General features: G+C 37.3%; 1 pseudogene; it reads right to left on the reverse strand.

The window, feature by feature from the left end:
- Nucleotides 1-7738: 7738 nt before the first annotated feature.
- Nucleotides 7739-190474, reverse strand: LOC149226778 (helicase-like transcription factor CHR28 pseudogene; annotated as a pseudogene).
- Between the last annotated feature and the right edge of the window lie 97884 nt (nucleotides 190475-288358).

The following is a 288358-nucleotide window of genomic DNA, read 5'->3' on the forward strand; positions in this document are numbered from 1 at the left end:
TAGAGTGCAGTTACCTGCACCCCTCAAACCCCATGTGACTCCCTGCGGTATGAAATCGGAGCAACAAATGGGGGGCTTTGCCCCCCTTCTAACCCCCTGGTTAATTACATGGGCTAGTCGTGGAAAGAATATAACACAACCCAACACCGCTAACACTCCTTGGAAGACACTCTTATTCATTCATTTCTAATCATTTTGACTTAGTTCTCCATTGTGATCCCTTGACATTCATTAGCATAACCTTTCACTCCCCCCTTAACACACCTAGAACTCGTTGACACTTCATTTCCATTCATTTGAAATGAGTGCTCCCTTGTGTTTCCCTACCGCTTGGCCCTCACACTCTCTAGCATGCACTCATGCCACACCTTGGCACTTGATACATCCTCGCATGCCTCTCATACTTTGGAACTATATATGATGTGTTAGCACTTCCTAGCATTCCTTGGGACACCTTTGTACTTCCTAGTTGTCATACCCTCGTAGACAGGCTTACTTTTTTTGCGACTTGGCAACCCAACCAAGTCATTGGAAAAACAATGTTGCGCCCAATATAAAGTTTCCCTTTGTTTGAAATTTCCTTTTCCAACCCCTTATTGTAACCATAGGATTGCATCCTACAAGTCTTATTATGACCTTCTCCTAACAAACTTTATCCTTGAGACACCTGGAATTTTTTGGCACTCCTTCACTCACACTCTTATTCATCCATTTCCATGCATTTTGACCTAGTTCTCCCTTGTGATGTTCTACCACTCCTTGACACTCCTCAACATGCATTGACACTATCTAGAATGTGTTAACATGCCTTTTCATTCCTTGGCATGCCCTAGCACTCCTTAGCTATCATGCCTTGACAACTACCCTTACTTATTTTGGGACTTAGCACAAGTATAGACAACCTTTTACAAAAATACTTTACAAATATGTACAACCCCAATCTTCATTATATTAAACCAATCTAAAAAATACAACAGTTAATGGAATACAACATACAATGACAATCATGCTAGAGTCTCTTTGTCACATCTTATCCTATCGGTCCTTTTCTCTTTTTCTACTCTCTAGCTCCCCCTTAGTCCATCAAAGGACAACACATAGAGTCTCGAGGAGGGCTTCCACCTATCACTAATGCAAGTCACTTCTGCTTCAATGAACATGGGTTGATCGAATATTCTCTTCTAGGTTGGCCAATCCTTGAGATCCAATATGCCTTCTAGGAGCCTCTTTCATCTATCAAAGAACTACACATAGGATCCCCAATATTTAGTGGTAAAAATCTATTTATGACTACAAGTCATGGGTAACTTTGGGTAGCCAACATGTTTACCTCCACCAGCTCAATGGCACCCAATCCAATCGCTGTAAGATCTCCTCCTAGGAGGGACTTTCAAGCATCAAGAAAATTCCTCCAAATGGCTCCCACAAGCTTCTAGTCAAACTGATCCCAAACCAATCCAATAAAAAGGATCCAATGCCTATAAGAACATACTAAAGTAAATATATTTTCTTGTTGTTTAAGGGTTTGTTTCTCTGTTGTTAACTTTGCCCTAGTTAGGGCAAGACCACAGTGACATCGAACCCTTGTTTTCTGCCCAAACTTGCTCTCTACAACTGCAATAGTCCTTTCTTGAGAGGTTGTGCTATTATGCTACAATTATCAGCTGTTTTAGCCTTCATACATACCTCGGTCCTCCTTCTAATCACTACAACATGCTTCAGAATGGCTCCACAGCCCTGTGACAACCCTGTTTTAGGAAATTCCACCCATAAACAAGCCCTAAATCACTCCAGACCTTGACACCTTCTCCTTGGCCCTCCTGCACTCCATTTCAATCACTAAAACAACCCTAACATGCTCTCAAATCCTTGTTGGTTTCCATCATTGTCCCTTGGCCATTACGTAATAGGTCTCCTTCCTTCAACTACCTCTTCTTATGTTGTGTTGCGTTGCTCACTTTGGATGAGAGAAATGATAACCTAATCACCTGATATTTATATCCAATATGAGGGCTCCAACAAAACATCATGATAGGGTTTGACAAGTTGTCATAAGGCTTATTAACATGAAGTTGACCTTGACCTTGTGCCACCATGCCCAAACATAACTTTCAAAAATTAATAACTCCATTTCTACAACTCGGAATCAAATGATTTTTGATGCGTCAGATTCGTCTCAATGAGTACTATCATCCTCATCCATCTAATGTTGAAATGTGTCCATGTTTTTTGCCCAAAAAAGGATGGGTGAAAAACACCAACCTTGGGTTCCAAGCCCATAAGTGACTCTTGTGGTGATCCCCCCTCCAAAACCTAAACCCTAGGGCTTAGACTACCTCCCAAGCTACTAAAAAGACAACACTCCCTCTTAGCGAGGAAGGTACTTCCAAGACTAGGAAGTAACTCATCATTATCATCAAAACTCACGGCATTCACACAACTCTTGGCACTCACCACTGCAACAATTCCTGTAGCATGAACTACGCCTCTCTCGAAAGTGTTGTTGTCACTAGAGGAATCTTACTTCTTCTTCTTCTCCTGTTTCATTTTCAAATCCCGCCATGATTCCTTCTTGGTAGATGTGGAAGCACCCTTTCTCCCCACTAACCACGCACTCTTCTTGGGCTACAAAGTGTCCCTCTAAATTTGTAAGCTTCCACTAGAACTCGACTCCATCTAAGCCTATAGAACCTAGACCTTCTTCTCTGGAACCTGTACATGTAACTATGAAGCCTGCACCTACACCTGCTTCTCTGGAACCTGCACTTGCTTTGCCTGCTTCTTCTTCCTATGATCCATAGGCTTACCCATCAGCCTGCATAGACCATTCTCTCTAGCTACAAGCACAATACCAGTAGAGCTAGAGCCTCTATATCTGAGTCTTGGTACAAACAATACATCCTAGACCTACATCACCCATCTTGTATCCATCCTACATGGTACAACTCCCGATCCTTGTATCTCCTTCTGACTCTTGTCATCCAACACCATCTACAACTTCGAGTCCCATTCAGATAGAGTCTCGAAAACCTCTTGTAAGGCTGTCATATGTTTCGACATACCAGTTTCCATGTACCAACCATCCTCATCGATAATACCTTGCGAGAAATGGTACATCATAACAATGACACCCTCCTCCAATCTCTTGGTGAGAGCATCTATCTCAATAGAAGTGGCAACACTAATGATTTTCTTCCCTTTCTTCTTCTCGTCATCTCCCTTCTTCTTCATTGGACATCTCGATGAAAAATGACCCATCTCTCCATAGTTGAAACACTTGGCTTCACTCAAGTCCTTTCTTCTTACCCTTAATTCATGTTGCAAGTGTGATGTCATCATTTGAAGCCCTCTTCTTTGGATGAAGATCCTCGTCTCGCAACTCCTCTGGAATGAAGTCGTCCCACATCTTATTCCTCTCTGTAAACCTCTCTCTAGCAACAATCCCTTTGATGAAGGGCTTCCATTCCTATGTTAACCCTTTGAAAGCAATCCTCACCATACAAGAATCTAAAATAATCACACTGATGACACCAAACTCATCTTGGACCTTAGACGATCTCGTCAGATATGAAGTCACTCCATCACCTTGTATCATTTCTGTGTACTTCAACTTATTCTCCAATACCAATACTCGTTTCTCATTCTTAACCTGGAACAAATTCTGAATATCCATCCACATCTCATGTGTAGTGTTCTTCCTAGACATTTCCAACTCTTTTAGATCAGTTCTCTTCTTGATGGCTTTCTCAGTGAACTCCCACATCTTGCTAACCTACAAGACCAACTTGATCCTTTCCTTCCATGGACTATAGTTGGAAAAGCCCTCCAACTTGTCCTCATGTTGTAGACTAGCCTGCAATTTCGACATTGTCACTTACAATGTGACCAACTGCCTCTAAAGTTGTACTTCACTATGGACACTCTAATTCAATGTATTCCAAAGTAGCTCAAACACCCTCTGATACCATATTAAATTTCCACGATATCGGATCTAGGATAGAATCTTAGAATCCTTGATGCTACCAAACCAAGAATCTCAACAAAAGCTGCTTTGCACGTCGGAAAATGAATAGCAGTAAATCACACATGCACAAGTATAGACAGTGTTTTAACAAAAATATCGTACAAATATGTACAACCCAATATTCATTATATTAAAACAATCTGAATAATACAACAATCTATGGAATCAATCCTACGCTAAATCACACCTACCTTCTCATTTTTAAAATCTTTGTGAGCTTTCACCTATGAACCTTAAATTTAGTTCCCTTTAGCACCTCAAATGGTGGAATATAAGGCATTGTGATAGGAGGTAAACTCCATCCCCCTTCACCTTTGTCAAGACCTCTAGAGACACCTACAAATTATGCCCCTCCTTTTACTCAACATGATTTTTTTTTCCACTTCCTTTACAAACCTCCCTTCAAGGGAATCCTCATAGGAAGAGATTGTGGTTGAAATATTATGACAAAAAAATGGGGCACATCATCTCTTTACAGGGTTTCAAGGCAAGGGTATTGGAAAATAAGTGTCTTATCGTCTATAGCCCTTAATACCTTCTAAACGCATAAGTGAAACAACATAGTGATAACTGGACCCAAAGATAGATCTCAACATTCAAGGCCAAACTCAAATATAAATAATCACGCCATGCATTAAGCATTTCCATTTGGTTTTGGTAAAATCAAGGACCTCCTTTCAAGATCATGACCTTGATTTTAGCATTCTCAAAAGGAAGGTTTAAAACCCACTATAAAAATGGGATATTTGCACCTTAACCTTTGCAACCTTTTTCCAGGAAAAATCTATCTAATGGACTATTCTGGATATGTTAGGTTTTGGAATTCTAGATTACCCAATCAATGCTTTTGAGAGGCCAACTCACTATCTCAAGCTAAAATTTAGTCCTATTGAAGAGGCAACTTGAAAAATCCTGCTAATAGGAGACATTTTTCCTTTCTCTTGATTGATTTACAACAAACTTCAATGCCTCTTCTTTCTTATCTCCCTCTTCCATTCCCCAACAAAAAATCATTAATATTATATCATAAACACCCTATATAGATAAGCATTGGAATCATTTTCCTGAACTCATGGGGTACCTTTACACCTTGACCCAGGCAAGTGGACCAAATTCCATGGTACAACCCATCACACTCTAAGATGGTTCTAATTATCTCCTCAAAACTAGGGCATAAGACACCTTACAATGCAAAATGGTCAAGGCATCTGAAACTTGTGGGATTTTTGCCTTCACGGAACACATTCTAGCTAGTGCTCATCAAACATAATACACTAACACCACTAACACACATCAAAAGTCCAAGATACTCGTAATATTTGGCCCACACCCAACGTGCTTAGATTACACCTCCATAAAATGCACCTTCAACTTCGGATGTCCAAAAACAGTAATATCCTAACCCAATATGGCCTATTTTTAATATTTGTGTACTTCAATCCTTATCAAATCCTTGCACCTCCTTAACACTCCATGAGAAATCTACTCTAGTGGTCACCTTCCAAGTTCCAACACCTTTCGCAACACAAAAAACCACCTATATATGTTGCAACAACTGTGTCAACTTATTTAGTGGGTTGCACATATATTTCACATTTCTTCTTTGCCTTACAAAGTGGTAGTGCAAGGAGGGGGTATCAACCTCAATCAAGGAATGTTCACTTAGTACCACTTCCAAGTTTCCTTCCCAAAACTTGTCATGGTACATAACTTTCTTGTCTACTCCTCTAAGTGAGACCACAACCCCCCAACTGCTCTAACTATTCCACTTCTTCAACCCGTGTTAGAGACCTTTTGGACATGCACCCATGCCTCAAGTAGAACCTAACACTAGCATCCCAAATGTGCATGCTCATTCCATCTTTCAATGCCTCGTTGAAGCCACATTATCACACTGTTTAAAATGAAATGTTTACATCTTAAGGAAAAAAACCTACTTTTCTTATGACAAACTAAACTATGCGAGTGACTTTGAGAGGACTCCATTTTCTCAAGATAAAAACGTACAGTCTTACAAACCCATTCACACAACAATTTGAATATATTTAACCTAAAGAAGGGTACATACCCTACTCCTTCCAAATTTGTCATATGACTTTTAAGAAACTAACACTTGTTTTTAACTATTAAATCCTTACTATAGACTTGCTTTTGTTGGCACCCACCTAATAGGCAAGAACACTCAAATATTTTCAATTCAAAAAAGTTGAAAACAAATATTTACTTCTTACAATTAAATTTTTATAATACAACAAATGTAATTCCTTCTAATAACATTCAAATTCCAAAAATACAATATATCTACCTCCATAAACTTTAACAACAAAATAACATTAAAATTCCAAAAATACATGTCTACCTCCATAAAATTTAACAACAAAATTATTACATAAAAATGCTAATCCTAAAATTATATTCTAAAAATATAATATATTTACCTCCATAGACTTTAACAACAAAATTATTACATAAAAATACTAATCTTAAAATTAGATAAAAATTATGATGATAAAAACACCAAATATACCAGAAATGCTTTCAAACCCCACAAAAAACATGCATGAGGGTGCAAGTTTCTCAAATGAAACTAAAAACATAGTATGAAATTGAAAATAAAATATTTTATTTGTAAAAATTAAGCATTAATATTTCTTTACAAAACCCCTCCCGCCCCCATCCTCGTCTACGTAATATAACAAGTAGTGTATGTTCACTTTTCACAGGTGGGAGTGAAAATGAGATTTTAGAGAGTTGCGAATGAGAGTTTTACCAGTAGAAAACCTAGTATCGAACCCCCATCCGATCTTCAGCCCATTGAAGGTGCCAAGGTATGTTTCATTTTTAACTTCATTTCATTTTCTCTACTTTTCAGAGTTCTACACAGAGAGGAGTACACACAACTCGGGTTTCTAGTTCAATATCCACTGTTTTTTTGCATCACACTTGTATGTTTAGGTTTTAATCTTTGTGTTTCATTTTATTACTGTTTGTAGGCATGGCATTGGAATTTGATGAGTTTGAGACGCCATTTATCATACGAAAGGACCAAGAACAGAAAACCCAAATGAAAGACTTAAATGCCCATAAGGCTAACATTGTGCCTGCTAGAGCCATCGCGAGAATCCTCTACACTTTACCCAGCTCCAAGGTAATAGGAAAGATACTCTAGAACCTGACAGTGATGTCACCATTAGTAAGCTCCTTTTCCATTTAATCGTTCTCTATTTTTGGATCGGTGAAACACATTAAATTATGAAAATAAGTAGACTTTACTTCAAAAACTTATGATTTATAAATAGAAATTACTTTAAAAAACTATGTAGATATTTTGTAAGGAATGAAATAACAAAATATTCTATGATATGCTCACTCTTTCTCATACAGTGTGACGCCTGTGAGGCCCATTGAGTTCCTACAAGAAGAAAAACAATTTTGATAGTTAAAAGCCAATGTAAGATATTGTCACAATCCATGATGTTATTTCCAAGTTCTTCTGTGGGAAGTTGTCTAATAGACAATATTTTTTTTATCATGAAAACAAGTGTTGTGTTAAGCACCTCTGAGCAACCTTCGAGAGGAGTAATGCAATGGAGATTCACTTTCATATATAACTTGCTCCCACGAAATCTCAAAACTATCTCAAAACTTGTAGCTTTGCTTCTTTTTCTGTAACTCCTTAGTCACTTTTCCTTTCCTGAACTAAGACTGATGTTCTCAAACCATAAATAGATATATCATGTCCTCCTCTGTAAGGCATCTTTGACAAACACCAACTCCATCCTCCCTAGATGTTGATGCCAGCATTTCTCGCTTTCATTACTAGAGTGCTAAAATACGATCATCCACAGTATGTTTAACTGTACATCGAGAAACAATTACATGACACATTTGTACAATTCAATTTGATCTATAAATAGGTTGGTCTTCACTTGTTGGATTCCACTAATGATCAAGTAGAAGAACATAACACACAACAACCATGTTGAGACCAAGACTTGCAACTTTCAGGGACATTGTCATAACAATTACCTTTGGGAGTGTCTTGAAATCATTCACAACTTTATCCTGTGCTATTATAGACATAGTTCCAATGAAACTTCTATGTTGTATGCACAATTTTTTATTGGAACCTCAAACAAGTCTAGCATACTCGACCACAGGGAGAAAACTATGACTTTCTCCAATGTCTCTATAATCTATTTCTTTAGACTTGGCTTTGCATGTTGATTACTATTACCACTATCAGACGTTTAGCGAAATCTTCATTGATATTATTGACATAACTCTTGTTAGAGGCACTTGTACATAATTTCGGGAGGGCTTGGAGAGTTTCTATCACAACTTTGATCTTTGAAGAATGAAAGTCTAGATTTTCAAGTTACGAATCCATTTCACTGACTCCTTCTAGACTTACTAGTATCATCAAAAGTCCAATGCTTTAAAGTAGTTATAGAAAACATTAAATGTTTCTTCGGATGCCTTTTGTAGCTTTCAGTAGAGAGAATGCCATTGGCTAACTGAGTAAGGCCATCTAATATGCATTGATTTCAAAATATGACCACAAATGGTGACAATGGCTTCTTCTGGGGCATCATTACAGAGGCCAAAATGAGCCAATGAACCTTCCAAACAATTTATCAAATCAATTTGTTTTTCCCTAGGTAGCTTCCTTACTGCTTCTACAGAAGATCTCCAAGTAGACATGGATAAGTAACTTTTAACAAGAAGAGGATGATCACATGCTTGACAAAGATATAACAACATCATAACATATTCACATAGTTCTTTTTCATATTTCTTGCAGCAACATAGACCTTAAATTGAAGTTTTGAATGAGCTTCAAGAAAGTGATTAAAGTCACATTCTTCTGAAGAGAATTCAACCCTCTGCAAGGTAACTATTTAAGGAGGTAACATAATAATAGGCATCCCATAAATGGTAGTACCTATTTTACACTGAAGCATTACTATTTTTAGGACAACATGGAGCTTCTGGTATACTGAAATTGGATTTTTGGAAAGTGGCAACTTTATTTTGGAAGTGAAAGACTTATAAACAAAATATGGATGATCTTTAAGAAACCTAAAGTACGTGAAAATATCATCAATAGAATTTTGGATTGGTTTCCCAGAGAGACACCACCTTTGTTTAGCCTGTAAACCCCAATCCAAACATGCTCTAGCAACTTGGGTCCTATGATTCATAATACTATCAGCTTCATCTAGAACCACCCTAAACCAACCCACTCTTGCAAGAGGGCGAGGAATAGGTTCACTTGAGGAGTCTTTTTCCTCCTTTCTACTCTTTGTCTTCTTAACAATCTCTGACGTCTTCTTTTTAAGAATAAAAAGTCAATTATACCATAATCATTAGGATTTATTTCAACTTCTTCATAATTGTCTCCAAGATCCTATTTTGGAACCTCAATACTTACGATGGAATAAGTAGTCAAAACAATTTCATGCTTTGCCAGCTTATTAGGGTCCTTTGTCTTGTTGCTCCCATGATAGAAATGGAGAAACAAATTGGTTTTCTTCGTAACCTTGTCACAGGTTTCTTGTTCCCATTGCTTAAGAACACTTGTTGGACACACAACCAAAGTACTGGTAAATGGTCAGCCTTTCTTCATAGAAAATGTGTTTTCTTTCCACTTAATATATTCCTCCAAAGCAATATCATTTGCACCATTATTTGATATATTTCTTTGAAAACATGTTGATACTACATCATCTTCAACTAGATTTACAACAGATGTTTCAACCCTTACTTGATTTGAATCTTCCTGAAGAGATTTGTTAGGAGGCCTCTCCTTCAAAATTAAAGAAATCACTTAGATAGTCTTCCCAAGCCCCTGATCATCTACAAGAATACCACCAACACAATTTATGTTGGTTGTCCCTTGTAAAACCACCCAAGCCAATGCAATCCTCTGGTACTTTAGAAAAGGTACTAACAAAAGACCATGATTAGGACTATCTTCTACTGATGCCAAATATTGTTACTGCGATACTAATCTGAATGTCATTGCTTCATCATCCTTCGGCCAGGATGGCACATGTGGACCAACTACATTTATGGATATTGCACAACCTATAATAGAAGGCAAGGGCCTTCCTGTATTGTAGTAATCAGGGTTGAATTTTATATCTAAATCACTATTCTAGTATGTAATATCATTTAGGTTAGGTTTCTTAATCACTTCCTCATCAAGTTTTATTTAACCATATTTCTAGGTAAAAGGAAACCTCACACCTCTTCACTCCTTGATTTGTGGTTTCTTGTCAAAACTACCATTGTTCCACTCCTCCTTGATTTGAGGATTGTGTTCAATACTCCCACACATCCACTCCTCCTTTTCTTATGGATTCTACTCAAAAACTTTACCCATCCACTCCTCCATGACTTGTGGTTTCTTCTCAACACTAAATTCTGAGTACTAGTAAGCATTCCCTCTTTCTGCTTCATTTTTGTAAATTTTCCTCCCAATGCAGTTACATATGATCCCTATAATTGCAACCCAACTATTCATCTTTCATCAACATTGGTGCACATTCTTTTAGAATTCCAATAAGAAAGGTTAGAGTTCTTCTATGGTATCTTCCATGAACTTTTCCTTAGAGTTTTTATTTTATGGTTTACCCCAGACAGGAGGTTTTCTATGAGCATCAACATTCACACTATCTGGTTTAGAAGTGTTTCCAAACTAGTTAAGGGTGATTTTGGCATATTCATCATTGTTTTCTATTTGAGTGAGGTCTACCAACTCCCTTGTAGCTAAAACCTGGAAACCCCATCCTGAAATAGATTCTTTGACATTGTTTTTACTTAAATTTGTATTCACAGTAAGAAGATAATCATCAATAAAACCATATTTTTTATGACTCCTCTCAACATACAATGAATACACAGTGGAAATATGTGTGACAACATTATTTCCAAACTTTTTTGGGGGCATCCAGTTTGATGAAAAAACTGAGCCATCTCTCTATTGGGGCCTTTCAGAGTCAACAAGGTACATAGTTCCCAAGTCATCAAGGCTTGACACACTTTCCAACTCCCGAAAAATATCTAATGATGAAATTGGGGTAGTTCTGCCCAGTTGTTCTGATTGTAAGCCCTCACATGAATTTAGATTCATGCTCTCTCATAGGAAGACATATGGCATTTTAGATAGAAGAATCTGATCAGTCCCTTGGAAATAGTGCTCTTTGTGCAAATATGGATGATAATTGATATGGAAGTTGGATGAGTCTAAACCCATTGAAGGTGTGCCAATGTTTAGTTTTTTTTGCTCGTTAGTATGTTCTTGCAAAGCCCTTTCCTTGGCTGACTAAAGCTAGGGGGCTTTGCCAAGATCTGATAGAATTCATTGACTTCCATGTCTAAGTCCATTAGAGGTCTTGTATCACCAATAATCTTTTAGAATAAACTTGTGTGAATAATCTTTTAGAAACACTTCAGAACAATTCTAAAACATACTCGATCTAGCCTTGAAATGACACTTGATTAAGCCTTGAAATGACACTTGAGAGAGTCTTACTTTGGTCTTGGTTCAAGTGATGCTCAGTCTCAAGGATGTAGGAGTATTATGAGATCAAAAGCCCACATTTATGTCACAGTGATCTCTCATAGAAGGACCAAGATGGGCCTTAGGAAGAAGTGCGAGCAACCTTATAAAAATTCGACAGAGGTCAATAATTAGCCATTCAGATAGAGAAAAATACTCGAGTGAAGAATGTAGATGAGTTCAGCCACAAAAAAATCATGGTTTATGCCTCAGGTGATTTGAATACCCTCCTATTCTAGGGCTAAAATAATCTTAGACAAAGGTTGGTCTTGTGTCTCAAATAACCCAAAGAATAGCCCTAGGGCCAAGGCTCAAATAGCCACAATTCTTAAGTGAATAGTGCCAAAGAATGTCCAAATGAATCCTTAGTCAACAATCATCAAATCTACATGTAGTAGATGTTAGAAAATTATATATTACGGAGCAATGGAACACATAAAATATTGCAGAAATATAAACACAAAAAACGCACAAAACAAGAGAGACACAGATATACGTGGTTCACCTAGTTTGGGCTACATCCACCCCGAACAGCCAGTCCTTCCTTTTTATTATCCAACAAAATGAAGAGACACAACCTACAGCAAATCCACTGTAATATCCTCTGTTTTCTCTCACAGTCTCACTTCTCTGTTTCTCGCTCACAGAATACACATCTATATCACAGCCTCAAATACAATACCCTCATACAAAGAGAGGGGTTTCCTTCTAGGGCAAAAAACCCTAAACTAAACATAAGTTCTACCGTCAGATCATCCGCCTAATGAACGACCCAGATTGACTAGAAATTACTATACTTTTACAAGGCAATTTTACAGCTGTTTTTAGCTTCGGGGGCGATGCCCCCGAAACCCCCCGCAGCCGCCCCCCCTGGACCCCCCCTGCAGCGAATATTTTACGGGCGGCGTTGCCGCCCCCATTTCAAACTGGGGTCCTATGTGGCGATACCTTTGAATATAGAATATAATCAGGCTCCACACCCAACAATCTCCCACTTGGAGACTGATTGTAGCAACTCCACCGCTGCTCCATTTGCTGGACAATGACTCCTCTTTGGACCTGGCTATTTCTCATCTTCATCGTCATCCTTGAAGACCAACTGAAACTGAGCATATTCTCAGTTTCTCCCTGGTTACAACTTTTGTTAGCATATTTACAGGATTCTGGCTGGTGTGTATCTTTTCCAGCTTCAACTCTCCATCTTCCAACACTTATCATATGAAATGGTACTTGAGCTGTATGTGTTTAGTCCTGGAATGAAATGCTGAGTTCTTTGCAAGATGAATGGCACTTTGGCTACCACTGTATAACGTGCCCATATCATGCTCCTTACCCAACTCACCCATAAACCTTTGTAACCAAATCATTTCTTTACTAGCCTTTGTAGCAGCAACATACTCTGCTTCTGTTGTTGAAAGTGCAACAACACTTTGGATTTTTGAAACCCAACTGCCAGTTGTTCCTCCAACAGTAAATACATATCCTGTAGTGATCCTCCTGTTATCTCCGTCACCTGCCATATCTGTATCAACATATCCTTGTAGGGAGATGTTTGAACCACCAAAGCATAATGCTTGATTTGTGGTACCTTTCAAATATCTGAGAATCCATTTCACTTCCATCCAATGTTCCTTTCCTCGATTGTTCATGTACCTGCTTACAACTCCCACTGCATGTGCAATATCAGGCCTTGTGCAGACCATTGCATACATTAAGCTTCCAACTACTGATGCATATGGAACTTTAGACATATAATCCATGTCTTCTTGGGCCTTTGGGCACATTTCCTTGCTAAGTTTGAAATGGCTAGCAAAAGGTGTACTAACTAGTTTTGCATTGTGCATGTTAAATCTTTTCAACACCTTTTGTATGTACTCATTCTGAGACAATGTTAATTTACGATTTTTCCTGTCTCTAGTTATTCTCATACCAAGGATTTGTTTCGCAGCTCCCAAATCCTTCATTGCAAATGAATTTGTCAATTTTCTTTTGAGCACATTTATTTCCTGCATGTTAGATCCTGCAACAAGGATGTCATCTACATACAGTAACAATATAATATAGCTGCCATCATTTTGCTTTTTTAAAATAAACACAATGATCAGAGTGACATCTAGTATAACCTTGTTCAGATATAAACTTGTCAAATTTTAGATACCACTGCCTTGGAGCCTGTTTTAAGCCATACAAACTCTTCTTCAACCTGCACACTAGTTTCTCCTTCCCTTTCACCTCATATCCTTGTGGCTGCTGCATATATATCTCTTCCTCCAAATCCCCATGGAGAAAGGCTGTCTTTACATCTAACTGCTCAAGATGCAAATCTTCAGCTGCTACAAGACTTAAAATAGTTCTGATTGAAGTCATTTTAACAACAGGAGAAAATATTTCATCAAAATCAATACCTTTCTTCTGTCCAAACCCCTTCACCACAAGTCTAGCTTTATACCTCTGTTTTCCTCCATCTTCTTCCTTCAGCCTGTAAACCCATTTATTCTTCAATGTAGTTTTCCCTACAGGCAACCTGACTAAATCCCAAGTCTAGTTATGCATTAAGGAGTCCATCTCTTCTTCCATGGCTAGCTCCCACTTCTTCTTGCTTTCAACCTGCATTGCTTCTTCATAACATTCGGGTACACCGGAATCAGTCAACAATAAATAATATAATGAAGGAGAGTATCGTTCAGGGGGTCTACCTATCCTGGTAGATCTTCTAACACCAATTTCAGGTGTTTGGGGCGCCTGTTGTTGTTTTGGTGGTTGCTGTTGTTGTGGTTGTTGATTATTATTATTTTCAGGCACCTTTACTTTTTCAGTGATTTCATCAAGGACTGCGTATTCCTTGTTTTCCTTTTCCTGTTTCTTTTCCTGCAACTGATTCTTATACAAGACCTTTTCATTGAATATTACATCTCTGCTCCTAATGATTTTTTGATTTTCGTAATCATATAAGCGATAACCAAAATCATTAACAACATATCCAATAAAGGTACATTTCTTTGACTTTTCCTCAAGCTTTGTTCTATTTTCTTTATCAATATGGACAAAGGCCTCACAACCAAAAGGCTTTAAAATAGAGTAGTTTACCTTTTTACATATCCATGCTTCCTCTGGAACACCACCATCCAAGGAACTTGAAGGCCCTCTGTTTATTAGATAAACAGCAGTATCTACAACATCTGCCCAAAACTGTAAAGGCAATCCTGCATGCAATCTCATGCACCTTGCACGCTCCATGATTATTCTGTTCACCCTTTCTGACACACCATTTTCTTGTGGTGTTCTTGGAACTGTCTTCTCTCTACGAATTCCATGCTCTAAACAATACCTATCAAACTCTTTGCTGCATTATTCACCTCCATTGTCTGATCTAAGACACTTCAATTTCTTTCCTGTCTCAATCTCAACCAAAGCTTTCCATTTCTTGAAAGTATCAAATACATCAGATTTATTCTTAATAAAATAAATCCAAATTTTTCTAGTTGCATCATCAATAAAAGTAACATAATAACGAGAGCCACCGAGAGATGATACCTGAGCAGGTCCCCATACGTCTGTATGCACAAGCTCTAATTTTTCGTTCTTCTTTTCTTTCTTTAACTCTGAGAAATATGACTCTCTTCTGTTTTCCATAAATGTAGTTCTCACAGAAGTCCAAATCAACATTCTTCAAACCCGCCAACAAATTCCTTTAGTGAAGAATCTTCATCCCCTTTTCACTCATGTGTCCGAGCCTATGATGCCATAATGCTGCATCTGCTCCTCTGGAAGTTAAAGCATTAACAGAGTTAGAAATACCATTACATAAATACAATGTACCAACCTTTTCACCTTTTGCTATTACCAGGGCTCCTTTAGTGACCTTCCAAGCTTTATCTGTGAAAGTTGTCACACAACCTTCACCGCCTAACTGCCCCGTTGAAATCATATTTTTCTTTAGATCTGGAACATGCCTTACCTCCTTTAATAGCCATTGGTTTCCATTTTGCTGTTTTACAAGAACCTTACCCATTCCAACGATTTTACAGGGTTTATCATCATCTAGACAAACTTGTCCAAAATCTCCTTGAACATAGTCATGAAAGTATTTCTTATCAGGTGTGGCATTGAAAGAAGCCCCTGAATCTACCACCCAGGAATCAGTAATATTTTCGAAAGAAAGAATCAAAGCATCTTGTAACACCTCACCTGTCACATTTGCTTCATGATTGTTTTCTTGTTGTGCATCTCGTTCTTTTCCCTTACGAGATCTACAGTCTTTCTTTAGGTGTCCTTTCTTTGCACATTTCCAGCGCAGTATCCCCTATCTGGACTTGGATCTGCCTTTCCTTGATTTACCGCGATATCCTGAGCTCTTTCCTCTTTCCATTTTTCTTCCTCTAGACTTTGCACTCAAAGCATTTCCCGATGTCTCACCGGAGCTTTTCCGTCGCATTTCCTCGCTAAGGATAGCACCGACAACATCATCAAACTTTAAAGTACTAGATCCAGAAACAGAGTTACTAATGGTCATTACCAAACCATTCCAACTTTCTGGTAATGAGCACAAGAATAACAGAGCTCTAACTTCATCATCAAAGTTTACCCCTACAGAACTTAACTGACTTGTAACTATATTAAAATCATTTATATGGTTTGCAACAGATCCACCTTCCGACATATTCATATTAAATAACCGTTTCATAAGAAATACCTTGTTTGAGGCCGAGGGATTTTCATATAGTTTCGACAACATTTGCATCAAACCCTCTGTCGTGGTTTCCTTCGAAATGTTGAAGGCGACTGACGCAGCAAGGCACAACCGTATTGTTCCGAGTGCCTTTCTATCGAGAAGGTTCCATTCTTCGTCTTTCATACCCGTCGGCATCTTTGTTTTTCCGCCCAATGGTAGGTATAGATCTTTCTGATACAGATAATCTTCCATCTGCATCTTCCACAGCGAGAAGTTTTGGCCGTTAAATTTCTCGACCCTAAACTTACCATCTTCCGCCGTTGCTCCCACTCGAACCAGGAACCCTTCTTTCCTGCGAGTTTATCAGCCAAATAGACCTTCGGCTCTGATACCAGTTATTAGAAAATTATATATTACGAAGCAATGGAACACATAAAATATTGCAGAAATATAAACACAGAAAACGGACAAAACAAGAGAGACACAGATATATGTGGTTCACCCAGTTTGGGCTACGTCCACCCCGAACAGCCAACCCTTCCTTTTTATTATCCAGCAAAATGAAGAGACACAACCTACAGCAAATCCACTGTAATATCCTCTGTTATCTCTCACAGCCTCACTTCTCTGTTTCTCGCTCATAGAATACACATCTATCTCACAACCTCAAATACAATACCCTCATACAAAGAGAGGGGTTGCCTTCTAGGGCAAAAAACCCTAAACTAAACATAAGTTCTACCGTCAGATCATCCGCCTAATGAACGGCCCAGATTGACTAGAAATTACTATACTTTTACAAGGCAATTTTACAGTTGTTTTTAGCTTCGGGGGCGCTGCCCCCGAAACCCCCCGCAGTCGCCCCCCTTGGACCCCCTGTAGCGAATATTTTACGGGCGGCGTTGCCGCCCCTATTTCGAACTGGGGTCCTATGTGGCAATACCTTTGAATATAGAAGATAATCAGGCTCCACACCCAACAGTAGACCTTGGAACAATGTGTTACCGTCCTCAAATTATCCTAATAAGGGTTTCCAACCAGTGAAATCTTCATATACCGTCGACCCTTTTTCTTTGACCGACCAGTGAAATATTCTTTTTTGGTCTCATACCAAGTCAAAAATTAGGATAAATATAAATAATTGAGACAATTTTAGCTTCAGCTGAACTAATGCTACCATTGACTTAGCATTAATTTTGAAACATTTTATGTTAAGAAAACACTTTCCATAATATAGTATACTCCTTTGTAAAAATGTAAACACCTTTGGCATATCTAAATAAATGTCTGGCATATGTGTCAAAAATTTTGCATGGTCCAATGTGTTATCCATTGGATGCTAACCTATCTTTAGTTCTACACATTGTTCTTTAAGCTTTCACCTACTCAGATATTGCCTTTGTTTCGTTCAGTTTAGGGAAGGTGCACAGATATGGGACTATTGTCCTTAGTGCCTGGGCTTTCCTGTCTCAACATCAAAGAAATTCAATGTTGATTTCATGGACTTGATCTATGCTAAAAAATCGCACCAACATCTAAAAACAAAGAGGAATTCTGGTCATGGCCATGGCTTTCCTCGAGCCTTCTAAGGGTTTTCATGTAATGAACATGTTTCAGGGCAACACCTATTCCAGAAAACCAATTGGTAAGGAGGATTTAAAAGTCCACTTGTCATATTATTGCATATTTTATTTCAAATTTAAAACCAAAAACATCACTGTAATTTGCTAGAGATACAAAATTGTAATATTCTTTAACTATGTTCCTGCATAAAGGGAATCAATGGGATTACGTTTAGGTAATTATTACAATGGGATTACTTCTAGGTAGTTATTACAATGAGATTACTTCTAGGTAGTTATTACAATGGGATTACTTCTAAGTAGTTATTACATTTACTTGGCTAGTATTGGTTAAGTCATTAAATTGAATGCACCTCTTACTACAAGATTTCATTAGGTTGTGACAAGCAACATTTGCAGGCCTCTTTTGTGATGTGCTAAGGAATATATCTATCTTTGGCACCTGTGGTGCATTACCTTAGGTATTTTGTTGCACCTCATGCCTCAGCCTACATTATGTGATTTTAAGTCCCAATTACTTGGAAAAAAAGGTTTACCATGAAAGGAAAAACATAAAGAATTCTCATTGTGGCACCTTGTGCCTCCACATATCACCTAATGCAACTAGATTCAGACCTAGAATGAATAAAATAGTGCATAGGATACACCTACTCAAAATTAAATTCTTTGCACAGAGAACACTCAAGGGTATTTATTCCCAAATATTTAATCAACAAATTTCTCTAAAATAGTACCAATGCTTCTAATTTTAAGTTAGATTAATCAGAATTATGAGAGTTTATATGAACCAATCAACAAAAATGTATATTTTTCTTAAGCGTTCACATGTCAACAACACAAATGTGCGTACATGTACGTTTCTTCATTTATTTACAGTAGAGTTATTACCTTGATCAGGAAGTTAAACATCTGATGTGCCCTTTCCACTTTTAAAGCTCCACTTATATAGCTCAAAATTGTATCAATCGAAGTTCTAATTCCAAACATTTGATGAAAAACAGAAGACTTTTCAATTTAGTATTCTTTTATTCCATGCATCCATGAAATTGGTTTCTAGTGGGTCTAGAGCGCATTTCTAGAAACTAGAAACCAACCTGGAAACATTTCTAGGATGTTTTGTATCTGTTACATTCAAAAAAGATATTTTAAAAATGTCCCAAAAATTTCCCACTAACCCTAACATATCAAAACAAAATCCTTGATGGTGAAAAAACTATCACAAAAGAGAGGGCAGACTCGTGCCCTTACAAAATAGAGAAGAAAACCAACCAAATAAAGAACTTTAACAGGGTTTATTGGGAAACCTTTCCACAACAGGAGGAAAAAAGTCACATTCCCACAATTCAAGCTTTTGCTAATAATTATCTTCTTTTTCTCATATACCCTCCAATAATGTGGGTGAGTGGGAAACATATCATATCTCTGCTTCAATAATATAGCGTAGTATTAACACCAAGTCAACTAGCCTATACCATCTTTTTAATGTTTCGACCATTACATGACATTAAGGACACCATCGGGTCCCTTGTCACTCAAACATTTAAGATGCATAACTTATGCAGAAGCTTAGACCTATAAAAAAGGGCCAAAATTGTTGGGTTCTGTTATATTCTTTCCATGTAGTTAACAGGGGGTTTGTGGGGCACCCGTAACCCAACTTTATGGGGTCCGGGGCAGCGCCCCAGAAAATTTTGGCTTTGGACCCTATGTTAGGCTGGGCGGACCCACCTATGGTTTTGTGCATGATTTTATCACATGTTTTTTGGAAGCGATGGTTTTTGGTCCATGGCATTGGACATGATTGTTAGAAAATTATATATTATGGAGCAATGGAACACATAAAATATTGCATAAATATAAACACAAAAAATGCATAAAACAAGAGAGACACAGATATACATGGTTCACCCAATTTGGGCTACGTCCACCCCAAACAGCTAGTCCTTCCTTTCTATTATCTAGCAAAATGAAGAGACACAACCTACAGCCGATCCACTGTAATATCCTCTATTTTCTCTCATAGTCTCACCTATCTATTTCTCGGTCGGAGAATACACATATATTACAAAGACTCAATACAATGCCCTCATACAAAGAGAGGGGTTGCCTTCTAGGGAAAAAAACCCTAAACTAAACATAAGTTCTACCGCCAGATCATCCGCCTAATGAACAACCCAAATTGACTAGAAATTACTATACTTTTACAAGGCAATTTTACATCTGTTTTTAGCTTCAGGGACGCTGCCCCCGAAACCCCCGCCCGGGGACCGCTGGCCCTTGGATCCCCCAGCCGGGGGGGCATCGGCCCCCCCAAACTCCCACGGGGGGGACAAGTCCCCCCCCTCGCACCCGCCCACGTGGAGAGGTGTACAAACTTCCTGGGGTATACATCCGGCTGAAACAAAGACCTCTAAATAATCATGCTCCATACTCAACAATCCACCACTGCTTCATTTGCTGTACAATGAATCCTCTTTGGAGTTGGTTGTTTCTCATCTTCATCGTCATCCTTAAAGGCCAATTAAAACTGAGCATATTCTCAGTTTCTCCCTAGTTACAACTTTTGTTAGCATATCTATAGGATTCTGGCTAGTGTGTATATTTTCTAGCTTCAACTCTCCATCTTCCAACACTGATCGTATGAAATGGTACTTGAGATGTATGTGTTTAGTCCTGGAATGAAATGTTGAGTTCTTTGCAAGATGAATGGCACTTTGGATATCACTGTATAACGTGCCCATATTATGCTCCTTACCCAATTCACCCATAAACCTTTGTAACCAAATCATTTCTTTACTAGCCTCTGTAGCAACAACATACTCTATTTCTGTTGTTGAAAATGCGACAACACTTTGGATTTTTGAAACCCAATTGACAGTTGTACCACCTACAGTAAATACATATCCTGTAGTGCTCCTTCTGTTATCTCTATCACCTGCCATATATGCAACAACATATCCCTGTAGAGAAATGTTTGATCCACCAAAGCATAATGCTTGATTTGTGGTACCTTTCAAATATCTGAGAATCCATTTCATTGCCATCCAATGTTCCTTTCCTGGATTGCTCATGTACCTGCTTACAACTCCCACTGCATGTGGAATATTCGGCCTTGTGTAGACAATTGCATACATTAAGCTTCCAACTGTTGATGCATATGGAACTTTAGACATATAATCCATGTCTTCTTGGGTCTTTGGGCACATTTCCTTACTAAGTTTGAAATGGCTAGCAAAAGGTGTACTAATTGGTTTTTCATTGTTCATATTAAATATTTTCAACACCTTTTGTATGTACTCATTCTGAGACAATGTTAATTTGCGATTTTTCTTGTATCTAGTGATTCTCATACCAAGGATTTGTTTTGCAGCTTCCAAATTCTTCATTGCAAATGAATTTGCTAAATTTCTTTTGAGCACATTTATTTCCTGTATGTTAGACCCTGCAACAAGCATGTCATCTACATACAAGAACAATATAATATAGCTACCACATTTCGCTTTTTCAGATAAACACAATGATCAGAGTGACATCTAGTATAACCTTATTCTGACATAAACTTGTCAAATTTTAGATACCACTGCATTGGAGCTTGTTTTAAGCCATACAAGCTCTTCTTTAACCTGCACACTAGTTTCTCCTTCCCGTTCACCTCATATCCTTGTGGCTACTACATATATATCTCTTCCTCCAAATCCCCATGGAGAAAGGCTATCTTTACATCTAACTGCTCAAGATGCAAATCTTCAACTGCTACTAGACTTAAAATAGTTATGATTGAAGTCATTTTAACAACAGGAGAAAATATTTCATCAAAATCAATACCTTTCTTCTGTGCAAACCCCTTCACCACAAGTCTAGCTTTGTACCTTTGTTTTCCTCCATCTTCTTCCTTCAGCCTGTAAACCCATTTATTCTTCAATGTAGTTTTTCCTGCAGGCAACCTGACTAAGTCCCAAGTCTAGTTATGCATTAAGGATTCCATCTCTTCTTCCATGGCTACCTCCCACTTCTTCCTGTTTTCAACCTACATTGCTTCTTCATAACATTCGGGTTCACCAGAATCAGTCAATAATAAATAATATAATGAAGGAGAGTATTGTTTAGGGGGTCTACTTATCTTGGTAGATCTTCTAACACCACTTTCAGGTGTTTGGGGTGCCTGTTGTTGTTGTGGTGGTTGCTGTTGTTGTGGTTGTTGATTATTATTATTTTCAGGCACCCTTACTTTTTCAGTGATTTCATCAAGAACTGTGTATTCCTTGTTTTCTTTTTCCTGTTTCTTTTCCTGCAACTGATTCTTATACAAGACATTTTCATTGAATATTACATCTCTGCTCCTAAGAATTTTGTGATTTTTGTAATCATATAAGCGATAACCAAAATCATTAACACCATATCCAATAAAGGTACATTTCTTTGACTTTGCCTCAAGCTCTGTTCTATTTTCTTTATCAATATGGACAAAGGCCTCACAACCAACAGGCTTTAAAAAAGAGTAGTTTACCTTTTTACCTGTCCATGCTTCCTCTGAAACACCACCATCCAAGGAAGTTGAAGGCCCTCTATTTATTAGATAAACAACAATATCTACAGCATCTACCCAAAACTATAAAGGAAATCCTGCATGCAATCTCATGCACCTTGCATGCTCCATGATTGTTCTATTCATCCTTCCTGACACACCATTTCCTTGTGGTGTTCTTCGAACTGTCTTCTCTTTGCAAATTCCATGCTCTGAATAGTACTTATGAAACTCTTTGCTGCAGTATTCACCTCCATTGTCTGATCTAAGACACTTCAATTTCTTTCCTGTCTCAAACTCAACCAAAGCTTTCCATTTCTTGAAAGTATCAAATACATAAGATTTATTATTAATACAATAAATCCAAGTTTTTCTAGTTGCATCATCAACAAAAGTAACATAATAATGAGAGCCACCGAGAGATGATACCTGAGCAGGTCCCCATACATCTATATGCACAAACTCTATTTTTTTGCTCTTCTTTTCTTTCCAAACTTTGAGAAATTTGGATTTCTTCTGTTTTCCATAAATGCAATTCTCACAGAAGTCCAAATCAACATTCTTCACACTTCAAATTCCTTGAGTGAATAATCTTCATCCCCTTTTCACTCATGTGTCCAAGCTTGTGATGCCATAATGCTGCATCTCCTCCTTTGGAAGTTAAATCATTAACAGAGTTAGAAATACCATTGCATGAATACAATGTACCAACCTTTTCACCTTTTGCTATTACCATGGCTCCTTTGGTGACCTTCCAAGCTTTATCTGTGAAAGTTGTCATGTAACCTTCACTGCTTAATTGCCCCATTGAAATCAGATTTTTCTTTAGATCTGGAACATGCCTTACGTCCTTTAGTAGCCATTGGTTTCCGTTCTGCTGTTTTACAAGAACCTTACCCATTCCAACAATTTTACGGTGTTTATCATCACCCAAATGAACTTGTCGAAAATCTCCTTGAACATAGTCATGAAAGTATTTCTTATCAGGTGAGGCATGGAATGAGGCCCCTGAATCTACCACCCAGGAATCAGTGATATTTTCGAAAGAAAGAATCAAAGCATATTGTAACACCTCACCTGTCACATTTGCTTCATGATTGTTTTCTTACTATGTATCTCCTTCTTTTCCCTTCCGAGATCTACAGTATTTCTTTAGATGTCCTTTCTTTCAACATTTTCAGCACACTATCCCCGATCTAGACTTGGATCTGCCTTTCCTTGATTTACTGCGATATCCTGAGCTCTTTCCTCTTTCCATTTTTCTTCCCCTAGACTCTGCACTCAAAGCATTACCCAATGTCTCACCGGAGCTTTTCTGTCACATTTCCTCGCTAAGGATAGCACCGAAAACATCATCAAACTTTAAAGTACTAGATCCAGAAACAGAGTTACTAATGGCCATTACTAAACCATTCCAACTTTCTGGTAATGAGCACAAGAATAACGGAGATCCAACTTCATCATCAAAGTTTACCCCTACAAAACATAACTAACTTGTAATAGTATTAAAATCATTTAAATGGTCTGCAGCAGATCCACCTTCCAACATCTTCATATTAAATAATCGTTTCATAAGAAATACCTTGTTTGAGGCTGAGGGTTTTTCATATAGTTTCTCCAACACCTTAATCAAACCCTCTATTGTTGTTTCCTTCGAAATGTTGAAGGTGATCGATGTTATGGGGCACAACCGTACTATTCCGAGTGCCTTTCTATCGAGAAGGTTCCATTATTCATCTGTCATACCCGTCGGCATCTTTGTTCTTCTGCCCAATGGTAGGTACAGATCTTTCTGATATAGATAGTCTTCCATCTGCATCTTCCACAGCTAGAAGTTTTGGCCATTAAATTTCTCAACCCTAAACTTACCATCTTCCACCATTGCTCCCACTTGAATGTGGAACCCTTCTTTCTTGTGAGTTTATCAGCCAAATAGACCTTTGGCTCTAATACCGGTTGTTAGAAAATTATATATTGCAGAGCTATGGAACACATAAAATATTGTAGAATATATAAAAATAGAAAACGCATAAAACAAGAGAGACATAGATATATGTGGTTCAACCAGTTTGGGCTATGTTCACCCCGAACAGCCAGTCCTTCCTTTCTATTATCCAACAAAATGAAGAGACACAACCTACAACAGATCCACTGTAATATCCTCAGTTTTCTCTCACAATCTCACCTTTCGGTTTCTCGCTCGTAGAATACACATATATTTCACAGAATCAATACAATGCCCTCATACAAAGAGAAGGGGTTGCCTTATATGGCAAAAAACCCTAAAATAAACATAAGTTCTACTGTCATATCATCCACCTAATGAATAGCCCAGATTGACTAGAAATTACTATACTTTTACAAGGAAATTTTACATCAGAACCCCTGAACCCCCATGAGGGGGACAAGTCCCCCCTCGTACCGCCCTACATGGAGGGGTGTACAAACTTCTTGGGGTATACATCCAGCTGAAACAAAGACCTCTAAACAATCATGCTCCATACTCAACAATGATGGTTTTCGGTCCATGGTATTGGATGCTTCGACATGTATAAATATGTACTATAACATTGAAAGGAACATGATGAAAAATCAAGCTGGTAGTCCCGGTTTTGGGATCCAGGGAAATTTATGTGTATATGTGTTTTATGTGTTCTTCTCTTTCATTATTTATTTTCTGTGTTTTAGAATTCGTATGCAGGTAATTTCTGTACGGGGTTAAAACCTACATTTGGTATCAGAGAAAAGTTGGCTTCAAGGGGATGCCTTTGTTGCTGAGGGGTTTTGCTCGAGCCTGTGGTAGACCCTATTCAGTGGGAGATGTACGAGATCAATTTTGGTGGTGAAAGAATATGGCAAGCAGTGGAAAGATAGAGATCGAGAAATTTAATGGTCAGAGTTTTGAGTTGTGGAAACTCAAGATGGAGGATCTGTTCGTGGATAAATATCAGTGGATCGTGGTAGATCTGGGTACTAAACCAACAGGAGTGTTCGATAAAGAATGGAAGAATTTGGATCAGAAGGCAAAGAGCATAATACGATTGTGTGTCTCAGATTCAGTATTGCTGAATGTATGAGGGGAAGTTACAGCAAAGGCTTTGTGGGACAAGTTAGGGATTTTGTACCAGTCTAAGTCTCTGGTGAATAAACTGTTCCTGTAGAAAAAGCTATATAACCTGAGGATGAAAGATGGAGACTTGGTGAGATAGCATCTGAATGCATTTAATACTGTGGTAAGTCAGTGAGCATCTGTTGATATTAAAATTTCATATGAAGATAAGTGCATCAGTTTATTGTGTTCTCTACCAGATTCATGGGATAGTCTAGTTATTACAATAGGTAGCAATGCAACTTCCTTTTAGTTTGATGAAATAGTCTCAGCCTTGCTTACGGAGGAGATGAGACAGAAAAATATGGAGAGCCAAAATGGTGATGCCCTGTCTGTATGAGGACGGTCCTAGAATAGAAACAAAAATAAGTCATCAAGTGGGAGATCTAAATCTAGAGGGAGATGTAAATCTCCAGGAAAACCTGTAAAGGTGGTGTGCTGGAAATGTAGAAAGGAAGGCCACTTCGAAAGGGACTGTAAATCTAAAGCTCCTGACAAAGGAAAGGGATCTGATGAGGGTCCTTCTGCAGAGGCGAAAACCACCTCAGATGAAGGTGGGGATGTGTACTTGGGTTCTTCAAGTACACATGTAGATCATGAGGCATGGTTGATTGACTCAGGTGCATCCTTTCACTTCACTCCCCATAGAGAGTGGTTCTATGAGTATGAGAAATATGATGGTGGTGATGTCTTCTTGGGGGATGACAGGAAGGCTAGAATGATTGGTCGTCGAAAATTAAAGTTGAAGCTGCAAGGTGGAAGGGTTAGAACACTTCCGGGTGTTCTGCATATTCCTGCATTAGCCAAAAATCTGATTTCTATTAGTAAGCTGGATGACGCAGGTGTAAGAACAGTGTTCGAGAAGGATACCTGCAAGATGTTTCAGGTAGCACTGGTATTGATGCGGGGAGTTCGGATTGGAACTATGTACAAGCTGCAAGCTAGCACTGTTGTTGATGGGTGCAACAGTTCCATCATTCCTGAAAGTGGAGCAGAAAATGTAGTAGTCTTTGGAGAAAAGACCATGCTGTGGCATCAAAGGCTTGGGCATATTGGAGAGAAGGGCCTTCGAATATTTCATGGTAAAGGTATGGTAGAAGGTATGAGTAATAGCTCTCTGGATTTTGATTTTTGTGAAAACTGTGTATACGGGAAGCAGAATCAGGTGAGTTTCCCCTCTGGTGGTAAGAGGGCAAAACATATATTAGAGCTTGTGCACAGTGATGTGTTTGGACTTGTGAAGGTTCCATCGTTGTGTAAGTCTTTGTACTATGTATCATTTATAGATGACTTCTCAAGGAATACATGGATATATTTCCTTAAGAGGAAATCTAAAGTCTTTGATAGGTTTAAAGAATTTAAGGCTCTAGTGGAAAACCAAATAGAGAAGAAGATAAAGGTGCTGAGGACAGATAATGGTGGAGAGTTTTGTAGTAAGGAATTTGAAGAATTCTACAAGAAGTGTGGTATAGCACGAAAGAAGACTACTCCATATACACCTTAGCAAAATGGAGTCTCAGAAAGAATGAACAAGATGTTGATGGAAAGGGCAAGAAGCATGCTATGTGGTGCCGGGTTAGGACAGGAAATCTGGGTAGAGGTAGTGGGTACTACATGTTACCTCGTCAATAGGTCACCTTCATCAGCGTTGGAGGATAAGACTCCACAAGAGGTATGGACTGGTAAGAAACCCTCTCTTTCACATCTGAGGGTCTTTGGATGTGATACATATATACATGTTCCAAAGGAGAAAAGAACAAAGATGGATAGTAAATCTGAAAAAATGCATCTTTATTGGGTATAAGGATGGTTTAAAGGGTTATAAGCTTTGGAACCCAGTAACAAGGAAGGTTATGTACAACTAAGATGTGGTGTTCAGAGAGGTGAAAGATGTTATTAAACATGAAGTCCAACCAAAGGAACCCAAGAAGATAGAGTTTGAGCTAAAGGAGGAAGAATCAGACTCTACAGTAGAGGAGGAACCAGAGGATGAAGAGCCACAAACTCCGGCTGTGAGAAGGTCAGTTCGAGAAAGAAGGCAGCTAGAAAGGTATAGTCCATCTACTTTCTGTTCAAATTTTGCTTTATCTATTACTGATGATGATCCCAGAACTATGAAGGAAGCAGTGGATTTAGAGGATGGAAAACTCTGGAAAGAAGCCATGGTTGATGAAATGGCATCTTTGCAGAAAAATGAAGCTTGGGATTTGGTGGAGTTTCCAATTGGAAGGAAACCCATTGGCAGCAAATGGGTGTTCAAAAAGAAGACAAATCCAAAACAAAAAGTGGAGAAATACAAAACTCGGTTGGTAGAAAAAGTTTTTCCCAGGTGCCGCAAATTTAGTTTGGTGATATTTTTTCTCCTGTTGCCAAGGTAGCTTCTATTAGATTACTTTTATTTGTTGCTGTTGCTTTTGATTTTGAGGTAGAACAGATGGATGTGAAGACAACATTTCTTCACTGGGATCTGGAAGAGGAGATCTACATGAAGCAACCTGAAGGCTTTGCAGGGAAGGGTAAGAAAGAACTGGTATGTAAGTTAAAGAAGTCTCTATATTGGTTAAAACAGTCACCAAGGATGTGGTATCAGAAATTTGATACATTTATATGGGGAGTTGGCTTCACCAGAAGAAAAGTAGATCATTGTGTGTATTTTAAATTAATTGGTGACCATGTTATTTATCTGGTCTTGTATGTGGATGATATGTTATTGGCTGGAAATGACAAAGAAGCTATCCAGGATTTGAAGACCCAATTGTCCTCCAAATTCGACATGAAAGATCTTGGTGCTGCAAACTATATTTTGGGCATGGAAATTAAAAGAGATCAGGCAAAGAGGAAGCTCTAGTTAAACCAGAGGAAGTATGTCAAGACAATATTGCAGAGGTTTAATATGTAGGATAGTAAACCAGTGAAGGCTCCTATTCCTGTAGGTGTGAGGTTATCTACCGGATAGTGTCGCAAGACACAAGAAGAGGAAGAGGACATGTCCCTTGTTCCATATGCAAGTGCAGTTGGTAGCCTAATGTATGCAATGGTCTGTACTAGACCAGACATTGGACATGCAGTGAGATCATTGAGCAGGTTTATGTCAAAACCAGGGAAGGAGCACTAGACAACAGTGAAGCGGGTTTTCAGGTATTTGTGTGGCACTAGTGATTAAGGTTTTTGCTACCAAGGAAGACCAATATTGGACAGAGTGTTGCATATTCATGGCTTTGTTGATGCAGACTGGGCTGGAGATATGGATCAGAGAAGATCTACATGTGGGTATGTGTTTAACCTATTTGGAGGTGCAGTCAGTTGGATGAGTAAGAAACAATCTGTAGTGGCACTGTCAACTACAGAGTCAGAATACATGCAACCACTCATGCAAGCAAGGAAGCAGTTTGGTTGCAAAGATTGTGTTCAAGTATGGGGTTAGTACAAGAAGCTATAAGGATAGACTGTGACAGCCAAAGTGCAATTTTCTTGGCAAAGAACCCGACATATCATTCAAAGACAAAGCACATTGATGTTTAGTATCACTTTGTGAGGGATATGATAGAAGACAAAAATGTGTTGCTGGTAAAGGTGGACACTTTGAAGAATACTACAGATGCATTGACAAAATCTGTGAGCTATGAGAATTTATCTTGGTGTAGAGAGACAGTGGGCATTTTAGGGCTGGAAAAATGACTAAGCTCTCTTGTGGCCCCCTGTGGAAAGACAACAACAAGTGGGAGAATGTTGGGTTGTGTTATATTCTTTCCATGTAGTTAATAGGGGGTTTGAGGGGCACCCCTAATCCCATGTTATGGGGTCCAGGTAGCGCCCAGGAAAATTTTGGTTTTGGACCGTATGTTAGGTTGGGCGGACCCACCTATGGTTTTGTGCATGATTTTCGCACATTTTTTTTGGACACGATCGTTTTTGGTCCATGGTATTGGACGCGATAGTTTTTGGTCCATGGTATTGGATGCTTCGACATGTATAAATATGTATTATAACATTGAAAGGAACATAATGAAAAATCAAGCTGGTACTCTGGGTTTTGGGATCTAGGGGAAAATCTCTGTGTATATGTGTTTTATGTGTTCTGCTCTCACATTATTTATTTTCTGTGTTTTAGAATTCATATGTAGGTAATTTCTATACGGGGTTAAAACCTACAAAAATTAGTATGTTCAGTCCCTTTAGTGTCAATACCCTAAGTTTCACTTGCCACTAACTACCAACAAGGTCATTGGTTTTACATCCAAAGCACTGTGTTCCACACTAGGTAAGCCTAAAAAAAAGATCACCTACCACCAACTGCCACCAAAGTCACTAGTTTTCCTTCCAAAATACTGTGACCCTAACTGGACAAGCATCAAAACTGACATGGAATCGTGTAGACAACCAAAGCAACAAATCACATACAAGGCTACCTTTCTTTCAAATTTTTTGGCAGAGGCAGCTTAGAAGGTTGCATGGAGGATGATGGGGCCTCCTAAGCTTCAAACTGTATAAAATCTACACTCAGGTAATCCATTAAACAACTTTTGGAGAGAGCAACATTTTGTTACTTGGTTGCAGAAAGAACCTTTAATTGCAAGGTTATGTGAAAAAATTGCTAAGAGAGCTTAAGTGATTGATCCTCTTTGACCCCTTCTAAAGGAAGGAATGTTGTTGGCTAAATGTTGTAGAAGACCTCTCTCTCTTTACCAATAGACTCTACTTTGCTCCCATTACTTTACGTATTTGGCTGCACCTCATCCCTCAGCCTACATGTAGTGATGTCAGGATTATTGAATTTTCATTTATAGACAATTCATTTACAGTTGAACCTGCTCATGATGGTTGTTGAATCTCATTAAAATTGAGGATCGGTTGTAGAGAACCTTATTTAAAATCAACACTTCTATTATCTATTACTGAGCTTGAGCATATTTTCATTTGAAGGTAGTTTCGTATAAACTCTTCCCCATGATGCCCCTATTGCAGTTTAACTTAGACTTCAAAAATTGATTTCGAAAGTTCCTTAGACTTTAAAAATGCATTTAGAAAGCTGAATGTCCAACCAATTTATTCAAAATTAGTCATTAATTCAACATAGTCAAGAAATGTTTGAAAATTAGGGAGAATCAAAGTCATGTAGATTGTTATTCTAAATTGTTGATTTAAATGCTAGAAAATGAATTATTGCTATTACAATTTTGATTTCAGTTTGTCTTTTTGAATTGACAGCTTTTGGAAATTCCTTTTTCTACCTTCAAAGGTACTTATCCTTCCTCGCAATTTTTTTTTCTCTAGACGACTTTATTTTCTTCCCAAGGATAAGTTATTATTTTCATGGTTTCCTACCTTCAAAAGGTGCCAAGATAAGAGGTTTGTTAAGATAGTTGACTACTTCTCTTTTTGAATTCTTGTTATGTATGTTGTAGATGCTTCAACGGGTCCTCTAACTATGATCCTTCTCTTTATTTAGGGACACTTATTTGCTAACTTAAAACTCCTGAGCTGAATGAGTTCAAAGGTATTTCAATTCCTTCAAGCAATCCATCACAGGATCCACAAACCTTCTTCAAGATGTTACTTAAACATGGAACTATGAGTACAAATTTCTTAGACTTGTGAACTTCTCCTATTGCAAGTTTGACTCTTTGAAATATCTTCGTACCTTCGACCTGTGGTCTATTGAGTATGCTTAGGATTAGAATTTACTACTCTTTCAGTTCTGAGTTCTCCTTTAAATTGTGACTGTTGGTTTAGGGCTTCTTGTAACAATGACCAAAATCATTTGCCTAGTATGGCCATTTCTATAATGCTAAGAGGACTACCTGATGTGTGCTTCTCAGAATTCTTTGAATATCTTAGAACCTTGGTCCTCTTGTATGGTATTGTGGTCTTATTTCCCTATTTATTTAGCTCTACAACAAGCCCTTAAACAATTCTCAAATTTTTTGTTTGATGGCTCCTGAGATTTATGTACTTCGAACCTGTCAAAAAATCTTAAATTTATGCATAAGTCTTTGATCTCATGTATAGGACTTTGATCTCATGTTTAGGTGACTGTGGTCACTATAATTTTCACAAAATTGATTTAGAGTAGGTATTTTTCTAGCTCGGCCTCCTTGGAAAATTCATCTCGTTCTCCAACGATATGGTAACCTTTAGATGCCTTATGACTGACCTTAAATCTGATGCCATGTTGAGAAATCAATATATGTATATATTATGGTTTTGATTCTTCTTTTTGGATAATTACCTATGATATGTGATTGTTTCGTCTACTTCTTTATTATATTGTCATTCATCAAGCAATTACCAAATCAAAAATACATGAAGATCACAAAAACAAGAGACAGAAGATGTAGGTAGTCAGCCAGGGAAAAACCCCTCTCCTAAGGGAAAACCTTGTCAAAACTTTCATCTCTAATAGAACCAAGTAAAAGTGATACAATCCAATCACTAAGTCAACCTTCTTTTCAAATAGATAAACTATGCCAAATTCAACAAGAGTCAACATCCTTCAAATTTGCTCCAACTGGAATTTTGGCCTCCTACAACTCAAAATTTCAGACATGTAGTCATTGCAGAAATTTCAGCCCCTGTAACTTGCCTAGAATCCATAGAAAATTCGCCTGTGTGAGAGAGAGATGCCCAAAACTTCAATTTTTGTTCTTCCTTTGATTTTTCCTTCTTGTCCTTGACTTCACACTTCTTTTTCTTATTACTTCATTGTAGATCAAACTTGTGGATGTATAGATGCCAAATAGGTTGAATTATCCTTCTATTTATATTGCTTCCATAGGCTCAAATTGCCCCAAACAAGGTAGAATTCATCAAGGCAGGGCCAACCTGGTGACGATGTGAAATACGACTGTTTTGACTAAAAATTATTGGATTCCTTGAAATCCAAGACATTTGGTGTGATAAGACAATGGTAAACACATTTCAAATACGAAAGTGATCAAATTTCATCAGATCCCTCACATTTTGGAAGATCCAATGATGGATATTTTATGAAAATGGATGGTGGTAAACATTTTTAATAAGGAAATATGCTTAGTGTATAATGGAGTGACTACTCAAAAAGTAAAATTTCATATGTTGACACATGTATATGGAAAACTATTTTGGATTTTTTTGAGTGTTGAAACTACTTTATAATACCACTAGTTTTGTCTAAAAAGGGCGATATCTAACTTGACCTTATCCATGGGTATTTCCTACTAATAATTGCATTTATGTTGCACATATTACTAAGTGTACTTTCCATGAATGAATATTTCATTGTTTGAATTAGGCATCATCAACTATGTTAGCACAAGTTTAAGTCATCAAACAATTCTCCATCATTATCCTTCAAGGCAAAGGGCATTGAGAGAAGCTCGGTGAAACGAAAGTTTGGTATATTGAATCCTTTCCAAACATGTAAGTAATTAGAAAGCTAGACTAATTTTTCAGAGGGTTTTAATGAAAAAAATCTTAATCTAAGGTTCATTTCATTTTAAAGAAAAAACTCTCAACCTTAGGTTCATCTTTTAAAATCTCATTGTTATAGACATTTTTGTGCCTTACAGCATAGAGCATGAAATGTCAATAATCTAAGCGATCCAAAGTCCCTAAAAATGTTGTTCTTACCCTTAGAGGAACAAGGTCAACAAACCACAGCACTACAAATCAGTTCTCCACTGAAGAACACTCAGAAACAGGTCAGTTTTGGATCATTCCAGCTGCTCCACTAGGCATCTGCGCTGCATAGCAGGTACAACAAAGGCTACCTGCGTTGCATAGAAGGTATAACAAAGGCTACCTGCGTTGGGCGTACTTGGACATGTGGAGGAATCTTTTTCTCGAAGTGCCAGTGTCCAGGAAGCTTCCAAAAAGACACTTGATCATAAGATTCGCCTAATGATGAGTTAAGAGCTTCTAAAACTCCAAGTGGAAGACAGAAACTCCAAGTGAAGAACTGAAGAACAACTGGAGATGAAGAGGACAACAAGTCACACACCAAGCTGGCTTATCTTCACTCCAAAAATCTATATAAGGATCTCATCCCATGGGATCTGGAAGGGCGGAATTTAGTGCAAAGAATCGTTGTTGGTTTGCAGTTGAGAGTATTGGGTGATTGCTTGAGGGAGGTGAAGAAGAGATTTATCTCCGTCGGGAAGGTGATGCTAGATTGGACCTCTCATGGTTGTATCACCGCCTGAACCTTACTTCCATATATTAATAAAGCATCTGAGGTTCTTCTATTCGCATGTGTTTCAATGGTGAATTGTCTTACTTGCGTTTTTGATTTATGCTAATCCTTGAATCATTTATGCATGCATGCTTCTTGTAGTCTCCTTTTCTTGTCTTGTTTGCAGGATCTCATGTAGCTGGGCCCGTGAAAATACTTGGAGCTGGGAGCAAGCGGCAAACAAAGGAGATTGGATCGACCATTTGCGCAAGACATCGGTAAGTGGATCTCTCCCTTTTATCTCTTGCATGTTATAAAGAAGAAACTTTAGATAGCTTTTCTTTCAGCTGTTGCTAAGGAACTGTCACCCTTAGAGTGGGTTAGGGTCATTCCGAGTTGGATACTTTCCCCCACAACAGACTGGCGACTCCACTGGGGAGCGTGTCTTGTTGGTAGCTTGTGTTTCTTGCTATTCATTTCTTAAACAAAAGAGTACCGAATCGAACTGCATTCGAGTCCTTCGAATGCAAAGTAGAGGGGCAGCTACTCTAGCCCAGTGCTGGGCATGTTTATGATTTGAAGAGCTGATCCACAAGGACTCTTTTTTGCTCTTTGTGATAGTGTTCATCTTCCTTTAATCATCCTCTAGTGTATACTTGACTGACAGCCTCTGATTTGGCCAAAAACCGTTCATTTTTTAGCAAACTGTGAGCCAGAATCTGAGAGAGACGAGAGTTGTCTCATCAGTGCAGCTGCAACAAAGGCTACCTGCACTGACAACGCAGGTCTCGAAGGGGCTACCTACACTGCATCTCAGATTGACAGTGCAACACTTGCGCTGATCCAGTTTTGCCTTGTGCAGCTGGGATTACCCACTGTCTGTTGCCCAGTTTTCAGTATTGTTTTTGCAGCCTGTTGTCAACCTGTATACCCAGCTGAAACCACTTCTCTTTGCCTTCATTCCCCCTCAGTTGTATGAAGAAACCGTGATTGTTCTTATTGTATTTCTTGCTGTCATTCACTGTTTCCCATAGAGAAAGCGAACTAGTCTTGCTATGACCTCTTGGATCTAGACCTGTGAGAAAGTGTCGTTGTGATTCTAAGAGCTAGTTTATTGCTGTTCATAGCTGCTTGAGCATTTGCTTTCGTTATATGGTTCGAATTTCATTATTTCTTGTGTTGAAACGAGTTGAAACGAGTGAATCTTAAGGTGTTCTTTTGATTATTGGACAAAACTTGTTTGCTTACGCTTGAAATCAAATTCGAAATTATACAACAACTTTCTTTTTGTGTACATCAACATTAAGGAAGAAGAAAAGAAATACTTGCATTGTGCATGTGCATTTTGACAGCTTGCATGTCGATTTAGGAAAAGTGCATTAGTGTGTGCTCTATGATCTGTTTGAAAAGATGATGTCTTTCTTTTCCTTCAGTAGTTAAGGTTTTCATAAGTTGAAAGAATTGAAAAAGCTTGCTTATCATTCTTAGACTGCATTTAGGAGTTGTCTCATACATCACGTGGTCATCCATAAAGGCAAACTGCTAAGCAAGATCAACCTAAAAAGAACTGAATTTATCTAACAACGCTTTGAAACATAACGAAACACAGTAGAGGTCTAGGTAGAGACGTGAACCGGCGTCGTTAAACATAGTGACTGTCGATCTCTACGAAGGTGGGTGATTCCTCTTGAGGGACGATAGCACTAATACGGACTTGTGCCCCCGCATACCATCGCGTATATTGGGGGACCCCTATAGGAACAAAGCCTTTATCCATAGGAAGCCGTGTCGGCCGCCCTACTGATCGCGAGGCAGTGAACACAGCATTCACGAAGATCGACCACTCGTACCATAAAACGTATTCTGTGGTTTCGCGAAAGGTTTGGCACACCCTTGCCTAGAACTCCAGAGTAGTTTCTTTTGGCCTTTTTCAAACTCTATAACTGAAAAGTCCATCCGAGCATTTGTCACTTCAAGCTCGTTAATACATCGAAGGAGACTAGAGTCATCTTTAGATTTTTCTCGACTCTTAAAACATGAAAAAGCAAGTTGTGTCTTAAAAGCGTCTAAAATTAATTCAATTCGAAAACACATTTTACCCTGTGCATTGTTGGTTGATCAAGTAATCCGCAATCATGGAAGAAAGTCAATCGATGAACCGTCGTTCGCGGAGGAATACGAGACAAATGTCTTTGTCCCCGGAATCAAAAACAACCCGGGCAAAGCGACCTCGTTCAACTGATTCCAAATCACCTGTCAAAGTTAGAACAAGTGTTCCAACGACATCTGAGGTTCCGGTTACTCCAAACATTTCTGGAAACCCTGCCCCTATTGAAGAAGTTCAACAGCCCCAGAAGGACAGTAACACTGATCCTAGTCTGAAAGAAAATACTTGTGTTACTGAATCAGTTCCATCAGTGATCGGTTCAGAGAGTCTTGCTCCTCAAACAATTGTCGCTGTCGAAACAACCCCTTCTTCGGCACCAGAAATATTCTACGGACCTAATGCTCTTCCTCTTCCACCCGGTCTGATCGCAATAGAAGAGATTGTAGAAGATCCGCAAGCAACTACTCCAACACATTTTGGAGCAGGGATCACTCTACTTCCTACTGCATCAGAAGCTAGCCTATCACCCAGAGAAGTTCCTGAAGAATCACTAGGAAATCTATTGGATAGACTAAAGATGTCTGAACAACCGTCGACATCCAGGACTGTGCCAAATGACACAGCGACAGCAGAACTCCCTGTAGTCATTCCGACAATGTTCGCCGGCATACCATCTGTCCCTAACTCTCAACAGATGGAGGGGGTCCCTTCGGGGGCCATGACGACAGTATGGTCTGTTCCTGTTTGTTCTCCCGGGATAATACCCGGTAACTCCTATGTTGGAACTCAACAGATTGATCCTTTTGGAAATCAGTTTGGGCAATCCGGTCCTCGAGGTGTAATAAATCCTCTTGGTTCCGGACCACCACCGTATGAGGGGCAATATGCCTTTTCATTACCCCCTCCGGGAGGTTACCCATACGGGAGTTCACAACCATACTCAGGTTATACTGGAATAACTACAAGTGGTTGGATACCTCTGCTACCCCAGCAACCAAGAGTTGTGTATTCTATGCAACAACAGATGTCTGTGACGAACATCCCGACGACACCAGCAATTGTGACTGTGTCGCAAGTTCAAACGATACCTGTTACATGTCAACCTCAGTTTTCTCAGGTTGTAATGCAACAACCCTTTGACCCTGCAACCCAACCACAATCGCCGACTAGCGAGGCGTCACAAACACAAACGGGTACCCTTACCCCTCATCTTGGCCCAACGGTAAGCATCGCACAACAACCAACGGTATCACAACCATGGTTGGTGCAGTATCAACAACCGCAGTTCCAGCAAGTGTACCAAGGTACCGAGCAGCAAATTTTTGCGAATAATGGACAACCGTACCTACAATACGGTCAAAACCAACCACTCTACGGTGGAGTAGTCCATCAACCGTATCAATCATATCAACATCAATTACATTATGCTGGTATGCAAAGACCAACTGCTCAGGCGATTCCGTCGTATCGTGGGTACGCTTCACCTAACTTGAGTCAGCAGCTGCCATTCGTGGAAACTCTGGAGTTACCCGATCTACATCGGTTGAAAAACGATCCTATCGCCTACGCCCCTTGGTGGCCCATGATTCCTCACAAACTTCCATCGGACATTCCTAAATTCAATGGAAATCCAGGTGAAGACCCGTCGAATCACGTCATGACCTTTCATCTGTGGTGTTCATCGAACACTCTGAACGATGATTCGATAACACTTCGCCTCTTCCAGAGGACATTGACAGGTCCGGCGGCTAAATGGTATATAGAATTGCCGAGAGCCTCTTTCGACAATTTCAGCTCCTTAGCCACAACTTTCTTAACCCATTTTCAATTACCTATTAGGTATGAAACAGGAACCGAGATACTGACCAACTTCAAACAGACGACAGCTACTCACATATCTGATCATATACATGAGTGGCGTTGTCGACGTAGGATGGTCAAAACATACGTTCCTGATCAGCTACTAGCTGAATGGTTTATAAAGTCATTACTTCTGGCTATAACAGAAGATGTGGCCAAGGGGGGAGTCGTAACAGAGGAGCAAGTCATTGCTCGTGCTCAATATTTAGACTTGGTATATACTCAGTCGGGCACGCTCTATGACAAAATACCTGATGCCCCCAGACCTGAATTTTCAATTCCTCCCCCTCCTAAATCGAATATTGACTCTCATGCCGGAGATGGCGTGATTGGCACTGCCAGCGCGAAGTCGAGAAAGGCTTCACCTCAGAAAGCCCGTAAGACTTCAGATCGAAATGCCCATGAAGAGATTCTTGCTTCGGAAGTAAATTCCATATCAGCAGATAAAGGCAAAGAAACCAATCAACCAGGAAGCAAGAAGAAGCAAAACAAAGGGAAGAAGAAGCAACTGGATGGTCCGTCACCTGAAAAAACTTCTTCTAACTCTCCTGAGAAAGGGAAAAAGAAATGGCCCTGTATGATATGTGACGAAGATCACAAGACACCAGATTGTCCATACAAAGCTGAGCTCAAGAGATTCTTTAAAAGTCCAAAGAACCCAGCTGTGTTGACGGATCCATTTCCCAATCCAGGTCAAAATATGGTTGACAGTGGAAATGCTTCCCCGTCGCAAGTGCTGATGTTGTCGATCTCTAAGCAAAATGATGCTTTGATTTCGACAAGGAGAAAAGATTATGGGAATCCGCAACTGTCAAACGAAAAAGGTAAAGATCAACCTAGTAGTTCGACAACAACTTCGACAGAAGTTGTCCCACCCATAATGCCAGAATTAATGATAAAACCACCTAAGGGTGTAGTACAGAAGTCGACGTTTAATCCTCGTGCCAGAGCGGCGCAGCATTATAACATAGTAGAAGATTTGGCTCAATCGCCATCCGCTATGTCGACTCTAGAAGTACTACAAAATTGTCCATCCCAAAGGCAGGCATTGTTATCGGCAATAGGGGGGGTTGATCCTAAGGATTCCAATCTTGTGTCCTTTGATCACAAAGGGTATGACCCTCAGTTACCAGCTCAACTAGCTTTCCTGATTCAAGTGAAGGCCCTCAACAAAACTGTTCACAGAACAATTATTGACGAGGGGGCATCGACATGTATTATGTCAATGAGCTGCTGGAAAACGCTAGGGTCACCAACCTTGTCGAGATCTTCGACAACACTAAAGGCTTTCGACAGTAGGACATATACCCCTTACGGTGTCCTAAGTAACTTGAAAGTTGAACTAGGAGGAAAAACAATAGAGATTGATGTTGAAGTCATAGATGGAAATCTAGATTACAACATCCTACTAGGAAGACCATGGATTTACGCCATGGCAGCTGTAGTGTCGACTTATTTTAGGAAGATCGCATTCCCGTTTGAAGGAGGGATTACGGTCGTCGACCAACAAAACTTCCTCCTTAATGGTTCACAAGTTACGGGAAGCATTCCCATGATCCATGAGAGCGACCATTCAATTCAAGATATAGGAGTAGGCCTGTTGAAAGACCCCACGATGATGGGGACTTTCTCGCTACCAAATCATATGTACATAGGAAATGTACCATTGGTGGCCACCTGCAACATGATATCTTCCACGAAGGTCGCAAAAGACAAAGTCGTCATGGATCGGGCAATGGTGTTGCACCCGAGCCCAATCGAAATATTGTAGCAATCAATGTTTCAGGCATGGGAGGTGAGCCCAAATCAATGCTCGTCAAGCGTTTGGGTAGATAGGTCAGGAGAATGTGGTACCCCTTTGGATCCTTGGTCACAAGTGCATGCAAGTGACGAAGGAATCCTGGAATCAATGTGGATTGAGGGGGCACCATGGGATGATAACCAACATCGTTCCCTTCCTAAGGAAGATACTCAAGGCGACCTGTATCACCCTTCAGTATTTGAATTCCTAACAAATACTGTAAATACGGTGGACTCTGAGAGAAACCTATCCAATATAGAAGAAATTATAGCCATAGATATCTCGACAAAAACAGACATTGTAGAGAATATTTATGTTGGCAAAGGTTGTTCCCCTTCAGAACAAGAAATATATAAAGCTCTTTTCCGCGAATTTAGAGATGTCTTTGCTTGGTCATATGATGAAATGCCAGGCATCGACTCGAGTATCGTTGAACATGAAATTAAGATGTATCCTGATGTCAAACCAGTGAGACAACGGCTTCGGCAGGTGCACCCGAAGAAAGCCATTGCCATCAAGGCGGAAGTTGAAAAGCTCCCCCATGCTGGTTTCATCTACCCGGTTCCTCTAACTGACTGGGTATCGAATATTGTCCCTGTTATGAAAAAACAAGGAACAATACGAGTGTGCGTCGATTATAGGGATGTAAATCAAGCCTGTCCAAAGGACAACTACCCTACACCCTTCATCGACCAGATAATTGATGAATGCGCCGGATGTGAAATCTTTTCGTTTATGGACGGATTCTCCGGGTATAATCAAATTAATATCCGCCCACAGGACCAGTCAAAGACTGCATTTATTTGTGCGTGGGGCACATTCGCTTATCGAAAATTACCCTTTGGTTTAAAGAATGCAGGGGCGACGTTTCAGAGAGCAATGAATTATGCTTTCCATGACATCAAGAACATCGTTCAACCTTATCTCGATGATCTTCCGGCTCATTCGCAAAAGCGGACTGATCATCCGCATCATTTAAGAGCAATATTTCTACATTGACGACACTACAAAATAAGACTCAATCCACACAAATGTGTGTTTTGCATCGGTTCTGGTCGTTTACTCGGCTTTATAGTCTCCAAGGATGGGATTCGTCTCGACCCTTGCAAGGTGCAGGGAATCATTAATTTGCCTCCACCTTCGAACTTGCTTCAGATTCAGAAACTCCAAGGGAAAGCAAACTTTCTGAGGAGGTTCATTCCAAATTACGCAGAACTTGCTAAAGGTTACACCCGTCTCCTGAAAAAGGATGTACCGTTCATCTGGGACCAGGTTGCACAAGCTTCCTTTGATGCTTTGAAAGAAGCACTAGTCAAAGCATCATTAATGTACGCCCCAGACTATCTAAGGGATTTTAACCTGTATCTGGCTGCAGCAGATACGACCATTGCGATGGTTTTAGTTCAAGAAGTCGACGGAATTGAACACCCTATATATTATTTAAGTAAAAACTTAAATGATATAGAAAGTAGATATTCTCATGTTGAAAAGCTGGCATTAGCAGCTGTTCAAGCGATCCAAAGATTTCGACATTATGTCCTCTTTAGGAAGACCACTTTATTGTCAGATTGCAACCCCATGACTTATATACTGTCGCGACAGTTGCTTGGGGGCAAATATTCAAAGTGGATAGCTATCCTTCAAGAGTTTGATCTGGAATTTGTGAAATCCAAATCAAAGAAAGCTTTAGTTTTCGCAGAATTATTATGCGATCTCCCGTCATCGTATAACGATGAAACGTCCAAAGAATCGATCGTGGACGAAAGTTTGTTTCTGATATCAGCAAGTGACGAGTGGTATGGGGATATAATAGTTTATCTCCAAACCCAAAAGTTTCGGCCAGACACCTCTCACTCAGAACAAAAACGCATTCGATACCAAGCAAAAGACTACATGATCGTCGGTGATACGCTTTACCGTCGTGGTGTCGATACGGTCCTGAGAAGGTGTCTAACCCATGAGGAGGCCGAAAAAGCCCTGAACGAATGTCATTCAGGCACCTGTGGGGGGCATCAATCTAGATATGCTATAACACAAAGAATCTTACGAGCAGGATACTTCTGGCCAACCATGTTCAAAGATTGCATAACCGCAGTTAGAAGTTGCCATGCATGTCAGATTTTTGATAGCAAAACCAGAAGACCCCCCGCTCCACTACAGCCAATAATAGCTGTGGGGCCTTTCGCCAAGTAGGGCATCGATTTCATTCAATGTAACCCCACCTCGACCGGGGGGCATGGGTATATTATAGTCGCAGTTGACTATTTTACCAAATGGGTCGAGGCGATGCCTACATTGGATAACACTGGTGAAACAGCAGCCCTATTCTTTTTTAATCATGTGGTCGCTAGATTCGGCGTGCCACAAGCCATAGTAACAGATCATGGATCGCATTTTCGCAATCACATGATGATTGAATTAACTGCCAAACTAGGATTGTCTCACGACAGCTCTACTTCGTACTATCCGCAAGCTAACGGACAAGTTGAAGTGATCAACAAAGTCCTGAAGCGCATGCTGCAAAGGATGGTGGGGGTTCACAAAAGGAGATGGCATTTGATCCTGTACTTGGCTTTGTGGGCCTACCGAACATCGGTAAGGAATGCCACTAGGTTCACACCGTTTCAACTGGTGTATGGCCTGGAAGCGATCCTACCAATCCAGTGCGAAATTTCGTCCCTTAAACTCGCAATTGATCTCCTCCCCGGAACCTCAGAAGAAGAAGCTTGTTTCTTGGAGTTAATCCAGTTGGATGAAACTCGTCGTGATGCCGCCTTGGCCAATGAAGCCCATAAGAAACGAGTCAAAGCGCAGTTCGACAAAAATGTCAAACCCCGTGTCTTCTTGGAAGGTGATTTGGTCTTGCTTTATGACCAAGAATCCGATAAATTGGGAGCTGGGAAATTCAAGTCCTTATGGATGGGCCCTTATATTGTTAAAAGTGTGTTAGCAAAAGGTGCCTACGAGTTGGTAGATTATGACGGAATTCCACTGGCGCAACCCCACAACGGGTTGTACCTTAAGCGTTACTATGCCTAATAGTAACCTGTATGCTTTTGTTACATTTTTGTTTTCGCTAAAGCGTTTGTTCCAGTTTAAGTAATCCGCTTTTTACACTTATTGCAGATGTCAAATCCATTGGAACCATGGGTTGGATATGCTGACGGAGCAAGTCGTAGTTCGAGGAACCTATCCTCAGCAGCATGGGCCATTTTTAACCCAAGCGGCGAGTTAATGAGTTTCAGAGGGGTATGTATTGGTCAATCAACAAATAATATCGTTGAGTATAGCACGTTGATAGAACTCCTCTCTGATGCCATCACACGTGGCATACGCCGGCTAGTCGTCAGGCTAGACTCACAGCTCGTGGTACTACAGCTCAAAGGTACCTACTCTGTCCGAAGTCCAGCTATTTATCGCAAGTTCCTAAGAGTTAAAATCTTGGAAAGACAGTTTGATTTTATCCAATATCAACACATTTCCAGAAACTTAAACACATTAACCGACTCATTAGCAAACTATGTGTTAGATAGACATTTGCAAATTTGATAAAAAGAGAAGCATCATCGATGTTTCATACATGGATCACATAAAAACTGGAATAAACCCCGAAAATAAAAAATATATATAACTGTTTACGGTTTACACATAATGTTCTGTAACCAAGACAAAATCGGTCACACGACCACAAAACTCAAAAATGGCTGGGGGGCACCCTAGCCTAGTGATGCTCATGATAACATGCCACGGCCTGTGCAATCATGCGCAGAAGACGAGACCACCGTCTAGGAACACCAGCAGTATGTCGCTGCAGTCGCAGAGGCAACTCGTCAATCCGTACATCCGGGATCCCGAAGGTAAGACCCTCGACCTATTCCTGCATAGCTGCAAGAGTCTCGGCCAAGTCAAGGTCACGGAGAATAGCTCTCCCTGGAGCCTCCCCTGCTGGGGCAGCGGCCGGAACTCCCGGACGAACTGTTGGACGGACGGGGCCCACATCTGCATGCACACATGAGTTTGATTAGAGTCTCGATAGAATAAAGCATAAGGAAATTATAAAGAAAAAACAGTAAACAGTGATAAGGTCAAAATATTTACCGAGATCACCCCACTGCTCGCCATCCGGTAGTACCAAATCCAGATCACCTCGGAAATCCATGCCAATATATGGATACTCGGAAGAAGCCATATCCTACCGCTCGAACCACCTAAAGAAGGCATCAGTGAAAGTAATCTTAGATTGACCTGCATGTCTAGCCATGTGGTCAACCCACCGCTGCATGCGTGGCTCAGTGGGAGATGGTAAGTCGAGGATAATGTACTGAGGTTGCATCAGGGGTATCTTCTCCAAAGCGAAGGCAGTCAAAACTGAACCAAAGCCAAAGCTCTTCAGTCTCTTGTCCTTTACTTTGGTCAACTGGTTTTTCATCTGAACCAGTACTGCATCACACCAGTTAAAAACTTTCGGCTCAAGACATTCCAGGGCGTGCTGCACGTATGACCTGTTGGCAACGTGAGGGGATGCACTACCGGTCATCCTACAAATCGTGTACAGAATAGACCTGAGAGACCTGTCAGTGACATCACAGATGGAGATCTTGTCGTCTCTGCTCGGCTGAGATCCCTCCCTGCAATACTGACGGATATAATCTTTCACGGAATCACTCCCTCAGGCCGAACCGGACAAGGAAATGGGGGCACCCCATCTTGACAAACCAGTCAAGAAGTAAATGTCCACTATGGTCAAAGGGATGGACTTGCCCCTAATCTGGAACAGTTGGTTAACAGGATCCCAAGCATCAAGCAGGTACTGCAGTAAACGTATCTGTGCCCTCATGCTAGATATGCAGAAGAATTTTAGCAAGACACAGTTCCGCAACGCGCTCACAGTAACAGGATCATGGAGGGAAATCATGTCCTCCTCTTCATGCTCTCGTTCTCGCCACGTAAGAGTCATTCTGCTCCAATAAACTCTGCAAAACAAACAAGAGGAGGAGTAAGATCCCTGACTCAGTAAAGAAAATGGCAAAATTCTCATGAAAAAACATGCAACCAAGAAGTTTTCTGCGCCCAACGTAGGTAGATAAGGGTCTACCTGCGTTGGGGAACAAACTGCCTTTGAAAAAGAGGAACCCCAACGCAGGTTTCGACATAGGGCACCTGCGCTGATGGCAGAGCGCCCTAGAGAAACCCCAGGGGCTCATGGGGGCAGGAAAACAAGCATGAAACTGAGAAATAAGACCATGAAAAGATAGAGCTAGGGTTTAGCTCCTACCTGGTGAAAACGGCGCTGAAAATCGTCCACAGAATCTCCCGAAATCAACTGGTGAAAAATCGAGAGGAAGAGGCACCTCCAAAGCTCCAACAAACCAAATTCACATGAAATGGTAAAACGAGAGGTAAAAACATATTTTAATTGCTTTTTACGTAGTTCAAAGTAAAATATTAGTATTTTTACTTCATGTTATCCGTTTCTAACAAAGTTTGTTGCAGAAATTGATGAAAACAGTACTATCTCTGAAAAGAAAAACTAGTCATGGTGAAATATGAATTTGACCTTATCAAACGAGCAGTTTTGGCAAGGTTCATGCTCGTTAAAAAATAAACGCAAGATCCGAGCAGTTTTAATGCGGAAATTCATGCTCGTTAAAAAATAAACGTAAGCTTGTGAGCAGGCTTTCCCCCAGAGTTCAAGCTCATTCAGAAAAAATGAACGGGTAAATAACCATTTGAGACCGTAAATTCATCAGCCATAAAAAGCCTTGGTCGTGTTTGTGCACCATCACCTCCACTTGTCATTTGGCCGATCATTCACATCCACTTGATTGTTTACCTATTTTGAGGAACAGCTGCGAAGAGTGATTTCACCTAGCCATCCTTGTAATACTGCCGTGATTGGAAAATTCCAACCTGTACCTGGAATCTGCTGCTATCCCTGTTTATCACTCGTTCCTCAAAAGACGAGTCTTCTTTGAGCTCTTTTCACTGACTCGTAAAATATGAAAAGTTTGCAGAGTTTTGGCCTTCCAGCTCGTTGAAAGGACCAGAAGAGCTATCCCTCCTCTAGATTTTAATCTTTTTGGACCTGAGGGATTATTGCACAAAAATATCGAGCGCTTGTCTAGTTCGGCTCGATAAAGATATCGAACATTCATCCCTTATGTATTGTTTTATACTTTTTCGGACTTAAGGGATTAGATGATGAAAAAGGACCCCTGGAGTCTACTTTATGTACACTTTTCAGACTCTCTAAAAATGAAAAGAACCGAGTTGTCTTTGTCACTGGGCTCGTTAAAAATATTAGATAGCGACAAACTTGTCTTTAGACAAGAACGAGTTTCCCTATCGCTAAGCTCGTTAAAACATAGCGATGGGCTTGCCCGAAGGGCAGGTTATAGATCAAGCATATGCAAGGAAAATTTTAAGGATGGAAAATTTTCTTGAAGTTTAAAACATTGGCGAATCTCACTAATCCCTAATATGCAAATTATAAATGTTTATTGATATATTTGTAAAATTAATCAAATTTATAATTATTTTATATATAGTCTCTCTATAATGTTGGCGATTTTTAAGGTAAAATAATTTTATATTCTAAAATTTGGGCGAATCGTCTTTTATAAAATTGGAAATTGGCGAATCTTTTTTTTGGAAAAATCATGGAAAATTAGCCCACTGGGCGAACATTAGCCCCTAAAATTTTCCATGAGCATATGTTATCCTCCTCAAGCTTGTCAAAAAATAAAGAGGTACTGGTCAGAAATGACTGGGGAAAAATTGGGAAGAACCTCAAAGCTTAATGGTAGCAAGTCGCTCTTGAACATGACACTTTTGCCTCCGTAAATATCGGGTTGGGTTATTATCATTCACCGGTCCCTTCACCATGGTCTCGCCATACCATCCATACATGGGGTAATGCTACCGATCCATCTCATCAGTGTCGTTATATGTTCAAGATATGTCATTCAGAAAGTGTCAACCGGGTCCCATCCACTACCGTACATCATCTTTCATCCTTCCATGACTGCCACCCTGAATCATATTTCGCAGATCGTTTTCACCAATCATCACTAGCTCCGTTCCGTGTCACTGATGTAGGATTCATTAAGGCCCTCCTTTGATGGATCACTTCTGGTCGACATCAGCTCATTATCCAAGAAGTTGGTCTAGGAACACCCCCTCAGTACTTTGAAGCTTGCATGCCTCAATGGCAAGTTTCTCACTCCCGGCGATAGGTATACATTAATGACCTTCGACCAGGAGACTTTGCATGGTGTTCGACGTCAGATCCTATATTCACACCACGTGAATTGTGCTGCAGTACCTTGAGGGTCATCATCATTATCGGTGATTCCTCTCGCGCTTGTTAACAGTTTACATTATTGACTGGTAATCAAGTGATGTCTTTCCATGTTCGACTTCAAGAAATTCTCACATGGATCGACTTGTACTAAAGTGAAGATCGGACAAGTTTGAAGACCCCGGATCTAGTTTCATCCATCCGGGCTGCGATAATATTCAGGAGATAAAAACATAGACATGTGCAGCAGATGATTATCCTACTAAAAGGATGATAATTAAAAGCAGAGAATTATACGTCTATTATCAGACGATCGTCTGTTTATGTACAACAACTCTATTTATAAAGCTGAGCATGGGAAATGCCCGCCTCAGCTAAATCATGAAAAGAAAGTATGAAAAGATAATGTACTGTATTGTATTTTGTTACAGGTCACCTCCCGGCGATTGAATGAACTTCGGATCCTCCTAATAAAGCATTTCACCCGATAAACGACCTCATACTTTAGGGGGCAACTGTTATACACATTTTTGTGCCTTATAGCATAGAGCATGAAATGTCAATAATCTAAGGGATCCAAAGTCCCTAAACATGTTGTTCTTACCCTTAGAGGAACAAGGTCAGCAAACCACAGCACTACAAATCAGTTCTCCACTGAAGAACACTCAGAAACAGGTCAGTTTTGGATCATTGCAGCTGCTCGACTAGGCATCTGCGCTGCATAGCAGGTACAACAAAGGCTACCTACGTTGCATAGCAGGTAGAACAAAGGCTACCTGCGTTGGGCGTACTTGGACATGTGGAGGAATCTTTTTCTCAAAGTGCCAGTGTCCAGGAAGCTTCCAAAAAGACACTTGATCATAAGATTCGCCTAATGATGAGTTAAGAGCTTCTAAAACTCCAAGTGGAAGACAGAAACTCCAAGTGAAGAACTGAAGAACAACTGGAGATGAAGAGGACAACAAGTCACACATCAAGCTGGCTTATCTTCACTCCAAAACTCTATATAAGGATCTCATCCCATGGGATCTGGAAGGGCGGAATTTAGTGCAAAGAATCGTTGTTGGTTTGCAGTTGAGAGTATTGGGTGATTGCTTGAGGGAGGTGAAGAAGAGATTTTTCTCCATCGGGAAGGTGATGCTGGATTGGACCTCTCATGGTTGTATCACCGCCTGAACCTTACTTCCATATATTAATAAAGCATCTGAGGTTCTTCTATTCGCATGTGTTTCAATGGTGAATTGTCTTACTTGCGTTTTTGATTTATGCTAATCCTTGAATCATTTATGCATGCATGCTTCTTGTAGTCTCCTTTTCTTGTCTTGTTTGCAGGATCTCATGTAGCCGGTCCCGTGAAAAGACTTGGAGCTGGGAGCAAGCGGCAAACAAAGGAGATTGGATCGACCATTTGCGCAAGACATCGGTAAGTGGATCTCTCCCTTTTATCTCTTGCATGTTATAAAGAAGAAACTTTAGATAGCTTTTCTTTCAGCTGTTGCTAAGGAACTGTCACCCTTAGAGTGGGTTAGGGTCATTCCGAGTTGGATACTTTCCCCCACAACACTCACTCTCTTAGATGATGTTATTTTTCTTCATAGAGAAACTCTTGATACATGTGTTTTATTAGGATTATTTAAAAACATGAGGATCCACCTGGAACCTTTTTGACACTAGTTCAAAATGATTTATAGACTCAGCTTGGAACAATCAGAGTAGAGTACGTAGAAAGTGCTCAGACCATGATGAGCAGATTCTATATTGTAAACTCATCTAATAACTATATATCATTAAAGTTGAAAAACACCAATCATAATTTCTATTAGGGGTTCCCTAACCAACAAACACATACCCACTACTAAAATAAAATAGAAAACATGGACTTCTGAATATGCAAAATAACATCTTTACTTTTCTATTAAATCTGAAAATAGAAATCAAAAGCGACAGCTCCAAACTCATTCTTTAACCTCAAAATTGTGCACTTACTTTTCCTTTGTAAACTAGGAAGAAAAGAGGTACAATAAATTTCGATGCATGCACAACATCACCTTTACTAACTGTAAGAACTCCTAATCCTAGTGAACTTGGCTGCAAAGATAACAGAGTCAAAAGGGGAGTGTGCTCTCCTAGATATTTGTGACTTTCATTAAGTTGGGAAACCTCATGCATGCATGCCCCTTCAATCTCAGGGAAATGTGCAAAAAATTCGTGCATGAAAATCTAATTAAGCCAGAACAATGATTTAGAACTGATTAGTGACCATGAGATAAATTTTTGGTTGTTAGAGTTAGAATCTCAGCTTACTAGATTCCCATAACTCTGGCTTATGTTTGAGATTCTGAACTCTTAGCAAAATAATGTCATCTTGTACGACACTCAGCTTATTGGATGATTTAAGTCAGGGGGTGCATTTATATCTTAAAATTACTTGCTCAGCTTGGTGGTATAGATTCATGTTGTCCTAGTAAAATGGTCTTGTCCATAACTCATAAGATTGCATAGTTATGTACAAGGACTCTTATTCAATGGGCCATTTGGCCTTTCAAGCTCTATTCTTGATCTTATTGATATGTTGCCAAGTTGAAATCCAACTCTTGGATGTCTAGCTGAAGAAGATTGATGTGTCATCAAGGTTCATAGACATATTAATTGTCTGCTTGTACTTGTATGTGTCCTACATTTCATCAAAGAGTATGTCCCATATCAGATTTTTGGCTAGTAAATGGCCTTACTAACATATTGTTCTAGGAAAATCCTATTAAGCAGAGTTTGGTTGACGGTTCTCATACGTGTTTTTACATCTTTGGCTTCACGTTAGATTCATTGATTAGTGACAACGAGACAAATTTTTGGTTGTTAGAGTTAGAATCTCAACTTACTAGATGCCCACAACTCTGACTTATATTTGATATTCTGAACTCTTAGAAAAATAATGTCATCTTGTATGACACTCAACTTATTGGATGATTTAAGTCAGGGAGTGCATTTATATCTTAAAATTACCCACTCAGCTTGGTGGTATAGTTTCATGTTGTCCTAGTAAAATGGTCTTGCCCATAAGTCATCAGATTGCATAGTTAGATACAAGAACTCTTATCTGATGGGCCGTCTCACCTTTAGAGCTCTATGCTTAAGCTTATTGATATGTTGCAAATTTGAATGCAAACTCTTGGATGTTTAGCCGAAGTAGATTGATGTGTCATCAAGGTTCATGGTCATACTAATTGTTTGCTTCTTCTTGTATGTGTCCTCCATTTTTTCAAAGATTCATTTCATCAAAAAGTCTATCCCATATCAGACTTGTCGCTAGTAAATGGCCTTACTAACATATTATTATGGGAAAATCCCAAAAATTTGAGAAGAGCATGTAATCATGTGCTCTCTTCTTCTCCTCTTTCATTTTAACCAAGGTTCACATTGGATTTTCATGTTCAAGTGAGCCCTATGACCTTTCTCTTCCTCTATTTTTCATGCCAAACTGTGGATGAGAATAGAGCAAATTTTCTCTTGGGAGTTAGATAGGATTTCCTCCTCATGCGACAAATTCTGCATCTCAGACCCCACCTGTCACCACTGATTATTTTGTTTTGGTAGTTAAAACTTTATTGAATCATTCTATGCACACACAATATTTGCCTCTGGATCTTGAGATTGTTTGGCTCCGTAGTGCTCCTCCTTTCTCTTGGTACAAATATTTCAGTTGTAAGTCACTCTAAGGAAGTGGATTGAGTTAGTTTTGGGCATTAGCCTTTCCCTAATAAATATCTGCTATATCAAGTTCAACAATTTGAACTTATAGCATGGGCTATCTGGAATACTTGTCCCTTTTCTTAGTTTTGGATGTGATCTCAAAAGTCCTATATTCTTGCAAATGTTTCCTTAGATCAGTTTTTAGCTGGGTTCCCTCCTCCATATTCTTGCAACTTACTTGTGATTCAACTACCACAATGTCTATTAAAGGCTTCCTTTCATCCCCCTTGACGATATTTGGCTCTTCTTTGAATGAGTTTGATAATTGAGATTCTTTATCGGCAAGTGTCTTTGAGCCTTTACTGGCAGTCATGCCATGATCTTATTAGGAATGTTCAGCTTTCAACCTCCCCTCCCTTTGGCTCAATGCCTGTATTTATAGTGCTCTAGAGGATGTTATTCAGGTCCACCATCAATGGGATAAGCCCCTCTTTGGATGGGATAGCTCCCCTCTTGATGGGATAAGTTCCTCTTTGGTAGGGATACATGAACCATCTGGAGGCACTTCATACACGTCAAACAAGCTTCTAGAATACTCTAGAAATGACCACAAGTAACTTTTTTGGAGTGAAACTTGCGCCTTTTGACCTTTACAGGAGTACGCACCCATTGCTTTACATACAGAGCGTGTAAGTACGCAGGTATTGTGAACTTGGAGTGTGTACACGTAGGTAAGGCTAAGAGAAACTGCGTACCCAGAGATATATAGATTTTTAATGACTTTCTCTCTTTCTTGAAGTTTGACATGGAGAGCAGAGGTATAAGGCTTGCCAACGAGGATAGTATGACAGTTGATGGAGCCATGCGGAAAGAGTCGTTAGTGCGGACACAACCGACCTCCCTAGAAGCAAAAGCTTTCTAGTGACAAACAAGAAAAATAAAGCTACCTTTCTCTAAACATGCATTGCAAATACAAGTAATCAGGGGATCTTTAACATACCTTTAGTCCAACGCTTTGTAGTAGTCCAGCCTCACCGATCCGGATGAGCTCCTCCTTCTCTTCGAAACCTGCATTCACTAACAAGCCAAAAGATTAAATAGCACCTGATAAACTCATAAAACAATACATATCTATCATATAGACCAAGGAGTATATGAAACAAACCATGAATAACAATCTGTTGAGAAAAATAAGTTCATTTGCATTAAAAGGTAACAAAAGGAACCATTACAACCTGAGCCTTGGTGTTGTGCAAGTCCCTCCTAGGGTCCAGCAAGAGTTTTCCTTTACTTTGATTAGCTCACCCACTCTCAAATAAGGCTAGGAAAGGATGGGAATCTCTCCTCTCAAGCTTTACAAGGGAGTCCTAATTCCAGCAGCATCTACCTTTAGGAATGTTCAGCTTTCAACCTCCCCTCCCTTTGGCCCAATGCGTGTATTTATAGTGCTCTAGAGGAAGTTATTCAGGTCCACCATCAATGGGATAAGCCCCTCTTTGGATGGGATAGCTCCCCTCTTGATGGGATAAGTTCCTCTTTGGTAGGGATACATGAACCATCTGGAGGCGCTTCATACACGTCAAACAAGCTTCTAGAATACTCTAGAAATGACCACAAGTAACTTTTTTGGAGTGAAACTTGCGCCTTTTGACCTTTACAGGAGTACGAACCCATTGCTTTACATACAGAGCGTACAAGTACACAGGTATTGTGAACTTGGAGTGCGTACACGCAGGTAAGGCTAAGAGAAACTGTGTACCGAGAGATATTTAGATTTTTAATGACTTTCTCTCTTTCTTGAAGTTTGACATGGAGAGCAGAGGTATGAGGCTTGCCAAGGAGGATAGTATGACAGTTGATGGAGCCATACTAACTGCAAATAGTCATGGTGACAAATTTTAGTGTAACAGATTGCCCCCTAAAGTGCGAAGCCTGTAGTAGATTAGGGTTTCATATCATCTAGGAAAGGTGAAGTACTTTATCATTTCAAGGATTATCTTGTGGAGAGCCCAGTCGGAACCTGCAAGTATTCAACACAAAATACATATATAAGATCATATCATCACTGAGGTAGGCATTCCCATACTCAGATTGAAAACTTTAACTAATTGACTATCTACTGCTCAGATACAGGAATGATTCTGAAGTACATCATAATCATAGACTTTTGTAGACACAGTATGGACACAGCCATCTGTTTATGATTAGTCTACTGTATAATGAATACAAAACTCCTCACAGCCTGGATGGTGGAAACTAGATCCAGGGTCTTCATTTCTACTTCCCGAACAGGTACGATTCTATCCATGCGAATAAATGAGTTGATGTCGAACATGGTAGAATCCACTTGATTACCAGTCAATGATGTAAACTATTAACAAGCGTGAGAGAGACCACGAGTGATGTCAATGGTTCTCAAAGTACCCAACACAATCCATGAGATGTGAATGAATGAGTTGATGTCGAACATTTCACGGAATCCTTTGATCGAAAGTCAATGATGTAAACTGTCATCAAAGGCGAGAAACCTGCCATTGATGCATGCAGACTTCAAGGTACTGACGATTCCTAGGTCATCTTTCTAGATAATGTGCTGATGTCGATAGAAAACGACCTGTTGCAGGCAAGCCCACAACACGAAATCATAGATCAAGTTGAAGAAATGTAACTGTAAGGACTGACTCAGGGATGGTCAAAATGGATAACGAGTATTTTGCAGATGAATGTTTATTGCAGAGACCTATTGAACACATAACGACACGACAGATGGCTTGGTGACATTTGACCCAAAGTTAATACCCGGCTAAATACTTTCAATGTGTTTGATCAACTGTGAGGCAAAGGATTTCCCAACCCAGGTGAATGCAAAATGTCGTGTTCAAGAGTGGTAATAAGGCTTCTTCTGAGACAAAGGATAACAAATGGGCTCATTTTTCTCTCTTTTCCCCCACCATTTCTGGCAAGTACCTCTTTATTTTTTACAAGCTTGAGGAGGATAACATATGCTTGATTATAAGCTCATCCTTCGGATGAGTCCAACTTAGTTTTGATTCGAACCCTAAGAAGGAGTGGTCCGTTCCTGTTTGTAATCGAACAGGTCCTTTACTGTGAAATTTTAACAAGTCCAGTATAAGAGAAACTCGGCGTTTTTCATTTTTAGAGAGTCTGAAAAACTTAAGAAGACTCCAGGTTGAACTTTTTCTTAAAGTTGTGTCCCCCAAGCCCGAAAAAGTATAAAATAATACTTGAGAGAACCGCTTAGTCTTGCGACCAAGGAGTACTTTCATGATTAGTGCCTTTGACCTGAAAAGTAAAAAGCGATCAAGGGCACGTCGTTTTATTTCCGTATCGAGTTTGAAACGACAAAAACCCGACAATCTTTTCCTATTTTTACGGTCAGAAAAGAGCTATAAGGGGACTTTCTTTTAATTCCGTTTTAACGAGTGTAAAAGAAACGCTCGACGATATTTTCATATTTTAGGAGTCAGAAAAGGGCTTAAAAGATGACTCTGATGTTTTGGTTTGTGAAAAATGATAATTTTCCCTGAAAGTCCTTTTGTCCTGCACAAAAACGACACCTTACTCATACCTGTTTAAGATAAGCAAAAATGCATTGAGAAATATCCTTCCATGGTGAAAAATAAACAAATTTAGCATTCATTTATCCAAAAAACCTATAAAAAGACCTTTTACCATGTCATTTTTACCATTTTACTATTGAAGGAGAGAAAAGGGCTTTTGGAAAGAAACTTCCCGTGGACTTTGCGGAGAATCCGACCGTCGGAATCGAGTGTCGTCTCTTTCAGGTATTTCACAACATCCTCCTCTTTGTTTTGATCCGTTTAGAATTTCATTTTAAGCCCTATTTTGATTTTTTGAGGGTTTTGGGGTTTTAGGATCCGCCTTTCGAGGTACGCAGGTGCCCCATGGGCGACCTGCGTACCCCGACATTTTCGTTCATGGGAAAATGGCAGGAGTACGTAGCCTAACTTCAGAACAACTACGTCCATACGCTCTATTTCTGAACGCGGGGTGCGTACTCCGCGCAAAGAAATTTCAAAACCCCAAATCTCAGAACTAAACCATTAATTTTTGATTTAATGAATTCTAATGAATGTTTTCTGGTGTGTAGATTTCCCACCATGCTTGATTGGCGCGAAAGAGAACACGAAGACGTCAATTTGGCTGCAATAGATCATCAACCCTCCTTTGATGCTTTGAAGGCATGCGGTCTCTACAAATACTGGGCCATACCTGGCATGAGGGCCCAGGTGTGATTCTTAGAATGGCTGGTTGAAAGGTGGAACGTTCAGGATCAATGCTTCTACATCGGAGGGCACTAGCTCGAGATAGAGCCCTCTGACATATATTTTCTCACCGGTTTACCTAATAGGGGCGAGCAACTGACTCTCTCTGGGACTAGGCCGGGTGGCCAATCCCTTGCTAGCCTCCGGCTAGAGTGGTGCAACAATCAAAACCAGGAGAAAGGGATAGAAATCAAATACATATCCCTGCCTAAACTTATGGTAATTGCCTTTACAGTTACCAGACACTGCGGCGTAGCCGCTTTGCATATTGCCACCGGGTCCCAAATGCGGATGGCGATAGATTGCTACCGAGGCACCATTTTCAATTGGTGTGACGCTGTGTTGGCCAATATGAAGGGCCAACTGACTAGGGCAAAGAACGGGCAATTAAAGACCTTTGGGTATGGGCCTCTAGTTGTGAGCTTTGCCCTAGAGAGGGTTCCAATGCTGATCCCACAGCATCTCACTGTTCCAGCTGGGCCTCCTCGAGAGCCAAAGTTGATGCGATGGGTTGCGGTGATGGCCCGACATCCTAATGAGGGAGTGGGAGTTGTCAGATTTCCTGCGGGTTACTTTCATTGGTTGGAAGACCAGGTCTTTGCGATCCAGGATTTTCCTTATGCCGGAGTAGATTTTCGCGGTGATCCGGACATGGTTCTTCCACAGGGAGAACAATGGCACAACAGAGGTAGTTCATTTTCCACAAGTTTTTAAATTATTTACTCTTTTTTTGTTTTTTATATTGTCTCAAAAGTGACAGTGACAAATTTCAAAATGCAGATCTAGGTCCATAGCGTCCAGCCAATCTCCGGCCATTCGAGAGAAGAGTACCAATTGCACCAGCACCGGCCCCACAGGATGCGGCCGCAGAGACCTTAGCCAAGCTGGAACAGGACCTAGAGCGTCTCACGGCGGACATACCAGAGACGACTATAGACGATATTCCTATCTGACTTCAGCGCCATGTGGTCACAGTCCCAGGACCTTTCAGGAGGTTCCTGTGTAGGGTAGCGCGGGTAGTGGTCTCGTATAGAGAGCACCACCAACGATTGGCTAGTCACTTTTCGTAGACACATGTGACATTTTTGGTTTTTGTACTTATCATTTTTGCTGATCATAAGGTGTTTTTCAACCTATGATCGAAGACGATGTATATTTTTGACACACTCCTATCTATATATATCATTATTACCGGCTTATTTTGTTTAACATGTATGATGAAATGTTTTTAAATTTACATTTATGATTATAGCAAATGTCTGTCTAACATTCGAGAAGAAATTGCATCTGCTAATGTATTTAATGACCTTGGAATATGCTGATATTCAATGTAATCAAATTCACGTTCCAAGAGGTGCACTCTCAAAAATAACCTTAATAACACTGGATTTCTAATGGCATATACTCTATTAAGCTGTAATACAACGAGTTCAGAATCTAACCTCACTATCAAACTCTGAATCCCAAATGAAATAGATTCAGATAATAACTCAATCACTGCACTGTATTCTGCAATGTTGTTTGTTGTTTGACCGAGGCTCACCCCATGCATAGAAACTAACTCGTCAGAGGGCGAATAGATAACCCAAGCTGCGGAAGAGATATTTCGTGTACTACGACAAGCACCATCAGCAAATCCAATGTACGTTTGGAGAGGCGTTGACATCTACAATATCAAGAGTAAAACCAAGATAAACCAGAATAATGACGAAAAACACACTCTCTAAGCTAAGCACACTGTCTATACTAACAAACACACCAGCTAGAAAGAAAAACTAACCTAACTAAACCTCCATACCCATCATTTAAGCATAATACCTCTTTAGGTAAAGTCCATTTCTGGGCTTACCCAAAGAGTCCCCATCAAAATCTACCAGCTCATAGGCCCCTTTTGCTAGCTTTCGCTTGACAATGTAGGGCCCATGCCAGATAGGAACGAATTTACTAGCACCTAATTTATCGTTAGCTTGATCATATAATAGCACTAGGTATCCTTCCGAAAAATTACGAGGGGTCACGTTGCGATCATACTGAGCTTTCATCCTTTTTGCGTGAGTCTCGATTGCCGATGCAGCATCACGTCGAGTCTCATCTAATTTAGCTAAGTATAATAGACGATTCTCCTCTTCGGAAGTAGATGGAAGTAATTCGATAGCCATTTGAAGTGATGGGATTTCGCATTCAATGGGCAACACTGCTTCCAAACCATAAACTAGTTGGAAAGGAGTGAACCCTGTTGATGTTTTCACTGAGGTTCGGTACGCCCAAAGCACTGAAAATAACATGTTGTGCCAATTCGACCGATGAATACCAATGATTCATCGGATCATGATAACTAGAACTTTGTTGATGGACTCAACCAAACCGTTTGCTTGGGGATAATAAGGAGTAGAACTATCATGACGCAAACCAAGCTGGCTTGTGAGTTCTGTCATCATAATGTTTCGAAAATGGCGCCCATGGTCAGTGATTATCGCTTGTGGGACACCAAACCTAGCAATAATATGATTGAATATGAAAATCGCAGCTGTCTTGCCGTCAGCCTCGAATGTAGGCATCGCCTCGGCCCACTTAGTAAAATAATCAACCGCAAGGATGATATACGCATGCCCCCCGGCCGAGTGAGGGTTACATGTAATAAAGTCGATACCCCATTTAGCAAAAGGACCAACAGCAATTATAGGGTGGAGAGGAGTAGGTGGTGCGCACATCTTGCGATCAAACACTTGACAGTTGTGGCATTTTCGGACCGCAATGATACAATCTTTAAACATGGATGGCCAGAAGTAGCCAACACGCAACACCTTATGAGTTGTGGCATATCCAGACATATGACCGCCACACGCTCCAGAATGACAGTCATTCATAACCCTTTCTGCCTCTTCATGAGTTAAACAACGGCGAAAAACTAAGTCCGCCCCACGATGATAAAGAGTATCTCCAATAATTTTGTACTGTTGGGACTGGAATCGAATTTTTCGGCGTTCCGACTTTGAAGCTTCGGGCCGAAAGGATTGGGTTTGGAGATAGACAATTATATCCCCATACCACAGATCTAAAGTGCTGATGAGAAATAGAGATTCGTCCGCAATGGGTTCCTCTACCACAGTTTCCGTGTCAGCACGCGGGAAGTCACACATCAATTCCGCAAAAACTAAAGATTTCTTAGACTTAGATTTTTCAAACTCCAAGTCGAACTTTTGCAACATAACAATCCATTTAGAGTACTTGCCCCCTAGCAATTGTTTAGTCAAAATATAGATCATAGGATTGCAATCCGAAATGGCTGTAGTTTTACGGAGAAGAATGTAATGACGAAAACGCTGGACAGCTTGAACAGCTGCCAGGGCCAATTTCTCCACATGCGAATATTTTAGCTCAGTGGGATTTAACGTCCTACTAAGGTAATATATCACATGTTTCGTTTCGAATTCATCTTCCTGTACTAAGACCATTCCAATGGTGGAATGAGCAGCGGTGAGGTACAACAAGTAATCCTGGTTGTAGTTGGGAGGATGCAGCAACGGTGCATGGGTCAACGCGTGCTTTAGCGCATCAAAGGATTTCTGAGCTATCTCATCCCAAGAAAATTGAGCATTTTGTTTCAACAACCGGGTAAAACCCTTGGTAATCTTGGCGTAGTTAGGAATGAATCGGCGTAAAAAGTTTGCTTTCCCTTGCAAACTTTGCAGTTGGCGCAAACTCGAAGGAGGAGGCAATTTGATGATAGCTTCGACCTTTGAGGGATCAACGCGAATGCCGGCTTTTGAAACTAAAAATCCCAGCAATCGTCCCACTTCGATGCAGAAGACACATTTGTGTGGGTTCAACCGTATACGATAATGCCTACACCTCATAAAAATTGCTCATAAATGGACAAGGTGATTAGCTCGACGTAAGGAGTGAGCGGGCAAATCATCGAGATACGGTTGCACAATGTGCTTGATGTCATGAAATGCATAAGACATTGCCCTTTGGAAAGTGGCTTCGGCATTCTTAAGCCCAAAAGGTAATTTTCAATAAGCAAATGTTCCCCATGGACAAATGAAATCCGTTTTTGGTTGATCGGCAGGTAGAATATTGATTTGGTTGTAACCGGAAAAACCGTCCATAAAGGAAAATATTTCACTGCCGGCAAAATCATCAATTATTTGATCGATATAGGGCGTTGGATAGTTGTCCTTGGGACAAGCACGATTGATATCCCTATAGTCGATACATATTCTTATTGTTCCCTGCTTTTTGTTAACCGGAACAATATTCGATACCCAATCCGTTAACGGGATCGGATAAATGAAACCTGCTTTCAACAACTTCTCAACTTCTGCTTTAATTGCAGCCGCTTTCTGAGGGTGGATCTGACGCAGACGTTGCCGAACGGGTTTAGTGTCCAGGTAAGTCTTGATCTCATGAACAACAATGGAGGGATCAATTCCTGGCATTTCCTCATAGGACCAGGCAAACACGTCGCGAAATTCCTGAAATAGGGCCTTGTATGTTTGAATTTCATCATCTGAACACGAGGCACCTATATGAATGTGTTTAACAATTCCCGGCTTCACTGAAATGTCAATGGGAATAGTGCGAGAAACATTTCCCAAATTCAGCTCTGAATCAGGATGTTTCATTGCACTCTGAGCATCTTTGACATATTCAGCTGTAAAGATTGATGAGAAATCGTTTTCAAAACGATCATCGTCAGGGAAAAATGAAGATCTATGATGGAGATCTTCCAATGGTAAATCTTCTATGCAGAGGATTTCACAAAGGTGTTCGTCAGATGACACAACTTCGGGAAACGTTATTAACTCTGAGGTTGATGCGAAAAGGGATTCCTCACAGACCACATTCATTTAGTCGGTTTGGGTTGAACTTCGGTTGGAAAAAGACTGCACGGCTTCATAAGCAATTTCATATGGACTCAAAGGCATTACATCACCGAATGAGTCTATCTCATATTCAGATGGGACAATCCAAGGATCATCGTAAATAATAGTGTCTGACGTAATCATATGAATGAATGCTAATGAAGGGTCTGCGTTGATTGGAGGAAAAGGAGAAGTTCCCAGTAAACCGGAATATTTAACTAATCCTACGCCAACATCCTTATAAGGGATAGTCGTTTTACCGACATGCTAGATACTCTCTGAAGAGGCTGGGTCGGATGAAAAATAAGCCAGCTGGTCTATTGTCACGATCTTGCCATTATGTGGAAACTTTATTACTCTGAAGACCGATGAAACGACCGCTGTCATAGCATAAGACCAACTTCGACCCAAAAGAAGGTTGTAGTCTAGAGGGGCATCAAACACCTCCACATCTAGACTAACGGTTTTTCCTTCAACCCCTATAGGAAAATCCTGTAAAATGCCAAACGGATGGAACCCACGACCATCAAAGGCCTTAAGAATTGTCGGGGATTGGTTCAGTGAAGGAGAACCAAGCGATCTCCAACACTGAATCGACATAATACACATGGAAGCTCCCTCGTCAATTACAGTTCGATGAATATGCATGTTTTTTACTATCACTGGAATCTGGAAAGCCATCTGATGAGGGATACGCGATGTACTATTTTCTAGATCAAAGATTATCAAGTTCGGGTCCTGAACATCAACAGCTCCTATAGCCGACAAAAGTAATTTTCACTGTGCTGGACATGATTGCAGCACTTCTAAAGCCGACATTGTTGAGGGTGAAACAGCTAAATCCTCAGCAATGTTGTAATTCTGGGCTGCTCTCGCATGTGGATTGAAAGCAGACCTTCGAAGTACACCCTTGGCAGGTGGTTTTATTACTAAGTCAGGGTTAGGTTTCTCAATTTGTAGTGGATCGGAACCGGGAGCTGAGGTTGATGGATTTGTATGAGAAGATTCTGCTTCTTTCGATCCATCAACAGGACTTTTACTACCGTAATCGTGAGATCGAGTCGCAATCCTTACATGAGACATCATCAATATGGGTTCTTTAGTGGCACTCGAGGAAGAACCTATCATCTTACTCTCTTGCTTTGGAAATGGATCTTTCAAAACAATAGGAGTTGAGGAACCTTTGACGATTTTCACAACCTCGGCTTGATGGGGGCAATCTCTTGTAAAATGATCCTCTTCACAAATAAGACAAGGATATCGAGGTTTGTGCTTTTCGTCATTGGTTTCCGACTTTTCTGTTTTCTCCTTTGGAGTCTTGTCTGCTTTACCCTTCTTCTTACCCTTCTTCTTCCCACCATTTTTTGATTTAGCCGTAGATGACTCTATAGCGTGAATATCGGCGGAAATTTCAAGAGAAGACTCTCCTGTCGGGGAATCTGGTAAGGTTATAATGGGCGAAGAATTCTTTGAAGATTTCTTCTTGCTTTTAGTATTTACCGAACCAATCATGCCATCAACAGCATGAGATCCCGAAGGAGCAGCAGCGATTTGATTTTACTTTGGAAGATCTGGGATCTTTTCATGTAACGTACCTGACTAAGTGTAAACTAAGTCAAGGTACTGCGCTTGAGCAACTACTTGCTCTTCAGTAACTACTCCGGCCTTAGCTACATCTTCAGTAATCTTTGGTAATAATGATTTAACAAACCATTCAGCTAAGATTTGGTCCGGAATAAAAAATTTCACTAATCGCCGTCGACGTCTCCATTCATGTATATGATCGGAAATATAAGTGGATTTCAATTGTTTTAGTGAAGTTAGTAGCTCCGTGCCATTATCATATCTGACCGGCAACTGAAAATGAGTTAGGAACGAGGTAGCTAACTGACTAAAATTGTAAAAAGAGGCCCGTGGTAACTCAATGTACCACTTGGCTGTGAGACCAATGAGCGTATGCTGGAAAAGACGTAAGCGGATCGAATCATCCGAGATGGAATTTGAAGCACACCAGAGGTGGTAAGTCATCACATGATTGGACAGATCCTCTCCAGACTTACCTTCGAACTTGGGTATATCACTGGGCAACTTATTTGGCATTGGCGGCCAGAACGAAAGATATTGTATTGGATCGTTCATTAGGCGCGACAAGTCTGGTAAATCCAAAGTTGCGATAAATGGTAATTGCCGATTAGGATCCCTAAAACTCTGGGTCACAAGACCAGTCCCAGGAGGAGGATATCCAGGATAACTTGGAATAGGAATCGCATTCGGGATATTATATCCTCCTGGAAAACCAGGATTAACCGGACCGTACTGGGGTTGCTGAGGTTGTTGATAAGTGTACCCAAGATACCGTTGATACTGGTAAACCGGCTGTTGGATAGCAGGCCTGTATTGGTACTGTCCCTGGTACGGTTGATAAGTGAATTGTGGTTGACTAGTGACAACCGTACTTAAACCAGGTTGTCCTGCAGGCATCTGAACCGTAGTTTGAATCGTAGATTCAGAAAATGGTAAAGATGTCTGAGGAGTAGTTGCAGAGACAGTAGAAACCGGAGCTGTCGATATTCCAGAAGCAAGTGTGGTGGAAGGAGAAGATGTTGCGGTAGTTGCAGCAGCCGTTGTTTGAGATGGAGTACTAGGTGCAATTGGCGGCTGAGTAACTACCGAAGTTACAGAAGTTTGAACATTAGACTGGACTGGTTGTTGGGATGGACCAGCAACTAAAGGTTGTCCTGCTTGAGATGACAACTGTATACTTGGCTGCAATACCTGTTGAACTTGCGATGGATCCCACACTATGTTCATTCCGGGGTATTGACACATGACAGGTTGAGGATATTGAGATCCATAACCAGATTAAGGATAGGATTGATAACTGAAAGGCACAATTCCCGTACCTTGAACATATGACTGACCTTGAGGTGGTTGATAACCTTGACTCGAGTATTGACCTTGAGGTTGATAACCCTAAGGTAAATACTGATACTGGGGTTGACCTTGACCTTGAGGTTGATACCCTTGAGGTAAATACTGATACTGAGGTTGACCCTGGGGTACATATTGAGGCTGGGGTTGACCTTGAGGAATGTATTGTACTATGGGTACATACTGTCCTTGAGGTTTCCCCCCAGACACAATTTGTGTACCTTGAGGTTTCCCCCCAGGTGTTAATTGAGGCTGCCCCCCAGGCGGTAATTGGCCACCTTGAGGTTGAGAACTGGGAACTGAACCTGACATCATGTAAATGTCTCCTACACCCAACGGTTTATTACCATTGTTTCCAGCTAATAACCCATGTTCAATGGGTTGAGGAGATGCTCCCGCAAAAGTACCAGAAAGTGACTGATACCCGGAGGGAACAGAAGGACCGCCGTACAAGAAAGATTCAGGAGATTGAGTGAACACGGATGACTGACCAGACATATTTACAGGAGTATAAATACCTCCAGGTGGAAAAGGAGTTCGAGGTGGAGAAAAACTTATCCCTGAGTTGTCTAAATAATTGGTTAACGAAAGGTACCAAGTAGTACTTCTAGGAGGACTGTAAAAGATAGATGCACGCTCCCTTATATCAATAGTAGGTTGATCTTCAAGGATAGATATGCCTAATTCCTCCTCTGGAGCAAGTTCTTCAATAGCTATCAAACCAGCAGGAAGATTTTCGGTGATGACTCTTTCTACCCTAGGTGAATCAGGTGCACTAGAAGTTGGAGTAACAGGTTCAGATACTTCAGGTTCTTCGCCTATATCACTAGTAGATGAAAAACTACCAGCAAGCTCGGAAACTGCAACTGCTTCGGGATTATAACCTGTTTCTAGACCTTGATAATCTGGATGGACTACCAATGACGATTCTCCTTCTTCCGGTGAACCTACTTTACTGCCACTAGGAGTTACAAGGACCTTTAAACCTTCGTAATGACTCGGGACCTCTTTAGGAGATTCGCCCCTCAATCTACGGGACTTCCTCAACAAATCGGCCACGATACCAATCTCAGGAGACTTGCCCCGAAGTCTACGGGACTGTCTCGGTAATTCAGCCACAGGTAAAAACTTTTAACTACTGCACACACAAACAAAGTAAAATCTCAAAGCAAACCACCTAAAGTCTCTAAAGAACCAAACAAATTTGAATCACACGCCTAAAGAATCTAGGGCGTCAAACCATACACAAACAGTAGCCTTCCAGACCGAAAACAGTAGTTGGTGATGAAACCCAACATCGTCGAATTCAGTACAGAAGTGGTGGGCGGAACAGTTACCCCGACAACCTGCTTAATGAATAGACCGGCACAAGTTCCTCCACTTTAACCGTCTCGAGTGAAGTGAACCCCCCAGAAAATCCAAGTGAGTCTAGCCGACGTCTGCTCCAGGTACAGTGGGATCTTCCCTCCACCGTCACCTCGGTAGAATACTAAAGATAATGGTCACTAAGGTTACCAACATCAACAAATGCACTTGGGGGAATAGTCTACGCTCCGACAACGCGCAAGGGTAGAGTATCAAGCTCAATCCCCTTACCGGCTCCTTGACAATAATCCAAGGTTTACCGACAAGTGACCCCTGGCTCCTCGACAATGGTTAATCCGAGGTTTACCGTTTGTAATACGTGCGTGTCTGGCATCGTTCCCAATGAGGGAGGATTGATCCCCTCACTGGTTCGGACACGAGCTCATGCTTCTCCTTTAAGAGGAGCTTTCCCAGAGTACAAATGAAACAGTTGGATTTATCCTACCACAAGATGAGCTACTTGTTTGGTTTTGCTATCTTGGAGAGTTAATTACTCTCCTACTCCAAGACACTAGCCTGATCTATATTGGTGTTTCAGAGCCCTAGTAAATAAAAGTTACTAAGTTGATTTTACTTTAAGCATTAATTTTATGGCTTTCTTAAAGACAAAAAGGTAGTGGAGATGAAACTGATGGTGTGTAGACTCGACCGAAATCTACTAAAAGGATGCACTTAGGATGATTTATAGTAATTTTTCTTTTTCAATGAATTCCCTAGCTAAGAGAGTTGGAGAATGCAAAATTGATATAAAACAACTTTCTTGGCAATGAAAAACAAAGAAACAAACTCTTTATCTTTTCAAAACATACGACACATGACCACTAATCACTTCACAAAAAGTCCTTTTTCTTTCAAAGACACAAATGCTATCAAAGAAAACTTTCCTTCAAAAGATATTTTTGTATTTTTTCCTAATTAATAAAGCATGTAAAACTTACTTTAACAAAAATCAAAGTTAAAAAAAAACTATGGCAATCAAATCAACTCAATTCCACTCAAAATCAAATCTAAGAGAAAAGAACCTAAAAGTAAATCTAACGAGTCAAAAGCTTACTAAAGATGATTCCTGGATGTTTTACTCAGTCAAAATGTAACTAAGGACTAGTTAATGCATAACCAAAAACTAGCCAAAAACAAAAATCGAAATCTTTTTGTTCTTTTTCTCAAGAATAAAATTCAAAGTTCAAACGACAAACTTTTTCGAGATTCGCAAAGAGAAGACACAAAGGTAGGTCTCTCACAAGGGTGATTTCTATGACAGGCCCGACTCCTAAGAGGACTGAACAAAACCAGGGAGATCCAAAGTTTGACAACCTCTAACGCCAAAGTCACTACAGGACCAGTTAAAAATCAAACCCTAAGGCAAAATCCCTATGAATTTCACTAAAACCCTTGACACTGACGAAACAAGCTTAGGTGAAGATTTATGGCAGAAAACTAGTGGATCTGGGCAGAAAAACAAATTAAAAGCAAAATGTAAAAGGCAAAAAAGAAAGAAAATGAAATTTTCTTAGTTTTGACAGGGGTACGTAGGCGACCTGTTTACACAGGTGCGGGTATGCTCTGTGCACAAAGATACAGTGCTTACAGGTACGCACTGTGCTCCACTCAGAGGCTGTGTACTTCTAGCAAAACAAAGAAAAACTAAAATCTAATTTAACCCTAAGCTAGCCCACCCAAATACACAGTTAGACAGCCAAAAACCAGAAAACAAATAACTTTTCTCAGATCAAAAGTTCATACAAAGGAAAAAACATTCACATCAATGGATTCCCCAGCGGAGTCGCCATTTTGTCATGCGGAAAGAGTCGTTAGTGCGGACACAACCGACCTCCCTAGAAGCAAAAGCTTTCTAGTGACAAACAAGACAAATAAAGCTACCTTTCTCTAAACATGCATTGCAAATACAAGTAATCAGGGGATCTTTAACATACCTTTAGTCCAACGCTTTGTAGTAGTCCAGCCTCGCCGATCTGGATGAGCTCCTCCTTCTCTTCGAAACCTGCATTCACTAACAAGCCAAAATATTAAATAGCACCTGATAAACTCATAAAACAATACATATCTATCATATAGACCAAGGAGTATATGAAACAAACCATGAATAACAATCTGTTGAGAAAAATAAGTTCATTTGCATTAAAAGGTAACAAAAGGAACCATTACAACCTGAGCCTTGGTGTTGTGCAAGTCCCTCCTAGGGTCCAGCAAGAGTTTTCCTTTACTTTGATCAGCTCACCCACTCTCAAATAAGGCTAGGAAAGGATGGGAATCTCTCCTCTCAAGCTTTACAACGGAGTCCTAATTCAAGCAGCATCTACCCTTAGGAATGTTCAGCTTTCAACCTCCCCTCCCTTTGGCCCAATGCCTGTATTTATAGTGCTCTAGAGGAAGTTATTCAGGTCCACCATCAATAGGATAAGCCCGTCTTTGGATGGGATAGATCCCCTCTTGATGGGATAAGTTCCTCTTTGGTAGGGATACATGAACCATCTGGAGGCGCTTCATACACGTCAAACAAGCTTCTAGAATACTCTAGAAATGACCACAAGTAACTTTTTTGGAGTGAAACTTGCGCCTTTTGACCTTTACAGGAGTATGCACCCATTGCTTTACATACAGAGCGTACAAGTACGCAGGTATTGTGAACTTGGAGTGCGTACACGCAGATAAGGCTAAGAGAAACTGCGTACCCAGAGATATATAGATTTTTAATGACTTTCTCTCTTTCTTGAAGTTTGACATGGAGAGCAGAGGTATAAGGCTTGCCAAGGAGGATAGTATGATAGTTGATGGAGCCATGTGGAAAGAGTCGTTAGTGTGGACACAACCGACCTCCCTAGAAGCAAAAGCTTTCTAGTGACAAACAAGACAAATAAAGCTACCTTTCTCTAAACATGCATTGGAAATACAAGTAATCAGGGGATCTTTAACATACCTTTAGCCCAACGCTTTGTAGTAGTCCAGCCTCGCCGATCCGGATGAGCTCCTCCTTCACTTCAAAACCTGCACTAACAAGCCAAAAGATTAAATAGCACCTGATAAACTCATAAAACGATACATATCCATCATACAGACCAAGGAGTATATGAAACAAACCATGAATAACAATCTGTTGAGAAAAATAAGTTCATTTGCATTAAAAGGTAACAAAAGGAACCATTACAACCCGAGCCTTGGTGTTGTGCAAGTCCCTCCTAGGGTCCAGCAAGAGTTTTCCTTTACTTTGATCAGCTCACCCACTCTCAAATAAGGCTAGGAAAGGATGGGAATCTCTCCTCTCAAGATTTACAAGGGAGTCCTAATTCCAGCAGCATCTACCCTTAGGAATGTTCAGCTTTCAACCTCTCTCCCTTTCGCCCAATGCATGTATTTATAGTGCTCTAGAGGAAGTTATTCAGGTCCACCATCAATGGGATAAGCCCCTCTTTGGATGGGATAGCTCCCCTCATGATGGGATAAGTTCCTCTTTGGTAGGGATACATGAACCATCTGGAGGCACTTCATACACGTCAAACAAGCTTCTAGAATACTCTAGAAATGACCACAAGTAACTTTTTTGGAGTGAAACTTGCGCCTTTTGACCTTTACAGGAGTACGCACCCATTGCTTTACATACAGAGCGTACAAGTATGCAGGTATTGTGAACTTGGAGTGCGTACACGCAGGTAAGGCTAAGAGAAACTGCGTAACCAGAGATATATAGATTTTTAATGACTTTCTCTCTTTCTTGAAGTTTGACATGGAGAGCAGAGGTATAAGGCTTGCCAACGAGGATAGTATGACAGTTGATGGAGCCATACTAACTGCAAATAGTCATGGTGACAAATTTTAGTGTAACAACATGGGCTATCTGGAATAATTGTCCCTTTTCTTAGTTTTGGATGTGATCTTGAAAGTCCTATATTCTTGCAAATGTTTCCTTAGATCAGTTTTTAGCTGGGTTTCCTCCTCCATATTCTTGCAACTTACTTGTGATTCAACTAGCACAATGTCTATTAAAGGCTTCCTTTCATCCCCCTTGACGATATTTGACTCTTCTCTGAATGAGTTTGATAATTGAGATTCTTTGTCGGCAAGTGTCTTTGAGCCTTTACTGGCAGTCATGCCAATGTTTTTTGCTAGAAGAAATGCCATTGTATAACCTTATGAGTGTGTTAGTCTATTTTAACCCTTTGGATGGAGGTTTCTTTGCATTATTCCTGGGTTGTTGCTTCTTTAAAGGCTTGACCTTTGTGGGGATGCATTTGGCTCGAATTCCACCACTTTCCTCTTTATTTGATCTCTCATGAAAACCTGATTTGGAGCTTCTGTCTACACTGTAGGAAGCACATCCATTTAAAGTGGGTTCTCCTCCTTCAACTTCTTTTTCAGTTTTAGTCTGAAAAATGCTACCACTAAAATTTTCTTTATCTTCGAGTATAACTTGTGCAAAGTGTGGATCATCAAGCATACATTCTAGATCATTTCCAACTATAACCCCCTTGACACCAACTAACCTAGACAGAACTACACCTGATTGTAATCGAGATTCATCACAAGAAACTTGTGACTTGGAGTGCGAAACCATAACAAAATTGTGATCTTTGATAGAAATTGAACCACAAGATATCAATTGTATGAGGATAGTAAAGGCTCTGTTTTTTGTAGACATAAAATAGGTCTCTCCTTCAACATATTGAAATCTTAAAGTGCTTGCCTTGCTGTTGGATTTCATTTTGGAATCTGGACTCTTTAGAGAATTTCTTGAAGAAGATGGACCAGATACCCCACCTCCACTCAACTCTGTGGAAATCTATTATTCATGTGGGTTCTCCTTGAAGTGAGTTAAACTTGAGTTACATTATTATTCTTCCTCTTCCTCAGTAGAGACTCCTTTGGTACGCCTGACTCTTCTTTCTTTTATCTGTGCTATCTATTTTTTGGATAATGGTGTCTTTGAGTTAACATGTTCTGTCCTTCTTTAGTGTTAGAATTATTCATTTTATTAGTAGTTGGATTGACAACAAGTGGCAGAAAAGATTACTCCTATCACATCTACAACTTGGTAAGTGAAGCAAGGTAGATGGGAAGCTTATCATTAAGGAAACACGCAAAGGAATTGAAATACAAACCAACCATTAAAAAAAAAAACATTGATATTTTAAACGAAGATCCTATCTTAAGGCACCCAATAAAGCTAATTTAAAGGTACAGGTTGATTTTAATAGTCTAGTATATGTACAAGAAAAACTGCTAGGAAATGTTTATGGTAGAGGAAAGTCTGGAATACGGGTTCGAAATGCCTCATAAATATTTTCTGGCCATTTCATGATTTTGGAAGGCATTTTCTACAAAATCAAAATTCTTTTTATCATTAATGATGAATCCCATGATCAACCATTATTATAAATTTTAAAGTGGAGAAAAGGATGAAACACATATTTCATTAAATTTGGAAGTATTCAGTGGATCTAGAATTTAGAGCTTTAACTAGATTAAGTTCTTTCAAAATGAGGAATTAGAAAGTCACTTAGTTCACTAATTTTAATGTATATATTCACCATTTTTTGTGTAAAAATTATCATGATAAACTTTATAAAACAAATTTATATAAACTTGCTAACACAAATCTTTCACATCTTAAACTTGGATTCCTTACATTATCTATTTTAATATTTTTTTATGGTTTACATTAAACGGTAAGGTTTTTGAGGTTATTTTATAAAAATAATGATGTGTATGTTACTATTATTAGCCCTTTAATTATAGTCTAATATAGTAGATATCATTAATGTGTTAAGTTACGATAATTACAAAGACATTGTTGGCACAATTTAAAAGTCTATCACCTTTGCAACACTAGTAATATGGTTGAAGATTTAAAAACTCTCGTAGCTCATCCAGTTCATACTCATATTGGAATTTAATTTCAAAATGTTTGTGACGCTACCAACCTTCTTGATTGTTTAACTAAACAAAATTATGATGATCTTGAAACACTTCTTTTAATGCTTTTTGAGCATAACAAAGAAATTCAAAATAACTTTTAGTAATATATTTTTACCTTCTTATATACCATATTTCGTCCTAGTGGATGATAATCATCATTATCACCATCATAATTACATACTATTGTAGGAAGTTTACACCATTTTAGAGTTGAGGAGGGAAAAAAAATAGGATCAAATTAAAAGTTGAATGTGAGTAGTAGCATAATTTATTTTTATTTATTATTTGTACTTTTATGTTAATAAAGAAGTTGATTGAGGCTCGCTTTATGAATAATAGATTAATAGGCAAGATATGTATTAAGTATAAAGTTATTAAATGACAAATGATCTTAGTAATGTGTCCAATATATACAATTATTTAGAAGTTTAACTAGATTAAGTTTTTTCAAAATGAGGCATTAGAAAGTCACTTAATTCACTAATTTTAATGTAGATATTCACCATTTTTTGTGTAAAAATTATGATGATAAAATTTATAAAACAAATTTATATAAACTTGCAAAAGCAAATCTTTATCATCTTAATATGGATTCCTTACATTATCTATTTTAATATTTTTTATGGTTTATATTAAAAGGTAAGTTTGTTAAGGTTATTTTATGAAAATAATGATGTGTATGTTACTATTATTAACCCATTTAATTATAATCTGATATAGTAAATATCATGTATGTGTTAAGTTACGATTATTTCTAAGACAATGTTGGCACAATTTAAAAGTCTATCACCCTTGAAACACTAGTAATATGGTTGAATAAAAAACTCTCATATATCATCCACTTTATACTCATATTGGAATTAAATTTCAAAATATTTGTGACACTACCAACCTTCTTCATTTTTTAACTAAACAAAATTATGATGATCTTGAAATACTTCATTCAATGCTTTTTAGGATAACAATAACATTTGAAATAACTTTTAGTAATATCTTTTTACCTTCTTATATACAATATTTGGTCTTAGTGGATGATAATCATCATTATCACCATCATAATTACATACTATTGTTGGATGTTTGCACCATTTTAGAGTTGAGGAGATTTTTTTTAGGATCAAATTAAATGTTGAATGTGAGTAGTAGCATAATTTATTTATTATTTATTATTTGTACTTTTATGTTAATAAAGAAGTTGATTGAGGCTTGCTTAATGAATAATAGATTAATATGCAAGATATATATTAAGTATAAAGTTATTTAATGACAAATGATATTAGTAATGTGTCCAATATATAGCATTATTTAGAACTTTAACTAGATTAAGTTTTTTTCAAAATGAGGAATTAGAAAGTCATGTAGTTCACTAATATATTCACCATTTTTTGTGTAAAAATTATCATGATAAAATTTATAAAACAAATTTATATAAACTTGCAAAAGCAAATCTTTCACATCTTAATATGGATTCCATACATTATCTATTTTAATATTTTTGTGGTCTATATTAAAAGATAATTTTGTTAACGTTATTTTATGAAAATAATGGTGTGTATGTTACTATTATTAACCCATTTATAATACATATTTAACCTATTTGCTGCTAATGGGTTTCCTTCCAGCCGGCAACTCCACCAGATCCCAAGAATCATTTTTGTGCAACGATGCCATTTCATCGACCATGGCCTCTTTCCAGAGTTTTCCATTCTCTGAATCTATTGCTTCCTTCACAGTTCTGGGATCATCGTCAGTAATAGATAAAGATAAATTTGAACAAAAAGCAGATGAACTATACCTTCCTGGCTACCTTCTTTCTCGAACTGATCTTCTCACACTTTGAGTTTGAGGCTCTTCATCTTTTGATTCTTCCTCCTTTAGCTCAAACTCTCTCTTCTCAGGTTCCTTTAGTTGGACTTCATGTTTAATAATAGATTTCACCTCTCTGAACACCACATCTCGGTTGTACACAAGCTTCCACGTGACTGGGTTCCAAAGCTTATAACCCTTTAAACTATCCTTATACCCAATAAAGATGCACTTTTCAGATTTAGTATCCAACTTGGTTTGTTTATCCTTTGGAACATGTACATATGCATCACATCCAAATACCCTCAGATGTGAAAGAGAGGGTTTCTTACCAGTCCATACCTCTTGCGGATTCTTATCCTCTAACGTTGATGAAGGCGACCTGTTGACCAAGTAACATGCAATATCCATTGCCTCTGCCTAGAATTGCTGTCCTAATGCAGCACCACTGAGCATGCTTCTTTCCCTTTCCATCAATGTATTATTCATTCTTTCTGCAACTCCATTTTTCTGAGGTGTATATGTAGTCTTTTGTAGTGCTATACCACACTTCTTATAGAATTATTCAAATTCCTTGCTGCAAAAATCTCCACCATTATCTTTCCTCAACACCTTTATCTCCTTCTCTGTCTGATTTTCAACAAGATCCTTAAATTCTTTAAACCTGTCAAAGGCTTCAGATTTCTTCTTAAGGAAATATATCCATGTATTTCTTGAGAAGTCATCTATAAATGATACTTAGTACATAGATTTACCTAGCGATGGAACCTTCACAGGTCCAAACGCATCACTGTGCATAAGTTCTAATATCAGTTTCACCCTCTTACTACCAGAGGGGAAACTCACCCGATTCTGCTTCCCATATACACAATTTTCACAAAAATCAAAATCCGGAGAGCTATTACTCACACTTTCTACCATACCTTTACCATGAAGTATTCGAAGGCCCTTCTCCCCAATATGTCCAAGCCTTTGATGCCACAATATGGTCTTCTCTCCAGAGACCACTAGATTTTCTGCTCCACTCTGAGGAACCACAGAACTGTTGCACCCATCAATAGCAGTGCTACCTTGTAGCTTGTAGAGAGTTCCAATTTGAACTCCCCACATTAATACCAGTGCTCCCCGAACAATTTTGCAGGTATCCTTCTTGAACACTATTTTTACACTCTGCATCAGCCAGCGTGCTTACAGAAATCCAATTTCTGGCCAATGCAGGAATATGCAGATCGCCCGGAAGTGTTCTAACCCTTCCACCTTGCAACTTCAACTTTACTTTTCCATGACCAATGATTCTAGCCTTCCTATCATCCCCTAAGAAGACATCACCACCATCATATTTCTCATACTCACAAAACCACTCCTTATGGGGAGTGAACTGAAAGGATGCACCTGAGTCAATCAACCATGCCTCATGATCTACATGTGTACTTGAATAAGCCAAGTACACATCCCCACCTTCATCTGAGGTGGTTTTCGCCTTTGCAGAAGGAGCATCATCAGATCCCTTTCATTTATCAGGAGCTTTAGATTTACAATCCCTTTTGAAGTGCCCTTCCTTTCCGCATTTCCAGCACACCACCTTTACAGGTTTTCTTGGAGATTTAAATCTCCCTCTAGATTTAGATCTCCCACTCGATGACTTATTATTGTTTTTATTCTGGGACCATAATCGTATAGACAAGGCATCACCATTCTGGCTCTCCATATTTTTCTGTCTCATCTCCTCTATTAGCAAAGCTGAGACTATTTCATCAAACTACAAGGCAGTTGCATTGCTACCTATTGCAATAACCAGACTATTCCACAAATCTGGTAGAGAACACAATAAACTAATGCACTTATGTTCATCTGAAATTTTAATATCAACATATGCTAACTGACTTACCACAGTATTAAATGCGTTCAAATGCTCTGTCATTGAGTCTCCATCTTTCATCCTCAAGTTATACAACTTTTTCCACAGGAATAGTTTATGCACCAGAGTGTTAGATTGGTAAAAAGTCCCTAACTTGTCCCACAAAGCCTTCACCATAGCTTCCCCTGATACATTCAACAATATTGAATCTGAGACACACAATTGTATTATGCTCTTTTCCTTCCAATCCAACTTCTTCCATTCTTCATTGGATACTCCCATTCATTTAGTACCCGAATCTACTGCGATCCACTGATATTTATCCACCAACAGATTCTCCATATTGAGTTTCCACAACTCAAAACTCTGGCCATTAAATTTCTCGATCTCTATCTTTCCACTGCTTGCCATCTTCTTTTACCACCAGAATCAATCTTGCATATCTCCCACTAAACAGGGTCTACCACAGGCCTGAGCGAAACCCCTCAGCAACAAAGGCGTCCCCTTGAAGCCAAAACTGATCTCATACCAAATGTAGGTTTTAACCCAATACAAAAATTACCTGCATACAAATTCTGAAACACATAAAATAAATAATGTGAGAGCATAACACATAAAACACATATACACAGAGATTTTCCCGTAGATCCAAAAACCAGGATGACTAGCTTGATTTTTCATTATGTTCCTTTCAATGTTATAATAAATATTTATACATGTCAAAGAATCCAATACCATGGACCAAAAACCATTGCGTCCAGTACCATGGACCAAAAACCATCGCATCCAAAAAATGTGTGCGAAAATCATGCACGAAACCATAGGTGGGTCTGCCCAACCTATCTTAGGGTCCAAAACCAAAATTTTCTGGGGCGTTGCCTAGGACCCCATAAAGTGGGGTTATGGGTACACCTCAAACCCACTATGACCCCCCCACTACACAATTGGTGTAACAAAGGGGGGCTTTGCCCCCCCTCTAACCCCTCGGTTAGCTACATGGGCTAGTCATGGAAAGAATATAACACAACTCAACATGCTCCCAGTTGTTGTTTTCTTTCCACAGGGGGCCACAAGAGAGCTTAGTCATATTTCTAGCCCTAAAATGCCCATTGTCTCTCTACACTAAGAGAACTTCTCAGAGCTCACAGATTTTTTTAGTGCATCTGCAGTATTCTTGAAAGTGTCCACCTTTACCAACAACACCTTTTTGTCTTCTATCATATCCCTCACAAAGTGATACTGAACATCAATGTGCTTTGTCTTTGAATGATATGTGGGGTTCTTTGCCAAGAAAATTTCACTTTGGTTGTCAGAGTCTGTCCTTATAGCTCGTTGTACTAACCCCATACTTGAACACAATCTTTACAACCAAACTGCTTCCCTGCTTGCATGAGTGGCTATCATGTATTTTTCCTCTGTAGTTGATAGTGCCACTACAGATTGTTTCTTACTCATCCAACTGAGTGCACCTCCAAATAGGTTAAACACATACCCACTTGTAGATCTTCTCTGATCCAGATCTCCACCCCAGTTTGCATCACAAAAGCCATGAATATCCAACATTCTGTCCAATCCTGATCTTCCTTGGTAGCACAAACCATAATCACTAGTGCCATGCACATACTTAAAAACCCCCTTCACTGCTATCCAGTGCTCCTTCCATGGTTTTGACATAAACCTGCTCAATACTCCCACTGCATGTGCAATGTCTGGTCTAGTACAGACCATTGCATACATCAAGCTATCGACTGCACTTGCATATGGAACACAGGACATGTCCTCTTCCTCTTCTTGTGTCTTGGGACATTGTTCAACAGATAACCTCACACCTGTAGGAATAGAAAACTTCACCGGTTTACTATCCTGCATATTAAACCTCTACAATTTTGTCTCAACATACTTCATCTAGTTTAACCATTTCTTCCTCTTTGCCCCATCTCTTTTAATTTCCATGCCCAAAATATAGTTTGCAGAACCAAGATCTTTCATGTCTAATTTGGAGGATAATTGGGTCTTCAAATCATGGATAATTTCTTTGGCATTTCCAACCAGCAACATATCATCCACATACAAGACCAGATAAATAACACAGTCACCACTTAATCTAAAATACACACAGTGATCTGCTTTGCTTCTAGTGAAGCCAAGTCCCCGTATAAATGTGTCAAATTCATGATACCACATCCTTGGTGACTGCTTTAAGCCATACAGAGACTTCTTTAACTTGCATACCAGTTCTTTCTTACCCTTCACCACAAAGCCTTCAGGTTGCATCATGTATATTTCCTCTTCCAGATCCCCATGAAGAAATGTTGTCTTCACATCCATCTGTTCTACATCAAAATAAAAAGCAGCAGCAACAGATAAAAGTAATCTAATAGAAGTTACCTTGGCAACAGGAGAAAAAATATTACCAAAATCAATTCCTGGCTACCTTCTTTCTCGAACTAATCTTCTCACACTCGAAGTTTAAGGCTCTTCATCTTCTGATTCATCCTCTATCGTAGAGTCTAATTCTTCCTCCTTTATCTCGAACTCTATCTTCTCAGGTTCCTTTAGTTGTACTTCATGTTTAATAACATATTTCACCTCTCTGAACACCACATCTCGGCTGTACACAACCTTTCGTGTGACTGGGTTCCAGAGCTTATAAGCCTTTAAACCATCCTTATACCCAATAAAGATGCACTTCTCATATTTACTATCCAACTTCGTTTGTTTCTCCTTTGGAACATGTACATATGCATCACATCCAAATACCCTCATATGTGAAAGAGAGGGTTTCTTACCAGTCCATACCTCTCGTGGAGTCTTATCCTCCAACGCTGATGAAGGTGACCTATTAACCAGGTAACATGCAGTATCCACCACCTCTGCCTACAATTCCTGTCCTAACTTAACCAGGTAACATGCAGTATCCACCACCTCTGCCTACAATTCCTGTCCTAACTTGGCACCACTGAGCATGCTTCTTGCCCTTTCCATCAACATCTTATTCATTCTTTCTGCAACTCCATTTTGCTGAGGTGTATATGGAGTAGTCTTTTTTCGTGCTATACCACACTTCTTACAGAATTCTTCAAATTCCTTACTGCAAAAATCTCCACCATTATCTGTCCTCATTACCTTTATCTTCTTCTCTGTTTGATTTTCCATAAGAGCCTTAAATTCTTTAAACCTGTCAAAGGCTTCAGATTTCTTCTTAAGCAAAATATATCCATGTATTCCTCGAGAATTCATCTATAAATGATACATAGTACAAAGACTTAGCCAGTGATGGAACCTTCACAGGTCCAAACACGTCATTGTGCACAAGTTCTAATATCTGTTTCACCCTCTTACTACTAGAGGGAAAACTCACCCGATTCTTCTTTCCATATACACAATTTTTACAAAAATCAAAATCCAGAGAGTTATTACTCATACCTTCTACCATACCTTTACCGTGAAGTATTCGAAGGCCCTTCTCTCCAATATGTCCAAGCCTTTTGTTATAGACATTTTTGGGCACTGCAACCCCAAGCATAAATGTCCATAAACCAAGGGCTCCTAAGTCCCTAAAGGTGTTGTTCCGACCCCTAGAAGAACAAGGTCAACTAATTACAGCGTCTCCCAGAAGTTCTCCATGAAAAACTACTCAGAATTGGTCAAAACTAGACCATTTCACTTGCTCCATAGGCAAAGTGCATTGCATCCCACCTAAATACACACAGTAGGTGCAATGCATGTCAAAAATCCCTTCTATGGGGTGCAATGGGTGAGAAGGGACAAATGGCAGGGTCAATCCGCAAGGTGGAGAAGCATGGAATCTTCTAGAAACATCTCCTGTGACACTTTCCTCTCTGAATTCGACCAGGGATGAGCAAGAGATCATCAATCTCCAAGTGGAATCAAGAACTATTAAAGGGAAGACACTAATCAAATCTCAAAATCTGACTCACCTCCCTTGCAGACATCTATATATGGATCCCTCATCCCAGAGATCCGGAGGTTGGAATTTTGTATCTTGTAAGGAAGTGTTGTTGGTTTCTTGGTGCAATATCATAGTGTTGGGTGATCTAAGCTTTTCATGAGGTGAAGAAGGGCTTACTTGCTGAGAGGATGATGCTGGGTCAGAACAATCGGTTGTAATTCTCTTTGCTCTTTCTTGATTATCAATAAAGCTATTCAAGTTTTCCTCCATATTTTTGTATGATTGATTATTTATGAATTTGTATGGTCAATGTACATCTGATCCTATATTGTTTATAATAATATATCTATGTTCTTGGATAGTGTTATGCTGCTTTGATTCTACAGGTACTCTTTGAAGCTGGGTAGACAAGCAAGTGAGTGGCAAAGAACTACCAGAAGAGAGAGGAATCGAGCAAGGAACCAAGCGCAAGACAAAGGTTGGTCTCTTTATTATTCTCTTATCTATTTTTCATAAAGGAAAACGAAAGTAGTTTTTAGTGTGTTTGTTTCTAAGGTAGCTACCAGCCTTAGTGGGATTAGCAGCTCTACATAGACACTATTCCCGATCACAAAATTGTGACTCCACTGGGGACCGAGTAGATTATTTATTCATCTACATTTGTTTACTTTATAAACTTACAGACGAAGCCTGAAGTCAAGCCAGCTAGCCTTCGAACTGCATTTTCCATGCAAGTGCAAAGTAGATCAACGCTGCTTCAGTCAATCTCTGGGTTTTGTTTATGAACTAAACGATTGATTTACAAGCTTTCTAATTGCCCTCGTGGTGGCTCTAGTAACCTCTTTAGATCCACCCCTGTGATTGATTTACTGATTACCACTTGCTTGGCCTAAATCCCCGAACTGAACTGCAAACTGTGACCCAGAATCCAATCAAAGTCTCATCCCTAGTCCAGCGCACTGTCTGTTCTGTGAACTTCAAATGCAGTGCACTTCCCGAGTGTAGTAGGTGTGTTTCATTTTAGTTTCACTGTGTTACAGGTGCGTTGATCAGACAAGGCCTTGTTCCTAAATTTTGGTTTCTGTGTTCACTCTTTTCAGCTCTATTCAGGAGTTTTGCTACCTGTAGTCAGTACACCTCTATTTGAAACCCCTTTCCTTGCTGTTATTCCACCTCCATTGTGCAAAGAACTGTAAATATTTTTATGTATTTTTGAGTCATTTTCAGTTCTCCTTTACAAAGAAGTAGCGTAATTGTATTGTCGTTTCTTGATTTGAAAGTGTCGCAAGTGTCATTTTCAGTCATAGAAGAGAATCTAATTGTTCTTGATAGTCGATTACACTGTTACTCTTGTATTTGATCTGAATTAGTAGTTTTTCCTAGTTTCGAAAGCAATTTTTCAATTCCAAATCGCAAAGTGTTGTCATTGTCCTCATTTTGTTTTGAAAAGAAACTTGTCAGTAATTTTCGCTTTGGAAAATAATTCAAATTTGCGCTTAGCTTTCTTTTTATCATTCACACATTAAGAAGGCTAAAAACAAATACATGCATGTGCATTTTCATTTAGACTGTTTGTTCGTTTGATTTAGGATAGTGCACATAGTGTGTGCTCTATGCTCTTTCTTGAAAGAATGCCATCTCTCTTTCCTTAGTAGCTAGGATTTTCATTGCAAAAAGAAGATTAAACGACTGTTTATCATCTTATATTGCATTTTAGGAATTGTACATCTACATCACGCGGTGAACCTGAACTGCAAATTTCTTAAGCAAGATCAACTATAAAATAAATTTAATGAATCTAAAAACACTTTGGAACCTAATGCACAACATCTAGAAGTCTAGGCTAGAGACGTATTCCGGCGTCGTAAAGCCTGGTAACTGTTGTTTTCACTGTTGGTTGGGTGGTTCCTCCGCTTTGAGATGATAAGTGCCAGTACGGACTTGTGCTCCCACGTACCATCGAGTATATTTTGGGAGACCATAATAGGCTTTATCCTTTATCCATAGGAAGCCGTGTCTGCCGCCCTATCGATCGCAATGCATTGAACACAACATTCGGGAAGATTGATTGTCGTATCGTAAAAGGTATTCTGCAGTTTTGCGATTGGTTTAGTAATCCCTCTGTCTAGATTTCCAGAGCAGTCCCTTTCATTCCTTTTCAAACTCCTTAATGGAAAAGGTCCATCTGAGCACTTGTCACTTCAGGCTCATTAAAAATCGAAGGCGACTAGAGCCATTTTTTGTTTTTTCTCGACTCTTAAAAATTGAAAAAACAAGTTGTGTCAAAGCATCTAAAATTTATTTTAAAATGGAATAATCATCACCTTTCCTACCTTGATCTTAAGTTGAGAAAAATGGAGTCCACCAACCAAGGAGTTCCCCTTGGAGGAAATCCTAGTCCCTTCTCCTCTTGGGGAGATGTTGGTGCACCCCATATGGCCACATTGTCTCTTCCAGGATTGACAATCGACTTTCCTGTATGGCTCTTCTCGACTTCTGTCGTTCAAAACACCGTAATTCCTGAACAATCAACTCAGCAACTAAACAATATTAGAGTTACCCCCAACCCTCTACTTCATCCAATTCTTCCTCTCCTCCTTCCTCTTCACTTCATGAAGCTGGTAAATCCCAAAATCAAGTAACTGAGAAGAAGAAGGAGAAGAAGAAGAAAGAGAAGAAGAAGGAGCCAAAGGCGAAAAGGGGCAACCAAGCATCGTCTAGCGAAAATCCACACACTGCACCGACCAGGCCTAAATCGCCATGTGTCATTTTCAAAGGAGACCACTACCATTGAGATTGTCCTTGCATCCCTCGGATCTTAAGGGACTGGTCTCCTCGTTTGCACAATCCGGTGTCATCAACCTTTGACGATCATGTTGAGCATACACCATCAACTAGTGAAAGTGAAGCTCCTGGACAAAAAGGAAAGTATAAATTTCCTTGTAAATTGTGTGAAGGAGATCATGCCATCCACTGTTGTCCCTTCTTAGGCGAAGCTAAAAGAGTCTTGGATGACCGTCCAGTTTCACCATTACAGATTCCTCCTAGATACAAGAAACTCTTGCCGAGTCCGTCACTAGTTTAAAATCCGGCTGACACGCCCTTGTGGTCAACCGAAGCGTCTATCATTGAAGATAAACCATTTTAATCCATACCAGACGAAAGTCAAAAGGTCAAGGCGGCAGTTGACCTAGTCGTGCCTTCAGAGGATCAATCTTGAGATGATACAATCACCGATGAGAACAAGAACGACACCGTTCAAATTCTCTTCATAAACACAGACTCCGATGAACATGGGGGCAGTCTACCCATTCATTTACCGTAGGAAGGAAGTTTGTTAGAGTCATAACCAGCCATCTATTCAGTCCCACCTCCAAGCAACCTGGTTGTTTCCTTTGACTGGAATCTACTAGGCAGACCCCATTTACCGGCTAGTGTACCATTCCGAATCATCGCTCAAGTATATAGAATGGTTATGGCCGGTACCATCATAGATGAGGGGGCTTCTGTGAGTATCCTTTCCTCAACTGCTTGGAAAGCACTTGGTTCGCCATCGCTTTTGCCTGAGATGAGAAATCTAACAGGTTTTGATGAAGGAACCAGTCAACCGTTAGGGATCCTTCCCGATGTGCCGATAACATTGAGAAGGAAAACTATTCACATGAACATAATGGTAGTCCAAGGACCCCTGGATTATAATCTACTCCTTAGATGAGACTATATTTATTGCATGGGAGCCATTGTCTCCTCAGTCTTTAGAGTAATGTGTTTTCCACATGAACGAAGAGTGGTCAAGCTCGTAGACCAACTTTCATTCCTCGTATCACACATAGCAAATAGTTGTATAGCAACCATGAATGGTATTTTTACACAAGTAATGTCTCATCAATCCCCAGTCCGTCCTCCTGATGAGCGCGAGTGATTCGGAGGGCATGACTGAAACCCAGGGGGCATGCACCATGGCCTGTTTCGACATGAAAACTTCAGGTATAGGGTAGGTTTCCACGAAGGATATCTGACTAGTCTGACACACCCATCCGTTTAAGAAAAGGGGATTAGACTAGAATAAGATTCCCTCGTCAAAGTTATGTGAGTGGAGGTGTCTGTGCCACTCACCTTTGTTTATTTCGGTAGACATCACCGAAGAAGTGTTTTGTTGGTGGCACAAATAGAAAAATCTTTGGTAAGCTGAAAAAGGTAGGCCTTTCCCGATAAAACAAATGTTTTTTCTACAAATTGAGGGGTAACCTGAAAAGGTAGGCCTTTCCTGATAAAACAAATGTTTTGTCTGCAAATTGATGGGTAACCTTGAAACTCTATTTCACTATACTTGGGGGCATGTAAACCTTTTGGCATGCAAGCAAAGAGCGACCATTTATTTTTTAAATTTATAGGCCCTCTAACCTTTTAAACTCGTAGGATTGGTCGTTTCCTAACTTGCATAAAGAAAGGATGTGGGGCAAAGCTTCGAAATAATGTCATTTTTATATATGAGATATCCTTATTATGCAACTGGATTAATCGAGCAGTTTTAACGCGGAATTCAAGATCGTTAAAAAATAAACATAAGCAATGAGCAAGTGTTTCCCCCAACGTTCAAGCTCACTAAAAAATGAACCAATTTCCGGTAAATAACCATGGTGAATGTATTACTTCAGCCTTTGCAGCCTTGGTCGTGTTCTCATCATCGCCTCCACTATGTATTGGCCAATCATTCACCTCCACTTGATTGTTCAACCCTTTTGAGGAACAGCTGCAAAGAGTGAGCTTGTTAGCCATCCTTGTAACACTACCGTGATTGGAAAATTCCAAACCTTACCTGGAATCAGCTTCTACCCGAATCTATCACTCGTTCCTCAAAAAATGAGTCTCCTTTAAGCTCTTTTCAACTCACTTGTAAAATATGAAAAGATTGCCGAGCCATTGGCCTCTCCAGCTCGTTAAAGTGACCGGAAGTGCTATCCCTCCTTTAGATTTTAATCCTTTTGGACTTGAGGGATTATTACACAAAAAGATCGAGCGCTTGTCTTGTTTGGCTCGTTAAAATTACCGAAAATTCATCCCTTTCATATTATTTTATACTTTTCCAGACTTAAGGGATTCGATGACGAAAAAGGATTTTTGGAGTTTCCTTTACGTTCCTTTTCAGACTCTCTAAAATTGAAAAGGACCGAGTTATCTTTGTCGTTAAACTCGTTAAAACCTAATAGCGACAAACTTGTCCATAGTAGACAAGAATGAGTTTTACTATCGCTAGGCTCGTTAAAACATAGAAATGGGTTTGCCCGAAGGGAAAATTATAGAACAAGCATATGTTATCCTCCTCAAGCTTTACAAAAATAAAGAGGTACTGGTTAGCAATGACTGGGGAAAAAATTGGGAAGAAAACTTGAAGAAATTTTGTTGGTAGCAAGTCGCTCTTGAACATGACACTTTCACTGCGCATCCGAGTCGGTTTGGGTTGTTCCATTCACTGGTCACATCACCATGGTTCCATCACACCATCCACATTTGGGGTTAATGCTACAAATCCATCATGTTAGTGTCGCTGATATGTTCAAGAGAAGTCGCTCAGAGAATTCACCTGTGTCTCACCCACTATAATACATTTTCGCTCCGTTCCTTCATGACCACCACCCTGAACCGTATATCACCAGATTGTTTTCACCTCCATTAAAATAATTTGCTTCGTTCCGTGTCATTGATGTGGGATTCACTAAGGCCCTCCTATGATAGATTTCTTCTTGTCGATATCAGCTCATTATCCAAGAAGTTGATCTAGGAACAACCCTTTTAGTACTTTGAAGCTTGCATGCCTCAATGGCAAGTTTCTCACTTCCGACGACAGGTTTACATCAATGGCCTTCGACCGAAAGATTTTGCGTGGTGTTCAACGCCAAGTCCCTTATTCACACCACGTGAATTGTACTGCAGTACCTTGAGGATCATTATCATTATCGGTGATTCCTCTCATGCGTGTTAACAGCTTACATCATTGGCTGGTAATCAAGCGATGTCTTTCCATGTTCGACTCCAAGAACATCTCTCACATGGATGGACTTGTACTTTGAGTGAAGATCGAACGAGATTGAAGACCCCGGATCTAGTTTCATCCATCCAGGATACGATATATATTCAGGAAAATAAAGACATCAAATGTACATCATTGCTGCACAGATAATCATCCAATCTAAGGGATGATGGCTCTACTAGAATCATCAGTCTAACCTCAGACGATTGTCTATCCTATGTACATTAAACTGAATTTATAAAGTTGAGCATGGGAATGCCCACCTTAGCTAGATCACGAAAATAAAATGAAGATAATGTATTGTATTGTATCTTATTACAGGTCGCCTCCCAGCTCGGAAAAACTTCGGATCCTCATGATAAAGCATTTCACCAGAAATCAAGAGATTAACGACATCATGCTTTAGGGGGCAACTGTTATAGACATTTTTCGGCACTGCAACCCCAAGCATAAATGTCCATAAACAAAGGGCTCCTAAGTCCCTAAAGGTGTTGTTCTGACCCCTAGAAGAATAAGGTCAACTAATTACAGCATCTCCCAGAAGTTCTCCATGATAAACTACTAAGAATTGGTCAAAACTGGACCATTTCACCTACTCCATAGGAAAAGTGCGTTGCATCCCACCTAAATACACAGTAGGTGTGATGCATGTCAAAAAGCCCTTCTATTGGGTGCAATGGTTGAGAAGCGACAAATGGTAGGGTCAATCCACAAGGTGGAGAAGCATGGAATCTTCCAGAAACTTCTCCTGTGACACTTGCCTCTCTGAATTCGACTAGGGATGAGTAAGATATCATCAATCTCCAAGTGGAACCAAGAACTATCAGAGGGAAGACACTAATCAAATCTAAAAATCCGACTCACCTCCCTTGCAGACATCTATATATGGATCCCTCATCCCAGAGATCCAGAGGCTGGAATTTTGTATCTTGTAAGGAAGTGCTGTTGGTTTCTTGGTGCAATATCATAGTGTTGGGTGATCTAGGCTTTTCATGAGGTGAAGAAGGGCTTACTTGCTGAGAGGATGATGCTGGGTCAGAATAATCGGTTGTAATTCTCTTTGCTCTTTCTTGATTATTAATAAATCTATTCAAGTTTTCCTCCATATTCTTGTATGATTGATTATTTATGCATTTTTATGGTCAATGTACATCTGATCCTATATTGTTTATGATAATAGATCTATGTTCTTGGATTGTGTTATGTTGCTTTGATTCTACAGGTACTCTTTGAAGCTGGGTAGACAATGAACCGAGTGGCAAAGACCTACCAGAAGAGAGAGGAATCGATCAAGGAACCAAGCGCAAGACATAGGTTGGTCTCTTTATTCTTCTCTTATCTATTTTTCATATAGGAAAACGAAAGTAGTTTTTAGTGTGTTTGTTTCTAAGGTAGCTACCAGCCTTAGTGGGATTAGTAGCTCTGCATAAACACTATTCCTGATAACACCTTTGATGCCACAACATGGTCTTCTCTCCAGAGACCACTAGATTTTCTGCTCCACTTTCAGGAACCACAGAACTATTTCACCCATCAATAACAGTGCTACCTTGTAGCTTGTATAGAGTTCCAATTCAAACTCCCCACATCAATACCAGTGCTCCTCGAACCATTTTGCAAGTATTCTTCTCGAACACTATTTTTACACCTGCATCATCTAGGTTGCTTACAGAAATCAGATTTCTAGCCAATGTAGGAATATGCAGAACACTCGTAAGTGTTCTAACCCTTCCACCTTGCAACTTCAACTTTACTTTTCAACGAATGATTCTAGCCTTCCTATCATCCCCTAAGAAGACATCACCACCATCGTATTTCTCATACTCAGAGAACTCCTTTTGGGGAGTGAAGTGAAAGGATGCACTTGAGTCAATCAACCATGCCTCATGATCTACATGTGTACTTGAAGAAGCCAAGTACACATCCCCACCTTCATCTCAAGTGGTTTTCGCCTCTGCAGAAGGAGCATCATTAGATCCATTTCGTTTGTGAGGAACTTTAGATTTACAATCCCTTTTGAAGTTCCCTTCCCTTCCGCATTTACAACACACCACCTTTATAGGTTTTCTTGGAGATTTAGATCTCCCTCTAGATTTACATCTCCCACTCGATGACTTATTATTGTTTTTATTTTGGGACCATCCTCGTATAGACATGGCATCACCATTCTGGCTATCCATATTTTTCTGTCTCATCTCCTCTGTCAGCAAAGCTGAGACTATTTCATCAAACTGCAAGGCAGTTACATTGCTACCTATTGCAATAACTAGACTATTCCACGAATCTGGTAGAGAACACAACAAACTAAGGCACTTATCTTCATTTGAAATTTTAATATCAACAGATGCTAACTGACTTACCATAGTATTAAATGCATTAAAATGATCTATCATCGAGTCTCCATATTTCATCCTCAGGTTATATAGGTTTTTCCATAAGAACAGTTTATTCACCAGAGACTTAGATTGGTACAAAGTCCCTAACTTGTCCCACAAAGCCTTCGCTGTAGCTTCCCCTGGTACATTCAACAATATCGAATCTGAGACACACAATCGTATTGTGCTCTTTGCCTTCCATTCAAACTTCTTCCATTCTTCATCAGATACTCCCATTTGTTTAGTACCGGGATCTACCGCAATCCACTGATCTTTATCCACCAACAGATCCTCCATCTTGATTTTCCCCAACTCAAAACTCTGACCAATAAATTTCTCGATCTCTATCTTTGCACTGCTCGCCATCTTCTTTTACCACTAGAATCAATCTTGTAGATCTCCCACTGAATAGGGTCTACCACAGGCCCAAGCAAAACCCCTCAGCAACAAAGGCGTCCCCTTGAAGCCAAAACTGCTTTGATACTGAATGTAGGTTTTAACCTAATACAAAAATTACCTGCATATGAATTCTAAAACACATAAAATAAACAATGTGAGAGCATAACACATAAAACACATATACACAAAGATTTTCCCCTAGATCCCAAAACCGGGACTACCAGCTTGATTTTTCATTATGTTCCTTTCAATGTTATAATACATATTTATACATGTCGAAGCATCCAATACCATGGACCAAAAACCATCACGTCCAGTACCATGGAACAAATCATCGCGTCCAAAAAACATGTGTGAAAATCATGCACAAAACCATAGGCGGGTCTGCCTAACCTAACTTAGGGTCCAAAACCAAAAATTTTCAGGGCGTTGCCCCAGACCCCATAAAGTGGGGTTACAGGTACACCTGAAACCCCTGTGAGCCTCGTCGCTACACAATCAGTGCAACGAAGGGGGGTTCCTTCCCCCCTCTAACCCCCTGGTTAACTATGTGGGATAGTCATGGAAAGAATATAACACAACCCAACAAATCTTACCTATAAAGTTATTTAACAATATATGAATATTGTTTTTCTTACTATTATTGACCATTTTAAATTGACACTAACTACTTTTCCTAAGTTGAGTAAAAATTAATTATACTAGTACAATGTTGGCACCACTTCAAAATCTATAAGAGGAAATATCTTATAATTCTAGTTGTGTTGTTCAATTATCAAAATATTTTTTTTATAAATTAGAGTGCAACAACATAGCGAATTTGATTTATATCAATTATATTAAGGAAAATTAAGGAAAATTCACCTCAAACATTTTATCAAGTGTCTAGCATTTATTCCTAAAGTGTTTAAATGGTTTATTTTAAATAGAATACTACTTAGGTACTCTACTATTTGTTTTAATAGACCAAGTTTAGAAGATTTATTTTAAGTGCATTATTGAATTTGATTATGCATATTTGATATGGTGAGAAGTCATGTTGGTCAAATAAGGCTTTTAAAACTTAAATATTTTATGGCATTGGCATGTAATTTGTATAACACATGATTAAATTGAAAGATTAAATAATATAAAACTTCTCCAACAATAATATTAAGAGAATATTTAATATACAACAAATATGGAAAAGTGTGTATGAATGTGTATCAATAGATCCTTTAAAAAAAAATTACATTCATGAATAATATAAACCTACTCTTAAGATATTCGCTCAAGTAGATCAAGAATAGCTTCTACACCATATTTATTTATCTTGGTCTTCTTGCATTGTTCTTTCTTTGACATCCATGCCCAAACTATGGTATTAATTGGATAGAGCCAAGTTTTGTGTCATCAGGATTTGGTACCCAATATTGCTCTAAAAATTTTCCATTGTATATCCCTGACATAGGCTTCCACTAGTCAAACTTTACATGAATATTCTCAGTTTCATTATCCCTAAAGATATCTAAGATGGATTTTTCCATCCAAATAATCCCTCCTACATCTTCATTTCTTGATATAACTAGCAACATCTTTCCTTTCTCAACATCAATCATCGGATTGAATATTGGCTTTGGCTTGTTGCATTTGGGTCCAACATATATTGGTTCATTTATCACATTATCAAAATCTTCATCCATAATACTTGATATTTCTCGAGTGCATTACGATCAACATCAACAATGCGCCTTGTCTTTGGCCAGAAATCCTCAGAAGATGAATCACTTCCATCTATTATTCTATGATCATTATAGATTCCATATAATGTATAAAGAAATTTTTCCCAATACACTACTTTAGTTTTCCATTCCTCTGTACCAATTGGTGAATCCTCATTCCCAATACTGTCTTTCCACATTTTTATGTATGATGTTATCGCCTCGTTTAGTTCTTTTACATAGACATCATTCTGTTTGGAAGCTAAGAAAGATGGCTTCCCTGTGGCAATTATAGGTCAACATTCATCATCTATATTCCATAACTCAACTGATTCTGACCACTCAATATCTCTAACTGATTCTTTGTACCTTAGTATTGGAACATCATTGAGTATAAGAAATTGGAAGTATTGGACATTAAGATGTCCAACTAGTGCATCTTTTCCCTCCTTGATTTATCCATTAAGGAAAATTTTGAAGTCATAGACCTTGTCAATAAGTGTAGGTGGAAATACTCAATTTTCTTCTATTATGCAATATGTATCCATAATTTCAAGTAGAGAATAAATATATTTACTTTTTAGGTTGGAAGATATTCTTCTGTAGGTTCCATCTATGTCTTCATGGGTGTGCCCCACAGGCAAGAACCCAACCTCAATAGTGATAAAGACACCAAGTGCAGTTAAAAGTGATAGAAACATGAAAAGGTAGCAATTCTTATTATCACTTGCTGCATTGTGCAGCTGTAAGTAAGAATGTAAACTTTGAACTGGGAACTACAATCTCAAAACGGGAACTCTTACCAAAAAAACCCGAAAAAACATAAAAAACAGTGCTAAAAATGAAAAGTGTGTATACTGGAATGATGGCTTTTTTTTAGGGTCAATTTTGAACATGTTTTAAAAATGGCAGTGAAAATGAAATTTTCGCGCAAAAAAAACCTTGAAAACAAAAAAGTGTTGATACTAGAATAACGAATTTTTTTTAGGGTGAATTTTCAACATTTTTAAAAAATGCTAGTAAAACCGAATTTTTATGTGTGAAAAAGCAATTGTTTATGAGGAAAAAAACACACTAATGCTTTTGTTAGAATAACATTTTTCTTTCCTAAGTGTCCAATTAAAAGAGTTAACTAAAAACATATAACCTGTATAGGAGAATGGAAGGCGGGTAGAAAGCTTCATTTTTTTTTCACTATATGAATAATAAAAGTGGATTCATAATGAAATATTTATATTTTCATACATTACATATTCACTTGCAATAACCTCCAAGTCCAGCAGATTAAAGACATTTTAGACATATTTCAAAGAAATATATTACATGTAAATTAATATTTGATTTCTTTGAAATATTAATTTACATGTAATATATTACTAAAATGTTCCATGTAAATTAATATTAATCAAATAAAAAACATAATACAAAAAGAAGAACCAGCAACGTAAAAGTGAGACGAAATTCTTAGTTGGGTAATTCCATCTAACGAATTTGAAGTAAGAGGGCGATTGTGAGAATCGCCCTTGCCTCATTTTTCTTGTTGATATGATGACAAAATCCAAGAGGTGGCGGGGCAAGGGCGATTCTCAAAACAGACTTATTAGTTCTTCCTCAGTGATGGATACCATTAGAAGCGCTTCCTCAGTGATGGATACCATTATTTGTTCACCATGGTCTGCTTCCTTTCTATTTGTGCCAACTTCCATGAAAAGCACAGGATGCGAGAGCAATGCTGAAGTGCCACTACTAGAACTTTGAATGAGAGCGTGAGAATGCATTACACAATGCAAGGGTGGTGTTTATTTGGGAAATTTTAATTTTTTTTCAAGAAATTTAATTCCGAGAGCTTTTGAATAATTTTTTTTGTGGAAATGGATTTCTCAAAATTGATTATTGTAATTTAAATTTCCAAAAATTTCCAACATTATTCAATATCTTAAAAAACTATTCTACTATTTTCCAAACAAAATTGTAACCCCATACTATGGTAGTACAATTTGCATTCTAATTCCCTATGGACGTCAGCAGTGGAAGCGAGGTCCCCTTCAAAACCATAACGACGTCTGAGTTTCTTGCCATAGGATGTAGCTATTGGAATAAGCAATCAACGGTGATTAGCAATGATCCAATCCAGAGAAGGTAATAGTTGGCAAAGGTGTAAATAACGTTCCTTTCCTTCACTACCATTAATAATGAAAAACTGATAACATTTCTTATTTGCACCACATAAAAAGATTCATAAAAATGGGTTGAGGTTGAAGCAACTGCTCTTCTATCTATTTTTAAAATCAGACAACGGGCTCTGACAAACAGGGTTTGGATTTCAGCACGGTCTATGTAGACATTATTTTGTTGAGTAGCTATACGATACATGGCTTCTGTACAAGATATATATTCTTCTAAAAAACAACAATGAATGCTGACATTATTATAATTATGAGATGTGAAAGTAATATTCTCTCGGAACAAAATAATAAATATTTCCCTTTTTCTAAATAAATAAGTTTTCTTTCTTATTACTTATTTTAGTGATATAATTGATTATTTTGAAATGCCAAAATGTAATATTTCCTGTTACATATCTCCCATCTCTGAAAAGCAATTGAGCAAGGAGTAATAAGTGGCATAAAATGTTAAAGCCAGCTAGTGTTTACATATAAAGATAAACAATAGTACAGATACAAGCATCTCATTGTACTTCGCTAAACCCAAAATCACATGTCAATCCTCGTTATGTCTTAGAAAATAAATTATGTGTATAGTGAAATTAACGTCTGGTCTAGATAGAAAAAATAATTTCTTTGAAACAAAACCTTTGACATTATTAGAATAATTGATTAGATGTGAAAGTATATTTATATATTTACAAACAATAAATGCACTCATTTTTGTATCACAATTTTTTAAATAAATGAATATTTGTCATCCTAACAATATTACTTGAATGGGGTTTTTTCTACCGTGTCCGTAGAAGTGATAGGAGTTAGAGACCTAATTTTGGAGTCACGCTAAAAACAAAATTCTTAGGAGGGCGGTTCTCAGAATTGCCCTTGCCTCATTTTTCTTGTTGATATGATGACATAATCCAAGAGGTGGCGGGGCAAGGATGATTCTCAGAATGGCCCTATTACTTCTTCCTCAGTGATGGATACCATTAGAAGCGCTTCCTGAGTGATGGATACAATTATTGGTTGACCATGGTCTACTTCCTTTCTGTCTGTGCCAACTTCCATGAAAAAGAGAGGATGCCAGAGCAATGCTGAAGTGCCACTATTAGAATTTTGAGTGAGAGCATGAGAATGCATTACACAATGCAAGGGTGTTGTTTATTAAGAAAATTCTAAGGTAATTTTTTTCAAGTTAAAATTTAATTCCAATTTTGATATCATATTAGGTATCCACAAAATGGGAGCACGTTCAGCTACACAATAATTTCCAAGCCTTTGTAGCGATGGATTTTCCCATTTTCCTCAACAAAACATTTCACATATGGTTTGTAAGGACCTGCAGTCCTTATTCACATGCTCCAGCTTGAAGTGCGACGTGTAGAGGAGCGAGCCTTGACTTAGCACATGAAGACATCATGTTATAATGAAGTGCAGGAGGAGGGCGAGTTGTTTATAGGCGTGGGAGCATGGAGGAGCACCCATGGGCCAACCTACGAACATGAGCAAGGCCGACACATATTAGAGGCGTTTGTGATGGAGTAGGGGCGTTGGGAAAGTCAGCTAGGCATCCAAGACTTCACCCTACCTTTGGTATATATTGGAGATGCGTTGGACTCATTTCAACCATTGAACGACTTCACTCAACAAAGAGGAGTGTGTAGAACTAGAAGGTGGACGTAGCAAGATAGGGAGGTGTAGATTTGGGAGATGCGCCCGTTCTTGGGCGAAGCCACACGGAGGTGAACGCACATCTTGGTTTTGGGTGAAGGGCGTGGACAGGGTCGCCCGCTAGTTGGAGAAAGGCGTGCATGGTGTGTGTGGGCGCTCGGTTTGTGCGACGACTTGGCATGGGTTCTTGGGTGACTCGGGTGAGCGCCCGCCTGTCGTGCAAGTGTGCATGGTGTGACTTTTGGGTGAAGTGTTGAGATTGTGAACGGAGGTGTGTCTCGGGTAGAGGCGCCCGTGTGTGGCAACTTGGAGGTGCGCCCAGGTTGGGAAAACAACACGATAGTGCGACGAGGTGAATGAAGGGTTGGTGAGTCGTGCGGCGATCGTGCGGAGGCGCCGACGAGCTGGGCCACCGAGTTTGCCGAAGATTGTAAATTTGGCTAAGTATGAAACTTGGGGTTTCCAGGTATACTTGTAAAGCTTTGTAACTATTGTAAAAGACTGTATAGTATATTATTCAGGAAGGCTCATTGTTCAGGGAGTTGCCTCTCCCTTTATACTGTGCCACTATGCTCTTCATTTATAATTGCTGATGATAATGAATGTGTATGGGTGTCCATTCGTATAAAGGAAAACATTAATAATACTTGGTTGCGAAACAAAAACTAAGTAGGAATAAGTGGTTAGGCGTAGTCCACGAACATAAGTATTGGTGAAAAGAAAGTGTTCGATGGTGTCGTACCTTGCTAAGAGCAGTTGAAAGACTACCGTCGGCTTGGGGGCGTGACATGCTTGGTTGAATGACAGGATTAGATCCCCTTTCTTGTTGCTTATTTTATATCTCATTGGCCTGGATTAATGTTCTAGACCTGTGTTCTAACCATGCATTGGGAGATATCGCTATCTACAACTCGTCTCTTATAAGCTTGCCTCAGGAGCCATGACCGATCTAGTGTTTTGAACAGGTTGGGCCTTCATTTAGTTATCACATCTCCCTTTGAGGAAGTTTAGTGAGAATTATTAAAGTCATTTGTGTGAGAGTTCTTAGCTCGAGAAACAATATAGTTGTGAACGTAATAAGGCCGAATTGAAAAGTTATGCTCCATATAAATCACTCATTTTTGTAGTTTCTTTTAGGTTTATTGATTAATAAACCTAGGTCTAAAAGCATAGCTTAAGGAGATCAATTATTTCCATATAACTCAGCGTTTCCACTACACGTACAGTCTTGTTGTCACCTTCATGTGCTTTCTTTTCTGTATTGCAACGTAAAATTGAGGTGAAATTCTTAGGAGGGTGATTTTGAGAATCGTCCTCACCTCATTTTTCTTGCTGATATGTGTTGGCATTATGTTTTTGGTATGGCTATATGTTACAGATGTTGTACTTGATTGCAACACCCATGGCAAGGCTCTCAATAAACAAGAAGTACGCTGGAGATCAGTTCAAAAAGTGTGTACCCGCAGGTACACCGTGAAGGGACCGCGGCCAGATACGCAGGTCAGCCGTTCAGGAGGTGCGTATCCCCAGTGCACTCATTTCAAGGTAGAGAAAAGCACACGTGGGGTTTCTTATGTTTAACCCTTGGTATTTAGCCGACGGTATTTGTGTTACTATGGTTGTGGCTCGTGGTATTGATCCATGATTTTAGGAGGAGCTTGCCTATATAAAGCAAAGGAGATCACTTGGCTAAGCATCTTTTGCAATTGAATATCTTAAGATCTGAAATATTGGGTTATGGTCTTAAAAGCTTCATCTATATGAAGTTGAAAGCGAACCTGTGAAGGGTGATCTCTCGAGCACATGATCAGATCTGGGCATCTGAGCATCTGTGCCACTCTGGTGGACTGCCTATTCGGCCCTAATCAGAAGTACGTAGGTGTTTAAGAGGAGAGCAGCGTGGGTACGGAGAGCAGAAACAGAAGATCTGCGTGGGTACGCAGAGCAGAAACAGGAGATCTGCATGGGTACTCAGATCATAAACAAGAGAGCTGCATGGGTACGCAGAGCAGAAGAAGGAGAACTGCATGGGTACGCAGAGCGACGGAGGTTCAGGTGCATACGCATAGCAACTGTATGCGGCGCGATAGTATCTCTGGGCGCGTACCTGCAACAATAGTACGCGGTGCAATAGTGTCTTTGGGTGCGTACCTACAGTGACAATACGCAGAGCGGTTGAACAAACAGTGCGTGGACACGCAGAGCGGCAAAAGGATCTCTGCGGGTATATGCAGGGAAGCAGGAGGTGAAGTGCGTAGCGACACGGGCCACAGAAGGAAAAACTACGTATCTATCTTAAGATCTTCTGTTGATTGAATTTTTCTGTTGATAAGGTGTTCTGGGTTAGTTATGTTATTACTGATCTGATTACTGCAGTGGAATGTGTAACTTACATGTACTTGATGTTCATTTGATGCTTTATGAAAAGAAGTAGGGGGTTGTAGCTCCCTTCCAGGAAAGACTGGAAAACGAGAGAGAGTTGTAGCTCTCTGCAGGTTGTAGCCTGCGTACTGGTAAAGGACTGCACTAGTACAAAAACATTGTAAAAGGAGTTTCTAATTTGAAAGAAGATAGAGACATATTGCTGCAGGTGGTTTTCACCCACATTGGGTTTCGACCTTACATCTTGTGTTCTTTGGTGTGACTATATGTTTTCTTTGTCCATGCTCATTATTTTATGGTACTGACATGCAAAAATATTTCAAAGAACAAATAAGGAAGATTTATTAAAAGAATTTGATAATACTGATTCACCCCCCCTCTCAGTATTATTTCCAACAATTGGTATCAGAGCAGGTCCTTCGGAGAAGCTTGATCACTTGAAGGAAGATCATTCATCATGAGAAACTACGAGAGGGAAGCATCAATCAGACCACCAATTTTTTATGGGACAAGCTTCAATTATTGGAAGGTAAGAGTTACTGCTTATCTTCAATCTCTTGGTACAGAAGTTTGGGATATCATAGATACAGGCTACGCTTTTCCTTCAACTACTCCTACAGATGCGGCCGAAAAGAAGAAATATGAAACAAATGCTAAAGCAGTCAATACCCCGCTGGGATGCTTATCTCAAACAGATTTTGTAAAGGTTATGCAATATAAATCTGCAAAAGAAATATGGGACAAGATTGTCTTGAGCTACGAAGGAGATGAACAGGTAAAGCGTGCTAAACTTCAAACTCTTAGGATTCAGTATGAAAATCTCAGGATGTATAATGATGAAAGTGTGGCTAACTATTTTCTTCGGGTAGATGAGATTGTTAATTGCATGAAGAATTTGGGTGAAGAAATAAAAGAGGCTATTGTGGTTGAAAAGGTTCTAAGATCATTGTCCCCCAAGTTTGAATCTAAAGTATCTGCAATAGAAAAAAACAAAAATCTACAAATTCTTACTATGTCTCAATTACATGGAATTGTAACTGCTTATGAAATGAGAAAGGGAGGTCCATCAGACAGAAGAGAAGCTGCTTTCAAGGAGTTAGGCAAAGGAGATTATTATGAAGCAAGCCACGTCCCAGAAGAAGAAGAAGAAGAATCAAATTTTGTCAGAAATCTTCAAAGGGGTTCTGGAAGGTTCAGAGGTAAGTTACCTTTTAAATGCTTTGCTTGTGGAAGAGTAGGTCATTATGCTGCAAAATGTCCTTATAAGGATAAAGGAAAGGAACCTGCTAGATGGAACAAGAAACAGAGTGCAAATAAGAAAAGCTACTACACTCATGAAGATAGTGATGGTCTATCAAACAGTGATGAAGATGAACAAGGTAATGAATATAAATTGTTAATGGCATTTGAAGATGATGATTATATGGATGCTATAGATGTGGATAACCTTTATGAAGAAATTACTAGACTCAAGAGATGTATAGAAGAAAAGAATATGATCATTGACACTCTACAATTTCAAATTGATGAAAAGGAAAAACATCTTGAAAAATTAGAAGGTGAAATTATTGGTCTTAGAAAAGAGATTGAGAAAACAAAAGATATTAATCTTAAGTTTGTCAAAGGATCTGAAAGTTTGGATGAGATTATCAATGTATAACGGTCTCCACTAAACAAGACAGGTCTGGGCTATAATGGAGAAACTTCTCAGGCATCCACCTCAAAAAGTTATCTTGATGCAGCAAGAAGAAATGAGCAAAAGCACAATGGAGACCATCAGGTAAAGTAGGGACGAACTACAAACAGAGACTATCAGGGGCAATCCGTCTTAAGAGTAAACAAAAGCTACAACCAGCCACAGGTAAAATCTTCTCAATTTGGTTCAAGAATGAATGACAATAGAGATTACAATCACTTGGCCGGTAGATTTGATAACCGCAGAAGTTTCTTCAATGGACAATGTTTTTCTTGTCATAAATTTGGTCACAAAGCAGCTCAATGTGTTGCGTATAAAACAATCATGACTAGAGAAGCTCAAAAACAAAGAAGTGTGACAGGGATTACAAAAAGGAACTATAACAACTTTTCGGCTCTTGAAAATGAAGTTGAATGTTCTATTTGCAATAACTTTGGTCATGAAGATTCTGAATGCAGGAGCAGGTTTCAGCAAAAAAAGGAACAAGCCTCAAGCACCAAAACATGGAGAATAAAGGAACCACAAACAGAAAGATGTGGGATAGCATTTTATGCAGAGGGACAGGAAAATCTATGGTACATTGACAGTGGATGTTCGAAGCATATGACAGGTGATAAAGAAAAAATTGAGTCATATTTTGCTCTAGAAAAGGAAAAGAAAGTTTCTTTTGGAAATGATACTCCTGCAACTATAAAAGGAAAAGGCATTGCTCAGTTAAAAGAAAAGGTCAAGGATGGAAATGTTTTGTATGTTGATGGATTGAAGCATAATATTCTAAGTGTCAGCCAGATGTGTGATCAAAGAACCGAGGTGATATTCAGATCAAATGGATGTCTTGTTCGTGATCTTGATACAGGTAAAAGAGTGATCAAAGGCAAAAGAACTCCAAATAATATGTACATATTTGAAGAAGGACAACAACAATGCTATCTAAGCAAGGATGATGAGCACTGGTTATGGCATTGGAGGTTGTGACATCTAAGCTTTTCACAAATAAGGAAAGCATGCAAATATCAGGCAGTTCGCGATCTTCCAGATATCAAAATTCCTGACAACACCATATGCAAATCATGTCAGTTTGGAAAACAAACCAGAACTAACTTTCCAGAGAAGGAAGGATCAGCTAGCATGCCTCTTGAGCTAGTACATACAGATACATGCGGTCCATTCAGGAAAAGAACACCTCGAGGAGAGGAATGCTTGATATTATTCATTGACGATTTCTCCAGGTTTGTCTGGATAGGATTTATGAAGCACAAAGATGAAGCATTCGAAAAATTCAAATCCTTCAAAGCCTTGGTTGAAAATGAATCAGGTCACAAAATTAAGTGCCTCAGATCCGACAGAGGTGGGGAATTTACCTCAAATGAATTTTTCGATTTCTGTGAAGAACATGGGATAAGAAGAGAATTCTCTACAGCTATAACTCCTCAGCAAAATGGAGTTGTGGAAAGAATGAACAGAACAGTCCAACAAATGGCTCGTGCTATGCTTGATGAGTCAGGAACTCCCGCAACTTTCTGGGGTGAAGTTGCACATGCTGCGGTTGTTATTCTCAACGAAACAAATGTCCGGGTGAACAGCACTCAAACTCCTCATGAGCTCTGGAGTGGTAGGACTCCTTCGGTAAAGCACCTCAAAATCTTTGGGAGCAAATGCTATATCAAGAATACTGATGAGCAGATTGGAAAACATGAACCTACAGCAGATGAAGGCATTCTTCTTGGTTACTCTCCACATAGCAAAGCATACAAATTCTACAATAAAAGACTTGGGAGAATTGTTGACATCATTGATGTAATGGTTGATGAGAAGGGATACATTCCTAGGCAAGTACATCATGAAGACATCGAAGAAGATGAAGGCTACCCCCAACGACAGAATGATGAAGAAGAAGAACCTCAAGAAGAACCAGAGGAGCAAATAAGAATAGAAGAAAAGACTCCATCCAGATATGTTCAGAAGAATCATCCAGAATCTCAGATTATGGGGCAGAAAGAAGCAGGTGTACAAACAAGAAGAACAGCTGCAGAAGCTTCAAGCTATTTGGCATTACTCTCCTCTACTGAACCAGAAAATGTGAAAGAGGCATGCAAAGATGAATGTTGGGTGAAAGCAATGGATGAAGAACTTGAGCAGATCGAAAAGAACAACACTTGGGAGCTGGTTCCTAGACCAAAGGATAAGAATGTTATCGGAACAAAATGGGTCTTCAAAAATAAATTGAATGAAAGTGGAGAAGTAATTAGAAACAAGGCCAGACTTGTTTGTAAAGGGTATGCACAGCAAGAAGGAATAGACTTTGAAGAAACCTTTGCTCCTGTTGCAAGACTTGAGGCCATCCAAATGTTCCTTGCTCTCTCAAGTTTTCAAAACTTCAAAGTATTTCAAATTGACGTGAAATCAGCCTTTCTGAATGGAGACTTGGAAGAAGAAGTATACATTGAGCAGCCAGATGGGTTCATTCTTGGAAATGATCCAAATCTTGTATGCAGATTGAAAAAGGCTCTCTATGGTCTCAAACAAGCTCCAAGGGCTTGGTACTACCGTTTGGACAAATATCTTCATCAACAAGGTTTTTCAAAAGGATCAGCAGATAGCAATCTTTATATAAAAGTTTAAAATGACAAATTGCTAATACTTGTTGTGTATGTAGATGACATTATTTTTGGCAGCAATGAAGAAGCTATGAGTCAAAGCTTTGCCTTGGTCATGTAGAAAGAATTTGAAATGTCCTTGCTAGGAGAACTGACAAATTTCCTTGGTTTGCAAATCCAACAAAGAGAAGGAGGAATCGTTTTATCTCAAACCAAGTATCTCAAACAGATTTTGAAGAAATATGGCATGGAAGATGCAAAACCAGTATGTACACCCATGGTCACAGGATGTAGCCTCAGTGCAAATGATGAATCTGCAGCAGTACATCAACCAACCTACAGATCTATGATTGGAAGTTTACTTTATTTGACAGGTACCCGACCGGACATCATGCATGCAGTTGGAATAGTTGGAAGATTTCAGGCAAATCCGAAGGAGACTCATCTTCAGGCAGTGAAGAGAATTTCCAAATATCTTCAAGGGACTCAAAATTATGGCTTATGGTATCCTAGAGATGCAGATCTCACACTTCATGCTTATACAGATGCAGATTGGGCCGGAAGCATGGATGACAGGAAAAGAACAAGTGGTGGTGCGTTTTTTATGGGTTCCAGACTGGTATCTTGGTTCAGCAAGAAACAAAGTTCGATTTCCTTGTCTACAGCTGAAGCGGAATATGTTGCTCTTGCATCTTGTTGCACTCAACTCCTTTGGATGATGCAGACTTTGCAGGATTTTCAAATCCCTTGTACACCACCTATCCCCATCTTATGTGATAACACAAGTGCAATCAACATCTCAAAGAATCCTGTCATGCATTCAAAAACCAAGCACATACCAATCAAGTATCATTTTCTCCGGGAACAAGTGCTTGAACAGAAAGTCAAGTTGGAGTATGTTCCTTCTAAGGAACAAGTTGCTGATATTCTCACCAAACCATTGCCCAGGGAGACTTTTGAATACCTCAGGCAAAAGCTGGGGGTTGTTGATGCATCATCTTATTGTTGAAACTCTTCTGATTGATGGTTGTACGCATGGTTCATCTGGGGTATATGCGTACATGTGCTGGGTGGCTGATTGGTTGAAGATTGATGGCACAGGTTCAGGGGGAGCATATAATGCACTATTGGAATTATGGAGGATGTTCAGAAGGAGATCTTGGAAGTAGCTGCAATATGTCTCTATCTCTTTCATGGTGGATTATGGTTCTTCGTTGCAGATCTAGTTCATATTCAGGGGGAGCATGTTCTTAGGGGGAGCATAACCCTTTGCTCTTGATGTCAAAGGGGGAGAATGAAGCTGAAGTTTTTGAGGTTGCCATCGAGTCCAAAGGCGGAGATTGTTGGCATTATGTTTCTGGTATGGTTATATGTTACAGATGTTGTACTTGATGGCAACACCCGTGGAAAGGCTCTCAATAAACAAGAAGTACGCAGGAGATCAGTTCAGAAAGTGCGTACCCGCAGGTACACTATGAAGGGACCGCGGCCAGATACGCAGGTCAGCCGTTCAAGAGGTGCATACCCCCAGTGCACTCATTTCAAGGCAAAGAAAAGCACACGTGGGGTTTCTTATGTTTAACCCTTGGTATTTAGCCGACGGTATTTGTGTTACTATGGTTTTGGCTCGTGGTATTGATCCATGATTTTAGGAGGAGCTTGCCTATATAAAGCAAAGGAGATCACTTGGCTAAGCATCTTTTGCAATTGAATATCTTAAGATCTGAAATATTGGGTTATGGTCTTAAAAGCTTGATCTATATGAAGTTGAAAGCGAATCTGTGAAGGGTGATCTCTCGAGCGCATGATCAGATCTGGGCATCTGAGCATCTGTGCCACTCTGGTGGACTGCCTATTCGGCCCTAATCAGAAGTACGCAGGTGTTTAACAGGAGAGCACCGTGGGTACGCAGAGCAGAAATAGAAGATAGGCGTGGGTACGCAGAGCAGAAACAGGAGATCTGCGTGGGTACTCAGAGCAGAAACAGGGGAGCTGCATGGGTACGCAGAGCAGAAGAAGGACAACTGCGTGGGTACGTAGAGCGACGAAGGTTCAGGTGCGTACGCAGGGTAACTGTACACGACGTGATAGTATCTCTGGGCGCGTACCTGCAAAAATAGTACGCAGCGCAATAGTGTCTCTGGGTGCGTACCTGCAGTGACAGTACGCAGAGCGGTTGAAGAAACAGTGCGTGGACACGCAGAGTGGCAGAAGGATCTCTGCGGGAGGGAAGCAGAAGGTGAAGTGCGTAGCGACGCAGGCCACAGAAGGAAAAACTGCGTATTTGTCTTAAGATCTTCTGTTGATTGAATTTTTCTGTTGATAAGGTGTTCTGGGTTAGTTCTGTTATTACTGATCTGATTACTGCAGTGGACTGTGTAACTTACATGTACTTGATGTTCATTTGATGCTTTATGAAAAGAAGTAGGGGGTTGTAGCTCCCTTCCAGGAAAGACTGGAAAACGAGAGAGAGTTGTAGCTCTCTGCAGGTTGCAGCCTGTGTACTGGTAAAGGACTGCACCAGTACAAAAGCATTGTAAAAGGAGTTTCTAATTTGAAAGAAGATATAGACATATTGCAGCAGGTGGTTTTCACCCACATTGGGTTTCCACCTTACATCTTGTGTTCTTTGGTGTGACTATCTGTTTTTTTTGTCCATGCTCATTATTTTATGGTACTGACATGCAAAAATATTTCAAAGAACAAATAAGGAAGATTTATTAAAAGAATTTGATAATACTGATTCACCCCCCTCTCAGTATTATTTCTAACAATATGATGACAGAAACCAAGAGGTGGCAAGGCGAGGACAATTCTCAAAATCGCCCAACCTGTTCAAAACACTGGATCGGTCATGGCTCCTGATGCAAGCTTAATAGGCCAAAATTCTGTATGGTAAATGGGGCTGTTGGATACCTCCAGTGGGTGTGCTCTTGAGTTTATTCGCTCTTATTATTACTGCTCAACAATCAAGTATATCATGGAACATTCGAAGTTCAACAAATGGCTGAACTAGTGTAGTGTGTTTTATTTTGTAGGAAAAGTTTTATTAATTAGATTTTAGATTTTTGTGATTTATATTAATAATAAGATTGTTTTGAGATTAATTATATTATTAAATTTTGGTGGATTTTTAAAACTAACTAAAAAATTCATCTGATATATATATAGTTACAAATATAGTTTTGTAACGAATTTTTTTTCAATGTTGTTTTAATAGTTATTTTCTGGGTGTGTGGCAGGATTTCTGAGTATCAGATGTGGAGGGAAAACAAATTATAGTAATGAAAACAATATAACATGGGTTACTGATGTGGATTATATCGACGTGGGTGAGACAACAGACATAGGGAACGTGACTGAACAAATCTACGGTTCTTCTTTGGATAGTCTACGCTTCTTTCCAAAGCCTCTCAACAAGTCTTGCTATCACTTGCCTGTGCCCTCCAATGTGCCTTACATCTTAAGACTCTCGTTTATCATTGGAAATTACAGTGGATTCCAAAGTTGGCCAAGCTTTGCTTACTCTTTTGAGACAGTAGATATTTTGGCTATGAATAACATTACAGTAATAGATGACGGACTCATTGAGAATCACCCTATTAAGCTTGCGTCAGGAGCCATGACAAAATTGAGACGAAATTGTTAGGAGGGTGATTCTGAGAATCGCCCTCGCCTCGTTTTTCTTGCTGATATGATGAAAGAATCCGAGAGGTGGTTGGGCGAGGGCGATTTTCAGAATAGCCCAACCTGTTCAAAACATTGGATCGATCATGGCTCCTATATGGCTGATGGCAATCCAACCGCCTCTTCATTCATCAACTCGACAGTGGATTGTAGTTGACGAGCGCAAAAGTTTCCATGTTTTAATAATCATTATTATCATGGTGTAATAACCTTAGAGATATGAATATTCCCCATCCTTTCCTCATTCTCCAACGCATGGTTCAGTTATTTTGCTTTAAATATGAATGGTGGTGTATTTACATTTTGAAAGAGAAGGGTTATTATTGGTCATTGAAATTGTGTTATTTTCTATTTAATATATGAAAGTTATACATGTTATATCTTTTTTCTTTACGACATTTTATATTCAGCATCATGAAGTGTGATTCTGTTGCAAAGATAAATTGTGATTCCTTTATCCATTGAAATATGAACAGTTTGGTTGGTATTGAAATTGTATTATTTGTTATGTACTTTAAGATTTTATCTCTAATCATTTGAGTGAACTGTTCGCCTAGATTTACCGATAGAATCCAAGAGGTGGTGAGGCAAAGGCGATTCTCAGAATCGCCCAACCTATTCAAAACACTTGATCTAAAAGGTGGCGGGGTGAGGGTGATTCTCAGAATCACCCAACCTGTTCAAAACACTGGATCCAAGAGGTGGCGGGCCGACCTATTCAAAACATTGGATCTAAGAGGTGTCAGGGCGAGGGCGATTCGCAGAATCACCCAACCTGTTCAAAACACTGGATCAGTGATGGCTCCTGTATGGCTGTTGGTAATCCAACCGCCTTTTCAGTCATCAACTCGGCAGTGGATTGCAGTTGACGTAGCGCAAAAATTTCCATGTTTTTATAATCATTATTATCACGGTGTAATAACCTTAGAGATATGAATATTCCCCATCCATTCCTCATTCTCCAATGCATGCTTCAATTATTTTGCTTTAAATATGAATGGTGGTTTATTTACATTTTGAAAGAGAACGGTTATTATTGGTCATTGAAATTGTGTTATTTTCTATTTAATATATGACATTTATACATGTTATATGTTTTTTCTTTACGACATTTTATATTCAGCATCGTGAAGTGTGATTCTGTTGCAAAGATAAATTGTGATTCCTTTATCCGTTGAAATATGAACAGTTTGGTTGGTATTGAAATTGTATTATTTGTTATGTACTTTAAGATTTTATCTCTAATCATTTGTGTGAACTGTTTGCCTAGATTTACCGATAGAATCCAAGAAGTGGTGAGGCAAGGGCGATTCTCAGAATCGCCCAACCTATTCAAAACACTTGATCTAAAAGGTGGCGGGGTGAGGGTGATTCTCAGAATCACCCAACCTGTTCAAAACACCGGATCCAAGAGGTGGCGGGCCGACCTATTCAAAACATTGGATCTAAGAGGTGTCAGGGTGAGGGCCATTCGCAGAATCACCCAACCTGTTCAAAACACTGGATCAGTCATGGCTCCTGTATGGCTGTTGGTAATCCAACCGCCTTTTCAGTCATCAACTCGGCAGTGGATTGCAGTTGACGTAGCGCAAAAATTTCCATGTTTTTATAATCATTATTATCACGGTGTAATAACCTTAGAGATATGAATATTCCCCATCCATTCCTCATTCTCCAATGCATGCTTCAATTATTTTGCTTTAAATATGAATGGTGGTTTATTTACATTTTGAAAGAGAAGGGTTATTATTGGTCATTGAAATTGTGTTATTTTCTATTTAATATATGACATTTATACATGTTATATGTTTTTTCTTTACGACATTTTATATTCAGCATCGTGAAGTGTGATTCTGTTGCAAAGATAAATTGTGATTCCTTTATCCGTTGAAATATGAACATTTTGGTTAATTATTGAAATTGTATTATTTGTTATTTACTTTAAGATTTTATCTCTAGTCATTTGTGTGAATTGTTTGCCTAGATTTACTGACAAAATCCAAGAGGTGGCGGGGCAAAAGCGATTCTCAAAATCGCCCAACCTGTTCAAAATAGTCGATCCAAAAGGTGGCAGGGTGAGGGCGATTCTCAGAATAGCCCAACCTATTCAAAACACTGGATCCAAGAGGTGGCGGGATGAGGGTGGTGGCGGGGTGAGGGGGATTCTCAGAATTTCCCAACCTGTTCAAAACACTGGATCCAAGAGGTGGCGGGATGAGGGTGGTGGCGGGGTGAGGGGGATTTTCAGAATTTCCCAACCTGTTCAAAGCACTGGATCGAAGAGGTGACGGGGGAGGGCGATTCTCAGAATTGCCCAACCTATGCAAAACATTGGATCAGTCATGGCTCCTGTATGGATGATGGTAATCCAACCGCCTTTTCAGTGATCAACTCGGCAGCGGATTTCAGTTGACGTAGTGTAAAAGTTTCCATGTTTTTATAATCATTATTTTCGTGGTGTAATAACCTTAGAGATATGAATATTCCCCATCCATTCCCCATTCTCCAACGCATGCTTCAGTTATTTTGCTTTAAATGTGAATGGTGGTTTATTTACACTTTGAAAGAGAAGGGTTATTATTGTTCATTGAAATTGTGTTATTTTCTATTTAATATATGAAAGTTATACATGTTATATGTTTTTTCTTTACAACATTTTATATTCAGCATCGTGAAGTGTGATTATGTCGCAAAGATAAATTGTGATTCCTTTATCCGTTGAAATATAAACATTTTGGTTGGTTATTGAAACTGTATTCTTTGTTATTTATCTCTAGTCATTTGTGTGAACTGTTTGCCTAGATTTACTGTAATATATATATATTCAAATAAAAATGATTCTTTATCACTTTAAATAAAGTGCGAAGAAAATCACTATATTAAGTGCGCTGCATCGTCATATTTCTTGCATACCAGAAATTTGTTAGTGGTATTACTGGTGTACCTCGTCATTCGATTTCCTATTTGCTTTAGCGATCAAATGGGCATGGGATTTTAGTTTCAGTGGACGGAGGGGAAGAGTTTGCTGTTTTTTATAATTTATGCACTGTAACCAGATTGATATATGAATATTCCCTTTCCCCTCCAAATATTTTATATTCGGCATCATAAATGTTTTACCTCCCACGCACAGCTTTTTTTTTTTTTTTTAAAGATGGTGTGATTTCTTTACATGTTGAAATAGGAACATTACCATTGGTTATTGAAGTTGCCTTATTTGCTATTTAATCTATGATTCTGTCTCACGTGGTCATTTGTTCAGAGCGTTCATTGAGATTTATATTCACATGTTTATATTCTTACATAAAAAGAGAAGTTAGAAATTTTCAGGAAAGAGATATTCTTTAATCATCTTAAAAATGTGAAGAAGACATTTTATTGTTTTGGCAGGCATTTTACATGATAAAGACATTCATATTTATTTATTGATAGATTTTTTTGAATATCCTCTCGTGGTAATCGAATCTTTTAAATAATAAGTATACAAATCTTATGCATAGTAATCATTTTTTTCATACCGTAATATGAAATGAACTCCATGTGGAATCTATCAAAACCATTTAAAATATGCAATGCAATTGTTACTCTTTGTTACTTTTTCTTGATTGAAATTTATTTCTTTTCCACTAATCTTTAACCTTTGTTCCTTTTTCTTGGTTGAAATTTATTTCTTTTCAACTAATCCTTAACCGTGGTTTGTAATCCAACTTGTGAAAGCATAAAAAAAATAATCCCTAACATTCCTTTTTAAGTCCAACTTCAGTTAAATATGGAAAAGAAAATTTTGAGTGTAAGTATTGAAATGACACATATGCCTAACTCTTTTACATCTAAAATGAATAAGCTAGAAACACAAAATGAAATAACACTAACATATGTTTAACTCCATCCACATTGAAACTTAACACAATACAAATATAAGATGAAATTGGATACATATATTACTCCACATTGAAAATTAACATCTTAGTAATATAACTAAATGTAGGATTTTAGAGGGTGTGTTCCTCATATAGAACATCAAAGGACACCACTCACAAACAGATCACAGATCAATACACTAGTATTTTTGATGTGGTTAAAACCCTCAAAGACCATGGTCAACCAATAATGGTATGGATCACTAACTTCTAATGTTATCCATCACTCGGCCACCTCTTGGATACTGTCATCATATCAGTAAGAAAAATGAGGCGAGGGTGATTCTCACAATCGCCCTTTTAATTCAAATTCATATGGAATTACTCAACTAAGAATTTCATCTCAATTTTACGTTGCTCGTTTTTCTTTTTGTATTATGTTTTTTATTTGATTAATATTAATTTACATGGAACATTAAGGTTGTTATGTGTTCAGTATTTCTATTATGTGATTTTCGTACTCATTTTTATGTTAATCATTATTTTTTGAAAAAAGCATTGATTATTATTATTTTTTGACATGAAATTCATAAAAAAATATTATTTAACCATTTTTAGTTTAAATTTTCTTATAAAATTTATGATTTTGACATGTCATCTCTAGCAAAAAATTACAAAAAATTATCAAAACATGTAGTTTTTTAGTTATATTTATGTTAAAAATGGTTATTTTTGGTCAATTGTTAAAAATTATTTTTCAAGAGATAATTATTTGATTTTAATTATTTGATTTTCATTGAAATATCAATTAACTATGTATAAATATGTAGAATATCGAAAATTCAAAATATCGACCTTCTTCTTTAAATATTCAAAACAATAAAAACCTCACTACAAAAGAAGAAGAAGAAGAAGAAGAAAATATGAAGAAGAAGACCACTTCAAAAATTATTAAATTTAGAAAATAATTATTTACATTTCATACATTAGAAAATTTAAAGTCAAAAAATAGTTCTTTTAAAAAAATGGCCTCGTGCATAATTACCACTTTTTTAAATAAACATCAAAATAACTACCATTCTAAAATGTAATGTACATAAAAAATTTAAAGTGCCAAAACTATGCTCCAAAAAAGACGAGTTCTACATCACCCCTTTTTAAAATCGGGTCACTTTTTTGCTATCTCTACAAAACAGGTAACAATATCAGTTCCCGTTTCAAAGTTTACATTCTTAACAACAAGTGTGGAGGAAGAGGTTTAAAATCAACATTTTGACTTTTTGAACTTCCATGAGATATAAAATCATCCTTGTACCCTTGTCATTTTGAGTAAATAGAGGTGTAAAGTAATGCATTTGTAAGCGGGTTTCTTGAAATTCCACTTTCATAAAGTAGATCATCATACATATCCATTTTTGGGTCTTCAAGATCCCCTAAGCACTTTGCAAGGGATGTAATAGTAAATTATGATCCCATATGGACAAATGGTAGGGAGAAAAGACCAAAACCTACTGGCTTATGCCCATGTGTAAGCATACCTGTCAACGAAAAACCTAAATTTATTCCTACCATAGATTTTGGTTTGACACATACCCTTGGGATTGGATTATTTGTTTTGTCCATTTTATCATGGATAATGCTCAAATACTCCTTTGGAAAATGCTCTGACATAATTCTATGGGCATAGTAGCAATATCTTCCACACATAATAATCTTGTTATGTTTCTTCAACCTACCTCGTGCCTTTTCTTCCAACTCTTTTGTAGTTGCTGACTTCATTTGTGCTTTCAACACAATACATTCACTGCATTTACTAAAGTTGGTGTTCTTTGAAAATGCCACATTTCAAACTTAGTATTCGAGATCTTGCTCATTATTGACTGTGATATTGATGGGTGATTGAGCTTTTGAAGAGCATCATTGTTTTCCTTTAACAAAGAATTTTGTGTGTAAGTCGAAGGAAGCAATCTTAAAGGAGTAGATGTTCCAACTTCTTCAACTTGACATGTTTGGTTTGGTGATAAATCTGAATTATCCATTACAATTTTATGCAATATTTCTATGGATGCCACTATGTGAGCTTGTGCTTTGCATTTGTTGGCGTTACCATGAATAGCTTTGATTTGTCCATGTTGGAAATAATTTTGGTAGTTATATAATGTGCTTTGAGGAATTTTATGTATCTTATACCATGCTTTCTTACAAATAATATTCCCATTAAATCTCATGTCCTTTACATTTCTAGCAATAGGTGGTAGGCCATGACCATGGCCCTTCGACATGACTTTGTTTCACATGAGTGAATTCAAGACAAATTGCATAATACCATTTATATTTATTTGTCTCATACCCCTTCTAGCACCTGCAATGGCCTTCCTATCCACATGTTGAAGACAATCTTTTCTACAACATATATCTACTACCAAAAGTCGAATTTTGTTCTCGTCATCTATTTTTGTTTGACATTTTCTAATTTTTTTTTGTAGGCATAACTTGTTTAACCCTTTTATATGGCCTTGCTACATGCATATCAATTGAGTTTCTATCCTTTTCATTACAAAGGTACCCATCCCATTTGTTTAAGGGATTTGTGTCCTCTATAACATCCCATATCACCATTTCCTTGGGTGGCTCCTTGAATTTTTCCTTGACCCTTAATATCACACCTTTGTTGTCTCCCAACTTATTTATTGGCCATCTAACCAAATAGTGTATAGAATTATCCCCAATTCCGCATATCTCACAATTTCCATCTATCTCTTCTAGAAAACACCAAAATCCATTTCACGTAGTGTTTCAACCTCAACAATGTCATCCTCGCGGACATTAACTAGAGTTCCTTTGGCAATGCACATGCTTGTTCCCATGCATTCATGTGTAAGAGAAACCTTTGTATATATGAATATAACCCTATCTTGGGGAATATTTATGGCATGATCATGACAGTCAAAAGTCTCTGTTTAATGAGAAAAGATATTTTTTTGTTATTTTTGGAATAGTTTCCTTGAGAACATTGCTAGAGAAATCATAATACATTAAGAGTTTATATGCTCTCAAAATCTTCCAAGATCACGTAATCACAATTGAGACTTAGCAACTATATAGTTATGAGGCAGCCTAACCCATATTCATGTAATCAACTTTACTTTAGATGATTGCATAATAAACAACTATACAGACAAATATGCATTCTATTGACAAGAATCTATATACCCCTATCAAGGTCTTATAAGGAAAGGAATACTTGTATGAGGAAGATCCACCTAAAGAAATCAATTCCTGCTGGCTCAACCAATAGATGTCATTGTGCAATCTGTAGGTACCAAGAAATAATCCCACACAATAGTGTCCAGGTTTTGCTAGCATCTTATTAAAAAAAAGTTTCGTTTCTCCCAATGTAGGTTGACCATACCAATGTAAAGTTTCATTGTTCAAAAGTTTAGGGCCTCCTTGGTAAAACCATGCATGTCATATTCAGTGACTATGGCATACTCTGAGGTAGATTCAGTAATAAATTTTGTGCATCAATAGAGTTTTGGCATTTTTTCGCTAAGTTAAGGCACCACCACAACTGTTATGAATGACCTAGTCAAGTCTCAAGAGAGAGCCTCTTTTGTCTCATCACTATATCAATCCATGAAATGGTGGAGAGCCTAACAACCTTCTCTTTTAATCACTCAAGCTAGACCAAATTGACAAGCTTTATTCCTATCTAACCAAACATTTTACATTTTTTTGCTTCCTCATAAAAAGATATCAGTCTACGGGTTATCCTGATGCAAAATGTACCTCTCGATGGAATATGTTAACACCTTGTTTTAGGAGATTAACCCACTAGCGTTTGTTCTACGATGACTTTCCAAACCCAATAGCTCCTCCATAAAATTACCCTTGTATTGAATCTAAAAGCATTTGACTATGATTCATTGGTAGCACATGTAATTTGCAAGGAAGGGTCACAGTTTTAGGTTTGGACCATTTAGTCAGGTTTATAGCTTAAATGGAAATTTCATACTTCGAGTTAAACTATCTTTGACATATATGATATAACTGAACTAGTCCTTTTTTATGTCACTACTACAACAATCCATGAAATGTGCATTCAAGGTCTAACATCAATTCTTAACTTGGCTTCCATTGTAATGTTCCACATTTGAATGGACTTCCCACAAGATTCCATTGTGTTTATATAATGCTTCATGCATATTTAGTAAAAACGAAAGGCTAGATACCAAATGTGTTTGTCAGATGTTGCTTATGAGTGCATAGATAATACTGGGGTATTTCATATATTCTCATGCATCTCTAGTAAAAACTAAAGTCTAGTTTCCAAAGGTGTTTGTCAGATGTTTCCTATGAATGCATAGATAAGATTGGTTTATCTCATATATTCTCATTACAATACTAAATGATGGATCTAACTCTTCAATGGTCCATGGGTTGAGTTTTAACTTGTTGAGGTATCTCTTACAATGGGCCAATATCTTGAGCACTAAGGAATCAGATGAACTTGCAGCTGATTTTATCTCTCTAGAGGTAGCACTCGTGTATTCGAGCTATGTAAGCATCATTTAATGAGGTTTCAACTTTTGACATATTACAAAAATACGTCAATATATGGCAATATCTTCTGTGTTCTTCATGGTAGAGGGAGTAAAAATTCATTAGCATTTGAAGGCACAAGGTAGAGTAGACAATGAAGATGATCAGTTTTTCTATCTTACTGATGTAGAGACCCAATTGTTTCCATAGAAGTTCAACAACTAAATTTAGACTCATGATTATAATAAAAATTTCATCATGATATCTATAAGTTGTTTCGTAATCATCCTTTCCCTCATTAAGTGAGGAAGAAAGAGAGCACAAGTCCTGAACTACCCTCAGAAATGCAGAACTAGAAATTTGAATTGAAAGAAGCATGGCTTTTGCCTCAGCAAAAACATTGGAGTTCATTCACTGCAACCTTGCTCAACCATTTTCTTTAGCATTTGGAATTTTGGTAATGAAAACATGTCAACAGGGTGGTGCCAGTTTCACTAACTTTCTTCAATACATCTACATCATGAGAATATTCAAGGTCTGACAAACCTTCACATGCCAACAAGGATTATAACAATCTAAAATCTGTTTAAGGAACACTAAGCAACGTTGTTCATAAAATTTCATTTCTCACTTCATCACTGTGGTGTATGTTTGTGCTGAAGAAGCCACAAATGCGCATAAAGAGAACCCTAAATAGATGTTCTAATACCTTATATTCATCCAATGAAGGTGGGTTGGACCTCATAATTGTTTTGAGATTGCGCGAAGAGAAGGATGGTACATTGCTTCTGAATTTAGGATCATTAAACCTATTTGGAAAGGATAAATATTGAAGAGGTATAGGAATGAGTTTGGCTATCGGGTTTCGATGTTTAGAACAATTAGATGATATGTGTTCTCCAAAACATAAGTAGAAGAAGGCTTGTCTAGGAGTCTGATTTTAAGAAATTCACAAGGTATTATTTCTATCCATTAGGAATCACATCCTCAGGTGCTTGAGAATAAATAATAGCACAGTCAGCTGGATAAGAAAGTCTAATTTATAGAACCTCACCCAGAATCTCACTCAAATCGCACACAAGGTACAACAGACAACACATATGAGTAGTTTTTCTATCTTACTGATGTAGAGACCCAGTTGTTACCATAGAAGTTCAACAGATAAATTTAGACTTGTGATTATAATAAAAATTTCATAATGATATCTATAAGTTGCTACCTAATCATCCTTTCCCTTGTTAAGTGAGGAAGAAAGAGATAAAAAGTCCTGAATTACCCTAAGAAATGTTGCACTAGAAATTTGACTTGAAAGAAGCATGGCTTCTGCCTCAGCAAAAACACTTGAGTTCACTCACTGCAACCTTGCTCAACCTTTTTTTATAGAATTTGGAAATTTGGTAATGAAAATATGTCAACAAGGAGGTGACAGTTTCTGTAACTTAATCAATACATCTACATCATGAGAATATACAAGGTCTCACAAATCTTCACATGCCAACAAGGATTATAACAATCTAAACTCTATTGAAGGAACACTAAGCAACATTGTTCATAAAATGTCATTTCTCACCTCAGCACAAGCACAAAACTGAATCATCATTGTGGTGTATGCTTCTGATGAAGAAGCCACAAATGCACATAAAGATGCACCCTAAATAGATGTGCTAATACCTTTCGTCCATCCAATGAAGATGGGTTAGCCCTCAGTGTTGTTTTGAGATTGCATGAAGAGAAGGATGATACTTTTCCTCTGAATTTAGGATCATTCGACCTATTTGGAAAGGATAAACATTGAAGAGGTATAGGATTGAGTTTGGCTATTGGGTTTTGATGTTTATAACGATCAGGTGAGATGTGTTCTCCAAAACATAAGTAGAATAAGGCCTATCTAGAAGACCGATTTTAATAAATTCACAAGGTATTATTTCTATCTATTAGGAATCACATCTTAGGTGCTTGAGCATAAATAATAGCACAGTCATATGGATAAGCATGTCTAATTTATAGAACCTCACCTAAAATCTCACTCAAATCTCACACAAAGTATTGTAGACAATGAAGATGACCTATTTTTCTATCTTACTGATGCATAGGCGAGTTGTTGGCATAGAAGTTCAATAGCTAAATTTAGACTTGTGATTATAATAACACTTTCATCATGATATCTACCCCAAAAGATCAACCATACGAAAAGTATTATGAAGATCATGCCTTCCTTGCTGACAATTTAAATCTTCAAAACACTTTTGAGGTCACAGAAATACAGTTCAATAAAGTAATCCTATTTTCACAAAAACTGAAAGTAAGGGAGCTATAGAGTTTCATGGCAATACACTTGGCACCTCAACATTTTATTGTGAGTTTTGAGTAGGAGTAATGTAACCCCCATGTTGCACTTTGATGTTAATCATGATCGTGTAAGAAATAAATGGAAGTAGTCATGGCTTCCTAGACTTTGAGGTCAATAAACTTTCTCAAAGCCAACAAAGCAATAATGTGACCATTATGATTATAAGAGCAAAGAAACAATTAATTTTAAAGTTCAATACTAAAAGATCCTATATCACGAAATCTGATAGTCTTACTATTTTTTATGCTTACAATCCGAATTTATTCCTCAAGCCAAATGGGATAGGGACGTCTCTTCCTTTTACTGTCAATACTCATCTAGAAGACAAAGTTATTGACATATGTGATGGATATTCCTTGGTAGACAAACAAAGGGTATGTTAGAAACACACAATTAATCAAGCTTTTAGTCATACAAATCCATTTCCACCTATAGATAGCTCTATTATTGACAATAAAAATGTTGGACAACACCAAAAGATTGATTACATGTGTAATGAAACCCTCGATAACATATACAACTACAGTGTTGAGAATGAAAACAATGTCAAGAAAATAATTGATGAAGAATACAAGCTTGACCAAATAAAAAAATTATCTCTGGACCACATCAAATGCAAATATGTTCTCTTCTCCATGAACATGTGGACAATCATCCATGCACTAGATTTTTAAAAGGAAATGTAGACATCAGACCTCTAACAAATCCACATCAAGTCAATGTTGAGGGACAACTTTGGGTCATGGAAAAGGTGCACTTTGGAATGATCGATGATATAGGTCAACATGATCTTGAAACTAGTAAGAGCACATTTTCTCAACGTAGTCATAAACAAGATTTGGCTGCTTTGACCACTCAGCTTATGGGGTTTAGGGTTTGATGGTGATACAAACACCATTATGAAGTGTTGTGTTGTGTCTGTGTATCAATTTATGGGCATTATATTTCATAAACATACTCTAAGATGTTACTTATAGTGGACCACTATAAAACAATCGGGTTCCATCTTTCTAATTTCCTTCACTGTGTGTTAAATTTTTGAATGAGAAATGACTTTTTGTGGGTATTATTGGTCTTCTGGATCAACAGAAATTGCATTGGATATTCTATCAAGTTCGAAGAGATTCATTGGAATCATTCTCATTGCAAATGATATACTAAAGCTCTACGGACTAGACTCCCATCTACTACTTATTTTGCCTGCCCCGAGGATCTATAATTGCAATGTATCTCTACCATGCATTTTAGGTATCCTCTACTTTACAACAGTGATTTTGATACTATGATTTGTCATCCCTACGTTTGACATTATTTTATGTATGGATTCTCTATATCCACTATCTGGTTTCTTCAAAATATTTTTGTCACTGTATATGTTGGTATGCCTTTCTATTCAGGTCAGTGGCATCATTCTAATCCCAAAATAAAGTATTGATATTTGTACTTCATCACATTGGCATCTCAGTGAATCCATTATCATGATGGTATGGAAACTCAGATACCTTGTTGAAGGTGTCATCAATGTTAGGTTTAGTCTCTGGTTAGTTAGCATTGTGTATAATCTCACTGCACTTGTAATTATGTATAGATAAGTTCGGATACTTGTCAAATATATATAGTTAAAATCCTGAACTAGTGATGATACTTTGTTAGAACTTGTTTGACTGAGACAGTGTTATGCAGTAGTCTTGTTCACAAACGAAGTTGTAAACAAGATTGATTCACATCTAGGAAGCTTGATTCATGAGATTTTGTACTTTGTATCTTTTTGATGAAAACTAATTGAAGAAGGTGCAAGAAGGACCATTTGAAGCCAAGATTTATTCTTTGGAGATCCTTCTCTCAGTACAATTCTGCTTATCATATATATCTTCAGTAGACCAACAAATATTGGTATTAATAGTCAGCACCAAAAGAATAATTCACTGTTCTCTCTGAAATCAAGTATGGCCTTAAGGAACTTTGAAAGATTTGCCAAGCAGAAAAGCTTTGAAAGGGCTTATGGGCTTATATCTTATTTTATTCTTTTAATGGTTGAGCTCATTTGTAGGTGGTTCTCCATATGTCATAAATTTTGGACTCAGAAGTAGTCGAGGGTTATACGCCATCTGTAACATTTCAACCCTCTAAGACAATTCAAAATTCCTAGTAATGCATCAAGATTAAAAGAGAAGGCCCAACCCTCCACTCACTGTGATTTAACTATGTTTTCGACACTACAATGGTTAAGTTATGTTTCGATCTCATTTGATTCATCTTTAGTTTCAGGCTCCTTTACACTGTTTTAGGCATCAACAGCATAAAAACCATTGAGGCCCCCCATAATCCACTCTATCACCTTCTTGACTTCCACTACTCTTACTAAATGGATCTATAACCAAACGACAACAATCAAAACTTGCTTTGTTATTCCAAAATTTTCATGAGAGACTAATGATGATCAACAAAAGGCACCAAGTTTAAATTGTAAGTACAATTATGCTAATAATCCACTTCCACAATCATTCAGCGCATATTAAAATCTGTATTTCCAAACCCAACACACCACTATATGAGACCAAATTATACCTTTGAATCTCAAAATTATGCTGTCGGATGCCTCTTCATAATTAAGTTGTGATTACAAACAAATTTGCGATTTATATCAAAATTTCTAAAATATGGGCAACATCTACCATTAATAACTTACCTTTTACAGTGACCACTATCTTTAAATCCCTCCAGACATGAATTCAAGATAGTTTTTGAACCCAAATTTTGACAAAATTAAATCAATAGATAAGTATAACTATGCACTCAATCACAGGAGAAGAAACTATTTAAGAAACTAAAGAAACTACAACTGATACTGGAGTTTAAAAATTCTTTGACATCAATTATCAGACCATCATATGCCTTAAATATTCACCGTAACCCTAAAATAAATATGGAAACGAGGCAAAGAAATAGACCATGGTAGTATGATCAGACTAAGCACATAAATCCTAAAGCCACAAAATCCAAAGCCTGCATCTAAACATTTTTACAATATGAAACAAACATCACTCAGAACAAGTATAATAAGAGTGAAACATTAAAAGGAAATTCATATCTGTACCCTTGAATTTCATGGTAGTTACACCCATGTGTATCATAATTGTTATGTATTGGTGGTTATGGGGTCTCTCTAAAAGAGAAGTCTAAAATGATAAAGACTTCAAATCATAGCTAAACCTATCTAAACTAGCTAAAAATAGGGAAAATATAATCAAGAGAAAATCTTGTAGCCTCAAATTTTAGTTGAGAATTCTTGATATTGTCTTATATTAAATACGAAGGACAAAGTTTGGGTCGTCTAGTTAAAGGAAAAGGGTGCCCTCTGAGAATGTTAATAATATGTATATCACCTAGCATTATGAAGAGGTAGATGAAGTCATGATTGTATCATCTGTGATTAATAAAATTGCCTTCAATGTCACCAATTCTCCTAATTATGAGGAGAAGCTAACGAAAGATTTTACTGCTAGTCTTTTCATAAGTACTCACTAATGTGCCACATTTCTCAACTGACTTATATTTAAGGTACAAGAGAAAATAGATCTACTTTCAACCTCTAGTGAAATCCAACCTCAAAATACAGTGGATTCAACACTTGTTGAATTTGGTGTTTAAAAAGGGACTCTCCCACTCTGATTGGTGATCACAAACTCAATATTTGGCACTATTTTAGTTTATGCCCACCCATTCAACATTTTTTTCCACTTATGGGTTTGGAGTTTGCAATGGAAGATCCTCAATATGACTAGTGCTAGCAACCAAGCCATGAGATAGCATGTGAAGAAGACTCTCATCCCCCACACTAAGGGCTTGTAAAATTATGCAATTTTGTCCACCTTATAGTTATTTCAAAATTTTCAAAGACATATAAAGCCATTGTCTCTCTAGGTGTGATAAAGAGGTGTGTCCTTTCTGATGCCTAAGGTCTATTGTTAGACATACATTATTGGTTCTTGGTCCAAAAAATTGTAAGCCAAGATAAATGGAGAAATCAACAACTTAACTAAAACCTTTAAGGCTAAAAATGAGATTCCATCTTGTTATTGTCTCAATCATGTTGGTATTCAAGACCATAACCTTGATTTTCTAGTGATCCAAATAGGAACATGCTTAGAGGATGTGCAACCACAACAAGAAATCACAGAGTTTAATTCATTGTGGACGCTTGTAATATTATGGCAAGACATATAAGATCAACAAATAAAAAAACCCACACACAAACAATAATTTGTTTGGGAGGCAAATCAACTTTGAATTTTGTTAGCAAAGAAATTATACAACTAAAACACATGAACATCATGAAGCAACCAAATAAAAGCAACCCATTTATAGTGGAAAATACCAAATAAATAGCCAATCTAAGGTAATTCTAAGTGTTTAATTTCTCATATGTGAGACAAGACACATGGACTCTAAAAACATGACAATAAGGATTTCAATTATTTTAGAATTTAGAAACTAGAACATGATATAAATTCAATCATACAACTAGTACTTACTAGTACTACATCAATGATGATCAAATGGAAAACACAAGAAGTTAGAACCATAAACTGCAGTCTTCTCACTAAGTCATAAAAATCAGAATGTAGAAAACATACTACATAGATATTGATTCAATGCTACTATAGATTGGAATGCCAATGGAAAATACAAAATAGCAGAACCATAGCTGGAATAATCTCATAGCCAATGACTATCAGTATTCCTCCTCGATGCCATAATCATCAAAATTTTTGCATTACCATTGTTGTCTCATCCATCATCCTCCTCCTCTATACCTAATCCAATCTATGCATCTGCTAGTGTGGAGGATGAATGCTTAAGAGGATCACCATCATCAAAAGTGACCAGCTATAGCACTAGTCTAGAGGGAGTGCCCTAGGCTCTACACTACCCTAATGAAGAAGCCCTAGATGTAGGAGGAAAGGGAGATCTAGCGGCGAAGGAATCCCTAACGCTGCCCTATGGAGAATCCCTAGATGCTGCCCTATGGAGAAGCCCTAAACGCTTCCCTATGAAGAAGTAGTAATACGTAGCCATGGAAATGAAGCCAGAAACCCTAGCCATAGGTCTAAGGAAAAGAGATGCCCTAAACCTAGTTTCTACGCTGCCTAATGGAGATGGAACCTAAACATTGTCCTAGAAGAAGTGCTCTACACATGGAATGCCCTTGTTGTCATGAACAGAAAAGCCCTTATGATATACAAAGTCATGAAAGGAATACCATTGCTATCATGGAAGGAATGCTCTCACACGTAAACATTAAGAAAAGAAGCCACACATTCAGCTATCCTTAACGTTGTTCTAAATAAGGATGCTATATCTATTGTTTGGATTGAATCATAATCATGAATGATAGATCCAAGTCTTATGATGAATGTCGTAACATTATAGACAACATAGTATATGACAAAAATATGTGTGGTGTACCAGTGGGACAACAATGCTACATTGTGCTGCAATGATATAGCAATGGGACAACAAAGGCAACTTGGTGCAGTATGGTGTAGCATATGGTACAAAAATGGGACAAAAATGGTACAATGGTACAACATGAGACAACTAGTATTTAGTGCAACAAATTCATGGTGCTATTATGGTATGGCAAAGCACAAAGGGACAACCATGACATTGTGGAACAGTGGCACAATGGGATAGCCATGACATAGCGCAGCAATGGCACAACGATACAATCACGACATAAGTGTAGTAGTGGCACAATGAGACATCCATGACATTGTGTAGCAGTGCAACAATGGGGTAGCAAGAATGTGTACCATGGTGCAGTACGATGAGGTACATCATGATGACAAGATGCAACACAATGATAGGTGAAGGAGTCACCTTGGAGAATCAGTTGAAGTAGCATGTCTTCTGATCTCATGTATCATCTTGTTAGAGATGATCTATGCTCTTATTTAGAAAAGTCAAAGTGTTGATCTCTATTGTAAATTTACTCTCTCTCTCTTTGTTGAACTATTGAAGAACATATAAGAAGAATTGATCAAGGGTCTACCCACACTGGGGTTTGTCCCTGGCTAGCGCCATATTTTGTGTCCTCTTGTCTTGGCTTGCCTTCTACGATTTAGGTTTATGTTCTATCTGTAGTTTACTTTAATGTTGATGTGATTGCTAATCTAAAAAAATATATTTAGCTAACTATGATTATTGAAATAAATTTCTTTAAGCATAGAGCATAGCTAAACTTAACATGGGATCAAATTTGAGGTGAAGAAAAAGCCCAAGCAAGAGTGAAAGAGAAATCACTGAAGACAGTTGGGAAAGGACAAAAGGATCAATGGATTCCTCATCCCTCTTCAAATTCACCAAGGGTACGGTTGAAGTAGAGTATATCATCATAATGGCGCAGCGGAAGCTTCTGATGGCCTACCTACGGATCACCTCAATGGGAAGTCTAGATCTCAAGGTGAAAGGAAAGGCAGATGCCTTGCTTACAATAAGTTCAACCATTATGAAAAGGAGTGTGCAAATGGCAGGGACACATCTATTGATGAAGATAACAATCATTCCAGGGACATATTCAATGATCAAAGGAATGACAGATAATGCAAGTCGTCAAGGAAATGACCAGCTCTTCAAGGAAAGCAAGAAACCCAAGGTATGAAGAATCAAATGTTGTTTCTGATAAGATAAAGAAGCAGTGTCTTGTATTGGCCCTCTCCTTCAGATTCTATGGGAATCTGGCTTATTGATTATAGTGCTTCAAGGCACTTCATCGGATAGAAGTGTGCTCTGTCGAATTTGGTAAGAAACAATCGTGGGATTATACTTGGAGTTGATGCCACCTATCCCGAAAAGTGTGTAGGAAATGTTACCCCTCAATTGAATGAGGGTAACTCGATTTGTTTACAGAATCTCTTTTATGTACCTGATCACAAGAAGAACCTGGTGTCCATTTCGGCAATGGAAGTCAAAGGTTTCAAGGTGGCATTCATCGATGGAATGGTACGTGTTTGAAAATAGAATTTTCAAAGATGCTTTTACTCATCTGTTCAGCGTTGGCAATTTGTACCAAGTTGCAGGATGGTCCATTAGGGACCATTTCAGTTGGCACTTCTCATCTATAGCACCGGAGGTCTACTTATTGAATGGGATGCATGAATTCAAAAGGAGCATGAAGGTACATGTATGAGATGTACCAAAGGGAAATCTTCCAAAGGGACAATTCCCCTCATGTAGCAGGTTCATAGGCTTGGAACAACCCTAGGGGTTTGAGATTCATCGGGAATCTCATTTATGTAGGTGGAAGAAAGCCCTCTATGGCTTGAAGCAAATCACCCTAGGTTTGATATGAGAGGATTAATAGCTGTCAGATGAAGCTGAGATTCACTAAGAGTGAATCTGATCCAAACCATTGCTTGAAGCTTGTGGATGATAGACCTCTCATATCGCCACCTTCAAAGAATGACCTAATTCTGATAGGTACAAACCGTCTCACATGTAGATGTAAGAGGGAGTTGGATTCCAAATGTGGAATGGTAAACTGCAAGCTCGTGACTACCTCGAGGATCCTAGCTTTAAGAAGTTATATGGTGATGATGCTAGACCAGATTTGGGAAATGCCTCTGAGTTTCATAAACTCATTTGCATTGATGGTCTTGGTGAACTTTTGTTTGTATATATGTTTTGTATTTAGCATGGTGATCTCATATTTGGTTGAGCCTCATTGGATTGGTACTAAGAATCTTCTAAGATATTATCGGGGCACAATCTCTCATGGATCGAGATACACTGCCAGAAATACGAAGCTGCATGATTATTCGAATGTTTACTGGCTAGGTAGTTTGGAGGATCACTAGAGCACTTCTTAGTGCTGGTTCTCTATAGATTTTTCTTCGATATCATGGATGAGCAGGAAGCATAAGTTGTTTTCTCTAAGCACCGTCGAGACTAAATACATAGCTATGAGTATGATCTCGTGTGAAGCTACCTGGTTGTGGAAGCTCTTTTAGTGAGTTGTTTGTACACATGATGAATACCATTGTGATCCTCTGTGACAACCAGAGTGGATTCGATTGTTGAGGAACCCTGTATTTGATGATTGCTCTAGCAGATAGACGTCAGATACTACCTTATCTGGGATATGGTAAGTCGATGAGCGAGGAGGCTCCATCACATTAAGACTGATGTACAGGTCACAAACATTTTGTCAAAGCCCCAGGAAAAGGTCAAATCTGTGACTTTCCCGAACGACTTGGAGTCGTTGAGAGACGTTCATATAAGGGTCCTGCATGTTGCATGCATTGAGCTCTAGGAGATCTCGGGGGCTTGGGGCACTTACTGGAGCAGGACACGACCATTGGACGACTCACCCTCCCCTAATGGTTTGCTATGTATAGGGTGAATAGATCAGACTTCCCTATGATACCCTGAGGCGACTTTGGGATAGGATAATTCATTCTCTTGTGAGACAGGATGATTAGTTCTCTTGTGGGACAAGATCATTAGTTCTCTTGTCGATGCATCTTACCCATGCAGTATAGGACTCATGAGAAGTACCTCTCATCTGATCAATGAGCAGGGAAATGTGGTTAGGCACCATAGTATTACTATCAATGGATGCATCATTGTATCTACCATACTCCCTGTGCTAGGATGAACTCCAACTAATCTGGGATCGGTATGAGTGATTTCAGACACTCTCTAGTGATATTGATCTCAGATCAATAAAATTGACTTTAGGTCAGTAAGAGTGATATGACACACTCTCTTCAGATGAAACTGACTTCGGGTCAGTAAAGAATGGTACGAGACATTCTCAATCAATTTTTATTCTTCATGGTTTAGTAGAGCAAATCTTAGTAGAGTAGAGCAAAGCAGAGCTCAGCAAAGCTCAATAGAGGAAATAAGAGTAGAGCAGAGCAGAACAGAGCTCAACAAAGCAGAGTAGAGCAGAGCTCAGCAGAGCAGAGCAGTGCAGGGAACTGATGGCAGAGATAGTACAATCGGACATATGGATCAGTATATGGATTTTTCCTTAGTTTAGAAAGGAATACCATTGTTGTCATGGAAGGAATTCTCTCACACGTAAATGCTAAGATAAAGAAGCCACACCTTCAACTATACTTAACATTGTTCTAAATAAGGATGTTCTATCTGCTATTTGGATTGAATCATAGTCATGAATGATAGATCCAAGTCTTATGATGAATGTTGTAACATTATAGACAACGTAGTATATGACAACAAGATGTATGGTGTAGCAATGGCATAGCAGTATGGACAACAAGTTGTATGGACAAAAATATGTATGGTGAAGCAATGGTGCAATAGTATGGACAACAACATGTATGGTGTAGTAGTGGGAAAACAATGCTACATTGTGTTGCAATGATACAGCAATGGGACAACAAAGGCAACTTGGTACAATATGGTGTAGCATATGGTACAACAATGGGATAGCAATGGTCAATACGATATAGTGCACAATGGGACAACACTTGTACAATGGTACAATATGGGAGAACTAGTATTTAGTGCAGTAAAGTCATGGTGTTGTTATGGTATTGAAAAGCATAGTGGGATAGCCATGACATTGTGCAGCAGTGGCACAATGGGACATCCATGACATAGTGCAGCAGTGGCACAATGGGATAGCCATGACATAGTCCAGTAGTGGCATGATGGGACTGTCTCATCAAGAGGTGTAGGATTGATCCAAAGATCATCTGATTCCAACGTGTATTATGGATCTATGAATTTATTTGTGTTGTGACAATTCATCAAGGTTAGTTAGCAACTGAATTACCCCCATCTATCCTCAACATTTTATTATAAATAGAAGAGGTTTTCAAGTCATTTTGTACACACACTTCACTCTTGATCTCTCTCCAATTGTTTTGGGTTTTGGTGGCAAGTGAGATCTATATGATGAAGCCCTAGACAGAGGAGGAAACGAGATATTTTGGCCGCAGTCAAGAAGTATTCTATACATTTTCCTAATAGAGATATAATGCCCTAACCACAGTCCAAACTAGGAGTTGAATTTCTTGTTCAGTTGTGTGCTAATCCACTATCAAGGGAGGGCTAATGTTGCCCTAAACGCAGTCTTAAAGGAAGAGTCATAGTCGCATCCTTGGAGGAGCCCTAGCTACTGTAAAATGTGCCCTAGATGCAAGCCTTATATTCTTTCCTAAAGGGATTAAATCATAGTGAAGAGAGGCTCCTTCACTGTCCCAAAAGAAGGCTCTTCATCACAGCAAGGATGCTTCCATACGCTATCAAAGAAAGCTCAAAAAGAGCCCTAGCCGTAGTCTTCTATTCAAAACTAAGATACAGTCAAAGGGAGCCCACATGAACCCCTAATCCACAATAAGAAAGAGACTCAATACACAGTCCTAAAGGATGTGTTTTAAGTGGTGTTCAAGTAAGGAGACCTACCACATCTTACCTGTAGTGTTGAAGCCCAACCACATTGAAGGGAGAAGTCTGTACGGTTGTCTTATGAGGAGGACCTACACATTGTCAAAAGAGGTTCTAACCAATAGTTAAGGAGGGCTCTGCTATGCTATATAGAGGAACTATAAACCACTATAAAGGAAGGTTTCACAGTTATGGTGAGGTCCTAAGCTACAACAATGAGAGACCCCAATCTACTGATGGGAAGAATCCATAACAACATATCGAGACATGAAGGGTCAACATAGTATTTTAGTGGAAACATGATGATAACAACATTGTGATTGAAACTATTCATGAGGACTGTTTATAAGGCTGGTAACCTACAGTCATATTATATTAATGAAATCTGTCTTAGACCAAAGTTCAGATTAGCACACTCAGATTGAGTCAAGTCCTTGTAGGACTTATACTACTACATTGATATTATTTGTTGACTAAAGATGAGAGGCCAGACTTGCTACTGGTCTAGGTCATAGGCCATATGTAGCAAGAAATTTATTGACTTGAAAGCATGACAATGGTGGAATTACACCTCGAAGTCATGTATTGGTAACTGTGTGAAGGAATAAGATTGAATGTTGACGCCATATCTCATAAAGAAGTTAGAGCTAGTGTAGCAAGAAACTATCAGTGTTTTTGGGAGCTTTATTGGGTCAAGATTTGACCATGTTCAGCTTAATTTGATGAGAATCCTATTGGTGCCATATAGATGAACTTTAAAAGAAGGTTTTGTCTAGTTTGACCAACATTGACTTCTCTGGTCAAGGGTTTTCTACTGCTATGATAAATATCAGTTTTGTATATTTGTGCTATCTCTCTGCTGAACTCTTGAAGATCATAAGAAGATTTGATGAAGGGTTTCCCCACATTGGGGTTTGTCCTTTGATGGTGCCACATCTAGTGTCATCTTGTCTTGGCTTTTTTCTGTGATTTATGTTTGTTCTATCTGCATCTTACTATCATGCTAAATGTGATTGCTAATCTGGAATTGATATTGAGTTAATATGGAAAATTGAAGGAAATTTGACCTAAGCATAGAACATACCTAAAATTAAAAATAACCCTTTGAGTGCTATTATTGATTGAGTTATGTACTTCTTGAATTGGAATTGGGTTAGGTAGCTAAATAGAAACTTTGAGTTTTATTCCAAGTCTCAGTACTTGTCTATGATTTTTGGAACATATGCAAGGCTTGAAAGTGTGAGAATGCGCAAGAATAAACTCGTGGGAGAAATACCCATTTGATTATAAGGACTTCTCTTACATTGATGTCAAAGTGTCAACTAGGAAATTTGCAGATATCTTAACACAAATAAACAAACAATCAAATTCCTTTAAAATGCACTTAACTTTACATATGCCCAAAAGTAGAGGAAATAACTAAGCTGGAATTTGATCCAAGAAAATGCCCCATATTATCATCCTCTGCTTAGTAATTCTTACAATGAAATGGGTTGGGTATGTGTTTGAAGTCTGTACAATAAAAAATAAAGAATCTAAAGGTAGCCCCAACAGCCTGAACATGCAATAGGATATTAGTTTACCAAGTCAATCTAATAATGTAGCACATATGGACTCATCTTGATATTGATGCCTTGAGTTTACCGACTATTCCACTTTTCAAAGTGAAGGATATTCCCTTCAATTATGTGTATACAATGGGCCAATATCTTGAGCATTGAGGAATTAGATGAACTTGTAGCTGATTTTATCTCTCTAGAGGTAGCACTGTTGTATTCTAGATGTGTAAGTGTCATTTAATGAGGTTACAACATTTCACATATTACAAAAATACGTTAATATATGGCAAGATCATAGAAAACCATACAAATGGAAACTGTTTTCAATAGAGAAGAATCTATATACCCCTCTCAAGGTCATGCAGGGCAAGGACATGGATTGAAAAGAATATATATACTCTTCTCAAAATATTCCTAGTTCTCCATGTTGCAACTGAGCCTCAAGAACTATATAATTGTGAAGCATTGAAACCCATATTCTTTTACTCTATTTTTCGTCATCTAATTAGTACAATAGAAAACTATACAAACATATGTGACCTATTGATAAAATCGATATACCTCTATCAAGGTCTTGCAATGGAAGGGCATCGATTGAGAAGAGTTTATATACTCCACACAAAAAAATTAATGTTTTCAGAGTTGTAGCTGAGCGTCAACAACTGTACATTGAATTTTTTTCTCTAACAATTACGCGCCATATAAATAGCCCTTGAAAGGATAAATCTACAAATAAAATTTCAGCGGAGTTGTTTGGAGGAGAAACTATGCTGCAAAAGATTTTAGATTTGGTATTGAATCCAGAGCTGCAATGCTACAAGGTGTGGAATAATTGGCAGGTTGAAATGGTAGTTGATAGGTCTAAAAATGGCTTTGGTACTAGAACTGGAGAGGATGCAAAAGCTAAAACTAACATACATGAAAATTTGTCGACTGAAGTGCCCTGCAGTTTCTACAACCTAGCAACCTATCTTTTTTGCAGGGAAAAAGTGTAATCAAGGAGAGATCGAAGAAATTTTTTCATTCACCTACTGGAGATGATAATAATTTATTCAAAGATATATTTTTTAAGAAAACAAATAGAAAACCAAAACACATACCTATTTTAGACAAAAAATATGGAAGATTGGCCTCACAGAAAAAATGGTAGTATGTAGAGCTTGTAAACTTGTTTTGGCAGTCCGGAAGGGTTATTAACAGAAGCACCTCACCTATTAATGCTACAGGATACTCCCTGACCATATTGGAACTAATGTCTACACTGGCTAATGCTCCTCAAAGTGCACATATCATAGACTATCAAAGTATATGGATCATGGATTATCAAAGCACACATATCATCTTTCTGCTCAAAAGTTTCCCAAATTGTTGAACACCAAATATTTAGAGTGCAACTTAAAATTTTAAATTTTCCCACAAAAATGTTTGAAAAGTCTCCATCCTAATGTTTTTTTAAATGTTCATTTGTTAGCAATTCTATTAATTGGCGCTTTTATTTTATTAATACAAACCATATAATATAAACTCACATTTTCATCCTCCAAATTATATAAACTCATGTTTGCATCCTATAAACTATTCACCTTAGAGGCATCGGGAGGTGGTTTTGTACCATGTGCATAGTTTATATTATTACTAAACCCTAAAAACCGCTTGTAGGCCCGAGGATGATAATGATGTTTCTTCTTAGATGATATCCAAGGCCCCAACAAAAGCCATCCGTGTTGGGAAAATACTCACATTAACACCCATACAAAATCTATATACCTATGGTTTATAGTGATGGAAAATAGTGCTCCCCATCACTTAATTGTGAAAAAATCCCCAACTAACCTAGATGCCATTCAAACATTTCCTCAATATTAACATATTATTCTACATTATCCATTAGTTCATGGAGATAGATGGTTCAAGGACTCTCACTTGATGGTTGGGGACTATAATCAATCAAGAGGTCAAATGTCAGGCTAATTGTATTAAAGACACCTCAAGGTCAACCAACACTAATGTAGTGTATTAGTTGTTGGTACATTGACCTATCAAAATGTCACAATGTTTGGTAGTAGACATTAGTAAGTAGGACACTAGTCACCAACAAGAAACCTTGATATCGATAGAGTAATGACGTGGTGAGCAGATGTGGAGCTAGCGATACCGCATGTGAATTGTGTGGTAGTTGAGTTGACATGCTAATGTCTCATTATGGTGTGGCACCAATGTGGGTCTAGATGACATGGCATACCAGTGTGGCAAGTGATGTGGCATGTTGACATGGAAATGGAAGGTTGACTTGGCACCGAGGTGATGTCTAGGTGGTAACCATATAGCGATGATGTGGATGTTGGGATTTTGGATGTTAGGATATCAGCTAATTAGTATCAATGACACTCTTTAGCCTCTTCCCGAGGGCCCGGTGGCTTGATAGGTTGACCATTGGCCTTTCAAGATATCGGGTATTGAAACATTAGGGCTTCAATATACAAGTTCGTTTTTATGTTAGATGTCGAGTACTGAGACAATAAGTATGTATAGAGCATTAAAGAAAATCACATGTTTTGTGTGAATTTGGGCAAGCTTAGAAGTTGAGTTGCAAACTACTACAAATGTCCTTATTTTTCTACAAGAAATAGTCTAATGTGAAGGTGAATATGATAAATGTGATATTGGATGGCAATTATGCTAACAAGAAGTTGGAAAATTGAAAAGTGCACCTATCCAATGCATCAAAACAACTTGTGGTAGGGTTAATCTAACAAAATGCAAAGTTGTAGTGTTTCTTGTAGTTGCAAAATAGAGTAGAGTGTAAGAAACAATGAATAATACATAATGAAAAAATAAAATAAAAATAGTAATGGAAATGAACTAAATTCAAAGTAAAAATTATATATAACTAATGTAACATTGCTACAAATATCATCAACGAATGTTAAGATAATCTGCAAGAAATAATTGCTCATAAACTATCTAAATAAACATGCATGAAAGAAATGTTCATAAATATTTTGTAGACATAAACAAATGTGTGAACATAAATCATACAATAGGGATATTGACCACCTAGGTTGGACCTTAACACAAGGAAACTTAAAAACCTTATAAGAAAGCTAAACTAAGAGCTGAAATCAAATATCACTTCGATTAACAAAAATTTTGTTTGTACATGACAAAGTTATAAAAAAATGCTTGGAATCTAACCCTCTTGTATTATTCACATGCTTTCCTATGATTTTCTTCTAATCCTATCATGCTACTCAAGCCTATTGTTTTTACAAGTGTATAGTAGGAAAACTCCTTGAGTGGAGGACTTCTTTCCCTCAAAAAAGGAATAAAAACCTAGATCTTGTTTCCCGGATCGCGACGTAGGAGTAGTAAGGAGGATTTACTATCCTTAGGAAGTCATGTTAGGTTAATTTTGTAGAAGATAGTAGGCCCCACAAATATCTCTAAATGATTCTCCTTGAAATTTGTGTAGAATACCTTCAAATATAACACAATAGTCATGTTACGCACATAAAGTATGAAAAACATCTTGGACTCTCCTAAGAACTTATTAAGCTAAGAAAATATTGTTAAGTGAACGAAGTTGGGTTCAATATAGCTTTATGTCCCTCAAAGTGGTTAGAAAAACCTTATGGTAGACTCATCACATATAGTTGAGAATACAAATTTTGAATTTGTCAATTATTATGCAATTTAATAAATTTCATACTTAATATTAATTTTAAAATTTGAATATAATCCTAGTGTATTATGTGTGGCATAAGAAAATAATATGAAGTGTTATGAACCAATTTCCGTCATATTTATTTGTAGTCCTCATTATGTTTTTGACCCTTCTGTATATCTTGGGCCCTTCATTTTGAGCTTGTTGGAGCACGAACATTGGTTCAACACTAGGAATATGCCTCCTTCATTAGTTCTTAGTGTATTGATTGGAGTTAAGAGAATCATATTAGTCATTTCTAACCAATATGCATATATGTTTTCTAGAATATTTCATTCCCTAGAGTTTTTTGGTATTTTTTGTCAAAAATTATATAGCAGAAAAGTTCTCGCACCACACATCTAACCAAAAGGATAAAAAAAACACACACACTTCTATGTACAAGGTACAATCACAACTCAATCAAAATGATCATGTCAAGGTGTGCCTATTTCAGACACAAGAAAAGTTTTCCCGTACATGAACTCGTGGAGGAGTTGAGGTACCATATGGCGTGCCATGATGGGGCCACGCCATACAAATTTTAACTATGAGACTCCTGGATATTGATGATAAGAAAGAAAACCTAGAATCATAGTGTTATTAGGAATAACGAGAGGACATTAAAAGTGAGTGGTCTTGTGAACTATTGTGGCTCCATGACAAGGACTATGAAGACATAAAGGGGTGACAAGAAACTCATTTAATGATGGATGTGTGTTGGACAATTCACTGGAAAGTTCAACATTAGAAACCGAAAACGTTACTTGGTCCAAGGGTGGCACTTCCAAGGATGGCTGGGAAAGTGCCCCCTAGGTTAATTCAAGATTTAGTTTACCAATCTCTAATTTTTCCCATTCGGAGAGACTAGAAGCATCAAGACACATAATCTCACTACAATTATTAATAGGTGAATCCATGAACTCCATGTTGAATTTTTTAATCAGAAACCCAACACTCACTCACTTAATAAGCATTTCGAGCGGTATAATGAGAGCTTGCCTTTCTGTTGAGCCGGAATGGCTCATGCTAACCCGTTAGGGGCGAGAGGAATTGGTACTAAATGGTCAGTTGAATTTACTTTTGCCCAGATTCATGGATTTGCCAATGCGAGAGATGTACTCGAATTGGTTACCCGACGGAAGGAGATTCATCATCGGGGAGTCATGTTCAATAGGAAGAGTGACAACCCATGTGTTAAAATGATCCTAGTCATATTCCAAGGGATCTACCCTCCAATAGTAGTCAATAAGGATTTGTGCTACATGAGGCAAGATTGAAAATACTCTAAGGAAGACATGACACATGATACTTTGGCTAACTCTTCAATAATACTATAATGTTGGGAAGCACACACATAAGGATTGTTTGTTGACTTTTGGACTACACGATTAGGTGGGTGATATAGCAAGTCCCATAGGTTTATCTGACGTGACAGATCTAGTGAAAGCAAAAGGGGTGGTCAAGTCCTTAGAAGTAGAACTTGACTCAAGAGGTTCATATGATTTTTCTCTCGTGGTAAAATAAATGTGATAATGTAACATGAGGACCTACGCATTGCTATTAGGACCATATTACCATTTCCCCGCATTACCCGTAGGAGGAGGTAGAGGATCTTGTACAGCCATTTGTTTTTACGACAATAATTTTGATGGATTTTACTCATTGTTAACTAGATTTATTATTTCTTTGTGACTAAAGTTGAAAAGTGGAAACAAAAAATATTTAATAAATGAGGGTAAATCTTATTTCAAGGGTGTTACCAAGTGTATTGCTTGAGGTTCTATATGAGACAAGTATATATTGCTAGAAGAATAGAGATTGAAAGATAAAAACCTCCTTTCTATATATAGGAGTCTAAGGAGTCACAATATAACCCAAGCGACCTAATAATAATGATATAAAGCCACAAAAATAACAATAGAGGGATTCTATGGGTCACAGTAATAACAATATGGGGACAATTAGGGTCACAACAATATTAATAAGGGATACAACTACAATAGTAATGGGGTAATCACTAGTATTATAGGGACCTAACATGCCCCTCTCCTTCAAAAAAGTGTTTTCCTCAATGCTTGAGTAGTTCTAGATGCTTCTGTATAAAATTCTCATCCTCCCATGTGGAATATTCAGTGGATAAGTTCTTCCATTTGATGAGATACTCCGAAATTGATTGATTTCCTAGCTGTCGAGTTCTTGTTTTTGTCACTGCTTCTGGTTCCAATATAATTTTTCCTTCCTCGTCAAGTTCTGGTAATATTGTTTGAACTCGGAGCTTGTTGCCTATAACCTTCTTTAAACATGAAACATAAAACTGGGTGCACTCGAGAAGTTGCAGGAAGCTCCAATTTGTATTCCATAGTACCAATCTTTTGCAACACCTTGTATGGACCATAATACTTTGGTGATAATTTATTATCCTTCTTAGCTTGCTTGACGGACATTTGTTTATATGGTTGTAGTCATAGGAATACCCAATCACCTACATCAAAGCTTTTTTCTCTGTTGTTTCATTCTATTCTGTGCCAACACAAGGTTATCCTTTAAGAGTTGGAGGACTTGTTGTTGATGTTCGATGTCATGTTCCACTGCTTGAACCTTAGAATTTACTCATAAATATGATGTGATGGATGGTGGCTGATATCCATAAAGTTCCATAAATGGGGTCATTTTTGTTGCTGTATGGAAGGAAGTGTTATACCACCATTCGGCTAGAGGTAACCATTTGACCCATTGTGTCTATCTATCAGATACAAAGAAACGAAGATGCCCTTCCAAACATTTGTTTACTATCTCAGTTTTCCCATCAGATTGAGGATGATAAGATGAGCTATGAGCTAACTGAGTACCAAGACAAGAAAATAATTATGTCCAAAAATTTCCAGTGAAAATGGGATCTCTGTCACTTACAATAATCTTTTGGTTTCCATGTAGCTTTTGAGTTGTTTCCATAAATGCAGTAGAAATTGTACTGGCTTTAAATGGATGTGATAATGCACAAAAGTGTGCATGCTTGGTAAGTCTGTCAACTACCACCATGATGACACTCTTTCCCTTGGACTTGCGTAAACATGTGATAAAATCCATTGAAACCGCCTCCCAACATTGGCTTGGAATAGATAAAGGTTGTAATAGACCCGGGGTCTTAATTGTTTCAACTTTATTTTGCTGGAAAACCAAACATTCTGCTACAAAATTTTTGATATCTGATTTAAGGCCATTCAAAAAAAATTCCTTCTTAACCCTATGGTAAGTTTTTAAAAATCCTGAGTGCCCTGCTAAGGGAGAACTGTGCAATTCCATAAGAATATTTTGTTTGAGTTGGGAATTCTTATAAAGGTATAAGCGATCTTTGTACCATAACGAATCATTTTTCCAACTAAATGTATCAGATGTACTGGAATCTTGTTGTAACTTTTGAATAAGTGCCCACACTTCTTCATCATTCTTCCATTCCTCCCTCGCTTCGTTTATTCAATCTGGTTGGATAATAGAAATGGCACACAATAATGCTTCCACATCCTTATCCTTTCTTGAGAGTGCATCTGCCACCACATTTTGCTTCCCTTTTTTGTAGATGATTTCAAAGTCATAACCCAACATCTTTGTGACCCACTTTTTTTGCTCTTTAGAGGATAATCTTTGTTATAAAAAGTATTTAAGGCTATCATGATCTGTTTTTACCTTGAAGTGTCTTCCCATTAGGTAGGGTCACCATTTCTTAAGTGCATGTAGTATTGCCAACATTTCCTTCTCATAAATAGCTTTGTGTAAAAACTTTCCCTTGATTGGATGACTTTCAAAAGCAATGGGTCTTTCATCTTGCATTAAAACAACACCAATTCCATTTCCTAAAGCATCACATTCCATAATAAAGGTTTTTGTGAAGTCTAGTGTAGCTAAGATCGGTGCTTGGCACATTGCCTCTTTAAGATGTTCAAAGGCCTTTGTTTCTTCTGGAGTCCATGAAAATGCATCTTTCTTCAATACTGTTGTTAGAGGTGCTCCTATTCTCCCATAATTCTTAACAAACTTGCGATAATACCCTGTCAACCCAAGAAATCCTCACAGATGCTTTATGGATGTGGGGATTTTCCATTCCTTAATGGCTTTAATTTTGCTAGGGTCTACCTTAACTCCTTCATGAGATACAATATGACCCAGATGTTGCACCTCTTGTACTCCAAAGAAACATTTGGATCTTTTTTCATATAATTGTTTCTCCTCCAATAGCTGTAGCACCTTGTCAACATGTTCAACATGATCCTTCCAAGACTTGTTGTAGATTAGTATATCATCAAAAAATACTAACACAAATTTTCTAAGGGTTTGAAAATGGAGTTCATCAAACCTTGAAATGTAGAAGGTGCATTGGTAAGGCCAAAAGGCATGACCAAAAATTCATAATGACCCTCATGAATTCTAAATGCTATTTTCGGAATGTCTTCAGTCTTCATTCTTATTTGATGATATCCTGAGCGAAGATCCAACTTGGTGAAGTAAATTGATCCATGCAATTCATCCAGTAATTCATCAATGACAGGAATGGGAAAATTATCTTTAATGGTGAGCCTGTTGATCTCCCTATAATCCTGACACATGTGCCATGATCCATCCTTCTTGTGCACCAATACTACTAGAGTAGAGAAAAAACTTTGACTAGGTTGAATTATACCAGCCTCTAACATTTCTGCAACCATATGTTCAATTTCTTTCTTTTGGGCATAGGGATATCTGTATGGCCTGATGTTTGGAGGAACACTTCCTGGAATGAGATGAATAGCATGATCATGATCACAAATAGGTGGGAGACCTTTGGGAGTCTCAAATACCTTGGAATGATTTTCCAAGACTTTTTAGAGATCTGGAGAAATAGATGATTCTAATGTGGAAACATCTAGAGAACATAATTGTGTAATTAAACCTCTTTCTTCCTTTTTTAGAAGCTTGGTCATACCATTAGAGCTGATTATATTTCTTGGTTTCCCTACAATACCCCTTAATTCACCTTCCTTTCCTTCCGCACAAAATTTCATGAAAATTTCTTGAAAATTAAAAGCTATTGTACCCAAGGATTGTAGCCATTGGACCCCTACTACAACATCAACACCTCCCATTGGAATGGAAAGCATTGGGCTAGTCAATACATATTCTCCCATGGATAGCTTGATATTATGGCACTTTCCAGAGCAATTTATTGTTCCTCCCTTTGCAACCATCACTTGGCACTCAGGTGCTAGATATAGGAAGCAACTCAATTCTTTTGCTACCTTACAATGAATTCAATTCTTAGCTTATGCTAGCTTTTGTGAGAGTGAAATTTGGTGCACTTGGTCTTGTAGTTTTGATATATCATGTAGCATTTCTTCCTCTTCTTCATGAGTCATGCTAGAGCTTTTAGGTTGCTTACTAGGAGTTTGCATTTTCTTTCCTTGGGGAATCAGTTAGCGATAATAGTGCTCTACTATGCCCTTTGAATTCCTTCAAAATAATTTTTCAAACCAAGCTTAAGCAAAAATTTAAAAAATCTACACACCTTTTTTCACTTTGTAGGAGCTTGATATTGCCTCTGATGTACCTTTGTAATTTCAGATCATCTAATCTTAAACTTTCGATCTGCAGTAGCCCTCTGTGTCCTCTTTCCAATGCCACCAGTCTGATCCAAATTGGATTCTCCAAGGAAGAGTTATGCCAAATCTCCAGCAGTGACCTGATTATAGACTAATTCAGTAGATTGAACTTGTACGATGTGCCACATGTCCCTGTTTTGACCTTTGGCTCTAAACTACTGTCCATCCTCTTTCTATACCTTCTGACGAAATTTCAACCTAATGCTCAGACAGAAAGTTATGACGATTTCCCCCAGGTCACCTGTTTCGAATGTAATTCAAGAGTCTACAAAAATACCAACTTCCTCAGATCATATCTCCGCAAATATAGTGCGAAAAGCTCTGAAATTTAGACCTGAGGTTCGGTGAGATTGCTTCTCCAATCAATTTTTTTTTCTCTTCTGAAACATCTAAGAAAAACGTTATAGTTAAAATAGCACGATGACCTATTTGAAGCAGCGAAACCCTAGAATCCAAAGCTCTGATACCAAATGTTATGAAACCAACTCACAATAAGATAGAAAAGATAGATCAATGCCTTAGAATTCAGCCTCTTCGAGGGGACAACCTCCTTTACATTACACAAATGAATGATTCTTTGATGATTCAAATGAAAAAACCTCCTTTCTATATATAGGAGTCTAAGGAGTCACAATAAATCCCAGCCCACCTAACAATAATAATATAAAGCCAAAAAAATAACAATAGAGGGATTCTATGGGGCACAGTAATAACAATATGGCGACAAATAGGGGCACAACAATATTAATAAGGGATACAGCTACAATAGTAATGGGGTAATCACTAGTATTATAGGCACCTAACACCTTTTGAGAGCATAATCTTACCATCAATATAAAATCACAACAAATTGTGGATTGTCTATATGATGGAATTATTAGGTTAAACAATACCTTCATGACTTATATCATCATCATTCTCAAAGAAACAATATTATTCATCTAATATCGATCACATTCCAATAGCCATATGCATCATCTCATAGAATCAATTCTTCATGCCATATGTGTATACCAATTTAAATTCACTTATTCATTATGGCACATAGCCTGTAATAACAATTTAGTTATAAGATGTTTCACATGACAGTAAGGATTAATATCCTTCAGTTTCCTTACCTAGAAAGACTCTTAAAAATAATCATAAGTTGTTCATGCATACTTTGCCTGTTTATCATTGGCACATAACAACCCATGCATGTATGCTAAGAAATATAACCTCAAATATAGTTCAAGAAATTCAAATCCCATACATGGATGAAAAGGTTAAATCTCTACATGCTATGCATATTTGTAAGCATCACTACTCAAAACTCAATTTATTTTTGTCAACATATAATAATAGATACAAATTTTAAATTCCTCATTTATGAGGAACCCCCATAAAAATATTTATTATCATGTTAACTCACATTCGACTATTGTCGTCACATGGTAGTACAACCCCCATCTCATGGAGTACAAGTCTCTCAAGGTTATTACCACAAGTCCTAATTTTCAAGAAAGGTAAGAGAACTATACATCAAGTTAAATAACATTGATTCTATAAATCACAAACTGTCAATCCACACACAAAACAACTATGCCCAACATCTATGCAACAAAATAATATAGTCTATCACAAAAGATTCTCATAAAGACAACCTTTTTGAACACAACAATATTCTACCCTGAACAAGCCAACAACTCCACACTATACTTTACCAACATAATCATTTTCTCAATCAGGCTCTTCCCTTCTACAGAACATATTCCCGCTAAATAGGAATTGGAGTGGCCACCATCTTCATGGTTGTTGTACAATGACTCCTATTTAAGAGACCATAAATTTGACTAATGAATCCAAGACCAGTACAAGGCATATTGTTAGTGCATAACAATGATGAGCCCTCACTCCATAACAACATCTACATTAAAGTGCTATTACAAAAATACAGTAGCAAATAAACTATGTTAAATGAGTCTTCTTTCAACACACAACTACAATTTGTTCACAACCTTTGGCATGATGAGAATTATTAATCATTACACCCTGTTATCTGCACTTTGGAACATTATGCGCACTGGTCTCTCAAATGGAATTTTCTAAACCATGTTGTGTGTATTAAATTTAAAAAACATCTCTCTAATTACTCCATTATACCGATAACTTTCTTGCCATCATAAGTTTTTTTCAAGGAGTGTCAATCTTGTCCACAATAATTTATTGAAGCTCTCATCAATTTTTTTTTAAATGTTATATATCAATGAGTTATCCTTCTCTTCAACTCCAAGAATTATAAATAATCATTATTAATGTTAAATTGGCCATTTCAAAAGCAAACTGTGTGAAAATTAGTGGACATCGTCAAAGTGGATGCACAAATGTACAAAATAAATCAGAACAACCTAGACAAAACACTCAAATCCTCAAAAACAGGTGATGCAATGCTGAAAATGATGGAATATTTGAAGGCTAAGAGTGTAGAAAAAATGATATTTTGGCATATCCAACACTATTCCATGAACTAGATCAGTTATAGATCGGCCATCAAAATAACATGTTATGCCAGATCGAATCAACCACTTATCGAACTAGATCAAAATTAACTACATAAAGGATCTCAAAACCATTTATGTCATTATCTCCAAAATTAATTCAATAATTACTCCATGATTGATTGCATGCAACAAACCAATGACTGAGAAATAAATTCACTCAAGAGATTTGGTATGAGCTAGCCAATTTAGCAAAGACTGGAGTTTATGATCGAAAAAATTTCCTCAACAATAGAACCTCTATGAAGATTCACATATGGACTTTGAAATTTGATCCTCCATAGTTCTAAGATCCCTGGTGATAATCTAGAGCACAGTCGTTCTATTCTCTACTCACGAGGATCATGTTTTCGTTTAGAAATTCGTTATTGACAGTCATAGTTACAGGCAAAGGAACAAAGGCTTTGCGAACTTCTCCTCCACCTTTGAAGGTTTCCAACGAGTGGTTCTACCAGTATGTGAAGGATACTAAAAGTTTGGTTGATCTACCATGGTTCAAAAACAACCCATTGGGCCCGCTCAGTGAAGAAGTGACGATGATCCTATACTTTGAATTTGGAACTATGAAGACTGGGAGCAACTTGAACATGATGGTGTTTCGCTCAGTCTAAAATTTTGTGCAAAGTCGAGGCTCACAAGAAAAAATTCTCCAACTCACATTTCTCATTCATTCATACTGTAAGTTTTACTTGTGCATCTAGGGATGGAGCACATAGTTAAAAGTTTAGATAACATTAGCTCTAGGTTTTTCTCTTCTAAATTCATTGCATGGATAAGGCTGTGAGTCTTCTGGATCATCTATATTTTTCACAAGGATAAGATGGGTAAATTAATCCAACTAGGGGGATGGATAATAATTATCCCAATGTTTTTATCTCATGGTACAACAGGAAAAAAATTGAGCCCCCCTTCATTTTTCAGCTCTTCCACAATCTTTTCATGGAAAAAATATCTTTGGCATGTGGCAAACTCACCTACCTCCAACTGGTGATAAAGCAGGCACCCGCAATGCTGCGCTATTTTATTTGATCCTTCAGTGGAAAAAGATAACACAACCTAAATGACACCTCAAAAGTGAAACATCAGCTGTAATCAATAACGAAATGACAGTGTATGAGAATCAAAGCATAAGAATAATATATCTAGCGTCAACCTACAAAGTAGGAGCTTGCTTTGGGGTAAAATCACGCATACATGTGATTAAACTTATCTAATTCGTCAGATTTTTGGGATCAAGAAATTTTGTACCTCTCTGGATCAGTGGATAAGGTCGAGTTCTCCTCGATGTTTCCCATATGATCTCGACATTTGTGGTAGGTTATACCAAAAAAAACAGGAAACAACAATTACTATCATGATTTTCTCTGATTGGGAAGGCAATATTTCTTAGAGCTACCCATAAAGTAGCTGCCAAGAACGACGTTAATCCGATCCTGAATTTGAATGGAAAACTCTAACACACTAAAAAAGAATGGTAGTGCATGTGGAATATGCATCACACCCATGTATCCAGCACCCAGCCATAGCGGAGAAGCCATCGTGTGGTGAATCACACATTTCTGCCATTTGAGTTCCTCGTTATGAGGTTCAACCCAGTTGTCGAAATTAGAAGTATGGTTGAAAGATACAACTCCAGGTAGGAAGGCATATTCTACAGAGTATTTCAGCTCGTGGGGGCATAGAAACAACCATGTTATAAATACAAATACCCCACCCATGATCAACAGGGCGAGAATCATGAAACACATGTATGTTATCACGTGCTTGAGATGAGCATTTTGACTAGTCAAATTGTCAACTAGATCGATTTTTAGGATGCCATTGAAGTTCACCAAAATGACTTCTCTCACTTGCCAAGATAACCACCATTGCTCAAAGCTTGAGCCGTGTGTTGGCATTATGACATAGGTTTGGAATAGGTTTGGCTCTATGACATAAGTGTTGTCCTTGATGGAAACTCCCTCAAATGGCAGATCACAGTTCAGGCTCTCAGAATGAAAGAAAATGAGGTATACGTAGGTTCCTCGTAACAAAGTCACGTATACACGCGGGTGTACTGATCAGAAGGCGCGTATAAGTATGCACTCACTTTCATGCAAATAAAAGTGCGTACATGTGGGAAAACTTATGGTTGGTCCATGGTGTTTAGTCCGACATAGTTGAACCTATGGTTTTGGTCCTTGGTATTGCATTTAAAGTGTTGAACCCAAGTATTGGGTCCCTAGTATTAATTCTCAATGGTTTTGGACCATGGTTTGAGTAAGGCCTAAGACTATAAAAAGGGAAGGAGATCATTTGGTAAGGGTATGAACTTATGTGTTGAATATCTTGAGAGGAGCAAGATCTAGAATGTTGGTGATTGGTTGGTGAGTTACAGCTGGATCTGAGTCAAGGAGGAACCTGAGCAATACACGATGGTTAATATCTATTGATGGGTCAAGATCTCAAGGTTTGAATAGTAGTATCATTGTGTGATTTTAACCTATTATATTTGGTGCATGATTATATCTATAAATATGATAATTTGGATATAACTGATGTTTGATTAAGTAAAAGGATAAATTATCTTTTATAGATCTATACGCGGTTCGACATAGAGGAGGCACATATACACGCAGGTTAAGCAAGTGAAGACTGCATATACAATGGTTGGCTTTGGCATATCTGTGTACATATGCAGGTTTCTCTTGGTGAAGTAGCATACGTCTCTTGAAATATGTTTTAGATTCTTCTGTTTATTGCCACAGTGTTCTGGGTTCAGAATTGGTGTCTGGTTACTGGTACTGTTTTCTGGTTACAACATTCTGAGAAGTTATTGGTTGATTCAGTATTTGTACAAAGGAGATTGGTTGTTGTAGATCTACATGATGGTTGATTGATATTCATGGATCCATTCTGAAAATTTATGAAACGTGGTCCCTGGAAAAAAAGAGAAGGTTGTAGCCTTTTGTAGGTCAGCACCTACGTACTAGTACCTCAGCTAGTACAAGAGCTAAGGGGGTTGTAGCTCCCTTCCAGGAGAAGCTGGAGAACAAGAGAATGTTGTAGCATTCTACAGGTAGCAACCTTCGTACTAGTACAAGACTGCACCAGTACAGAATCATTGTAAAAAGAAGTTTCTAATTGAATGAAGATAGACACATATTGCAGCAGGTGGGTTTCACCCACATTAGGTTTCCAGCTTATATCTTGTGTTCCTTTGTGTGACTGCTTGCTCTACTTTTCTATTCCTGCTTACTAATATATGGTTCTCACACACAGATTAATGATCAACATCTGAAGATTAAATTAAATTCTAAGTGTGGAAGTTATACGCGAGTTTCATTAGTCAGAGTTGCGTATACACGTTGTTTTAATTTACTGAAGTAGCATATACAAATCTTTGTATAAATTGGAAAAGAATTTGACTTAATAATACTAATTCACCCCATGTATCAGTATTATTTTCAAAAATTGGAATCAGAGCAGGTCCTTCGAGAGAATCTTGATCGCTTGAAGGAACATCTATCATCATGAGCAACTACGAAAAGGAAGCATCAATCAGGACACCAATTTTTGATGGGAGCAACTTCTTCTATTGGAAGGTAAGAATCACTGCCTATCTTCAATCTCTTGGTACAGAAGTTTGGGATATTGTGGAAATAGGATACACTTTTCCTTCAGCAACTCCTACAGATACGGTTGGTAAGAAGCAATATGAAACAAATGCAAAGGCTGTCAATCCCTCTTAGGGAGTCTATCTCAATCAAAATTCATCAAGGTTATGCAGCTCAAAACCGCAAAATAAATATGGAATAAGATCGTTCTGAGCTATGAAGGAGATGATCAGGTAAAACGAGCAAAACTTCAAACTCTCAGGATTTAGTATGAAAATCTTAGAATGTACAATGATGAAAGCGTGGATAACTATTTCCTTCGTATAGATGAGATTGTTAATTGTATGAAAAATGTGGGTGAAGAAATAAAAGAAGTTGTTTTGGTTGAAAAGGTTCTAAGATCTTTGTCTCCTAAGTTTGATTCAAAAGTTTCTGCCATAGAAGAAAAGAAGAATCTACAGAGCCTTACCATGTCACCACTACATGGAATCCTAACTGCATATGAAATGAGAAAAGGTGGACCATCAGACATGAGAGAAGTTGCATTCAAGGCCTCAGGAAAAGGAGATTACAATGAGTCAGAACATATGTCAGAAGAAGAGGAAGAATCTAATTTTGTCAAGAACCTTCAACGAGGAACTAGAAGATTCAGAGGTAAGCTACCTTTCAAATTATTTTCTTGTGGGAGAGTCAGTCAGTATGCTGCCAAATGCCCTCATAAAGATAAACTTGACAAAGGTAAGGAACCAATTAGATGGAACAGAAAACAGAATGTAAGTAAGAAGAGCTATTATAGACATGAAGACAGTGATGGATATTCAATTAGTGATGAAGATGAACAATGTAATGATTATATAGACTTTTGATGGATTTTGAAGATGATGTTTTCTTGGATGCTATAGATGAAGAAGGTCTCAATGAAGAAATTTCTAAACTCAAAATTTTCTTAGAAGAAAAGAATATGATTATAGATACTCTGATATTCCAACTTGCTAAGAGAGAAAAACACAATGAAAAGTTAGAATGTGAAATTGTGGTACTTAGAAAAGATATTGAGAAAACAAAAGCTCTTAATCTTAAATTTGCTAAAGGATATGAAACTTTAGATGAGATTATCAAAGTGCAACGTTCTCCTCTAATCAAGACAGGTCTTGGATATACTGAAGAAGCATCTCAAGCACAGAAGCAAGCACAAAAGCCATCCACCTCCAAAAGTTATCTTGATGCAGCAAGGAGAAGTGAACAGGTTGACAATCCACAACAAAAGCATAATGCAGATCACCACATAAGTCAGGGACAATTTACCTCAAGAATGAACAAAGACTACCAGGTAAATCAAGGGAAATCTACTTCAAGGATGAACAGAAGCTACAACCAACCACAGGTAAATCATTCTCAGTTTGCCTCAAGAATGGATGTCAATAGAAACTATAATCATTTGGTTGGTAGATTTGATAATTGCAAGAGCTTCTTCAATGGCCAATGTTTCTCTTGTCATAACTTTGGTCACAAAGCAGCTCAATGTGTTGCCTACAAGACAATCATGACTAGAGAAGCTCAAAAACGAAGGAGTATGACTGGGATCATGAAAAGGACCTACAATAACTTTTCTGATCTTGAGAATGAAGTAGAATGTTCTATTTGTAACAACTTCGGTCATGAAGATTCTGAATGTAGAAGCAGGTTTCGGCAAACAACTCAGAAGGAGCAAGTTTCATTTAGTCCCAAAACATGGAAAAATAAAGAATCGCAACCAGAAAGATGTGGGATAGCCTTATATGCAAAAGGATAGGAAAATCAGTGGTACATCGATAGTGGATTCTCAAAACATATGACAGGTGATAAAGATAAACTTCAGCCATATAGTGCCTTAGAAAAGGAAAAGAAGGTCTCATTTGGAAATGACACCCTTGCACTCATAAAAGGTAAAGGTTTTGTTCTCTTGAAAGAAAAGGTCAAGGCTGGAAATGTTATGTATGTTGATGGCTTAAAGCATAATTTATTAAGTGGCAGTCAAATGTGTGATCAAGGAAATGAAGTAATATTTCGATCAAATGGATGCATTGTTCGTGAGCTTGATATAGGAGAAACAGTGATCAAAGGCATAAGAACTCCAAATAATTTATATAGACTCAAGGGAGGACAACAAAAATGCTATCTAAGTAAGAATGATGAACACTGGCTATGACACAGATTGGGACATATAAGCCTCTCACAGATAAGGAAAGCATGCAAATATCAGGTGGTTTGTGATCTACCTGACATCAAAATTCCAGACAATACAATATGAAAATCATGTCAATTTGGTAAGCAAACCAGAACTAATTTCCCTAAGAAGGAAGGATCAGCTAGCAAGACACTTGAACTTTTCCATACTGATGTATGTGGTCCATCTAGGAAAAGGTCACCTCGAGGAGAATAATACTTTATATTGTTCATTGACAACTTTTCTAGGATGTGTTAGATAGGACTTATGAAGCATAAAGATGAAGCTTTCGAAAAATTCAATTCATTCAAAGCCTTGGTGGAGAACAAATCAGATCGCAGAATCAAATGCCTCAGGTCTAATCGAGGAGGAGAATTTACCTTGGATGAATTTTTCGATTTTTTTGAAGAACAGGGAATAAGAAGGGAATTCTCTACTGTAAGGACTCCTCAGCAAAATGGAGTAGTAGAAAGGATGAATAGAACGGTTCAACAAATGGCTTGTGCTATGATTGATGAGTCTGGAACTCCCGCAACCTTTTGTGGTGAAGCCGCATTTGTTGCAGTTACTATTCTCAACAAGACAAATATCCGGGTAAAAAGCACTCAGACTCCTCATGAACTTTGGTATGGTAAGACTCCCATGGTAAAATACTTCGAAATTTTTGGAAGCAAATGCTACATCAAGAAGACTGATGAAAATATTGGAAAATTTGAACCTGGAGCAGATGAAGGCATTCTCCTTGGTTACTCTCCCCATAGCAAAGCATACAAGTGTTACAATAAAAGACTTGGAAAATTTGTTGAAAGTATTGATGTAGTGGTTGATGAAGAAGGAAACACTCCTAGGCAGGTAAAATCTGAAGATTTCGAAGATGATGAGGATTACCCATCAACATCAAATCATATTCATGATGAAGAATAAACCCATGAGGCACTAGAAGAACAAATAATGATAGAAGAGAAGACTCCATCGAGGTACGTTCAGAAGAATCATCTAGAATCTAAAATTTTGGGGCAGAAAGAGGCAGGTGTAAAGACAGGAAGAACCATTTCAGAAGCTTCAAGCTATCTAGGATTGCTCTCCTCTACTGAACCACAAAATGTAAGAGAGGCATGCAAAGATGAATGCTGGGTCAAGGCCATCGAGGAAGAACTTGAGCAGATTGAAAAGAATAACACTTGGGAGTTGGTTCCTAGACCAAAAGATAAGAATGTCATAGGAAAAAAATGGATATTCAAAAATAAGCTGACTGAAAATGGAGATGTGATCAGAAACAAGGCTAGACTGGTTTGCAAAGGGTATGCTCAACAAGAAGGGATAGACTTTGAAGAAAATTTTGCACCAGTTGCTAGACTTGAGGCCATAAGAATGTTCCTTGCTCTTTCTAACTTTCAGAAGTTCAAAGTATTCCAAATGGACGTGAAGTCTACCTTCCTGAATGGAGACTTGGATGAAGAAGTATATATTGAACAACCAGATGGGTTTATTCTTGGAAATGATTCAAAACTTGTATGCAGACTCAAAAAGGCTCTTTATGGCCTTAAATAGGCTCCAAGGGCTTGGTATTATCGGTTGGATAGGTACCTCCATCAACAAGGTTTTATAAAAGGATCAACTAATAGCAATCTGTATATAAAAATTGAAAATGATAAGTTGCTAATACTTGTTGTGTGTGTTGATGATATCATATTTGGTAGCAATGAAGAAGACATGAGTCAAAATTTTGCCTTGGTAATGCAGAAAGAGTTTGAAATTTCCATGGTTGGTGAGCTCACATATTTTCTTGGTTTACAAGTCCAACAAAACAAAGACGAAATTTTTCTATCACAAACCAAGTATCTCAAGAAGATCTTGAAGAAATATGGGATGGAAGACTCGAAACTATTATGTACCCCTATGGTGACAGGATGCAACCTTAGTGGAAATGATGAATCGGTAGTAGTACATCAACCAACCTATAGATCCATGATTGGTAGTCTACTCTATCTAACAGGTACCCGACCAGAGATTATGCATGCAGTGGGAATGGTTGGAAGGTTTCAGGAAAACCCAAAGGAAAATCATCTTCAGGAAGTTAAGAGAATTTTCAAGTATCTTCAAGGAACTCAAAACTATGGCTTATGGTATCCTAGAGGTACAAATCTCACACTGCATGCATATATAGATGCGGATTGGGCAGGAAGCGTGGATGACAGAAAAAGCATTAGTGGTAGTGCATTCTTCATGGGTCCTAGATTAGTATCTTGGTTCAGCAAGAAACAAAGTTCTATTGCATTATCTACAGCTGAAGTAGAATATGTAGCTGCTGCATCTTGCTACACACAACTCTTTTGGATGATGCAAACATTGCAAGATATTCAAATCACTTGTACTCCACCTATCTCCATCTTTTATGATAATACAAGTGCAATCAGTATTTCAAAGAATCCTGTCATGCATTCAAAGACTAAGCACATACCGATCAGGTATCATTTTCTCCGGGAACAAGTTCTTGAACAAAAGGTCAAATTGGAGTATGTTCCCTCTAAGGAACAAGTTACTGATATCGTCAACAAACCACTACCCAGGGAAACATTTGAATACCTCAAACAGAAGCTGGGGATAGTTGATGCATCATCTTGCTGTTGAATTTTGTCTGTTTCAGAGAAAAGTGGTGGTATGCGAGTTGAATGAGGAGAATCCGCGTAGATATGCCAGTTTATTAAGGTATAGTTGTGTATATGTTGGTTTGAAGAAAATCAGTGGGGCCAGGCTCAGGATGAAAAGAGTCTAATATGGGTCTGACAAAGACCATCTCGCACAGGTTCAGGGGGAGCATATATTCTTCTAATAATGCATTTTTGGAATTATCTTAGAAGATCTTGGTTCAAATTCACAGTGGGTTTGATTTCAGGTGGAACAAGTGTAGAAGGAGAACATGGGTGCTGGTCTGAATAATGATTAACAAATGCTACTGATGTTTGTTGTTGATAACTATCAGAGTCTTGTTGTAGATATTTTGTCTCTATGTCTTATATTTCTTTTGTCAAGGTCATGTAATGGCCTATTTTGGTTTCCCCACTATGCCTGGGATGAATGATGTAATGTTCTTATTTTATCATGTATTGCCACTTGGTTGGGTGGATGCGTCAATACTAGTATATTCCCATTTGGATGGGAGATGGATGTATGCATGAGCCTTTGGTGATAAGAAGGTCATTATAAAATCATGTTTCTTTTATAGAACATCTTCTTGCAGACCTTGCCTACAAGTCAAGGGGAGCTTGGATAACACAACAAAGCAGAGATTTCAGCATGGAATTAGGGGGAGAATAACCCTTTTCCCATGATGTCAAAGGGGGAGAATGACTTTGAGTGACTTTGGGTTGCCATCAAGTACAAAGGGGAAGATTGTTGGCATTATGGAATAGGTTTGGCTCTATGACATAAGTGTTGTCCTTGATGGCAGCTCAGTCAAATGTCAGATCGCAGTTTAGGCTCTCGGAATGAAATAAAATGAGGTATACGCAGGTTCCTCGTAACAAAGCTGTGTATACACGTGAGTGTACCGATCAGAAGGCGTGTACACGTATGCACGCACTTTCATGCAAAGAAAAGTGTGTAGATGTGGGAAAACTTATGGTTGGTCCATGGTATTTAGTCCGACATAGTTGAACCAATGGTTTTCGTCCTTGGTATTGCATTTAAAGTGTTGAACCCAAGTATTGGGTCCCTAGTATTAGTTCTAAATGGTTTTGGACCATGGTTTGAGTAAGGCCTAAGACTATAAAAAGGGAAGGAGATCATTTGGCAAGGGTATGAACTTATGTGTTGAATATCTTGAGAGGAGCAAGATCTGGAATACTGGTGATTGGTTGGTGAGTTACAGCTGGATCTGAATCAAGGAGGAACCTGAGCAATACAGGATGGTTAAGATCTATTGATGGGTCGAGATCTCAAGTATTAAATAGTAGTATCATTGTGTGATTTTAATCTATTATATTTGGCGCATGATTAGATCTATAAATCTGATAATCTGGTTATAACTGATGTCTGATTAAGTAAAAGGATAAATTATCTTTTATAGATATGTACACAGGTTTGACACAGAGGAGGTGCGTATACACACAGCTTAAGCATGTGAAGACTGCGTATACGCTCGTTGGCTTTGGCATATCTGCGTATGTATGCAGGCTTCTCTTGGTGAAGTAGTGTACATCTCTTGAAATATGTTTTAGCTACTTCTATTTATTGCCGCAGTGTTCTGGGTTCAGAATTCGTGTCTGGTTACTAGTACTGTTTTCTGGTTATAGCATTCTGATAAGTGATTGGTTGATTCAGTATTTTTACAAAGGAGATTGGTTGTTGCAGATCTACTTGATGGTTGACTGATATTCATGGATCCAGTCTGAAAATTTATGAAACGTGGTCCCTGGAAGAAAAGAGAAGGTTGTAGCCTTCTATAGGTCAGCACCTACGTACTAGTACCTCAGCTAGTACAAGAGCTAAAGGGGTTGTAGCTCCCTTCTAGGAGAAGCTAGAGAACGAGAGAAGGTTGTAGCCTTCTACAGGTAGCATCCTACGTACTGGTATAATACTGGACCAGCAGAGTCTCATTGTAAAAAGAAGTTTCTAATTGAAAGAAGATAGATACATATTGCAACAGGTGTTTTTCACCCACATTGGGTTTCCACCTTATATCTTGTGTTCTTTTGTGTGACTGTCTGCTCTACTTTTCTATTCCTGCTTACTGTTATATGGTTCTGACACACAGATTAATGATCAACATCTGAAGATTAAATTAAATTCTAAGTCTCGAAGTTATACGCTAGTTTCATTAGTCAGAGTTGTGTATACATGATATTTTAATTTAATGAAGTAGCGTATACAAATCTTTATATAAATTGAAAAAGAATTTGACTTAATAATACTGATTCACCCCCCCTCTCAGTATTATTTTCAACACCATGAGTCTAGATGAAACCCATGTCATCCTCATCTAAAAAAAATGTTTTATTTTGTGTCAAAGCTAATGTAATGACCTTTAGAACATCTAATGCCTGTGTGCTAAGGCTTGGCTTCAATTCATACAGCTGTATAGTCACTTCACCCTATCTTATGAATTTACCATGTTCAAACTCAACAGTGATATCTCTGACTTCTGGGTGCAATCTTCTATGAGTGGGTTATCCGAATGTGTTTAATGTGATCACTGGTCATGCCATGCCCACTTGTGAAATGATGTAAAGCAACCCACTAACCAGGGGTGGGTAATCTCAGAGGCAGATTCACGTTAGTATGCTTCTGTCGTGTATTAACTACGACGAGATCAACAAGAAGTCAATGGATTTTTTCCATTTTTATTATACATACACAAGTCTATTGTGTGGCTTTATATTTAATAGAGGTGTACATTCTCTAATATTTCTTGATGTTTTAATCCCACTAGAATCACAACTGTTATTTACATAAACTTCACGTTTTTGCACTAGTGATGATTTCTCCAAGGTGAAACGTCACTTGAATGGTTTCGAGGTGTTGACCCATTATAAATAACTAATGGATCTTAACATAATAATTATTATACAACCCCATAGCTCTTATGCATAATTCACTATGCACAATTAATTTTTTATCTCAACATGATTATTCCATGAATTAATCAATTAAGAACCTCATTTTATAAGGACCATGTATATAAGAACCCTCGTAATAACATGCTATTTATATAGTGAATTTCACATGTATTTATTATTGACCCTTCAATAACCATGTTAATATTTGAATTCCTCATTAAGGAATCATAACTCCCTTACATGACAACAAATCATGTTCTACGTTTCTAGAGTTTACTTCCATTTATGAATCTTGAGTTATTTTTCTTATAGAGGTTTTATAACTAAAATTCAACGTCAACCTAAAGCTCATTCATACATTGCGGAGGTGAATTTTTCCATAGGCCTCAGTGTTTGAACCTATTCTCTAATACAATTTTTAATGTACCTCCCGAGCCTACCTTGGAAAAATAGCTACTAGACCCTAGTAAATTCAAATTTCTTCATGGATAGTTTAGATTCAATAATTATTACATGCATAACTTTGATCCCTGCAATTATATTCATAACCGAAAACAATCATCTAAGTAATGAACCATACACTCTAGGCACAATAATTGTAATCATTTTATCATTTCTTATGAATAACTACCAGGTGAAGAAGGAGTCATGGCATGCAACTCATAATGACTTCAAGTAAGCATTCATAAGTCCATAACTTGCATCCACTTCTACTAGCACAGTTAGGCTATAGGTAGGCTATAGGCATAGTCAAAAGGTATTACTGAATTAATTCTTATGCAACATGCAGAGATGGCTAATCTAGCCTCATTGGTTACATTTATTATGATGCATTCACATGAGTATATACCCAGAATCATAACTACACAACTAGAAGCATTATATCCTAATTGTTACACATGCACGGAGGTTACCACCTAATGTTAGACTCAATAACTATCTCAGCATTATTAAATGACCATTTTAGAATAATGAATTTATGGAAATCATTAACATTAACACCTTGTAGTTATCATTTTCCAACTCCTTTAGTATAGTCAAAGGAATACCAACATGCACAACAAGCCCACAGTAGGGCAATCATTCTATAACATATAATACAATGCATAGACAGTTCTAAACCTTAAGCTAAGAAATGTAACAGAAATATTTATATATCCAATACTTCCAACATAGAGTTCACCTTCGAGGAGACACATAAGTTAAAAGAGTAATATACATTATTGCATCAACCCACATTTTTCATTCCTCTACTAGATTTTCCTTGGACTACACTAATGTCACATGCATCCATTCAGTCATTTTTATGGTGAGGAAACTTAAGAAATTTCTCTCAAAGACTAATTGAAACTATAACAGAGAGGAGAAGAAACCAACATACAGTACATTCCATACATATGAACCCAACTAAAATATCACTTGCAGAGTGAAGGACCACCACCCAACCATGAATCAACTTTGATTCCCCTCAAGCTGAGGTTCTTTCCATGGATCAACTGCCTCCAATTGATCTATGCAATGGATATTTAATACCCTCTTTCATGATATAGTTTCCATTAGCAGCATCCCACTTTCATGGATTTTTCCATTTGCCTAGGTCTTTCTTCGGAAAACCTCGGCTTTATCTCTCTCGAGGCTTTTCCTCATAAAAGCTTGTCATTATCTCCTGGAAAGCTTTTATGTTTTTTTCCTTGATGGATATCTACCTCCAATCCATCCAAGCTTATTGAGAATCACATCTAGAAGCTTATCATGAAATATTTATCCCTATTCCATTCCTCAATGGGATTTGGCAAGAATATCATCTTTGGGTGTCATGTTTTTCGAAGTGATTTATTTATTAATTTATATTTTTTTAATATTACATATCACACCTAACATTTCTCAGCTTAGGTTACAATAGGCTTACACACAAGAGAGGTGTGTTACACTTCTTATTCAATTTTACTTATTCACCTTTACTTTCTTTTAGTTTTTTTATCACACTATTTTTTCAACTTTACTTATTCACTTTCACTTTGATTGCATTATTTTTTTGGTAGTGCTTCCTTTGAACTCAAGAGAAGAAGTACAAATAGTCCAAAGAGATTAGGCAATAGAAGCAGCTCACTTGCACTGCCAAAAAAATCTTCAAGTGTTGAACATTTGTAGGAATGCACTTCTATTTGCTAAGTTTCCATAACAAAGGGACACTCTTCCACATCAGCTAGAAGTTAGAACTTGTACCTAGTCTCAGTTGCTTCTTCATTCCTCTGGGAGAACTGAACCTTGGTAGGTAGTTGACATGCCACCATATTATCTAGAGTGAAAACAAATTAATCATACATGTATGCATGATTCCAAGCACTAAAATAATAAATTATCCCATGAAAGCATATGAAACAATAAATACATATCAAAGTTAATTCTAATGCATGTTATGAATGGTTACCCATGATGAATATGAGTGTTCCAGGCAATGCATACCCAGTAGAACTCTTGATGACCTTATCTAAGCTCCTTCTATTCTTTTGGGTTGGAATGAATCAACAATGAGTGAAGTTGGAGAAACCCTTTCTCTACTATTTAGTTCTAGGGAAGGCCCTGCAGTGTCCCCCCCTTCAGTCCAAATGTCAACCCCAACCTCAACCTCCATGTCATCATCCCACTCAGGGAAATCCTAAAATGAAATCTGCCTCAACTACAACCGACCTACTGAAATTCAAATTATTAACAAAAGTAAATTATTCTGTTGAAGGATGAAAAAGTTGAAAAGATTCAAATTCTTTTTATGATGCATAAGGATTTGATTAAATTTTTTGAAAGGGTTGAAACTTGTTTGTGTAATTCACGAAGATTTGATTCATACAATAGTAAATTAGTTTGAAGCAAGAGAATTTTGAAAGGATTCAAACTATTTTTATGATGTTGAGGATTTGATTTAAAAATTTGATTTATTAGCACTCATGGAAAAAATCAAAAGGGTTTGCCACGGTCTCAACAGACTAAGTGATTTCCAAGACACAAACTCTTAACAGTGTATTTTTACAATCCCATTGGAAACCCCGATATCATTGTAGTGGAAATTTTCAAGAAATGTCTGACCAAGATGTTGATTCCATTTTATTCCATGGAAGACAAACTTAAAAAGGCCCAACTAGAGGTATTTAAATGTATTGTATTTGTGAAGAGCTTCTTCTGGCTGAGGTGATGACAAATTCTACAATTGGTGGTTTGGGGATTTTGCGCCCATTGGGGAGATAACGTACTTTTTTCTGAAAGATCTACTTTCAAGACACCTGCATATCAGTCGGTCTTAACTCACATAAGAAATTGCATGGAATAATGTGGTTCAATACAAATGTAATTAACCTCAAATGGGTACATCTACATGATCCATGAAAATTAAGAAACTGTAAAACAGGAAGCCATCATAATGATCTACTCATGGCTTTAGCATCTATGTGAATTGTATGTTCTGTGAATCAGTTCATAACTTCATATGAAAACAAGTTAATACTATGTTATCTAGAGTGAAAATAAATTAATCATACATATATGCATGATTCCAAGCACTAAAAAATAAATTATCCTAAGAAAGCACAAGAAACAATAAATACATATGAATTTCAATTGTAGTGTGTGTTAGGAATGGTTACCCTTGATGACTATCAATGTTAGAGGCAGTGCATACCCAATAGAACTCTTGATGACCTTATATGAGCTCCTCCTGTTCTTTTGGACTGGAAAGAATCAACCAATAGTCAAGTTGGAGAAAACCCTACCCCGCTATTCAGTTCTTGGGAAGGCCCTGTAATTTCCCCCCTTTAGTCTAGATTTCAAACCTAGTCTCAGCCTCCATGTCATCATCACACTTAAGGGAACCCTCAAATGAAATCGGCCTCAACTGTAGACCTAAACCTAGTTTTCTCAGGAAGAAATATAAAGTAGATGGAAATGGGTTTGCAGGACTACCAGATGATGACGACGATTTGTATGTGTCTACAGATGATTACATTTCTTCCATTGGATTTTACTTCCAATAAATAACAAGCCCTCTTTAAGGAATTGGATTTTTGTTCCCAATCATGGTGGGCACATCGATAATGAATAATCCCTATTGTAATGTAAGAGAATGGTTTCCCTTATTTGAGTTCACTTCAAATCTACAAATGTAAAGAAACCATATTCTAGAATTACCCTCAAGCTAACTAGTTAAAATGAAATTTGTTTACATGTAATTGTTTCTTGACTTACATATAATTTTCTTGAAATTTATAGTCTACATTTCCCCTGCTACATGATTTATAGTTTATCGTTTTCAGTAAATTGTTTTTAAATTTGTAGTCTACATTCCGCTGCTCCATGCTTTATATTTTATTGTTTTGAGTACATTGTTTTGATTGCAATTGTTTTGCTCGAACCCCAAAGATGACATCAGAAACTATCTTTGTAGAGTGTTTCTTCTAAAAGTGAGAGTTTGAATGGGGCACAACCATCACAAGGTCGGAAAACTGTACCAATCTTCTCCCTCATGCATATATCCAGCATCCCATGCAACAAGGGGTCATTCTATCGAAACCTGAAGTAAGATCTGGTTGCCAACATGCTGACCTGTGACATACAACAAAGAAGGAATGAGAAAATATCCTACTAGCCAACAATATGAGAGAAATCACGTGCATTGGAAAACAATCCATATTGAACAACAAACTTGCAAATGATTTAAAAAAAGGAAGCTAAGTCAGTAGGGGTTCCGGTCGATGGGTAAAAGATTAAGAAGAAACAAATAATAATAAGTAATCAAAAGGGTTAGGGTTGCAAGAATATTACCTGTGTATGAGTGGGAAGGTGTCCATGATCCTTCATATACCTTGCAAGATAATTAAGGGGAAACACTATGAACTTTTGAAGTGAAATCCCTAGAGTGGAATTACCAAATTAAAGAGTAAACGAGGTTGAGCTTTCAATAAGAAGACCTAGCATTGAAATTTTGAAATTTTCCTATCCTCCTTGTCGAGACTCGCTAGGAATGGTGTCTAAAATGAATAACATTCCACATAGATCTCGAACCCCAAGGATGAAATCTGCAATAATGTTGCGAAGAATTTCTTCGACAATCAAGGGTTCGAATGGATGCACAACCATCTCAAGGTCGGAAGACTATGCTACCCTTCTCCATCATGCTTATATGCATAGCCCATTATGTTAGAACTTAAGTTCCAATGCAAAGTGGGAGGGTGGGTTTGGATGCATCTGGTTTTTGGTAGGATCTTGGAAGCTTCTCTACTAATATGAGAAGAAAACTAAGAGTGCATAAGAATGTAAAAGTAGAGAAAGCGAAACTTCCTAAAACCAATGATCAAATGGCTCAACATTACTTGATCATCTAACAATTGATTGGAGGGCTTACCATGAGACACAGTGGAAGCTAGGGGAGTTGATTTCAAAAGAAAATGCCTTACAGTATAATTATCACAATTATTTAAATCAAGGTTAATTAATCTGTATCGATATTAAAGAAAAAAATTAAAATAGATAATGTTAAGTAAATACTTCTTCAATCATTCAATCTTAAATATTCCTCCGGTGCCAAAACATACCCACCCATAATTAAATTTTCTAAATCTACACCAGCAAAAATGTCACTTTACATAGTCATGAATTTCTTTTAAAATCAGTTGTAAATAAGAATATAAAATACATTCTTACAAATATTTATATAAAAAAATAATTTTTATATTAAAAAATAAACCAACTTATTTTTTAAGAAAATTAATTTAACAACGCTCGAAAACCTCCACTATTACTATAATATTCTTAATTAATAACTTCTACGAGATACATTTTGTACAAATATTTTTAAATTTTTTATTATTAATAAAATAATTTTTATATAATTGTAAATAGATTGAAAATAATTTTTTTAATTTCAATAATTTATTATAACTTAAATTTTATTAAATAATTTTTAAATAATTATATATTAAAATTAATATTTTTTTGATATGTGATTAAAACCTATTTAAAGGGTAATTTGGTAATAAAAATTGATTTAAGTTAAGTGAATTATTAGGAAACAAATAGATTATACTTTCTAATATCTACATATCTAAATATCTTTTTTCTTTAAAAAATTTATATTTCTAATTAAAAAAATTATATTATAAATAAAATTTAATTATCAGTTTACTCAATAATAAAAATTTCTAAAATAAAGGTTTATTTCTTAATATTATTCTTAACTTTCATCTAATTTTTTTTCCTTTCTTTTTTGAGTACATTATCCTTATAAATTTTTTATTGTTTATTACATTTTAAAAAATTAGGTTTTAACCATACTCTTTATTGTTGGAAGATAATTCTTCCATGTATAATTTAGAATTAGTCACAGATTTGTAGGTGGTTGTTGAGAGAATATCTCAACCTCCCTATTTATATTTGGAACTGGTTGGCTCTCAGAAGCACCATAAATATGTGTTGGTATCCATGTGATTTATGGAATATAATAAAATTGTCCCTTTGTGTGTGCATCTCTCAGTTTTTAAACATCGTATCCGAGCTTGTTTGGGCTTGACTCCCTTATGGGATAACCCACAAAGATGTAAGAGCAGTGATAGTTGATTCCTATAAATAAATAGGTGTGTGAGATGATATTAATTTTTCAGTGAGTTTTGTTTTCTTGTAAATTTTATTGTAATACCCACCCAAGATCCCTATGGTGAGATTTATTTCATTGAGTGTGGAGCATGTTAGCGTGAATATATAGTTGTGGGGATCCAATTAGTCAGGTATGGAATCTCAGTAATGTGAAACAATGGGGAAGTCTCATAGCAGTCTAAGTCTTAGTTCTCATTCAACTAATGGAGCTAATTCATTTTATGTCTCCAGCAACTACAACATTGGACTTTCAAGGTGAAAATTATGCTTCATCATAAACAAGTTTGATCTGATGTCGTCGAAGAGGGTTGTCTCCTCCAACAACTGTAGTGGTGCAAGAGAAAACACATGTCTTTGGTGGAAACCACAATGGATGCTACCTAAATGATATTCAAGTGCTTGATTTGAAATCTTTCACACGGTCCAAAATGGATACAAAGATGGCATTTGACTCTTCTCAAGAACTTTTATCTCCTTGTTCTATCCATTTCCTGATTCAATGGGTCAGCAAGATTCTAGTTGGTGCTTGACATACCAAGGATCCTTCTTACGTTGTGACAGTTCGATCCTTTGATAGAGAATCCTGTACATGTTGTGTACTAAAGCCATATGGAATAGGTCCTATTGCATGCAAAGGTCAATCTGTCACTCTCATACAGTGTAGTTTAAATATGTTTGGTGGTGAGGACTCAAGGAGGAGTCTTGTGAATGACCTGAATATTATCGACATGGAAAGGATGACATGGAATGTTGTAGAAGTTGTGGGTATTCTTCCATTACCATGAGTATGGAATGGTCACAAAAAAAAATGCAAGGCACTTTTCCGACCCCTCGAGCTGGGCATGCATGTGTCACAATTGGAGTCTTTGTAGAAGAAGGGATATGTTTTTTCCTCCTGCGAAGATCATTAATTCGGGTCTAAAAAGGATCGTGTATTCTAATGAAATCTAGTCCGTTGCAAAACACATCAATAGGGAAATTAAGTGGAAGCCACTGATGATCCAAACTATTTGTTTCAATTAATCTTCACCAATGAACCAATTCTGAAGAGCTTTGTTCTCATTATGTAGGGTGGAATAGAGGAAAGTAGTTATGGACTATAATTGGCTTTGTTGTATTCTTTGTTAAGCAGTCTATTTGTAAGTTATATTTGGTGTAGAACCAACTAATGAACAATATTGCATAAATCAAATTAGTAGTTCCTAGTGCTCGGAAAACCCTAAACAACAGTTACATGTTACAATATGAGATCCATGTGTTTGAAGCAGGTCAAGTTGTTAGAAAAACTTTTGAACACATTAAGTATTTAGACCATTTTCCTAAAAATTGATGGATAGTTGAAAGTGAAATATTTGATAAATGTTGATTCGTCCATAGGATAGTTCATCACTTGGAAGCCCTTATCATGGAATCCTCGATGAGGCGAGTTGTCACTATTGTTGATCTCGCAAATTTCATCATTGATGGTCAAAAGCAGGTGTACATGAAATGAGACAAAAGGTAAGCTCGAAGATGTGGAGAAAGAAAGAGCAGAGTACAAAAGACTGCAAAGTGGGTAGAGTTGTTGATGAAAACCATTGAGACAAAGATTATTTTTATTGTTGAAATATGGGTTGTAATTGTGCATGTAAGAATTAAGGGGGAGTGTTGAAGATAATTCTTCCATGTACAATTTAGAATTAGTTGCAGATTTGTAGGTGGATATAGAGAGAATATTTCAACCTCCCTATTTATATTTAGAACTGGTTGGATTTCACAAGCGCCATAAATATGTACTATATCTATGTGATTTATGAAATATAATAAAATTGCTCCTTTGTGTGTGTCTCTCTCAACTTTCTAACATTTATGACACTAGCATAGTAAAAATAATTTCAAAAGATGAAAATGAAATGGCCTTGAAGTTACTACAAAACTCAAACCTCAAAGAGTGGTGATAACCAATTTATAACATGAAAATATGCCACCTGTAGGGAAGAGAGAAGGAAACATTTTATCCTCAAACAAATCATTTAGTTGATGTTGATTTATATATATATATATATATATATGGAAGAGATTAAATATGTAATTTCATTGATCTAAAGACATGTAATTTACTACCATAATCTCAAAGTAGAGAATGGAATTAATAATTACTTTAGAGAAAACACAATTTCTTTCTAAAGAGTCAAAGAGATAAATAATAATTGCAGCTAGGGTTGGAATTTGGATTTCTCTTTACCCATCATACAACTTTTTTCTCACGTTTTGGCTTCTTATGCTTCCCTACAAGAAAAGTTATGCTTAAAATTTTTCCCTTCAAAATTAATATTCTCATAATAGATTAGATTAAAAATAGCTTCCAATAACATAATTAAATATATTTAAATTATAATACTTTGAGAATTATAATTGTAAACTTTTCGAAAAAAAGGTTGAAACAAGTATATTTGACATATTGAAAGTTTAGAATTAGCCCTGGGTAAAGTATTCCTTAAAAACAACCATATAAAAAAATGGTGAAATATTAGGTATATAGTATGGTCATTAAAAAAAAATCATGTAAAAAGAGTGAAATATGGGGTATATAATAAGGTTAAGAAAAAGTCAACTTTTCAAAATTTCGGAAATTAATATCCGTCGGCAAAAAAAATAAAATGAAAAAGAAAGTCATTCGCCTTAAGATGGATTTTTAGATTTGAACTTCACATATTGGAGCTTCCACTCAGACAAGAAAACGATAAAGAAAACAAAATAAAAACATCTTGTTCAAAAATCTTTAAGTAAAAAAATCTTGACGGTGAAAGATCTAACCACGAAAACAAAATAAAGAAAGTAAAGTGAAAAGAAAGTTGATTTTTTGAAATGGAGGTGAAATTTTGACCATGAGATATATATGAATTCCTTTGTAGAGTCCATCATGCCAAAGGCGAGCTGATGACGGTACACAGTCTGAATAAGGTTCTGAAATATAAATGGACAAAGCAAGGGATCAAAGGTGATTTTAGCAAGGTATTCATCTCATATATTTGTGATGAAAGAAATGTAGGGATTCATGCTGTAGAGGCTACCTTTGATCCCTTCATTGAAGAAAGAATCTTATAAATTTCTCGTGTTTTGATATTTGATTACTATGAACTAGCTGTATAATGAGAAATAATATGCTGCATACTGTCAATTTCGCACCTGGAAGAAAAAAGTTATTCTTCGCATGTCTTTAATGGAAGTAGGAAATTAGTGACTATTCTTTTCCAATTTTATGACTATTCTTTTCTCCAGCTGAGCATGGCACTTCAAGCTAGCGGTCCAAGCGAGCACACAATGAATAATCACAAATAAGAAGCTGACAAGAAGAACATCATTGTCTCAATGGACTCAATGACGACTTTCCTTTTAGATCTTGAAAACATCTTATCTTCGCAATCCAAAGAATTGTCATGAATATTACTACTGTAATCATCGAACCTCAAAATGTCAATGATCCAATGATATACGTAAAACAATAGCGCTTGACTAATGAATTTTTCTGCATTCCCCACCTTCGAATAAAGGCCACTATCAGCTGAAAATAATCAAACAGCATTGCCCATAGATCATTTATCCACGAGGCCTCACCACTTTCTACAAAAATGCCTTCATTTAGATAATATTTTGTTTTAAAAAGACCCATTAGTATCCTCATAGAAATAGCCTCAATGCAGTGGTTTACCATACGCATTTCTTCATGCAAGGATGAAATTTTTTACAGTTTCAGAGAACATCAAGAGCATATTTCTAGTTTTTCAGTATTACTTGATTGAAATAAAACTCAATTTCCTTGCAAATATTACCTCTGCAATACTCTTTTGTCATCTCTATAAACTTAGTTGCACATCTTAGAGCACCAATGCTGAAAGGGTTCATGAGAATCGATGAACCATAGCAGTAAGTTGCTATCATTTAAAAAAAATTAGCCCCCAGGGAAGGCTTATGGGAGATAAATCTGGTTCCCTTCCATTAGTTGCCACTTCAATAAATTTTTTCTTGAAACCAAGGGATGTAGAAATTCTCACTGTAAATTAATCTGATTATGCAATGTACTAAACCAAAACACTTAATCTACTTCTACAATCAAACTTGTGAAAGCTTAATCGATTTGAGTAAGATCAAACAGAACACATATAACAAAGAAGAAGAATCAATCACACATGAAACAAAGAAGAATGCTCTAGGGAAAGCCTCAGCTAAAAACACTGCTATCTATATTATCATACAAGTGGAAATATCTCAAGATTACACAAAGCTTTAGCTCTCACAGCTATCGAGCTCTCAGTACAATCCATCCCACTGCTCATAGATAGACTAGACAACTCATATGCCTTTCCCTCTATCCTCCAAGCCTCCTATTTCCTTGCGCTATTTTCCCTGGGTCCAGCCGTAACCTTACATGACACTAGTCTCACACACTACTCCAACACACTGTAAAGCTACGCAAATCTCAAGGAATGAATTCATTCTGCATGCAAGAGATTTTCTTATAGGAAAATTGTAACAACTAATAGTACACTGTCCCTTCCTTTAATCTCAACTGGGTCTTTGTCTGAACTGACATGCATGAGTTATTTATGAGAGAATATTCAGTTATCTAGAGTACACTAGTTTCATGCATGCATGCATTAACTGACTCAACTCACAATCAGTTCCACAAACCGTTTGGAACTAAGCTAACTCGACTTAACTCATTTAACTAAACTAACTAATTACAACTCAAATAGAACTCATCCTTATCTCCTTAATTAAGGGATAACTTCATCAATCAAATGGATAATTGTTGCATGACTTCACAAAGACTTCATGTTTGAATTTCTTCAACTAATTAATCCAAGATGAATTAATTAATGATTTTTCAAACAGCTTGTGAGACTAAATTTGAATTTTAATTCTCAATTTTAATTCAAGGACAAATTAAAATTGGAATATCCCGAAATGGTATCTTTAGCAATGCTATTTTTAGCATTTCTTGTTGTTATTTTCAACACTCCCTCTCAACAAGAAAGGGATTATATTCCACCCCGTTTCTATCTCTATGAAACTTGAATTTACACTTTGATAATGCCTTAGTCAAAATGTCAACATCTTGCTCCTCAGTCAAAATATACTACAACAACATGATCCTCCTTGCCACACAGTCTTTGAGATGATGATATCGAATGTCGATATTCTTGGACTTGTCATGAAATACTCGATTCTCAGAGAGTTTGATACAACTTTGATTATCACAATAGATCACAGTTGGATGCATCCTCTGATCAAACAAACCAACTAGAATTTTCTGCATCCAATGGCCTCACATGTTGCCTGACTTGCAGCCATGTATTCAACCTCTACTGAGGTGAGTGCAACTAACCTCTATTTCCTGTTGTACGAAGAAACTGTAGCTGAACCTAGGTTGAAAATTCCACCTGATGTGCAATTCCGATCTGATGGACTCCCTGCCCAATCTGCATTTGTGAAGCCCTGTAGCTTCACTTCCTCTAACCATCTGTACCACAATCCATAATGAGATGTGCCTCTGAGGTATCTCAAAACCTGATTCGTTGCCTTCAAAAATAGCTTGGTAGGTTGAACCAGAGCTTGACTCAGTTGGTTCACTGCATAGCACAAATCTAGTCATGTGTTCACTAAGTACATCTGTGAACCCATAAGCTGTTGATATATAGTAGCCTCTACTACTTTTCCTAAAGTAGCATCCTCCTTCCTCCAGTTACCTGCTAGAGCTGTTTGCATGGGCTTGCACTTCTCCATTTGGAATCTCTTGAGCATCTCATTTCCATACTTGCCTCGAGACACAAACAACTCCCCATCCTTCTGCCACACTTCCATGCCTAGAAAACAGTGCATGAGACCCATGTCTTTCATCTCAAACTCTCTCGCAAGGTCCTCCTTGCATGACATGATCAACTGATCATCACCTGCCAATATCTGATCATCAACATAAAGAACAATGATCAACTACTTACCTTTTACCATGATGTTATACAAGCTCGCATATTCAGCTTCACTCTTTGTGAAGCCCAACTTAGTGAAGTAGTTGTCGATCGTGGTGTACCAAGCATGAAGTGCTTGCTTCAGCCCTTACAAAGTTCTCTTCAGTTGGCACACGTGCAACTCATGATCAAAGGTCTCAAAACATTCCAGCTGCTCTATGTAAACCTCTTCCTCAATCTTGCCATTGAGGAAGGCATTCTCCACATCCATCTGATGGATCTTCCAACCCATTTGTGCTGATAGTGCCAACATTGATCTGATAGATGAGTACCTTGCTACAGGAGCAAAAGTCTCATCATGGTCGATCCCCTCAAGCTGTGAAAAGCCACGGGCAACAAACCTTACCTTATGCTTTTTCCACACTACCATCAACAACTTGCTTTACCTTGTAAAGCCAACAGGAACTCACAACCGACTTGTTCTCCAGTCTTGGAACAACATCCCAAACATTGTTCTAAACTATGTAGTCATATTCCTCCACCATAACATCAACCCAAATTCGTTGTTGCACTGCTTCCTAAAATTAAGATGGCTCGGTCTCAACACATTCCCCAACAAGGGCCATGTATCTAGTGTACCTATCAGGTGACCTCCTTTTTCTGTGCTGAGAAGATGGTTCTCCCACATTATCTCTCGCATCCAACAATAATCTATCAGCTTTTCTCGTGTGCTTCTGCTCATCTCTGGAAGACTCTGCTTGAGTTGATGTCTCCATTCCTGGAACCTTTGCATGCAGTTTCTTTGCATCAGTCTGAGGCTCCTCCTGCTTAGGAACCAAAAGTTCCTCCATATCCTGTAGTTGGAGCTCCCTCTCAAGCGGAACTCACATGGCCTTCTTCTCATCAAATTTAAGATCTCTGTGAACCATTTTCCTCTCACTAGTAGGAAAATACACCATGTAGTTGCGGGGTGTATCAATGTACCCCACAAGTATCCCCAACTCAGCTATCGGCTCAAGCTTCTTCCAGGCATCCTTGCTCACATGGCAATATACTGGTGAGCCAAAGATCCTGAAGTGACCCACATCTGGTCTCTTCCCAGAGAGAGCTTCCTTTGGAGTCTTCATCTCAAGTATGTGATGTGGGCTTCTATTATGAAAATAGATCATTGTGTTGCATGCCTCAGCCCACAAATGAAGTGGTAGGCCTTGGTCATGCAACATCACCCGAGCTGCCCCGATAATCATTCTATTCTTCCTCTCGGCCACCCCATTCTGCTATGGGTTATGAGGTTCCATCAACTCCCATTTAATTCCTTCCGTTGCAGAAAAGTCCTTAAACTTTTGATAGACATATTCTCCACCATTGTCACTTCTCAAGGCCCTGATCTTCTTCCTTGATTCTTTCTCAACCAAAGCTTTGAACTGACAAAAATTTGAGAAGTTTTGATCCTTATTCTGCATGAAATAGATCCAGCATTTATAATAAAAATCATCAATGAAAATAACATAATACCTTTGTTTTGCGGTGGAGGCCATCGAGAATGGTCCACACACATCTGTATGAACTCACTTCAAGATTGCTTCAGCTCAACTGTCTCGATCATGAAAGGAAGACTTTGCATACTTTCCCAAGGTGCAACCTTTGCATGTATCCACTTGCTCAAGTTTACCTTTGGGAAGTCCTGTAGAAATTTGTTGCATTATCTTCAAGGCCCCATGATGCAAATGGCCCAACTACCTATGCCATAACTCACCAATATCTTAGCTTTGCATCAATTCTGCTTTGGAACTCAGTGCAGCATATTCATCTACCTCCAACTTGTAGAGACTCTTCACTCGAATCCTAATCCTCTTCGTCTGACCTGTGGCTATGTCTCTCCGGAACGCCTTTCCTTTACTGAAGACTACATCATAGCCTTTGTCTTCCAACATCATGGTCGATACCAAGTTCTTCTTTAGTCCAGGCACATAATTTACATCAGTCAAGGTGAGAGGAGCTCCATGCTCCCTATGAAACACAACCATACATTCACCTGAAAAAGGGTACATTACATCATCTCCCATCTCTATGCACATCTTGAGGTCTTTCTCCTCCAAGGTACTAAATAAACTCTTATCACCGGTCATGCGAAATGAGGCTCCACTATCCAGGTACCAAACATGACCCACGATCGATGAAACCATACATGCGATGAGGGTAAAATCAAATTCGAACTGAGAGGCGAGCGCCTCACCTTTCGATCCCTTCTCGGATTTCTTCAATGGACAATTAGTAGCATAATGGCCCACCTCATGACAATTAAAGCATCTCACTTTATATTTTTCAATCTTCTTCCCACCATGAGAAGAACTCGATATGGAATGGGAGTCCTTCCCTTTCCCTTTCCTTGCCTTACGTGCAAGGCTAGATTTTTTTCATCATCATGCTTAGATGAAGAACCATCTCTGGTGCTCCTCCTAATCTCCTCCTACATCAGATCTGACCACAGTCGTTCCCATTATAACAGTGTCTCTCTTCCATTCACTGAGTCTTGGTAGCTATTCCAGCTCTTAGGAAAACCAAGGAGAGAAAGACTCACCATATCATTATCGACTGTCGTTATTCCTACACTTCGAAACTCATCTCTGCAAGTGGCAAGCTTGTTCAGATATGTAGAAATAGTGTCTCCCTTTTCACACTTTATTTTTTGAAGCTTGTCCTTGAGCGCTAGCTTCCTCTAGTCACTATTATTATGATATAAGTCCTTCAATGTCTTCCACATTGAAAACGGAGTCTCCTTCGCATGGAGACTCGAGAAAATATGGTCTCAAACTCCCTCCAAAAGAATCCTCCTCGCCTTCGCCACACACTTCTTCCATTCCGCCAATTCTTGGGCATTAACTATTATTGGCTTAGGGAATTCTTGATCTATGAAATCCTTCAAACCATTGTTTTCTAATACTACTTCCATGCGATCCTTCCATGCTATGTAATTCGAGTTGCCATCAAATGCATACTGGAGCCTCAAGCCATTGATTGCCATTAGTGAACTTTGAGGTGTGAAAAGAATTTGATTTTGTACCTGCAATCAAGAACTTCAAACTTCAACTTTTCCCTTCTCAGTATGTTGTTCATAGCTCTAATCACCTCTGCTCCAATACCATGTAGAAATTCCCAGTATAGATTAATCTGATTATGTAATGTACTAAAGAAAAATACTTAATCTACTTCTACAATCAAACTTGCGGAAGATTAGTCGATTTGAGAAAGATCAAATAGAACACATATAACATAGAAGAAGAATCAATCGTACATGAAACACAGAAGAATACTTTGGGGAAAGCCTCAGCTAAAAACCCCACTATCTGTATTATCATACAAGTGGAAATATCTCAAGATTACATAAAGCTTTAGCTCTCACAACTATCCAGCTCTCAGTACAATCACTCTCACTACTCATAGACATACTAGACAACTCATATGCCTTTCCCTCTATCCTCCAAGCCTCCTATTTCCTTGTGTTGTTTTCCGTGGGTGCTCCAGATGTAACCTTGTGTGACACTAGTCTCACACACTACTTCAACACACTGTAAAACTTTGCAAATCTCAAGGAATGAATCGCTTTTGCATGCAAGATATTTTCTTATAGGAAAATTCTACCAACTGATAGTACACTATCCCCGCCTTTAATCTCAATTGGGTCTTTGTCTGAACTAACATGAATGAGTTATTTATGAGAGAATATTTAGTTATCTGGAGTACACTAGTTTCATCCATGCATGCATTAACTGACTCAACTCACAATCAGTTTCACAAACTGTTCGGAACTATCTAACTCGAGTTAACTCAATTAATTGAACTAACTAATTACAAATCAAATACAGCTCATCATTATCTCCTTAATTAAGGGATAACTTCCTTAATCAAATGGATAATTGGTGCATGACTTCACAAAGACTTCATGTTTGAATTTCTCCAGCTAATTAATCCAAGATGAATTAATTAATTATTTTTCAAACAGCTCATGAGACTAAATTCGGATTTAAATTCTCAATTTTAATTTAAGAACAATTTAAGATTGGAATATTATGAAATGTTATCTTTAGCAATGTTATTTTTAGCATTTCTTGTTGCTATTTTCAACAAGGGAAACTAGCCATTCAAAACAATAGAAAAAGATAAGGATGTCAAAATATTTTGTTTCCACCATTACAAAAAGGCAAGCAGCTGATTAGTGTTTAGAACAACTTAATGAAATAGAAATTTAGTCAATTTTGAGCTAAAAATAAACTTTTGAAGCTTGAAACTGTGGCCTTTAACGTACACTGTACCAATTATTGGAAACTCTGTGGCTTCACCCCATGACCAAACACTTCATCATAGAATATCTTGACTAACCACATATGCAGTGGCATAATGGTCATTTTTGACTAAGATGTAGGCACCATCAATGGGGAAATCCATATTCATGCCATTGTAACTTGTGTTATTCATCGCATCCCCTAGGGAGTTTGATGAACAATGGTTTCTTCATAATCTTCATATATGGTATCCACAAAACCAACTCGCCAATGGATTCTCCCTTCTGTCCTCCCATCATGATCAAAAACACCAATGTAAAAATCCTCAGGGGAGCTACTCAAATTGTCCATGTCAACTAATGTTAATAAATCTTTTAAAAGCTTACAAAATCTTCGAGAAGCATGGTTGAAATATACAAGAGCCTTTCACATTTTCTACCTTGGAAAGGTGCAATTTTGTTTTGGAGGCAAAAATCTTATAATCCTATTTTGCTTTGAGTGCAACGGCATAGCAATTTCAAATCTTATTCTAGTAGCTTGTGATTGCATGTGGGTTGCATCAATATTGACATGAAAAGCAGAGTTAAATGAATGAATTGAGCTACTCCCTCACACCTCTCATTATCATTTATTAATGGTGTTTGTGCACCTATTGAATGTGTCATTCTGAGTCCTGACCATTTTATTTGAACGTGGAGCCATATTAACCAGATTTACAAGGTATCTGATATTCATATGTAGGTTGGCAGGCTATGTGGGTGTTACACTAAAAAATGTCACCTTGACTACTTACAGTTAGTATGGCTCAAATCAACAGTCATGCTACCCTCTTAGGCAAGTCTATGCCTCTGTTATCCATCTCAAACTCAAAGAAGAGAGAAAGTCTTGTAAAAACTATGTTTATCTCTGGGGTCGCAGGTTCTCTCTAGCCTTACCTGCGGGGACGCTGACCATGTTCACGAAAACTGCGTCCATGGACGCTCTGTATGTTAAGGGACAGGTGCGTCCTTCTGTAAAAGGCAAAATGCGTGAGTTTTATCTTGAAAAAGTTACTTGTGGTTACTTCTAGAACATTCTAGAGGTCGGTTTGATGAAATGGATGCGCCTCCAGTTGGTTCATGTATCTCTATTAAGAGGGAACTTATCCCATCAATAAGGGAGCTATCCCACCCAAAGAGGGGGATTATCCCATTGATGGTGGACCTGAATAACCTCTTTACAGCACTATAAATAAAGACATTGAGCCAGAGGGAGAAGAGGTTGGAGCTATACATTTTCTTTGGGTAAATGCTACAGGATTTAGGTCTTCCATTAGAACCTTTGTGAGGAGAGATTGTCTTTACATGATTCTACTTGGAAGTGGGTGAGCTTTGTAAAAGTAGAGGAAAACCCTTGATGGACCCTGGGAGGAACTTGCACAACACCAAGGCCAGGTTGTAAGAGTTTCTTTGTTTCGTTATTAATACAAACTGGTTTATTTTTCTCAATAGCTTGTGTTAATGAGTTATTTCATGTGTTCCTTGGTCTGCATGTTGAATATATGTTTTATTATATGAAATACAAGTGCTTGGTAATTGTTTGATTGTTTGTGGTTGCAGGAATTGACATGAAGGAGGAGCTCATCCGGATCGCCAAGGACGGACTTCAACAACAACGTTTTGGAATAAGGTAAGCCTAAACACTTGTAGTTTTCATGTTGTAAAAGGTGTATTTAGAGAAAGATCACTCCATTTTGTCTTGTTTGTCATTAGAATGTCTTAGACTTCTAGGAAGGTCAGCCGTGTCCGCACCCTTGACCAATTCCGTGTGACAAATTGGCGACTCCACTGGGGAATCCATTAATGAGAGAGTCTTTTCCTTTATATGAACTTTGCTTTGAGAAAATCATTTTTATTTTCTGGTTTTTGACTGTGAGAATTAGTATTTGGGTGGCTTAGCTTTAGATTTAGTTAGATTTGGTTTTTCTTCATTTTTCCAGAAGGACGCACCCTCTGAGTACTGCACAGTGCGTCTTTGGACGCGCTGTTTCCGTCTGCACAGAGCGGGCCCGCACTTGTTGTAACGGGTGGCCTGCGTCTTCCTGTAAAACTTAAGAAAATTCCATTTTTGCTTTAAATTGCTTTTAGATTTTATTTTTCCTTAGTGTTTTCTGCCCAGATCCTTTAGTACCCTGTCAAAAATTTTCACCTAAACTTGTTTTGTGAGCTTTGAGTGTTTTAGTGGATTTCAACGAAGTTTAGACCTAGGGTTTGATTTTTGGATAGGTTCTGTAGTGACTTTGATAGTAGAAAGTTGTCCAGCCTTAGATTTCTCTGGTTAGTCAACCTTCTTAGAAGTCGGGCCTGTCGTAAAGTCTCCTTGTGTGAGCAGCTTGCCATTTAAGTTGTTTTGGGTCAAATTTCGAATTGCTTGTTTATAAAGTATTGATTTCCATTTTACAAAAAGAACAAAAAGATTAGAGTTTTGTTTTGACTAGTTTTTGGTTCTGCAATAAGCTAGTCCTTGATTTGATTGTGATCAAGTAAAACACCTTAGAATAATCATTGTTAGTTTTGGCCTCGTTAAAATTGCTTAGAATAAATTTGCCTTTAGTTTGCTTATGAGTGGATTTTCATAGATTTTAATAGTTGTTAAGATTGATTTTTGGTTATATTAGATTTATTTGCTTTATTAAAAGAAAAATACAAAAACATCTTCTTAAAAAGTCTTGTTTCAAGTAGCTTTTTGTTTTTGAAAGAAGAAAAGAGTTTTTTCGTGCATGTAAAGAGAGGTTATGTTTTTATGCTTGGAAAAGAAAAACGAATTGTTTCTTTGATTGTCTTCAATTAAGAAGTTGCTTTTATAAAGATTGCATTCTCTCAACTTTTTAGTTAAAACAATTCATCGAAAAGTAAAGTAGTGGATAAATCATCCTAGGTGCATTTTGTAGTGGTTTCGAGTCGAGTCAACACACCACTGGTTTCACTTCCATCACCTTTTGACTTAAGAAACAACCTTAAAAGTAACGCTTAAATTAAAATCAACTAGTAACTTTTATTTTCTAGGGCTCTAAAGCACCAACATAGCTTAGGCTAGGGTCTTGGAGTAGGTGAGTACTTAACTCTCCAAGACTACAAAACCAAACAGATAGTCTATCTTGAGTAGAACAAATCCAATTGTTTCAGTTACATTCTGGGAAAGCTCCTCTTAAAGGAGAAGCACGAGCTCGTGTCCGAACCAGTGAGGGGATCATTCCTCCCTCGTTGGGAACGACGCCAGACAGTACGTATTACAAACGGTAAACCTCGGATTAACCATTGTCGAGGAGCCAGGGGTCACTTATCGGTAAACCTTGGATTACTGTCAAGGAGCCGGTAAGGGGATTGAGCTTGTTACTCTGCCCTTGCGTGCTGTCGGAGTTTAGACTGTTCCCCCAGGTGTAATTGTTGTGATTGGTAACCTTAGTGGCCATAATATCTAGGATTCTACCCAAGGTGACGGTGGAGGGAAGGTCCCACTGTACCTGGAGCAGACGTCGGCTATACTCACTTGGATTTTCTGGGGGGTTCGCTTCACTTCGAGACGGTTAAAGTGGAGGAACTTGGTCCAGTCTATTCATTAAGCAGGTTGTCGGCGTAACTGTTCCACCCGCCATTTCTGTACTGAATCCTGCGAGGTTGGACCTAATCACCAACTAGCGCTTTTGGTCCGGAAGATACTGTTTGTGTGTGCTTTGACGCTCTAGATTCTTTAGGCGTGTGCTTCAAATTTGTTTGGTTCTTTAGAAGACTTTAGGTGGTTTGATTTGAAATTTTTTACTTTGTTTTCGTGTGTTGTAGTTAAAAATCATTAATTGTGGCGGAATTACCGAGACGGTCCCGTCGAATTGCGGGCCAATCTCCTGAAGTTGTTTCTGTGGACGAATTGTTGAGAAGATCCCGTGAACTTAGGGGTTCACCTCCTTGAGAAGACCCCAGTAATTTAGAAGGTTTAAAGGTCCTTGTAACTCCTCCTAGGGAGAGTAGAGTAGGTTCACCTGAAGAAGGAGAATCTTCCTTGGTAGTCCATCCAGATTACCAAAGTTTAGAAACAGGTTACAATCCCGAAGCTGTTACAGTTTCCGAGCTTGCTGGTAGTTTTTCATCTTCCAGTGAAACAGGCGAAGAACCTGAAATTTCCGAACCTGTTACTCCAACTCCTAGTGTTCCTGATTCACCAAGAATAGAAAGAATTATCACTGAAAATCTTCCTGTTGGATTAATTGCTATAGAAGAACTTGTTCCAGAGGAAGAAATAGGCGTTTCTGATTCTGAAGATCTAATTACCCTTGATCTAAGGGAGCGTGAATCCATCTTTTACAGTCCTCCTAGGAGTGAACCTTGGTACCTTGCATTAACCAATTTTTTAGACAACTCAGTAGGTTTTTCTACACCTCGTACTCCTTTTCCACCTAGAGGAATTCATACTCCTGTAAATATGTCTGGTCAGTCATCTGTGTTTACGCAAAGTCCTGAATCATTTTTACATGGCGGTCCTTCTGTTCCTACTGGGTATCAATCACTTTCTGGTACCTTTGCGGGAGCATCTCCTCAACCCATTGATCATGGGTTATTAGTTGGAAACAGTGGTAATGTACCATTGAGTATAGGTGATGTTTATATGATGTCAGGTTCAACTCCCGTTAACCAACCTCAAGGTGGCCAATTACCGCCTGGGGGGCAACCTTCGTTAATGCCTGGGGGGCAACCTCAAGGTACTTCATTCGTGTCTGGGGGGCAACCTCAAGGGTATCAACCCCAGCCTCAATATGTACCCCAAAGTCAACCTCAGTATCAATATCAACCTCAAGGATGGCAACCTCAAGGATGGAAACCCCAAGGGTATCAACCCCAAGGGTATCAACCTCAAGGATACCAACCCCAGTACTCGTATTTACCTCAAGGTTATCAACCTACGGGTCAATACCCTAGTCAAAGTTATCAACCACCTCAAGGGCAATCATATGGGACTGCACCTTACAATTATCAACCCTATCCTCAATACGGCTATGGATCTCAGTATCCTCAACCTGTTACGAGTCAATACCCTGGAATGTTAACATGGGATCCGTCACAGGGTCAACAGATGTCGCAACCAAGTATACAGTCGGTACCTCAAGCAGGACAACCTGTAGTTCCTGGTCCACCCCAGCAACCACAACCTGTCCAGTCAAGTGTTCAGACCCCTGTAACTTCAGTAGTTACTCAGCCGCCAATTGCACCTGGTACTCCACCTCACACGGCTGCAGCAACTACCGCTTCATCTACCATGCTTACTTCTGGAGTATCGGCAGCTCCGGTTTCTACTGTCCCTGTAACCACTCCTCAGACATCTGTACCGTTGTCTGGATCTACGGTTCAAACCACAGTCCAGATGCCTGTAGGCCAACCTGGTACAAGTACGGTTGTTACTACTCAACCTCAATTTGTTCAACCTCCGTACCAGGGACAGTATCAACCTGGGCAAGCTGCCCAACAACCGGTTTACCAGTATCAACCGTATCCTGGGTACACTTATCAACAACCTCAGCAACCCCAGTACGGTCCGGTTAATCCTGGTTTTCCAGGAGGATATAATATCCCAAATGCGACTCCTGTTCCTAGTTATCCTGGATATCCTCCTCCTGGGGCTGGTATTGTGACTCAGAGTTTTAGAGATCCTAACCGGCAGTTACCGTTTATTGCGACTTTAGATTTACCCGACTTGACGCGCCTAACGAACGATCCAATTCAATATCTTCAGTTCTGGCCGCCAATGCCAAATAAGTTGCCCAGCGATATACCCAAGTTCGAAGGTAAGTCTGGAGAGGATCCGTCCAATCACGTGATGACTTACCACCTCTGGTGTGCATCAAATTCCATCTCAGATGATTCCATCCGCTTACGTCTTTTCCAGCGTACACTCATTGGTCTCGCGGCCAAGTGGTACATTGAGTTACCACGGGCCTCTTTTTACAACTTTAGCCAGTTAGCTACCTCGTTCTTAACTCATTTTCAGTTACCAGTCAGATACGATAATGGTACAGAATTATTAACTTCGCTAAAACAATCGACATCCACGTACATTTCTGATCACATCCATGAGTGGAGACGTCGAAGGAGATTAGTGAAAGTTTTTATCCCGGACCAAATCTTAGCTGAATGGTTTGTCAAATCATTATTACCAAGAATTACTGAAGATGTAGCTAAGGCCGGAGTAGTTACTGAGGAGCAAGTCATTGCTCAAGCACAATACCTTGACTTAGTTTACACTCAGTCGGGTACGTTACACGAGAAAATTCCGGATCTTCCAAAGTCAAACCAAATCGCTGCTGCTCCTTCGGGATCTCATGCCGCTGATGGTATGATTGGTATCGTGACTACGAAGAGCAAGAAGAAGTCTTCCAAGGCTTCAACTACTCCAATTATCACTTTGCCTGATTCTCCGACAGGAGAGTCTTCTCCTGAACTTACCGCCGACATTCACGCTGTAGAGTCATCTACGGCCAAACCAAAAAACGGTGGAAAGAAGAAAGGAAAGAAGAAGGCCAAAGCAGACAAGGCTCCAAAGGAGAAAACGGAAAAGTCGGAAACCAATGACGAAAAGCGCAAACCTCGATATCCTTGTCTCATTTGTGAAGAAGATCATTTTACGAGAGACTGCCCTCATCGGGCCGAGGTAGTGAAAATAGTCAAAGGTTCTCCCACTCCTGCTGTGTTAAAAAATCCATTTCCAGAGCAGGAGAATAAGATGATAGGTTCTTCTTCGAATGCCAGTGAAGAACCCATTTTGATGATGTCTCATGTCAGGATTGCGACTCGATCGCAAGATTATGGTAGTAAGGCTCCTGTTGATGGTAAGGAAGCAGAATCTTCTCACTCTAACCCATCAACCTCAGCTCCTGGTTCCGATCCACTACAGATCGAAAAACCTAACCCAGACTTAGTGATTAAGCCGCCCGCCAAGGGTGTACTTCGAAGGTCTGCTTTCAATCCACATGCGAGAGCAGCCCAGAATTACAACATTGTTGAAGACTTAGCTGTTTCACCTTCAGCAATGTCGGCACTCGAAGTGCTGCAATCATGTCCAGCGCAACGAAAATTGCTTTTGTCGGCTATTGGAGCTGTCGATGTTCAGGACCCGAACCTAATGATCTTTGATCTAGAAAATAGTACACCACGTCTCCCCCATCAAATGGCTTTCCAAATCCAGTGATAGTCAAAAACAGGCCTATTCATCGGACTGTGATTGATGAGGGAGCTTCTACGTGTATTATGTCGATTCAATGTTGGAGATCGCTTGGTTCTCCTTCGTTGAACCAATCCCCCACCATCCTTAAGGCCTTTGATGGCCGTGGGTTCCGTCCGTTTGGTATTCTACAAGAATTGCCTATAGGGGTCGAAGGTAAAACCGTTAGTCTGGATGTGGAAGTGGTTGATGCCCCTCTAGACTACAACCTTCTTTTGGGTCGAAGTTGGTCATATGCTATGACAGCGGTCGTTTCATCGGTCTTCAGAGTAATTAAGTTTCCACATAACGGTAAGATCGTGACTATTGATCAGCTGACATACTTTTCATCCGACCCAACCTCTTCAGAAACTATCAACATGTTGGTAAAACGACAATCCCTTATAGGGACATTGGTGTAGGTTTAGTTAAGGATTCCGGTTTACTGGGAACTTTTCCTCTCCCTCCACTCAACGCAGACCCTTCGTTTGCAACGATTCATATGATCACGTCAGAAAACATTATTTATGATGATCCTTGGTATGTTCCCTCTGACTCTGAGCTAGATTCACTCGGTGATGTTATGCCGTTGAGTCCGTATGAAATTGCTTATGAAGCTCTTATGTCTTTTACCGATTTTCATTCAACCGAAGCCGACCAAATGAATGTGGTCAGTGAAGAGTCACTTTTCACCTCACCCTTAGAACGGATAACGTTTCCCGAAGAAGTGTCATCTGACGAACAACTTCGCGAAATCCTAAGTGTAGATGATCTACCATGGGAAGATCTCCATCACAGATCTTCGTTTTTACCTAAGGATGATGCATTTGAAAATGATTTTTCATCTATCTTTACCGCTGAATATGTCAAAGACGCTCAGGATCCAACGAAACATTCTGATTCAGAGTTGAATTTAGGGAATATTTCTCGTACTATTCCCATTGATATATCAGTGAAGCCCGGAATCGAGGAGAACATTCATATAGGTGCCGCATGTACTGAAGAAGAAATCCAAACTTACAAGGCCCTATTCCAAGAATTCCGCGACGTGTTTGCCTGGTCTTACGAGGAAATGCCAGGAATCGATCCTGCCATTGTTGTTCATGAAATCAAAACCTACCCGGATGCTAAACCCATTCGGCAACGGTTGCGTCAGATTCACCCTCGAAAAGCGGCTGCAATTAAAGCAGAAGTCGAAAAGCTGTTGAAAGCAGGTTTCATTTATCCGATCCCGTTAACGGATTGGGTATCGAATATTGTTCCCGTCAATAAAAAACAAGGAACAATAAGAATCTGTATCGACTATAGGGATATCAATCGAGCTTGTCCAAAAGACAACTATCCTACGCCTTATATCGATCAAATAATTGATGATTGTGCCGGAAGTGAGATGTTTTCCTTCATGGATGGTTTCTCAGGCTATAATCAAATCAATATTCTACCTGCCGACCAACCAAAAACGGCATTCATTTGTCCATGGGGGACATTTGCTTATTGCAAATTACCTTTTGGGCTTAAGAATGCCGGCGCTACTTTTCAACGGGCGATGTCTTATGCATTTCATGACATCAAGCACATTGTGCAACCCTATCTCGATGATTTGCCTGCTCATTCTTTACATCGAGCTGATCACCTTGTCCATTTACGAGCAATCTTTATGAGGTGTAGGCATTATCGAATTCGGTTGAATCCCCACAAGTGTGTTTTCTGTATAGAAACAGGTCGATTGCTGGGATTTGTTGTTTCAAAAGCCGGCATTCGCGTCGATCCCTCGAAAGTCGAGGCTATCATCAAATTGCCTCCTCCTTCGAGTTTGCGCCAACTCCAAAGTTTGCAAGGGAAAGCGAACTTTTTACGCCGATTCATCCCAAACTACGCCGAGGTCACTAAAGGTTTTACACGGTTGTTGAAACAGAACGTACAATTCTTTTGGGACGAGATTGCCCAACAATCTTTTGATGCATTAAAACACGCGTTGACCCATGCACCGTTATTGCATCCTCCCAACTACAACCAGGACTACTTCTTATACCTCGCAGCTTCGCATTCCACCATTGGAATGGTGTTAGTTCAAGAAGATGAATTCAAGGCAGAGCATGTGATATATTATCTTAGTAGAACCTTAAATCCCACTGAGTTAAAATATTCGCATGTGGAGAAATTGGCCCTGGCAGCCGTTCAAGCTGTCCAGCGTTTTCGTCACTACATTCTTCTTCGCAAAACTACAGTTATTTCGGATTGCAACCCTATGATTTATATTTTGACAAAACAACTGCTAGGGGGCAAGTACTCTAAATGGATTGTCATCCTGCAAGAGTTCGACTTGGAGTTCGAGAAGTCCAAGTCTAAGAAATCTTTAGTTTTTGCGGAATTGATGTGTGATTTCCCGAGTGCTGACACAGAGACTGTGGCAGAGGAGTCCATTGCGGACGAATCTTTGTTTCTTATTAGCACTTTAGATCCGTGGTATGGGGATATAATCATCTATCTCCAAACCCAAACCTTTCGGCCTGAAGCTTCCAAGGAAGACCGTCGAAAAATTCGGTTTCGATCCCAGCAATACAGAATTATTGGAGATACACTTTATCGCCGGGGGCAGACTTAGTTTTTCGACGTTGTTTAACTCACGAAGAGGCTGAGAGAGTTTTGAATGATTGTCACTCTGGAGCATGTGGCGGTCATATGTCTGGGTATGCCACAGCTCAGAAGGTGTTGCGCGCTGGCTATTTCTGGCCGTCTATGTTTAAAGATTGTATCCTTGCCGTCAGAAAATGCCACAACTGTCAAGTGTTTGATCGAAAGATGCGCGCTCCACCTGCTCCTCTCCACCCTATAATTGCCGCTGGTCCATTCGCCAAATGGGGTATTGACTTTATTACTTGTAACCCTCACTCGGCCGGGGGGCATGCGTATATCATCCTCGCGGTTGATTATTTTACTAAATGGGCCGAGGCGATGCCTACATTCGACGCAAGCGGCAAGACAGCTGCAGTTTTCGTATTCAATCATATCATAACTAGGTTTGGTGTCCCACAAGCAATCATTACTGACCATGGAAGCCATTTTCGAAACGTCATGATGACTGAGCTTACAAGCCAGCTTGGTTTGCGCCACGATAGCTCTACTCCTTATTATCCGCAAGCCAACGGTTTGGTTGAGTCAATCAACAAAGTTCTAGTCATCATGATTCGACGGATCATTGGTATCCATCGAACGAATTGGCATAACATGTTATTTTCGGCGCTATGGGCATATCGAACTTCAGTGAAAAATTCAACAGGTTTCACCCCTTTCCAGCTAGTTTATGGCTTAGAAGCTGTGTTACCTATTGAATGCGAAATCCCATCACTTCAAATGGCTGTCGAATTACTTCCAGCTACTTCCGAAGAGGAGAAACGGTTATTATACTTGGCTAAATTAGATGAGACTCGACGTGACGCTACTTTAGCTATCGAGACTCACGCGAAACGAATGAAAGCTCAGTACGATAAAAATGTAACCCCTCGAAGTTTTTCGGAAGGAGACCTAGTACTATTATATGATCAAGCTAACGATAAGCTAGGTGCCGGAAAATTCGTTCCCATGTGGCATGGGCCCTACATTGTAAAGCGAAAGCTAGCAAAAGGGGCTTATGAGTTAGTTGATTTTGATGGGGACTCTTTGGGTAAACCCAGAAATGGACTTTACCTAAAGAGGTATTATGCTTAAAATGATGGGTATGGAGAAATTTTTAGATAGGTTAGATTTTCTTTCTAGCTAGCAAGTGTGTTAGTTTAGTCAGTGTGCTTAGCTTAGCGAGTGTGGTTTTTCGTCATTATTCTGGCTTATCTTGGTTTTACTCTTGATATTGTAGATGTCGACGCCTCTCCAAACATACATTGGATTTGCTGATGGTGCTTGTCGTAGTACACGGAATATCTCTTCCGCAGCTTGGGTTATCTATTCGCCCTCTGACGAGTTAGTTTCTATGCATGGGGTAAGCCTCGGTCAAACAACGAATAACATTGCAGAATACAGTGCAGTGGTTGAATTATTATCCGAATCTATTTCATTTGGAATTCGACGTTTGATAGTGAGGTTAGATTCTGAACTTGTTGTATTACAGCTTAATAGAGTTTATGCCATTAGAAATCCTGTGTTATTAAGGTTGTTTTTGAGAGTGCGTCTCTTGGAACGTGAATTTGATTACATTGAATATCAACATATTCCAAGGTCCTTGAATACATTAGCAGATGCAATTGCTTCTCGAGTGTTGGACAGACATTTATAATAATCATGCAAGTAAATTTAAAAACATTTCATCATATATGTTAAACAAGATAAGCCGGTAATAGTGATATATATATAGATAGAAGTGTGTCAAAAAATATATACATCGTCTTCGATCATAGGTTGAAAACACCTTATGATCGGCAAAATGATAGTACAAAAAGTCAAAAATGTCACATGTGACTACAAAAGTGACTAGTCAATCACTGGTGGTGCTCTCTGTACGACACCACTGCGCGGGCTACCTTACGCAAAAATCTCCTAAACGGTCCAGGGACCGCGACTACAAAGCGCTGAAGCCTGATAGGAATGTCGTCCATAGTAGTCTCAGGTATATCTGCCGTGAGACGCTCTAGATCATGCTCCAACTCAGCTAGTACGTCTGCAGCCGCGTCCTGTGGGGCCGGTACCGGTGCAGCTGGATGTAATCTATCATAAGGCCGGAGGTTGGCTGGACGCTGTGGACCAACATCTGCATTTTGAGAAAGTTTTACTATTAGTTTGAGACGATATATATAAAAAATACAAAAAATACATAATTAGGAAACTTGTGAAAATAAAAGTACCTCTGTCGTCCCATTGTTCTCCCTGTGGAAGAACCATGTCCGGATCACCTCTGAAATCCATTCCGGCATACGGAAAGTCCTGTATCACAAAAAGCTGGCCCTCTAACCAGTCAAAGTAACTGTCTGAGAATCGAACCACTGCCGCACCCTCGTCAGGATGCCGGGCCATCACCGCAACCCATCGTATCAGCTTTGGCTCCCGAGGACCCAAGTCATCAACAGTGAGTTGCTGAGGGATCAGCATTGGAACTCTCTCCAAGGCAAAGCTCACGACTATAGGCCCATATCCAAAAGTCTTTAGTCGTCCGTTCTTTGCCTTGGTCAGTTGGCTCTTCATATGAGCCGACACAGCTTCACACCAGTTGAAAATGGTGCCTTGGTAACAGTCAATTGCCATCCGCATTTGGGATCCGGAAGCAATGTGCAAAGCGGCCGCGCCGCAAATCCTGGTGACCGTGAACGCAATGACTTTGAGTTCAGGCAGAGTGATGTGTTTTATCTCTATGCCTTTTGAATGGTGAGCCCCACGTGTGCACCAATCCTCGCGGAGACTATCAAGGGATTGGCCACCCGGCCTAGTCCCCGCAAGATTGAGTTGCTCACCTCTGTTTGGCAAGCCAGTGAGAAAGTATACATCCGAGGGCTCTATCTCGAGCTGGTGCCCTCCTATGTAAAAGCATTGTTCTTGCACGTTCCATCGCTCAACCAGCCATTCCAAGAATCTTACCTGGCCCCTCATGCCCGGTATGGTCCAATATTTGTATAATCCGCATGCTCTTAGGGCATCCAGAGAAGGTTGGTGATTTATTGCAGCTTCATCTTCCTCTACATGCTCTCTCTCTCTCCAGTCTAACATGATTAATGCCCTGCATATCAAAAAGACAATTAGAAATTGATTTGAGGATTTTTGGTAGCTTTTTGAGGGAGTTGGGGTTTTGAAATGCGCACTTCTCGGAAGACGCACCCCAGCTTTGTAGCACAGGGCGTCCGGACGCAGCTGGCCTGAAGGCAGGCTGCGTCCCCCGACCGTTTTCCCGTATGAGAAAAAGTCGGGGGACGCAGGTCACCCGAAGGGCACCTGCGTCCGCCGAGAGGCGCATTATAAAACAAAAACCCCCCCAAAAAATGAAACTAAGACCTAAAACTTAATTCTAAACGGATAGAAATGCAGAGTAGGATGTGTAAAATACCTGGATGAAGCGGCGTTCGATTCCGACGGTCAGATTTTCCGCAGCGACCACGGGAAGTTTCTTGTCAAAAGCTCCTTTTTCAACCTCCAAAGTCAAACGGTAAAAATGACATGGTAAAAGGTCTTTTTATAGGTTTTTTGGGTGAATTAGTTCATTTTTTACCATGAAAAGATGTTTTTCGACGTATTTTTGCCTATTTTAAACAGGTATGAGTAATGTGTTGCTTTTGTGCAGGACAAAGGGATTTCGAGGGAAATTGTCATTTTTCACAAATAAAAATATTAGAGTCATCTTTTAAGCCCTTTTCTGACTCCTAAAACATGAAAAGATCGCCGAGTGTTTCTTTTTCACTCGTTAAAACGGAATTAAAAGACGGTCCCCTTTTAGCTCTTTTCTGACCGTAAAATCAAGAAAAGATTGCCGGGTTTTTGTCGTTTCAAACTCGATAAGGAAATAAAACGACGTGTCCTTGATCGCTTTTTACTTTTCAGGTCAACGACACTATTATGAAAGTACTCCTTGGTCGCAAGATCAAGCGGTTCCCCCAGGTATTATTTTATACTTTTTCGGGCTTGAGGGACACAAATTTACGAAAAAGTTCAACGTGGAGTTTCCTTAAGTTTTTTCAGACTCTCTAAAATTGAAAAACGCCGAGTTGTTCCTATACTGGGCTCGTTAAACTTTTACAGTAAAGGACCTGTTCAATTACAAACAGGAACGAACCACTCCTTCCTAGGGTTCGAATTTAAACTAGGTTGGACTCGTCCGAAGGATGAGCTTATAATCAAGCATATGTTATCCTCCTCAAGCTTGTTAAAAATAAAGAGGTACTTGCCAGAAATGGTGGGGGAAAAGAGAGAAGAATGAACCTATTTGTTACCTTTATCTCAAAAGAACTTTATTACCACTCTTGAACACGACATTTTTTCATTCACCTGGGTTGGGAAATCTTTTACCTCACAGTTGACCAAATCACTTTGAAAGTCTTTAACCGGGTTCCGGGGATTAACTTTGAGTTATTCGTCACCAAACCATCTGTCGTGTCGTTATGTGTTCAAGAGGTCTGCAAGCAAAACTTTCATCTGCAAAATACTTGTCATCCATTTGACCATCCCTGAGTCAGTCCTTACAGCAACATTTCTTCAACTTGAACAATGATTTCGTGTTGCAGGCTTGCCTGCAACGGGTCGCTTTCTATCGACATCGACACATTATCTAGAAAGATGACTTAGGAATCGACAGTACCTTGAAGTCTGCATGCATCAATGGCAGGTTTCTCGCCTTTGACGTCAGTTTACATCATTGACTTTCGATCAAAGGATTCCGTGAAGTGTTCGACATCAAAACATCTATTCACATTTCACGGGTTGTGCTTGGTACTTTGAGAACCATTGACATTACTGGTGGTCTCTCTCACGCTTGTTAACAGTTTACATCATTGACTGGTAATCAAGTGGTTTCTAACATGTTCGACATCAAATCATTTAATCACATGGTTAGAATCGTACCAATTCGGGAAGTAGAAGTGAAGACCCTGGATCTAGTTTCTACCATCCAGGCTGCGAGGAGTTTTGTATTCATTATCTATGTAGACTAATCATAAACAGATGGCTGCGTCCATACTGTGTCTACAAAAGTCTATAAAAATGATGTACTGCAAGATCATTCCTGTATCAGAATAGTTAGTCCATTAGTTAAAGTTTTGAATCTGAGTATGGGAATGCCTACCTCAGTGATGATATAATCTTATACATGTATTTTGTGTTGAAAATTGCAGGTTCCAACCAGGTCATCCACAAGACAATCCTTGAAATGATAAAGCGCTTCACCCTTCCTAGAATTACAAAACCCTAATCTATTCCAGGCTTCGCACTTTAGGGGGCAATCTGTTACACTAAAAAATGTCACCTTGACTACTTACAGTTAGTATGGCTCAAATCAACAGTCATGCTACCCTCTTAGGCAAGTCTATGCCTCTGTTATCCATCTCAAACTCAAAGAAGAGAGAAAGTCTTGTAAAAACTATGTTTATCTCTGGGGTCGCAGGTTCTCTCTAGCCTTACCTGCGGGGACGCTGACCATGTTCACAAAACTGCGTCCATGGACGCTCTGTATGTTAAGGGACAGTTGCGTCCTTCTGTAAAAGGCAAAATGCGTGAGTTTTATCTTGAAAAAGTTACTTGTGGTTACTTCTAGAACATTCTAGAGGTCGATTTGATGAAATGGATGCGCCTCCAGTTGGTTCATGTATCTCTATTAAGAGGGAACTTATCCCATCAATAAGGGAGCTATCCCACCCAAAGAGGGGGATTATCCCATTGATGGTGGACCTGAATAACCTCTTTACAGCACTATAAATAAAGACATTGAGCCAGAGGGAGAAGAGGTTGGAGCTATACATTTTCTTTGAGTAAATGCTGCAGGATTTAGGTCTTCCATTAGAACCTTTGTGAGGAGAGATTGTCTTTACATGATTCTACTTGGAAGTGGGTGAGCTTTGTCAAAGTAGAGGAAAACCCTTGATGGACCCTGGGAGGAACTTGCACAACACCAAGGCCAGGTTGTAAGAGTTTCTTTGTTTCGTTATTAATACAAACTGGGTTATTTTTCTCAATAGCTTGTGTTAATGAGTTATTTCATGTGTTCCTTGGTCTGCATGTTGAATATATGTTTTATTATATGAAATACAAGTGCTTGGTAATTGTTTGATTGTTTGTGGTTGCAGGAATTGACATGAAGGAGGAGCTCATCCGGATCGCCAAGGACGGACTTCAACAACAGCGTTTTGGAATAAGGTAAGCCTAAACACTTGTAGTTTTCATGTTGTAAAAGGTGTATTTAGAGAAAGATCACTCCATTTTGTCTTGTTTGTCATTAGAATGTCTTAGACTTCTAGGAAGGTCAGCCGTGTCCGCACCCTTGACCAATTCCGTGTGACAGTGGGTGAATATGAAGTTAAGTAACTCCTAAAATTAGTGACATGTCAAGTCTACCCCCTTCACTCAAATTTGCAACTGTGACTTTATATATTGGAAATTTCCTTGGCTAGGAAAGGGTATTAATGACGTTTTGATAAAAATTTCAATCGTCAATAATACGTTTTTCACAGTTACAAACACGTCAAGAGAAATGGTCATTAAAGAATTATGAATTTCAAATATGGCTAAAATGCCCAACGACGAGAAAAATACCCGTCAAATTCCATCTCTGGCTACAAGGAGTTGTTGGCAAGGAAAACTACACTAAGGCTGGGAGGCTGGCTTGCTGATCATCTTTGCACAATTTTTGAGCTGAGCAAACTGCTGGGAAATAGAAGGCCTGCTCATGAAAATGTCACAATTTCCTGGATGATCAGTCGATCCACTGTCAGGAGGATTGGCTGGTAAAACTACAGAATTTCCTCGATGATCAGCTGGTCGACTGTCGGGAGGACTCATTAGTAAAATTCCGTCATTTTCTAAGGGAGACAGGGACAAAAACTTGTTGTTTGTCCAGCCTGTCTATGTAATTTCCTCAGTCAGAAGAGTGGGCAAGGTCAATAGATAGAAGAAATAGAAAAGATAGATCAACGCCTTAGAAATAAGGCTCTTCGAAGGGGCAACCTCTTTTACATTACACAAATGAACAATTCTTAGACGATACAAATAACGAGACCTCCTTTCTATATATAGGAGTCTAAGGGGTCATAGTATAATCAGAGCCAACATAACAATAATAATCTAAGGGCACAATAATAATAATAGTGGGCTTCTATGGGGCACAGTAATAACCATATGAGGACTACATGGGCACAACAATATAATAAGGGGATTGTACTAATAACAATAAGGGGTTACACTAGTAGTATAGGGACCTAACATGTCCCTTTCCTTAAAAGAGTTTTCTCCTCAATGCTTGAGTATTTCTTGATGCTTCTATATAAAATTGTTGTCCTCCCATGTGGAATCTTCAGCGGGTAAGTTCTTCCAGTTGATGATATACTCTGAAATTGAATGATTTCATAACTGTGAGGTTCTTGTTTCTGTGACTGCTCCAACTTCCAATATTGTTTTTTGTTCCTTGTCAAGTTCTGGCAATATTGTTTGAACTGGGATCTTTCACAACTTTTGAATGAGTGGCCACACTTCTTCGTCCTTCTTCCATTCATCTCTTGCTTCGTTTATCCAATCTAGTTGGATAATAGAAATAATACAAAACAATGCTTCCACATCCTCATCCTTTCTTGAGAGTGCATCTGCAACAACATTTTTTTCCCTTTTTGTAGATGATTTCAAAGTCATAACCCAAGACATTTGTGACTCATTTTTTTTTGTTTTTCTAAAGACAATATTTGTTCTAAAAAGTATTTAAGAATATCATGATCCATTTTTACCTTGAAGTGTCTTCCCATTAGGTAAGGTCTCCATTTCATAATTGTATGTAGTATTTCCAACATTTCCTTCTCATAAATAGATTTCTTGAGATGTAGCCGTAAAAATACTGAATCAACTCCATCAAAACTTCTTTCACTGTGATGTTGATCTGCGTGTTGCTTCATTTGATTCTGCACCAAAGTAGCATTATCCTTTAAAAGTTGGAGAACTTGTTGCTGATGCTCGATGTGATCTTTCACTGCTTGAATATTTTTCATCTTGATATGTCCTTCTATCTTGAGAGTTTGAGGAGTGGTCTTTTCTTCCAATGCATTACAAGATATGGTCAGATTAATTTCTTGATGCTCGATGTGATCTTTCACTTCTTGAACTTCTTGATATGTCCTTCTATCTTCATAGTTTGAGGAGTGGTAATTTTGACCAATGCATTACAAGATATGGTCAGATTCATTTCTTCTTTCTCGATGTGATATTTCACTTCTTGAACCTTTTTCTTCTTGATGTGTCCCTATATCTTGAGATTTTGAGGAGTGGTAATTCTTGCCAATGCTTTACAAGATATGGTTGGATTCATTGCTTGATGCTCGATGTGATTTTTCACTTCTGAAACATTTTTCTTCTTCATGTGTCCTTCTATCTTGAGAGTTGGAGGAGTGGTAATTCTTGTCAATGCTTTAAAATATATGGTCGGATTCATTTCTTCTTTCTTTGGGATTGGTTGCTAGTGTATATCCTCTTCTTTTGATGTTTATTGATCCTTTTCTTCCTCCTCTTCACATTCAATGTAAAATAATTTCTTCTCAGCACACTTATGACCTTTAATGTATTTGTTATCACAATTGAAGCAAAGCCCTTTTGCTCTTTTTTCTTCCAATTTTTGTGGTGTCAACCTTGTAGGTTACAGAATGCTAGGAGAAACAACACTTCCATGTTTATAGTTGTGAGGGGTAGACTTCCTTGTTGCCATAATTTTGCTTTCCACTTTTCTTTCCAACCTGAATGCATTCTCCAATGAATCAGGCTCCCAAAGACAAACCTCATGTTGAATGTTATCCTTTAAAGTCCCTATGGAGACATCAATCCTCTGCTTCTCTGGAATATCATTTTCCCTTATATTCAATTTTTGAAAATCCTCAATGTACTCTTCCATTGAACACCTTAGTTTGAGAGTTATCAATTCGCTAAAGAAGGTGTTTCTCTTTGTATCCTCATAATGTGCTATCATTTCCTCCATGAAAATTGACCACGTAACATGTGATTTATGAGAACAAATCCCTTTATACCATAAAAATTAATCCAGTTCTAAATATGAAGATGCAATATGTACCTTTTGTAGTAGTTTCACCTCATGTAGATCAAAATATTGCTCCATCTATAGTATCCAATTTATCAGATCCTTTCCATCAAACTTCCTCATATAGCCTTTTCTTGATTTTAGAGGCTTGATCTTGAAATGCCAGTAACTCTCTAATTTCAGATCTTCTAGTTCTAAAATTTGGACCTACAGTAGCCCTCTCCATCCGCTTTCTAATGCCACCAGTCTGATCAAAATTGGATTCTCCAAGAAATAGTTATGCACAATCTCCCAAGATGACCTGATTATATATCTTTTCAGAAGAGTGAACTTTTATGAAGTGCCAAATGTAACTATTTTGACCTTCAGATATGAAAATGATACCCAAAAAACTACAGTCAGTCCTCTTTCTACGACTTCTTACAAAAATTCAATCTGATTCTTAGAGCAAATGTTATGATGATTTTCCAAAGGTAACCCGTTTGGAATGTAATTCAGGGGTCTACACAAACCATAACTTCCTCAGATTATATTTCCAAAAATATAGCGAGACAAGATCTGAAATTTGGGCCCAAGCTTCACCACATTTTTTCCTCAACTATGTTTTAATTTTTGAGTTTGAAACTTCGTAGAAAAACAATTATAGTGAAAATTCCACGATGGCCTGTTTTAGATGGAATTATGGAGCATGCAAAAACCCTAAGTTCCTTAGATTAGATATCCGAAAATATAGTGAGACAAGATCCGACATTCAAACCCATGGTTCAATGAAATTTCGTCTCAAATAGGTAATTTTTTCCACTTCTTAAACATCACAGAAAAAAATATATAGCGAAAATTCCACAATGATCTCTTTGAAGTCATGAAACCCTAGATTCCAAAGCTCTCATACCAAATGTTATGAAAGCAGCTCACAAAAAGATAGAAAAGATAGATCAACACCTTAGAAATAAGCCTCTTTGAGGGGGCAACCTCCTTTACATTACACAAATGAACAATTCTTAGATGATACAAATGACAAGACCTCCTCTCAATATAGGAGTCTAAGGGGTTATAATATAATCACAGCTGGCATAACAATAATAATGTAAGGGCACAATAATAACAATACTGGACTTCTATGGGGAACAATAATAACCATATGGGGAGTACATGGGCACAAAAATATAATGAGGGGGTTGTACTAATAACAATAAGGGGTTACGCTAGTAGTATAGGAACCTAACATCATCTTTGTGCAATTTCTGAGCTAAGCAGACTGTTGGGCAGTAGAAGGCCTCCTCGTGAAAACTGCGCAATTTCCTAGATGATCAGCCGATCGACTATTGGGAAGACTGACTGGTAAAACTACGCAATTTTCCGAGGGAGAGAGGGACGAGAACTCGGTGTTTGTCAACCCTGTCTGTGCAATTTCCTCAGTCAGTAGACTGGGCAAGGTCAATATCCTCTGCGCAGTTTTTGAGGGGAGTGAGCCTCGGGGTGGCTGCCAGGTCCAACTCTCTGGGTGACCAGCATGAAGGTTGTTTGAATTTCTTGTTGGAATCACAACTTGAAAACACTTTCTTCGCGTTTATATGTTGTTCTAGGTGACAATCGATTGAATCAATGGTAGGGTGATGGTTAAGCTATTAGATGGGACTCCATTCGTCAGAAATTTAGCAAAATGACTAAGTGTGTGAATGAACAAAATATGCATAAGTGATCTTGGAAATACACACTCACATTACTCGATGATGAGATGAATCAAACCATCTAAACACACATGTTCAACATGGTTGATTGACGATACAAGGAGCAAGCGTGACACTCGTGATTTATCGTTGATTGACTATGACAATGCTTGCACAACGATGAACGTGACTCCATGTGTGAGTGTGACAAATGCTTTCATAGTGAAAACAACAAGTACACATGAAGCGAAGACTTTGAGCATAACCAGAACATGGTCGCAAACATGACTTTGACATAAACATGCAAATACTTGGGTGAAATGAACAAGCAAGGTGGATGCGAAGACTCACACGAGCTCATGGAGTGAACTCGAGTGTGTACAACCATCAATTGAAACTCTCAAGGGAGGCTCCAAAATTGGTTGTAGGCCAAAATTTTGGAGGGTGGTTGTAGCTGCTACAACAATTACTTACCTTATGTTATGAGTCATGCTTTGAAATGTGGCTTCTTTTTTAGTTAAACAGGGACATTGACCCAGAATTTTATTTAAATAGTGCTTTGTTTTAGTTTGCTAAACATTTATGTTTTCTACTAGAACGACATGTAGAATTCATCATGTTGTTTGATGCTTTGTATGTAATTTTCCATTTTTCTTCTACTCACCCTCGTACAATGATATAGAATTAAAAAACTCCAAAAAGTGTATCTACATTGCACCTATAGAAGATGCATCTTTCTCTTTATCCTCTCACAAGAAATCATCAATGTTTATGATCGTATTTCCTGTTCGATCTATCTTCTTTTGTGTAGAAAAACAGTAAAACTTATACCCCACTGAGCACCATACCTATCCTAATATCCAAGTGATTGAATATTTCAGACAGAGAGAGCCCTCTTTGAAGTTGGAAGGGCTAGATTCCAGCTTTCAAGTGGTTTTTGGTTACCTTTGAATTTCTCTTTTCAGCCTAGGGAAAGTACGGAAAGCTAACAGGAAATTAGAGAAAGCTAAAAGAAAGCATACCCTCACATGTTCCAAGGGAAAAAATGAACACCAAGGATGATGTTTTGTTCAAAGGATATCTAACACCCTCCATGATCATGTGAATATTTGTCATTTAATTTTTCCTCTGCAAGACTTGGTAAATTCTAGACTAAGTGAAATTCAACAAGAGGAACTTTAGATGTTGAAATTATTTTGTTTGTTTTATTTAAAATAAAATAAAGAAAATAAAAAAAATCATTTTATATCATGGAATTATGGGAGAAGACCCTAAAAGAAAATATTTAATTTCAAAGAAGTTGAGACAATTACTTCCTCCTCCTTTCTCCTCCTTTCGAGATTAAAAAATCTCACTTCGAAAAAATAGCCAAGGAAGGCTGAAGAGTGAAGAATGGCTTGAGGCAACGAAGAGAAGAGAGCAAAGCTTTGAGTGGGACACTACCAAGGTGAACTAGGACGTTGCTTAGGGTGTTCTTGAGCTAGACAAGAGCTATTAAGAACCCTAAAGCTTAAAATTTCTTGGCTAGAGTGAGAGTCTCGAAGTCAAAGTACTAAGTATTGTTGGCTAACAACTCTAGAAACTAAACAACCTTACGAGGAGAATTGAACGAAATCACCAATGTCATAGGTTGGGTGGAGGAGTCTTATTTTCAAATTAATCACCAATGTCATAGGTTGGGTGGAGGAGTCTTATTTTCAAATTAATTCCTTGATAGGCTTGTGCAGATAAGTACACGAAAAATTAGAGATTTCGATAAAGTACTATTTTAAAGAAAGATATTTGATTTATTTCTTTTTATGTTAAAGAAAGATGTTTTACAAGATGTTTTACTTAATTCAGTCTTTGTTATGTTTGGTATAATTCTTTCTATGTTAAGAAACATGTTTTGTATGTTCTTTCCTTGTTAAAGAAAAGGGGATGATAAAGATTGGAAGGGTTGGTTGACTTTTCATTAAGTTCTGAAAAACCAGAACGAAAGAATAAACCCTGTTACTGTTCCTAGTATAAGTTCCTACATTTATTTACGTATGCATTATGGTAAATAAAATCAGTGGGAATAGGAAAATCTTCGTGTTCAGAAGGAAACTGCAAACCTCAAAACAATTATAACGAATACCAAAACTACGATAACTGAGTATAAGCATTTTCCTAGTACAAGTTCCTACATTTATTTATTTATGGATTGTGGTAAATAAAGCCAGTGGTATTAGGAAAATCTTCGTGTTAAGAAGGAAACTGCAAACCTCAAAACAATTATAAGTAATATCAAAACTACCATAACTGAGTATAAACATTTCTATGATTATTCCGTGTTTCAATTAAAGTATGCTGGAAGTAGGTTAGTTCTAGTTTAAGAACCAGAGGTTCCTTGGGAAAACAGTCCTCCTTCCTAAATACAAATATCTAAGTACCAGGAGTCGGAAGGACAAATCCCGCCAATGGGTCAGGTTCTGTCTACCGTGGAGGTACCATCTATCATAACAAAAATTTAATAGACAGAAGTAAAGTGTTTGCAGTAATACTGAGTATGAGATAACCAAATTAATCATTTACACAGAGAAATGCTAACCAAAAAAAAAAAAAAACCTACATCAAAGACAAATAATACAAGCTCATGGTACCGAGTTAGTACAAAGAGTAATGAGCATCGAACTAGCAACCCATATATTATACCCAGTATTCAGCTTAACGAAATAGTACATAACCAAACCCTTGTATATGAACGAACAAAAAATGCCAGTAGCTTAATAAATAAGAGAAAAAAAAACTATCAACTACAGGAACGTTGTTAACAAGTGCTTGTCAATCCAGTTTCCAACCGCTATATTGAACCCAAAGGGTGGGGTTGGGTGGAGTTAGCATAATACAGTTTTACATGAAAGTCCAAGAGGAAAATTTTTATACACCTTGTGTCCATACCAATCTCTGAAGAACGAAATTTATACACAGAAAGGTTTTAGATATGTAGGTTCATGACAACCTAGTAGCTAGCATGCGAAGTAAATGATTTATTATTATGTAACCATGAAACAGTTTATCATTTTCAACCCCATCACCATACAGGGACAAAGTAAATTAAATAAAAAAATCCTAGTAGGAAGCTTCAATAACAACCAACGGGGGTTACTCCCTGAATCTGAGACGAGGATTTAGTAAGAACCAATGCAAGGAAAAATTTAGTCAAGGATTCGAACCACTAGAGAGACTAGAGAATAGAGGGCTCACACGTAATAGAGTGTTGAACCCAAACCTGCAGTAAGCCAAAACTCCAATTAGGTTTTATTTAAAACATGAAGATAACTAGTAACTCTACAAGTCAACAATTTACTATAACCCTTATGTGTGTTTAGCTGTGATAGCCACTGTGAAGTTCCTTATCCAACGTTGGAATTGTGGCAGAGCATAGACTCACACAACAGATAAGTCACGAACAAAATATGTGTATATACAAACAAAAACTATTCCAAGTAAAACTCCAGGTTGTCCAAATTACCTTGAGAATTTTGGTGTGAGATTAGGTCTTGTCTACCGAATAGAATACCATAACCTGCTACACAGGGAAGAAGTCAAAAGAAAACCACTGAAAAGAACCTCACTGAGAAAATTCAATTCATGGGTACGAGCGAGATCGTAATTACCACGTTCCAGCTAGAAATCAACTCCTCGTTCCACAACAAGCTACTGCTACAGAGTAGCACCGCATAAACCCAAGCAAGAGAGGTCGCAAATGATCGGAGGAGGCACTGTAGTGATGAGGCTGTTGTTAACCTAACCGTCCAATCGCTCCCCTAGCCGTCAAATCTTTACCCTCGCTTACAGTCGTCGATCTCATATCGTGTCCCAAGGGCTCGTACTCTAGTCGTACATGGGCGCTAGCAGTGTTTTCCGGAGGGTTTGGTCCAGGTGATCCACGCTTTGATGTTTATTTTCCATCTCATAAATTTAAACATGACAAGATATAGTTCATAAAAAATGCGATTTAAATCAATTGATAAATACTAGTGGCATGTGAACCGGTGGCCAAGAGATCCGAGTCATAATAAGCAGGAGTAAGTAAAATTTTCAATGTCCTTGTACAATTCAACAGACCTGGCCTCTGTAGTATAACTTTAAGGAAACAATACATGACAATAAAACTTATTTATGACAAGAATCGACAACCGTAACCTTGTCAGTATGTTTATATGCGTAAATGATTCAAAATTACCATCCTCAAGTTTTCAAATAAATGCATTAAAAAAAAAATTATTGGATAATGCGTTTTGTTGGGGATTGTTTTTTTATTGATATATGGCACAATTTCTCTGCACATTGAGACACTCAGATAGATTTGAAATATTTACTTTACATTTAAAATCAAAATATATAATAAAACACATCGACAGCCAAACTGGTAAGAAACTCGGTACATCATATGTTTACGCCGTAAGGCGTTTCCCTTTGAGATTAACTCCCCAAATTGCTTTCGTGTCAAAATATGTGCCATTGGATTTTGGTGTTAGACGATTAGGTAATCCTTATCCGTTGATTTGAATTGAGCAAGGCCAGCCGCAACTGTTCGTTCGATCCTGCAATAACTGCGACTGTTCGTTCGATCCTGCAATAACTGTCCACTATCTTCCTTACGAACCGTCATTTGAATTGAGCAAACTGTTCGTTCGATCTGGCAATAACTGTCCACTATCTTCCTTACGAACCGTCATTTGAATTGAGCAAGGCCAGCCGCAACTGTTCGTTGGATCCTGCAATAACTGAGACTGTTCGTTCGATCCTGCAATAACTGTCCACTATCTTCAGCACCATCGTAGCTGGCTTGGATTGTACCCGCAGCAGATAAGAAACCCATATCGGCAGCGGCGACAGCAGCAGAGAATAAATTTGAGCAGAAATATAAATCTGCAGTTGCTGGAAGACAACATGCAACAGCTCATTTTTGGCGCCACCAGGCAAACCAGAGGAAACCGCCGCTTTCGCGGCCATCGTTGTCTTTGACACTCTCGTTTTGTTGCCCTTTGTGGAGAGCTAGTAAGTTATGTTACTACAATAACAACAGACCTGAACAGATCACCAGAGCATTACCAAACACCAATACGGACTGTCACAGCGACTGCGAGTGCGCGTCCATCTCAACCACAACTGGTCCAGCGATTTCCTACCAGCTCTACTGTTAAGAATGATTCTCATGGTTAGTTGTACCGTGATTAGATGCTTGGCTTATTTCTCTCATCAAACTTCACACTTTCCACTCTCTCTTTCTTGGTTCAGGAATCCTCCAAAAATTGTTAGGGTTTAACCGTATCTATCTGCTCGCTTTCTTGTTTTAGTTTTTAATAGGATTTATATCTCCATTTTACGGTCTTCAGTTTCATTATAGATGCTTCATTAGTGTCCTGCAATATTACTGGGTTAATTGTCATTCCCGTTTTCTTTATGCTGAAAATGGATGTTTTCGTTGTGTTATTTTCAACCTTAAATTCAAAATACTCAGTGGGTTCGTATTTGTTTGCCAATTTCCTTTTAAAATTACCCTTGGCATGATATTTATTTACCGGTCATTTAAGTAGTTTCGTATTTTTTTTTGGCAATTTCCTTTAAAATTACCCTTGGCGTGATATTTATTTTATCGGTCATTTAAATATTAGTTTGATGTTCCATGTTGTAAGGAAGCTTTTAACATATTAGTCTGATCATAAAATATGTTTTAATCTAGATGTTTATATGTTAATTACTAATATTAACAGTGGTTAATGATTTAATTTTGCATATAATGTATAGTGATTCTTATATTTAGAGGCTTTTTCTAATTTAATATAAACCAGATGTTATAATATTATATAAATTTGATAAAATTATATAAAAAAAATATTATAAAATAATAAATTTATCATTAATAATTTTTGACAGTTTTCTAATTTTGTTAATGATATATTTCTTTAACCTAACCTGCTTAACCACAAAAGCATTAAAAAAAAAACACGTTACCAGAAATATTTGATTAAATATGCCACTAGATATATTTGATATAATTGCAGAACTCTGATAAATCTAGATGAGTTATATATAAAATTTATTGGATTTTAAATCATTTTAAAAATAATCAAAATTCGAGGAATAAATCACAATAAGCATTATTAATGTATTTATAATTTTTAAATATTTATTTATATATATCTACGGAGCAAAGGTAGTTAACTATGACTCGTCTCCTTGATACAACGGATACTTGTGATTTGAGAATTAAGATGCATGGGAACATCAAGATCCAGCCACTTGACCTTAGAGGCAACGTGAGATCTAAAATATATTAGTGGCAAATTCAGAGAATAATTATCGAATACCAAGAACTGGTTCGTCAGCACGTGCACCACCAACGCAATTAGCAATGATCAACCTAGCAGTAACAGCCCAATGGTTCTGGAAAGAAAAAGACTTGTTACTAGAAAGGCATGGTTATTATTCTGCTGCAAATTTGGTTAGGGTTTGTCGGCAGCTGCAGAGGCACTATGACGTAGCAAGGGTCCAAATGAGACTGAGAACCACCAGATGGTGTGGGGTAGTTACCCGAAAACTACCCTGATGCATGACAACCGTAGATCAAACATCAATTCAACGGTGGATCAGTAGCTAGCTGTAAGATAGTTTAGTTGCCACTTATCCATAGAAGTCTCCAGAACATGTTTCCTGCGTTAGGTTAAAGGCGTGTAATGCCAAGAGAACTTCCCATCACCGGAATGGTAAAGTTGAGCTTAACATTGAAAAAAAAAATAATAAAGATTGCAATCAGCGCTCATAAGTTCAATTACACAATTTCCAACGTATGAAATATGCACATGACCAACATCAAATGTATGTTTTTAATATTCATGTTGATAAATTCGAATTGTTAACAATGCCATCCAAACAACCTTGGTAGGATAATTAAGTATTTTTGGGTTATTTATTGTCTGTAAATATTTAAAATTGCTTTGCGAGGGTTCATAATTCCTAAAATTGCTTTGCGAGGGTTCATAATTCCAATAAGCTTACAGAAGTTATTTATTTTTTTGGTTATTTATTGTGTGTTCTGACAATACTTTATTATGGTTTACCATGTACCAATAGCCTTCTTTCTTTTTGAATAAAAAAATATTAGCGATATAAAAAAACAAATAAGATAAATATACAAGTAATTTAATTGTATACATATTTATTCACTGAGCAAGAAGAAGAGAAATAGGGTATTACAAAAATGGAATATGGTGGCATCTTCTTTTGTTCTTATCACAACTATCATCGAGATTCTTGCCATAGGGTTTACCAAAATGTCATGGCACAACATGGCCTCTATGAGAATACGGGAAAAATACTCTACATTATTCTGTCCAACAACCATTTTGTCATCCAAGAGGTGGCCAAATTCTTTATGATGGGTTCTTGAAGCTACCTGTTTCGTTGCATATCATTGTATCACTTGTCGAGCTCAAAATAAGAAGAATGGCTAGGATTGTGGAATTCCCTTCTCTAATAAATATTCATATTCAAGGCCATAGGGCCTTCACTCTTTGCTCCCACGTTCTCATGAAATGATAAAATAAAAGAGAAAAAATGCGATTATGCAACCCACTCCCCAAAATAGAAATGGAACATCATAAAATAAAAGAGAATAAATGTCATCATGCAACCCACTCCTCAAAATAGAAATGGAACTGGTGACCTCAATGTTGAAGGTACAATCACATTGGAAGTCATTGCAATATTTCCCATATCTATGTATTCTCCCACAAACCTAATTTATTTTGGTTCAATTTCGTGTCAAGTCGATATTGCATGTCATTGTTCAACAAGAAAAATGAAACTTTCATGTCATTGTTCGACAAGAAAAATGAAATTCCTCTATCGATATAATAGGAAATGCCTATACTAATGAATTCAAAAAACAAAACATTATTCAAATTTCTAACATGGCTAGGATGGGTGATGGAGGACGTGAGTTGATGGAGATGGAAAACACGCAATTGTTATGAATTTTGTAACTAAGAAACCTTTTAGAAATCCCTAATTACATTTGTCCAATTATATACAAGACATAAGAATATTCTCAAGAGAGGAAATCTTAGCGATTCATTTAATAGAAAAAATAAAATTCTTCAACCTTAATTCCAGTATAGACTACATCTGTCAGCTTAATAAGTCCACATGATTTTTCATTAAAATATTGAAAATTCTCCTTTGAAATAGAGATGATCATACAATTTGTGACTTCAATTGTAAATCACATCATCATCTTCAACATCAAAACAAGACTATTTATCCACTGAACATTTACTTTCTTTTCTATCTATGCATTAGTACAATATTTATGTGTATGGCATTATTTAATTAGGTGTTTTGATTTGGAAATTTATATCGAGCTCTTGTAAAAGAATGAAATGGTTTATCATGAGCATCAGCTTCAACATCTCTGGCTTAAAGTCTTACCACTGCTAAGATCTCTCCTACAATAGAATTAGAAGAAAAGGGTTTGAGGGTCCTTCAATTTTCTTTTCTTTTTTTGTAGAGCCAACAAGGAAGACATGGAGCACCTCCTTAACTCTTGCAACTTTTCAGAGAACATATGGGATTGATTTTTGCTGCTATTTAGGCATTTTGATAGAAAATATGCAGGCCTCATAACTATTTTTTATCAATATTATCATGGAATGTTCAATAATTTTATCTTTCACAGAGATTGGGTTATGATGCCAGAATTCCTCCTATGACTCATAAGGGAAGATCATAACCTCAAGCTCACTCTATAAATTTTGTGGTTTGGCAAATCATCCTACATAGCGTTCAGGAAACAATTTTATCCTCTCACTAGAATCAACAAGATTGGGAAGCAAGCCTAAATGAGTAGCTCTTTTACCCAGACTTGAGCTCTCCCCTACTATCTCTCCCCATTTGGACCCTGTTTCCTTACATCTTGGAGTTGGTTCACCTAAAATATTTATCCCTTGAGTAGGGATTATCAAATTAAATATTGATGGTGCTTCAAAAGGAAATCATGGCGTCAAAGGTATCTATAGCAACTATGATGGTAAAAACTTTTTGTTTACTAGTAGTTGTGAAGTAAAAAACAATAATGTAATGGAATTCTTTTCTTTGGAATCATGCATTTGCTTAGCTATTATCAATGGCTTTATAAAGCTTCAAGTCAAAGAAGACTTACAAATGGCTACTAATACTTAGAATACTCTTATTAATAGATCTTCTCCGTCAAATATCTAGCAAATCCAAATGCTTGAAAACTTCATCTCTCACATTAATTCTTTGATTCCCTAATTTCATGTCCTCCTTCCCTCACACTCTTGTCAATATGGAAATAAAGTGGTTGACTATCTTGCAAACCTGGGATGTAAGAACCGAAATATTAATCTTGATTCCCCTCAAAGCAATGAAGTATGCAAAGAGAGGTGTGACCATTCAAACATCTTCATCACTTCTGATCAATAATCCTTGATGTGTATGTTGAATTTCATGCTAAGGGATGGGATAAGTTGGCAAGCCCATCATCACCTCGTACATTAAATAGGGGGTGTTGTAGCCAAAAAACCCCATGCATTCAAATAATACTAAGAGTAATGACACCCCAAAGCAATAAACTTAGAGCCTTATCTTCCACTTCATCTTCTTGCTTTAGCTAGTGGCTCTTTGTAGTTATATCGAGTCTTTGTTATGTATTCAAACCACTTGTAGGATGTTTCCTCCCCTTGCACTCAAAATTGTTGCAAGTCGATTGAGGAAGGTCTAGGCCCTTTCGGCATGGCCTTCCATTTTCATTCTCTCTTGTTGATTTTACGTTATAACTCTCAATTATCATTTGTGGAGAAAGTGGATTTTTTTTACCTTTGAAGGCATAATGGCATGCCAAGTTTCCCTCATGTCATTTTCTGCATTATCCTCCATTAAGTCATAGACACATTATACATTCACATACAAGTAAAAAACATGCTGGGAGCCATACATAGTTGCTATCATAAAATGTGCATATAACCAGCATAACAGGAACATGAATACAAGGAGCATATCAGCCATCAAATCCATAAATACATCAATACCTTTACACATGAAAATAAAGGGAATGAATTTATCATTAATGAAAGCAATTAACGAACCAGAGATGGGACTACCACGTTCCACACGACTGTAGAATTGCTAGGCCAAATCTCTCTTCATCCATTCACCCTCGCTCCATATTCCAAGCATGAATGTGGGATCTCATAGAATACATAAATAAGAACTCATCCATGGCTTTCAGAGGCCGTCCACCTAAAGCCATCAAATAATGGTTCCACCTCACGATCGAACATCACCAAAAAAACCATCATCAGATTGGTTTCCATCCAAGCCTTCCATGGCTTCCATAGCATTTGTCCAACCAAGGCTTCTAGAACTAGTAACTCAACCCACAACTTATACATGGCTTCCAGGGCATTTGTCCAACCAAGGCTTCTAGGACTAGTAACTCAACCCACCAAGGGCTTCCATAGTGTTTTTCGAACTAGGGTTTCTAGGACTAGTAACTCAACCCACACCTTAGGAAACACAGGAACTAGTCAAAACAAAAAAATGAAAGTAGATCCACAATCGCCATGGCTATCCCAGAAATGGCAAGGCTAGGCAATCCATTCTCGATCCAGGCAATCCTCCATGCCAATGACAGATCACAACCAAGAAACCACATGCATATGCCATGCATGCCCAAAACTAGTGAAGAAATAATACATGCAACTCAGTACCTGCAAGTGAATTTGATGTAGATGTTGATGTCTATGCCTTCTTACGCTTTCCTACTCTTCCTTTTTCTTCTTGTTCCACGAATCCAAGTATGCCACACCCACCAAGAGTGCTCCAAGAAAACTCGAACTCTCCAAGAGTATGAGAGAGAGAGAGAGAATAAAGAGAGAGCTCCAAAACTGAACTGACAACAAGTTCACTCTGAAATGAAGAAGCTTTCCAACTCATCCTTAGAAGCCTTTTTATTAATGAGGCCTCTATTTTTTTCATTTTCCATTATTTTCCTTCATTTTCCTCCTCACATGCAACCTATGACCTTTCAAATCATTTTTCTCCTAATTTCCATTATTTTCATAAATACATGTGCCAAAATACCTTTTTGCCTCTTTAATGCCTTAGCCATTTCCTTAACCATAAACAACCAAATGAACACCCACTAGGATGTCCTGTCCACCATTAATCTTGGAATACGTGTCCCATCATCCGTGGTATTTAGATATTTTTACATGGAATTTTCACGAGGGCTATTATAGAACCCTCCCCCTTGGGGGAACAGAGTCCTCGATGTTCAATGGCATCTATAACCAACATGACTACTGAAAACAAAACATACAACCGATGGAGCTTTATAACACAGTTCCTTGCAATATTTACAGTGAATGACCTGCTCAAAAGAAAAACATCATGACAACATGACTAGATAAAAACCATACCACATATTGGATCTTTATAACATAACTCATTACGTATTTACAATGATATACACATTTTATTAACCAAAAAATAAAGGATACGAGGCCCATATCAATCAACAAGGGAATCCATAGGCTCACAACTCCACCATCAATGTAATACCAGGGTTCACCTCCTTCCGAAGAAGTCTAGAATCCACTATAAAGTCAAATATGCATTTGATATCCAGCTCTGCAATCCTGCACCACTTTTCCTCTCAATGAACAGTTACTAGCTCATTGTTCCAAGGTGCACTCCTAATGTGCATATGATTGCATATGGAAATGATAATGACCAAAGAAAATCCATCCATGACCTTCCCTTCTCTACTACATAGTCCCTCGGGAATCCAGCCACCGCTTCCGTGCAGTCACTCACCTTCCAAGTTTCGCAGGCACCCCCAACCTAGAAAGTCCATCCCTTAGCAAGGCTTCCTCGCATCAGAAGATACAAAAACCAAGGCATATCCCTACCTTAAAACCATCATACCAATCATAGCATGCTCATGGCAATCAACAGACGCTATTGGGTAGCACTATCCCATAATGGACCTGCTCCTGAATACTTTACCAGCATGTTGTTGCATGTTCCAATTTCTTTGTTGTTGCTGCTAGTTCTTGTATTTGATTTTAACCACCCAACCAGGGATTTCTGTGCTTCCCGTACTAAGCACATAAATTCCATTAGATTCAAAATAAATTGAAATAACTTCAAATCATATGTCATTGGTTGCTCGTCAATAAGGTACATTTGCAATCAAGTTTACTTCATGTCACAACAAGTCAAACTAACTATTTGATCAAAACATCATGTATAAACATATCACATATGTTTAGCTCAAAACACAACCATCATAGATCAACATCATAAATCACATGTAACCATCATATACTAGAATCAGGCGTTTCCCTCTGAAATGAACTCCCCAAATTGCTTTCGTGTCAAAATATGTGCCATTCGATTTTGTTGTTAGACAATTGGGTAATCATTACTTGTTGATTTGAATTGAGGAATTCCAGCCGTGATGGTTGTTACTGGGTCGTTGGATCCTGCAATAACTATCAACTATCTTCCTTACGAATCGTCAACCGACTTAACTTATTATATCGATAATATTTTGCTCCGTGAATAAGGTTTTTCTTCAGATTTTCAGGTTAGGCAGCTGGTATTTTGAAGGCAGAGGTGCATCTATTGCAGATCATTAATTCCCTTGCAGTGGATCAATAGTTTTCCGGGCTCAGATTTGTAAGGTAGGTATTGCATTATTGTACTCTTACCCCCTTGCATGTGCATTACTTGCTAATGCCTAAGAGAGGATTTCGATGGTGATTTTCACTTCGGTAATGAGAGTTTTGTTTTCTTGAACATTTTCCATTTGCTTGAAAGCGCCTCTCTGAGATGGCCGAGGTTTTGTTTTTGGTTTGGTAGATATCACTAGTTTTTTTTGTTTCTCGGTGTCGTAGTAGTCCAGTTTTTGTTTGGGGTATGACAACTCTTTTTATCATAAATCAACTAGGGTTTATATTCTTGTAGTTGCTTTTATTAATAGTAAATACTACAATAGTTATAGAATGTAATCTCCTTGGGTATTTTTTTGAGAGGGATCTGGCATCGCATGGTAACTATGTTATTACATGACAGTAGTTCTTTGGAGAAGGAAAAATGCCAAGTGGTGGGTTTCGTGTGCTGCATCTTGTGAAACCATTTCTTTCAATCTTACTAGAAGTCCATACAGCTGAAGGAAAAGTACCCTTTAGGGAGAAGGTTCTTTAAATTGTAATATCCCTTTTAATCTTTCTCGTATGCAGTTAGTTGCCTCTATATGGAATACATTCAACAACCAGTGCGGATCCATTCTATTGGATGCGTGTAATTCTGGCATAAATGTGCGCATCAATCAATTTGATAAAAACAGAAAGAAGAAAAGAGGAGTTGGAGGTTATATTTAAGAGTGGATCAACACTAATAAATTCATTAGCGATTTTGGGATAGTGGCAGACGTAAGGAATAATTTAATGACTTTCGAGATACACGTAGGCTTGTATTACATCACGATTGATGCGGGGAGAGGTCATGCTGTCAGAGAGCAATGGCATTCATGGGAGAAGTTTTAATATCAATACCAGAACTGTGTATGCGATAATCTTATCTTGGCATCTTGTTTGTCAAGTTTCGCAATTGCGTGTGTGGACAATATGTTAAAAATGAACGTAATAAAAGCGAGCACTGGTTAAATATTGTCCAAGCGTGACAAGATGCCCTGCATTACATTCCATATATCCGTATATTTTGTATCTTTGAAGTCTGGACAACTATCACAATTTTCAAGTTGCAACTAAGGTGCATTGAATATGCTTCGATGTACTTTTATGGTCATTATCATTAATAAAACAAAACAATTACATGAGATATCGTTGACATCCATGTGGGATAATTTAAAATATAATTGAAAGTGCTAAATGGTGTTCTTAAAAGTTGTTTATTAATGATATCAATAAAAAAATAGTGAACAAGTACATGACATATCGTTGACATCCATGTGGGATAATTTAAAATATAATTGAAAGTGCAAAATGGTGTTTTTAGAAGTTGTTTATTTCGATTTCTGTTTAATTAATAATATTTCATCTATATTAAATGTATTATAATTATTAATAATTTAAAAATAAAATAACAATTATTATAATTTCCAAAGTTATGAGAAACACCATTCAATTACTTTTTATTACACTTAATATCTCATAGTACCCACTCATACATAACTTACTCTATATAATTTGGCACATTATTGCATACGTTTTTTTTTGTTAGTTTACTACATTTTTTTAAAATAATTATTTTAAATATTAAATTACAACTTATTATAAATTGAAATTTAAGAAAAATGATCTTAGCATGCATTATTTGAACAAAATATTGCAGCTTGAAGACTCTTGTATGTGATATGTCTCAACCCTATTCAAAGTTGTAAAGTGTGTTTTCTGATGATCTCCTTGTTACTAGTGGTAATGCTTCGAAGGACCAGGGCCGTCACTTTGATAGATAAGAAGATGGGGCAAATGAATGGAGAAAAAATGATGGGAATTGAATAAAATCAAGTGGTCAACTGAAGAAGAATGGGGTTCATCTAAGGATGGGAATGCTCTTTTTGATGGTAGGTCACATCCATTGCAACAATTTGGATATAACGAATACCCACTCTAGGATTTCATGTTTCTTGGCTCCGTGATGAAAATAATGAAGACAAAATACATGTTAATCTGTTACTTGTGTTATTTTATGGAAGTTTTGTAATGAATGACTGAAAAATACACGGTGAGAGAAAAATGTATATTACGCTAATTAAGGAATGTTTTTCACTTGTTGAACTTGTAGTATTGAATTTAACACACTGACACTTTACAACAATGAACTAACAATCTTCATGATGAAAATAGTAATGTGGAAAATTTATTTACATAATGAAAAAGGCAATATGGGATATTCCAATCATGTTCCAAGGCATTTTTTAAAATGTGGATTTGAGAAAAGGTTGTTGTGGAAGGTGTTGTTTGTATATGGGAAAGATTTATCTACATAATGAAAAAGGTAATATGGGATATTCCAATCATGTTCCAAGCCATTTTTTAAAATGTGGATGTGAGAAAAGGTTGTTGTGGAAGGTGTTGTTTGTATATGGGAAATTTCCTGATCATGGTATGTAATCCTAATGTTGATAGATATGTCTACTTTAAAATGTGGATGTGAGAAAAGGTTGTTGTGGAAGGTGTTGTTTCTATATGAGAAATTTCCTGATCATTGTGTGTAATTCTAATGTTCATAGATATGTCTACTAAGTGGTTCCAGTTAATGGGACATTGATGTGAGCACTCAATATATTTTTATTCTTTATCAAAGTATTTTTTTGTTGTATTTGCATAATTCAATTTATGCCTTACGGCGTTCCCTTTGCAACATTTGGTGCAAATGCTAGTTTAATAATTTAACAAATGCCCTTGCAATCTGAGTTCTGTAAATCTCATATTATATTATTTTTGGGTACAAGTATCCTTTCATTTGCATTCATTTGGGCATGGGTAATAATTACAAGTGTTTCAAATAAGCATAGGTTAACCGCAACCGTTTACCAGGTAAAGGTACAAGTCAAACAAACTGAATATGATAGACACAGAGTGACCCATTCACCACCTTGGCGCGTGTTCTAGTTGTTCGATAGTGATCCCAGATTCCCGTTAGTAAGCAAAGAAAACGCCTACCGTTGGTTTTTACTTTGATGATATTCATTTCTAAGTAATGTTTTAATTCGGGCGTTGCTGCTGATGCCACAATCAGTATGATTAATTATTTTATAGATTTATGTTCAATTATTTTATAGATTTATGTTCAAGTAGATTGGGTTTTGGATTTATTCAATTAATTTTTATTATATAAAATTTAATTTTAATATTTTATTGTTGAATTTTAATGTGTTTATACTGATTTATTTAATTATTTCTTTTGTGGTTTATCATTACTTATTATAATAGCATAGCATGTTGTCTATAAAAAGGAAGAAATTGCATTTTCATTGAAAATGACTTAGTACAATGCAATTTTATTTAACAAATAATTAATGTGATGAGATGGAAGAAGTTGGTTTGAGAAAAGGGGATTTTAATGAATGTAAGAAAGAAAAAGGAACCTCAACCAAAGTTATATGGAATGATTGGAAAATGACAATTTCTAGGATTTATAGACAGTACAATCACCAAATTGAAGCACAAAATATTGTGAAAGACATTAATTAAGGGCTAGAATATGTTAAGCATGGATTAGTTGATATTATTGATTTATTTTTAGTTATACTTGCAAATAAAAATTATTCATCCATTTTTATACTTTAATATTTTATGAGAAGAATGAGTATTTCGTTATTGTTTTTATATGTTTCATATTTTATTAACTATTTTTCACTTTAATTTTAATGTGAATCATTATATTTTGCAAAAAAAAAAAGAGTATTATTAATTTTTGACATAAGATTCATAAAAAATGTTATGTTTAAATTTTTTCTGTTAAGATTTTCCCATAAAAATAGTTTATTTAACATCTCATTTTTAACAAAAAGTCGCAATATGTGTATTTTATCATTTTATCATAAGTTTAAAATATTGGTTTTTTAGCTACAATTGTTTGATGTGGATTGAAATATTAATTAACAATGCATAAACATATAAAAAACCCAAACTTTAAAATAATGACCAATTTTTTGTATTTTTTAACTATTGAAAAAAGAAGAAAATTTTATTACAAAAAGTAAAATTAAAAAAAAGTAATAATAAATAAATAAATACATAAACACACTTAAAAATAAATCTCATCAAAGAAGAAGACATTAGAAAGAATAAAGTGTAAAAAATAAACCTTCGAAGAAAAAGGCTTTGATGCTCCGTCAACACTTTTCAAAATAAACTTGAAAATTGCTCACATATAAAAAAGAAATGTTCATAAGAAAAAATGAAGTGCCAAAAATATGTTAAAAACAAAATATTCTGAATAACCACTTTTGAAAATTGGGTGATTTTTTTGCTACCTCAAAAAACGAGGTAATCTGTAATTTCCTCCTTTGATCGGTAACTATGTTATATTTTAACGGTTTTGGAAATGAGAGTTCTTAGAAAAAATGACTTTTGGGATGGGTGGTGCTTAGAGCAAGCATGAATATATTGATTGGTGTGGGTATTATTTTTGAAGAGTTGATGGCTTAGAAAATCATGAGGAAGGCGGGTAATAAGGATATATAAAGGGATGGATTTATAAGATTCAATTTCCATGGTGATTTGTATATAGGAGGAAATTTTGTTGATATTGGAGAGACAAACATTAATTGTAGGTAGACCATGTTTCCAATTGAGAAAAGTACCATTAATAAAATGAAACCAACACTTAGGCTTTTGTTGCCATGATTCATGAGCCACACTTTTGAAGTATTTCATGAAAATGTTAGCCACACTAGGAGATAGAGATGAACCCATCTTTGTACCTTCAATTTTCTAATAGATGGTTATTTTGAAAAATAAATATTGATTAAAGGCATAGTTGAATAAGTTTAAGAGTTTCATAATGAACTAGCTTAGAGATCTAGTCAATGGCTTTAGGAACTAAGAGTTTGTGAATTAAGGAGATACTACATCAAAGCTTACAAAACTATCATGATCATTGATGAGACTGTCCTTAAAAGGGATCTTTAATGTAAGATGGGGTAGATCAAACAAATTGTTGAAGCTTATAGGTGAGATAAAATCCAAGAGCATGGATTGGGTATTTGATGGAACTTGCGATGGGTCTAAGCGGGACTTTGCATTTGTAAATGTTAGGTTATCCATATATTCTATGAGTTTTGGGGGCATGGGGAATAAAAATGTACTAATTGGCGACATCTACAAAGGAGGCTCTAATAGCTCTACTAACAAGTTGTGTAATGGAATTGATGGTGTTTTGGGGTAGGATTTTGTGCGAGGAAGAATAAATAAGATGAGCTAACCTAGATTCATAGTTAATAGGCTTCATAGTAACAATGTCATTTCCTTTATATTCCTTGAAAATAAGAAATTCAGGATTTTCATTAACGCATTTAATTGTTTGGATTTCATCTTTCGATGAATTCGTCTGGGGGAAATCCTTTTAGAGAACCTTTCCATACCCTTGTTGAATATCTTCTATAAAATGAGAAGGCATGATTTGGCACACCAACTCAATAGAACACAGAGCCTCTTCTTTCAAGATTTGGTGAGGATATAAGGAAAAATTGAACCCCTTCTGTGAAAGAAGGTATGAGGGATTAAGATCAAAGGAAGAAAGATTCACAACAGAGGAGGGATGCAATTAAAGGAGAAAGGGATTGAGGGGTTGAGACTCAAGCTTTGGGGAGGTGAAGAGTCAATGAATGAATTCATATGGTCAAAATAATTTTGGTTATGAATTTGATATTTAATATTTTGATTATTAATATGAGTATTAAAATTTTTATTATTAATAGGACTATTATTGATAAAATGCTATAATTTTTTATTTGTAATAGACAAATAATTACTATTTAGAAAAGAGGAACATGTAATAGAATTATTATAATTAGCATGTTTAATGGATGAATTGATATGAAAAGGGGATTTGAAATGATAATTATATTCATTTGGATGGAATGCTGACAAATTATGTCTGGACAAAGGTGATGGATTCACTTTCACATTAGGATTTAGGGATACATTACCCGATGGTGGATAATGGGAAATGGATGCAAGGGATGGATCTACATGCAGATTAGGTTTTAGGAAAATGATATATGATGGAGGAATGGACACAATGAAGAATATGGATAAAATCCAACCACTTAGTTTCCTCTACTCCTTAGAGCCGAGTCTCTCTTCCCTACATAAAAGGAAACGCAACCTTATTGCGAAGATCTTGTTAGAAAAGAGCATTATGAGCATTTTTAAACCTCATAAAACTTTTAGCATATTTTCTATTCAACCAAATAAATGTTTTACCCCATGTTAGGTTCATGGGTTTACCATGTTAGAGTCATTATTTGCATACTACCATCAATGATCAAAATCCCTCTTTTATATCATATTAGTGTCCCGTTTAAAAAAAAATTGCATTCCACTTAGGTCATCACGCAAAACTTTTCTTACTAATGGTAGCCCAAAATAAAAAAAGACAATCTCCCCTCTCAAAAATTTGTATTTTCTGGCCCACATTCATGTGCCTTGCTAAGCATCCATTGACCATAAAGGCTCATTTGATCATGTTTTAGTCAATTCCACCTAAATTTTAGTCATTTAAGGTTCCATTAGGTCACCTAAGTTTTATTTTCCCAAGGACCAATAAATCACCATCTCACTTCATAAGGTCAGCAAATATGAGAGTGAAGCAAATAATTTCTTCTTTCAGTTAAATATAGGTTTATATGGATGTAACCATGGTTACTTAAAACCTCAAATTTGATTTGAAAAAAGGAATTTTTTCGAGTTTGTAAATTTTGACTTCAAGACAGATGTAATAATTTTTATTTTCATTTATGTAATTTTATGTCTATTATATGTAATAAGTCACTATTTAAGATGTCTACTCAATTCCATTATCAATAGTATCCAAACAAAGATCAAAATCAAGATTACCAAAGCATCATCCACATGTCAAAGAGAAAAAGGTTAGAAATTCAAAAAAGCATTAATATGAAAGTTTCAAAGTGACATGAAACATTAGAAAATGGGTATGCAACTCATAAATTAGAACTCATTCAAGTATAAAATCTCTCAAGACATCTACACAACCTTCATTTGCACTCCTACACTTTTAAATCTCCTCAACAAAAGAAGATTTTCGGATTTCAGGCGAAATTAGGCAAAACAGGGCTAGAGGGCATGTTTAGACAAGGTTGGATGCATTTCGCCTGGTCGATACATGTTTGCCATAAAATCCAGTGCATTTTCTAATGGTTTTGCATGCGCCTACAACATCAAGGGCAATTTTGACTCAGTCACTATGTGTTTGCCTCAGAAGACTAGAAATTGCCTAGAACGTCCTCCATTTGCTCCAAGCTTCGAAAATTGTCATCAAATGCTCCAGTAAATGAGGTAGGTGGGAAATACATTCACTCCTCCCCTCCATTGTTGATCTACATAGGGTTTCATAGTCATTTGCTGTCATTACTCAACTCAAAACCCTAGTAACATATTTTTACTCTTAAATCACATTTCTTAGCATTTCATTACCACTCCCACCACTTAAAGACTATCCCCTATCACCTCCCTCATACCACACATCCCCTTTCCCTCCTCATCAAATCTCCTCACATTATTCCATATTTCCCGCACCCACAATCCATTTTATCATCTCCCTAGAGTTTTGACAGCAACAAACTCAAGGAAGAAGAAGAGCATAGAAGTCAGAGTCAGGAAGAAAGACAATAGAGGAGGAAATATAAGAAAGGAGGGAGAATCATCAGACATGAGCCAACCAACACCAGAGAACTCATGGAATCTCCCATCACTGTGGCAAAATTTAAACATATGGGTTGTTTTGAGTTTTGTGAGAAAGTGGAAATGATCTAGCATCATCCTGAGTTGACCAGATTACTCATCACCAACCTCCATGACAAGCAGGCAACCCTTGCTAGTGTCACCTTCACTATATTTCCTGCTATCATATTAGCTTCCACTGGGATCCCAAATAATGGAGAAAAATGGTTTTAACAATGAGAATTGGAGCATGTCTATTATGAGCCATATCTTAAACCAAGTTACAAGAATGAGAGAGAGAGGATTTTTCCTTTCTCTTACCACCTAGACAGATATGTTACCATGATGAAAATCATCATGAAGTACTTCACCTGTGAGGGTAGGTTTTCTAGACACTATTCCTATCATATTCGGTTACTCATGCATTTAACGAGAGTCAAAATGCTTAATCTGCCCTACTATCTTTACCTGGACATTGACAAGATGGCATTCATTGCCCGAAGGAAGGATTATGGTTATCAAATTCATAAAATCTTTCACCACTCTCTCATCAAGATGATAGTCCTACACCACCTTGATCAACTTAAAGTTGCATGGGACACTTTCATATCCAATGAGATTTTCATATTCCCACCTATTCAGCATCACCAAGAAGCACCTTCATCTTCTCACCCATCCACCTCCATTCCTCCACCTCGGCCCATACATCATCCATCTTCATCTGATGAGTTAGCCACACCATCACCTCCATCATCACCATTTCATGAGCCTATTCATTCACCTGGCATAAATGAAGGTAGTGGGAAAGAGCATATTGGTCATGGTGAGAGCAGCAAACCTAAAACAGCTGGTTTAGGGACCTGTTGAGGGCCCCGAGGTCGGGTCAACAACAAGGGGGATACCCACCCGGTCCGGAACCTGGTTGGCGGCTCCTTGCCCGTTTGGAGTAGCGGGTCCGACTGGGAGTAATGGGACCAGTTTCCCAATGTGATGGGTGTGTGTGTGTGAGTAGAGTCTGATGGTATTAATCTAAGGAAGGGGGGGGAATTCTTCTAATCTAGTTTTAATTCTAACTGCTAAATTAACTCTATGCTAATGTAATCTAATGAAGAAAAATACATCTAATCTACGCTAACCCGGGGTGTTTTTCTTTTGTTATGCGATCTAGAAAGATTTCTAAAAGCACCCGGTAATAAAGATCATTCAACTGATATCAGAATATAAATCAATAAAGATAAACCATTCTGCATAAGAAGTTAGGCAGAGTAGTTGTGAACAGCATATCGCATAATCAGTTTTCTATATGTTAAACATAAATAAATGACCCCACCGTACAGAAGTGCCAAATGGTAATACAGACATTCATGCAATAACATACAAAGAACTCAGCCACATATCACTTTAGGAATACTAGCAGAATCTAGCCAAGAGATAAAAGTACCATTTATGACTAAGTTCACTAATAAACTTCAAGTAACAATGATTTATTTCTACTTGTTCTAACATCTGCTAAGAGTACAGAAGTGCAACATCAGTAACAGATATTAAAATGCAAACATAAATAAATCTCGATCCATCCATTCATCAAAAACCTCCTCTGAGGGTGCAGAAGTGCATGTTCTGAGGATAAGTTTTTTGACAGATTTCCGGACCCTTCTCCAAAAACCATGAGAAGGGTTAAATACTACTAACTAATCAATATTAATTACATGAAATTACGGAATCGGCCTCAAATGACCGCCCTTTTACTAAAAGCAACTTTATTTCTAAACTTAAAATCTAATTTTTGACTGTTTCTATATATTCTCTTTAGTGTTGTCAACAGTGTAATGCTTTCCTGGGAAGAATCGGCTAGCCGCCTTCTTGTTTCGCTCGGGAGATAAAAGTGGAAATAGCAGGAGTTGGCACTTCCTTTCGGCAGACCAGAAGATATTTTCGAAAACCTTTCTCTAGCTGGGTATATTCGCCGCGTGTATACTTAGCGTGTCCCAGTTTCTTCTCGAACTGATTTTGTTGTTGCCGTTTTCGGTTTTCGATCGTGTGAATGACTGAGTGGGTTAAGAGTCGTGCTTCATGGGCAACTCCCTGTTTCGAGAATTTCTTCCATTCTTTGTTCCAGGTTTTCCTGAAGCGTTCTCCTTCTCATGTGCTTCTTTCTCTACTTCACTAAGTCTTAGCTTCAGGATCTTTTCTGAATACGCTGCTTTTGTGCGCCTTTGACTCTGAGTCCTGGATCGTCTAATTTCATCAGTGCCGGTTGGCTGATAGCCTGGAATCTGCGGTTGTGGTGCATGCGGCATCCATTTCGCGAAAGCATTCTCTCTTTGCTGATTGGTGCTTTCCTCTTTCCTTCAGATGTTTCCTGCATATAAACTTATATCAGTTGCGTGTCTTGTAGTCTATGCAAAGGAGAAGTGAAATGAAAAGACTTGACGTGAAAGCATTAATCTCTAATGAATGCACAATTCTGACATCCATCATCACTTGACTCTTCGATAAATGTAACACAATCATTCCTAGATACTTAAGCATGCGGTCATTAAATTCTTTCAAGGCGCGCGCTTAATGCATGGGTCTATCGTGTGGTAAGTCTTTTCAGATCGCAGGTCGCAGGTCGCAGATCGCCGCCATCGCAGATCGCAAATCGCAAATCGCAAATATCGCAAGTTCTCGTTTAATGGTTATGTCGTATAGCGTAATGCTTGCGATTTGCGATATCGCATATCGGCGATCGCATTGCTCGAAGGTTTTTCTTTTAAGGGGTGCGTGTGAAGTATGCGATGCGATGAACTTCGCATCGCAATTTCGCAGTATTTGTTTTTCGCGCTCGAGTTATGCTTTGGCCTTTCCTTGTGATGCGATTTGAGCCTTAGGGAGAGAAATACAAAAACTTTAGAAAAAGTATTTTTTTGGGTTTTTCGTTCAGGGTCCCCTCTTCGCTTGACGCTATTGCTAATGTCAAATGAAGAAAGGGGGGTTGTTGGTGACCACAACAATGGCGATTCACTGTGAAGAACCAGTTATCTCTGCTTGTTCTATTGCATTTTCACTTCCAAAACAGAAAAGTTTTCTTATGCCTAAATTTTGTTATGGACAGATAGAGTATTACCTTTTATCCTGTCAATGATGCTTCGTCACAACTTCTTATTTGATTCTAATTGTTTGTTTCCCCTGGGTTATTTTTTGTATTCATACCTAGTCATTACTCAGTCTCCTCAAAGACAAAAATAAGGTCTTCTCTGCGTACTAGCTTTGTAAAGTATTCTCATTTGTCGCAGGTAGAGCCTCTGCTGCCCGCAAGCGTCCATAGCCTCGACAGGGTTACCATGTTATCCAGCAATGATCCTTTTTCCTGCTTGAGGTTATTTACAACATTCCAGAGAAAAATCCTTTTGACACTTTTTCTTTCTTTTTTGATTTTTTTTTTTTTTTTTTATTCTCTAAAGAACAATGTCTTGGTTTGGTGGCCAAATTATGACACAGTCATTCACTTGATTTATACTTTTTGCAGAACAAGCTGGCTCGTGATGAGACCCCTTGTCTTTCGATTGCACAATCTTGAGTCATTGCCCTGTTTTGGTAGACAGTAGTGGCAAAGTCAGCAAGTTATAATATCTGTGATCATGATAAGCTGGCTCGTGATGAGACCTCTTGTTCTTTGAGATATGGTGTTTTCTTGGATTGTCTATCTGGATGCTGCGATTTTCCTTAGCAGGGAGGAAGTTATTGTTTTTCCTTAAGAAAGCTCTGGACGACAATAATAGAGTTTTAAGAACAGCAGTTTTGCAGAGAATACCTATTTTGCTATCGATGATACCTTTCATAGCATTGGCATAAAACAATTTTTGCCAAAAGTTACTCTCATCCCAGGTTTCTTTGTGAAGTTTGAAACTAACATCATATTCAAGTTAAAGTTAACTCTATTTGTCAATAATAAAAGTCAGATTTTTCGAAACGTTTTGCTATTTATACAAGTGAAATCAAAGTTTGATACAGAAATGGTATGTTTCTTCATGAATAATATTTATGATCATTCACAACCAGCCCTATCTATGAAAAAATGAAAACTAACATGAAAATTTAAAACTATCCTACAAAAACAGAAGGATGACCTTCTATGGGAAATACATTTTGAGGATTTGTCCGTTTACAGGCAGAGAATCTCTTCTGCCTGTCAAGTCCTGCAACACAAAAGTCGACGGGCCTATGACTTCTACGATTTGAAAAGGACCAAGCCATAGCTTCTGGAATTTCGTGTGTTTGCCCTTTTCTTCGTGAGCCTTATCCCACTTCAAAACTAGATCACCCATCTGGAAGTTTTTTCTGGTCTTTATGTTCGAGTCAAAAGAGGATTTTATCAGCGCTTGGTGGTGAGCATGGGTTTTCTTGGCCTTTTCTCGTCGTTCTTCTAACTTGATTACCTCCATTTGCCTTAGTTGTAAGGGAGAAGTAGGTACTTCATCAATGTGTTGTACTAAGGACAAAGAGGGAATGAGTAAGTGAGTAGGAAGAACTGCTTCTCTCCCGAAAACCAAATTAAAGGGAGAAGTCCCGATAGAGGCTTTCTTGGTAATTCTGTCTGCCCATAAGGCATTTACCAGCGCTTTGTGCCAATTCTTTTGGTTTTGGTCAACTGTCTTTTTGATAATCCTAATTAGGTTCTTGTTCGTTGATTCAACCAACCCATTACCTTGCGGATAGTAGTTGGCAGAATACTTCAGTTTGAACTATCTTTTGAGTGCGAACTCAGTCATGGTATTTCCAGAAAAATATGAAGCGTTATCAAATATTAAGGTCGTTGGCAATCCAAACATAGTAATGATAAACTGATAAACTGATCTATGAATTCAACAATGTTTTCAGAATTAGTTGTCTTGAGCAGAACTGCCTCTACCCATTTAGTAAAATAGTCAGTTGCACCGAGGATATACCTATGCTGTTTAGAGGAGTGAGGGACGATCTCACCTATTATGTCCAGGCCCCATTGGCTGAATGGTTGTTCGATGTTAACCGGCTGCAGTGGCATGGATGACTTCTTTTGTTTTCCTGCAGCAGTTTGGCAGACTTGGCATTTTCTCACATGATTGTACGAGTCTTTGAACAGCGCGGGCCAGTAGTATCCTGCACGTAAGATCTTGTGTGCGGTGGCTTCTCCAGCATAGTGTCCACCTGCTGGTCCATCGTGGAGTTCCTGCAAAACCTTTTCGGCTTCAGTTTTCTCAAGACATCTAAGAAGCACAGAATCATAGTTTCTTTTAAATAAGATATCATTTACGAGCTGGTATTGTTTAGCTTTTAACCTCAGAGCTCTCTTTTTTACGTGATCCAGGTGAAATGGAGCATATCCGTTCTTTAGGAAATAAATGATGTCGGCATAAAATGATTCTACGTCGTTTAGGCTTACCTCATGCACGTGTACCTCTTCAGGTGACTCTTCGGGGATTTGCGATGCTCCAGCTAACATCTTGCAGAAGCCTTGGCCTCTTACGATGTGTGCCGGCTTGATTTCCAGGTCATATTCTTGCAAGGCGGTGATCGAATTCGCTCTCTTTTCGCCCACGTCTTTCTGAATCAGGAGGTTTCTTACCGCCGGGAATGGTACTATGACCTTGGTATGGGCCTTTAGCAAGAAGGGTCTGAAATATTTGACTGCTTTAAAGACGGCATATGCCTGTTTTTCTACGTCCGAATATTTCAGCTCAGCACCTTGTAAGTTTGACCTAAAGAATGCGATTGGGGCTTCTGCCTTTTCTTTGTTTTCCTGGGTCAAGATCGCAGCATAAGAATGCTCTGAGGCAAACGTGTATAAGACGAATGGTTTTGAAAAATTTGGGGTTGCTAGGGATGGAGCGTCGATGATGGCTTGTTTGATTAAGTTAAACGCTTCGTGCTCGTCTAGACCCCATTTAAAGCTTGAATTATTTTTTATCATTTTTTGTAAAGGAGAGATAATACGTGAAAAATCTGGGACAAATCTTTTCACAAAATTCATCTGTCCTAGGAAAGATTGCATGGTCTTTTTGTTATGGGGCATGGATATCTCAGAAATTTCTTTGATTCTGGCAGATTCGATGTGAATGCCCGATTTGGACACTATGAATCCTAGCAATTTTCCTTCACTCAACGCGAAAAAATATTTCTTCGGGTTAAGCGAGATTCCATACCTTAAACATCTTTGAAAGATTTGCTACAAATCTTTGAGACGGTCACTTCGTTTTTTGGAGTACACAGTTATATCATCCAGGTAAATCACTACTGATTTATTGGTTAACCCTTTGAACGCAATATCCATAGCTCTTTGAAAAGTAGTGCCGGCGTTGATCAGACCGAACGGCATATTTCGATACGCGTAGGTACCCCATTTAGTTCGGAAGGTGGTTTTTAGCTGATCGTCTGGGTGTACCAACACTTGATTATATCCTGAAAATCCATCCAGGAAAGACATCAATTCTGAGCCTGCTACAGCCTGTAATATTTGCCCCATAGGTGGGAGGGGAAAATTGTCCTTCTGACAGGCTTTGTTGAGATTCCGGAAGTCGATGTAGATTCTAATATCTCTGTTTTTCTTCCTAACAGGTACCATATTGGATACCCATTTGGAATGTCTGACCGGGAAAATTATTCTGGCTCTCAACAATTTATTCAGCTCAGTTTTTATCTGATTTTCCAGGTTGGGGTGAATTTTTCTGAGCTTTTGTTGGACGGGTTTCTCGTTATCGATCATAGGGATAGTGTGCTGAATGATAGAAGTGTTATAAGTTTTCAGCTCATCGTAGTTCCAGGAAAAGACGTTTTTGTACTGTCGTAGAAGACGGATGTATGCTTATTTTTCTTCAAGAGCTAGGCCTTGGCCTAGATTGACGTTTTGGGGTTTCTCGTCGGTTCCTAAGTTCACTGATTCGTAGTTCAAAGTTGAACTGTAAAGTTTGGCGTTAGCTGACCTTTTGAACCGACTTTTTAAGTCATACAAATCTTCTAATTTGACCACTGATTTGGGTATAGCGTTATCAGTGCCACTTTGTTGTATTTGGTGGTCATGACAGTCCTCGTCGATTATCTGGTTTGAGTAGGATCCTTCGGACGTAAGGAAACTTACGATGTCTGGGTCGTCGTTGAATACTCTCCAATTGGTGATGTTGTCAGGAATAGAGGGTTTAAAAATTAATTCTATCGAAAACCTATCTGGACTAAAGTCTTCGGAGGGAATGAGTCTGGAGGCTACGTTTGCTAGCAGGTCTGCGCTTGCATTGTGAAGTCTTGGGATTGATGAAATATTAAATGTTGTAAAATGCGCAGTGAGATCTTGCACTAAAGATTGGTAGTGCTTTAAATGACTAGACAGGCAATGTATGGCGTTACGTACCTGTTTGACGATGATCTCGGAATCTCCAAAGACTTGAAGATATTTGACGTTGGAGCCGATTTCTTTGTATAGGCCTTGAACCAAGGCTTCGTATTCCGTTGTGTTGTTCGTGCAATCGAACTCCAGTCTGCATGTGAGCATAGTCTTATTTCCGTCTGGGCTAATTAAGACGCATCCTGCTCCTGCTCCCTCGTTGGACTTAGAGCCATCAAAATATAATTTCCAAAATAAAGAAGTATTTACAGGGTTATCTAAGAAACTAACACATTTTGAATCATCAGTCTGGGAAAAGTTTTCTACTTGGGACACGACTGAATTTTCTAAATATGGTGATATGTGAGCATTGAAATTTCCAAGGAAAGAGTCTACCGAATAGTTGCCTATGATGCTGCTGTTGTATGCTATGGCTTCGTTCTCTCCCTCCAGGTCTGTCACTATGTACTTTTGGTGCAGTTCTCGTTCAACCTTTATTTGATTTGGCTTCCCGTTGAAGGGTAACGACATGTGCGACCAGTCAGTCGAAAAATATTCGTGGAGCTTCTCGGACCAATCCCTGCTAAGAATTAGACCATAAAATTCAGGGATGTCAGCAACTAGAATATCGATGACCTAGCACACCTTGGGGTTGGACGATAGTCTTATGTTCACTTGATTTAGTTCGTCTATCACTTCGACTTGTGATCGATCAAGTTGAACTATGCGCACTACGGATTTTTGCGGTTGAACATTAAGTTTGGCACATATTGACTTGGGTAGGATATTGGTTGAAGCACCAGAATCAACCAAGCAGTTATGCACGTTTCTGTTAAAGATCTCGTAAGTGAGGAGGAAAGGGGGAGTGTGAGATCTACACCTCCCTCCAATCAAGGCGATGTCATTTGGATCGATTTTATTGATCGCATTGATTGGGGGTCTTCCTATATTATGGGAAGCTATAGCTGTAGGTAGAGGCGTAGTAGGTACAACGTGTAACTCTTTCATCATGATCTTCTGTTGGTGTTTCAATTTGCTCAGCTCGTACAGGGTGATATTAGCCCTAGTCTTCTTCATGTCGTCGATGATGTTATACTCCATTTCATCCGACACTATTAGTTTCTTTGATGGAGGCGATTGCTCTGATTGGACTGGGCTAAATGAGGTCGCTTTAGGGGTTGTCTTCTTTGTTGCGACCTTTTCTCTTGCTGGAGGGCTTGCGCCCTTCTGTTTTGGGGTAGTCTGGGGAGGATCAAGTTGATTTCTGCTTCTCGTGCTAACCGGAAGTGCTTCTTGATCTTCCTCTTGTGGGAGGATGAAATCCCACATTTCTTGCAGTTCCACCACTTCTTCATCGTCGGTATGCGTTTCAGCGGTGTTCTCTTCTTCTTCTTCTTCAGATTCCACGTTAGAGACCGCGCTAGGTGGCTTCGTCTCCATAGGAGGATTTCTCTTAAAACTCCTAAAAGGCTTTCTTGGGGATGATTCTGCTACTTGTTTCCTGATATCAATCATCTCATTTGACATGGCCTTTAATACCTTTGTAATCCTTCCATGTCGAAAGGATCCTTCGTTTGCTTCTTCTTGGTTTCTTCTTTGAAAGAGATTTTCTTAGATTTATGCTCTTCGATTGTAGATCTCTTTTCTAAGGCTACTACATGTCTTTCGACTAAGGTTGTCTTGCTTGCCCTATCTACGAAGATGGCCAAGTTTGAAGGTAAGGCCGTGATGTACCATTCGCATCTTCCTTCCTCGCTGGGTTGGGAAGCAACGGGGATTTTATTGAGGATCTTGTTGAACCGTAAGTTAAAATCTTTAATGGGTTCCCGAGCCTCAGCTTTAATATTGGACAGATCATTGATCAGTGTCGTTGTTGATCTATCATCGCCGAATTTAGTGAGAAATTGATTTTGAAAAATATCCCAGCTGGTGATAGATCCGGAGGGTAGCGAGAAGTACCATGACCCGGCTGTCCCTTGCATCGTATAGGGGAAGAGTCGGACCACGACGTCTTCGTTGGTAACTCCATTGAGATTAACAGAAAGCATGAAATTATTGATATGTTCTTCAGCTAGCATTCCAGTTTCTGGATTGAACTTTGGTAACCACTTCTCGGGATGGGCAGGTATTGGACTCAGGGGTGGAGGCATTAGAACCGCCCCAGGGTTGTTCCATGGAGATTGTGCCATCGCTGAGTTGCTGGTTAGTAAAAGTGTAGAAGATGATCTTTGAGGTTGAGAAGATAGAGATGTTATGATCTTTGACGATTGTGGAGGAAGAGTTGCGGAAGATGGATGAGTGATTTGAGGTGGAGATGTGGGTGGTCGACTTCGCGGAGAGGGAGTTGAAATGGATGAAGTGGATGAAAGAGTCTCTTTGTCAGACTCTTGAAATTTTTTCCTTGCTCTTTTCCTAGTGGGGAGAGGGATTTCAATTAGCTGAATGCCAAACTTTTCACTCTTCAATCGGGTCAGGGGATGACCAGGGTTGTATTGCGAAGTCAAGCTGCTTTTAGATTTATCATATTTCTGGTTAAAAATAGAGAATCCCTGGAGTTTACGGATCAAGGTTTGAACTTCAGGGGGATCGACAATAAGTTGTTCTGATGTATCGGGATGTATAGCAGCGGTGGATGTCCGAGCGACTTCCAGTTCCGAGTTTAGTCGTATTAGGGAAGTCGGGGAAGTTGGTGAGGGTGATTTTCTCTTAGAATGGTATTTGGGTTTTGAATTATGTGCCATTCATAGCTGTGGCCCTCCTTCTAGCGCCAGAAATGTTGAGGGCCCCGAGGTCGGGTCAACAACAAGGGGGATACCCACCCGGTCCGGAACCTGGTTGGCGGCTCCTTGCCCGTTTGGAGTAGCGGGTCCGACTGGGGGTAATGGGACCAGTTTCCCAATGTGATGGGTGTGTGTGTGTGCGTAGAGTCTGATGGTATTAATCTAAGGAAGGGGGGGAATTCTTCTAATCTAGTTTTAATTCTAACTGCTAAATTAACTCTATGCTAATGTAATCTAATGAAGAAAAATACATCTAATCTACGCTAACCCGGGGTGTTTTTCTTTTGTTATGCGATCTAGAAAGATTTCTAACAGCAGCCGGTAATAAAGATCATTCAACTGATATCAGAATATAAATCAATAAAGTTAAACCATTCTGCATAAGAAGTTAGGCAGAGTAGTTGTGAAGAGCATATCGCATAATCAGTTTTCTATATGTTAAACATAAATAAATGACCCCACCGTACAGAAGTGCCAAATGGTAATATAGACATTCATGCAATAACATACAAAGAACTCAGCCACATATCACTTTAGGAATACTAGCAGAATCTAGCCAAGAGATAAAAGTACCATTTAATACTAAGTTCACTAATAAACTTCAAGCAACAATGATTTATTTCTACTTGTTCTAACATCTGCTAAGAGTACAGAAGTGCAACATCAGTAACAGATATTAAAATGCAAACATAAATAAATCTCGATCCATCCATTCATCAAAAACCTCCTCTGAGGGTGCAGAAGTGCATGTTCTGAGGATAAGTTTTTTGACAGATTTCCAGACCCTTCTCCAAAAACCATGAGAAGGGTTAAATACTACTAACTAATCAATATTAATTACATGAAATTAGGGAATCGGCCTCAAATGACCGCCCTTTTACTAAAAGCAACTTTATTTCTAAACTTAAAATCTAATTTCTGACCGTTTCTGTATATTCTCTTTAGTGCTGTCAACAGTGTAATGCTTTCCTGGGAAGAATCGGCTAGCCGCCTTCTTGTTTCGTTCGGGAGATAAAAGTGGAAATAGCAGGAGCTGGCACTTCCTTTCGGCAGACCAGAAGATATTTTCGAAAACCTTTCTCTAGCTGGGTGTATTCGCCGCAGGTATACTTAGCGTGTCCCAGTTTCTTCTTGAACTAATTTTGTTGTTGTCGTTTTCGGTTTTCGGTCGTGCGAATGACTGAGTGGGTTAAGAGTCGTGCTTCATGGGAAACTCCCTGTTTCAAGAATTTCTTCCGTTCTTTGTTCCAGGTTTTCTTGAAGTGTTCTCCTTCTCATGCGCTTCTTTCTCTGCTTCACTAAGTCTTAGCTTCAGGATCTTTTTTGAATACGCTGCTTTTGTGCGCCTTTGACTCTGAGTCCAGGATAGTCTAATTTCATCAGTGCCGGTTGGCTGATAGCCTGGAATCTGCGGTTCTGCTGCATGCGGCATCCATTTTGCGAAAGCATCCTCTCTTTTCTGATTGGCGCTTTCCTCTTTCCTTCAGATGTTTCCTGCATATAAACTTATATCAGTTGTGTGTCTTGCAGTCTACGCAAAGGAGAAGTGAAATGAAAAGACTTGACGTGAAAGCATTAATCTCTAATGAACGCACAATTCTGACATCCATCATCACTTGACTCTTCGATAAATGTAACACAATCATTCCTAGATACTTAAGCATGCAGCCATTAAATTCTTTCAAGGCGCGCGCTTAATGCATGGGTCTATCGTGTGGTAAGTCTTTTCAGATCGCAGATCGCAAATCAAAAATCGCAAATATCGCAAGTTCTCGTTTAATGGTTACGTCATATAGCGTAATGCTTGCGATTTGCGATATCGCATATCGGTGATCGCATTGCTCGAAGGTTTTTCTTTTAAGGGGCGCGTGTGAAATATGCGATGCGATGAACTTCGCATCGCAATTTCGCAGTATTTTTTTTTCGCGCTCGAGTTATGCTTTGGCCTTTCCTTGCGATGCGATTTGAGCCTTAGGGAGAGAAATACAAAAACTTTAGAAAAGGTATTTTTTTGGGATTTTCGTTCAGGGTCCCCTCTTCGCTTGACGTTATTGCTAATGTCAAATGAAGAAAGGGAGGTTGTTGGTGACCACAACAGGACCTTGGCACATACCTATTAGAGATGGCATAGGCAAGTGTTTTCCCCACTGATTGTGGGAGGGGGCTTTCCTTCTTCATCGGAAAAGAAGGTATAAAAGCATAAGGAAAAGGTTATAGAGGCAGAGATCGAGCAACACAAAGAGCTCCATGAGATAAAGCATGATTTTCATTTAGTTGACTCAGATGAACATGATGACAGTGACAATACAGCCACTGTCATTAAGGAAATGAATACACTCATAGGAGAGCTCCAAGTCAACTTTCAAAGGGCCCAATACATTATTTCATACTATGAGTAGGAGAATAGGTAGTTTGAGGTCAAACATGAACTTAAGGAGATGAAACTCAGAAAAGAAATGAGGGAGGCTGAAAAGGCTAAGGCCTTACCTGATGAGGCATATGGACCATATTGTGAATAGCTTGATGAATAGATATTGAGAAGAAGGCCAAGTACTAGAGGCCTAAAGAGAGCTTTGAAGGTAGAAAGGAAAAGGGAGACAAAATTAGCCAATGAGCTCACCTTGAATGAGCAATTTTCCAAAATGGTAAATGAGAACCGGGAACATTGGCTCGAGAGGGTAAATGGTCATATTGAGAGCCTATTAAAGAAGGCCAATAGGGATGTCCAAATTTAGAGAAGGATTGAAAAGTACTAGGCCATGAGAAACAAAATTGCAAGAGCCAAACACAAAAGAGCCTATGCAAAAATTGAAGCCTTGACTGAGCAAGAGGAGAAAAGGAGGCTAGGTATTCTTTCTGAGGAATCACTCCATGCCTCAAACATATGATTAGCTATCAGCCCACCAATTTTGACCATTTTTTAACAAATTTTGCAAGTTATGATTTTCTGTATTTTTTGAAGCATTTTTAGCACAACGAAATGGTCAAATGCATAACACCTTGAGCGGTGCACTCTTTATTGGGGCATTCAATGAGAAACCTATCAGAATTTTTGGATTTAGAGTGATGAGGACATACACCCTATGAATTTTCTAATCATTTGGATGAAAATTGGTCAGCCAAAAGGTTAATAGACCATCTAAAAACCACCTTTCTACATCCCTTTGGGCATGGTCGTTGCACGTTTAGTAGTCTTGGGAAATTGGAATTTTGATAGGGAAAATGACCTCCAAATTGAACAATTAAGGCACATCTAGAAATTATACTTGAAGGGCTTTCCAATGAGCTATATTGGAGCAAATTTGGACACCCGGAAGACACCCAAAAGTGGCCCTGCACTTGAAGGGCGCGTTTGACACTGAAAGGGCACGTTTGACAGTTTTATGCAATTTTCATTGTTTCACTCTAAATTGACATTCACCTAGAGGAAATTGATGTTTTACTCATTTAATTGATCAATATGATGTAATTATTATGGTTTTTTCTGTTAAATAGAGTAAATACATTACTTAAATGGCCTACATAGCATGTAATGAATCGGTTTTCTTAAGTTAGGGATAAGTCACTTTCACCACCCTATACTCCAATTATTAGTTCAGCCTTTCTTGCAACTGCTCCTCCTATCATAGATTTGACCCCTGAGGGTAGGATGAGTTGTTTTGAAGCCTATATTATGTATTTTCTTAGTTGTTTCAAAGGTTGGAATCAATTGGATGCTTGACTATTGATTAGAGACACTAGTGTAATCAGTATTTGGTAGAATTAATGTATGAGTTGCAGTTATTTTGGTGGAATACCTATGGTATGGAATTTTGACTTAGTTTCTTCTTATGTTACATATGTTTGAATGTTTTGTACTCCCATATTGCACTTCACTTCTATGATATGTTTATTTTCAAGTTGATAAGCATAATATGTTTTATATGCTTTGTTTCGGGGAAATCTACATAGTTTGTCTAGTTTCTTTAGTTTAGAAAGAATACATGCTTGCCTTGCTCTTTATAGCACCTCACTAGTCTTATCCATCTCACTTCATAACCTTAATGTGTTTGAGTGGCTGTCTACCTTGCTCCATCAGATGTTTGCAATCATACCCTCATTTTCCCTGACCTAGTCTTTTCGACCTAATCCTCTTCCAACAACCCAACCAAAAATTAAATCAAACAACTGTCTGCACTTTACATCTAGCCTAAAATCCTAAGCTATCTAGCCATCTTAGCTGCGATAATTTGGAGAGAGCCCTCTCCGGCTTTGTAGGGCTATGTACCAAGTCAAAATATTGGTCTGTGGTTACCTCAGCTAGACTCTTCCTCAGCCTTGGAGATCCGAAGCAGTGATAACATACCAAAATCCCTATTCATGCTAGAAGTTATACATTGGTGAGACAAGTTTTCCCTTCAAAGGTTGCCTTAAAGAGAATATAGGTTATACCATTCATTGTCAACTATCAAAGTATGTCGTCATTGACCACTCTTCTAATTATAAACACCTTATCTAATTTGATTAGTCCCAAATCCTTGTGTTGTTGTTTTTAACACCTCTAGAATGATTAGGGAATCTCTTGACAACAAGAAGAACCACAACAATTTTAGTAGAGAAGATGGGTATAAGGTAAGACATTCTAGGAAAGTTTTTATCCATCACCTCACTCACTATTTCTTTCTTCCCCACCCCCTCCTTTCTCTCCAATTCCTTTATCTCTTTCTTGGGTTCATTTTATACCTTTTTATCCCATATTATATATTTTTTGATCTCTTAGTCTTAATTTTAATCCGTTCATTTTGAAGTTTTCCTCACTTATCATTTTGAATATTATCATCTTTTTATGTGTGTGTGTGTGTGTTGTATCTATTTATTTATTTATATATTAGTCTTTCCCAATTTCCGTTTTCAAATTATTTCCTCATCTTCATATTCATTTTTCATATTTGTATAACTATTTGTTTATATTCTTATATGTACTTATATCCTTGTCAAATTAATTTTCGTATTTATATTTAATTTCTCAAATTATTAAATTAATATTGGTTTTTTCTTGGTATAATCAGATTCAAAAACACTCATGATAACCCAGAGTATCGTTGTGTCCAAGTTGAAGTGGTGCACAGTCCATGTACTAGATTATTCAACGTCTTATCAAATATTTCTCAAGCTCTCCTCTAGGAAGTTATTGCTCATCAGGATTTTATCCTCCTATATGGTTCATAACCTCAAGCTGTATTCTAAACTCTAAGTGAGTATCTCCATAGGAATCTAATGCCTACCTTTTCAACATAAGCAACTAGATGATGCTTCTCCTCTCTCTGTTTACAACATTGGTAAATATGCCACTATTTTTCTGGTTCATTGTATTTTATGGGGGATTGAAGATAATCCTTCCTCCTCTTTGAATTTTTCTTATAAATATGATGTCTGTGCTCGACCCTCACCCCTAAGAAATATCAGGCTTAGACAACTGTGGGCTCATTTTTGGTGGAAAAAGTTGACGAAGTTCCATCCCTAGAAATGTCTCACTAAAATCTAGAGGACGCTCACTAGGTGTATTCAAAGGAAACCCTCATGTACTATTTTAATTTTTTTTGGCCTTGTATAACTAATCTATACGAATGGATCCATTCCATATGGAATAAAAATTGCAAGGTAATTTTCCACTCAAGAGGCTTCCTCATTGTGTTATTTGAGGAACTTGAAAATTATTAGAAGTTTTTATCTAAATGGCCTTTGTTTTGGGGTAATGTTGGATTGCTTTTAACAGCTTGGTTCCTACTTTTTGACCCTTCCATAATTGTCACTACCAAAATGCCAATATGGGTCATGCTTTCTAATCTGCTAGCTCACATGTGGCACTACAAAGTATTTCAAGGCATTGGAAACTATCTGGGCCATTATATTACCATCGATTTCTCTGGTGGGAAGCTTCATGTATACACCTATCGTAGAATTTGAGGTGAAATCAATATTATTAAAGGGATTCAAAATTAAATCAATTTAAAAATCAGTCATTTACACTGAAATCAAGCTTTGGAATATGAAAATATTTCTTTTCATTGTCACTTCTAACATCAAGAAGGACACTTACATAATTCTTTCCTGGTGTTCAATTCTCAAGAAAATCGGAACACCTGCAATTCTAGATAATTCTATTCTATAGTCGTTGATGATGGGTGGAGTGTCCACCGTAAATGTTGGACATGATTAAAAATCTTCTACATAGTTTCATCCGAAAATTTCTGTCAATATTTAAGGCTTTTTATCCTTTTCTAGAGAATTTTAAATAACATATTTTATTTATTTTTAATTAAAATCAAGAATAACTATTTTATTAAAATACGCAAAGCTAAGCCTTAAGGTTTACCTCAATTGGTTGTGTCGCCATCGTTAAAGCATCTTTTCTATTGAGATCATCGTTTTAATTCTCTCAACATTTTCAGGATTAAGCTTTGTGGTTGAGTTGGTAAGAATTGCTCCAGTTAGGTGGATCTACGTGGTATAAATATTTCATGGACATAGTGGTCACTAGTCTCAGTGATCCGTTAACTAAAAAAAAATACACCAACCTAAAGCTCAACTTAAATAGATGATTTACATAAACAAATCGAAACAACTGGACATGGTAAAAAATGTAGTATGTATAAACTAGCATCTACATAATTCTAACCTTGAACCTTTGGAACAAAATGCTACAATATCTACAATATTCCAATTGTACATTTTCCAATACTGACCTAACAAAAACAAAAAATTACAAAGCATCCATGCCCTTCTCCCATGTTAAGGAAGGGGGACATACCCCTTATTTATTTACATGTTTCATGAGAAGACATAGCATAAAGTTATTAAATGATATTATGATATAGACATACATAAGTGGATCAAATCCCACTCTTAACACTGTAAATTTTAAACACATTGAGTGGAAGAATATGATGAACTAGTTTTTAGTGAGGAGTAGTTGTGTGATGCAACCTTGATATTTTGTTATGAAACCAGCTCAAGAAAATATAGAAAAGATAGATCAACACCTTAGAATTCAGCCTCTTCGAGGGGGCAACCTCCTTTACATTACATAAATGAACAATTCTTGGATGATACAAATGAAAAGACCTCTTTTCTATATATAGGAGTCTAAGGGGTCTGTTGTGACCACCAACAACCCCCCTCTTTGTTTGGTATTAGCAATAACACCAAGCAAATTGGGACCCTTAATAAAAAATCCAAAAAAACATTTTATGAAAATTTTTGTATTCAACTCCTTAAAACTGTATCGCATCGCGAGAAGAGAATAAAACATTTTCTTATGAGCATAATAAACTGCGAAGAAGCGACGGGAAATGCATCACATCGCATACATTATGAAGCACTCTTAAATGAAAAATCTTAAGAAATCTCCGATGACCAATATGCGACGTCGCATATCGCAACATCGCGTAAGCAGCACACAATGATTGAATGACTAAGCGCGATTTGCGATGCCGCGATGCTGCGATCTGCGATGAATGCGATTTGCGATAAATGTGATCATGAATTTCTACGATCACACATCTTGACGACGCGATCCGCGATGCTGCGATGCGAGTCGCAGAAATCACCCATCGCAAATTTTCCTCAGTGTAGTATTCAAGGAAAGCTGTCCGTAAACCAAAATTGGGTGCGTGCCTTAAAAGAAATTAATGAATGTACGCCAAAGTATTCAAGAAGGAAAATTTTTCATTTTTCGAAGATTCAGTTCGCTATGGGTGTCATGATTTTATACATTCATAAGAGCTTAAACCTTTCATGTCAATCTTTATTTATCATTACTCTTTTCCTTTGCGTAAACTGTAAGACAACAAATAACATGAAGCAATGTGCAGGAAACATCTAAGAAAAAGGGGAAAGCATCAATGCTCGGAAAACAGAGAAGAGATGCCTTCATAAATGGATGCCGCATGCAACAGGACCACAGATTCCATAGTATCACTCAACAGATGCTGATGTCAATAGGCCATCCAACTCTCAGAGTCAAAAGTGCACAAAAGCAGCATGTTTACAGAAGATCCTGAAGCTTATGCCCGGTAAAGGAAAAAAGGTGCTAAAGAAGGAAAACACGCAAGAAAAGCCCGGAACAAAGAACGGAGGTAGTTTTCGATGCATCGCTAAGAAAATTGTTCAGAGAGAAAATTCCCTAACTTGTTCAGTCATTCGCAAGGCCGGAAACCGAAATAGCAAAATCAGAATCACTTTGAGAGAAATTTAGGTTATTACCAAGTATACATGCAGTGAATACACCCAGCTAGAGGAAGATTCTCGAAAATATCTTCTAGCTTACCAGAAAGTGGTGCCAACGCATGTTATTTCTATTTTTGTAGCTCAAACAAAAGCAGAAGGCGACCAGTCGACTCTTCCCAGGAAAATTTTGCATGCTTGCAGCACTAACGAGCAAATACAGAAATGGTTAGGAATTAGATTAAATTTTTAGAAATAGTTTTTATTTAGCAGAAGGGCGGTCATTTAAAACCGTATCCTAAATTTATCTAGTTAAGTTAATTAGTTAGCAGTATTTAAACCCTTCTCAGGCATTTGAAGAAGGGTCCAGAAATTTTTCAAAAAACTTGTCCTTAGAACATGCACTTTTGCACCCTCGGAGGGGGTTTTGATGAATGGATGGAGCAAGGTTTATTAATGTTTGCATTTGATATCTGCTACTGATGTTGCACTTCTATACTCTTAGTAGATGTTAGAGCAAGGAGATATAAATCATTGTTGCTTGAAGCTTATGAGTGGAACCAGTCATAAATGGTACTTTTATCTCTTGACCGTTTTTGTTGATATTCTTAAAGTGATATACAATTTTTAGTTGTTTATATGTTACTACATGAATGTGTGAGTTACCATTTGGCACTTTTGTACGGTGGAGTCATTTATTTATGTTTGATATATGAATAACTTATTATGTGAGATGATGTTCACAACTTTTTTGCCTAACTTTTTATGCAAAGTGGTTTATCTTAATTCATTTCTATTCTTATGATAGCTGAATGATCTTTATTACTAGTTATCGTTTGAAATCTCTTTAGATCACATAATAGAAGAAATACACCCCGGGTTAGCGTAGATTAGATGTGTTGTTTCTCATTAGATTACAATAGCATAGAGTTAGTTTAAAAGTTTGAATTAAAGTAGCTTTAAGTACTCTTAGATCAGCATCATCCAACTCTGCACACACACACACCCTTAAATTGGGAAATTGGTCCCATTATTCCCATTCAGACCCGCTATACCAAACGGATAAGGAGTTGCCAACCAAGGTCCGGACCGGGTGGGTATCCCCCTTGTTGTCGACCCGATTTTTGGGGCTTCAGCATATTTGGCGCTCGAAGGAGGGCCCGAACTATGAATGGCACCTAAATCAAAATCTAAATACCATTCTGATAGTAAATCGCCCTCATCAACTCCCCCGACTTCCCCAGTACGTTTAAATCCAGAGTCAGAAGTCGCTCGAGTATTAACCGCTACTACATACCCTAATATTTCAGACCAATCTACCATTGAACCCCCTGAAGTTCAAACTTTGATTTGCAAACTCCATGGATTTTCTATTTCTACATAGAGGTCTGATAAATCTCAAAGCAGCGTGACTTCGCAGTATAATCCTGCTCATCCCCTGACCAGATTAAAGAGTGAAAAATTTGGCATCCAGCCAACTAAATTCCCTCTCCCCACCAGGAAAAGAGCAAGGAAAACACCACAAGAGTCTGACAGTGAGAGTCTTTCATCTACATCGTCCATTTCAACTCCCTCACCGCGAAGTCAGCCACCCACATCTTCATTCCAAACCACCCATCCATCTTCCACAACCCCTCTTCTTCAATCATCTAAGATCATAATATCATCATCTTCCCAGCCTCAAGGATCATCCTCTGCACTTTCATTTACTAGGAGCTCAACGATTGCCCAGTCTCCATGGAACAATCCTGGGGCAGTTTTAATGCCTCCACCCCTGAGCCAAATACCAACCCATCCTGAGAAATGGCTACCCAAATTAAATCCAGAAGCAGGCATGCTAGCTAAAGAGCACATTAACAATTTCATGCTTTCTATCAATCTCAATGTAGTTACCAACGAGGATGCTGTTGTCTGGATTTTTCCCTATACAATGCAAGGAACAGTCGGGTCATGGTACTTTTCATTACCCTCCGGGTCTATCACAAGTTGGGACATTTTTCAAAGTCAATTCATTACCATTTTTGGTGATGACAAATCAACGACAACGTTAATCAATGACCTATCCAATCTTAAAGCCGAGGCTAGAGAACCCATCAAATATTTCAATTTACGGTTCAATAAAATCCTCAACAAAATTCCCACTGCTTCCCAACCCAACGAAGAAGTACAATGTGAATGGTATATTACGACCTTACCATCAAACTTAGCAATCTTCGTGGATAGGGAAAATAAAACAACCTTAGTTGAAAACCTGACAGAGGCGATAGCAGTAGAGAAACGCGTAGTAGCCCTGGAAAAGAGATCTGTGATAGAGGAACGCAAATCTAAAAAAGTCACCTTCAAGGAAGACTCCAAGAAGAAACAAACGAAAGACCCTTTCAATTTGGAAGGATTGCAAAAGGTATTAAAGACCATGTCCAATGAGATGATTGACATAAAAAAACAAGTAGCATAAACTTCTTCAAAAAAACCCTACAGAGCTTTTAAAAGAGGCCCTTCAATGGATGTGAAACCACCCAACACTATCTCAAATGTCGAATCCGAAGAAGGGGAAGAAGAAGAGAGTACCACTGAAGGGCAGAATGATGACGAAGGAGTTGTGGAACTACAAGGAATGTGGGATTTCATCCTCCCGCAAGAAGAAGATCAAGAAGCATTTCCGGTTAGCACACGAAGCAAAAATCAACTTGATCCTCCCCAAACTACCCCTAAGCAGAAGGGCGCAAGCCCTGCAGCAAAAGATAAAGTCGCAACAAAGAAAATGACCGCTAAAGCAACTCAATCTAGCCCAATCCAACCAGATCAAACAACTCCATCAAGAACATTGATAGTGTCAGATGAAATGGAATACAATATTATTGATGACATGAAAAAGACTAGGGCTAATATCACTCTTTATTAATTGAGCAAATTGAAACATCAATAGAAGATAATGATGAAAGAATTACATGCCGTGCCTACTACATCTTTGCCTACAGCTGTAGCTTCCCACAACATGGGAAGACCTCCAACCAACACGATTAATAAGATTGATCCAAATGACATCGCCTTGATTGGAGGAAGATCAAGGTCTCACACTCCCCCTTTTCTTCTCACTTATGAAATTTTCAATAAAAATGTGCACAATTGTTTGGTACATTCTGGTGCTTCAACGAATATTTTACCCAGATCAATATGTGCCAAGTTGAATGTTCAACCACAAAAATCCGCAGTGCGCATAGTTCAGCTTGATCGATCTCAAGTCGAAGTGATTGGTGAACTTAATCAAGTAACCATAAGATTGTCGTCCAACCCGAAGGTATGTCAGGTTATTGACATTCTAGTAGCTGATATCCCAAAATTCTATGACTTGATTCTTAGCAGGGATTGGTCTGAAAAACTCCATGGATACTTCTCAACCGACTGGTCGCACATGTGGTTATCCTACAATGGTAAACTGAATCAAATAAAGGTTGAGCGAGAGTTACACCAGAAGTACATAGTAACGGAATTGGAGGGAGAAAATGAAGCAATAGCATATAACAACAGTATCATAGGCAATTACTCGATAGATTCTTTCCTCGACAATTTCAATGCTCATACATCACCTTACTTAGAAAATTCAGTTTTGTCCCAAGTCAAAAAAATTTCCCAAACTGATAATTCAAAGTGTGTTAATTTTGTAGATAAACCTGTAAATACATCTTTCTTTTGGAAATTATATTTTGATGGCTCTAAATCTAACGAAGGAGTAGGAGCAGGATGCGTTCTGATTAGTCCAGAAGGAAATAAGACCATGCTTACGTGCAGACTTGAATATGATTGCACAAAAAATACAGCGGAATATGAGGCCTTGGTGCAAGGCCTATACAAAGCAATCGGGTTGAACGTCAAGTATCTTCAAGTCTTCGGAGACTCTGAGATTGTCGTCAAACAGGTACGTATTACCATACATTGCCTATCAGGTAATTTGAAACACTATCAATCTTTACTACAAGATCTGACTGAGCATTTCATAGCATTCAATATTTCGTCAATCCCAAGACTCCAAAATGCGAGCGTAGACCTTTTAGCTAACGTAGCCTCTAGAATTATTCCCTCCGAAGATTTTAGTCCAGATAGATTCTCAATAGAATTAATCTTTACACCGTCCATCCCTGACAACATTACAAATTGGAGAGTATTCAATGACGATCCTGATATTGTAAATTTCCTCACTTCTGAAGGATCCTACTCCAATCAAATAATTGACGAAGACCATCATGATCGACAAATACAACAAGATATCACTGATAATGCTATACCTAAATTGGTGATTAAGTTGGAAGACTTATACGATTTGAAAAGTTGGTTTAAAAGGTCTACCAATTCTAAGCTCTACAGTTCAACTCTGAACTACGAATTAGTAAACCTAGGAATCGATGATAAACCACAAAATGTTAATCTAGGCCACGGCCTAGCCCCTGAAGAAAAAATAGCGTATATTCATCTTTTGAGACAATACAAAAATGTTTTTGCCTGGAATTACGATGAGCTGAAGACATACGACACTTCTATCAACATACTATCCCTATGATTAACAACCAAAAACCTGTCCAACAGAAACTCAGAAAAATCCACCCCAATTTAGAAAATCAGATAAAAACTAAGCTAAACAAGTTATTAAAAGCCAGAATAATTTTCCCCGTCATATTTCCAAATGAGTCTCCAATATGGTACCCGTTAGAAAGAAAAACGGAGATATTAGAATCTGCATCAATTTTCGGAATCTCAACAAACCCTGTCAAAAAGACAATTTTCCCCTCCCACCTATGGAGCATATATTACAGGCAGTAGCAGGCTCAGAACTAATGTCTTTTTTGGATGGATTTTCAGGATACAATCAAGTGCTGGTACAAATCGATGATTAGTTAAAAACCACATTGCGAACTAAATGGGGCACATACGCATATCAGAATATGCCATTTGGTTTGATCAATGCCGGTGCTACATTTCAGAGAGCCATGGACATCGCATTTAAGGGTTTAGTCAATAAATTTGTAGTAATTTATTTGGATGATATAACAGTCTACTCCAAGAACCGAAGCGACCATCTCAAAGACTTGAAAAAAATCTTTCAACGATGTTTAAGGTATGGGATTTCACTTAACCCAAAGAAATCTTTTTTTTCATTAAGTGAAGGAAAAATTCTAGGATTCATAGTGTCAAAATCTGGTGTTCACATTGAGCCTGACAGAATCAAAGAAATTTCTGAAATATCCCTACCTCATAATAAAAAAGCCATGCAATCTTTCCATGGTCAAATCAATTTTGTGAAGAGATTTGTCCCAGTTTTTCACGAATTGTTTCTCCTTTGCAAACCATGATTAAAAAGAATTCAAATTTTAAATGGGGTCAAGATGAGGATGAAGCATTCAACCTGATCAAACAAGCTATCATTAATGCTCCATCTTTAGCAACCCCGAGTTTTTCAGAATATTTTATCTTATACACATTTGCCTCAGAGCAATCATATGCTGTGATTCTAACTCAAGAAAATCAAGAGAAAGCGGAAGCTCCAATCGCATTTTTTAGCTCGAATTTACAAGGTGTTGAACTCAACTATTCAGACGTGGAGAAACAAGCATATGCTGTTTTCAAAGCGGTCAAATATTTCAGACCTTTCTTACTTAAAACCCATACTAAGGTCATAGTACCATTTCCAGCGTTAAGAAATATTCTAGTACAGAAGGATGTGGGTGAAAAAAGAGCAAATTGGACCACTGCTTTACAAGAATACGACCTTTAGATCAAACCAGCAAGCATTGTAAGAAGTCAAGGCTTCTACAAAATGTTGGCTGGAGCATCGCAAATTCCTGAAAATTCATCTGAAGAGGTACAAATGTGTGAGGTAAGCCTAAACGATGCAGAATCATTATATGCTGACACCATTTATTATCTTAATAATGGGTATGCTCCATCACACTAAGAAAAGAGCTCTGAGATTGAAAGCTAAACAATATCAGCTCATAAATGATGTTCTATTTAAAAAGAATTACGATTCTGTTCTTCTTAGGTGTCTTGAGAAAACTGAAGCCGAAAAGGTTTTGCAGGAACTCCACGATGGACCAGTAGGAAGACACTATGCTGGAGATGCTATTGCACATAAAATCTTACATGCAGGATATTATTGGCCCATGCTATTCAAAGACTCACACAATTATGTGAGGAAATGCCAAGTCTGCCAAACTACTGCAGGGAGACAAAAGAAACCGTCCGTGCCACTACAACCGGTAAACATCGAGCAACCATTCAGTCAGTGGGGCTTGGAAATAATAGGTGAGATCGTTCCTCACTCTTCTAAGCAGCATAGATACATCCTCACGACAACAGATTATTTTACTAAATGGGTAGAAGCAGTTCCTCTCAAGACAGCTAATTCTGAAAACATCATTGAATTCATAGATCAATTTATAATCACTAGGTTTGGATAGCCAACGACTTTAATGTTTGATAATGCCTCATACTTTTCTGGGAATGCAATGACTGAGTTTGCACTTAAAAGAGGGTTCAAACTGAAATATTCGGCCAACTACTATCCGCAAGGTAATGGATTGGCTGAGTCAACAAATAAAAACCTAATCAGGATTATTAAAAGAACAGTTGACCAGAACCAGAAGAATTGGCACAAAACTTTGGTAAATGCTTTATGGGCGGATAGAATAATGAAGAAAGCTTCAATCGACACTTCTCCCTTTAATTTAGTTTATGGGAAGGAAGTGGTTCTCCCAACTCACTTAGTGATCCCCTCTTTGTCTTTAGTACAATACATCGATGAAGTATCTACTTCCTCCTTACAATTAAGAAAAATGGAAATAATTAAATTAGAAGAACGACGAGAACAAGCTAAGAAAGCCCATGTTCATCACCAAGCGCTAATAAAATCCTCTTTTGATTCAAGCATAATGACCAGAAAAAATTTTCAGATGGGAGATCTAGTTTTGAAATGGGATAAGGCTCATGAAGAAAAGGGCAAACATACAAAATTTCAGAAGATGTGGCTTGGTCCTTTTCAGATTGTAGAATTCATAGGCCCATCAACGTTTGTGTTGCAGGATTTAGCAGATAGAAGGGATTCTTTGCCAGTTAATGGACAGATCCTTAAAATATATTTTCCATAGAAGATTATTCTTCTATTTTGTAGGATTCTTTTAGTTTTTTCTTTTCTTTCTTATAAATAAAACCAGTAGTAGATGGTTACTACAGGGGTTCACGAAGAAGACACCAATTCTCTATCAGATTTTGATATTTTTTTGCTTATACAAATAGTAAAATTTTTCGAAAAATCGGATCTTTATTATTGACAGATAGAGTAAGAAAAAAACTTTAGCCTAGATATGATACTAGTTTCAACTTCAAAAAATTTTATGAAAGCAAACTTTGGCAAAAAATTGTTTTATATCAGCACAATGAAAGGTATCAATAATAAAATAAAGATTCTCTGTAAAACTGTTGTTTTCAAACTCTATTATTGTCGTCCAGAGCTTTCTTACGGAAAAACAATGATTTCCTCCATGCTAAGGAAAATCGCAGCATTTAGAGGAACAATCCGAGAAAACACTATATCTCAAAGAATAAGAGGTCTCATCACGAGCCAGCTTATCATGATCAGAGATATTATAACTTACTGACTTCGCCAATACTATCAACCAAAATAGGGCAACGACTCAAGATTGTTGCAATCAAAAGACAAGGGGTCTCATCACGAGCCAGCTTGTTCAGCATAAGTGTAAATCAAGTGAATGATTGTGTCATAATTTGGCCACCAAACCAAGACATTGTTCTTTAGACAATAAAAAAGAAAAAAAAGTGTCAAAATGGGTTTTTCTCTGAACAATTGTAAATAGCCTTAAGCAGGATAAAGGATCATTGCTGGGTAACAGGTAACCCTGTTGAGGCTATGGACGCCTGCTGGCAGCAGAGGCTCTACCTACGACAAATGAGCATATTTTAAAAGCCAGCACACAGAGAAGACCTTATTTTATCTTTAAAAGACTAAGTAATGGCTGATGTAAATACAAGGACAAAGCCTGAGGAAGCAAACAATTGGAATAGAAAAAGGTTGAAACAAAATATCATTGATAGGATAAGGCATAATGTACTCTATCTGTCCATAACAAAATTTAGACTTATGAAAATTTTTCTGCTTTGGAAGTTAAAATTCAATAGAAAAGCAGAGATAACTGGTTCTTCCCAGTGAATCGCCATTGTTGTGGCCACCAACAACCTCCCTCTTTTTTTGGTATTAGCAATAAAACCAAGCAAATGGGGACCCTTAATAAAAAATCCAAAAAAACATTTTATGAAATTTTTTGTATTCAACTCTTTAAAACTGTATCGCATTGCGAGAAGAGAATAAAACATTTTCTTATGAGCATAATAAACTGCGAATAAGCGACACAAAATTCGTCGCATCGCATACATTATGAAGCGCTCTTAAATGAAAAATCTTAAGAAATCTTCGATGGCCGATATGCAACGTCGCATATCGCAACATCACGTAAGCAGCACACAATGATTGAATGACTAAGCGCGATCTACGATGCCGCGATGCTACGATCTGCGATGAATGCAATTTGCGATAAATGAGATCATGAATTTCTGTGATGACACATCTTGACGACGTGATCCACGATGTTGCGATGCGAGTCGTATAAATCACCCATCGCAAATTTTCCTCAGCACAGTATTCAAGGAAAGTTTTTCGTAAACCAGAATTGGGCGCGCACCTTAAAAGAAATTAATGCATGTACGCCAAAGTATTCAAGAAGGACAGTTTTGTGCTTTTCGAAGAGTCAATTCGCTATGGGTGTCATGATTTTATACATTCATAAGAGCTTAAAGCTTTCATGTCAACCTTTATTATCATTACTCTTTTCCTTTGCGTAAACTGTAAGACAGGAAATAACATGAAGCAATGTGCAGGAAACATCTAAGGAAAAGGGGAAAGCGTCAATGCTCGGAAAACAGAAATGAGATGCCTTCATAAACGGGACCACAGATTCCAGAGTATCACTCAACAGATGCTGATGTCAATAGGCCATCCAACGCTCAGAGTCAAAAGCACACAAAAGCAGCATGTTTACAAAAGAGCCTGAAGCTTATGCCCGGTAAAGGAAAAAAGGCGCTAAAGAAGGAAAACGCACCAGAAAAGCCCGGAACAAAGAACGAAGGCAGCTTTCGACGCATCGCTAAGAAAATTGTTCAGAGAGAAAAGTCCCTAACTTGTTCAGTCATTCGCAAGGCCGGAAACTGAAATAGCAAAAGCAGAATCAGTTTGAGAGAAATTTGGGTTATTACCAAGTATACACGCAGTGAATACACCTAGCCAGAGGAAGATTCTCGAAAATATCTTCTAGTTTACCAGAAAGTGGTGCCAGCGCGTGTTATTTCTATTTTCGTAGATCAAACGAAAGCAGAAGGCGACCAGCCGACTCTTCCCAGGGGAATGTTGCATGCTTGCAGCACTAAGGAGAAAATACAGAAATGGTTAGGAATTAGATTCAATTTTTAGAAATAGTTTTGCTTTAGCAGAAGGGCGGTCATTTAAAACCGTATCCTAAATTTATGTAATTAAGTTAATTAGTTAGCATTATTTAAACCCTTCTAAGGAATTTGGATAAGGGTCCAAAAATTTGTCAAAAAACTTGTCCTCATAACATGCAGTTTTGCACCCTCGGAGGGGGTTTTGATGAATGGATGGATCAAGGTTTATTAATGTTTGCATTTGATATCTGCTACTGATGTTGCACTTTTGTACTCTTAGTAGATGTTATTGCAAGGAGAGATAAATCATTGTTGCTTGAATCTTATGAGGGGAACCAGTGAGAAATGGTACTTTTATCTCTTGACCGTTTCTGTTTATATTCTTAAAGTGATATACAGTTTTTATTTGTTTATATGTTACTGCATGAATGTGTGAGTTACCATTTGACACTTTTGTATGGTGGAGTCATTTATTTATGTTTGATATATGAATAACTTATTATGCGATATGTTGTTCACAACCGTTTTGCCCAAATTTTTATGCAAAGTGGTTTATCTTAATTGATTTCAATTCTTATGATAGCTAAATGATCTTTATTACCAGTTATCGTTTGAAATCTCTTTAGATCGCATAATAGAAGAAATACACCCCGGGTTAGCATAGATTAGATGTGTTGTTTCTCATTAGATTACAATAGCATAGAGTTAGTTTAAAAGTTTGAATTAAATTAGCTTTAAGTACTCTTAGATCAGCATCATCCAACTCTGCACACACACATTCCCTTAAATTGGGAAACTGGTCCCATTATCCCCAGTCGGACCCACTATACCAAACGGATAAGGAGCTGCCAACCAAGTTCTGGACCGGGTGGGTATCCCCCTTGTTTTCGACCTGATTTGCGGGGCTTCAACAGGGTCATAACATAATCATAGCCGACATAACAATAATAAGGTAAGGGCACAATAATAACAATAGTGGGCTTCTATGGGGCACATTAGTAACAATATGGGCACTACATGGGTACATCACTATAATAAGTGGGTTGTACTAATAACAATAAGGGGTTACACTAGTAGTATAGGGGCTTAACATGCCCCTCTCCTTCAAAAAGTGTTGTCCTCAACACTTGAATAGTTCTTGATGCTTTTGTATAAAATTATCATCCTCCCATGTGGAATCTTCAGTGGGTAAGTTCTTCCACTTGATGAGATACTCTGAAATTGATCGATTTCATAGCTGTTGGGTTCTTGTTTCTGTGACTGCTTTAGGTTCCAATATGATTTTTCCTTCCTCTTCAACTTCTGGCAATATTGTTTCAATTGGGATCTTTTGCAACTTTTGAATAAGTGGCCATACTTCTTCGTCCTTCTTCCATTCATCCCTTGCTTCATTTATCCAATCTGGTTGGATAATAGAAATAGCACAAAACAATGCTTCCACATCCTCAGCCTTGAAGAGTCTTCCCATTCTGTAAGGTCATCATTGTTTAAGTGCATGTACTATTGCCAAAATTTCCTTCTCATAAATAGCTTGCTTGAGATGTAGCAGTAAAAATACCCAATCACCTACATCAAAACATTTTTCACTACGATGTTGGTCTACCTGTTGTTTCATTTGATTTTGCACCAAAGTGGCGTTATCCTTTAAAAGTTGGAGAACTTGTTGTTGATGCTCAATGTCATCTTTCACTGCTTGAACCTTTTTCTTCTTTATATGTCCTTCTATCTCTAGAGTTTGAGGAGAGGTAATTCTTCCAATCCTTTACAAGATATGGTCGGATTCATTTCTTGATGCTCAATGTGATCTTTCACTTCTTGAACATTTTTCTTCTTGATATGTCCTTCTATCTTGATAGTTTGAGGAGTGGTAATTTTGACCAATGAATTACAAGATATGGTTGGATTAACTTCTTCTTTCTTGATGTGATCTTTCACTTCTTTCACCTTTTTCTTCTTGATATGTCCTTCTATCTTGAGAGTTTGAGGAGTGGTAATTCTTCCCAATGCTTTACAAGATATGGTTTGATTCATTTGTTCTTTCTCTGGGGTGGGGTCCTAGTGTATATCTTCTTCTTTTGATGTTTCTTGATCCTTTTATTCCTCCTCTTCATATTCTATGTAAAATAATTTCTTCTCATCACACTTATGACCTTTAGTGTATTTTCTATCACAATTGTAACAAAGCCCTTTTTCTCTTTTTTCTTCCAATTGCTGTCGTGTAACCCTTGTAGGTTGTGGAAGGCTAGGAGAAACAACACTTCCATCTTTATAGTTGTGAGGGGTATGCTTCCTGGTTTCCATAATTTTTCTTCCCAGTATGCCACAAAGCCCTTTTACTCTTTCCAATTGTTGTGGTGTTGCTCTAAAGAAGGTGTTTCTCTTTCTATCCTCATAATGTGCTATCATTTCCTCCGTGAAAATTGACCACATAATAAGTTGTTTACGAGAACAATGCCATTCATACCATAAAAATTGATCTGGGTCTAAATATGAAGATGCAACACATACCTTTTGTAACAATGGTACACCGTGTAGATCAAAATATTGCTCCATCTGAAGTATCCAATTTACCAGATCCTTGCCATCAAACTTCCTCATCTTGCTTTTTCTTGATTTTAGGAGCTCGATCTTGAAACGACTGTAACTCTGTACTTTTGAATCTTTAAGTTCTAAAATTGTGATCTGTAGTAGCCCTCTGTGTCCTCTTTCCAATGCCACAAGTCTGACCCAAATTGGATTCTCCAAGGAAGAGTTATGTGAAATCTCCCGTAGTGGCTTGATTATAGACTAGTTTAGTAGAGCAAACTTGTACGACATGCCACGAGTCACTGTTTTGGCCTTTGGATCTGAAAAAGGTATACAAGAAACTACAGTCTGTCCTCTTTCTGCAACTTTTGATGAAATTTCAATCTGATCCCCAGAGAGAAAGTTATGATGATTTTCCCCAGGTCACCTGTTTGGAATGTAATTCAGGATTCTGCAAAAAGACCAACTTCCTTGGATCATATCTCCACAAATATAGCACGAAAAGCTCTGAAATTTAGAGCCAAGGTTCATTGTTATTTCTTCTCAAATGTGTTTGTTTGCAACTTCTGAAATGTCACAGAAAAAAGTTATAACGAAAATGCCACGATGACCTGTTTGTAGCAGCAAAACCCTAGAACCCAAAGCTCTCATACCAAATGTTATGAAACCAGCTCAAGAAAAGATAGAAAAGATAGATCAATGCCTTAGAATTTAGCCTCTTCGAGGGGGCAACCTCCTTTACATTACATAAATGAACAATTCTTGGATGATACAAATGAAAATACCTCCTTTCTATATATAGGAGTCTAAGGGGTCATAACATAATCATAGCCGATATAACAATAATAATGTAAGGGCACAATAATAACAATAGTGGGCTTCTATGGGGCACATTAGTAACAATATGGGCACTACATGGGTACATCACTATAATAAGTGGGTTGTACTAATAACAATAAGGGGTTACACTAGTAGTATAGGGGCCTAACATATTTTCATTCATTTGAATTTTTCCACACTTTTCTTGATTCCTACTTGTCCACCAAAAAATCTCCTACTTGTGCAAATTCTTTTTAAGTCAAATCCATAAACCTACACTAGTCCTTGTAGTTGGGCTTGCAATTCCTGAGCTCTATATCATTTTTCATTGATATCGCTTCTCTACCCCCTTTGATTACATCTCATCCAAGTCTCAATATGGTTTTAAATCCAGGGCCAATCCTCAGAGCTTGTTCCAATTTTTGATTCCCAACGTTAAATCTTAGATTGAATCTCCTCCCTTTATATACCATAACCAAGAGGTCTTAGTAGGGCCTATACCTAGCCTATTCTAATTGTGTCCACACTATAATATTGTGAGTCCAAACTTTCTCCTTTCAGACTCAATTTGATCCGAAATACAAGACCATATCTCTATTGGGTGTAACCTCCCTCTTTGATATTTAGAGAAGTAGGGACTTACTTAGGCCCAACCATACTCAATGCTCAATATAAGTTAGGAAAGTTGGCACCTTTACACTATACATTTCCATTAAAATCCAAAATGTTTTATTTGTAAGTACGTGAAATCGACCATGATCACATAAACAAATATTATGAAGTCATTGTGATGGACAAAGGTAGAAAAGGTGGGACCCTTTTGGTCTCTCTAACCTCCAATCCAAAAGTTGTATAACTGTGTTTTGCCAACCTCGAGCATTCTGTAGCATCATTTTTTTTACTTCCCACATACTCAGTGCCTTTGATGGTTTTCTGGGATTTTAACACTAAGATACTTAGTCCTTTGACATGATAACCTAAAAGAATGAAGGTTGATGCACAATGAAATGTTTGGATTCACTTTTCAATGAAAAACCTCAAAATCAATCATCCTTCAAGCTCCTATTGTACAATTATGATAATTGGCACTCTTATACTTAAGGGATGAGTCTTCCTTGCTCAAGTTAGTTTTACCATATGCTAGAGTGGGATGTAGAGCCAAGAACATACCCACTAATAACATAAATTCAACACTTGAATACTCCCCAATTACATAAGTGTCAATCAATATATTAACAGAGAAAACTAATCAAAAAATAGATAGATGAAATTCCTTAATGCATTTTATTTTATTTTTAAATATAACTATGAGGAATTTACATAGATTCTAACATGTTTTCAAGCCCCTTCCTCAAGCTGGCTCCTGAGCCTTATATTCTCTCCTCTTCATACTCTTAACTCTTTATCCTAAATCCTGGAAGAGCCCTCTATCGTCACTGTACTACCCCTGAATGAGAACTATCCAGTAAGTCCTTAGTACACATAATGCTTACAAAGATAAAAATATCGTAATAAAACTACCAAAGGGAAATCTATCCATTAGCTCAAAACTGCCTAACATCTCAATATGTCACTTGGAATTATTACAAAGTCCTAATTTTCCAATAAAACAACTTAGTTAAACAAACTAACAAGCCATATTCTAGAAGAATTTGGACACCTATGTTTACATCAATTTACATAATTTATACAAACTTGGGGAATACCTTTTTCCTTTGGAGGTTTTGTGACCCCCCTTTGGGCCTAGAAAAAACTGATGGTTTGTTGGTGTTGGTTCTCTTATACCATAATCCCCAGGTGGAAAAATATAGGACCTCCTCTCCATATACCTCTAATTCATTTTCTCCTCCTAAATTCCATACTTGGCTCTGCCATTGTCCACTTTCTTAATTATGTTTGTTTCTCTGAGGTTGACCTCAACTTTCCAAGATCCCAAATATGGTTCTATAGTACCCCACGTGCTTTTCTAAAGTGCCTTTACATATTCAGTTATATCATGGTGTTGGTTATCTTTATCCTTTTATTGTATCTTGTATTGGGCACCTTTCTCATAGGCAGTAAAATTTTGTTATCTAGCCTTGCCTTAAGTTGAATTGTACTTTGGTCACCTCCCATGTCGACTACTAAGGTTTTCTTATTCTCATCCTTTTCTAAATGGGACAAAAATATCTTTTCAAGAGGCATTCTCATCTTTGCCTTAGATCCCCTAATATGTACAAACATAAAATCAATTTGGAAATCAAATGATTTCTCTATCTGAACACACTCTTTTAACAATCTACCCTCTTCAATGTTAATGATTATCGAATTTAAATGTTGGTGTTGATCATGATACCTCATTTGGATTTCAATGTAAGCGAATGGTCCCCTACTCACTAGTACTCTACTAACTACATTGGTCATTAGTGTATGGAATTTTCTCTCCCTCCCTTCATGAGACACTGTGGTCACATATTTTGAATTCTTAATAGATTTCAATGTTTGAATGCCATCAATTCTTTTGGAGAGTACTTCACTTTCTCCTACAATTTTTCCATTTGCAAATTATTGTCTACCTCCATGATTTGGAAGCCTACATCAATACAAAATTTGTTAGATTCAAAAGTATAGGACTCTTTGGACTCATTTGAGATCTCGACACTTAGATCTCAAATCTAATGTGAATTCTCTTCTAGATTCAATATTTGTTCATGGTATTCCTTTTGCCGAAGAGTCATGAAACTCTTGTTCAAAGGTTGCTCATGTGATTCTCTTTTATCCTACTAGATGTAGTTTTCAGTTGCACCCTCTTCCAACTCATTATTTAGAATGTTGACTGTGCACAACCAATTTTTCTACTCTTCCTTCCAAAGAATTTTACTCTTCATACAAATCAGTGAAATCATGTCGAATTGGGTTCACATATCCCATGCAAGGGTCAGTCCTTTCCAACCAGTATGCCTCACCTTTGTTAGGTATCAATTGCAATTCTTCTAGAAGCACAATTTCTTTATTACACTCTATCTGTGTTACACTTGGAAATCGTCCTACATCCACCTCATTCTTTTGAAAAGATGATTTTTTCATAACCTTGTCATGGCCTTTGTCTCCTAGAGAGAATTTTTCATTTTCTCCTTTCTTTTTTATAGCTTGTGATGATTGTCTTCCTTCATAGCCTTTATGACTAACACATGAACATTTTTTATTAGTTTTAAGAATATGAGCATCTTGAGCCCTTGCTAATGCTCCTAACATAATTTTCTATCTTGGATCTTCTATACAATCCATGAATTTCTCTATCAATATCCTTTCCTCATCACCATAATATTCAACAACAACTTATTCTTGCTCAATTTCACAAAAGGGAGCATCCTATCCTTCACAATTATTTATTCTAAGTTCCTTCCTCTCCAATTAAGAACTTAGGTTATGCTTCATCCTCCTTTGTAGTAGAGGTTATTTCACCTTCTTCTTCTTGATCACCCAACCATATTTTTTTCGTCACTCTCTTGTAGTAAATGTAGAATTATGATGACTCTTTCATTTATATCAAAAAATTCTCTAGCATTCTCTTCTTGACTCATTCTCCTCTCTATGTCATTTATTTTATCATTTTCTCTTCTTCTATTGCGGCCTTCACTTAAACCCTTACCATGACCAATAATGTTAATTTCATTCCCCTTCTCCATGAGCTTATCCATGTTCATTGTGAGATGCAACCTGTCCCTATAACAATCCTCACCTCACTTGCTACATTTACATCTCACCTCAGCCTGGGCTATTTGTATCCTTTTGGTTCCCTTTTATAGAACCTCTTCACCACTCCTTCCTCCTCTTCGATTGTTGCACCTTGCTAAAGTTTTGAGAACCCATCTCATTCTCTCCTCTTAAGGACCTCCTATATACCATTCTTTTATCTATCTTAGTTGGAATGTCTTCTAATGTAGACCCTCCACTGTAAGGTTATCCACCATAGTTCTTGACAACACAACTTGTCTCCCTCTCCTTGAAAATATCATAGCTTCTCCTACTCTGAGGTTTATTTTTATAAAAATTCATATTTTCCTCTAAGGGCTTGACAAACTCTTCTTCCTCTATCATAACTTTTCTGGTTGTAGTGGTTGCTACCAATTCCTTATGAAATATAAAAAAAAATAGACCAAATTGTCTCCCAGTATTTCTCGACCTCTAATATCTTGTTGTTGTTGTGACAAAAACCCTCCAAAATTTTACCTACAATTGAGTTTTGGAGCCTACTATGGATATTTATATCAGTCATTCCATAATCACTTCTTAGTCTATTGATACTCTATTAATTCTTTGAGCTCTTTACTTAGATTGTAAGTGTCGAAGTCACCTCCTCACACATGCTTAGACCGTAATGAATTAGTGACCAAATTCCTTCATGTAAGCTTGAACACACCTAGAATAGTCCACCAAGACAAGTGTTGGTGTAATGTTCAATTCATGTCGACAGTCGGTGCACATTATCATTGACAATTTCTCACTTCTGGTTGCATTTGTACTTCTATTTTGGTGAATTTTTGAAATTGTTTCTTTTATTGACCTTTGCTTTAGCAAATGTGATTTTCATTCTTTTGAATATCATTTTCACTTTATTTCACTTTAATTAGTTTCTTTTTCATGTCATATTCACTCAGGCATGTGTCACTTTCATCGTCGTTCACATATCTCAAGTGTCGTTCACACATTTCTCTTCATATAGAAAATGTCATCTTTGGGAATGAGAAGTGTCACTTATCATGTAAAGTGGAGTTTTGGCTTGTTTCAAAGTGTAATGGTGGTGTTGATTAGTCCCTCTTTTCATGTAGACATGTTTTACATGCATTCCCAAAGTTTTATGTATTGTCGCACAAGTGTTATCATTGTTGTCACAAAGTGTACCTTTAGTGTTGCACTTGGGGAAAGACATCATAATGTCATCACATTGGGGGAAGTATGTTGTTCATATATTCTGAATGATCAATTTTTTATATTCAACTATTTTAAGTTTCTGATCATGCTTATGTTTTGTGCTTGTTCACTTTGGTGTCATTGATTCCACACTTAGCCTCATCCATAAAATTTCACTCCCAGGCAACTTAACCTCACTCAAACTTCTTGAAATGTGCATTTCACTATCTTAACCCTCAAGCCCTATCCTTGCCTCTTGGAACTAAGAATTTCATATTCATAGTGCCCATCCTTGACCCTTGAGCTCCAAAAATGTGCATTTTCTTCCTCCCAGTCAACCTTAACTACGCACTGTGTAGTGTCAAGCCTCAAGATTGGAACTTGACACCTTTAGCTGCACAATTATGTAATCCATTAGATTTTCCTCCCCTTAGAATTTTACATTGGGAAAATTCAAGCTTGATCCCATGAACCCTTCAAATTTTCAATCAGAGATCTTGTTCTCCTTTCATAAATGCGCATTGGGAAACTCCAAGCCTGAAGCTTCAACCTTGATCTCTTGAGTGCATCAACTATGAAATCACAAAGATCGGCCTCTAAAAACTACACATTGGGAAACTTCAAGGCTTAAGCCTCAAGCTTGACCTCCTGAGACCCTAAATTGTGCAGTTCCTTGAGTCTATCCTTCCATAACTATGCATTAGGCAACCCCACACCTCAAGCCCCAATCTTGAACAATTTAGACCATCAACTCTGCAATCCTTTGACCCTGGCCATCCTAAATTGCGCATTGTATAATCTGAAGCCTTAGTCTTGGACCTTGACCTTTGGAACTTTGCAATCCCTAAGTTATTCACTCAACCAGCCACTAGTTCCATCCTTAATAAGTGATTTTATGGAACATGTTATATTAGGGGTTTCTTAGACTGATGTCATCTTTCCATGAAGGGTTTTCAGTTGTCGGTATTGTATCTCATCATGACAAGATGATGATGGATGAAAAGGAGAGGGATACTATGCTAGAAGACACCTATAGAGTTGAAAATATCATATGATCATCACGAGAGAGGATCGATGAATGCAAGATTACAATATAAGACAAAATATCAAGATCACATTGAAGACTCCTTATCTTCAAGTTATGAAGAGGAGGAAGAAAAAGAACATGGATTATCTCTCAAGAAGACTAAAAACAACACCAACAAAAAGTGACTTGAGATTTCCTTGTCATTAGTGTCATGACATGTCAGGCCATGAGATATTGTTTTCCACGTCATTTATGGATTATCTAAATTTAATATTGGAGAAATGTAATGTAAAGTGGAAGTCCAACAGTCATCCATGTAATAAAAAAGGCGTCCTAGGTAGTTTAAAGGTCATTAAGAAGTCAATCAATCATGAGGGTATTCCAAGAGTCACAAGGGAGGTGAATGGTCACCCAATTTGTTATATATACACCCTCATTGCTCAAGTAAAGTAATTTTCACCTTGGCTCCTCCTACCAAGTATTTTAGAGGAAGATAGTTGTTTTGGAAGAGTAAGTGACTTCTTTAATGCTCCATTATTGGGGCTAGTGGTGCTCACGATCTTGATGTATCTTGAAACTTTTACTTAATTCAAAAGTTCATTGAGCTAGCATGATTTCATGCATATGTCATGAATATTGTAAGACTAACATTTGAACATTTGTGATGTATGTTTTATTCATTTCTACTAAGGAAATTGAACTATTTTGGTGACTTTGGTACTTATCTTCTTGAAGGCAAGTTGTATTTTATTTAACAATCATTGCTTCCTTATGAACTATTTCACTGGTTAATCAATGATTCATTCATATGTATATGATTCTCTTCCTTTTCTAGATTAGTGTTATTACTTGTCTTTAAAGGGCCAACCTTTATCTCCCCTTTTGGTAGAAAGACATTAAGACTTCCCCATCTGAACAATTCAAAAGGCATACTCACTTTTTGATCCAAAAGTACATGTGAATTACCCTCTTCTACTAAACATTGTAGCCAAGGAGTTCAAACTACAAATGGGGTTCCTATTCCAAATGGTGTGAGGTTTATTGGGACTTCACATGAGGGGAACCCCCTTTGGTTAGCGGATTTCAAGGGCTGTCAAAAAAATGGTACCAAATGGATGGTTAGATGACAAGTTGTGTGTTGGGTTGTGTTATATTCTTTCCACAACTATCCCACTAAGTGAACCAGAGGGTTAGATGGGGGGCAGAGCCCCCCCTTCATTGCACTGATTTCACAAGGGGGGGTCACAGGGTGGTAGCAGCCCCCCCTGTCTGGGGGGTTTTATGGGGGAGGGTAGTCCCCCTCTACACGGTCTAAGGCAGTGCCCCATGGAATTTTTTTTTACCCTATCTTAGGTTGGGCAGACCTACCTATGGTTTTGTGCATGGTTTTCGCACATGGTTTTGGACACGATGGTTTTCAGTCCATGGTTTTGGGCAAAATGGTTTTTGATCCATGGTATTGGATGCTTCTGCATATATAAATATGTATTGTAACATTAAAAGGAACATAATGAAAAGTCAAGCTGGTAGTATCGATTTTAGGATCTAGTGGAAAATATCTATGTATATGTTTTCTATGTGTTATGCTCTCCCATTGTTTATTTTTTGTATTTTATAACTCACATACAAGTAATTTTTGTACGGGGTTAAAACCTACATTTGGTATCACAGTTGTTTTGGCTTCAAGGGGATGCCTCTGTTGCTGAGGGGTTTCACTCGAGCTTGTGATAGACCCTGTTGAGTGGGATATCTGTGGGATCGATTCTAGTGGTGAAATAATATGGTGAGTAGTGGAAATATAGAGATTGAGAAATTTAATGTCAGATTTTTGAGTTGTGGAAACTCAAGATGGAGGATTTGTTGGTGGATAAAGATCAGTGGATCGCGGTAGATCTGGGTACTAAACCAACAGGAGTGTTTGATGAAGAATGGAAGAAGTTGGATCAAAAGGCAAAGAGCACAATACGATTGTGTGTCTCAGATTCAGTATTGTTGAATGTATTAGGGGAAGCTACGGATAAGGCTTTGTGGGAAAAGTTAGGGACTTTGTACCAATCTAAGTCTCTGGTGAATAAATTGTTCCTACTAAAGAAGTTGTATAACCCGAAGATGAAAGATGGAGACTTGATGATAGAGCATTTGAACGCATTTAATAATACAGCAAGTCAATTATTATCTATTGATATTAAAATTTCAGATGAAGATAAGTGCATTAGTTTGTTGTGTTCTCTACCAGATTCATAGGATAGTCTAGTTATTACAATAGATATCAATGTAACTGCCTTGCAGTTTGGTAAAATAGTCTGATCCTTGCTGACGGAGGAGATGGGACAAAAAATATCAAGAGCCATAATGGTGATGCCTTGTTTGTATGAGGACGGTCCCAAAACAGAAACAAAGATAAGTCATCGAGTGGGAGATCTAAATCTATAGGAAAACCTATAAATGTGGTGTGCTGGAAATGTGGAAAGGAAGGGCACTACAAAAGGGACTGTAAATCTAAAGCTCCTAAAAAAGGAAAGGGATCTGATGATTGTCCTTCTACAGGGGCAAAAACCATCTCAGGTGAAGGTGGGGATGTGTACTTGGCTTCTTCAAGTACACATGTAGATCATGAGGCATGGTTGATTCACTCAGGTACATCTTTTCACTTCACTCCCCATAGAGAGTGGTTCTGCGAGTATGAGAAATAAGATGGTGGTGATGTCTCTTTTCGGGATGAAAGGAAGGCTAGAATCGTTGGTCCTGGAAAACTAAAGTTGAAGTTGTAAGGTGTTGGGTGTCAAGCCTGATTATCTTTTGTATTCAAAGGTATTGCCACATTGGACCCTAGTTCGAAATGGGGCGGCAACACTGCCCGTAAAATGTTCACTGCAGGGGGGGTCTAGGGGGGTGGCTGCGACCTTTGGGAAGCCCCCCTTGGCGGTGGGTTTTGGGGTAGCGCCCCAAAAGCTAAGAATAGATGTGAAATTTCCTTGTAAAAGTATAGTAACTTCTAGTCAATCTGGGCCATTCATTAGGTAGATATCTGATGATGTTTAATTTAGGGTTTTTTGCCCTAGAAGGTAACCCCTCACTATATATGAGGGAATTGTATTGCGTATATGTAGATCTATATTCTGAGCGAGAAAGAGAGAGGAGATTGAGAGCGAAGAGGGTGTTATAGCAGATCTGTTGTAGGTTGTATCTCTTTAGTTTGTTGGATAATATAAAAGTAAGAACTGGTTGTTTCTCTGTGGACGTAGCCTAATCTGGGTGAACCACGTATATCTATGTCTCTCTTGTTTTATGCTTTTGCTTTGTTTATATTTCTAGAATATTTTATGTGTTCGATTGCTTTGTAATATATAATTTTCTAACACAAGGTGGAAGGTTTAGAACACTTTCGGGTGTTATGCATATTCCTGCATTGGCCAGAAATCTGATTTCTGTAAGAAAGCTAGATGATGCAGGTGTAAAAGCAATGTTCGAGAAGGATACCTACAAGATGGTTCAGGGAGAACTGGTATTGATGCGGGGAGTTTAGATTGGAACTCTATACAAGTTGCAAGGTAGAACTATTGTTGATGGGTGCAATAGTTCTATGGTTCCTGAAAGTAGAGCAGAAAATCTAGTGGTCTCTAGAGAGAAGACAATGTTGTGGCATCAAAGGCTTGGACATATTGGAGAGAAGGGCCTTCGAACACTTCATGGTAAAGGTATGGTAGATGGTATGAGTAATATCTCTCTGGATCTTGATTTCTGGGAAAATTGTGTATATGGGATGTAGAATCGGGTGAGCTTCCCCATTGGTGGTAAGAGCGAAAAAAAGATATTAGAACTTGTGCATAGTGATGTGTTTGGACCTGTGAAGGTTCCATCACTGGGTAAGTCCATGTACTATGTATCAATTATAGATGACTAATCAAGGAATACATGGATATATTTCCTTAAGAAGAAATATGAAGTCTTTGACAGGTTTAAAGAATTTAAGGCTCTGGTGGAAAAATAGAAAGAAAAGAAGAGAAAGGTGTTGAGGACAGATAATGGTGGAGAGTTTTGCAGTAAGGAATTTGAAGAATTCTATAAGAAGTGTGGTATAGAATGGTAAAAGACTACTCCATAGACACCTGAGCAAAATGGAGTTGCAGAAATAATGAACAAGACATTGATGGAAAGGGTGAGAAGCATGCTCATTGGTGCCAGGTTAGGACAGGAATTCTGGGCAGAGGTAGTGGAGACAACATGTTACTTGGTCAACATATCACCTTCATCAGCATTGAGGATAAGACTCCACAAGAGGTATGGACTGGTAAGAAATCCTCTCTTTCACATCTGAGGGTATTTGGATGTGATGCATATGTACATGCTCCAAAGGAGAAAGGAACCAAGTTGGACAGTAAATCTGAAAAGTGCATCTTTATTGGGTATAAGGATGGTTTAAAGGGTTATAAGCTTTGGAACCCAATAACAAGGAAGGTTGTGTATAGCCGAGATGTAGTGTTCAGAGAGGTGAAAGATGTTATTAAACATGAAGTCCAACCAAGAGAACCTAAGAAGATAGAGTTTGATATTAAGGAGGAAGAATCAGACTCTACAACAGAGGAGGAATTAGAAGATGAAGAGCCACAAATTCCGAGTGTGAGAAGGTCAGTTCGAGAAAGAAAGAAACCAGAAAGGTATAGAACATCTTCTTTTTGCTTAAATTTTGCTTTATCTATTACTGATGATAATCCCAGAACTGTGAAGGAAGCCGAAGATTCAGAGGATGGAAAAATTTGGAAAGAGGCCATTATTGATTAAATGGAATATTTGCATGAAAATGAGGCTTGGGATCTGGTGGAGTTGTCGGCTGGAAGGAAACCCATTGGCAAAAAATCAGTGTTTAAGAAGAAGACAAATTCAGAAGGAAAGATGGAGAAATACAGAGCTCAGTTGGTAGCAAAAGGTCATTCCTAGGTGTCAGGAATTGCTTTTGGTGATATTTTTCTCCTATTTCCGAGGTAGCTTCTATTAGATTACCTTTATTTGTTTCTGCTACTTTTGATTTTGAGGTAGAACAAATGGATGTGAAGACAACATTTCTTCACAGGGATCTAGAATAGGAGATCTACATGAAGCAACCTGAAAGCTTTGCGGTGAAGGGTAAGAAAGAACTGGTATGCAAGTTAAAGAAGTCTCTTTATGGGCTAAAACAATCACCAAGGATGTGGTATCGTAAATTTGATACATTTATATGGGGACTTGGCTTCAACATAAGTAAAACAAACCACTTTGTGTATTTTAAATTAATTTGGTGATCGTGTTATTTATCTGCTCTTGTATGTGGATTACATGTTGCTGGTTGGAAATGACAAAGAAATTATCCAGGATTTGAAGATCCAATTGTCCTCCAAATTCTACATGAAAGATCTTGGTGCTGCAAACTATATTTTGGGAATGGAAATTAAAAGAGATCAGGAAAAGAGGAAGCTGTAGTTAAACCAAGGACATATGTCGAGAAAATAATACAGAGGTTTATTATGCAGGATAGTAAACGGGTGAAGGTTCCTATTCCTATAGGTGTAAAGTTATCTACTGAATAGTGTCCCATGATAGAAGAAGAGGAAGAGGACATATCCTGTGTTTCATATGCAAGTGCAGTCGATAGCCTAATGTATGTGATGGTCTGTATGAGACCAGAATTTTGACATGCAGTGGGAGTATTGAGAAGGTTTATATCAAAGCCAGAGAAGGAGAATTAGATAACAGTGAAGTGGGTTTTTAGGTATTTGTGTGGCACTAGCGATTATGGCTTGTGCTACCAAGGAAGACCAGGATTGGACAGAGTTTTGTCTATTCATGGCATTGTTGATGCAGACTGGGCTAGAGACCTGAATCAGACAAGATCTACAAGTGGGTATGTGTTTAACCTATTTGGAGGTGCAGCCAGTTAGATGAGTAAGAAACAATTTGTAGTGACACTATCAACTACAGAGGCAAAATACATGGGAGCCACTCATGCAAGCAAGGAAGCAGTTTGGCTGCAGAGAGTGTGTTCAAGTATAGGGTTAGTACAAAGAGATATAAGGATAGACTGTGATAGCTGAAGTGCAATTTTCTTGGCAAAGAACCTTTCTTACCTTTCAAAGATAAAGCACATTGATGTTTAGTATCACTTTGTGAGGGATATGATAGAAGACAAAAAGGTGTTGCTGGTAAAGGTGGAAACTTTCAAGAATACAGTAGATGCATTGACCAAATATGTGAGCTCTGAGAAGTTCTGTTGGTGTAGAAAAAAAATGGGCATTGTAGGGCAAGATAAATGACTAATCTCTCCTGTGGCCCCCTGTGGAAAGAAAACAACAAGTGGGAGGATGTTGGGTTTTGTTATATTCTTTCCACGACAAGACAACATAGTGAACTAGGAGGTTAGAGGGGGGGCAGAGCCCCCCGTTCATTGCATCGATTGCATATCAGAGGGGTATCAGACCCCCTTGTCTGAGGGGTTTGAGGGGGCTGGGTAGACCCTCTCTATGAACTCGGTCCAGCGCAGCACCCCAGGGAAAAAAATTTTGACCTTATATTAAGTTGGGCGGACCTACCTATCGTTTTTTGCATGGTTTTCGCACATGATTTTGGATGCGATGGTTTTCGGTCCATGGTTTTGGACACGATGGTCTTTGGTCCATGGTATTGGATGCTTAGGCATGTATAAATATGTATTGTAACATTGAAAGGAACATAATTAAAAATCAAGCTAGAAGTCCTGGTTTTAGGATCTAGGGGAAAATCTTTGTGTATATGTGTTTTATATGTTATGCTCTCGCATTGTTTATTTTCTTTGTTTTAGAATTCGTATGCAGGTAATTTTTGTATGGGGTTAAAACCTACATCGTGGTCGTTGAGTTTGTTTTTTAATCTCTTATATTTAATGGGTCATTCTCAAATCATACTCTTGGGGTGTTTCTCTAATTTATCCATTTGAAAAATTCCAGTCCCCCATGAGCCTCTTTATCACTTGTCTCAATTGAATTTTGATGGTGAACATGGAACATCCATAGTCAAGCACATTTTTTATTTTCTTAAAAATTGTGAACCTTACGAAATCGATGATGAATATTTTACTTGTGTACTTTTCTTCCTAACCTTTGAAGGTCGTGCTAATTAATGGTATCATACCTTACCATCTACTTCCTTCCATTATTTTCATCATTTCCTCTAAGATATTTATCAGGAATTCGATAGTTATGATTACCACGATGTTCTTAAAAGAATTAATCAATTATGGATGAAGCCTAATGAATCACTTGAGGATTTCTCTGATCGATTTCTTCACCTTTATTGTGAATTTCCTGAAGAATATATGGATTGGGATTTCTTAAAAATAAATTTTGAGCTTTAAATTGGTTCATATCTCTTTACATAGTGAACAGAAACCATCGAATGTTTATGCTTCCCCAACTCTTGTAAGTCATGAGACACCTCTAATTCATAGGAGGAACCTAATATAACTTTTGTTCCTTGTCCTCCTCCTTTCCCAATTCCAATGAGGGTCCCTCTGTATGATGACAATAAAGATGGTAAATTTTCACATCAAATTCCTAATCCATCTTCTCATCCTCCATCCACTTTTCATGGTTTAGATTTAATGGAGGAAATCCTAGAATGGATCATGAAGCCTATGGTGAATACTAATATTTCCATTCCTCAAGATGGTATTAAAACTCATAAATTTAGTCTTGAATCTTATTTTTATTTCTGTCATCCTCTACCATCTACATGACATAACTCTTTTTATCATGATCCACTTAACCAATCTTCTCCACCAGTTAGTTTTCTAAGCTCCCTTGATTTTCAAGTTGCTGGTCCAAATTATGATCAAGGTAGTCACATTTTGTAGGTAGAGGAGCAGGGAGGTGAAGATTTATTCAATCTTTCTTCTCTTTTTCAAAATCCTCCGTGTGAAGATGATGTTCCCTCATTCTTTGTTGATATTGAATCTGGTAAATTTGGTAGTCAATCAAATGTTATCAGTTTGCATAATCAAATCTAAAATATTGCGAAACAGTCATTCTGATGAGGATGAATTCGTTGATACATATGATGATGAATTATCAAGTTCATCAACTGATATTTCAGTTTCTCAAGAATATTATATTTCAAAATATTTAGATCTTAAATCTATTTCGATCAAGGAAAATTCGCTAATGAATACTTCTTCCTCTTCACCTCTCTATCCTTTGTGCTCTACTCTTTACAATGCATCAAATTGTGATATATACTCTCATTTCTCTTCAAGTTTTTGTATGATGTTTTGAATATTGAAATGTCATAGGATAGTGAGAATATGCATGATGAAGAAGAAAGTGATGAAATTATAGTGCATCCATTCCATCCCTTATCATCTCCTATTTTGTATGGGGGGGACTCTTTGAATCACTGTGACCATGATATTTCTTTGATTCATACATATTTAGATTTGTGATAAGAATAATATTATGACTTTAGTAATTATTTGTTGAATTTGAAAAATGTCATCAAAATAGTGATGTAGATAGTTGTGATCTAGATAATTGTGATCTTCTTAACTTAATCAATAGAATATTTACACATTCAATTTGCAATCAAACTTTTTTTTTTAAATATTCTTATCTATCCACTAGTACAAAATGGCTAATTATTTAATAAAATAATGACTAAAATTTTCATATAAATGACTATTTTTCGGCTAGTGACTAATAGCAGCTAATCTGCAGTACCTTATAATCCAACCAACTTTTAGTCTTTTTAGCTTAGTCATTAATTGGTTGTCTCAATTTTATTATCTAGTAGTACATCTAGTCATAAATTTGGTCATTGATTTAGTCATTAATTTCCACAATTAATGAACAAATATACTACAAAATATGTTACTAAATAATCACCCGAGGAAATGAATAATGACTAAATAAATATGATCAAACTGTTGGTCGTGTTATAATATATTGTAGATTATCTACTAATACTTGTAAATATTCAAATTTTAGTAATCCTTTGAAAGCAATTAATGGCCAAAGAAATATGAATAAATTTTGGTTGTGTCATAAGATATTGTAAATTAGCTACTAATATTCGTATATATGCAAAATTTAGTTGTCATTTGTAATCACAAATTTATCATTTGCAGTAGTCATTTGTCTTTGAACTTTCATATTTATTATATAAATGACTACTTTATTAGCTTATATTCATTTCATTTACTTTCATTAACAACCGTTATAAGCAACTAATTTAGTCGTATATCCATTTTATTTGTAATCACAATTAATTAACATAAACTACTAATTTAGTAGTTTTAGACTGATTTTATGTGTTAATTATCAATCAACATAAATTAATTAGTATGATTTTACCAATAAATTAAAAAAAAAAAGTCATACAATGTACATGTTCATCTAATATGAAAATGCAAAGTTACAAATATTAATTATAATACTAAATAATATCAAGTGCAACTATAAATAATTTCAACCATGAAAATTCTATTATATAAAATTTCAAATATTACAATATGAGTTTCCAACTTAATATTGGTTGGAGTAAAATTTACACATGAAATATTATTTCATCACTTCAAAACATTATCATTGTGTTGTCAAGGCATTGCAAGTGAATTCACCAACTATGAGGACTTGACCATCAGTCTAGTGTCTTATGTGGGATATTGGCTTTGCAAGTACTACTAGACTAGTTCTCTCTCTCTCTCTCTCTCTCTCTCTCTCTCTCTCTCTCTCTCTCTCTCTCTCTCTCTCTCTCTCTCTCTCTCTCTCTCTCTCTCTCTCTCTCTCTCTCTCTTTAATTTTCATTTTGTCGGTCCAGTGTTATTGTTATCCTCTTTCTTTATTTTGTGCTTCTTAATGTCAATACTGAGCTCCTTTTCTAAAAAATAAGGAAGATACAATGTAGAGTATAAGACATGAATGCCGATGAACATTGGAATATAAAAAAAACTCACCTATAAAGTATTTATATGATATATACCTTAACGTTAGAAATATTGTCAGTGCCATTTTTCTCCATAAAAGCAAGAAACTCGAACAAATTCTCTTCAATTGGGAAATGGTGTCTATTATGTGGCCAAATGACTTGTATAAACAAAAAAAAATAAAACGTCACCATAGAAAATAACACCTTAATAAACTTATTATTCAACCTTCAAGAAATGTTAGGTGCAATCATGCAAACTAGGTTACATTCTAAAAGACTCAAGTTGTAGATTACTTACACAGTGTCAGAGTGCAAACAAAACTCCTAGAAAAAGCCAAATCTAAGTCTAGAATAAAATGAAATGAACCAAAAAGAATAAAATAATAGGGAATCCTTATATACATCTATATAACTAGATTATGTAGAGGGCTAAGTGAATAAGTCCAAGGTTGGAGGTCGATGATGTCAAGAATGGCCATGTCTGATGAGAATTTCTTCAAATAAGAACTACTATTTGGGTCCATTGTCAAATATGAATAAGTCAAATAGTCGATATCAAATTATTAATGTTTTGCTTATATTTATGGATCACTGCAATATAAGTGGATAAATTTCAAGGAAAATTCCCTTCCCGTTGTGTTCCTGACATGTGGTACAAGATTTTAGCTATGATTTGGAGCAAATTTCCAACATAAAAAATATGTAGCAATCACCACTAGTAATCCCCCAAATAGGATTATTTTGGAATGTAACTTTTAGATTCCAATTGCTATATGATTCTTGATTGGAAAATCCATGCTGAATTCCAACACCAAACTTCCAATTTGAGGGAACACCTATGGCCATCGTCAATCACTAAAACTCAGAAAATCAGTGATCATTATAATGAAAAGATAACATAAGAGTAGTTTTGATCTGTTTTGCAAATTTACATGCAAAGCCCCAACAATTTTCCCATGTTTACCACACTTGTAATTTCCAAGATATAACACATCGATTGATATTTTATAGCAAATACTTGATTCAATACAAACAAGAATTTAACATATTACAACAATACCATGAATGCTTGATCCTCCATAAGTTCAAACTAGCTAGCACAAAAACTTCAAGAAATAGCAACAAGTAGAAATAACAAATCCATCAATTAATAATCATTTGAAAAAGGATAAGCTTTTTGTTGAAGCTTGATAAACAGCTAAAAATTATATTGACAACCCACCGCAACTAGTGGTCTAATTCAAAGATCAATACCACCTTGAGAACTCATCTTCCAAATTCGTTTCTCTATCCATGAAGCTTTCTGCTATCCTCAAAACAAAATTTGCATTCAATATTTTAGGGTTTTAGAATCTTGCCAAATGAAGCTGTGAATTTAATTGACTTTCATAGAAAGGCTTCGTGTACTCAAAAAATATAGTTTGACCATGTCATAGATAATTCAAACAAGTAAAAAATTATGTCCAATATTTCTTAGAAGGCTTCATGTTAAAAAGAAAACTTACATATTTTGGATAGAAAAAAAATCTTAATAGAGATGGTCAATATTACAAAACGATAGAGTGGATCCGGGAATTTTTAAGGATGGAAATTTATTTTAAAGTTTATAAACCTCGATGAATATTACTAGTCCATAATATGCAATCTATAAAATCTTTGGCATCTTTTGGTAAAAATATTCAAAATTCTAATAATTTTATGTAGTCTCTATATAAAATTTTTGTGATTTTTAAAGTAAAACAATTTTATACTATAAAATTTGGGCGAATATCTTTTAGAAAAAATGGAAATTCACAAATATTTTTTTTTGGAAAAGCATGGAAAATTAGCCCACTTATTAATATTAGCCCCTAAAATTTTCCATGGAATGGATATAAAATTGTAGGTAGAACTAACAAAATCCTATTTGTAATACAGTTGATTGATTATTCTAAGTGAAGCCGACTAGATACATACAAGTCTTCATTTTCAATTTTCTTTCCCATATCTTTATTCGACGCGGAAGCTAACTTGCATACATCTCACAAGGTTGTTTTAGCAATATTATATGTTGCATTCTCATATTCCGCACTTTCTTTTCCATTAACAATAGCAATAGGTATTGGAGGAATTAGTTGCTACATCAGCTGAGTTGTCAACTTTCATTTTCTCAACTTTTGTTTCCTTTCATGTGCATTATTTGACTTTTCCTTAGTGGAGTTATAGATAAGAAAACAATAGATCTTAAAAGAAAGCATTCATCATGAAAAAAAATGACTAATTATATGATGCCATGCCATATTTATATATTGTTGGAGGAAAACCAGTCAACTACACTCAACGGACATCATTAATTTTATCCAAAACCAACCTAGTGGACATTTGACGTTCTTCTACATGGAATTTTTCCTTTGTGTGTGGCAAGGGATATTAACTTTTTTGAGAGTGATGACTTATACTTACCATTAGATTTTACCATTTCCAACTGATTTTTTAGCATCTTGACATGTAATCCTTTTTGTTGCATCTCAATTATGTATGATCTCATTGCCCGTAACATATATAACCTAAGCATGAGGCTACCAGTACAAATAATATAACACATACCAAACAATTTGAAGGGAATTAATGATTGTCAATGTCTATGGATCAATGCTATAGCTTATAGGATAATTTAGTTGTTTCCTAGAGATATTTGGGAAGGTCTTAAGAGAATGAAGCTAGGACTGATCAATGGTCCATAATTTGGCCCACTAATTTAATTTTCTCATGACAAGTAGCCATGAAGAATGTTCCTAACCCTTATTTTTATTACGTAACAAGGTGTGAATTTGGATTAGTAATTATTCTTAGTGGAGATACTTACTGGTGATATTTTCCAACATTCAAGACATTCCCTCTATTCATTATATTTCCACTTCTCTTATTTTATTCCATTGTGTATGCTCCCATCTGCAACAATAATACATAAATTAAATATTTCCATGAATTCATTCTCATGTAAATTCATATGCTCTTGGCCTAAGGTGATTAATATGATATTGTTTGAAAGAAATATGAACACTATACAAGCACAGTTGCAACAATAATACATAACTAAAAGACTTCCATGAATTCATTCTCCTATAAATTCATATTCTCTAGGCCGAAGGTGATTAATATGGGATTGTTTGAAAGAAATATGAATAGTATATTGCAATAAACAAGAACAACTGCAACGATAATACATAACTGAAATATTTCCATGAATTCATTCTCCCCTAAATTAGTATGCTTTATGCCTAAGGTGATTAATATGATATTGTTTGAAAGAAATATGAACAATATATTGCAATAAACAAGAACAAATGTGGTCATAATCTAGAAATCCAAGCAAAAAAGGAAATAAGAAAAATGTGAAACATGGTTGAGAGAGATGTAGATGAATATATCAAAAAGTTATATTTATTTTTATCATGATTTAAATCACGCTGAATAGATATATCTTAAGCCTAGACCTGTCAAGCACCAAGACAGACAAAATCCTTTGAAGTGTGAACCTTTCCTTTAGTTTTCGTACTCTAAAAAATGTTTGCACCTTGAGTCTCAATACATGATAGATACATGGTTAATACGAGTGTAAATTGGTTTATATTTTATTGATAATACATAAACTTTATATAGTTATGGTTTTTGGCATATTATAGATGTAGATTATAGAATGCACCTCTCGATGCAATGTCAAATGTCAATATATTTAGTTGAAAAACTACAAAGAGAGGATATTCTCTAATGCTTTAATTACAAGGCTAATATCATAGAAAATAGAGAAATAAAGAGCAGAAAAGAAACTAAATATCCACAAATAAAACAATAATTATTTTAGTAGGAGAAGTTGTTGATATCTTAAGCCATATTCTCTCTAGCCTAACCATAATACAAATAAGTGACTTAAAGGTATTTTAGAGATAATATTCTGAAAATAGTTTAGGAACGATTCAAGAAAACTAAAGGTGACCAAACAAAAGAGTTAAATTTATGTGAAAACAAAATAGAAAGAATATAAAGTGGTCTTAATTATCCAATCTCATGTGCATCCCCTGTTCTTAATAGACTATAACCAGTGTAATATCCCATCCATGAATTCACATTACCAAAAATAGTCATGCATTTCAGTAGGCAACTTCACACCTCTAGTCTACAATGTCTTTCTTGCTAATACATGCACCAAATTTCTATGATAGGTTCATTCATAAACCCTCTCTGCTTGGAAATGAAGTATTAGCTACTTGTTCAGGTCAACAGGAAATTAATTTTTCCATCAGGATTCCATTTTGAATGTCCTTTGCCTCACCCAAATGGCACAAATTTGAAATGGATGGCACTGGGTAAAAGTCCTAGGTGCAAGATCTTGGTAGAATCAACTGAAATAGCTTCTTATGGTTCCCCCATTGATCTAGTAAAATTCAATCATTTTTTGTAAAATAGTACATCACTGGCAACAAAATTCAGTCTTATGGGGTAGTTTTCCATGTTGATTGGTGGTAGAGAATATTTTTTCGTCTCCAAGTGAAAAATGCAATAACCAGTTACAATACATAAACATCATAATTCAAATGTGACATATCTCCTACCATATACAAACTTTTAAATGAAATAGGGAACTCATCTATTTGATTGTAGACAACGAATATGCACCTAGCATTGCAGCATTTGATGAGCTTACATGTAGGGATATACACCATGAGATGTTCAAAATCACCACATCTAATTCTGTTATCCCAATGTATACCCTCGCAAATGGTGCAGTGTTGTGTTTATTAATTGTTTTTAATTGTATCAACATATCTAGTATGACTTTCCAATGTTATTCAGTATTATGTTAAGGTAAATATCATAATGCAACCTTCACTAATATGCACTTCAATAGGTTAGCTTACAATTTATCATTCAATATAAATTATAAGGAGATAATGTCATTAATAGATATCAAAATCCTCATGGAACTATATGTCGCTTAAATTTTTATTTTAAGTTAGCTTGCAGTTAGAACGATATCACAAAGACTATAGGGAAGCACAAAACACATATGTACCTCTAAGAAATCTTAGTGACTAAATGAGGCGTAATATATCACAATTATAGAAAAACTTAGAATCTCTGCCTTAAGTTGCTTAGAAGACCAAGCCATATCTCTCATGTAGTTTACTGTAGGGTATGGGAAGATATGTCATGAATGTCCTCCTATGATAAATACTATTGTGCTACACTAAATATCATAACACCATCTTCACTAATGTGCATTTTTAATAGAGAAATTTTCAATGTATTATTCAATATGCATTACAAGGAGATAGTGGCACTCATGCTAAAAAGAATCCATATTAATTTTAATTTAAAAACTTTTTGTGTAGAAGACATCACAAAGTCAACGAAACCCTCAAAACGAAATATATTACTTTAACTTTAATTAAATTTCTTACAACCACCGCAAATACAAGAAGGAACCACAAAGTGGACAACCACCCTTGAGCAATTTTGGTGCCTAAACAAAGGTATACACATTGAAATTTGAGTAGTAAAGATTAAAATACACACCTCAAAAAGCTAATGTGAACACCAAGACTACGATGAGATGAAGAAAAATCCGGCAAATGAAAATCTCATAAGCGACCAATGCCCATGTGGTATTCCTTGTATTACAGTCAAAGCACGTTTTCAATGAGTAGAAATCACATCATATGAGATGATATCTACAAAAAATCATAAATACCTATATAGATATCATATCAAATTACCCAATTCACATTAAATTTTGTTGTGAATGATAAAAAACAATGCACCCACATTGAAACATTTTTTCTCTGGTGAAAATATTTTGTTTCCGCTCAAGAAATAAATTAGACATAAAGAATTTTAAGAGAAAAAGCATGAGGAAATATAAATAGAACCTTGTTTTTGAGTTTGACCCAGAGCTTTTTGAATACAACATTCTTTTCCATAAAACCCTTGGTAGCCATGGCTGAACGATGAACGTAATGATAAAGAAATTCTGAGAGTTCTCAAAGTGCAATTATTGGAGTACTATGTCTTCGAGTAGAATAATGTCTTCTTCATGCAAGTCCTCCTAAAGTATTTCTCGACTCTTCTATAAACATTTGTATATTTTTGGTAGCTGAAAATGTAAAGTGGGTTCTCAAATTATTCGTAGTTTTACATTTAACTTTATGAATAATATATCCTTCCTATGGTTCTTGTAGAATACTTTGCCAATCCATGTTATAGTTATGGATTTTCAAGAATTTAGGTTAGATAGGGTTTTAGAATTTCCCTGGAAAAAATATAATTCAAACAATTTTACTCGAAAATAAATTGCAAGATCCAGGCCAATTTTTGGATTTTTAAGAATTTAGGTAATATCGGGTTTTAAATTTTTCCCAGTAAAACTATAATTCAAACAATTTTACTGGGCAATTTTTTTGCAAGATCTAGGCTAATTTTCGGTAGTCGCCACAAGTTTTTGGCCATCCTAGCTGCGGCCCTGGTAGACGATGCCATTTTTTATTGGAAAACTAATTTAAATTTCTATGTGGTTTATGACGATGCCATTTTTTATTGGCAAAATAATTTAAGTTGTTGTGTGGTTTATATTGAAATTTCATGACTACCGTTGGATAGTCACAGCTAGACAATGCCATTTTTTATTGGAAAACTAATTTGAATTTTTAAGTGGTTTATATTCGAATTTGATGGCTATGGTTAGATAGTGAATTCCCCAACCTTAAATTTTTTGGTTAGTTTGGCTTTGAATTCATTATTCCAAAGAGGTTCCATTACATAATGTGGACTTGTTTACGAAGGTCCGATTAGAAAGTTGGCACTAATTACTAAAGAAGTTAGAGATTAAATTTGATGGTAATTGTTTAATGTATTATTTTTTTAATAATGGGAATGCCCAGTATAGAGTACATGTGTAGGTGTAACATAAATATGTAAACAATTTTAAATATCAACTTAATTAAAAAATAGAAAAAAAATGAAAGTGATATCGAGGATGACTATAAACATTTAAATGTTGGGTTAATTAATAATAAAAGTAATAAAAAACATTTTTTATATTTTCATTTTGTTATTAACTTGTGAGTAAGTTTTTCTACAATACCATTGTCCAATACCATGGCTTATCCATACCACATGCCCAAAAACAATAACTTATTTCACAACCCAAATATTTTATAATAATATCACAACATTCTTAACCATGGATATTCATCGGGACATTACCATGGACATCATTAACATGTAAAAACTAGGCTCTATTTCAATTCCATGGGCCAATACCATGGTTTATCAAAACAACATACGAAAAAAAAGATAGCTTATTTCACAATCAAAATATATGAAAAAAATTAAAAACATTATTAACCATGGATATTCACCCCGACTTTACCATGTATATTATTAACTTGTAAATAGGCTTTGTTACAATACCATGAGCCAATACCATCCCTTATCAATACCACATGCCCAAAAGACAACTTATTTCATAATCAAAATATTTTATGACAATATGAAAGCATTCTTAATCATGGGCATTCACCCTCACTTTGCCATTGATATTATGAACTTGTGAATAGGCTTTGTTATAATAGCATGGGGCTAATAATAAGGCTTATCAATACCACAACCAAAAAATCATAACTTATTTCAAAATAAAAATATATTTTAACAATATGACAAGATTCTTAACAATGGATATTCATTCCCAATTTACCATGGATATTATTAACTTGTAAATAGGATTTGTTGCAATATTGTGGGCCAATAGCATGGCTTATCAATACCGCACGCCCCAAAACCATAACATATTTCACAATAAAAATAATTTAATTTTATAATATTTTTTAATGTTTTTTAAATTGAATCTAAAAGGAAAAATATTGTAATTACTTTTTGGATATATCTAAACTCTTTACACTCACCACTAAAACTATTCCCATAGAAATTAAATTAAGGTTTTAATAAAATTAAAAATGAGAATACTTTTATATTTAAATAGGTGAAATTTAGATAATATAAATAGTGTTAGTAAGCATCAACATAGATCCATCTTAATTAAGCATACAAGGGATGACAAAAAGAAAAGTTAAGGGTAGAGAGGCGAAGGTGAGGAGGAAGAGGGAGGGAGATAATGACAAATCAGGAGGGTGGACACACACACAGAAGGGAGAGATGGAGAGAGGTCAAGGGAGACGGGAGAGGAGGGAAGAGAGATATAGGGAGAGAAGGGAAAGAGAAAAAGAGGGAGACACATAGATGGAGGGGAGAGAGAGAAGGGAAGAGAGAGGGAGAAAGTGATGGAGGTGGAGAGAGTGAGAGAGAGAGTTTTGGAAGGAAGAGAGAGAGAGAGAGAGAGAGAGAGAGAGAGAGAGAGGGAGAGAGAGAGAGAGAGAGAGAGAGATGGGGGGAGAGATAGAGGGAGGTGGGAAAGAAATGGGGAGAGAGGAATCAAGAGAGAGAAGGGGAGAGAAATGGAGTTGGAGGAGGGTAGAGAGAGGGAAGGAAGAAGAAATACATAAGGGGAGAAAGGTGGAGAGTTAGGGGAGAGTGGGAGGGAAGAGAGAGAAAGAGAGATAAAGAGTAAAAGAGGAAGAGGTAGGGGGGAGAGATAGATAGATATGTAGAGAGTGTGTGCATGTTTGGGGGTGAAATAGAGAGAGTGAATAAGAAAGAGACACATAAATACAAAAATAGATATTATATAGTATTATATAACCTACATAGACCCATCTTAACCCTCGATTTATCAAACACTGAGAGGGATTAAATGTCTCGAGGTGCACACCTTTCCTCGAGTTTTTCACTAAAAAAAGAGGTTTTCACCTCAAGAGAATGGATTTTTCTCAGTGCTTGATAGATTCGGGGTTAAGATCGATCTAGGCTAGTTATAAGTATTTGAAGTTTTTGTGAGGAAGATCATACTTGGATATTTTGTATAATTTTAACATAATTGCACGTATTTGATGTATGGTTTTGTATAAATTATAAATATATATTTTTCATGAAATTTATTTTTTCACATCAATAAAATAGGGTTTAAGGGGCAGCACAATGTTCTTGTTGGATTCAACGTAATGTCTTGAAACCTCAACAACCTTTCATACAACATAGACAAAATTTTGACTACCAAGTTTCAAACCCCATATTCACATTAAACGAGTTGTGTGCATACCTAGGGTCTCACATGCCCATTCAAGGGAATCCCAACCATCACAAAGTGATCATGGAAGCTTGACATTGCCATATGGTACCAAGAAGACAAATAATGATCATCATTTTTATGAAATCAAACCATCTTTAGAAACTAAGTAAATATTCTTCTACTTGCATTTATTCCTACCTAAATTATGTCTAATAACTTAGGTGGTGGGAAATGCCATATTTTTTTTTCAATAAGAAAAAGACATCAATTTTGTATGAATATTAATGCAAACATGTAATTTACATCATCTAACATATACTAAATCTCATTTACCTGAATGACATGATATTGTAATATGTTCAACATCTAATGTTTGGGCAATATCAAAATCCTCATATGATTTAAAATAATTTCATAAGAGTGTAGTACTGCTATTTTCGTAATGTATATTCAAACTAGACAAATAACATGGTATCCAAGTTAAAAACTAGTATCCTAATTTCAATAGATATGACCCTAATAATAAAAAATGTAGATATGCATGAAAGTTAAGTCTTCACCAAAAGGAAATGTGTCCTGCACTAATTACTCAACACTTCTCCTTGTATGTATTCTTCATAATGTATTTGACCCAGCTATAAGCCCACTCCCCTTTTGGATAATCTATCAATATTTTAATGTAATTCCCTATGAATGTGATTGAAGGGTATAACCCTCAAGGTTCTAATCAGCTCCATAACTCTAATAGTTGGTTGATGCAATAAATAAGTGTTCAAGGATAGATAACCTTTCCCCCAATCTATAACAACTTTTGAATCCGCTATCACTTATAAGTTTAGATTGCTTAAGTGACATATTTAAAATGACTAACATAAATGACTGATTTGTACTGTTGTATTACTTGTTAACTAGTCATATTTATGTTACTAGACTAAATTAGTTATTCACATTAGCCATTTTTAGTTGTATTACTTATTAGATAGTTGTATATTTCAACCTAAGACTAAATTAGTCATTTATGCTAGTGATTTTTGTTAATCACTTAATATTACTCATTTTTTGTAATATTTTACTTGGAAAAGCTATGGTGACTAACATTTTCAGTCACCTAGTCACTAATTTCATCATTTTTTGCTAATAGTCTTTTCAAAGTTTTGGAACTTGTGAAGAAGTCGAGGCACTTCAACTCTTGTTGATGGTTATGTCAGGTCCTCGCGATCTTGTTAAAATTCCTGAACCATGGAAGATCTGGTTTTTCTCACACAATTCTTTGATCTGTATTGTTTCAATAGATGTGAACTTGTTCTTATTTGATTTTGGGATTTCTCGTTACAGTTTTCCTATTTCTCACAATCAGTTTTATGATCACACTATTGTAGTGAATTCATCCTCATGCAAATATCTTAAATTGAACTCGGGTTTGGAGTGCATAACTTTCATAAATGCACATAATTATGAAGCATAACAATTTCAAGATTACCTTTGGCCAAATAATTCATATATGTTGAGTGATGTGGAGAATAATCAACTCCTATTTTATTTTTGTTTGCGGAAAAACCTCCGAACAGTTATTGAAACCAACGTTTTGGACTAGCTTAGTGAGTAGATTATTTAATTGTTTATAAATTAAGTTATATAATGTATTACTAATATTAGATTAATTCCTTAAACATTAATCTTTTAGATCTTTCCGAGATCAATATTTATTAATATTTCTTAAGACAAATACATTAATTATATAAACTAATTTTATTAAAAATAAATAAATAAATAAATAAATTTAAATATTTACATAATCAATCTCTTAAAATATAATAATAATAATAATAAGACTAAAAATAATAATAAATAAATATATATATATATATATATATATATATATATATGTATATATATATAGATAAACAAATAAATTAATATACATATAAATTAATAAAGAAATAATTATTAATTAGTTAGTCGTTTGTAAGCCGACAATAAAAGAAAACATCGAATACTTTTTCAAATAACTATTAATAGCTCCATAATTTCACACTCTCTTTTCTCAAAATACGAATCACATTGCCCTGATGATGGACTCACTAAGCTAATACAAAACGTTGGTTTCAATAACTGTTCACAGGTTTTTCCACAAACAAAAATAAATTCTACCAACCTGTATGGACTCTCTCTTTAAAATCAACTCCTAGTTTTTCTTGTGAATGTGTTCATGATACAATAAATCTTCTTGAGTGCTAGTGGGAGCTTGAGATATTTGTTGAATTAGGTTCTTCTTTTTCATCCATTACATCCTAATTGTTTTTGTATGTTTATTATACTATAATTCCTTTTCAATTATTTTTATGACTGTGATGGTTGTACAGTTTGTCACCAATTACAAGAAAACCGGTTTTTAAATTTGACATGCGAGGAAGTTTATTCTATTATTCAGAGAATTTGTAGAGATGTTCATTTTCATTTATCTTTGGTGACTACAAATTAGGAACCTAGTGTTTCAATCAATCCATCTGATCATGATTCAGTTTCTTATGACTATCATTCAACTTACCATTTTCTCATAAGCACATCATATGACAGTTGTGTTACATCCTTTGATCCTTATGGTTTAACATCTTGTTATTCTAGTACTTGTAAAGTAATTGAGGAAATTTAGACTTCTTTGATGATTATTCCAAGTCACTATTGTTGTGGCATGCCCACTGAATATGATCAGATACCCTTTCCCTCACAATATTCTCATCCCGACCCTGCACTTTTAATTAAAAAATCATCTTCTCAAATATTTCAGGGTTCTCGAGAGTACTATTTTGAATTTCATGATCCAACCATTGAATGGTTGGACCAATCCTACTTGGAAAGCTTTGTCACAAACAAGAAGCTTCGATCTTTCCTCGTGCTTGCAAAGAAGTACAGTGCACATGAAGATGCATTCGCAAGAATTTTTCGAGGTTTTTTTAATTATGGTTTTCATCAAAATAGTAAGACTGTGAATTGGGTAGAAGTACTAATTATGACACATTTTCCTACTCATAAGTGAGACATTCAATTTTCTATGCAAGATATTAAAGATCTTATATTTTCTCTTGCACATTATATCATATCATATTTAATTGATCGTATCTTAGTGATTGCAGGTCGGGAACAACTACACTAGCTTCATTGGAAATTTCAATATACATAACCTTGGCCTCCAACTAGTTAAGTTAGGAGTAGTTTTAATTGCATGTTAGTTTCCTTTGCACATTCATCTTGTACTCCTTTTCTATAGTTTCTCTTGTGCTTTATAAATTTTCTCTTACATCATTTTTTCGTTCAACCTCATTTTGTTTTCTTCCTTGTTGTGTTTTGTGTTGCATGCTTTGTTTAATGATACTTTGCATAAAGGGTGTCACATGTGGGCTCGAGAGGTGCTATTGAAAAATAGAAAAGGACTTTGTGGCACTACAACATTTGGCTAGATTTCCACCCTTCTTCCTTGTCTTGGTTATGCTTTTTGGTCAATGATGTTTCGAAAAAAAATATGATCCTTGCATAAGAATTTTTTTTTTCTGAACCATGAACTCCATATCGATTCTAGAAACCTCATCCCTACACTTAGGTCCTTATGTTTCATTATTTTCAAGCTAATATAATAAAGTAGAGAAGGACAAGGGAAAAATACAAATGAGAAAATCAATATCAAAGGTCTTATATATGCTTCTTTGAAGGGAAAACCTCTTCTTTTGTCAATAGTTTTGGATCCCTCTTCTTCCCATATGCATTTCTATATGAAATAAATAAATAAATGTGAAAGAAGAGAATGGCTTCTTGCATAGAGAGGTGAAGCAAGCCATTCCATTAGGGTACTATCTAGGCTTGCTAGCAGCCAAGAAATGTTTGTGTCCTTGAAGTGACTCTGTCTGGGTAATATCCAAGACTATTGGTAGTGGAGCAACACTGAATATAAAAAAAATATACTCTAAAAATCTAAAGCTCACAACTTCATTACCCTTTCCTCATTCAAAACATTGTCTGATCATTGGTCCTGTGTTTGTGTTTAACTGAGTAAAGGAATGAATTGGACTATGCTTATGATCTAGTTAAGTGGGGAAGCCATTGTAATCGAAATAATGAATCAATAATCCCCAGAGAGCTAGACCCTGCAAGAAGTACTTTACCAAGGTAGAGAAGCTGGAGTTGTACTAGTGTATCGCCAAGTGTTTTCGTTGGGATAAACACCCTCTAAAATTTCTCATATACTTTAATTTTGGAGCCTACTATGGATCTTGTGATCGGTCATTCCACAATCAATTCTTCATCAGTTGATACTATGTTAAGAATTTGAGCTCCCTAATTGGATTGTAAGCATCGAAGTTAGCTTCTCACACATGATGAGAGCATAATGAATTCATAAGCACATTCCTTGATTCATGCTTTAACATGACTGTAATAGTACACAAAGACAAGTGCTTATGCAATGTTCAATTCATGTCGACAATCGGTGCACATTTTCATTGGCAGTTTGTCACTTTTGCTTGCATTTTTACATCTATTTCGGTGAGTTTTTCAAACTGTCGCTTTTGTGCACCATTTCTTTCACAAATTTTGTTTTCATTTTTTGTACCATCACTTTTTATTTATTTCACTTCAATAAGAGTCATTTTCATGTCATTTTCTCTCTGGCATGTGTTTCTTTCAATATTGTTCGCATAGCACAAGTGTCGTTCACACTTTTCTCTTCATATAGAAAATTTCATCTTTTGGAATGGGAAGTGTCACTCAGCATCTAAAGTGGAGTTTTGGCTTGTTTCAAAGGGTAAATTTTTGGTTGATGATTCCCTCTCATCATGTATACATGTTTTACACTCATTACCAGAGCTTTATGCACTTTTTTGCAAGTGTCATCACTATCGTCATAAAGTGTACCTTTCATGTTGCACTTGGGGAACAATGTCATTACATTGGGGGAAGTATGTTGTTCATATATTCTGAATGATCATTGTTGCATCTTCAGCTATTCTAAATGTGTTATCATGCTTAGGTTTCGTCCTTGTTCAAATTGGTCTCACTAATTCCACACATAGCCTCATTAGGAAAATTTCACTCTCGGGCAGCTTGACCTCACTCAGGCTTACCAAATTGAACATTGCATAGTTGTAACCCTCAAGCACCAGACTTGCCTCTTTGGATTTTGTATTTCAGTGTCATAGTGCCTACGCTTAACCCTTGAGCTCCAGAACCGCGCAATGTTTACCTCCCCGTAAGCCATAATTGTGCACTCCACAATGTAAATCCTCAAGCTTCCTCACTGACACCTTGAGATGTGCAATTGTGCAATCCATTAGACTATCCTCCCTCCATAATTTCACATTTAGAAACATCAAGCCTCAAGCCTCAAGCCTTAATCCTAAGCCATTTATCCCCTCAACTGCGCAATCTTCCAGAATGTTCTCCTTTAAGAACTATGCATTGGGCAACTTGAAGAATCAAGTATCAACCTTGAGCTCTTGATCCCCTCAACTTTGAAATCACCTAGCTTGGCCTCTAAGAATTGTGCATTAGGAAACCTCAAGACTCGACTCTAAGGCTTGACCTCTTGATTCGCTCAACTACACATTTTCTTGAGTACGTCCTTTAAGAATTGCACATTGGGAAACCTCATGCCCAAAGCCTCAGTCTTGAGCTCTTGATCCCCTCAACTATGCAATCCTTTGACCCTAGTCATCTGAAACTACTCATTACACAATCTCAAGCCTCAGTCCAAGACCTTAACCTTTGAAATTACATAATACCTAAGTTAGTCACTCATTCAATAACCAGTTCCATCCCTAATAAGGGATTTCATGAAACATGTCAGATTATGGGTTTTTCGGATACATGTCTTCTTGTCATGAATGGTTTTCAGTTGTAGGTATTCTATCTCATTACGTGATGATGATGATGGATAAAAAGGAGAGGGAGACCATGCTAGGGGACATCTATGGATCTGAAAAGATCAGATGATCATCAGGCAAGACAACACAGGAACATAAGATTACAATATAAGACCAAATATGAAGATGACATTGAAGACTCCTTATCTTTAATTCATGAGGAGGGGGAAGAAGAATAACATGCACTATCTTTCAAGACGACTAAAGACAACAACAACAAAATGTGACTTGACATTTCCATGTTATCACTTCAAGTCATGTGAGGCCGTGAGTCATTATTTGCCACATCATTTGTGGATTATGTAAGTTCAATATTGGATAAATTTAATGTAAATTGGAAGTCCAATAGTCATCCATGTAATATGCAAATTCATGTAAGAAGTTGAAAGGCCATTAAGAAGTCAAACAATCATGAGGGTAGTCCAAGAGTCACTAGGGAGATGAATGATCACCCCATTCATTATATATACACGCTCATTACTCAAGTAAAGGACTTTTCACCTTGGCTTCTCCTACCATGCATTGAAGAGGAAGATATTTATTTTGGAAGAGCAAGTGACCACTCTAATACTCCTTTGTTGGGGCTAGTTGTGTTCACTCTCTTGATGTATCTTCAAAATTTTACTTAATTCAAAATCTCGTAGTGCCAACATGCTTTCATGCATATATCATGAATATTGTAAGACCATTCTTTAAACATTTGTGATGTGTATTTTTTTCTCTATACTAAGGAACTTGACCTATTTTGGTGGATTTGGTACTAATCTAGTTGAAGGTGTGTTGTAGTTTCTTTAACAATCATTTCTTCCTTGTGAACTATTTTGTTGGTTGATCAATGATTCATTCATATGTATATGATTGTGTGCCTTTTCCAAATTAGTACTGTTACTTATCTTCAAAGGTCCCACCTTTCTCTCCCCTTTCGGTAAAAGGACCTTGATACTTTGCACAACTGAACATTTCACAAGGTATACTCACTTTTTTGTCTAAAAGTAAATGTGCATTACTCTGTTGTGTTGAACTTTGTAGCCAAGGAAAATATATAAGAATTTATGGAAACCAGGGCAATATTCCATATGGGGCTCCTATTCCAAATGGTGTGAGGTATAATTAGGACTTCACATTAGGGATACCCCCCTTGGTTAACGGATTTCCAGCACCATCAACATATCTCTATATCTCAAATCCTCTATGTTATGTTTTGAGAATCCTTCTCCAACCTTTATTTTCATTTCCTCTTTCAAGTATAATATCTTCAGGTTTCTCTATTATTGGAATTCCCCTATTGTTAATGTTATTCTTCATAAATAATCCTTCCCTACTATTTCTTTGGCTATTGGTTCCAAATTTCTTATTCTTCAAGAAAAATTTCTTCGTCCTTCTTACTAAATGAAATATTTTCTTAGAGATCTCTCTCTCTCTAAATATTTGTTGCCACTTCTTGTGGTAAAAACACAACACCCCCCATTATTTGATGCGTCCGCTTCGAATAATGGGGACCCTTTTTATAAAAATTTGGGCTAGGCACCTTTTTGATTTTTATTTTAATTGATTGCCCTACGCTTTCGTTAATTTTTAGTTTTCTTTGGATTCTTGTTTTGATTGCTTTGTTAGAATCGATTTTTTATAAGCTTCCCATTGACGCTTGTTTCGCCTCATTTGGTTAATCGGTTTGAAAATGGCACTCCTTTGAAGTCTCATCATTTATCTAGCCTGGGTTAAAAATGCATAAAATGTACAATATTGCATTTTGTAAATAAATTAGTTCAATAAGGCAGTCATTTTAAATATTAACCCATAGCGAGTTTTTACTAACATTTTTTCATTTTTAGTTATGCGGCCAAATCATTAAGCAGCGGGATTTTAGTAATCTACTCCAATAAATTACTAATATCGAAAATCATAATTTCAAAGTGGCTGTAATTTATTTTTTCATTTATTTTCAAAATAGCTATAGTTTAATTTTCATTTTTTAAAGTGGCTGTAGTTTATAAATAACTAACTTCATAGAAATAAAACCAAAATAAAAAAAAAATGATATTAAATCTTAATTTAATTATATTAATATATAATTAATTTAATTAAATTAGAATTTAATATATAAAAAATAAATTATGATCGCATCGGGAGTTTTCATATGTGCAAGTTTATTAACCCCCGATAACCTCCCATCCCCGATACCGATTGCCGATCACCAAAATATAAAGTTTCGTTATAGGTCTCTATCGCATCGGAGCTTTATGTGAATCAAGTTAAACACTCCTCCCTATATCGGATCGGAGATTTTGTAATGTAATGATTTTCATAACCCCGACACCTTGCCGATCCGATTTCCCGATTGTAAAAAGTCAAATAGCATAGGGGGCATTAACTTAGGTTATCTTTCAAGTTTGTTTTGAGTTTCAACTCATACGTATGAAGAAGTGGTGTAGGTTAGTTAATATATATTAATTAGTTTATATAATATGTAATATTATATTATATTAATTAAATTAATAATATGTAATATTATATTGTATTAATTAAATTAATTAATATGTAATATATTATAATCTGTAATATATTATATTAATTAAATTAATTAATTATATGTAATATTTAATTAATTTAAATATCAGTTAGATTAATATTAATTAGTTTTTAATTAGATTAATATTGATTAGTTTTTAATTAAGAATGGATTTGTTTATAAATCATTAGTTAGTTAAATTAATAAATAGTTTAGTTTATAATTAGGAAGGGACTAATTTAGGATTTAATTTTTAATTTAAATTCTTATTTTTTTAGCCCAGCAACAGAATTTCCAGATTTACATTAGATTTGACCCATCAACTTTGGAAGCTCATAAATTGAGTTCTACTTGGCCAAATGAGGCCCAGGATGGCTCATTGGAAAGAGAAAATCAAGGAGAACATTTTGATGGAGGTTTCACCAACAGATTTGATCATTTATTGGGCCAAAAATCAGGCAGAAGATCAGGCTCCGAATTTTGAAAACAAAATCAATTTTCTGAGTTATTGTTTTGAATTTCATTTGTCCAAAACCTCTTCTAATTGCAGATCCATTGGTCAATGATATCATTTACCAATCAAACCATTCCAAGCATCAATACAAAGCTTATATTTTGTTTTTAATTATTTATTTAAATAGAATTTGATTGGATTGGATTTAATTGCCAGAAATGATATTTTGATTGCATTTTAATTTATTTTGATTTCTTTTGCAGGAAAACAGTGGAAAAGATATGGAGAAAAGGATTTCAAGCAATGAGAATGCTCCAGCAATTGAAGATCAGAATTAGGAGCAATTAAAATTATATTTGGCAGATTTCTCTTCAACAAACTCTCTTCTCCAACAATTCCTTGGGCAACATTATAAATAACAAATTGCAAAATGGAATAGGGGCTGATCTCCTTTGCAATTTTAGAGCTTCTAAAAGCACTATTGTAATTGGAATTTAGAATTGTAGGAGAGAGGAGTGAAGGGGATTATTGAGGATTTTCCCTTTCTATATTGAATTATGCATGAGGAACAAAGCTTGCACTATTGTGGCTCTAGTTTTGAAGGCAAAAGTTCAAGCAATGTAAAGGGCTGTTGGAGACCAAGAACAGAGAAATGGATGCAATAAATTGGTATTTCTAATACTACTGTTTCAAATATCAGTTTTATTTTTATGGTGATATGAATGTGTCATTTTATTCATGTTTGTGCACTATTGTCAATATGGGTAATTTGTCTCAGTCTTGTTATTATGTATCTCTGTTTTTATGGATTAATTTCTCATTTTGGAGTAACTACTTACTCTGAAATCTGTCTTATGAAACTGATTTATTGAATAATAATGTGTGTGAACTATTTCTACATATCATTATTCAATTATTGGATTTATTGATTTGATAATCAATATCATTTTGAGAACTACTTCCTGAATGTTGTTGATTTATTATTTCAGTTTTAAGGTCTCAATAGAATGTGTTTTAGTGACCATAATATCAGTTAATTGAAATACTTCATTAACTTGACATTCATTATAAACAAGACATGTTTAAATCCCAATACTTTAATTATCTTGCTCTTAGTTGGGTTAGATATATATCTGCCTAATTAAGATAGGATTTAGATTAGTTTCTTTTGCTTGCATCATAGAATAAGTTTGCATTTAGAGTAAATTCTGCATTCTTTTAAGTCCTCTCCTCAAAGAGGCAAAACTTTAGTTGTGGCTTGGCTGAGCCCAAATCAGCTTAAGGGTCATTCTCTTGCCTTATCAGCAAGGAGAAGTGATCTGATGTCCCTGTCTATTGGTAGTTAAAGATACATTATAAACCAATAACAATAGGGAGAAGGTAACTGGACCTAGATGAACAGTCGGAGCCACCACACCAAACGGAAAAGGAGCTGCTTTTAAGGTCCTGACCGGGTGGTTATCCCCTTTGTTGTGGCAACGATTTTCGAGGCCCCAACACCACTTTATATTTTCTGAACACTCATTGCTACAAAACTCCTCCAACATAGCATTTGTTAGTTTATCCCAATAGTGTGTTACTATTTCTCTAATACCACTTCACATGACTTTTATTTTTTCCCTCATTCATTGGTCCACACTTTTCTTGATTCCTAATTGGCCTCAAAAAATCTCCTACTTGTTCAAGAAAATTTTGAGCCCAATCCCTACACCTTTTCTCATGCTCCTAATTGGCCTTGCAATCCCGGGGATCCATCTCTTCTATCGATTATATATATTAACAACCTCCTTGTATTACAAATCATCTAGGTCTTGCTAGGTTTTTAACTCCTAGGCCAACCCTTAAAGCCTGTTCTAATTTGTGATTGCCAGTCTTAAAGCTTAGGCCAACTCTCGTGTCTTTCGAGATGGTAACTGGGTGTTGTCGTTATGGCCTAGTCTTAATATGTTAATATTACCTCCATTCTATAATAATTTGAGTCCATAGTTTCTTTCAACAGACTCAATTTGATCTTGAATACAAGACCATATTTCTGGTGGGTCCAACCTCCCGCTTCAACATTCCTAGTAGTCAGAACTTACTCAGCCCTAACCATATTTGAGGCATGAGCTAACTTGGGTAGATTCAACCCATTTCCACTAGATGATTACATTGGCCCAGTTCATTAGTTCAAGAATTTGAGCCTGTCCACAAAAATGAATATTACACATTCACTGTGATGGTTAGATGTCAATTGGGCGAGACCATTTCATACTACCAAACCTTGAATACACAAATTATATAATTTTTTGTTGGTAACCAAGAGCATTCCACGGCATTAATGTTTTTTGTTCTCACCTGTTGAGGGTGTTTAATGGTTTTCCAAGATTTGAACCCTTAACTACTCAATCCTTCGAGATGATCATTAAGCCAAAAAAAGGTTGATACACAATGAGATGTTGGGATTCACCTATCATGGAAAAACCTTGACCTTGATCATCCTTTAAGCTCTTACTATACAATTCTCATAATTCACAATTCACTATTTAAGGGATGAGAGTTCCTTGCTCAAGTTAGCATTGCCATAGGTTAGAGTGGGGTGTAGAACTAAGAACAAACCCACTAAAAAACAAATTAAAAATTGGTGATACTACCCATTCATTGAAGAATCACTCTATATATTGATAGAGAAAAGTCATCACATAAGACATAGCTAAAATGTCTTAATGCGGTCTATTTTTCATAAAAATATAACTATGAATAATTTACATAGATTATAATAGCCTTTCAAGCCCCTTCCTTGAGCTTGCTCCTAAGCCTTCTCTGCTCTCCTCCTAAGAGACTTATCTCTCAACTATCAAAAACCCCAAATCTCTGGCGAAGCACTCTATTGTCATTCTACTACCCCTGAATGACAACTAGACACTAATTCCTTACTATAAATAATGTTTACAAGGATAAAAATATCATAACAAAACTACCAAAAGGGACATATGTCCATAAGCTTAAAATTGCCTAACATCTCAAGCTAGTACTTGGCATTATTACAAAGGCCCATTTGGCTAATAAACGAGTTGAGTGAAGCAAACTAACCATGCAAATTCCATAAGATTCTAGAGACCTACATTTACATCACTTTACATAATTTTATACATACTTAGGGAAATATTTTTTTTCCTTTGGAGCTTTTGTGACCCCTTTTAGGCCTATAAAAAATGTTGGGTGGATGGAGCTAATGCTCCTGCATCACTTTGCAACAATCCAAATCTTTCACCTTAAGTTAATCCAACGTTTCCATGCAATATTGGTATTTTTCTACTTTAGTTGGAGTTTACCAATATTGTGGTATAATGGCATGCATAATAAAATCTTGGCCAATAGAACTCATAATAAACTATTGGTTAGTGCACCAATTTTTATATATCCACTTAGTTTATGCATATTTGAAATAAAAGATATTAACTTTTTCCATTGGTGCAATTTTCAATATGACAAACTAAAACAAAATCTTTTTGATATTACATAATTTTGTATCAATTTAGTAAAAAAAAATATTTAAAATATATATATATGGTTTATTATATATTTAATAAAATTTATTATAAAAAAAATTATTTTTATTACTAAAATTTTCACCATTTAAAGTTAATAATATAATTTCCCCCAATCAAGGTGCGAGCTATCAGATGGGACTCTTTGGGAAAATTTCCATGATTATTTCCATGAAAATAAGGGTTGTAAGGCAGTCTTGTTACAACCCTAACACATTTCTTCTTTATCACAAGGTGGCACCACGCATGCAAACAATTAGTGTCTCAAGGGAAGGTTCAAGGGACACCTTTTTGTCGAGGTTTTATGATGGTAGATATGAGATGATAAGGGAATGATTTATTCTTATTATCTCTGGAATATACACATGGATCTTCTTAATATTGAGGAATATCATGAAGGATCCTCTCTCGAGCGGCCACCTTGGTGCATAAGGTTCTGTCCTCCCCATAGCCAGCAAGAATGGGTATGTTATTTTGTTGAGTTTCTTTTACCTCCCTTCCCCTGAGAACCAAGTCCATCTAACATATCAATGGGGAACGGTACATAATTTGATGCCCAAAGTTAGTTGGAAATCCATTGATGAATTATGGGAGGAAAAGGTTATTTTTTATGATGGGTTGTCTCAACATTGTAATTTTTTTTTTTAATTTCAGAATCTTGTTATCTCGCATGGGATGTACTCGAGTTCTCTAGTCTTGAATTCAGCATGTATCTCTTGCATGGATGATTGTGTTTATTGCCTTTTTTGTTCATCACTCTTGATGGTTATTAAGAATTGGGGCCTCGTCGATAAGTTACCTCTTGAATTAACTCTTTTGTTTTTCCTTAAGATGGCTCAATGAGTCAAAGATTAATATTTCCAACCTCTTGCGACAAACCCATTTCATATACAGGGTAAATTGTTAGGTTTTTGGTTTTAATGCTCATTGTTGTATAGGTTTTGGTTGTGGTATCCTCACAAGTTTAAATATATTGTGTGTATTAGGACCTTAAACTTGTTAATTATTTCGAGCTCGAGGACTTGTCTTAATGTCTCAAGGTTGCATTTCATTATAGTGGTTGGTTAAATAGAAACATTGTATGCCCCTCCTCTGGCAAAGGGATGGTGGAGGTCATAGGGGTAGAAGAAATAAAAGGCAGCATAGGGGAAAAAACCAACCCCAACTTCACAAAGCTAGGGGAAGGTTCCACAATACCACTTTGAGACTCAATCAGGATTCAGCTCAATCATACGAAATGGGTACTCAATCTTAGGATTAGTTAACATCAGGCTGGGAAGTAGAATTAAAGTAACATGCAATAGGTCTAGAGATAGATATGTAGGAATGACAAGACTTGGTGCTAGATCCTGGACTCTCTAGCGAGCGGTCCTCTCAATATAAATAAATTGTCTATTTATACTCATTGATGAAGAATATTATGGAAAGATCTTTGATCAGTCCTTCAACTAGCTCTTCCAAGAATGATCCTGACCTATAGGAATTTCCTAACGAATTTCAACTTATTCAATTCTAGATTCAACAACATAATTCCCATCTTGGGCACATTGAGAAATGTATTCCCTATCTCTCTTAGATAGAATCACCTCGTTCAAGTGTGAAACACCCAACTCCAATGTACTCTTCCGATGAATAGTAGCATGTTAGGCTTAGTTATGGCTTTAAATTTTGTTTTGAGTGTATGAAAGATGTGCAGACTATGATTTCTTATTTTAGTTATTTATATTTTAGAAGACTTAAAGATACTTAGACATATATAGTTTTGCTAGATAATCTTAAACTTTTCTGTTTTTGGATGGCCTATAATGTAGTAGGTGGCCAAGAGATGTGCTTTCCCGCTGGGTAGGTTGAGGTAACCTAACCATTTGAATTATACGTGTAATGTGCATTTTTAGAAAATAAATGGAAAGTTCATACAAAACTTACAAACAAAAAAAAGTTAACATTAAAATTTAACAAATCATATAATATATTAAACTTAGAAAAAAATGTTTAATTATATTAATAAAAAAATAAATTATATTAAATATAAAAAATAAATAATTAAATTTTATAATATTATATAATTGGATAATTAGCCAATCATTAAAAAGGCTTATTTAAAGCAACATAATCTCGTATTAAAATTTATTTCAATTTTTTTTATTTTAATCAGCATACTAATAAAATAAAATGTTAACCATAATTTTTTTCTTTTAAATATGCTTTATATAATATACACGGTCTCTCTTTCTGTTTCCTATACACATCTTTATTTCATAAAAAAAAATATTATTTTTATTATTTATATATTCTTTCTTTCTTTCGCGCATCTCTAAAAATACATTGCTATTTACATTAATATATTTTGTTATGAGTATTTTTTTTTAAATCGTGTATGTTAAATCTATATAAAACTCTAAAAGGGTGAATAAAGTAGACATCTTCCCTTCCTTATAATGGAAAGTTGAAATATAAAAAAATAAATAAAAGATATTTAATTAATAAATTTAATATAAAATTATGTTATATTAAAATATTTTATTTATATATAACAGGAAAATATTATTATTTAATAAAATATTTATAAATACAATAAATAATATTGATATAAATAAATTATATATCTAGTTCACACTAAGTTCCAGTTCATACTAAGTTGTAATATCAACATAAAAATAAACCTAAAATAAAAAATACAAAATAATTAATATAATTATAATTAACGATTGAATGAGTCTAAATCAAGTTTAATTCTGAATTTTCAAGCACATAGGGATCAATTATATGGAGACACAAACCTTGTTTAGGGTGAAAAGAGATTTGATCCCTCCCTACACTTGGTAGATCAAAAATTAAGATAGATCAAAAATTAAGATGGATCTAGACTAGTTATCATTAAATTAAAACACTCTAAAACAAATACAATAATAAATAGTACAAAATATTCATTCAAATATTTTCTATCATTATAACAAAGGAAAAAAATTGTTCATTAAAATCATTTACCTTCTTATGGTAGAGAATCAAAATAACCTTTTTTATTTGATAATAAACTTTAAAAAAGTGATTTATCTAAATCAACATAGATCTACTCTAATCCTATATTAATATTTAACAAATATTTTAAAGGTTAAAACTCTTTTAAAGGGTAAAACTTTACACATCTCCTTCATTTTGAGAAACATATTAATAAAATGTTTTAGCAAGATATTTTTCAAATTTTCTTCGTATAATATATAGAGTTTCTCTTTGTCTCTCCCTTGTACACATCTCTTTCATCTTGAACAATATATTAATATTTTTTTAATTTACTTTATATAATATATAGAGTCAATCTTTGTCTCTCCTTTTATACACATCACATTCATCTTAAACACATCACATTCATCTTAAAGAAAGAAAAAATCTATTTTAAATATATATATATCTTTTTTTCTTTCTTTAGCACTCTCTAAAAATACATAAATATTTACATTGAATATTTTTTAAATTTAATATTTGTTTAATGTTGTATATAAAATCTATATTAGGCTTTGAGGCATTGAATAAACTAGACATTTCCCTAACAATGGAAAGTGAAAATATAAGAATAGTTTGCGTGGAGAAAAACTCTCCAAGCCAATATTGAAGCTACCTTATCAAATTACGTTATGTAATGTAAATATTTTGATTTTGTCAAATTACTTAATAATAAAAATAAAAATAAAAACAATTAAAATAAATAAATATAATTATTAACTATAATTATTAATTAAAACATTTGACTAAATCAAATTACATAAAAATAAGTTCACAGTATTCCTAGTTGGATAGTATATTGGGGATGATGAAGATAAAATAAAATTAATAATTATAATTATCATTTATTACTAATTAAACCAACTTAGATGGATCTTAACTCCAAATCTACCCAGAGTCGAGAGGCATAAAACTTCTTGAAATGTGAACTTCTTTTAAAGTAAAGAGAGATTTGATCCCTCTCAACCCAGAGTCAAAATAAATCTAACCTAATTTAATTCCAATTACTGTATCTCACATTATAAAATTGATAATAAATTATGTTACATTGAAATATTTTATTTATACCTAATCATCAAATAATATTTTTAATTAGTAAATGTCAATGACATATTGAATAATAAAACAATTACACATATTATACTAAAACATAATTAGTAATAAAATGTACTAAACATCTCTAACTAAGTTTCAACACGATAGATATCTATATATAGATATATAAAAAATTAATCAGGAAATTAAATATCTAATTTTGTTAAACCAAATCCTAAATTAGTAACCTATCTAAATCATATTAAATAGTTACATTAAACAATTGCACCAGATTAATCGCTATATCAGAATAAACCCAGTACTAGAAATAGTAAGCTGGTAAGCTAACTAAATCATATTAAATAATTAGATTAAACAAGCCCACAAATTAAATCATATTTCAAAATAATTTCGATAAACCACTAATAAATGATTGAATCATATAAAATAATCATAGAAACTAAACTATATTTCAAAATATTTTGGACGATGAAGGCCAATCCAGTAACTGTGATAGAAAGCATTATGATATTCCATTCTATCACCTTCCCACTTTAACATACAAATGCTTTCATCATAAATCAACGGCTATCATGTCAAAGTTCAAACATATATTATTCTCGACCATTGATTGCCCTAAAAGATTATAATAACTAATTATTCTGAAAGGGTTCAGGCAGTTTGGAATTAATAATCTTGAAATCCCACCACTACGTGATAAATCGAATGGGTCCATTCAATGGTTAAGAAGAATTACCACACAAACATTTCCCCATTCAATGATTAAGAAGAATTACCACACAAACTTTTCAAAATGGAATTGGAAATTCACCCAGGCATTCTGAGTGCAGACCGCTAAGTAAATACAGATTCAAAAGTAGAGGCATTGTGAGTGCAGACCGCTAAGTAAATACAGATTCAAAAGTAGACTACCACGGAAATAAACACACATATTAAAGCATCATGCATTCGGATTCACGTAGCAAGGCACAACAAGCAGAACTGTCAAGTATATACAGGAAATCCAATAAATATGGCCAGCTTTACATGTCAACCTTCAAAAGTAGAATTCTTTACAAAAGTAAGCACACAGAATATAAGTATTCCTGCATTTGGATTCACTTGCACAGGCATAACAACCAGAATTGTTTGACTGTATACAGGACATCCAATGAACATGTCTTAACTGTACACTTCAACCCTAAAAAACTTCTCTAAGTAGTGTTATCTTGGTCGCCACTGCGATCGCGAACCGAGGTTACCGTCTGGGTGTAATGGGAATAGCTCCAGCAGTTCACTTTTGCTTCTATTTTCTTCGCCCTCCGGACCTATTGCAATATTACTCCCTGGAGGGTCTGTACGATTTCCCTCACTAAATTCTGTGCTTCTTTGTGACCTTATGTTCTTGTCAGGATGTAGTGGAAACAGTTCCAGCAACTGCCTTTTGTTTTCAGCTTCTTGGGTCTCTGAACCTGTCATAATATCACATTCAGAAGGTCTAAGCGTGTACTTTGCGAAAAGACCCAGCCATCCGTCCCTTCTAACAATATTCTGCATGTCCTTTTTGAAAATCATGTCACAGACGGCTTCGCAGAGAGGTTGCTTCGCACCAGAACGTAAATCTGTTTGCACTGACAGATTAAATGGCAGCACAGTCTCTGAATCTTTGTGGGAGGATGAATTTGTACGTCTCTGTTCATAAGGAAAAATATAGCAAGTTTTATTTTCTGTTTAATCCAGTAGTAATAAGAGAATGTAGATTTGCACAAAAAAGTCTTTCGAATAAATCTTAAAATCTTTCAAACTAAAAAGCCTTTCTAAAATTCGCATTGAACACTCCACTCTCCACTCATCATCATCATGATAGGTGAAGTGTAATCCCTAGAGATTGGACAAATGAAACTTTATACAAAATTTTCTTCTGAATTTTTTCACAAATCCAACGATATTGAACTCATAATGAAATCATAATGAAGTGGGTATATGATATTGGTCATACCTGCGAAGAAAAAGGCGCCATAGCCATAGCCATTTCAGGGACCCAGCCAATGCTAGACGCTGAGACATACACACAGCAACAAAATAAAAAAACCAAAATGAAAACGTTTAAGAATATTTAATAACAAGGTTAAAATAAATGCAGTTTACCATTGGTTGTGTAGGAGCAGCTAGGGTTCTTAGAGGTTTCCGTGATATCTTTTTGATTGATTGAGTACTCCTGGTTAGAGTTCTTTTCCTGCTTCTGTTTCTTGCTCGCCCGATCAACGTGACATACAGTTCCATTCTCATTCGACTGTAAATGTTCTCTTATGAACAAATTCATGGGCGGTATGTTCTCCACGCAGAAGCTGGATGGAGATTCTGGGGAATTTAACAGCTCCTAATAATAATGTCAAATATAAACGTTTAATATTTCGGATTTAATGGACAGAACAATTGAAAATGAAAAACACAAAATACAATTTGAAAATGTAGGGTTAGACCCTTTTCACAATTGATTTTATTTATTCTGATCATGGTTAAAAGATATTTTAACAATGCTTAAAATAGATCTCTGATGTGGAACGAATGACAGCTGTTTTCCTTATTTACGCACATTCAAATCCAGGTTAATAATATTATGAGCTAAATTATTTTGATAAATATTGCGCTAATAGTTTAGTTCTGATAAATATTGTTGTATTGGTTTCGAGTCTTGTTTTATGAACTCTTAAATGAAGATAACTGTGAGCTAGCTTGGTACAGCAAAGTAAAACTGATTCAAAGCCAGGACTGTCTTTTTCCGAAATAAATAAATAAATATTGTTACCCAAATCATTAAAATATTTCTCTGCTGATATTTTTCCACATCATATTGCAAAGTTCTAATAAAATTCTAATTACCTGAAATGAAAATTGTTTCAACCCCACTGAGGATTCGAAGACCATGGGAGAGTCTGAACTAACTGAGGTACAAAACAAGAAATAGTTATAAAAACCATTCAGTGTATTCAAGATCAAACCTAAACAAAACCTTCAAAACCATTCACAGTATTAAAAATCAAAAACAAAAAAAAGACTCCAAAACCGTTCACAGTATCAAAAATCAAAAGCAAAAAAAAGACGAGTAGAGTTAGTTTACCACTGGTTGGAGTGGACCCTATTGACGGCTGAGAGCTTCCGGTAGTTACTTTTGGATTGACAGACACTTCCTGCATCAAGGATTCTTGCTGTGATCGTTTCTTACGTGAGTAAGAATTCTGAAACCAATACGAGACATTCTTCGCCTCCACATCACCATGAACTTTCAGTAACTTTGTGATGTCATTTGCACGATTGCGACTAGGGTTACGTTCACCGGCTTCAAACAACTCTTCCAAAATCTTTTTCTGGTTTTCTGTGGGTTTCCAGGGCGAAGAAGCAGGTACAATTTCTTCATTTCTTTCCATGGAGATTCCAGAGTGGGGAGACTCCACAGTACGAAAAACAGATTCTTTTAGCTGTGATGAATTTCGAATTGGAACATTTATGTTCGCAGGTCTGAAAGAACTAGATCGAAAAGCCATACTTCCTCGCTCTGTGTTCAGAAACAGCTACTCAAACACATGAACAGCTTGGATAACCCTAAGAAGATATATATTAGTTTCAAAGATTAAACAATAAGCGGGAAATTAATTTGGCAATTGAAATTTAAATCAGTCATATTTAATGTGAAATATATCCGATAACACAGAACCAACAAATATTATTTAATTATCGAGTTAACTTGCGCATATATTTGGAAATTAAATACCCAATACCCTACATGAAGATGATTGAGGGGATAGATCAATGGATAGATTAATTTGTGTGGATAAAAAAAAAAAATTACCAATCCCAAAGATCTCTCGAGACCAAATGACTTTAGTTCCCCTGGGTACCGGAATTTAAGTGGGAATCGCCCCAAACTAGGGGCCCGGACACATTTGTCATTGTAGAAAACATCTAGACCAAATGACTTTAGTCCCTGTGGGTACCGGAATTCAAGTGGGAATCGCCCCAAACTAGGGGCCCGGGCACATTTGTCATTGTGGAAACCCCTTAGTACCTTAAATTAGGACCTCAAATTTCTTGTTGGAAACAAGAAAAGAATTAATAAAAATTGACGAATATCGTGTCTGACACAAATGGGTACAAATCCTTGTCATGTTGAAATAATTTTAATTTCCCTCCATTGGCATTTAATTAATTTTTATTTTTAATTTCCCTCCATTAGCATTTAATTAATTTCTTTATTGTTAATTCTCTCTATTGGCATTTAATTAATTTGATTTTCCTTATCGAAATCACAGATCGAAGAAACAATTAACTTGAATTTCCATCAATCGAGATTTAATTAATTTTTAATTTATTCGAATTTCCTTACTGAAATTGCGCATCAAAGAACAATTTATCAAGTAAAAATGAAAGTTCCAAGGTACCCATCACACACGTGTTTGCTCTATATTTTGCTAGAAATATTACAAAAGTTTGGATCGCATACAAGATAATCGAAGCCGCAACAATAGCTTGAATTGCATAGAAAAGATAATCCAAGCCTCAACAAAAGAATTAATAAAAATTGAGGACAATGGTCTCTTCGCCACAAATTAGTCTAAATCCTCGTCGAATTTAATTAATTTTAATTTCCATCAATGTGCTTTTAATAAAAAAATTAATTAATTTTAATTTCTTTATTAAAGTCACGGATAACTTTCCGAGTAAAAATAAAAGTTCCCTAGATAGAGGGATCTCACACATGTTTGCCCGCCCTCCGTTGCAGTAATAATGTTACAAAAGCTTGTACAGTGATGTGTGGTTTAATGGTAAGACACATGGGCGAAGCCGGGCGGTCTGAAGTTCAAATCTCATTGAGTACAGTGACCTGCTGTGGTGGTGGCTAGAGGGGCGGATCCCCCTACCGTGGGTGTCCTCTTGCTAAAACCATAGGATCTTAGTATTGATAGTTACCGATTCACCATGTGGTTAAAAAAAAAAAATGTTACAAAAGCTTGGATGACATATAAGAAAGAATCCAATTCTTTTGATGGAAGGAATAATGGGTGGAAGTGATATACAAATTATGTTTTGGTATAATTTGCAGTAACTTAAAAAATGTGTAACATTTATTTATTTATTTATTTATATATATATATATATATATATAAAAAATAATAAATGGTTTATTATGATAAATTTATATAGTTGAGCATTTTGCAAAATTTAATATGTTATTGTAAATAGGTATAATTTATTTCTATCTTTTATTTCAAGGCAAAAAAAAATACTTCAGTTCCTCACGCTGTTTATGTGAATTGGCATATGTAATAAGTGTAAAATATGTATTCATATCTTAGCACTATACCTACATAATTTTAGCCCCATATTATTAGCCACGTTATTATGCAACATTAATAATGATTTAAAAGACCATAATAAAGCTTATGAGAGTTACATAACTAGAATTTAGATTAAAAACAAAGTCATTAATAATGAAATTAGATTGAGTTATTTTATGTATGGAAGGACCTAGTGTCATGGTCTGAGGTACCTGATGGAAGAGTTGATGGAACACTAATAAAAATTAATGCACAGTGAATGCTATTATGCAAAGATAAAATTGAAACAGATGACTAGAAAATTTTTGAGCATGATAGTGTGGCAGGAGATGTTGTTCAACTTTGGAATTTCATATGTAAACATAAGAGTACATTCACATGGAAGCTAAAATGAAGTGGTATAATTTTGACTTAGTCAAATTTGATCCATCATGTAAGGAAATTTAGTCATTATAACATTTGATGAGGTCATGTTTTGCTAAAATGTATTGGTATACATTTCACTTAGTCATGTTTCATCAATCATATAGGGAACTTTAGTCATTGTAACATTTGATGAGGTCATGTTTAACTTTCGTCATTTCACATGATTCATGGATGATATAATTAACATTTATATCATGTGAATAATATTATCACCCATCCAATTATATATATATATATATATATATATATATCTGATATAAAAGAAGTTCTCTCCAAGGTAATTCAAAATTCATCACATTTAAACATCCCTAATATGCATGTTAATTCATTCATATTATACGATTATACACGTTAAATCTAAAAATGTTATCACACACCTTTACTTGATCATATTAGGATATCATTAGAGGTAGGATAGAAACATATGACGATATTTTCATGGAAACATTTCAATTTATTCACTTGTATATCAAGCCAATTCAACATAGTAATGAGCTAAAATTAAATAAAATATACTCAAAAGCCCAACTATAAGCAAGGATTCCTCTTTATTTATAGCTAACTAGAGAACACTAATCATATCCTCCTCTTAACTAGCTAGTAAAACTTCTTTAATGTGGACACATTACAATTGTTTCATGCTAACTAATTATTATGCATTATTTAATAATAATAACCATAGTTGACTCCATCCATTTTAAATTGAAATTCCATCATATCTCTATGAATACTACTTAGCGAGCCTTTCATTTCCCCTTTCCCTATTACAGCCTTAGGTAGGATCCCAACATTCGACCCCCCCTTCGAAATGTGTTTTCCTTGATACTTGTAGTGAGTATAAATAACCACAAAATAAGGTCACATGTAGGAGAAGCGATCACAAATTCTCAATTAGTTGAGAGAACCAAGGTCCTACATACAAGGGGTAGTTTCTACAAGTTAGTAGTCGAATAATCTCATTATGTTGGACAATTGTCATTACGTTGATGGTTGGTGGCAATAAGTATGTTGCCATTGATGTCAATTAGTCTAGAATTGAGGAGATTTTTTTTCAGGAAGAGTTCCATGGTTTCTACAATCTCTAGTAGAGAATCACCAATGTAGCAAGCTTATTGAAGAAGCCATAAAATGATTACTATGGTGGTTGGAATTCTCAGGATTTGAAGGCAAGTCTACTTATGGAGTTCAACTCAAATGCTCATGGATATGATGCTAGTGGTTAGAAAGAGATTTGTAATGGGATATCGAAGTATAAAAATGGCCTCCTAGATCACATGTGATTCCCTGTAAAAGTTGTGGTGCCCAAATTCTAAGTGACAGAGCTAAAGGTGGTTGGTGAGAATTTGGCATGCAACCAAAGTTGACTTAAATTCAAAACTCAACAAGAATTCTAGTAGAGCCTCTAATTGAGTGTACTCGGAAGACATGGCAGCAATGGATTGGGTTGGAGGAGCCCACATTATAGGATGACATGGCGTGCCTAGCCTTGAGGGTTCACCCTAGCCAAATTATTTCAATGCCAAAGTCTAAGTGAGTGGGAAGAGGAGGATCAGGATGACGTCGTCCCGATGAGTGCACCTTAGTGATTTCAAATAGGCCGCAAGTTGTAAGCATCGAGAAGTAATAGATCAAGTGGGGCCCACATAGATGTGATAGCTCAGAGGTGAATTCTTGAAGGGATGACAAAGAGGCAGCATAGTAGAACACGAGACCAAGCAAGAGGTCTGTAACAACCTTGGTTAAAAATCCATGTAAATATAAAAATATAAAACCACGGTCATGGGACATGTATTACAATCTTAATGGTGGGAAAAAACATCCTAGTTGGGTGTCACTTTGGTTTATTATGTCCAATGAAATTAGAAAAGGAAATGGCAAAGGCTTTGGAAAGGAAAAATTGCATTTTTTGGCACATTTATTTAAGAAAATAATTGAAAATAGGAGAAAAGAAAGGTGAAAGGTCACAAGTTTCATGTGAGGAGGAAATTGAAGGAAGATAATGGAAAATGAAGAAAATAGAGGCCTCATTGATAGAAATCCTTCTAAGGATGAGTTGACAAGTTTTTTCTAAGGCTTAGTTAATATAGCTTTTCTCAATTAAGTTTTGGGAGCCCTCATTCTATTCTCCCTCTCTCATACTCTTCGACACATATAGTTTTCTTGGAGCACCCTTGGAGAGTGTGGAATACTTGGATGCTTGGAGAGGGAAGGGAATGGAAGAGTAGGAAATCACAAGAGGATATCAAGATCAACAACTACAATCGGTTTTTCTTGCTAGTACTGAGTTGCATGTATGTTTTCCGCACTAGTTTTGGCATCCATGGCATGAGCATGTGGTTTCTCGGTTGTGATATTTCATTGGCATGGAAGATTTCCTAGATTGGAAATGGATTTTCCTAGCCTTCCCATTTCCTGGATAGATATGGTGTTGTTGATCCATTTCCTTTTGATTTCTGGTTGGTTGTCATGTTCCTTTAGTTGTGGGTTGTGTTACTAGTTCCTAGAGCCTTGGTTGGACAAATGCTCTGGAGCCTTGTAACAACTTGGGTTGAGTTACTAGTCATGGAGCCTTCGTTGGAAAAATTTACTAGAGCCAGGTGGCAGTTGTGGTTTGAGTTACTAGTCCAGGAAACCTTGGTTGGAAAAAATGCTCTGAAGCCCCAGAATTCTTGGGTAGAGACCAATATGGTGATGGATTGTGATTTCCGACTAAGAGGTGGAATCCCTAATTGATGGGTTGAGATGGTTTTGCCTCTAGAAGCCCTAGTTTAGTTTTTATGGATTATTCCATGAGATCCCATAGTCATGCCTACAATATGGCACAAGGGTGGCTGGGTAAAGAGAAATTTGGCTCAACCATGTCTATGGTTACGTGTTTCATGGAAGTCCCAAACATGATTTACATTTGCATCATTAATATGAGGTTCTTTCTCCTTTTTAATTCATGAGTATTATATTGGCTTATATATGAATTATATACTAGTTGTTTCATTGGTATTTGTGTTGTTATTATGTTGGTTATGAACATGTATTATGACAGTGGCTATGTATTGCTCTCTTAATGTTTTTACGTGTAAATTAATGAACAATATATCTATGGCCTAATAGACGAAATTGAAGCTAATATGTTGAGGCATCAATGCCTTTTAGTGGTTCTCAGATAAGTATGAGACCCCTACGGTGAGTTATGTTGTTAAGACTTCTAGCTTTCATGTTTGTGACATGTTTAATGAAATATCTATCATGGCTAGTAGGGTTTTAGTCTAGTCCTTATTGATGTTTTTGCAAATGTATCTTTGCTCCAATGTGAAATTTCATTTCTGAAAGTGTCTTTGAATTCTGGGCAGTGATCTAGGCTATGGGCCTAAAAGTGTGGTAGAAATCCTAGAGATACAGTCACAACACTGGGGAAACAATTCCTTGAAATATCCATTCCTGTTGTTGTGGGAGCTTTTGGAGCCTCCTAGATGCCCCCTAGTCCATATCAAGGGAGCTTTGAGGGTTTGATGCACTAAAAAATTAGTTGGTCTTAGGGGCTCATTACCTGAGTGGTTGGGATGGATCCTAGGAGTTTTGTTTCTAATATGGAAGTTTTGTGGGATGTGTTCCACCGGTTCCTGTTCCCTAAGTGAAAAATCACATGTTTATCCCAGTTGGCTAGTTACTTGGGTAGATGTGGGAGGAGGGTGTTACACAGTGGTATCAGAGTGGGTTGCACTCTCTTTGGATTGTAACTGATAATACAAAGTGGTATTAGAGCAGGTTCCACTCTCTTTTGGCCATATATGATACCATAGAGTGCTACCATTGCAAGTTGCACTCTCTTTGGGTCATATATGATACCACAGAGTGGTATCCAATAATTTTTTTTGTCTCTTTATTTAGTGTCTAGTTTCCATTCTTTTTTGGTGATATATGTTACCATAGAGTGGTATTAGATCATGGTTCGCCCCTCAGACTAGATGGGAAGTGTGTTGTTCATGCATTTTCATCATG

Source organism: Pinus tabuliformis, chromosome J, assembly GCF_031772625.1.
Source record: "Pinus tabuliformis cultivar Carrire ecotype Pingquan chromosome J, CPIR1, whole genome shotgun sequence".
NCBI lineage: Eukaryota > Viridiplantae > Streptophyta > Pinopsida > Pinales > Pinaceae > Pinus > Pinus tabuliformis.